We start from the raw sequence: 257161 nt of genomic DNA on the forward strand, positions 1-257161 counted from the left end.
TCCACATTAGCTGTCAACGTGGGGCCACGCGGTGGTTCTCGAAGATAGGCACCAAGGTTTTGTTTCAGTTCTACGTTAACTTTATGTGCCATCCTTTACTGCGTATTAGACTTGTTGGAAGGAATACTCGCGTTGAATTGTGTGGCGGTTTTACAGTGGTTTTGCTTTCTTGTCTTCTAGTTTCGTTGCATTCGTTCTGGATTTTCTTCCATGAAAATTCATTCTTCATCACGCAAGGTTGCCTCGGCGCACGTTGAGTCGCGATGTGGAGCTGATGCGAGTACGCGACATGACGAGACTACTTTGTCGCCTGCGCATCAGACTTCTACGTTTTGCAAGACTCGCCGCCACACGCATCAGTTTGAAGCAATGAATAAGTTGGCGCTGGACATTCGAATGCGTGCCGGCTGCCATGTCAGGTAGCCTTTCGCCGATGGCCTCGACGAATTGTCCAATTACCAAATTTTTTCCCGTGTCTCGTATCACGACTCGCTGTGACAGGTCCTGCTCGTTCCTCTGCGCGATGCCATAACGGTGAGCTGGGTGAGCTTGCAACCCAGGTCGGATTCGTGGGACCAGTTTCTCAGGTTCATTACCGTCTGAGCTCTTACCTCACCACCGCGAACTGCGTGCCCGAACACACACTCAGGCGAAGGTCTGCTACAATATGTTTTGGCTATGCAGGAGCTCTTTCGAAGTGCTGATCCCAACGCCTCCGCGGGAGAAAAGGCCTTGGCCATGGACCCAGCCTGTGCATGAATGAAACACACGGAGACGGTACCGCCAAACCGTCCACGGCAGCGAAATCCCGTGGTGGGTCCGGATAGGGGACTCCGTTGTCTTGACCGAACTGTCGGAAGCTCTCCTCTGTGACAAGAGCCAGGGAACGCCCCGAGTTGTTTACCCCCACGAAGCCTGTCGGATCCCTCATATTGACAATGAAATCCTCTCTATTCCGGAGAGTCCTGCTAATAAACTGTAGGCACTCAAAGGGTTCAGCAAAGAGGTTCTCCAGCCAGTCTGTTACCTCAGAATTGGAAAACACGGACACTGCTGCCTTTATTGTCTTACAGTAACAAATACCTCAGCACGGGCCGCTGACAGGGGGAGAGATTAGCACCTGCGGCATGCAATCAGACCCGGATACTACCTGGAGCGGTGCCTACCGATGGGGGTGTCGAATCTGATTTCCAATTTGTTCGCCTCGTTGAACGCACTCGTTCCGCTACTTCTATTCGTGTACCATACCTAGCGGTAGATGTACTTGGCTCAGCTATCTTAGCCATTATTGACATCAGTTGCATTGTATGAATAAACGAACACTACATCTTTCAATTGCGTGAGATGCGCAGAATGTGGCTTAGATGAATGCATTAAAGAAATCTTCCCACCCTAAGATCTATACGAGCCTTATGCATCAGGCGGTAAGGTTGTCAGCAGCAGGGGTTTCGAAGTCAGTGCAGGTTTCGGTCGTAGAAGGGCTGCTAAAATATTCGTGTTAGACAGCAGAATTGGGACGCGCCAAATCAAGGGACGCAACGCAGAGGGAATGTAGCGGTAGTGTCTATCTGCATATAGCAGCACATGGGCTTTAAAAAATGGCTATCATGTGGACAAAAAAGTTGTTTTTTCAGCGCCAGAAAAACTTTTCAAAATATGTCGGTTAACGGACCCGTACAGTAAGCTATCAGGCGGATGGTCTACAATTCATCGTAAAGCCCATGTGGGCTGGGTGTAAGCTGTTGTTTACGAGCTTCCTCTGTCCTGTAGGAAAAAATACATCGGACAGACAGGAAGGTGTCTGTACAACCAGTTAGGAGAACATAGTTTAAACGGGAGAAATAAGCAATACGGTCTTCTGTCAAATGACTGTCAGGAATCCGGCTGTGCACCGGTGCATGAGTCCCGCCGTGTTCTTGTGAAGCACAAATATAAAGATGTGCGAGAGATTATTGAGGCTCAGGCTATCTGTCGGAATAGTGATACGTGTGTTAGCGCCCTTTCGGTCGACTTGTTAGATAAGGAGACGGATTTTTTGAATGGTTAAAAATTTTGATGATGAGGCGCCACTCTGCAAGGGATAAAAATGTCGTTGTTTCCTGAAAATAAAGTAGTTGAATTTAGGGAAATATGGTGTAGTCTCCCTTCTGTCCTTGTTCGCTTGCGCTAAATATGCTTTCAGATATGCTGGCACATCACTGATGAGGCTGAAATACGATTGTACGCTTTAACTACTTCTGTTCTGGGTATTCAGCACCCAGCCGAGTGATGGAGGTGAAAATTCGCTAATTGCTTCAAAAACAACTATAAAGATATTGCTGGCTCAATGAAGAAAGGTATCGAATTGAACAGGCGGAAAATGTCCTCTTAAATTAGTTGCTTGCTATAAGGCTGAGGGTAGTGGCACGACGCCTGTAAAAAATCGTCGACAGCATCGCCAGACACGCCGCCGCGAACATAGCGGACTAAATGAACGCCGTTTATCTTGACGGATAAAACATTTTGTTTCTGCCGTTCTCTCTCGTGCACTGTTCCCAGTAACTCAGTACGCACCTCTCGTTGACATCATAGGCTTAACGCCCTCGACGTGACCATAAACTGCAATTCTCCCAGGGCCTGCTTGATAGCTTCGTGGCTTCTCGAACTGTCATTCTTTGAACGGAACAACCATGCTCAGGCACCTTCTCTATGTGTTACAAATCACGTAAGCGTTCATTGGCCTATGTGTGTGAGTGTGTGTATGTGTGCGTACTAGCGTGTGCGTTTAACACGCCTACACTACAGTATGAGCGCAGCGACAACTTGTTAGAACCTCCTAATAATAAAAAAATGCAAAACAAAATACGCCCTTGTAATATTGCAAGCAAAATGCACAGTATAACATCCAGCATACAGCACAACACAGCACAGTATAACATCCAGCACCCAGCATCCGAAATTCTCCACGACAAGCGTAACCCTGCGTCCCTGGGCTTGCTCGGTTCAACTTGTGTTCATACATAAGTAATAAACATACACTATAATGAGCTGAATAACAACAAAACTTTCTCGTGTTAAAAGAGCAATGACTTTAACATGGTTGTTACGTCCATGCATTGTTACAACAGCAAATATAGGCACCACGAAAATGTAGCTGGATAGTGATGATGCCTATCGGCAATCTCTTTGAAGCGGTGCCTGGTCATACGGTCGGCTAACCTGCTTGACTTATTCAGTGTTACTACATCTATCGCCATGCAGGCTTATGCCTATATGATCTCGATCCTAACCGTCATAGTTAAAAGTGCTGTCACTGTACTGTATCGTGAATTACATATGCCATGTGTGCGGTTCTATCAATCTCTTCCGCTCTTTTTTCCACACGTACCCTAAACGTGTCTTGCTTATCTCGGCTGCTGACCAGCAGTGCTATGCAGCATGTCCCGATTTTCTCGCTCCTCTGCGTTTGCTTGACGGCAGTCGGCGAACAAAAATAGTGCGGGAGGTGCGATAGGAGCTGACAATAATATGTGGAGGTAAAGCCATGTATGTGAACACGAGCACTTCATTCACCACCGCTTCCTCGTTTCAAATGCGGAAAACTGGACAATGAGACAGCCCAGCACCCCTTAATAACGGTTTCTGAATTGCGTTTGTGGCTTTACGTAGGTTGAACGCAGGTACATTTGCGAGACATTGTGGTGCGCGTCTCTAAAAAATCTCAAACCTAAGGAAGACGTATGAAGACAGGGTGCCGTCTGGTGCCTCGTGCCAAGCGTACTTAAGCCAAAGCAATCCATTACCAACCATCCTGTTGCTATGCGGACGTACATTACCATGACGAAACGTCCTCTTTTAGCGTAGTCTGCGCGGTCATCCAAAGGAATGCATAAGTGTCGCCACCCCAATATCTTGTGGCATTCTTTCATATTTCCTTGTTAACCGTCCTTTAGCGTGAGCTTAGACATCAAAAAGCTAGTTCACCAGCCTATTTTGGTGTCCACTGCATGACAAACTATTCTTCCGATTATTTATGAAAATACGAAATTATTACCAAACTCAATATGATTACGTGCCTGAATCTCAAAAAACTGCTAAAATATGCAGTTGCTACTGAAGCCGGAGCACACTTTACTGCGGTCTTCACGCACCCTTGAAGTGCACTTGAGTAATCACAGGGAAGTCCCTAGGATTGGCTAAATATTTTAGTTGACAGCCCTTCCAGTGCTTTAGGGGCTTGCTATCGGTTTATCGTAGTCCTGATATATGCCTAATAAAGCTTAGCATAAAACAGCAAATCTTTCTTATGGTATCTTCGACTGGTCGCCTCCAGCCCACGACGCAGATTTGGCCAGCGCAGGCATTCCACGAACTCAAAGGTAGAGGACAAGCACGCAAGCCGAACGCGTGACTTGCTCTTGGGGGAGGAAATGGCAGATGCATAACCATGGGACTACTGCTAGCGTGTGATGTTTTGCCTATCCAGAGTTCCCGGCGCTACCGGGAAAACCGGTGGACGCTCCGGTGGGACGAGCGTTCGTGGAAATGCCAACTCTGTAGTGGCCTAGGTCACCGTGGACCATCGCCAACAGCGGTGACACCGTGCTGTAATGACATTGAGGTAAACGCTTGAACCTCCCAGACTGCTTTGACTACAGGGTTCGGAGCGCCTGAAAGAGGGAGATTAATCAAAAAGAAAAACCGAATGCAAGGCGCGCGCCCTCTTTCAACAAGCAGAAGACAACACCACTCGTTAGTGCGGTCTAGAGCGCTCTAAAACGACCAGCGGAAGATGCCATTAGATTGATAAGTTCGGTTATTCAAAGTCTGAAAGCAAGTTGTTCTTTTTCCGACGGCCACCAGCAAGCACGATTTTCCTAATACTTGTACGGTGAATGCGCATTTTGGTAAGAACCTAAACCGCGTGTAACCATGAGGCAAGTTTGATTATATTGAGGTTTCAAGTGCAAATTTTTAAAATCTCGCGCGTGGTTCTAAACAGGAAGGAAAAGAGAGAAATTGTGGTTCACCTATGTTGAACACCAATCCTGCATAGGTATGTTCCGTAAGAATAGTGCTTGTGAAATACAAGCTCACATAACGGAGGCATAAGGACCTATGCACACTAACTGGAAAAACAAAGGGTTCTCGAAAGCACGAGGAACGCAGTAAAATGGCATTCTAGATTTTCTGTTTGGATGCTTTATCTTGTACTGCCTAACTGAGGCTGCAGAACGATTCTGCACATTGATGCAATGGAAACGTGAAATAACTGAGTTACCACGTTGCCGGAAGCCAGTAGCCAGCAGAAGGACAGAGGTGCTACGGTATCAGGCGAACCGCTGAAAACGTATACTAACTAGTGTGAGAGCAACCATAAAGACTTTACTTGCTTACTGAAGTTAGCTGCAAATTGAACAGGCAGGAAATGCCCCCTAAACTTAGTTGCCGACTATGGCGCTGGCGGTAGTGACACAATACCTGTAAAGTATCGTCGCAAGCAGCACCAGACACGCCACCGTGAACATCGCTGAGCTTCTTTCCGCAGACAAAGATAACTCAGCTTAACGCGATGGTTCAGCACTTCGGTTCTGAATTTATCGTCTCCAGCGCGCGGTTTGCTGGAGGTCGGTGCAAACGCCCAGTTCTCCTCGTCGGCGTTACTGTATGACAGCTGCTTGACATCACGAGCACTCATCCTGTGATTGGCGTATCCATACGTGGGCGTTTCTTGTGTGTAATAAACGCACTTCTGCAGGTAAAACACGGAGAAGGCGGGAGAGGAAAATTCCAGATAACGAGCAAAACAAGAACAAGGCTTCATATTTTACCATGTTCTCGTTTTTCTCAACGCACGTATGCGTATTTGAACTCATGTTTGTGTCCGTGTGTACGTCCCGCCTTGCGCCTTTAACACACACGCACGATTTCCTGAGTGCTGCGACGAGTAATGGGGGCCTTCGCTCTGCGAAAACGAGGCACGCTTGCAACAGGCCGAGGAAAAATAAAGGGTAACAACCTGTATACCAGTGAAACTCTCTGTAACGAACGGAAGCACGCGACGCTAGGTTCAACGTAGCTTTAAATAGCAATGTAGCACAGGAGGCAGATACGGACAGAAGGAATGATGGAATGCGAGGAAGGGCTTATTAGTTGTAGGATTTATTACGATGAGATGAATGGTAAAGAGGTGATCGTTATTAGTCTTTAATATAGAGAAAGAAATACGGATGCTCGAGGAGCATTCTTGTGATCGGTCTCAACACCACCGCCGCTGTCGAGCTGTTCCGGAGAAGGTGCATGCGCGGTTCGCGTTTGGAAGGTCACAGCGCATAGGCCTCCTGACGTTCAGCGTTTCAAAGTGAAAACTTTACCAACCTGTGGAGCCGAGTTTCACCATCGCCAGCAATTCGACCTTCATTTGGGCGCAGCTACGCCGTAGCCTTGGGAACGCATCAAGTGACTCGTCGCGCCGAGTTCCACCATCGCAGCCGGCTTGGCGCATGCGCTCTCTGCAGCTGGCTTGTCTTCTTCAAGGCGTTGAAAAAGACAAGTTCCCTTGCCGAAACGTTGGCTGCTGCTTTGACGTTGTTCTCGGTTTGCTCATCGTCTTGAGTTTCCGCCTCCCACCTTCCACGTGTCTTCCCTGGATTCATTAGATAGTGCACTACAGCCTTTCTCAAATGTAAAGGGAGGACTGCGTGCATTCTCCATGTAAGGCTTTCGAATGAGTGGCGTGGTTCCTGTGGGGCTCCTAACGCTTAACACGTCTGGATTGTGTGTACGAGTTCTTTTGTTTGCTTAGAGCGTTCAAACTAATGGCGTACCAGAGGAACGTCGTTAAAAACCCAAAGTCACTCAATCCGCACGGCCTACCACACGCTTTAATAACGTTGGTGGACTCATACGGACGTGTGAAATGCGGGACATGTCGCAAAATGTCCCTGTGCTCTCGTTCTCAACGCGCGCGTTAGGCGCCCTCTGATTTCACGATGCGACGTCTGTTGTGACTGGGTAACCGTGGGCTGAGTAAGCTCTATTAAATGATCACCACCCAAGCACTCCGTACAGATCGTTTACCAGCGAAGCTGAAACGTTCGGCCCGGTATTGATCACTGTGTTAATCCCTACAGTTCATTAAACGACGGCTTGATAGGCTGCCGGATCCTCGGTACACAATTGATACTTGCGCTCGGCTGCACGACCCAGTTCTTGTGCCCGGTCTGCAGCATTGGTACGGCGTATACGAGCGCACGGCGCTGCTGATCGAAAGCTGCCTGCTCCTAAGGAGTAGGTATGACGCGTGGCCTACCCATTTCGGAGCCGGAGAGAAGCCGTTGCGGGCGCGCTCGGCTGTGACGGAGAGCAACGATGTCACTACTGGTACAGCCAATCGCCTGCATTCCTTTGTTCTGTCTTCGCCCATGATGATGATGTTGCGCCGCACGAGTTTCAGGCGTAAAGGCAGCGGGCAGACGGACGAATCAGCTAGACATATATACCTTTGCTGTAAAACATTACTTGTAGCTTGAGGTAGCCCAGGAGAAATAGTCTCGCCCTGTGTCTACCTGTCCTGGCGTATTAGGAAAATTGGCCCTCCAGGTACGGTGTAGACAGGAGTGTCTCTAACAGTTTTCTTGGTCTTAAGTGTGTTGTGAGTTCTCGTGTGACGGGCACATATGACAGGAGTTAAATGCACCCCAATGTGATGCGGATGAGTATAGGGTTTTCTCCGCACAAGGGGAATCCCGACTGTGGACATTTAACCGGGAACAAGGCGTTCATACTTCGGAGGATGGTGAGTGACCACAGGATGGTAAGATGGACCACAGTGACCACAGGATGGTAAGAACTCGAATTAGCCTAGACCTGAGGAGGGAACGGAAGAAACTGATACATAAGAAGCCGATCAATGAGTTAGCGGTAAGAGGGAAAATAGAGGAATTCCAGATCAAGCTACAGAACAGGTATTCGGCTTTAACTCAGGAAGAGGACCTTAGTGTTGAAGCAATGAATGACAATCTTGTGGGCATCATTAAGGAGTGTGCAATGGAAGTCGGTGGTAACTCCGCTAGGCAGGATACCAGTAATCTATCGCAGGAGACGAAAGATCTGATCAAGAAACGCCAATGTATGAAAGCCTCTAACCCTACAGCTAGAATAGAACTGGCAGAACTTTCGAAGTTAATGAACAAGCGTAAGACAGCAGACATAAGGAAGTATAATATGGATAGAATTGAACATGCTCTCAGGAACGGAGGAAGCCTAAAAACAGTCAAGAAGAAACTAGGAATTGGCAAGAATCAGATGTATGCGTTAAGAGACAAAACCGGCAATATCATTACTAATATGGATGAGATAGTTCAAGTGGCTGAGGAGTTCTATAGAGATTTATACAGTACCAGTGGCACCCACGACGATAATGGAAGAGAAAATAGTCTAGAGGAACTCGAAATCCCACAGGTAACGCCGGAAGAAGTAAAGAAAGCCTTGGGAGATATGCAAAGGGGGAAGGCAGCTGGGGAGGATCAGGTAACAGCAGATTTGTTGAAGGATGGTGGGCAGATTGTTCTAGAGAAACAGGCCACCCTGTATACGCAATGCCTCATGACGTTGAGCGTACCGCAATCTTGGAAAAATGCTAACATAATCTTAATCCATAAGAAAGGGGATGCCAAAGACTTGAAAAATTATAGACCGATCAGCTTACTGTCCGCTGCCTACAAACTATTTACTAAGGTAATCACAAATAGAATCAGGAACACCTTAGACTTCTGCCAAGCAAAGGACCAGGCAGGATTCCGTAAAGGCTACTCAACAATAGATCATATTCACACTATCAATCAGGTGATAGAGAAATGGGCGGAATATAACCAACCCTTATATATAGCTTTCATTGATTACGAGAAAGCATTTGATTCTGTCGAAACCTCAGCAGTCATGGAGGCATTACGGAATCAGGGTGTAGACGAGCCGTATGTAAAAATACTGAAAGATATCTATAGCGGCTCCACAGCCACCATAGTCCTCCATAAAGAAAGCAACAAAATCCCAATAAAGAAAGGCGTCAGGCAGGGAGATACGATCTCTCCAACGCTATTCACAGCATGTTTACAGGAGGTATTCAGAGACCTGGATTGGGAAGAAATGGGGATAAAAGTTAATGGAGAATACCTTAGTAACTTGCGATTCGCTGATGATATTGCCTTACTTAGTAACTCAGGGGACCAACTGCAATGCATGCTCACTGACCTGGAGAGGCAAAGCAGAAGAGTGGGTCTAAAAATTAATCTGCAGAAAACAAAAGTAATGTTTAACAGTCTCGGAAGAGAACAGCAATTTACAATAGGCAGTGAGGCACTGGAAGTCGTGAGGGAATACATCTACTTAGGGCAGGTAGTGACTGCGGATCCGGATCATGAGACGGAAATAATCAGAAGAATAAGAATGAACTGGGCTGCGTTTGGCAGGCATTCTCAGACCATGAACAGCAGGTTGCCATTATACCTCAAGAGAAAAGTGTATAATAGCTATGTCTTACCAGTACTCACCTACGGGGCAGAAACATGGAGGCTTACGAAAAGGGTTCTACTCAAATTGAGGACGACACAACGAGCTATGGAAAGAAGAATGATAGATGTAACGTTAAGGGATAAGAAAAGAGCAGATTGGGTGAGGGAACAAACGCGAGTTAATGACATCTTAGTTGAAATCAAGAAAAAGAAATGGGCATGGGCAGGACATGTAATGAGGAGGGAAGATAACCGATGGTCATTAAGGGTTACGGACTGGATTCCAAGGGAAGGGAAGCGTAGCAGGGGGCGGCAGAAAGTTAGGTGGGCGGATGAGATTAAGAAGTTTGCAGGGACGGCATGGCCACAATTAGTACATGACCGGGGCTGTTGGAGAAATATGGGAGAGGCCTTTGCCCTGCAGTGGGCGTAACCAGGCTGATGATGATGATGATGATGACTCCGGAGGTGTAGAAAAAGTCCACTTTGAAGTTTTACCCAACCGTGTGCGTCTCTCCCATCCAAATTTTGACAGCGAAGCTATCTATGCTTAGGATCTGGGTAAAAATGGTGTGTCTGAGTAGGTGAGAAAAAGAAATCATAATGTGGGCCGATCCTCGTTATAGTGCAGAAAGGTCTGTAGCTCAATGGTACATAGCCCTACGCAAACGCGTCTATGACGATGCGTGTTGGAACGTCAGTGTATATGCTTAAAATATAAACTATATAAGTACAAAACAGGAAAAATGAGAAAAGAAAAGAAAGAAGTAGAAAAAGTAAAAACATAAAAATAAGACATTGAAGAGAAGACGAATCTGTCTATGGCTAGGATACGGAAAAATCTGTCCGAGATGTTGACAGAAACAATGCGCGAAAGCGATGAACACTGTTGCCCAAAGGCGAGTCTATGATGATTCTTTTCGAAACGTCAACCTAACAAATAAAGTAACAAATAAAAAGTAAAAAAGAAAAAGAAAAAGTACGAAAATATCAAAAAGAAACAAAAAGCAAAAACACAAATAAAATAAAAAAAGACACGGAGCAAACAACCAACCTATATGCTTCTGCCTTTATTCAATTATTATTAATAACCACCATAGACAGCCTATAGGTATTCAGCAATACAGCTCAATCACATATTGGCAGGAGTCTGAATTTTTGTGAGAAGGCACATTGGCTTCTATGGTGATTCTTTGGTGAGCAAGCATCTCACCTAGTTGTTCTGCAATGATTTGCGGTTGCACCTACGGAAACACTGTGAAAGCCCACCCTATCAGCACTGTTAGCACGGGCGAGGAGTGCGCTCTTTCGTTGCCTTCCAGGCCCTCGTGACGCGGGCACGACACGACCCAGTGGTGGTGGGTGATTCGGATTTTTATGAGCCTTTCGCTCACGGCGGTTTTTCTACCTCTCAAGAATAGGCTGCACGTCTCTCTCGTATGTGAGGGGATCACTGTGTTATTCCGCTTTCTCCCTCGGTTGAGGATCACCATCGATATCGTGAAGGTCTCCGTCGCGGTCGGCGTTCTAGCGCTGTTGTGGCACCTGTGGGACTGTCCGTCCGGCTCCGTATGTAAATACCACAAAACGCGCTCTCCGGTCCCGTTTGTGGGGTTTCTCTCCTGGTTCTCTATTCGTAAAGCGTTTCCCATCAAAATAGGTTGTAGTGAAGTTGCATTTGTGGTTGTATTGATTCTCGAGGTGGGTCACCCTGACTCTGCGTCGTTCTCGGTGTACCTGTGCATGCGTTTTTTTTAGATTTGTACCTGTCGTGGCCCAGCGTGTTGAAAATTTGGTGGTATACATATTCTTTCGAGCATGGTGCGCCCGGAGGCATTCATACTGAGGTGCTTCCTCTGAGAAAGTCTGCGTGTTGTCTGAGCTCAGCACAGATATTATGCGCAGCAAGCGCCAAGAGTTTTCAGTTGGCGTGCCAGAAGGAGGCTCCAGAGCTGTTTTGGATGTAGTCCATATGATAGCGTATACCTGTTCCACTTAGGCTTTCTTTACATAGCGGCAAGGAAGCCTGCAGGTCGCGCGCCTTAGGACCAAGGCCTGGATCAGATTCACTGCATTTTTGTTATTACATTTTCTTGTGGTGTAATGTGGCTTGTTTTATAAATCTGGCTATATTATTCGTCGTGGTGCTCAAGGTGCGGATCGTATGTACGATGGCTTCGTAAAGGAAGGAGCTACCACTATCACTAAGGAGTTCTCAAGGTGTGCCATGTTACAGGTCGAAGCGATGTAGGACGAAAGAGGGTACATTCCGCGCTGTTGAATTTTGTAAAGCAGCAGTTTCGCCGTAGCGGGTCAAGTGGCCCACAGCAACTATTATTTAGCGATCGCCATCCAGTGTCATTGGAAGTGGGCAGAAGAGATGAACGCCAACGCGATGAAAGGGTGTGGTTGGGCACTGAAGCGGCTGCAATGCCCCAGACGCGAGTAAATGTGGTGATTTGCGACGTTGACATTCAAGGCAGCGCTGAACAAACTTTCGTACAAGAGTGTACATTTCACGCCAGAAATAGCGATGACGAATGCGCTCGTACGTTTTAAATACTCCAGTGTGAGCATATTGCAGATTGCCGTGGAAAAGGACGTATATTTGGATCTCAATTTGCCTCGAAAACCAGTCGCCATCTACGGCCTTCGGGAGCGTAGTCGGGTCGGTGGAGCAGCCGATCACGAATGACGAAATGAACAGCTTGGCGTCAGAGGGATCGCGATACAGGGATGATCGATGATTCAGAAAGATAGGGGAAAACATAAACGAAACATAAACGTCGTTGTGCGGCGCCAATTGAGTCAGCGTCGAGAGATGACGTAGAGGGTTTACGAGGGGTTCCGCAGGCCGAATCTGGAGCTAAGAGTGATCGGGACCGGGCGTCGGCGTCGGAGTGCTTGCGTCTGCAGCGGTACACGACTGCGAATGTCGTACTTCTGGATTCGGAGAGCCCAGCGCGAGAGGCGGTTATATAAATCTTTCAACGTAGCGAACCAACGAAGCTCGTTGTGATCAGATACTACAATAAAAATTTGGAGTGGGATATCTCGGAGCACAGAGACGCGAGATGAATTCTTCCAACTGATACTATGTAGAAACACAAATTCGTCTAACTTTTAAATACAAACGTATCCACGTACTGCTGTCAACGAAACGTTTATTCAATTTTACCTAATGAGCTTGCTGACAGTGATAATTCTCATCTGAATTTGTGTCCCCCTGGCTACATAACTTATTTGCATTGATGGAAATATTGAGAAAACCATAAAGCTTAATTTTGAAAACCATTTAAATATACATATTTAAACGAGAAGAATGGAAACTCATTGGCCCAATTTTTATTAGTCTTAGCATAAGAAGCCAACGAACAATGATACGAAGGACTGCCTTGAAAAAATCATATGGATACCAGATATAGAGAAATAATAAATAAATGAAGGATGAAAGCCGTTCAAAAAATCAGCTGGCCGCAAGTGCGATAAGAACCCGCGTCTTCATATTAAGCATTAGTAAGAATATCGCACGCGGTATGGGAAGCGGTGGATTTGCGTCTCGCCAGTGGCCACTTGTGTATTTCATCCACGTTAATTGTTCATTTATTTAAACTTCTGAAATTTCAATTTGGAACTCCAAAAAATTTGCCCTACGCTGTCCGTTGTGCCATTGTTTTTGGCTTATGACACACACACACACACACACACACACACACACACACACACACACACAAACATATATATATATATATATATATATATATATATATATATATATATATATATGTAATGTGTGTGTGTGTCTGTATCTATATATGTCATATAAAGCAAACAGACATTGAAAGCAAGAAAAGCGTCGGGCAATTATTATGTCCACTTGAAATGGAAATGGTAAGAATAATGAAGAAAAGGGGAAATGAAACTGGACTAAAGGAAAACGTGCTGCCGGTGACAGCCCAACCCAATTGTCTAGATGGGGTCATGATTAACGAAATTGGAGCCCGTCAGTGTTCCTTCTCCTGTCATTCGCTCATAGGGAGGGTGTCGAATCTGGCAGCATTGATGTCAATGTGTTGCTAGCGGGGTGTTATTAGCCACGTGCCTGCTCTCTTAGGTTCCCGTAGCACGCCGTGCCATCGGAGAAAGAGTATGTATTATGTAGTATGAGAGAGTATGTGAGTATGTAGTATGAGTATGAGAGTATGTAGAGAAAGAGTATTCGCCCAGCACAGCACTTAGTGGCGCTGGCTAACACTCCTAGAGTTACTATTTTATTAGGCAGCGTGGTAAGATGTTGCTAACGTAGGGCGCTATAGGCGCACCAGTGTTTGTAGATGAAATCAATCTTACCTTCAGGTTGCCGTCTATGCAAGACCAAGCATGTTTCCTAGGAGAGGTAAGCATGTCTACATATGTTTTTCCACTGGACATATTTCGAGCGTTTCATTTGCCATATGAAGCCTGTGACACAAGGTAGTGATACAGATTGTGTCTGCTTAGCTGGCAAGGAAGCAAAGCAAACTGTAGTTTTGAACTGACAATTGTACTCTTGCAATTGTGATATTTTTTTATCGAAAGTGACAAGATTGCTATTCTGCTTTGAATTTACTTCGTACTACGTATTTTAACAACTAGAGAGTATTCGTGATTAAAAATACATGAGAACTAAGCTTCAGCTGGCTCGTAGCTAAAAAAAGATGCAGTTCAGTTGTAGTGATCAGATCTCCAGCTGCTGCTGATGCAAGCTAAATCAGGCGCAAAGTTACCAATTGGTGTTCATTCGAAGTTTACGGTTTCTGCATCGTACCGGAGCCTTTGCAACTGAAGCTTCTCCCCGAGAGGCAGCGATCCCAAGCGTGAGGGCGTGTAAGTGGTTACCGCAGAAACAAATGCCCGTCGATTTGCGCACTGCAGGGAACGTTGCGTTGACTGAGCCTTGAGGCAACGTTTTTCTGTTGCATAATTTCAAAAGTACCATTGCTGCTTTGATATAAACGTTATAAACAGGGATAAGGTGCCTCGGAAAGGCTGGCCAACGTTTCCATAGGAGGACCTATCTTTGTCAAAGGTGGCTTCGTAATCCTTGGCATGTTAGTTTCAAAGGGTTAGTACAGTGACGTCACGTGCGGTTGTTGTTCGCGGCGGCTCGTTGCAAAGGGAGATACTTCAAAGAGGATGAGCGCTGCCGCCTGGCGTCTGTGATCATGGTTTCAAAGGCGAGAGGACAAGAGCGGGAGAGTGGAAAAGTGGGCAGAAAAGAAAAGTAAGAAAGGGCGACAAAAAGAAAAGGGGGGCGACACCAAGAGGAAAAAAAACGAGCAAGAAAAGAAAAGGAAGGGCATGGGTGGGTGTTGGGGAAGCAAGAGGTTAGGAAGCATTCAGAGGTGTCGTTCGCGGAATGTTCTTGTGGCTTTTGAGGAGCCGGTCAGGCGGTCAGTGCTCTAGTAACCAAAAAGACCCAAAAATACATCAGTTGAAAGAATCACTTTAGCAGCGTAGGAGCATGCGTCGAGGAAGTTTGAAGGAGTTAAGATGGCGACAAGGAGTCTGGGGTGCAATGCATGGGGTAACTGGAAGGCAGCGGCATGGTCTTTCAAGAGAGTAACTCAACGTAGGTGTCGTTATGGCGGTGTACGGGAATGCGTAGCTGACGCGCCGAAAAAAAGGTATCCTGGCGTCTGGGACTTTGGAGTGTGTTGGTGAGCGTGTTTCAGAAAGAATATATAATAAAAAACAGACAAAAAAGGGGGGACGGAATCGAAACCGGAATACCAAATAGGAGGGTGACGTGCGCAGGAGCGCGCGGGGGAGGTGTACTTGGGAAAAGGGGGTCGTGCAGTTGATATAAACGTAAAAGATGAAAGAGTATATTAAATTGAGTAGTAGGCAGGACATTTTTTTCTAAATGAAGGAATGGGTGATGTTAAGGGGGGGGGGGATGAAGGTGAGGTGGTGGCATAATGTGTTATGTGTCTTGGTTGATAATACGAGTATTTAAGATTTAAGCTATCGCTTTTAAAGATCCTAAGTTGCCACATGCCAAATTAACTCCAGTCAAATGTGGGCAATTAAACTTGTGTATGAGGTATGATTCCGTGTATTTCCTTTCGCGAGATGAACGGAAATTTGATAGGAGTATATAGAGCCTTGCTTTGTCGAATATGTGACCATGGTCATTGAAGTGGCTGGCTACTGCTTTAGGTAAATTGCGTTTTGTATCCACGAGGTGACCGTTGAGTCTTGTATGAATTTGTTGTCCAATCTCGCCTATGTATTGTTTGCTGCAAGCGGCACATTCTAAACAGTAGATTAAGTTGTTTGATGTGCAGGTGGAAGGCGAAGCTACCTTGAGTGAGTAATTCAACGCTGTACTTTTTGCTGTAGTAGTAGATTGAATATGTTTGCACCTAGAGCACCTGGGGCGGCCACAAGGACAAGTTCCCCAACTTCGCCTTCGTCCTTAGTTTGGCATGTAAAAGAATATCTTTAAATTAAGTGTTGCGTCTGTAGGCTACTCTGGCGGGTAGGGAAAAATGTTAAGTTTGCGGTTGGGCAGTATATACTGAGGATGTTATTCACGTTTGGGAGTGCGTTTGAGAACTTAGTAGTAGGAAGAAGCGTTGTTGTTCTTGTGATCATCGGACGGAGCTTGATGACCTCTGCTCGATCCAGTTTCGTTGCAGCGGTGCAGGCTTTTCGAAGGTCACTGTTTAGGTAGTTCCTCTTTGATAGAGTTTCCTTAAAGGAAATTCGAACTGCAAGCTGAATGAAAAGCCGTATTCTTTCTGCAATCACGCTCGTATAAAGCATCGGGAAAATTATTTGCTGTCTTGACACAAACATAGAAAGGATGTCGTAAAGGGGCGATTGTGATTTAACGATATATTTCTACATTTCAGTTAGAACAAGGCATATCTTTTGTGTATGGTTTCTTTGTATTTTTTTCTGTTGGCGTGATATCCCGGTGAATGACAATAAATTGTGGCCCCGCGATTCCCCTGTTTTTTCTTCTCTACAATGATGCTTGCAATACTTGTGCATCATTCTGCTGTGACTGCGGGCTCCCTATGAGACAGCGTTCCAGTTGCAAGTGGCTGAACACGCACGTGGCCTACCCGTACATCAGGTCGTATCACTTTATCCGGTCATGCCAACCACTGGCAGAAATTTCACCGGATGTGAGAAACATCCGTACGCGCTCACACAAAACACAGAACTCGGGATATTGTACCGTTTTAGAGCAATTGATAGCTCAAAAATGTTAGAGAATCCCTTACCAAGGTTGCCAAATTGCGAGAATGAATCTGGAGTTAATATATGAAACCTTACGCTTTCAGAATTTTCACAGTTATGCCACCATTACTGACTTGTTATAAATATGGCGTCTAAAAATAAATCAATATGCGTTAGTTTAGCCCACCGATTTTGAATATTCTATACATATCGTCTTTGTTTCTCGAAACAAGTGCTCTCGTTTTGATACATAATTTTTTCTCATGTTTACTATGTAACGTAAGAAATTGTGTGAAACTGTAGCTGTTGTTATTATTTTCTGTAGTATTCTACTGTGGAGTAGGTTGTGTTCATCTAGTATATTACGAAGCTATCTATCTTTTGTATTTTTCTAGAAACCGCGTGGCAGCTCCGCGCTGCCATGTCTTGTCCCCATCCGGGGTAAGGTTGTTTTCATGCTGAGTTCGCAGTTTATCTTTTTGCCCAGATGGCCTGCAACCTGTTGAAAATAATATAAACTTCAAAGGTAAAGCATCAGCCATGGAGCAGCGGGCGGCCTGCTGACTTATTTGATTGGCCTCGTTTAGCCCCTACAGCTGCTGACAGGCCTACAGCTTGACGTTTCTAAATGAATTCGCCCTCATTTAAGAATCTAAACAGGACAGAACTTGCCAGCAAAAGGCAGGCCTGAGGTGATCAGCAGTGATCGAAGAAAGAATGAGGTTGGAGTCAGAAGTATCGACAAGGAGACTTGTCTTGGTCAGGACTGCAACTGTTGCTGCTCCTGGCGCAGATGAGTCGCATTGTCTAAACGTTAGCTCCGGCGACCACTGCTGACTTGATCGATTATTCCATGCTACAAGCGATAGTGGTAGCAGTGGTGACACATACTAATATCGCGCGTGAGGATCTGCGATACGCTAGCCCCGCTACGACATTTCGCCGAACACTGAGCAGATGTTGGGCGGCTTTTGCTGGCACCGTCGCGCGCTCCTCATCGGCCACCTTCACCGACTCAGCTTCGCAGCTGTAGCTTTCTGTTAGTAGCTTCAACACTAGAGGTTATCAGCTGCTTCTTCATAGTCCGTTCTTACCTAAACGCATGTTAGAAAAACGTTACGCGTGCAGACACGGACACAAGAAGAGGGAAAGTAACCACACAGCACAATGCAACCACCAACCCGTGCGTGCACTAAATGAGCGTCAGCTTTAACACGCAAGTTAAGCGCTTAATAGCAGCAGGTCATCCTCGTGTTGCAGTAGCCACTGTTTAGGAACGCTTGAAGAGGTTCATAGTAGCTTCTAATTTGCACACACGTGCATAAATTCATGTGGATAACAAGATTGTTCTGGCTATTCCTTACATCCATTTGTTGTCGCACAGACTTAAAACATTTGGCGAGTAGATACGAGGTTAACGTTGCGTTTAGGGCTGTCATTGAGTTAGGAAAAATTTGCGCCGCCGTGCGGATGGTGCCGACTGATGCAATGTAAAAGGCGCCATGAAATACACGGAATGTTGTATCAGGGAGTATATAAAGTCATATTTAAGTGCGTTTGCATATATGTAGAGCAGACGCGTTGGTGTCTCAGTGAAAAATTAATTTGAAATAAAATGTCGTTAAGCGCCCTTAGGAAAATATGAAATGAGTTTCACATGAAAGTCTCATGAGTTTTTACATCACAGCCGTTAGATTTTCTGATAAATTTCTTTGGAATTTTCTTATGTATTCCTAATGTCATTCTAAAACGTATTCGCCACCGTCTTTCTGTTCAATTCTTGGGGATTGTTTTTCTTGGGAGCATGAAATGTCTTCCTAATGTTCGCTCCAGCGCAGTCTTCTTGTGACTTTCTCATATGTTGCTAAAGGCCTTTAATGAGCTTCTACATTAGATTGCTGGTGTTCGTAGCACTCGTGTAACAAAATTAGCCACCACGTGTTGTAACATTTTCTGATCAGTCCCAATGGCGGTCAGACCTTATTTAAAGAAGTTAGCTATGCGTGACCATCTTTAGAGCTTGATATCTGCAGCCTGTATGTATGTACTTATTACCAACGAACATGCCACACTTTTTACAACATGTACCGGGGCCCCTACATGCGCTGCATATTAGACATTACTCAACAAAAAAAAGTTGGCAAAAACATTGGGCATATCAATGCTTTCTTTTATGGAGAAGGAGGTTAAAGGAAAGGAAAATATAATATCCCTCTAATTACAGATGCGATATTTCACTTTCATTTAATCTCACTACTCATCACTGAATAGAGGCTGTTCTTGAGGTGCGTTCTTAGGGTGTTCTTGAAGTGCGTGCGCGCGTGCCCTGCATGGTAGAAAGGGCAGACAATGAAGAAAACTTAGTAATCAACCACAGAGCTACACACTGTATTACTTGTTGTAGAACGATTTGGAGATATTATGGCTAGTTCTGCCTAATAGTTATGTGAACACGGTGCAGACAAAGTTGTTGAGCACCCCCTGTGTGGCCTTTGGGTGCAGTAGTATCTACAGTAAGCAGAAATCGCTCTTGGCTGTACAAACGTGCAACCTGGATCAGCTGTGGCATGTGCACATGTTGTGAACTACTTCGGCTGTATCGGTTTCTGCTTGACAAAGGACAGCAGTGTTTATGAATGGCTAGCATGAATTGAAAAATATTCTCACTATCTGACTAGTTGGCGTGGAAATGGCATAAGAGTGCTCGTGTACAGGCAACCAAATGCATCCTTGAGACATCCAACTGCCAGTCATTAGAGAATATTTCCATCAGCTACCGGCATAGTTCACGTTATTTCAAGCCTACTATCTCATGCCTGTGTTGGCCTGCGGTATGATGGCCTATATCCCAATCAAGAAATACACCACACCATGTCTGGCGTTATTTATCATTTACAGCCGAGCGCTTCTTTCAGAGGGAGGGCACAAGTTGCAATACAAATGTATAAAAGCATGATAAACAAACTTGCATAAAAATTGAGTAAATAAGCATGGTGATTGCTATTCCATGGCATTAGAGAGTGTTCCTCTTTGTCACGCAATCATAATGAGAGTTGCCTGACACACGTCTCAATTTTGTATGTGGTATTCCTCACTGATTTTGTTGCATCAGTCGGTTGCCATAGGCGAACAAAAGAGATGGACCATAAAAATCCGGTTCGCAGCTCGTCGTGTCAATGCGGTCAAGTGGTACGAGCACACTGGTACTTGGAGTGAATTATGGTGCTCTCTTAGGCTCATGCGGAGGCACCGGCCAGTCTTCATGCCCTATGTACACTGGACCAAATATACACGTGATCAAAAGCATAGTCTACACTACCCCTGACAGCTGAGAGACAAATTTTGGATATTCTTAACTAAGCAAGCCTCCAATGCCTAGGTGCCTTTCCCAATTCACTTGTAGACTGCTACGTACATATGTTTCCAGCAAAAAATATGTTAGGCAGCATATGCACAACATTTCACAACTGAATTGAGAAAGTCAAGGAGGAAAGCAAGGCTTGCTTGGTGACATATAGCACCAAATTTGTCCAGTACGTGTCAGAGGCAGTGTACTCTATTCCTTTCACATGTGGTCAAATGTACATGGGGCAGACTGGCTGGTGCCTAAATATTTACCTATGGGATCACTATATAGCACTGAAAAGACCAGTATGCTCATCCGACTTGGCCATGCATATCCGCAATGGGGCTTCAGGCCTGATTAGGATTGTTTACCTGTTTTCACCCATGGTTGAAAATTGGCAACAGAAGTCATTTAGGCACACCACATAAATTATAATAAGTGTGAGCCAACAGCCAGCCATCAAGGCACGAGAAAAGGCGTCCTTTTCAGATTACAAGGGATAGTAATTAGTCTGTGCCTATTTGCTTACTTTTTATGCAAACACCGCTTATCGTCATTTTATGCCTTTGTATTACAACTTCTGCCTTCCGTCTCAAATTAAGTTGTGCACAACACAAGCGCACATCAAGTGCTATTATTTAAACCCTTCCATCAACCTTAACAGTCACTTGTTAGCGGAGGTCACGTTGTATGGTCTCCTTTTTCTCGCTGTGTAAATTTTGTCCTGAAAAGTTACATGAACTGACCGGTAAATTCAAATGGACACTACAAGTTTCACCGAGTGGACACGGCTGGTTCTCAGAAGTGCAGAAAAACAGTGATGGATATCTGTTGGCATCCTGTAGTGTGTGCAACCTAGTTGCGACATTGCTGCAGTAGACACACTCACAGCTGCTACAATGCATGCCAGCATGAATGGGGGCAGCTTGAAAAGGAAAGAAAATAAAGAAAGAGAGAAAATACAGCAAGCTACCAGAAAACACCTCACTACTTATGTAACTGCAGCACACTGAAAATTGGCCTTCCTATTTCATGTCATGAAATTTGAGCTCATGAAATGTGTATTTACCAGTAGCAGTTATTCTGAGAACAAGACAGAAATAATTGTAAATATTACTGTTAAACAATGATATGCACACTGTGTGCTTAGACCTGTGACATATGTGGCACACTACACTTCGAATTCTGACATGGACAAAAACTGCAAGTGTGTAGCATCAGCACAACAGAAAATATGGAAATATATGCTACGGCACAGGAAAGAGTTACAAACAAATAAAAGAATATAAAAAAGAAATATACTGTGTAATAATCAAAAATAAAATTGAAATTGCAGCGAAGAGATTGATGCGAGAAAAATACTAAACGGCAGGACATGTGAGGTGTAGTTTTATACAGAACGAGATAATGTGTGCATAATGTCAACAAACACAATTAAGCAGCAAGTGCAATAAAGTTGCATACATATTTAGGCTATCAAAGAAGCTGCATTTAGTAATATGTCGATAAAGTTAGCTACTAATGATACCGAGATCCTACTTTTGTGAACACGTACACTTAATGCATACCTGACATGTCCATCCAGATTACACTCCATGCTGCTGCAGCCATGACCACGGGTTATGTGGACACTGTTGTGGGTCACGGCTTCAACGCTACAAAGAGAATTCTGTGTTAACTAATAGCTGTGGCACAGTAAGACTGTCACATCGTGAACACATGCAAGGAGCATGTAAAACAGTCACGAAAATAATGCCTGCACTGGTGCAGGGTGGCAACAGAGCACAAAGTCGAAGTCACTGATGACTGTCATGATAACAGCGACCCCTTCAACACAGCAAAATTTTTTACGGGCACGCAGAAGCACCAGCGCATTACATGAATCCTTGTTTACATAACAATGCTAGAGTTTTTTTCATGACTTTAAGCAACTTTCCCCTGTAATGTTTAGTAACGTCAAAGTTATGGCAACACCCCTTGTAAACAAACCTGTACGAGTAGCAGGCTATGATTACTTACATTTTTTCCCCTAATACTGCTCGTACACCGAAAACCGTGTAAGCAGGGGATATTTACAACGTCGAAACATTTATAAGCGAAAAAAACGTCATTGCGGTAAGAATCGGTCAAGAGGCAGATGAGTCGTTATCATGCCACTTCAGGAGAAAAGTGGGAGGCCACGCACAAGCCCACCTGATCAGCACGATTATTTCCGAACGTAATCTTAGTCATCGCAAGAAAACGCTTATCAAGATTTTCAATTCCACATTATCGCAATAAATTTGCGCAACTAAACTCTGACACCCAGCAAGCATCGGCATAGGTTTCGCTGTTGTCCTGGGAGTTCTCTTTCCTACGTTCGCATGGCACTCTATGCCTACACGAGAAGCACGCACAGGTGTGTAGTTAGCAAGTACGGTTACTCACCTTTTGAATGGTACAACGAAGTCGAAAAGTGCCCTCCAAGTTGCCGGTGCTGCGATGTTACTCCCAGTATACATGTCGGCGCATAGTGGGCGAGCGGTGACATGCTAACAATACGCATTATTTCTTTGCGACGTCCACCCAGCTTTCCCCGACAACCAGAGACAAACAGAACATACTCCACGGCATGAACATCGTTGGTCCACATTTGGCTGGCGCGCCACACAAGCTGTCTGTGGCACTCCTATGCAAGCGAAACAAATCACATTTCATTACAGTAAACACAAAACACACGATCAAACAAGCACATCGCTGCAGCTCGTACACCCGACCGACTCGTTGTAAATAGAACGACATGATAATTGGATGGATCCTGTGGGCGTTCCCTGTGAAACGGGGCGGTGGGTGGCGCCACCAACAGGCCGCATGGGGCCAACCAATGCCTCAGCCAGCGTCATCTGAGAACATGTGCAGCTGTCTAACTTCGCATAGCTGTTGCAAGACAAACAGAACCACAGATAAGTCTGTATTGTAAGCTATAGCGTCGCATAAAAAGAAATTCTATGACGCATTTTCAATATTGTAAAGGAGGTATATTCGGGTTCGTAGTGACCGCCGGTTCTACGATGCACCGAGCACAGTCCCCGAGCTCGAGCCTCTGCTGCGCGCTTGATGCTGCCGTTGCTGCTGACTGCGCGCACGTTCGTCATCTTCCTTACAATGGCCCCGCGGAAATAAAGGAGCCATCCTGGCGACTTAGTTTTCTGGAAGGACGGTAGAATTGTGATACGGCTTGAGACGCTGAACGTGAACGAGTTCGCTTACGACGTCGCATGTCGGACGGCAGCGTTAGCGGCTCAACCAGGTAATTAACGGGTGATGTTCTCTCGAGAACACGGTATGGACCGTCGTACTTCGGAAGGAGTTTTGAAGCGAGCCCAGGCGTGCGGTGTGGCACTAACAACCAGAGGAGAGCGCCCGGGAAAAAGTGGGAGTCGAGTTCTGGGCATTGTGAACGGCTTTTTGGCGGTTCTGGTCGTCCGAGTTGAATCGGCGAGCAAGCTGGCGACATTACTCTGCGTGTCTGGCGGCCTCCTAGATCGGCAGGCATACGGATGGGTCCGGCCGGTAGGGCAGAATGGTGTCGATGGTGTGCGAAGGATGACGGCCGTAAAGATGGTAAAAGGGTGAGAATCCGGTAGTGGCCTGAGTCGCGGTGTTGTAGGCGTAGGTGACAAACGGAAGAACTAGGTCCCAATTAGAGTGATCAGGTGAGACATACATGGCGAGCATGTCACCAAGAGTTCGATTAAAGCTTTCCGTGGTACTGTTAGTCTGTGGGTGATAAGCAGTGCATTTACGATGAACAATAGCGCATTCAGCAAGCAGTTCTTCGATGACTTTAGATAAGAAGGCGCGGCCTCTATCTCTTAGAAGTTCACGTGGACCTCCATGACGAAGGAGAAAACAGCGAAGTAGGAGGAGTAAATTTCAATTTAACCTAATCTATTCATTCGGTAGCATCATTATTAACTTGTGAATAGCAATGAATAGCGCGCACCGGAAAAGAGAGTCAAATTCTGACACACATGAAATTACGAATGTCTGAATTTTGCTGTCACATCCTCTGCGCGCTATTCATTGTTATTCAAATCATACACCAACAGGCCCAAAACGCTATGCTGCTGATTGTTAGTAGCACTTGCAAATATCCGTCAAACCGGCCATCCGATTTAACCGGAGGGAAGTGAATCCGTTCTAGGAAATCGGTTATCTGAATTTCAAGAACCGGATATTCAGGATATCCGGTTTAAATAGCCGATTAGCCAGATATTCTAAAATTCCTACACAGCAATTCCGAAAGAAAAATTTAAGAAGCAAACGCAATGAGGTTAAGCAGATAAGATATGGGGCGTACGAACGGTTCCAAAAATAACTACAAATATAACAATACAAGAGACAAAGAGAGGTAATTACGGTGCAAGTATAGAAGTAAAAATACCGGCTATCCGAATATCCACATACCATTGACTGAATAAGCAACTGAATAACCGATCACGCCCGCTATGCGGTTTTCAGATTCGAATAGCCGGTGAGCCGAATAACCAGTTTTCCGCTAAACCCGTTTGATGTTGCTGTACTAGTTCTTAGAGGGCTTCACGTGCTTTCCGGTGCCTCTATGTTTCTTTCTTTCTCTGGGCGTTTGTACACAACTATTCTGCCTACACTCTAAGAACAGTTTACCCCCTCTGGCGTGCCCCTTCTTCCACACATCAACAATCGTCATCTGCCTTGATGCGTTTCCTTTCTTTAACGCTGCGAGCCCGGAACTTTCCAGTAACGAACGGCACGCGCGTTATCAGAAGGGGCACTCGAAATGGTGTAAACTGTTCTATGATGATAACGCGCGTGCCGTTCGTTACTGGAAAGTTCCGGGCTCGCAGCGTTAAAGAAAGGAAACGCATCAAGGCGGATGACGATTATCGTTGTGTGGCAGAAGGGGCACGCCAAAGGGTGTAAACTGTTCTTAGAGTGTAGGTATTCCGTGGTCGAATGGTTAGCGCGTCGGGCTGCTGTCCTGAAGGAAAAGGGCTCAAAACTAACCATCGGACCAACTTGGGTCCCTGAGTATTTGGGAATGCGTACACGCGTACAGCTTCTCAACGAACCCGCCTTCACGCCGACATTAGTCGCTGCATGGAAAGTCCGGACGGGTGGGGTAGTGCTGTTCGACAGAACTCTTTGTCGCCGACTTGGAACGCTGGGTGTGTACCAAGCAGTCTTGTGCTGGTCTACGATGAACCTGTTTGATGCCAACTTGGTTAACTAGGTATGTGCCACTGGGTGCCTGCCACTCCACAATGACGAAAAAGGTCTCCTAAGGTTCTCTGATGCTGAGCGGGATCGAATAGAATCGAGCTGTTGCTCAAAGACAGCAACTCGATGCAATGGCCAGCTGTGCCACAAACTGACCGGGTACGTGCCGCTTTTGCATGAACGCCTTTCGCGCCAACACCTTAGCGAGCTGCGCCATGAATTCGATGAGCATGTGTCGCTCTTCAACGACCCTCTCGCCAACTTGCGTCTTGAGTATGTGCCAATGAGTGTGCGGCAAGCGAGAGAACACTTCTCAGTGCTCGGCTGCGCCGGCGCACCGTGCATCTTGGAGGCCACGCACTGGCTTCGCGGCGGCGGCTCTAGATGGCGCCCGGTGTTTCTAGGAAAGCGCGATAGGGTCCCGCTGCCAGCACGGCGCCCCATACAAAACTCACTTGGACGGTGACAATACGTTGGGCCCCGATAATGATTCAATGCTTACGCATTACCGTCGACAGTCATCGTGCGATGCGTTATGCCACAATTCTCTTTTTTTTCAGCAGTCTAGTCCTCGCCACTTCCCTTGTCGTGCAATAATATGCGTGCAATAAATCCAATGGAGACCAGATATCTGTAGAGAGCGATGTCAGTAACGGCACTCCGTATCTCCCGAGGACGCACAAGTCTGAGCATGTTTCGAAACGTCACATACGACTGAAAGCGCACGTTCGGCCAGGTCCACATGAATCGACTTCCGCAGCCCTCGATGACGCAGAGTCCCCTACTTGCACACATTGCACGCGCCGTCGGAAGTACAAAATGCTAGCGTGCTTTCAAGTCATCTGAGCGCAGGCTTCATCAAGCTATCCAGATGAGCGTGTCAAGGATAAATTCTTTTTTTCTGGTTCGTTTGCGTCGTGAGGCAGTTTTTGTGAGCACCTGCAGGAAGTCGTAAGTTGCCTTCTGACCGGGCAAATAGTCCCTACTTTTGTGCTGCGGAAAGCTAAATGTTAAATTCTGGGACATGACGAATTGATGATTAAATAATGGGTTTATACCTGCTGATAGCGAGCTTTGATTGCGAGGAAAGCCCTAGGTGAGGTGCAAGGGGACTTTCAAGTAAGTTTGTCCCCTGGGCTTCTATGCCGTGTATTCAATGGGCGGTAGACGGGCTTTTGCGTTCCGCTCCCATTGGAAAGCAGGTGTCGCGGCCAGGATTGAATCCGCGAACTCGAGCTCAGCAGCGCAACGCCATAAGCACTGGGTTACGGGGGCGGGTTGAGCTCCCGAAAGAAATCAATTAGACGGAGCTCACAATGCTCTGTATAATCTCGCGAGTGTGTTTGAATTCTAAGCTGTACTTAGCTACCCTCTCGACAGGACAAAAATGGTGAGGCTACTAAAATTCTGGGACCTGTACTTTAACCTGGCAAGTAAGTGGAAGGTTAGAGGATGCCTGCCCGCATGCTATTTGTCCCATTTCGGCCTCAAAAATTGCTTGATGGTCAGACTGAGCGACTATGAAGCCGAGATAAGTCTGTTTGTCTGCACACCAACCTCAGATTGGCACAGTGGCATTCTGCAGTGACGAAGACGGGCACGGTGACGAAGCATAATGATGGCGACAATGGTTAGATGTCTAGCACAACGGCATGAAAAAGCCACATCGACGATGCTGCGAGCAAGTTCATGACGACCGTGAGTTATGGCGACGACGATGACGACGGAATTTATAGCATAGACCCTTCCATTTCAAAGTCAGGGCGTAACAACAATATTAGTAGTACACGGGTAATTCGTAATTCTTCAAATGAAACACAAATATCAGACCAGTAAGCAACAGCTAACAAGAATGAGCGAATCGCGGCGCGAACTTGGCTCTCGAATTTTCGATGCTGACTATGAGCCATATGGACATATTGCCTTGAATTATGTTTATTACCTGGCATATTAATGGGGGTACATCTAAAGGCATGTCTCAAAAGGCAAACAAAAGAATGGACAAAATTCCGTTGTCGTTACGCGTGGAATTCTGCCCATCTGCTCTATCCACTTATACCAACATTGCCGTACCTGCACACTGCTCTACAGACAGGCTTGAAAGGGCCCTGAACCATCCCTCTCGCTTGGTGAATTAATATATTCCGCTGGTAGCATACGCTGCTGTGAACATCTCATCCAGGTTGTGTTGTCGTACGTGGTGCATGGAGCCCGCAAGTGGATCCTAAGGTTCCTTTTCTCTCAAGCTCTCTTATTTCAACAGTAGGCCCCGTCCTGACTCTCCTCTGCACGTTTTATTTCGTCAATGCACGCTTCATTTCGTCATTTCTTTATCTGGCTGCTATTCGCCGATAGCTGACTTCAAGCTGCGGTCGGATACTTTGCGTAGATACCGTGACTGCCACGAGGTGCCGCCACGAGTCTACTCGCTAAGCGCGCTGCGGCCCGCAGAGGGCAACCGCGTTTGGATTATGTTTAGCCCTGCGTTGGGCCCCAAAGGCGGAAGTCATGGCGCCTACGTTAACATCCCAACTGAAACTTGAACTGCGCTCTACGGTGACATTTAGAAGGTGGAGCGTTGTGGGCACGCCCCACTTTTCCATAGGATTCGAAGTGCAAGGTATTCAAGGAGGGTCGGGAGCACAGCGGAGGCCATGTATGATTACCCATAACTGCAGTTTTTCTGAACGCACTGACATACTTCTTGAGGGAAAGCATTTCTGGAATAACCTATTTTCACTTCAAATGCATTTCACCACTTCGATAAAAAGTGGCTCAGGACCCCTTTAAGCAGGATGGCGCGGGTGCTCGCATTTCTCAAAAGGACGTTTTCGAAATCACGGTTGACTTGTCGTGCGGGCATTGTAGCTGGCCCCACTACGGCGCATTTCATTCTCTGTTCACAGAAACACAAGGGCGTACAGACGCCGACCTCATGAGCCATGGCTGCAGAGAGTCACGGTTAAGATTTACCAAATTTTCAATAAATCTTATTAGAGCAATGTGCCACAGTAATCGCAGGGGAACCTTACTGGGGTCTTCCTGCACAAGAAGCGATGTTTCAGTTCATCACCTTCTTGTCGTCAGGTTTGCTTGGCAGCGCAATGTTCGAGTATGTATATAAGAACCAACTTGGCCCACTACAGCAAGTTTTCATGTAGATTTTCTGTCCCCTTAAATGACCTCAGGGAACACTCCAGTATCTGCTGCATATTGTACTTGAGGATTCATTCTAGACTTTAGGGTTTTTGCAGTCCTAGTTACCTAGGTTTGGTCGGCGGACCTTGGCTGCATACATGGACGGTTACTGACAGTTTGCACAAGCCTGCAAATGTTTTGTGCATCTCTAAGCTCGGTCGTTCGTGGTCTAAAATTTAACATTCTCTTAATGAGAGGTGAGCATATATGGAGGTTGCTTGTATAAACAAATGGGCGTCGACAGCACGAGAAGGCTGGTGAAATGTTAGTGTAAGTTATCTATTGCGCGCTTTGATGTAACAAAAACGCGAACTAATGGAGTTGCCTCATTGCGGGTGCTCCGTAAAGGCAGCCGAAGAATACAGGCATGTCGGCCATCAGCACAACATCCGAAAATTTACTAATTCCTGCGAGAGCAAAAAAAAAAAAAACTGGTTGACCGAAAAAAACTTTCAAGATGAACAGGCTCAAAAGTGATTTAGAAAATTAGTCACCGGTAGAGTACTTGGCGGGGGGGGGGGTGTAGGGGGGTCTAGTGACACGATACCTGTAAAGAATCGTCGCGAGCACTGCCAGGAACGCCGGCACGAACATCGCCGAGATCGGTTGACGAAAATAAAATCGACCACCGTTTAACACGACGTCCGAAAACAATATCGGTATCAGGTGTTCTCCTCTCTGGAGCGCGGTTCCCAGACGTTCGGTGCGAATATCGGGTTCGCTTTATCGCAGTTCGCCCATAGAGTAACATAGTAAACGTAAAGAGCGGACACTCCCATAGGCGCCTGCGGCCGACTTTAAAACCCCTTGATAATTTGAAAGTAGCGACACTCTCCCACTCGCGGCGCTTTCCTCCTCGATTCTCCTCGCCCGCCGGCTGGGCTGCGCACAGCGCGCTTTTCCTCCTGGTGTCCCGCGGACGGGCCGCGGGATTCTATGGAGGCGCTTTATTTTGGGCCAGTTGCGCGCCCCTGTGGAGTGCAAAATTTTCAGAAATGCTAATAACAGCATCGATAATGCCGGAGGCAGCGTTTATGAGGAGGTTCGTTTTTTTCCTAAAGCCGTATGAACGGGGTATACCGATGTAAAGGGAGCTTTGAGACGAGTTTTATGTTCCAGACAATTTTTCTGCCACATGATCAGATGCTTTGCTTCGTCCGTCTGATCTAGTATTGCTTGTGACACATCCCTTTGTGTGTGGCTTATTAAGCGAAAGCCTTAGACCTTCGTTTCAAGGTCCCGTTGTTAGCTACAGAAAATATCACGTGACCGAAGGAAGGCGGGAAGCGAACCAAATCACGTGCAGCTACGTAAAGAGGTGATTAATGATTAGCAAACTAATGCTTGATTAGTGATTGGATTAAGTTTAATTCGGGTGTATTAAGGATGATTAAGGTGGATTAAAGTCGATCAAGGTGCATTAGGGTGAATCAAGGTGGATTAAGGCGCATAAAGAGGACTAGGTTGGATTAAGGTCGATGAAGATGAATTAGGGTGGATGAAGGTGCGTTGAGGTGTATTAAGGACGATTATACTGGATTAGGGTGGATTATATTGCATTAAGAAGGCTAAGGGTTGATTAAGAAGGATTAAGGTGCATTAAGGAGGATTATTGTGGGCTAGTATGAATTAAAGTGAATGAAGGAGGATTAGGGTGGAGTAAGGCAGATCAATGTGGATTAGGGTGGATTAAGGTGAAATAAGGACGATTATCGTGAATTAGGTTGGATTAAAGTGAATGATGCAGCATTAGGGTTGATTAAGGAGGATTAGCGTGCATTAAGGAGGGTTAGAGTAGATTAAGGTCGATGAAGGTGGATTAGGGAGCATTAAGGAGCACTTTCATGGATTCGGTGGATTAATGTGCATTAGGAGGGTTATGGTAGACTAATCGGTCTTGACAGTCAATGAACGCTAATTAACCTTAGTCCACCCTAATCCACCTTAATGCTCATTCATCCACCTTAATCCAGCTTAATACTCCCGATCCACCTTAATACAACCTAATCAACCTACATCGGCCTAATGCACCTTAGTGTTAGGCACAGCATAGCCTTAGCCGCTTTTGCGCCTTTAAACCCCACCAAACAAAACAAACTAATGCACCTTAGCCTACCCTACGTGGTCTTAATCCTCCTTTACCAACCCTAATCCATCATAATCCGCCTTAATCGTTCTTCATCCACCTTACTCCTTATTCATGCACCTTAATCCAACTTAATACTGCTGAATAGTCCCAATATACCTTAATACACCCTAATCTACCTTTATCAAACCTAATCCAGGTCCATGCTCCCTAATCCACCTTAATTTACCCTAATCCATCCTAATAGGTCATAATCCTCCTTTATCAACCCTAATTCACCTTAATCCACATTAATCGACCTTAATCTTCCTTTACCCACCTAAATCCTCCTTAATCCTTGTTCATGCACCCTAATCGACCGTAATCGGTCTTAATTCCCTTTCATCAACCCTCTAGCTTAATCCACCATAATCCGCCTTAATCCTCCTCCACCCACCTAAATCTTCATTGATGCATCCTAATCCTTCTTAATGCATTCAATTCCACATTGATATTCTTTAATACACTCGAATCAACCTTAATCCTTCCTCATCCACGTTATGTCAATCACTAATGATTCATTAATTAACTTGGGTAATCATTCACTTATACAGGGGTGTACATGCTTTGGGTCACCTCACGCCTTCCTTGGGTCACGTGATACTTCCAGTTTACAAGACCTTGAAACATTCAGATCTAAAGGCTTCCGCCTTAAAACTTAAAAAAAAAAACTCAATGTTGACTAGCTAATGCTCATCACCTGCAATACCATGGGTATACTTGCCACTAATTTTTTTCAGGGCGCAAAGCAGAATCTATAATGCTGCACTTCCGACTGAATAACAACAGTTAGCGACGTGAGAGGTGATGGAGCCGCTCCAGAATATTCAGCATACTGAGGACAACCTCAGCAGTCATGGAGGCATTGCGGAATCAGGGTGTAGACGAGCCGTATGTAAAAATACTGAAAGATATCTATAGCGGCTCCACAGCCACCGTAGTCCTCCATAAAGAAAGCAACAAAATCCCAATAAAGATAGGCGTCCGGCAGGGAGATACGATCTTGCCAATGCTATTCACAGCGTGTTTACAGGAGGTATTCAGAGACCAGGATTGGGGAGAATTGGGGATAAGAGTTAATGGAGAATACCTTAGTAACTTGCGATTCGCTGATGATATTGCCTTGCTTAGTAACTAAGGGGACCAACCGCAATGCATGCTCACCGACCTGGAGAGGCAAAGCCGAAGGGTGTGTCTCAAAATTAATCTGCAGAAAACTAAAGTAATGTTTAACAGTCTCGGAAGAGAACAGCAGTTTGCGATAGGTAGTAAGGCACTGGAAGTGGTAAGGGAATACATCTACTTAGGGCAGGTAGTGACTGCGGATCGGTATCATGAGACTGAAATAATCAGAAGAATAAGAATGAGCTGGGGTGCGTTTGGCAGGCATTCTCAGATCATGAACAGCAGGTTGCCCTTATCCCTAAAGAGAAAAATTTAGAACAGATGTGTCTTACCAGTACTCACGTACGGGGCAGAAACCTGGAGGCTCACGATAAGGGTTCTACTTAAATTGAGGATGACGCAACGAGCTATGGAAAGAAGAATGATAGGTGTAACATTAAAGGATAAGAAAAGAGCAGATTTGGTGAGGGAACAAACGTGAGCTAATGATATCTTAGTTGAAATCAAGAAAAAGAAATGGGGGGCACGGGCAGGACACGAAATGAGGAGGCAAGATAACCAATGGTCATTAAGAGTTACAGAATGGATTCCAAGGTAAGGGAAGCGTAGCAGGGGGTGGCCGAAAGTTAGGTGGGCGGATGAGATTAAGAAGTTTGCACTGACAACATGGCCACAATTAGTACATGACCGGGGTAGTTGGAGAAGTATGGGAGAGGCCTTTGCCCTGCAGTGGGCGTAACCAGGCTGATGAAGATGATGAGGAGGAGGACAACTGCAACAAAAAAGCTGGTGAGCAGGCCGGAAGAATGAAAAAAAAATGCAGCATTAGGGGATGCTTTGCTACGAGCTATAAGAAAGACGCCTCTGCTCGCAAACAACGCTGTTCTTCTTCAGAAGAAAGTTCTTTCGGTCAATGTTATGCAGCCACTGCTTCCTGCGCAAGCGCAAGCCGTCACGCTTTCCTTGTGGTAATAAAAAGCCGCAGAACCATCTTCGGGCTTCTTGCTGCAGTTATATGCGCAACAGCCAGGCATACGCTAGCACATAGAGCAGGAAACACAGCTCAGAGCGTTCTCTACGCCAACTCCGAGCTAAAGCGCCGAGCCAGCCGCAAGGCAAATATACCTGGTAGCGAAGCTTCCATAGGAACCCATACGTTCAAAACATGGCGGTCCTTGGGCAGTTCATGGGGCTTAGCGCCATCTGTATGTGGTGGGAACATTTCCGGCGGAAGAAAAAATAATGTGACGCCATGTCCGTTAAAAGCAGAAGTTACGTCATTTTGTTTTCGAAGGCGCGAAATTTATTTTGTTGTCCTTCCTTTGGAGCTATATATTCAAATGCCCCGCCATTCGACTTGACGGGTGTTTCGAGCTTTCAGCGTGGAAAGCGATGCAGGAAGAGGCCAGCCGTAGGGTTGTCGAAATCGCATCCCTGCACAGAACATACTTTCTTTGGAGGCCGAAGAAAGCTTTAGGTGTAGAGTGCTGACCCTATTGTCGGATGCCAAGCCTGTCGGCCAGCGCAGTCTCACGAAAACAACTACAGAATTATCTGGCGGTCGTAACCCACTCCTTTTAACTGAACAGATTAAGAAGCGATGAAGCTACCCGCGTCACCAAATGCAGACAAACTTCGACAAGCAAGAAAGCACAAACTGTGAGGGGGGCGTATTTCAGCAGGTGAACTTTACGAGTGCACCTTTCTGCCCATTTCAATACCTGCCTTGCATTGCGAGTGATAGTGGCGTCAACGCCCCCTGTAGCGATGGGCGCTAAAAAGAAATGCATTTCTTAATAATAATAAAATTAAACTTGTATTTTCTTAACTCGTCACGAATATATAAGAATGACTAGGAATTTTATTTTCGTTGAATGAATCTAACTCTGTCTCGTTTTAATTAAAAAACGCGTTTTTCTTTCCCAATGTTTGTTCCCTCCAAACATAGTCGCGCTTCAATCGCTGCTCCCATAACCCCCCATGCTGATGTCGGTGACAATCTGTACTGAACCGCTTTTCGCCCGAAGCTTCGCGACCTATTTGAATAGACCTTGCCAGCCGTGCTCAAGACGAAAATGACGCGAACGAAAAAAAAAAAAACACAATTCAAACGCCAGATCCGCTCGTTTCCAAGGGCAACGGCAGGGAGACCAATCGTCGTGCAGAAAAACGGGGGCAAACTGGTTGCCGCGGGGGAACGAACAAGGGGCGAGGAGGTCACGCGGTGGTGGCAGAGTTCAAAGAGTCGCTACTTTCAAATTATCAAGGGATTTTAGCCGGCTTTGGCTCTCAGCGCACCTACCGGAATCGGCGAAACGCACCAGCCTCCAATATAGTCGCGCATGCTGCCAAATCTCGCAGGCTCCAATTTCAGTTTTGTTTCTTATATTATTTTTTTGCGACCCATACCTTTCCTTAAATCGCGTGATTTCATGCAGGCGCTTGTGCCTCTGTTTATATGTTGTGACGACGAGCGCGCAAAGGTGTTTCACTGATGTTAGTTTCAAACTCATATTTGCTGTTTTATGCTGTAACTTAGCGCAACAATCATGCCAACTGTTCAGGAAGTAGAACTTTATCGCTTACGATATTGTACGTCTAGTAACTCACGCCGAAAGGTGTATTGTAAATAAATGTGCCGTGTTCCTTAAATATAAATGAACTTGCTGGACAGTCAACAACACGAAAATAGTAGACAACAATTTATTGCAGCAAGATTGTAAGAGGCAGCTACTTGAAAACGGGAAGAAACAGCGAAATGCAAGTAATACGGGTGTCACACGCCGCCCTTTTAAACGAAATCAAGCATAATTGGATTTCAATTTCTCAGTCACGATCGGTACTTTTGCGCAAGCTGCGCGATGGCGCCAATACCAGTCGCGAGTTTCAATCCGGATCGAACTTGTTCCTGATCGCAGGTGGTCGTGTGACTCCGGTATAATGGAAAATAGTCGGAAAGGGATGGCGTGATGCCAATAACTTTGCACAAGCAAAACACATAAAAGACGTGTTGCAACTATCCAGATAATGAAAAAGGAAACTGCAAATACACGCAGCAATTATTTGCTTAAAATGGGATTGTTTTAGAAGAAAAAAATATGACGCTTCTTCTTGTACTTCTGCGAAGAAGGGTGATTTAAGGCAGCAAAATTATTTGAATGGTAGTGTGCCGAAATAAAATGGCTGCAAAAGTAATTGAGCACGCATCAACATCTTTATCTCGAATGTGTAAGCCAGTGCGTCCGTCATTAAAGAGCTGCAATTAAACACTTTGTGCTGGGGGTCTTCACCTGCTGTCTTCGAAGCGTTGCAATCGTCTTCTGATACTTGGAATTTTGCACTTGAGTATGCGTGATGTCCTTTGGCTGTGCAGTGTATTTTGAAGAAATGGTGGAAATTCCTGGAACACGTAGAATGACAGACAGAAGGTAAGCAATACTGGAGGCTTCAAAGCTATTCAATGTAGACGCTAGGTTCCTTCGTATAAGCAATATTGGAGCCTGCAAAGCTTTATAATAGAGATGCTGCGTTCGTTCATGCAATGCGTATTTCATATTTTTTCTTGGTTAAGGGATAACTGTTATAAAGGCTAAGAAACAAGTAACTTCCTACGGTAACGACTGCATACACAATTAAAACATGAAAACACGTATTTTCAACCCAATGCAGAACAGCTAACACTCGAGCGCACATAGCCCGCTACAGAGGTTGGGAGAGAGCGAATTATTGCCATGCTGCAAATATTGCACGTGTACCGCTTTAGAAATAACCGCAGTTCTTTTGCAGAAGTAGAGCACCATACTTTTTCAGCAGTCGCGGCGCATCATAAAGCTCTCTACCCCGAACGGCATGTGTTCATAGGCCACATTTCTGAACGAATCATATTATTTTATTTTCTAACTCCGTCATTGTATCGAACGTGCATCGCAGCTCGGACGCTGCCGCATCGCTGTTTTCGCTAGCATCACCGCTCATTGCTCCGCATAAAAAAGAATACGAAATGGAAGTCAGCGTAGCAAATGGGCAGCAGCTGTTCATGCCTGCAAGGCCGCCGTCACTCGTTCATGCGGCTAACAGAGACATAACGAAATGCGAAAAAATAAATCGTTAACACCCCACAAAAGGACTTGCTGTGGCGTTACCGTGAAACGGCGACGGAGCAGACGTTGGCAGAAGAACCTAACAACGATGCTCAGGTGCATTTTAGAGAAAGAGCCCGGCGGAGCGGTCTGACAACACTTCGCTCATGTTGGGTCGTGCCCAGTGGTCGTGCGGCCTGTCAAGCTGCTAGCTGCAGCCACAACCACAGTCGCATTCTTCTTGATAGGCTCTGCCACCTAGCGGAATCGGCGAAGCTCCATAGCTCGGCCATAGAGTAACATAGTAAACGACAAGAGCGGACACTAGAGCCGTTTCGCGGCCGAGCTATGGAGCTTCGCCTATGGAGTTTCGCGTTTAAAAGTGCGCCGTGTGACACCCATATTACTTGCATTTCGCTGTTTCTTCCCGTTTTCATGTAGCTGCCTCTTAGAATCTTGCTGCAATAAATTGTTGTCTGCTATTATCGTGTTGTTGACTGTGCAGCAAGTTCATTTATATTTAAGGAACACGGTACATTTATTTACAATACACCTTTTGGCGTGAGTTACTAGACGTACAATAACACAAGGGATAAAGTTCTACTTCCTGAACAGTTGGCATGATTGTTGCGCTAAGTCACAGCTTGAAACAGCAAATATGAATTTAAATCAAACTAACATGAGCGAAACACCTTTGCGTGCTCGTCGTCACAACACATAAACAGCGGCACAAGTGCCTGCATGAAATGACGCGATTTCAGCAAAGGTATGGGTCACACACAATAAAAAATACAAAAAACGAAACTGAAATTGGAGCCTCCGAGATTCGGCAGCAAGCGCAACAATCTTGGAGGCTGTTGCGTTTCACCGATTCCGCTAGGTGTGCTAAGAGCCAAAGTCGGCCGCAGGCGCCTACGGGAGTGTCCGCTCTGTACGTTTACTATGTTACAGTATGACTCGGCCCCGAAACAGCTAGAGTGTCCGCTCTTGTCGTTTACTATGTTATGCTATGGTTCGCCGGCGTGAGCGTGATAGTTCAGTCGCGGCTGCTATCACAGGTGCGTGGCCTCCTGCCCTCTTATTCTCTGAACGCGGCAGCCACGTGCACAAACGCCTCGCATGTAATAGGCGGCGCGTCTGCGCGCTTTTACTCTTTCATGTGTTCGTCTGCTCAATCGTGTGCCCATGTATCGGTAAACTCTGGCCTCAGCACTGCGCACGCATTGTCGGGGCTTCGGCAGCACCCCAGCAAAGCACGCTTGCAACTTGTACAGTAAAATACGCAGTACGAATATGGACTTTCGTTTTCGGGTAAAACACATTAATTCCCGATTTTTCGCACCCCGAACATAATTTATGATAATCGCATGCATTAAACGCGATTTCTCACCGTATATCGCCTGTTTGAAAATTATAATAATAGATAAAGGCGCTATAAATCTGATGAATGCTGCCAACATTTTGTCATTAGGTGGACAATATACATCGTAATATGTTTATTGATAATACATGCATATAGTACATGCCTCGTTCTGACCTTTTCATGACCCAGAAAAGGCGCCGCTGTCGACAAAATGGCTGCGGGATCCGTGGCAGCATCGATCCTCTTCAGCGTTATTACACATTTTCTTAAATTAGAAATTAAACCGCGCCATTTAGTTGAAGGCAAACCTCTTGTGCTGGCCAAGCACTTTATAGTTTTCTATGTCAAAAAAATATCGCAGTTGCGCCCGAAAGCCGAAGCATCGATTGCGATAGCGAGTTATCGGACAGCTATACGAAGTAATAATACTAGTCCAAAGCACTCAGTTTTTAGTTAGTACTGTGCCCCGTGTTTTTCTTTCGTGCATGTGCTTCTCCACTATACTGTGCAAATAAATAGAAGTAGTCGTATTGGCCGTTTAAGCTTGCTGAAATTCGCTAGCCTGGCGTCTCGTGCGCGCACAGGCAGACATGAGCACACCTGACTCGATGGCCGCAGACACTCGCTTTCAAAGCGCTCGCGTGCGGAAGCACGGCAGCAGCAGCGAGCCAAATGACCTTCGTGCTGGCTCTCGCTTCAAAGTGAACTAAGCGGCGGGAACACACCGCACACGAAGCTGTTAGCCCTCGGCGCACCTAGCCTCTGTCCCCGTTGCAGATCGCTTTCAAGATACGGCTTGCAAGACTACGCTCAGCCACGCCATACGCAGCCGCCGCCGAAGTACAACGCCCCCCTCCCTGCTACGGTGCCTTGCACTTGGTGGAAGATGGCTCATTTCCCCCCTTTCGCACGCGAGATCGAGCCACCATTGTCGGCTCACCATCGCCCGCTTTCACTCGCTCACACAGCATACGGCGCTCGGGCACGATGTTATCGCAATCGTTCTTCATAGGGAACATGATGACGCCGCCGATGGTGACTACGAAGGTGGAAATACGCCTGCAGTGTTCGCTGCTTTCTCCACCGTCACTACCACGTGACAATATAACTGCTATCGGTATAGAAGTCATCGGCCTGTGCCAGCAAATGGCTGGCGTTCAAGCGGAGCCGCATACATCTCGGTGCGTTTCTGTGAAGGATTCAGCGAAGTCAGTGCCAGTGCCGCTGAATGTTCCTCCACAGCGAGGATATCACCGAGAGGGAGAGACGTCGCCGCTACGAAGATTTGCTGCTACGGTAAGAAATGCTTGATTCGCGATTTTGGGCAATACAGTAGGTAGTGAATACGATTCATCGAGGTGGCTCGCCCACTTTTCCGTGCAGAGATTTAAACGAGCATTGCAGCGTTCTAAATGTAGCAAAAAGGCGTGTTCAGAAATTATTATTTTGACATCTTGTTGAGAAGTGCAGGCGCACATGCTTGCTTAGCGAATGCGCCGGACGGACGTCTGATAATACCCGAACGCATTGTATCGAGAGCTGCTACTGGCGGCGAGGGAGGACTTGCGGAGTCACCATCTGTCGGAAGCAACTCGCTTGCGTAGTGTGAGGGACAACATGACGGGCTCCTCACAGTTTTGGAATTTGGCGTTGAATAGAAACACCACGCAGGGGCCCTCCTAGACACTTTTGTAAGTACTCTCCAAACGACAGTTCTTTACTGTCAAAATAATAATTTTTGGCAAACAGCACAGAATCGTTTACAAACGCAATCTGTTTACCGAATACGTACAGTGAACGCTGACTGCGCGCGGTCGCCGCGATGGAGTCCACCGAACCGGTTTCTTAAGTGAAAGGTAGGTAATCGCTGACAGCAAACTATGTAAGATATGTTCTGATATTGGGCTAAATGTATAAAGGAATGGAGCATAACAGAATGAAGCCTCATTGCGGGGATCGCACGGATTTTACAGTGACCGACTGCGCGCCTGCTCACACGTTCGTTCAGAATACTCGTAGACTGTTTTAGCAGAACGTTTTTGACAATGCGCTCCGCTCAGCGGGCTAGCGGAGGTGCAAGTGCGCATGCGCACCGCTTTCAGCCGCGAGCGGGCGAGCGGATCGGTACCCTGTCTTCGCTAGCAAGCGCCCTCATCGGAGCGCGGTGTGCGAGTCAAGCGAGTCAAGCGATACCAAGATGGTTGCCCCCAATGCTGCTGGCCCGTCAATGAGCTCCGTTGTTGAATCGCGATGTGCGGAGTGCAAGCCTTGGATGCACTTTAGAAAACGTGGAGGCTTCGTTCTACTCCGGAAGGTTGTTGCCACGAATCCATTTCAAAAGCCTGACACGAGGGAAATTCTTATGAGAAACATGGTCGCGGCGTCATACAGGGAGGTCACGCTTCGTGTGATTAGAGAGCGCTTGGAGTTGCCGGTCTGCTGCTTTCGACAGGACGACAGTTAGAACCTGCGGAAGTGAGTTTTCTTGTTTGTGCGTTGATCGCTGTTGATTTTGCGTCATCTCTAGCAGAAAAAAAGTATATTCGCTCCTGTGCTTGGTCTATTATCTGTCTTAGGCCCAGCACCGAGGAACATTATGATAAGCTGCAATGGCTGCTACAAGAAGTGCCGGACTTGGCCCGGGAGTTAAGTTATGTAATGAAGATCAAACCAAGACAACGAAAATGGGCTGCGGAAGTTCGATGGCAGCAGGCATCGCCAGCTGCTGCCAAGACTAACGGTGCACAGCGCTTAAGGGTGGCCGCTTCCGAGACCCTCTTATTGCAATCCAGGCACGTACGCAAGGGGGGACCTAGGGGGGCCCGCCCCCCACTCAAAATGAAGACACATACCCCCCCCCCTCCCCACCCACGCCACCACTTCTCACACACATTCCTAAAGTGCCGCCACATCAATGTTGAAACTTGACAGCTATTTGGCGGTCAGCATTTTGTTGTATTGCTCACTCCTTTTGTATGGCGGTAGTTATCGGCATCTCCTGGAGTGTGAAGTCCAGTTTTCTCATCGATTCGGTGCCAACGCGAGTAACTCGAGATGGATTCAATTGTCAACATCGTTTCGATGGTCACGCGCATCGCTGTTGCTTCGTTAGTTAAACCTTCTTTATTTAGACTGATACAGAGACCATGAAAAGGATTCGTTTTGTGGTCAGCTGGTCTGCATGCACGGGGAACGAGTTGCGGCCAGAGGAAATGCCAATTCCGTTTAACTTTTCTTTTTGCGTCATTGTTTCCTCGACTAACGGCTCGCCGCGGCGCCGACAGATCCTCGGAACCATGTACCCCTGATACGGGTTAGATAAGGTGGAAAATAAAATAATGCGAGGCAGTGTCCATCATCAAGCCCTGCCTTGATGATGAATAACCCTTACACTCATAGGGAATCTGACTGTCACCCGTTAACTCGTCTGGTTTTTCTCTAATTGTAGAGCTCTTTTCGTGCTAAATTCCGAACTGGAAACAAGAATCGCAAGGCGTTGAGAAATTAAGCGATCTACTAAGGGAAAGAGCCAAGGCAAGAGCCAAACAGGAAGGAAAAAGCGAAAATTAGCAAATATAACTGTTGTTTATGAAAATATTTATGGTTCAACATATTTTTATGTAAAAAGGAGGTAGAACAGAAAAAAGAAGCGGAGAACAGTTCCTTGTGTTCTGTGTGAAGCTTCTACAGTTATCATTTGAGCAGCCTTACGTAGCCACTTCTCTGCAGTGCTTATGTAGGTGTTTTTCTAACCTTCCGGGGTGGGCGTAGTACGTCTAGAATCGCAGCGTCCTGCACCGTGCGCGGTTGTACGCGACTGGCAGCCCCGTATAGTTACGTAACTTCCCAAAATAACAATACGAGTCGGTTGTGGCACTTAGCTTGGCAGAGCAGTAAACGAGGGATCCAAAACAACTGTGATTGTTCCGCAAATATATATTTCTCTATAAATCTGCCAGATCTAATTAAAAAACGCTACTATTGTAGGAGGCAAATTAAGTCTGCAGTGAAGCCCCGCCCATGCCCTCATAACCGCCACCGACTGTTCCACCACGAGGCTGCAAATAATTCGTACTTCAAACTTCTCGTGTTACGCAAGTAAGGCGGCAGCCACAAAAATGAAAAGCTTAGGGGGTAATTTTGTACTTTTATGTCGCTTATTATAGCGGAATGGCCCAAGCCTAATTCTTTATTGAACAGAAATAACATGCTTCAAATAACAAGTATTTACTGTCAAGTTTCACTTCAGTTGGCAGTGAAGTTTCATGAGTAAAACGGTTTCAGCAATGAAATGAATGGCACCGCAGACTTTTCAAGAGTGAAATGCTCAGGCTCCGTACACTTTGCCCATGCCTGTTGCGCATCTTATTGCTTCCGCCGATTAAAAGACTCGTCAAGAACTGCAGACGTTCCGGAGGAATCAAGTACGACGCCACTTTCAAAAGGCCGCATGACGACGATTTTGCTTGCTTATGTGATGTGCTGACGAAGTAACACAACTCCACATGGTTTGTGTGCCTTGACTGCTAACTGCTGTTTCTTTAAGTTGTATTCTCCTAAAGTACTCTTTATTTTACACTTGGCTTCTTTACTTGTTCTTGGCAGTGTTCGTCGTGCGCTTCTTTCCTGCGCAAGTCGATTTGACCTAGTTGCTTGTTTGCAATTAAAGGAGAGGTGTATCGCAAAGCCGTACCTGTAAAATACACCTCATTTCATTTCTGTTTTGTGGGTTTACGCGTTTTTATGGCGAATGGTGGACGTTATTCACATTTGTGCTACTACATGTACACACACCCCCTCATTTGCATAGAAGTTACCTTGGGTTGCTCCCCCCCCCCGAAAATAAGGTCCTGGGTACGTGCCTGCTGCACTCACAGTCTAGCCATGCAGTTGACAGAGAGTTGAATGGTAAGTGCTAACGTCATGTGTGAACAGGTTCATGTGAAGAATAATGCATACATGGTCTTTCAGCGCATATTATTCGCGAAAGCAGCACAACGTATCTTACACTACAGATGTGGATGACTCGGCATTCATTGAAAAGTGCGGTACAAAAAGCCATACCTTCATGTTTCACTTATTTGACGGACGCGGAAAATCGTAACATTGACAAGTTCATGAATACATATGCAGTGGGTAGCATGTTGCCGCACTTTAAAGCAAGCACAATCTTGAACAAGTTTATGTATGCTACAAAGATATTTGTTACAGCGTCGTAGTTGTAATTACAAAGCATACCTTATATGCGTGTGTAACCTTCAAAGTAATGATACATTAATTTATTTGAGTATCGAGGCAACCAAACAGTATAGCAGATTGAAAGAACAAAGAGCCTGGATGAAATATTGCTGCTGTGCCATCTGTTTCTGGAACTTTTGTAATGAAACAGTTCACGTTGAGCCATCAATATAACTCTTTCGGTACGCTGCTGTCTTGTGTGCATGTGGGTGTCAATATAAAAAAAAAAGAACAGGCGATCACTCTAGTCTCAAGTGTATTGCTTCAGCTGCTTGCGTAACATCAAAAGGAGGACAAAGTACACAGTACTACAAGGTAGTAGTAATAATTTCCATACCTCATATACTACTGCAAAAACATGCATTGTATTGCATAGCTCTCTTTCTTGAGCAGATTAGATTGCATTGTCTGTCAGCCAATTGCCAGTGCTTTTTTTTACTGTTTTCCTTCTGTAGAAATTGAGTCACCAGCTTCAGAGTTGCTCTGCGTCGTCTATACAGAGTCGCCGTCGCCAATATAAGAATGCCGAATGCCTAACTCTTCTGAACCTCCGGGCTCGAGGGCAGTGGAAGATGCCTCACATGATGTTAACATTACAACACCCGAGCCGCAAGTGCAGCAATCTCGACGCAGTGACAGTGCTTTCCAGGAACTGCACAATATGATAACAGCAATTTACTATGCAATTACTCATCAGAGTCTGTCAGCAGTGCTGCATGCAGTTCTTTGTCAGATATGGCACGATTTCTTACGCATCATTTTGTTTACAATACCTTCAGTCACAGAATGGCGACATTCCATTTTTTACTGTTAATGCAGTGCAATGCTTCCTCAGAGCTATTAAACCAGTTTCACCACGGAAATGGCTGCCTATCACGGAATTGTAGCTAAGGGAAAGAAAGGTAAGAAAGGTACCCAAACAGTGCCACAGTCTACAAAGTGATAAAAATATGAGAACACAATTATGAGCAGGCTACGGTAACATAGCAGAATTTAGAATGTACTCTTTACAATAAACTTAAGCCACTGCCTACAAGAGAACCATATAGAGCCTTAAGAGCTAAGTTATCCAGTGAAAGGACACTTATTTTAAAAGTTCAGATATCTGTGAAAGATTTCTCACTGCTGGGCATGTTGTTGGTACTCTGTGAGATCGTGCTCAACAGAAACTTTGGTTATGCCGCAGTAAAGGCACACAGGTGATGCCTTTTCCTTTCGTCTTCTTTGCATGACGCAAAAAGCAGTGGCGTAGCCAGAAATATCGCTTGGGGGGGGGGTACTCACGTTGCAGCTCGTCCTCCTCCTCATAATATTTGTCGATGCATCCAATACAATAATAATAACTGCATAGCCATTGCCAAACATGCTCCAAACAAATTATTGAACGCTACGCACTGTCAAGCAAGTAAGGTATGTATTTTTTCATGAAAGAATACACCAGTATGTCTCAAAGAATGTGCCCGAAATAACTGATATCAACGCTTCCATGTTTTCTGCCTAATAAGTAAAGCACATATCACACCAACTTTAGAACTATATTAATTTGTAACCAGGAAAGCACTGCATGCCGCTGATATGAAAAATGCGAAGGCCATGCAGTGAACAAGTTGAGGACAAATATTTTAATGCAACTGTTAACTTCCGGCGTTTCTCTCATTTGCATCTCTCTCGATCCCCTCTCTGTCATTCAAGAACCTCGTTTGCATATTTGTGCATATACAACGACCAGGGAAAAATCTCAATGACGCCGTCCTTTGTTACAATGTATTGCGCAGGAACAGCTGTCACCGGTCGTGTATTGTGAGTGATATGAGCTAGTGGCCACAAAGCAAGAACACCTTTATTCACAAGCGCATACATATTGTAGGCAGGTGTGACGTCACACATTAGATGGTATCGGTGCAGTTTGCACGCGCCGCACGTTATCACATTTCCTTCCATCTAGCATTTATTTGTTTATGTTGCAAGATCCTCGTGCTTGAAACGGGCCAGTGGCTTGCGGGTGCACGCGCTGCGCCGTAGCGGTTGCCTTTCCGCTGGCGGTGTAGCTAACCGTGCCTCCGGCTGTGGCACCGACGTTAATGGCGTAGATACCGTTGACAGTGTCGGGCAGTCTGTGCTGACAGGTGGGATAGGCTGTTGAGCTTGCTGAACTGGATGCGTTGGAGCTGCGTTTGCTGGGGCCGATGACGTGCTCTCTCCTGCAATGTCGCTGTGCTGCGTCACAGGATTGCCCAGTCTCGACTCGGGTTCCAGCCTTGCTGCCGCATCAGCATGACGTGACCGCAAGTGGACGGCGTGCGTAAACCGAAGTTCTTCGCGCACTTTTATAACATGCATCATAGCACTCACAACCTGGTGCACAATACCTTGCTCCCACGAGGCAAATTTACCGCGCACAGTTTTCACAAACACTTGATTACCAATATAAACAAAGGCTCACTCCCGCGACATCTATCTCGCTGTCCTTTGAGTTCCTGCTGCTGCTTGGTGAGCATTGTTCTTGAAGAGTCTTGTTTCAACAATGCAAGTTTTGTGCGTGGCTGTCGCTTGAGAAAAACCTCAGATGGTGTCTTTCCTGTCACGCTACTGGGTGTGTTGCGGTATGCCATCAAAAACTATCACTACATGCCTGGAGCGAATAGCGTGTACCTGACTACTTGCTTTCCAAGACTTGCCTCATCAGAGCACGTTTCACAGTTTGTACGGTACCTTCGGCTGCGCCGTTTGAAGCTGTATGATAAGGAGGAGGGCGAATGCGTCTCACGCCGTTGGTGGCTATGAAGTCTGCAAACTCGGCAGTAAAGTGCCACCCATTATCGCTTACTAATGTTTCCGGGAAACCGTAAGTTGTAAAAACACTTAGAAGCTTTTCAATTGTCCTTGCTGTAGACGTGGACGACATTGGCCCACTTGGAAATTGTGTCAACAAGAACAAGAAACACATTTGCACTCGTTTGAGCAAAGTCTACATGCACGCGTAACCAGCAACTAGTAGGATAACTCCATGGATGAAGTGGTACATGCTGGGCCGCGGGTTGCACTGCCTGGCATATTTTACGCTTCTTTACGTAGTCTTCTATGGCTTGGTCAATTCTAGACCACCAAACAAAACTGCGGGCCAGCATTTTCATGAGACTTGCCCCAAGATGGTCGAGCATGCGATACCTCAGCACTTCAGGGATAGCAACCCGGAATCCCCAGGTTACGCAGCCCTGCTCCAGTGACAATTCATCTCGGCGTACGTAATACGCCTTGAGCAGCAACTAGGCCAACCATTGAGAGTAAATTCAGCTACACGACTTAATGTCAAACAGCGTCTGGGCACTTTGGCAATTCCGTCGGCTCTCAATGAAAGTAAATGAAATGGTGACAAACATTTTGCCAATTCTTCTTCAGTCGGCACTACTTGAGGCAATCTGGAACAGGCGTCAGCCGCATCTATGTTCTTTCCCTTGCGGTACTTAAGGCGGTACCTGTGGACTGCAAAGGCTATTGCCCAGCGCTGAATGTGTGCTGCTGCTAACGCTGGTGTAGGCTTTCCTTCGCACAAAATACCAAGTAGGGGGTGGTGGTCTGTCTATATTGTATAGTTACGCCCATACAGATAACGGTTAAACTTTCTAAGTCAAAATATCAAGGCCAACGCTTCCCTTCGCATTGTGCGTAGTTTTCTTCCGCTGCGCTGAGGGTTCGCGAAGCAATCGCCATAGGCCTTTCAACTCCGTCAGCAGTTTCATGAAATATGACTGCGCCTAGGCCATAGGACGACGCGTCACAAAGCACTCCGATCGGTTTGTCAACGTCATACTACGTGAGGACTTTGCTGCTAACAAGCTGTTCTTTTGTATCTGCGAAGGCATCGCTGCATTCCTTCGTCCACGACCACTTTTTATCTTTCTTTCAAAGCCGATGCAGTGAGTCAGTGACGGTTGCACAGTTCCTCAGGAACTTGGAGTAAAAATTTAGCATACACAAATATGCTTTTAGTTCTGAGACGTTGGTGGGCTCAGGTGCATCAATAATTGCTCTCATCTTTGGACACTACCGTTACCCCCTTCACACTGCCCTTTAAGTATCATTTGTTCTCCTCTGTACGTGCGAAGTTTCACTTTGGTGGGCTGACATGCGATATGAGCAAAATGTGAATCGTACACGTGCTGAAAGCACGTACTTGATAGGAAGGCCTTTTCAGTCGCCAAAATGCGCTTACTATTCTGCCGTCCGGTTCATTCGCCGCATTTGCCTACAGGGTTTAAGCATCCTCGTTGTCAGTTGATAAGAGTTAGTGGCCACAAAGCAAGGCCTCCTTTATTCACAAGCCCATACATTTTAGACAGGTGTGACGTCACACATTAGATAGTACCGGCGCAGTTTGCATGCGCCGCACTTTATCACACTGAGTAATTGCACTGAAATTATAGTCGCAATGGAGAGCTGATATAAAAAGCAGTTCTGCAAAATATACGAGGGCAAGTCAAATGTAAGTGAGCCAATGCGAATATATGGCAAACGGGGTATCTTATTTAAAATAGTCTCCGTGAGCATTTAGACAATTCTCCCACTGACTAACGAGTCGCGCGATTCCCGTCTCATAAAGCTCCTTGTGTTGCTGCTTTAAAAAGTGTGTAACTAAAGCTTTCACTTCATCGTCCGACATAAATCTGGTTCTCTTCAGCTGTTTGTCCAATTGCCGCAAAATTAGGAAGTCGCAAGGTGATGGGTCTGGGCTGTATGGCGGATGTTGCAGCGATTCCGACTTGTACTTTGCCAGTTTTGTAATAACGACATCCGCGACGTGGGCACGGGAATTGTCGTGGAGAAAGATAACCCTATTTCTCAATTTACCCCGTCCTTTGTTCTTGAGTGTGACACGCAGCCTCTCGGACGTTTCACAATATCGGAAACGATCGATAGTCGTTCCAGGTTTAGCAAATTCTATCAATAATGGCCCTTTACGATCGAAAAAAAGTCAAGAACACCTTTCCGAGAGAAACGAAGGCCTTTGCTTTCCTTGGGGTGGTGAATTCAAATTTATCCACTGTAAGCTTTGCCGTCGTGTTTCAGGCTCATAGTAGTGGCGCCAATATTCGTCCCCGGTCACACTTACAAACAAGAAGTCGTCACGCTCAATGTGTTACCGTATCAGATGAGTCAAGACAGCGCCGAACCTCTCCATCTTCAGGCGGTCGTTCAAAATCTTGGGAATTTATTAAGCACACAAGAGCCGATAGCCGAGACTTTCATGAAGTATAGTGTGACCCGAACCGTGACTGATGTTCACATGCCCTGACAAGTCACATATGCTTATCCTCCGTTCTTGTGTAATCAGCCTTGGCAATTGTGTTGCGGGCGATTGTAGTTTTGCTTTGACCCGGTCTCGGATCGTCTTTGCAACTTTCACGACCTGCATTGAACCGTTTCCTCTAACGCTTCAGTGTGACCAACGAAATGCAATGTTCAACGTACACAACAGCCATACGGTGACTAATTTGTTTTTAGGAAACATCTGCAGCTGCCAAAAACCTCGCGACACCACGCTGTTGAACTTTTGCAGTGTCCATTATGTCACGCAACCATGTTCAACCAGTGTCTGAGAGAATCGCCGAAGCTTTATCTTCACACCTGTATGTCACTTAATGAATGAAAAATGCCTGTGTGCTAAGCGTGTGCCTTCCACAGTATGAACCGAACCGTTATTGCGCTGGGTGAGTTGGCTCACTTTGATTTGATTCGCCCTCGTACATTATAAATGCGAAGATAGAATGTATTATACAAATTGCGAAAATACAGCTTGATGAAGTGCAAAAAAATTGTGCTTCGAAACAAAGTTCACTGTACCTATACACAAAAATTCGCAACAATATATTTAAATATATGTATAAGTATCCAATATATCTACTTATCTTTGTATACGTTACTGTATTTAATGTGTCAAACAAGGGAAATAAACATGTTGGGTCCAGCACAGATTCACAGATCAGAACCCATCTCACCCTCCACTCCCGCTGATGTACCACAAGCGACAGGGGGCGGCGCGCTTTCTTCTGGCTTTTCTCCCTTGCGCACTCTCGACTGAGCTACGATCGCCGGCGCACCGGCGCCATCTCCCCCCCCCCCTCTGGAGCTTTCACTCGCACATACAGCACGCGGCGCGTGGGCACGATGTTATTGCTCTTGGATTTTATAAAGAACATGATGGCGAAGGCGACGGCTGGAATGCGCCTGGAGTGTCCATATAATTCTTACTGCAATGATATTGTTGCAGGAAGAAAGCAGGCGCAGGAGTGTAAAATAATGTATATTTACAACTGGTGTACATGCCATTCAGGCAACTGCTAGACTTCGTCTTGCTCTAGTCCAATTCAGCTTCTTCCTTTTCTTCACCGTAACATCCCACTTCCGGCGGGGTAGCTCCGTCCCTGTGCAAGTTATAGAGCCTCACTTAATGAGGAGACATAGGGCTTGAGCCTTGCATGGTGAACAACATCGCTGGTGACGTTGGGAGGCACTGAAGGCTGACCGATTGGGCCATTTCGTATGTCACGTCGGACAGTTGGCGTAAGATCTGATACGGACCAGAATAGCGGGAAAGTAGTTTTTCCGACAAGCCGACGTGACGTGAAGGCGTCCAGAGAAGGACAAGGAAACCAGGTGAAGAATTGTGCTCTGGGTGCCGAAGGTCGTAGCGTCACTTTTGAGAAGCTTGCCAGACTATGAGGCGATGACGGGCGACATCTCGGGCCTGGGCGGCTAAGTCAATAGCATCGGGAGCGTCGTAACCAGTGCTGGGTGATTGTACTGCTGCAGGTAGCAACGTGTCAAAGGGCAAGGTGGGCTCGTGGCCACACAAAAGCTAAAATGGTGAAAATCCGTCAGTGTCGTGACTCGACGAGTTGTATGCGAAAGTGATGTATGGTAAAGCAGCAAAGTCCCAGCCGCGGGGATCGTCGGAAACGTACATGGCCAGCATTTCAGTTAGCATGCGGTTGAGTCGATCGGTGCAGCCGTTCGTTTGAAGGTGGTACGCGGTAGCAATCTCCTGTTCTATAGAACAGGAGCGGAGTAGATCATCGACGACCTTCAATAGAAAGTAGCAGTCGCGATCTCTCAGCAACTGGCGAGGGGCGCTGTGATGCAGGATGACGTCGTATAGTAAGAAGTCGGCGACATCTGTAGCGCAGCTGGTTGGCAGCGCTCGTGTGATGGCATATCTCGTGGTATAATCGGTTGCTACAACAATCTATTTGTTTCCGTTGATGGAAATTGGAAAGGGGCCAAGGAGGTAGAGGCCCACATGGAAGGGCTACGTAGGGATATCAGTTGGTTGAAGCAAACCAGCGGGAGGCATAACAGGTGTCTTCCGGCGCTGACACAGGTCGTAAGAAGCGACATAACGCCACACAGAGCGATATATGCCGGGCCAGAAGAAGCGGTGCCGCAGGCGGTCGTATATGAGTGATGCCCAGATGTCCAGCAGTAGGAGCGTCGTAAAGTTGCTATATCACGGCGAGTTGAAGGTGCTTGGGAATGACTAGGAGGAGCTCCGGGCCGTCAAGACGAACGCTACGAAGGTATAAAGTTCCATCGCGCAAGGTGAACATCTGGAGGGACGGGTTATTGGGTGAGGAGCTTAGGCGTTCTATAAGTGTTCGAAGAACAGGATCTTGGCGCTGCTCATCGCCAATATGAAGGAAGCCGGAGTGGGATTGAACACTGATGTCCGAGTCTGCATCGGTATCATCCGGTTGATCCACGGTATTGTGGGACAGGTATTCAGCGTCTTTATGCAGGCGCACTGACTTATACATAATAGAAAATGTATATTCTTGTAGACGCAGTGCTCAACGTGCAAGTCGTCCAGTTGGGTCCTTCAAAGAGGAGAGCCAGAAGAGTGTGTGATGCTCGTTTACGACGCAGAAGCTCCGACCGAAAAGGTACGGCCGAAATCCCGCGACCGCCTATACGAGCGCGAGACATCCTCTCTCAGTAATGGAGTAATTTCGGTTGGGCGTGGAAAGCAGGCGGCTAGCGTAAGCGCCGACACGGTCTTGACCCTGTTCACGCCGAGCGAGGACAACGCCGATGCCATGACCACTCGCGTCAGTTCGTACTTCAGTGGGCACGGAAGAGTTGAAGTGTGACAGAATCGGGGAAGTTGTAAGCTGCACAAGCAGTGTAGAGAAGGCTTCTTCCTGCAGTGGTCCCCAAGAGAAAGAGAAGTCTTTCTCAAGGAGGTCAGTGAGAGGATGAGCGCTGTTGGCAAAATTTTTCACAAATCGTCGGAAATAAGAGCATAAGCCTAGGAAACAACGTACACCATTTGTTGAACAAAGTACAAGAAGATTTCACACGGCGTGAACTTTCTGTAGATCAGGTTGGATTCCGGCGGCGTTTACGAGATGGCTGAGCATGTTAATTTCCAGCGACCGAAATGGCACTTGGAGGAGTTTAGCTGAAAGCCAGCCCTGCGAAACACGGAGCGTATGGTTGTGAGGCGCCACAGGTGGCTCTCAAAGTTCGGTGAAAACACAATCACATTATCGAGGTAACAGAGGCATGTAGACAACTTCAGCCGCGTAAGAGAGAGTCCATCATGGGCTCGAATGTAGCTGGCGCATAGCATAATCCAAAGGGCATGACTTTTTATTGGTACAGACCGTCCGGTGTGACGAAGGCGGCTTTCTCACGGTGCATCTCATCGACGCTTATCTGCCGATAGCCGGAGCGAATGTCAATTGATGAAAAGTATTTGGATCCGTGGAGGCAGTCAAGAGCGTCGTCAGTGCGAGGCAGGGATTAAACATCCTTCTTCGCTATCCTGTTGAAGTGACGGTAGTCAACGCAGAAGCGTCACGAGTTGTCTTTTTTTTACTAAGACAACCGTTGATGCCCATGGGCTACTGGAAGGTTCAATGATGTCCTCGTCCATTGTCCTGTCTACCTCTTTCTGGATGATGGCCTTTTCAGTTGCGGAGACACAATATAGCCACCTATGAATGGGGCTGGCGTCACCGGTGTTGATGTGATGCGTGACAACAGATGTCTGGCCAAATGGGCGGTCGTCCAAATCAAAGATGTCCCGATCAGATGACAGAAGTTGACGAAGAGCAGTTGTTTGCTCGGAAGGAAGGTCAGGGGCGATCATCTTAGAAACATCGTCCGCAGGCGTCGAGTACGAAGGTATGGGTGACAAAGATTCGTTGGTACTGAGGAAGGATTGAGAGGTGAAAGAAGAATTCTCAAATTCTTCCAAAGGAGTGATATGCGCTATAGCGATACCGTGTGCCAGCACATGTGACGGAAATACAAAACTGAGGATGGGCACGCGAGCGCAGTTTTCGCGGATCCGGATTAAGGCGCCCGGTAGGGCAATATTGCGCGACAAAACCACGTCAGTAAGTGGCGACTTGACGTACTCGTCATTTGGACAGAGTGTTTCGAAAGGAAGTCGAGGCCGAAAATAAGGTCGTGCGGAAAGTGTTCAAGGACGCTAAATAGAACAACAGTGTCATGGCCCCCAATGGTCACATGTGCTGTGTGCATTCCTAGGACAGGCGAAGTGCTCCAATCGGCGACTCGCACAGTGCACGGTACGGCGGGTGTCAAAACCTTTTTGAGCCTTCGACGGAGAGCAGCGCTCATAACTGAAAGCTGCACTCCTGTATCAACGAGACATCTAACAGGAACGCCATCAACTAGAGCCAGTAGGTTTCCACATGTAGGCAGGGTCCACAGAAGATTCCTCTAGTCCAATTCAACTTCTTCCTTCCCTTCGCCGTAACAATATATTAAGAGTATCTGGCAAGTGAAGCGTCCCATGGCTCATAATTTTCGAAAAAGAAGAAGTAACAAAATCGAACTTTAACCATGCGGTATTTGCTGCGCCGCAAGAATGTTTTCTTTTGCAGAGCGGGGGCACGGAAATGAAAAAAAAAACGCAAGGAAAGCATGTTGGCCACAATGGAATGCCTACTTTGGGCACCGAATGGGGCTACCGAAGGAATATCGAAGAAAGATTGAGACGCTTGGTCCACAGAGAACCATACGCATACTGCTGGGTATTCTACACCGGCGAGACAGAATTTTCCAGACAGGTTGAGCACAAGAGAACGCATTGCAATCCTTCGAGTCCCCACAGTGATGGCGGCGAGCGAAAATGCATTGTTTATTTTTCTCGTCTGCCAACTAGAAAGCGTCCAAAACTCTACCATGTGAAAATCTACTGGGCCAGAGAAAAACGAACGCGCATCGAAATGGGCCGCGCGGTGGTCGGGGCAAGACGAGAAAAACACATGCGCTCTGGCTGGTTCCGGCAGCTCGCGGGTAGCGAGAACAAAAAAAATTGAGAACGCTCAATGTGTACTCGCAAATAACAGTGAAAGTAGAAAAATAAATAAGAACGTAGTTACCATTGCTGGCTTTAGTGCCTTGACATGGATTCTTTGGGACAGCTAAAAAAAATGTTGATGTTCTTTTCTGTGGCATGACGGCAAAAATGAATCACAGAACGCATGCTCGTACTCTGTCGATGCACTTTGCACTTTTGTTATCCCCTTACTTAATGCCCTGTAAAGGGATCTGTAAGTTATTTCAAGTAAATAAATAAATAAATGAATAAATAAATAAATAAAAGCTTCGTCTCATCGGACCTCACTGCGTGCTTTGTAAACTCCTCTGATAATGTGTTGATTCGGCTTGTCTCAATGTATGATCCGATGTACGACTTTACAAAATTCACTGTAACCTTTGCATATGCGAATAATGAATACATTCTTCTGCAAGCGGGATAGCCGAAAGTGGACATGGAAGCGCCCGAATGGCGAGACTAGAAATAAAATAGACTTTATATTCTGCGCTAACCCTGGCATAATACAATAAGTGGACGTGCTCGGAGGAAGGTGCGCTGCAGTGACCACAGGATGGTAAGAACTCGAATTAGCCTAGGAGTGAAGAGGGAACAGAAGAAACTGGTACATAAGAAGGCGATCAATAAGTTAGCGGTAAGGGGGAAAATATGGGAATTCCGGATCAAGCTACAGAACAGGTATTGGGCTTTAACTCAGGAACGAGGACCTTAGTTTTGAAGCAATGAACGACAATCTTATTATGAGCATCATTAAGGAGTGTTCAATAGAAGTCGGTGGTAACTCCGTTAGACAGGATACCAGTAAACTATCGCAGGAGACGAAAGATCTGATCAAGAAATGCCAATGTATGAAAGCCTCTAACCCTACAGCTAGAATAGAACTGGCAGAACCTTCCAAGTTAATGAACAAGCGTAAGACAGCTGACATAAGGAGGTATCGTATGGATGGGATTGAACATGCTCTCAGGAAAGGAGGAAGCCTAAAAGCAGTGAAGCAGAAACTAGGAATAGCCAAGAATCACATGTACGCGTCAAGAGATAAAGCCGGCAATATCGTTACTAATATGGATGAGATAGTTCAAGTGGCTGAGGAGTTCAGTGGAGATTTATACAGTACCAGTGGCACCAACGAAGATAATGGAAGAGAGAATAGTCTAGAGAAATTTGAAATCCTACAAGTAACGCCGGAAGTATTAAAAAAAGCCTTGGGAGCTATGCTCAGTGGTAAGGCAGCTGGGGAAGATAAGGAAACAGCAGATTTGTTGAAGGATGGCGGGCTGATTGTTCTAGAAAAACTTGCCACCCTGTATACGCAAGGTCTCATGACCTCAAGCGTACCGGAATCTTGGAAGAACGCTAACATAATCTTAATCCATCAGAAAGCGTACGCCAAGAACTTGAAAAATTATACACTAATGAGCTTACTGCCCGTTTCCTACAAAGAATTTACTAAGGTAAGCGCAAATAGAATCAGGAACTCATTAGAATACGGTCAACAAAAGGACCAGCCAGGATTCCGCAAAGGCTACTCAACAATAGACCATATTCACACCATCAGTCAGGTGACGGGAAAATGTGCGCAATATGACCAACCCTTATATATACCTTTCATTGATTACGAGAAAGCATTTGATTCAGTCGAAACCTCAGCACCCATGGAGGCGTTGCGGAATCAGAGTGTAGACGAGCCGTATGTAAAAATACTGAAAGATATCTATAGCGGCTCCACAGCCACCGTAGTCCTACATAAAGCAAGCAACAAAATCCCAATAAAGAAAGGCTACAGGCAGGGAGATACGATCTCTCCAATGCTATTCACAGCATGTTTACAGGAGGTATTCAGAGACCTGGATTGGGAAGAATTGGGGATAAGAGTTCCTGGAGAATACCTTAGTAACTTACGATTCGCTGATGATATTGCCTTGCTTAGTAACTCAGGGGACCAATTGTAATGCATGCTCACTGACCTCGAGAGACAAAACAGAAGGGTGCGTCTAAAAATTGATCTGCAGAAAATCAAAGTAATGTTTACCAGTCTCAGAAGAGAACAGCAGTTTACGATAGGTAGCGAGGTACTGGAAGTCGTAAGGGAACACATCCACTTAGGGCAGGTAGTGACGGCGGATCCGGATGATGAGACTGAAATAACCAGAAGAATAAGAATGGGCTGGGGCGCGTTTGGCAGACATTCCGAGATCATGAACAGCAGGTTGCCGTTATCCCTGAAGAGGAAAGTGTATAACAGCTGCGTCTGACCAGTACTCACGTGCGATGTAGAAACCTGGAGGCTTAAGGAAAGGGTTCTACTTAAATTGAGGACGACGCAACTAACTATGGAAAGAACAATGACGGGTATTAAGGGATTGGAAAACAGCAGATTGGGTGAGGGAACAAACGCAAGTTAATGACATCTTAGTTGAAGTCAAGAAAAAGAAATGGGCATGGGCGTCACATGTAATGAGGAGGGAAGATAACCGATGGTAATTAACGGTTACGGACTGGATTCCAAGGGTAGGGAAGCGTAGCAGGGGGCGGCAGAAAGTTAGGTGGGCGGATGAGATTAAGAAGTTTGCAGGGACAACATGGCCCCAATTAGTACAAGACCGGTGTAGTTGGAAAACTATGGGAGAGGCCTTTGCCCTGCAGTGGACGTTACCAGGCTGATCATGATAACGATGATGAACAGGACTGCACACGAGATATAAGACCGGCCAATATTGTGTGCTATGTGCAACAAGTGGCGTGGGAAAGCGGGAGAGCATGCACATGCAAACACACTTGTAGAAGGCATTCCAAAGCCTATTTTTGCATGTACATTTTTTTCCCGAGTGTTCCCATGATGGAATGTCCTTACCCGGGCGAGTGAGGAGTGCTGAAGCATTGCCAGTCACTGCATAGATAACTGTGTCACTAAAGAAATGAAAAAGTTGCTAAATATAGCTTTAAAACATCCAAAGTACCAAACTGATTAATCTACACTTTCCATTGTTACATAATTTATTTGCATTTGTAGTATAATGCCGAACTTTCTTTCGCTGCTATGTCAAGCCATATACGTATACGGCTGCACCTTTAACTCCCAAATTCCGGGAAATGTTACTAAGTTTTTCAATGTTATTTAACGTAGCCATATTTTTTCTATGCCATTCTCACTGACAACATTCATGACGATTTGTTTCTGGGTGAAATTACCAAAAAATAAAAGAAATAATCAAAGCTGCATTTGCGGCCAGCTTTCCCTCACTGCGGACCCTAACTCGTCGTTGGCAGTGAGAGCAGCATAACATCGATCTGAACGAGTGTGGTGCGTCATCGGCGATGCTGGTACAGCCTTCCTTCATGAGCCCAGCTTGGGACTTGGGGTTAAAAGGTTAGTACGGGGCACCCCATACAGCTTTGCCCGTCTTCATACTGCTTGGAACCTGAGCAACAGTTTTCTTGAGTCATGCGCACAGGAATCGCAGCAATACAAGAGCTCGGTTTGGAGGTCCTGGAGAGATGGGGGGAACATGGTATTGCTACCCGAAAAGATGAACTGGCGCTTGCTCAACGAACGATGTAGTAAGATGAAATGATGCTAGCTTACAAAGAAGAGAATCACAGGTATTCGGGGTATATGTTGCACAGCTATCTTTGTCTTGACTAATAATGAATAGATTGTCCATGTCCTCCTGCTCCGCATTGCGTTTGGCGTCCTTTACAGCACGATTTCTCTGTCTTCATTGTATATTTCTATGTACAGATGTGGCCAACAAAGCATCTACAATACAAATACAGCACCTTCTTTTGCTATGTACGGTAAGGCCATCTTCAAGTGGTACACTGTGTGCCGTGTTCTAGAGTGGGCGTACACCTGCGCAGGTTTATTTCGCATATTGTGAAAAACACACGTGAATGTAAGGATCAGGGTATGTGGAACGCGACAGTGGTCAACAGTGTTGTCAGGCAAACTAACTTTATGATGTGTAGCATTATGCGCAAACAATCTTGAGCATTGAAACTCGGCCATGAAGGCCTGGCCGCACGTACGGTTGCCAGTGCATGCAAGCTGATGTCTATACATCTACGCATTTGCTGACGGTGCAGGACAGCTTCTCGTGCCGGTGGTGCGGCGTTCGTGTCATGATAAAAGCACGGAATAGACTGATAGGACCAAATCTTTTGCAGGCAAACGTAGGTAGCTATACATGACCGTTATAAAAGTTTTCAGGAAGAGAAAACATTAAGCAGATATAAAGAAAACGCTAGACTGATAAGCCTTAATAGATTACTTGAACAGCTCAAGCATGCAGGGTACACATTTTATCACCACAGCGTTTTGAAAACGATGCCAGTAAGTAATCGTCATGGTCATCATCGCCAGTACCGGACCTCCGTTCTTATATGGGGATGTATTCTGTAAGTGTCCACCAAGTGGACAGGCGCATTTCATTTGCTGCTTAAGTGTTGATTGGCTGCGGGCGCCTGTCTCTTTCTGACGCTAACCCCAGCCCACCCAAGAGGAGCTTCAGCAGTAGACAACATGGACATGTCCGCTAGGTAGACACTTACACAATCTCACCCTGGAAAACGTTTTTAGCAGAGGACGTGACCGTTAGTCAGCATCGTATAAGCCTAATCAGTTCTTCTAACCTCACAGAGGACCATATTCTCCCAGGCAATGCTTGATGAATGCTCAAAGAATCCTGATAAGCTAGGCGGACGCGACAGGGTTCCTTTGTTGAACCTTGCCAGGTTCAATTCTCAGTGGCGGCCTGTCTGGGTGCAGAGATTCTTAGCATCCTCTGCCTCGTAGCAGGTCTGACCGCCACCTTCGTCAGGTGCTCCGCAGCCACTGGGGACTGAGGGCCATGGGTTGATTGCAAAAGTAATGAGGCCGGTAGCAGCCGAATATTGCACCAGGGAAGTCAATTCCTGGTCTGGAAAGGAAGTGCGTTGTGAGGAAGCTTAGTGTACCTTGCTAATTTGGTTGCACCTTGATTAGTATAGCTGCACTGGCGCTTGGTACATCTTTTTCGGGTGTCAGGCGCCGCTCCAAACCTGAGAACGTGAACGGGAGTAGGACTTGTACTTAGGCCTTTCAGATTACAAGCCCGGTGTTCTACCTGTGTTTCATGCCACCAGTGAGCAGTGGAGATCAGCGGAGATTATCTCAGTAGCCTTCGAGTTGAAGATGTCATTGGCCTGTAAAGTAACTGGGGATGAATTACAACCAATGATTGATGACCTTAACCAAGAAAGCGTAAGAATGAGACTGAAGAATAATATATGGAAAACAAAGGTAATGTTTAATAGCCTGTCAAGGGATCAAGAATTCATGGTCGCCATTCAGCATGCGCAATATGGTTTTCAAAGGACAATCACAAGTTCATGAGAAGGAAATTTACAGGACAAAAATGAATTGGAATGCATGCTGCCGCCATAAGCTTGCCATTCTTGTTGCAAAGTGTAAAATCGCGAAATTTTACTGAAGACGAAATATGGGATAGAAACTTGGAGGTTGAGGGAGAAGCTCGAGAACACGTTGAGGACCGCGCGAAGTTCGTTGGAACGTAAAAATTTAGCCTAACAATACCAGACAGGGAAGACAGCGGTGTGGATCAGAGAGGAAACAGGGATAGCCGATATTCTAGTTCATATTAGGAGAAAGAAGTTGAGCTGGGAAGGCCATGTAATACGTAGGGTAGATACTGGGTACACGATAAGAGTTAAAGAATGGTTGCCAAGGGAAGGGAAGCGCAGTCGAGGACGGCAGAAAAAAAAGGTGGGGTGATAAATTTAGGAAATTTGTAGGTGCAAGGTTGGAAACAGCAAGCGCAAAAAAGGCATAATTGCAGATTGGAGGGAGAAGCCTTGATGATGTAGTGGGCATAAAGCATGGGGTCCTGCTGTTCATGATGAAGGTTAAAAATTCCACGTTGCATTAATAGCACTGGCAGAACGATACTCGTACCTCAATGTAGAGGCAGTTTGTTTCGCAGCAGATCTGTCAGTGGAATTTGAAGCGCTCGAGAACGCTGTGCGCATGTTTTCCTGGTGTCTTGGAAGAGCGAAGTTATTCGCGGTGTTTAAATGTGGAGATGATGTAGTGTATGTCAGGCTTTGTGAGCCCGCAAAGGCTGACGTGTCTAGGTCAATAAGGGGCTGAATAAAAAGTGCTATACTATCATTGTTACCCTGGTTGGAGGCGTTATAGTGAACCCCCAGAAAGCTTGGGTGGTGTGCGGGGCGGTCAAACAGTGCCAGCAACGTATTACGAGGTCGTGGGGCCTGTTCAGGGTGACGTTTGGAGAAAGCTTAAAATATGGTTTATTATAGGGCTTGTAGATAATTAATAAATACTCCTTTTGTCACCCTTACTTTCCAGATTGGGAACACATGCTTCGCTTTTTAAGTGTCCTCAGAACTCAACATGGTACGGCGTTCATGTTCTCGTTGAGTGCAATCAAAGTTTAAGACTGCACTGTACATCGGACCAGTACCGATTCCTCTATTCAAATACGCATGCAGAAATGCTCGCATGAGTAAAATGAGCGGATAGAAATTGTAATTTGGCCTGTCTGTCTTCTTTCGAGTCAACTTTGTACGATATAATTGCTCAATAAGTTCACCTGAGTTGTTATGATTTCCATCCGAATTCCTTCTATGTTTGGTTTCTTGGGATCTTTAGCACAGTTATTTCAAATTATGTAGGCGTTTGTTACTCATTGTGCAGCGATGATCAGTAATAAAAAGAATGAGCAAAGATAAAAACATGCAGTGAAAGACACAGAAGCAACTGAAAACGCTTTATTGGCGAGTGATAGCAGTATGGAGGACCAAGCATAGAAGTCAAGCTTTTCAGTTCACGCATGGGGTGATTTGTGACTGTATCTTGCAGTTAAAGCAGAGACAATCACCTTTAATGACCTCAAAGTGTAAGCAGTCATAATGAACATGATGGTTTTTCGCCCTCCTCTTCCTTGTATTTCCCTGGACTTCAAAGCTTCTGTAGTTTGACGTATATACCTTCCTTTGGGTAACCCACCAACATTGAGGTAAAATATTTCGGTGGCTCCTGAAGCAAAACAAAGAATGAAAAGAACAGACAGTCGTATCAGTACTTTGCAAACCTTGATATTTTGAACACGGTGAATAGTTTTGTGACCTAATCTATCCTAAAAACAAGCCACAATTTGCTCATAGTAGGCTTTGTAGTGGGTTCTTGGGCATGGGAACGTGGTGCTAACATTCGATTCCTAACGTAGGATTTATGGGTGACATAACCACTAATGTGACTAAATGTTCATGTTGGGAGTGAATCAGCGAAACAAATTCCTAGTAACTGTAGTACCTTCGAATGACCCAAATTATGAGGCACGCCAGCGCAGATTGCATTCACGTATTTATTTTATCGCCGTAGATGTCATCCAGCGTCTTTCAGAAAGCGATAGAGTGGTACTTCTGCCATATGGAAGCCAGATATTTGACCGCCATCTAATCATCCAGTGATATTGAGTGCAGCATGTGATAATTATTATCTAGGAAAATAAATATTGCTGTAATCTCCTACATTTCCAAAGTGTCTCATGGTGCAACAAATATAGGCTTTCCTCTCGACGTATAAATGATCTACGGTGCACGAAATACACTTAACCATGTATGGTCGGCGGTTCACCTCAGAATTTCATGAGCGGGAAGGGGCGTAGTATTTTGAAAAGCCAGGAATGCTGGCGGTTGGACGCAGGTCAGACGCTGGGATGCTTATTATAAGACTAAAAGACCTTAAGAATAATTTAGGTGCACATTATTGTTCGCCTTTAGCTGCAGACTGCAAGTCTTGCAACTGTTTGCCATAGTTTAACGAACCATTCGTTTTGTACCGACATAAGGATAACTTGAGGAGCGAGTTGCCATTATCCCTCAAGAGGAAAGTTTATAACAGCTGTGTCTTACCAGTACTCACGTACGGGGCGAAAACCTGGAGGCTTACGAAAAGGGTTCTACTTAAATTGAGGACGACGCAACGAGCTATGGAAAGAATAATGATAGGTGTAAAGTTAAGGGATAAGAAAAGAGCAGATTGGGTGAGGGGACAAATGCTAGTTAATGATATCTTAGTTGAAATCAAGAAAAAGAAATGGGCATGGGCAGGACACGTAATGAGGAGGGAAGATAACCGATGTTCATTAAGAGTTACGGAATGGATTCTAAGGGACGGGAAGCGTAGCAGAGGGCGGCAGTAAGTTAGGTGGGCGGATGAGATTAAGAAGTTTGCAGGGACGGCATGGCCACAATTATTACATGACCTGGGTAGTTGGAGAAGTATGGGAGAGGCCTTTGCCCTGCAGTGGGCGTAACCAGGCTTATGATGATGATGATTATGAAGGATAACTTCGCACGACAAATGATGAAAACGTTCTTCATGCAGAACACTGGTGACACATGCATTGGAGTAGCTTCAGGGGCTGTATCGTGGAGCGAGATGACTTATCTAGATCTGCGATGAGCCATGTCTGAGTGATACCACCTCCATTTTTAGCATTTTGACGCCTGCGCTGCGTGTCATTTTTGTTTTCCTTTGAATTCGGGGTCACGCTCTGATTTTCACCCGTGTGAAGACGCTTCTGTTCAGTTATGGTGACTGCGCAGTGGAAGCTGCTCGCTTTCAAATGCTTCTTTGTTTGAATAAACTTATAGCTGCATGAAAGCACTTTTTGTGTCCATCATTTTACGTCCTTGTTTCTCGCGGTACCTTCGCTTTATATGGGCCCAACCAACTCGTACAAATGTGAACCGTGCTACAGCAATTCGCTGATTATTTCGCGGTTCCGGTGAATGATTTTCACCTACAATCCATGAAAAACTATTCAAAGTGTTATACTAGCAGGTAATAGCTTACTGCACTCTTCCTTATGTTCAGTCCCGTAAGCTCTCCCATTTATATGATTTACAGATCCGAGTGGTCAAGTAGAAGTTAAATCTTTCGTTTGTTTAGAATGAGTGGTCAAGAGAAGTTAAGTCCTCCCTTTTCTTCGCATTATGTACACCCTCACCGAATCACGAAGCATACTGCATCACGTGTCACACGGTGACGGCACAAGCTCATAAAGGTGTCAGTTGTAAATCGGCGACGCATAATGGTTGAAGAAGTGCATGATAGCGTTTTCGACAGCCGGTGACTCATCCATTGGTTGATGATATCGGATGTATGATTCGCTGAGGGCAACACCTCTGCTGTCGCTGCCATCGATTTTTGAGCAATCTTAGCCCGCGTCAACTCTGATTTCCCTATTAAAATACGCATACTACACAAAAATGCTTATGAAACAACCACTGAACCAATTTAAATACCGTTTGTTGAATTCGAAAGTGAAAGTTAACTGAAAGAAAATATAGGAAATGCAATTTGGATTTTGTCCTCATAGTTATTATAAAATTTTGAAAATTTGAAGCATCAAATAGGTAAGAGCATGAAATTAAAGAATATGTAACTTTTGACAAATAGGAGACATCGCAGTTCTGTGACTGAAGCTGGTACAGCCTCTGAGGCGGAAAAAATTGAGATATATATAAAGTCATAAGTTCACATTAAGTATTAGAATGTTTACGATGGACATAAAAATGTCTTACTGGCAAAATTTCGGTGTATTTCAAGCAGGTGTATAATATATAAATTTTTTCGCCTTTAGGTGCAATAGCAGGTGCCGTTAACGTAAATGTGATATCGTTTTTTATAGCTCAGATACTTATTTGCACACCTATCACTCCAGCCTCATGAAATTTCATGTAAAGAATATTGTTGAGGTGAATGGAAAACCTTTTTCTACGGTTACTAGACTATAATTCCTTCGTTTAAGTGCAAGAAATGTCATAAAATTCAATGCACTGGCTGCAGAGGAAAAAAATTTCGCCCGCTTTCATTTACTTAGAAAGGAACTCCCGCGCTAAACCTTCGCCCTAATGATGAGGCCTTGTTTGTTCACAACATGCGTCATGGCGCGTGATATCACCACACTAAAGCAGCGTGTCGGTCATGGGCCACTAGCCATGGCTCTGACGCATGCTACTCTACCTGAAGAAATGGCAGTCTGCGGGGCTTCAATAATTTTGTTTCAACAATTAGGGGAACAGCGGTCGCTGAGTGGTACTCACGTTTTTGTACATGCCGCTAGGCAGTAACCTGTACCGCATCACAAGCAGGGCAAGCGCGACCATGAACTCCACCCGGGCGAGAGCGGCTGCCATGCACGTGCGCGGTCCAAGTCCGTAGGGGAAGTACGAGAAGGGATGTATGCGCTCCTTGTTTGCTTTGCTGAATCTGCGGCAGAGTGTAGTGTAGAGAACGAAATCTGATTAATACGTTGCAAGAAGTAAATTTGAATAAAAAACGAAGAATTGCTATTTTTATAGGACCTTTAGCTCAATGAAAGCCAGATTCTTTCCATTGTTAAGCTTATGGCGAAAACAGATGTTTTCCCTATTTTAACATGATTGGTCCACACACGGTGAAGTGAAAGATTTTTCAGTACTTTGAGGGAAATGAAATTTGTTCGTCTCTTTACTATACTTATTAATATTTCTGGGGTGGCTCTCCAACCAGGCAAGTATAGGCAGACACATTTGATATGCGCAAGCCAATTGGTCCTAGTTTCTTAGTAAGATAGAGTTGCACTCAGGGCGTATTATGCTGCTCAGAGCGTAGCTATGTAAACTCGTAGAATGGATGGTTAGACGCATCGCGCAGTCGCTGGTGTGTGGGCGCCACCTATCTCGTCGATGGTTACATCTCATACGTTTACGTATTGCGTGATTTTACATACAAACATACATACAAACAATGCTACAGGTAATGGATGCGTCGTGCCAGTCTCACCTTGTTTACATGTGTCATTTGTGACAATGATATATCAGCATTTGACTCTTTCGTACCACACGGAAGCTCAATCCATAAGGGGAGTAAAAGTTACTCACTTAGTGAAATAAACTATCAAAGCATTCTTTTAAGTAAAAATATGAAAAGGAAGGCAATTGTGATTATTTCCGCGATATCACAGAAAAACAAGCTAACAGAAAACAGTAGAGAATAGAAAAGACATGCTAAAAGATTGACATAAATTTTATTTATTTTCACAATGAAACATCGGCAGGCCTCCTCTCGCGATGACAGTCCATGTTAATGCGATTAACCTGCAGGCAAGGTAGCAACGCGTCTTATTAGTGAACACGGTTTGGTAGCGCAAGAACTCTAAAAGAAAAGAATACAGTTAGAGGACAAGTGGAAAGGACCCCAACATGCACAAAGAAAAGTTATTCTTGCACACTACTGAAGTCACGTTCATTTATTACCTGGAATGTTCATTCTGATACGTTTCTTGTTTCGGCAATATACGAAATACACTGTCTCCGGTATCGGTGCAGTTTGCTGTCTGCAGTTATGTCTATGTATGTTTGTATCTAACCTTTTTCGCGCCTACCTTCACAACGCATGGTCGAATGGGCAGCGCATCGCGCTGCTGTGCTGAGTGAACTTGTTAGGAAACCAACTGCCGGAGAAACTTCGGTCACTGACTATGTGACAGTGTCTATATACATGCCACTATTTAACGAAGCTGTTTCCCGCCCACATGGGTCTTTGTATAGGCGGAGCTGGGTAGGTACGCCTGTTCAGTGAAACTCAGTGGCGCCAAATTGTAGCACTGGGAATGCGCAACTCGGTTTGGGCTGGTCTTCGCTGAACCTCTTTGTTGCTAAATTGAGTCACTGGGTATCTGCGAGTAGGTGTGTGCTGCTGTTGAAGGAACGTCTTTTAAGCTAACTTGAGTAACTACGTATACGCCACTGAGAATGTGCCTTTCTAGAATGACGAAGAAGATCCTTATGTTTATTTGATACTGCGAGGAATCGAACCCACGTGACAAGGGTTCCTGAAAAAAAAAAGCAATCTAACGTTCTAGGAGGCTGCGCCACAAATGCATTTGGTATGTGTCACTCCAATAACTAGCGAGATGTGTCGATAAAGCAATGAGTATATACCGTTCTTTAACCTCTCGCGAACTTGGGCCACTGAATATGCTGCAAACGAGTGAACAACAGCCAGCGTTCACAAGCAATGGTGCGGGACGCTTCTCGTCTTGCACGCAACGCGCAGACTTCTCGGCAGTGCCACTAGAGGGCGCAGCGTGTCCAGAAATAAGCACGATAGAGGAACGTGGACGGTCATTGCATGAAACGTTTAACAGCGCTCTTGCGCACCGGCACCCCATAGATTTCAGACGCCGCGCATAGGATTTGCGGCGGCGATGACGCTAGATCTTGCCCCGTGTTCTAGGGAAGCGCAAAGTAGGAGTCCTACTGCAGTGCACGCCTCATACATGACTCGTTTCGACAGTGGCAATACCTTGTGCCCCTATATTGATTCAATGGTAAACACATTACTATCGACAGTCATCGCGAGATTGGTTGTGCTGAATTTTTGCTAGCTGAGCCTCCTCTTTATAAACTGCTGAAATGTTGTTGCGGTTTAGCGAAAGAGCCTCTTTAAGACACTGATGGTACTGGATACCAAGGCCAGGTTGCAAGGTTCCTATAAAAACTTGTCGCCGAAAGGAGAGTATTCAATTGATGAAAGGAGAACGTCCTCCAGTGCGTTTGGGGCGAAGGTTAGCTCATCATGCAGACTCCGCACTTTGTTGAAGCCGTCTGACTACGGAAAGGTGGCATTGCTAATAGGTGGCGCTAAAGATCACCGACCAGCATGTCGTGACTACCGAACTGGTCAGATTGCACCTTTATGGCTACATCATAGATTGCCTTGGTGAAGCAGATTCCCTTCATTGCCGTCTTAGATGACCCTATCAGATACGTCTGTAAATAGTTGAATTTCTCGTTCTTCGTCAAGGGAGTCGCTACTGTAAATGCTTGCCTGGCACTGGCCACAAAGGTATTGCCGGTGAGGCTGCTCCTTAGAAGAGCTCTGTATGTGCAGCTTAGGCATGGAAAAGCGGGGCAACGGCGCCACTGGCGAAGCTCCGGGCGAGATGAAAGGGGCAGCTGTTTGTGGTGTCGATGCAAGCAATCCTGTATGATTCTCGGCGGAGTCGACGAATACTGAAAGGGCCGGGGGGTGGTGTCCTGTGGTGAAGCGTTCACTTGTCTTGGTAAAGATGACCTTTTGCTCATAGTCGAAGGTTGTAGTCAGGTCTGCCTAGATGTAAGCATTCGTGAGCCTGTCTTGGCCTGCTTCACTGAGATGAGTTTGAGCTGTTCGTCACGCGCACGCACAGCGGAGGCCTTATCTGCTAGGAGGGCGTCAGTCGTAGAAATGGCCTGTTTGATGGCGGCCCTAACCTAGCGGCACTTCTTGCGGACAATTGAAGAGTGCAAGATCCAATAACGTTGTTCGCGCATCGGTACCCAAGGTCAACTCAAGACTTGCGTAGACGCTTTTTATTCCGAGAATAGCCTCCATGCTCTTTCTCGTTGCTGTTTTTTCATCCACTGCAGTGCGCAGCGCAAAATTAACAGCAATGCTGGCGCTCGCCCTTTAAGGGTGTCGGGTATACTTGCTGCGTAAGCCTACTTAAGAGCCATATATTTGATGGTATGACTAGTTCCGCCTCATGTGAGCTCCGAGCTGAGCTCTTCTTTGATGCGAAAGCATCAAATGGCCCACTGCGCGAAAGCACCGTAGGCTCCTGCAGCTTGCTGGCTCGGGGGCCTGTACGACTATGGTGCTTTACTCAGAGCACAAGACTGGTAGGAGCGCTCAGAGGTGTTCAATGTGACATTATAGCTTTCGCATTCATAACTAATAAGAAGTGCTTAGGTGTCCCCGGGTATTTTTATAAGGTATAGTTGGAGAAGTTGGCACCATTAGGAGGCATTAGCTGCTCCTCGTCACATGGCGAACAAAATACAATTATAGAAACCGCCCTAGAATACTGCTTACAGTCAGGCGGCTTGGACACAACATTCTGCGCGCGAGCCTGAGAAGCCGTGGACTATAAACATTCACAAGATTGTAAGTAAGTGCGAGTACTTCAAATGGTCCAACGACACAAACAGAAGCTCAGTTACGCAGCCGAAGGGAGGAAACGGAAATGCAGATGCATAACACAACATAATTATTGGGCGTATAAACAAGGTGAGACTGGCACGACGCATCAATTACCTGTAGCATTGCGACTTTTGTGTCAGAGCATACTGAAATTTATCAGAATCCTGGGATATTAGTGCTAGTAAGCTTTCATTCAACATGTCATAGATAGTAGACGATGGGACAATTGATGCGTGAACAGCGAGTTTTGATAATTTTTGTTTTCATTGCATTTGCTGTCACACGTTTTGTTACAGCGTGCCAGCGAAGCAACTTAATAGCACTGTGCTTTCGCGTAAACACATCTTCATCGGTCCTATTGTGTTTACCGTACGGATTTGAATTAAAAGCAGGTAATAGCGATTTTGCCCTATTTTGTATATTTCTTGTTCAGCCGTCTGAGCTTTCAGATGCAGAAAAGCATTTGTTTGAATTTAATACTAGAGTTATACCGTATATTCTTAGGGTAGATAGAAAGCTGTTGTATATTACCGTTCAGGGTCAAACTTTTTCGGTTCCGGCCACAGCATGGGATCGTAGTGCACATCGAGAGTGGGAACGGAAACGTTCATGCCTTTCAGGATGCGAATTCCATTGCACTCGTAGTCCTCGTCACATACCCTGCGCACCGAGCTGCAAACACACAGTTATTTGTGGACGTTGAAGGAAACATCCGTCAAGTTATCGGCTACCAACACAGCCAAAAGCCAACTAGCATAAGGGAAGCACAATTCTCCCGTTTTTCGGCTTCAGTGTCTGTAATTTCACAGGTCTCTAGAGCACGAAAACAAAATACCTATGTCTTTTTTTCAATAGGGGCGCTGTCCTTTACCTCAATCTATTTGGCGCCGATGAAGCACAAGAAACGGGGACTAAAAGAATACGATGCGGACGGGACTAGCGGACGAACGCACTTTAAGAGTTCAAAAAGTGGAGAATTAAGGCTTGAACCTTGCTTTTAACTGCAAAAGTGGCAGTTGTTATACATGGCTGAAGAACGCGGAGTTTCTCGACCATGGAAATAAAGAATTGAGCTTGAGATATTGGAAACGATGGCAATAGGTGATAGCGGGGCCCTTATGTGCATGAGCCTGGCTGAGAAGCCATATTTAATCAAGGGAACTAGTTTTATGGGTTGTTACAACTAAGCTGGTTCATCATTCACATCTGTCTGATTTTGGGCTTGTTGTACCAGTTCTTCGCTGGATTAGTCAAAAACGGACTAGGCAAGAAGTGGACGGCTGGAAAGGTGCATAGACAAATGAATGATGATGAAACTCTAAAGGTGGAGGAGAGAAGGAGAAAGGAAATGTTGACATCTATTGAGTATATCCACAAAACTACAAAGAAAAATAGTCAAGGTTCTTCTAAAAGAAAGCATGGCAGTCAAAGAAAAATAACAATATACCTGGAACTCGTCTTGGTTATAGATCACGTATTACGGAAAAAGTATGTTCGGCACTTCTTGTTAAGCGTTCTCTAAACGCGCGTAAACAATATTAAACCACTGAAGTTTTCAGCTAGAGTCGGTGGTGAGCCTAAATAAAGCGTGATACAAGCATATGTCGGTGCGGCCATGTATTTACCTTTTTTCTGTGGGTGTGTTCAGTAGCGAAGGGGATTTTTGTCCTGGTTCATTTCAGGATCTTTGTCATCTGTCTCTGTTTACATATAGCACGCGTAAGGTGACCCACGTCGTTTAGGCACATCAAATGTGAAAACCTTCGAAGCGGCTGAGTGAATTTCCGTGGAAAAATGACGCTGAAGCTTCAATCTCTACGGACACAATTACATAGCGGAACTAAATTTCTTGAACAACCTGTTAATTGCCAAAGCCTCGCACCATGCATTATGCTGCGACCCACTGCTTGCTCGCGTCATTGATAGTAAGATAGATAGTATCTGGCCACCCAGGTGTACCCTCATTGACGGAAATAAAATCTTCTCACCGAAAACTTTCCAAGTTAAACAATGAGGAAAGTTTACGCTAGGAGCCCTGTAAAATTTGACAGAAACAATTTACAAAGTGGAAAGAAGCATCTTACCCTGGAAGCGAAGGATAGAGTCTCAGGGTTTCTGACAGCACTTGGCCCAAGTATGTGAGTTCCGCGAGGCCGTCGTATGTGAGCTCCCCCTGCACAGTGGGCCGTAGAAGTGTATAATAACCATGCTCAAAATGACGTCATATTATGCGCTCCATAAAGTAGGATCGCTGCTTGTTCAACTGTAGCAGACAAAAGAGAAATAACGTGAGAGAATAGAAAACAACGTCAGTAAAACCGGACATGCAACGTTATCGAACTGCGTGATTCGGTATGATCAGACTCATTGGAATGATTAGACAAGTAAAATGTTACTCCCGATGAATAGCTCCAATAAGTAACTAAGAAAGTGCGAAAAAATAATATCTAAGGCGTAAGAACATTAAATACAAAAAAGTATAAATATACAGCCTTTAGTAAAAGGAATACAGGCTGTGTGTTAATCCACCAATACTTAATTGAGCTTTGTGGGTGATATAAATTGGTAAAAAGATTATGGCGCGCGCAGCGCTATATCGAAAATTCCCTCATTGTCCGAAAACAACTCGCAATTCAATGCGACCATCAAAGTCTAGGTTTAGAACAGTCTTTTACATTTTTTTGTTATTGCGAAACGTTTACACCCGTGCGACCAGCTCGCGAATGCAGAATATGCAGGTTATATATATATATATATATATATATATATATATATATATATATATATATATATATATATACATATACTTTTCTCTTTATTTCCTGAAAATACCTCAAGGACCCTGTGCGCAGGGTTTTAGATGACGGGTGAGCAGAGGTGATTATGCAAAGTTAGTTGATGCTTACAAAGACGGACTCAACGGTGGCTTTGAATTGAACAGGGTTTACGTGAGGGAGGATGGTTGAGTGAAGATTGTTCCAATCAATGGCTGTCTGAACAAATAAGAAATACGAGGTATGAGAACGAGTATGAACAACGGCGGGCTGTAGCTTCGTTAACTCATTTTTTTGGCAAAGGAACTGCATCTGATCCCACCGTCTTTAGTTCACGCTTGCTTAAACAGCGAAGCCATGCTTCATAGCGCAGCACACATGATGGTGTGTGTGTAAAATCTCGAGCCATAGTGCTTGTGCGCAGAAGGATGGACAATTGAGCGAGTTGATGCTGGTTGGATATCTTGAAGGGGCAGCGCAAGACAACGCTGACAGCGCTGAACTCACAACTAACTTGATTCGAAGGCACACACAAACTTATGTACTGCGATACATAGCCACGTGCTCTCCCATCGATGGCGTCATTATCAGTGCGCAGGCAAACACGCAAAATCCTGTAACAAAATGCGACAGTATGAGGCAGTTTAAAGATTCATATTCACTCTCATACAAATTTAACGATGGCATGCTTACACAACGCGATGCTTTTTTCTTGATATAGTAGGCCTGAATAATATCCCTCGTATTGTGATTTCTCTGCGCGCATTGCGGTCTCTTCATAGACTGGAGTGCACCCATGCTCCGAGCAATGCCGCGCGACATGTCTGTAGGCGTTACCCGTTAGGCGGAATGTAAGTTAGGCGCCTATGTTAGGCGGTTAGGCGCCTATGCTCCGACAATGTAATGTTCAGGCATCGACTTGTTGGGCCTATATAGACGTGACCGCAGGAAAATGGAAGCTCGTAAACAACTCCCATTCTACAGTGCACAGGTGCGGACGTGTGCTTGACAGTGCACCATTTCCCAGTATGAGTGGAGGCAGCCTGGGCAAAGTTTGTATTAATGTTAGCGCAAATTTTCATCATCTTGTGATGGACAGAAAAAATAACGTTTACGTCAAACCTGCCTGCTACATTTCTGTGGCTGTGTGACAGTGTGTGTGTGTATATATATATATATATATATATATATATATATATATATATATATATATCATGAGAAGCCAACAAACACTGACACCAAGGACAACATAGGGGAAATAACTTGTGCTTTATAAATGAAATAAAGAAACGATATATTAATGGAAATTAAAGTGGATGAAAAAACAACTTGCCGCAGGTGGGAACCGAACCCACAACCTTCGCATTTCGCGTGCGATGCTCAACCAATTGAGCTACCGCAGCGCTGTTTTCCCATCCACTTTAATTTCCATTAATATATCGTTTCTTTATTTCATTTATTAAGCACAAGTAATTTCCCCTATGTTGTCCTTGGTGTCAGTGTTTGTTGGCTTCATATGATATAACTAATAAAATCGGGCCCCTCGGTTAACCCCCTTTCTTCTCATTCATATATATATATATATATATATATATATATATATATATATATATATATATATATATATATATATATATATATATATATATGGAATTACAACCAGTTTTTGCTTCTCCTCGGCAGGCTCTTCATTATATATTCTTGTAGGTACTCCTAATTTTACATGCTTACCAAGCTTCTGTACGGTCATGCGGAGAGCATCCTCCCGAAAACCTGCCGCTCTCAAACGCTGCAGTTGTTTCAAGAAACTCTCAAAAGTCTGGTGAGAACACGATTTCGAAATTGCGGTATATAGAACCGAAAAAGCAATGCCATTTTTCGTCACCTTCGAATTGGCGGAGTGAAAATTTAAAAATGTTTTTTTTTTCTGACCTTGGGCAATAAATCCAGCACAAATGCTTATAAGTTAGCTTAGGCCTCGTATTTAAAAATTGCAGCTCATTCTACCTCGCACTTCATGTGTGAAATATGACTCTGAGTCACATTTGCGGAATACTTGAAGTGCATCATGAACCATTTGTTGGAATTTAGTATTCTTCACAAAGATCACAATATCATAAACATATCTTAGCAATTTGATTGTTGGGTTATCTAGGTTACTTCTTATGTTTGTTTTTATGTTTTTATGTTTTTATGTTTTATGTGTATGTTAAATTACCTTTCCATTCAAGAACAGCTGAAGCTAAGTAAAAAGAGAGAATCTCGAGCAAACTACTAACCGATAGACCACAGCTGCTAGAAAATTTGAGCTTATCATTGTCTTCGGTGATAGACAGTTTCACACTTATCATCAAATCGTTATGTTGAATGTTATAATATATTTCTTTAACTTCGATGCTAAAATTATTGCACTCACGAGGATTTGATTAAAAGAGGAAGCGGATGAGTTCATACGAGTATTTTACCACAAGAGGATCTCTGATCGCCAATGATTACAAATGCCTTTGTAAGTAACCTGAGACAACCCGCTGCCACGTATCTTTTGCGTGACTATTGCTGGAAATGGAATGTCAGGTGTGTGTATGATTGGTGCGAAAAAAATATCAAAATTAAGATATTTTGCCTTTTTACTGATTAAGCTAGGTGCTCAAATTGTGGCTGTGGAGCAGCCACATTGCGCACTCCTTAACTTTAGTCGGCTTTATATCTATTGCTCTGAAATTCTTTCTTATTGCATCTGACGCTTTTTGCAGAAGGTACTCTCTGGCACCACAACAAAGAAACCTTCCTTATCAAATGTCAAAATGTGAACGCTTCTACTAACAGCATATTCTACACAATCGTTTACAGCCCTATTCCTCGAGCGCTTCTCTCCTGATCGTCCCAACGTATCCACACACTCAGCTATGAAGCGTGGTCTTTCTTCTTCGATCACCTGGTGGGTTACTCTCCCAGCCATACTCACCTTCTCCGGCATGGTGAGGCTTCGCTTGCGGGCAAATTATCGGCTAAGACCAAGGTTTCTTCCCAGTACCAGTACCAGTATACCGGTACCAACTCGCGCAAATGTTGATCCTTCTACGGTATATTTCTATCACATCGGGCTATTTTACTAGTGTAACAACTAGTGCCTACATAAGCTAAGTCAGCTCGCGTCTATGATGGCAGTATCCATATGCAAGAGCAGGATCCTTTCATGGCGCGTTTGGTACGCTCTGTGCCCCCGAGAATTGCAGTTGTTGTGTGGCAGAAAAAATACAAAGGCAAGAGCAGAAGGCATTTCCTAGAGTGGCGTAAGACATTCTATCATATAGCCGAATAGATGTGGAACACCGTTTGGCCTACGCTTTCAATAGCACAAAAGAAGATGCCCGAAGGAAAACTGTTGTTTTTTTGGTGACGAGGCTCTACCAGAAGATTATCGAAGAACCCTTGGTCTTGGTCCAGAATTTCCAGAATTTGTCCACAAGCAAAGCCTCACCCCACCGGAGAAGGTGACTACGGCTAGGACGGTCACCCATCGGGAGACCGAAGAAGTAACATTACGCTTAATAGCTGAGTGTGTGGATGTGTCGGGACGATCAGGAGAGAGGTGCTCCAATAATTGCGCTCGAAAACTATTGTGCAAAATATGCCGTGAGTAGAAGCCTCCACATTTTGAGCTTTGATAAAAAATGTTTCTCTGTTGTGGCGCCAGAGAGTATCTTCTGCAAAAAAGCGTCAGGTGCAATAAGAAAGAATTTCAGAGCAGTAGATCTGAAGTCAGCTAAGGTTAAGAAGCACGCACTGTCGCTGCTCCACAGCCGGAATCTTGCGCAGCTAGCTTTATAAGCCAATAATGCGAAAAGTCATAATTTGGATATTTTCTTCGCAGCAAAGACCTAGAAATGTGAGATTCCATTTCGAGCAATGGTCACGTGAAAGGGGACATGGCAGCGGTTTCTTTCGTGTTACTTACAAAGGCTTTCCAGTCATTGGTGGTCAGAGATCTTTTTGTGGTAAAAAAAACTCGGATGATCTGATCAGCTTCCTCGTTCAATGTAATCCTGGTGATTGTAATATTTTTAGCATCTATGTTCAAGACCTGTACTATAAAATTACACATGGCTATTTAATGACAAGTGTTAAACACTGTATCACCGAAGACAATGATGAGCTCAAATTTTTTAGCAGCTATGTTGTATCTGTTAGTAGTTTTCCGGATATTCTCTCTTTTTAATAAGCTTCAACTAGTGTTGAATGGAAAGAAAACTTATACCGACAAAAATCAGGCCTTTGCATTGGCTTAAAGTGCTCCGGTACTAACTAAAGTAGGGTTGATAGTAGGGCTGATAAGTAGGGTTGATAGAAATATAAAAGGTAAACTAGATGAACCAACAAAGTGCTAACATATGTTCATGATTTTGTGACCTTAGTGAAGAATACTATTTTGCAACAAGTAGTTTATGATGTACTTGAAGTGTTCCACAAATGTGGCTCAAGGCTAGGTTTCACACATGAAGTGCCAGATAAGGACGAGCTAAAATTTTTAGATACCAGACTTAAACTAACTGATGAGCATGTGGGCAGGATGTATGTGTTGCTTAAAGTCGGAAAAAACAATTTGAAATTTTCGCTCCGCACATTCGAAAGTGGTAGAAAATGGCATTGCTTTTCCGGTTCCAATTTCTGCACTTTCGAAATTGTGCTTTCACCTGACCGCTGAGAGTTTCTTAGAACAACTGAAGCGTTTGAAAGCGGTAGGTTTTCGGGAGGATGGTATCCGCATGGCAGTACAGAAGCTTCTTAAGCGTATAACATTAAGATCACCCACAAGAATGAATAATCAAGAGCTTGCCGGTAAGAAGGAAAAGCTGGTTCTAATCTCATATGTACACAAACTATCAAACAGCTTCAGGAATGTAGCAAGCTGACTTGATGTAGAGGTTGTTTTATTCTACCCCTAACTAGATGATCAAAATTTGCGGTAAGATTGATAGGAAGTTGGCCCGGGCTGCCTCCACTCATGCTGCACTGTTAAGAACACGTCCCCGCCTGGGAGTTGTTTACGAGCTTCAATGTTGCTATGGTTACGTCTATATCGGCCAAAGAGGTTGATGCAGGAACATTACATTCTCTGAGCATAGGCGCTCGCTAAGAGGTAATGCCTACTCACACGCCGCGCTGGCATTGCTCTGTGCATGGGTGCACTCCAATCTCTGAACAGACCACAATATTTTTCGCACATAGAAATCAGACTACGAGGCAGATTATTGAGGCCTACTATATCAGGCAAAAAGGAACGCGTCGTGTAAGGTTGTTATCATTAGATTTGCATGAGAGTGCATTTGAATTTTTAAACCGCCTCATAGTGTGGCATTAGAATAAAGGATATTGCACTTTCCCTTGCGCACTGATAATGACGCCAAACGGTGGGAGAGCACGGGGTTATGGGTTGTAATACATAAGCTTGTGGAGGCCTTCGAATAAAGTTAGTTGTGAGTTCAGCGCTACTAGTCGCACACTACAAGGGGTAATTTTCTGTTTGTATGTTTTCTGAAATTTATAAAAAATGGTGGAGTTATGAAAGTCTAAGCATCACGGCAAGTTTTATGAGAAGGAGCAGTAGCTACGAAAAGGCGTTATTTGAATCTGAAAAACGAACAAGCAACCAACAAACACACACGCAGAAGAGGTTCCAGTGACAGAAAAGAAATTGCGAGGAGACAACCCCTGTAGAAACGTTCATGTGTGTACATGATGTTCAGGCATTGTTTGAACTTGTTTCTATTGACGTGCATCTTTTGTCGCTTCTCTCACTTTGAACACGATTTTCATTATTGGATATAAGTTTGAAGAAAGCCCGGACCAATTTCACAATACTTTTCGTACATACGTGGTATTTCTTATTCACCAGATAGCTTCCCTAATAATATGCGCAAAACAAGATTGGCTAACATATATGGTCTTACGAGCAGTTGTAGCATGAGGACTTATTTTAGAATACAGACCCTTGTCACTGGACACATTTTAACAGGCCTTTTAGCTACGAAGCAACGCGTTCAGAATAATATGTAGAGTAATTTTTCTTAGTTTCAGCTCACGTTCTATCAGCAATACCAGCACATTAGGCACGATTTATCTGTGTTTCATCGCATTCGGCGGAAATGACAAAGTATGAGCGTTCCAGCCGCACTACGCTCACCGGACTAATGTATTTAGCGTGCGAGTAATTTGTTAGTCCAATAACGAAAGGATAAGTTCTTCGTGGCTTGAATATAGTTTCTATACGCATCTCCGCTACTGATATGAAATTCAAAACTACGCTAACAGCGAATAGCTAATGAAGATAACTGGCTTATTTTGTGCATCTATGAAGGATACGATGGACATAAGTGCAATAAAATTCAATGGACGAGAATAAATAGAGAAAAGAGAGAGCGCTAACATATATACCTGTTGCCTGACTGCGTATTTGCACTACCTTTCCGTGTTTCCAATGCCACATAGTTTGTTTTTATTATTAGGCGAAAAATATAGTAAATATGACTCGTAAGAAGCGCGTACCTCTTTCTGGAGTAGGGCTTGAACTTCTGCTCGAACTTTGTCCTGCACTTCTTGGTGTTCAGCGAGTAGGTAAGACGCGAAGGCCAGCGGTGAAGCTATGTTGTCGATGCTGCATGCCAGAAAGAATGGTGTGCAACATAATTTTATATTTAACGCGGCTTTAGAAACGGTACTTCTCCTTCGTCTGAAAAAACAAATCATTGGACTCAGCATTCTTTGAGTAGGAACTCTTTAATTGTTGGAATCAGACTCAAGCAAGAAGAAATCGGTAGCTGGAACACTGGAAATACTTAAAAACCGCAAAATGCTAAGAACGCAACTGCATCAAAACACCGCTCGGGAACGAGCTTATTGAAGGCTTGCACTGTGATATTCATCACTGACTTTGCGGTATTCGACTTCACTGGAACATCGTCAGTGCAGAGTTCGCACGTTTGCGCGGCTTCATTTAGCAGATAAAATGAATTGCGGTGTTTATCATCCCTAAGCTGTACAGTGGGTTTGAAGCACTGATCGGAATATCTGCGGCGTATTTTGGAATATGTGACCTAAAATCGCGATAAAAGCAGCCAAACTAAACCATGTGCCCTGATTATGTGCTCCATTCTTGACCGCTTTCTTTTAACAGTGGATATTTACCTAGTCTGCGTTATGTATATATATATTCCTTAGCAGGAGCCTAGAGGTTCCGAAACCTGTGTATAGATAACAACATCCGTATTTGCGAGTGAATATGTATTATTAATGTTGCAGTGGTTGCACCATGTCATATCAAGTACGCTTCAAACCACCAAAGTAATAAATAAAGTAAGGCTACATGAAATGACCAATCGTACCCATACGGGAAACGGGGTAAGGAAAACTTGTCCTACGTGCACCTGACCTTCGTCACGGTTACGTAATCTACAGATAACGATGCCGGATTGCTTTGGCGTCCCGCTCCCTCAAGTCGGAATCTTATCGTTGCTTTGGGATCGCCTGGGCTCGGGCGGCTCTAACGGCTGGTTCGGTGCGCCGACAGTGAGCCCTTTCACGGGCGAGCTCTCGCCGTCGCTTGTCGAAATGCTGCCCTTTCATCGGAGGAAGGCACAACGCGTGGCCGTCCCATCCGCTTTCAGAGACTTACCTGAAGGGAAGCGAAGCCAGCGCAGCGCGCCCGGAACCCTTTCCGGCCATTTCCCTCCCCGGCTGAAGCAAAACAGCTGATTGGTTGAGCGTGGAGCGTGAGCGTGCGCCTATGCAGCTGGAATTCTTGCAAATGACTCACGCTTCGGTGCCGGCGCAGCTTTCAAATCATAAAACCGCTCTTTCCCGCAGCTGCTCTGCTCTGTGAGCAATTGAATGTTGGCGTGACCATCTCATCACCGAAACTTATGAGCCAATGGGAGCTTCACTTAGAAATGTGAAGCAGGTACACTGCATTAGAGGGTACGTACGGCAAGGCGTAGTTGGTGGAAATCTTACCCGGCAACAATGCAGATTGAGGTGTTAGAAGCCGTCCTTAGCTCGAGTGGGTGTGACATCAGTATGCTCGATAACCTCAGGCCTGGAAAGCAACAGGAAAGCGCGTAAAGAAGTGCTACCAATTTAGCATCATATTTTCAATCATAGCGAAAACTAATTGACCAAGAACAACACACGGACGGCACACAAAGACGAGTGCTCAGAGGTACCAACAGTGTTATAAAATACAGACTGTGCCCTTAGCCACGTAGATCAACAAACTCAAGTGTGCAGAATGCAATTTAAACGTTGTCGCGGGCTAGCGCATTGGCTCGTGAATGCCAAGCAGCCATCTGCTCCACGTACGGCTCTTACTGCTAAAACGTGTTCAACAATTCTGCGACTGCGGAAAAAAATACAATTAAAGATCCCGTACCACTGATGACAGAAAGCACTGAGTACGAGATGGCATGCGGTGTGGTGCCTGTGTCAACTGCCTGTGTCAACTGCCATGAATACTTTTGCTTTTCTGTGTGTGTGATGGTGATTCCTCGATATACTTATTGGGACACAAGTAATATCCGCGATATACAAGCAGGATACTCTCAACTAACCTCCGTGTGTTATGGCGTCTCAACAGCCACGTAGTAAGGTACAACTTGGACTAACTTCTGTTGATCAAATATCTTGGCGTCATATTTCCTAACTATCATGTCTTTCTGATTGGGATGGCAAGGAGATCGACACGCGACACATGCTCCTGCGTGTGACGAGGCATTAACACACAGAGGCAAGATATGTGTCATGTGTTTGAAAGACTGGACTATCCTACAATAGGAGAAAAAGAAACGTTCTAGAGGATTACTTACAGATGAAGTACGAGCATAATGCTATTTGCGTTGTTGAAGTTTCCCAGGTCCACGCACCAACATACTAGATTATAGCGAGACTACCTGCTACCGTTGCTTGTCGCGATGCATCTCGTACGAGGTTTAATTCGTCTGTGATACTGCCTCTATCTGTTTCTGTCGCCTTACTCTCGAACAGGACAGTGAAGCACAACTACTTCTGGTTAACTTCCCTGCCTGTATATACCTCCTTGAGTTCTTTGCACACAGGACAGCCCTGCCAGCGAAATCACGAAGACACCCAGATGTGCCGAATTTCTGGAATGTCGAAAACCGGCAGGGAACTTCATCTGCTTGCGCGTCAAAAGTTACAAGGTTTCTGGAGCTCTTCAAAAGCCTTCTATTGCCGACTGCACGAGCTAGACCCATTGCTACGGCTACAACGGCCATCTAACCTTTCCTGCGGGAAAATAACCTTGGTTTATCGCTTGCTGCTGGCTGTGGTGGTTGCTCCTATTGTATGGAAATGGCCGAGAGCCCGATGTTCAACTACTGTCGGTGGGAAGAAATTACGGAGCACTTATTGTGTATCTGTCCTCGTTACCACGTACAACGTCTTAGTCTCCGGACAACATTAAAGCGACTGGACTCGGGACCGTTCGCTGAGTCACAGATAATCGGACCATGGCCACATTCGTCACTTACACAAAAAGCCATTCGTGAATTGGGCAGTACTTGAAGTGCACCGGCCAGAGAAAGGTCATATACACCTTTTCATCAGGCGAGGAGAAAATACGAGCGGCAAGCCTTTCCTCTCACCCAGCTTGTGCAATCAGGCGCGGCGCTGCTTGAAAGTATTGCGGCCACGTGCTGCAGAACAATTTGGTAATATTTCAGTTCGTACTTTGAAAAATTTATGCTATATCTATTCATACAAGGTCGCTGGCTAACCAGTGTGTAGTCTTTCGGTGGATCGATAGCTACAGTATGCAGACATATCTCTTGGGTGCAAACATTTGAGTGCATCAGCCGCCTGGAGGTTACGTGTTGTGAACTATTTGAGTTGTATCAGTATTAATTCAACGAAGGGAACCTGCGTCTGCGTTTTGCCAGGAAATCGAAAATCTGCTCACTATTTGGTCACTTGGCTTAGGAACTCAAACATAAGAGCGCATGCTTATGTACGGCCTACCTAAGGCTACTTCCAAACATCTAAGCGCCAGGTGCTATCAAATATTTGTGATACACCGGTATCGTTCTCATGCATTTCAAGTGTAGTAGTCTTGAAATCACTATAATATGTTCAAGCTACCTCCTGTATGAGGCCGATGGCGCTGCTGAACACAGAGATTACTGCAGTTTGTGAACTAGCATATGTATGCTATGTGCCTCGGCATTGCCTTGTTCGCTCTATAAATCCGTAATAGACAAGAAGGATTGCATAAGAAAACTGCCATGGCAATTTGTGAGGACAAAATTTTCGTAATGCGGGTGAGTACGTACAGGACGAACAAAACCGAATAAAATCGGTTATCATCCTCTTTCTCAAACAAATAAAGAGAAAACGGGTAACGCCGTCATAAGACCTCGCGTGCTCATTCCGCACGTTTATGGATCTAAAAACGTTGATACCGTATGCTTCGACCATGCACTATATAGAGCAAGGATATCTGCAATAGCTTCTACCCCTGCTTCAGACGCTCGCGCAATTCAGAAACGGTTGCTTTGGCGGACAAGTGTAATTCACTCTGTAAGGGTATGCTGTTATCACAACCAACACAATTTTACGCACGTAGAAGACGCCATGCGACACAAAGCAGAATACGCCGGCGTGAAAACAAACACTAGAAACTAGCGCCGAGCGTATACCTGACATACAAACTGAGCGCTCGCATCAGGCAGCATGCCGAGGGCCCATATATGACGCCACTGCGCATGCAATATTAGCGTCGGGCATACAGGCAATCTGATTAGACAAGGTTCGGTGACAACAGAGAGCGGATAGAACCACCGATAACATTTCAGAAACTTCGGATACATACAGGTGCGTCCTGTGCTGAGCGATAAAATTGGCTAGACGACGAAACGTGGTCATTCAATAATCAAGTACACGTGCCAATGCCCCCCTTTTAAAGAGCATTTTCCTGATGATATAAACATAAAATGAAAGTGAAACGCAAAACTGCACTCGTCAAAGAAACACAGCAAAAAAAAAGGCCACCTACGGAAAGTCCCAAAGATCATTAGCGCTGGTGGACCGGCTTAACTCGCACAACATGGACTATTTCCGGTTGTCAGCGGCGCCGCTGTGATAGCGAAATGTCGCTTGGAACGACCTCATAGTCGAGTGCGGCAATGCGTCGGATGATCTTCTGAGGTCCGAAATAGCGGCGTAAAAGCTTCTCGATAAGTCCTCGTCGGCGCATTGGGGTCCAAACCCAAACGCGGTCGCCGGTGTGGTACTCGACGTAGCGTCGTCGAAGGTTGTAGTATCGGCTCTCGGTCCTCCGCTGGTTCTTGAAGCACAGGAGGGCTTCTTCGGCGTACTGGAGGTAGGTGGTGACGTGAAGATTCGTTTTGTCGGAGACGTGCGGCAGCATGGCACCGAGTGTCATTGTCCGGTTCCTGCAGTAAACTAGCTTGAACGGTGTGATCTGTGTTGAGTCTTACACTGCCATGTTGTAAGCGAACGCTACGTACGAAATTTCGGTATCCCAGGTCTTGTGTTCGACGCCCACGCACATTTCTAGCATATTGATGAAGGTCCTATTAAGGCGCTCAGTAAGACCATTCGTCTGCGGGCGGTATGCAGTTGTCCAGCTGTGGCTTGTCTCACTGTATTGCAGAACAGCTTGGGGGAGCTCCACTGTAAAGGCTCTTCCTCTGTGGGTGATGGTGATTTCCGTGGCACCATGCCTCAGCAGGATTTTCTCGGCGAAGAATTTTGCCACAACTGCTGCACTACCTTTCGGCAGAGCTTTCGTTTCAGCAAAGCGGGTGAGGTAGTCTGTCGCTATGGCAATCCAATTGTTTCCAGATGTGGACATTGGAAAGGGCGGCAACAAATCCATCGCGATAGGCTGAAAGGGTTGGCAAGGTGGATCGATCTGCTGCAGTCATCCCGCTGGACTCGTTGGTGGTGTCTTACGTCGCTGGTAGTCATGTCAAACCATGACGTAACTGGCAGCGTCGACGGTTAGGCGTCGCCAGCAGTACCTCTCTTGTATTCTTCCATGTGTACGGGAAAACCCGAGGTGCCGGCTGTCTGATCGTCGTGCAGAACATGCAGGCGTTCTGACCGGAGCGCTGCCGGCTCAGCCAGTTGGTAGCTTCCACGGAAAGCAGAAAAGTTCTTTTTCACCAGGGCTTCATTTCGCGAGAATAACGAAGATACTTCGCACCTAAGTATCCTCAGGAGAAAGTTGATCTTGCCTTAAAGTACTTAGCAAGGCTTCATAGCTCGGGGTCCGCTCGCTGCTGTTCAGCAAAGTCATTTTGCTTATGTTGCTAAAAAGGCGTCTTCGACTTGGACATCCTTTCGCAGTAGGTCCACGGGATCGCGAAAGAGGCAGTCGGCATCAGAGTGTTTTCGCTCGGACTTATAAATTGCAGGGATGTCATATTCTCGCAGTCTGACGCTCCACCGTGCCACACATTATAATTAAGGTCGCTAGCCAGCACAAAGCGTGATGGTCGCTTACGACTTTGAACGGTTTGCCATATAGGTAAGGGCGAAATTTTGCTGTAGCCCAAACGATGGTGAGGCATTCCTTTTCGGTCGTAGAATAATTGCCTTCCGCTTTTGACAGCGACCGGCTAGCGTAAGTCAGCACCCGTTCAAGTCCGTCTTTCCTCTGGACTATAGGACGGCACCGAGGCCTAGGCTACTGGCGTCAGTGTGGGTTTCGGTATCGGCATCCTCTTCGAAGTACGCAACTACCGGCGACGACTGCATGAGTCGTTTGAGTTCTTGAAATGCGCCGGCCATCCAACATTTAGTTCGATGTGTCAGCGGCACAGCGATGCATGAACTGTCCTTGACAAAGTAGACAAATCTACGCTAAGGAATATATGGACTGCCTTCTTGTCGACGGCTGCTGGAACTGTGCGATGGCAGCTGTCTTTTGCGATCGGGGCGTACTCCAGACATGCTGATAACGTGCCAAGGAACGGCAGCTCTTCGTACGCAAAGTGACACTTTGCCGGTTTCAAAGTGAGCCCTGAAGACTTGATTGTCTTTAGTAATGTTTCAAGGCGTCTCAAGTGTTCGTCAAAACTTGCAGAAAAAACGACTACGTCTTCCAAGTAGATGAGGGAGGTCTGCCACTTTAACCCTTCTAACCCGGTGTCCATCACGCGCTGGAACGTTGCAGGCGCCGAGCACTGTCCGAATGGCATGACCTTGAACTCATAGAGGCCGTCTGGCATCTCTGAGTTCATCTTTTCACGATCCCGTTCGCCGACTTCTATTTGCCAATAGCCAGTCTTCAGATCCGTCGATGAGAAGTATTTAGCTTTGCAAAGCCAATCCAATCCGTCGTCTATCCATGGAAGCGGGTGCACGTCTTGCTTAGTAATCTTGTGTAATCGATGATAATTGACGCACTAACGTAGGGTTCCGTCCATTTTCCTTACAAAGACTAGCGGAGATGCCCAAGGGCTTTCAGCGGCTTCACGCTCTCGCGTCAAAACTCGGTATGGGTTCTGGCGAAGCGGTGTAGCACACTCTTTGGTTATTCGAGAAACTGTTGTTTGTCGAATCCTCGATGATGTCGAAAAGCAGTCTTTGCGTCGTCAGCGAAGACCTTTCAGCTGTTCCTGCTTAGTGATGGTGAGGCTTGGATTGATGTCGAAGCCTAATTCGGGGACTATGGCCGTCGAGGTAGGCGCCGCAGAATCGGAGAGGACAAAAACATTGCTGGTTTCTACAATTTCCTCTATGTACTTGATCGTCGTGCCATTGTTTACCTGCTTGAACACCTGGCTGAAGCTGGTCAGCATAAATTTCGCGTTTCCTCCACTGTCTACTCAAATTGCACGATCAAGCAGCAGCCGTTGATCGCCCTCCGTGATGCCTTTTACTTCTGCGAGTGTTTCGGTGCCGACGGGAATAACAATGCAGGAGTGAGGCGAGATGTATGCTTGCTCTTTGAGCACAATCAAGGCGAGGTGAATATGAAAGCTCTCAGGCGGTGTCACTTGATCTTCCGACAGCGTTATCGACTTCGACTTCAGGTCGATGATTGCGGCGTGTCAGGAAGTCGATGACGCGAATGACGTCTCGTGAACACTGTGGGGGGATATCGAAGGTGGCAGGATAAGTCCGGTCATGAACGATTTTTCTTGAGGGTACATTCCAGTCGGTGCTATTAGGTGTCCTCCAGCGGTCCAAATTTGACGGCCTTCCCATCCAGTCTTAACCTTCTTCAATTGGCCGGCGAAGGGTCCACTCCTGACTGAGTAGTCGATTCCTGTGTCCGCTAAGACAGACACTGCGTGGTCGTCGAGAAGCAAGTCGAGATCGGTGGTTCTTTGTTTTACGTCGGATGACGGCTGCGTCCTGTTGAAGTGAAGTAAAAACGTCGCATCGTCAGGCAGTCTTTCGGCGGCGTATTCTTGACTGTCAGGCTTCGTCGGAATGCGTCGTCTTGCTGATATTTTTCGGCGGCTTTGTTGGCGGCGGAGGATCTTCGTCAGTTCGGCGAAGAGCTACCGCACTTCCATCGGATGCTGCTTTTAGTTTTCCAGATATGGACTTGCAGACAGGCCCCGGGCTCGACCAGTGTATGGTCGGCGTTGCGGAGACAGGTAGTATCCTTGTGACGGTGAACGGTATGGTCGTCGAGGGCTCCACTCAGTGGCGGCAAGGCAGTCGGGAATGTCACGTGCACGTTCACCTTGCCGTGGGCGTGGTGCATTGACGACGAGCCCTCGCAGTTCTATCTCGCGTTAAGGAAATCCCGGAGGGCAAGCGTGACCGCGTGCTATGGCGGCGTACGTCACCGCTTGCGGCTGACGCTGCGGGACTACGACTACGATTGAGGGACTACGTACGGCGGGGGCAATCGAAGCCACGGGTGTGAAGGGAGCAACTCCTGAAGTTCCTCCCGCACAACCGCTCTGATCGTATCCCGCAGGTCGTCGGTGGCCAGTGATTGAACTCCGGCGTAGTTTGTTGAGCTCGTGCGGCGGTTGAATTGTCGGTTCCGTATTTCCGGTGTTTTCTCGATGTTGGTTGCCTCGCGAAGAAGCACTTCGACGGTTTTCGGTGGGTTTCACATCATTCCCACTAAAAGTTATTCCTTGGCATTTTCCTTGGCAAGTTCTCATCGGACATTTCTGGGTCGGCGTGGCGGAACAGATGCCTCATTTCTTCTGTAAAAATGGCAGCGTTCTCGCTAGGTAGCAGCGCTCTGGTTTCCAATGGAACCTTGGCCTACCTTTCCGGACGATGCTCGTGGAGGCCATCGGAAAGTCACTGCGGAACAGGTGCCACGCTGTAACGGTGGACTCTAGGTTCTCGGACTGTGTCCTTGTGGCATCTCCCAAGAAGTACACGTGGTGCAGCTTGTCCCAGAGGTCCAGTTGCTGATGACCGAGATCCTTTCGAACATCTCGAGCCTGGTTTCCGCATCCTTCCACGGAGTTCCATGGAAGATAGGTGGCTGCCTTGGTTGTTAAAGCACAACGGGGGATGCTGGTGCTGCCAATGTGGTTCTTGATTTCGTAACAATCTTCCTGGTTGTTTCGGGAAGAGGTCTCTATTCCGGTAGCAATCCTTGCGGCATACCGCTAGCTCGCTGTTCCTTGGTGACGCTGGTGTGGTTCTTGGTTTTCGGGCTTCGATCGTGGCTTTCGGCACATTAACGCACTAGCACCTCCACCGGATGTCACGTAGTAGTGATGGCCACGAAAGAAGGAAGCTGCGAATGACGAAACTAGCGTGTTATTTGGCAAATACGCCAAATGTGCTTTTAAAAACAAGCTACACGCAAAGATGGCGATAGCGGCGAACACAGTAAGCTCGTCGAAAATCTGATCTGCGGGTCAAGCGCGTCGGCTTTTAGACTTGAGATATCTAACGCTCCCCAGTAATCGCTGGTGCCCTCATGTCTTCCAGAAAGTTCTACACCATTCGCGTTGCGCACACATGCAATCAGATTACACAAGGGTCAGTGACAACAGATAGCTCATAGAACTATCGATAACATTCCAAAATCTTCCAATACATGCAGGCGCGTCCTGCGCTGAGCGATAACATTTATTAGACGATGAAACGTGGTCAGTTATTAAACAAGTACACATGTCATTATGGCGGGGCCCATGAAAACAAAACGGTCTTTATCGCCCCTGTACATCCTCCGATGTGCAATGAGTGCTCACGCTTTTCCTGTTTTCCTTTTTCTATTCTCCCTTTTCCTTACCTCCAGTGTAGGCTAGCAAACAGGAATCTCGTCTGGTAGACTTCTATGCCTTTCCTCTCCTTGCTTTCTCTCTCGCATACTTTCTTGCCTTCTCCTAACAAAAGAAGATATCACAGAGTGACTACGCTGACAGAAGCGCGTGGTTTAACATTTTTGCTTCAGTCCTCTTGAAGGAACTTCCGTTCGAGCGAAACGTTACTTGGGCACCCGTGAAGGGCCGTTAAGGTGAAGTGGAATATAATGGAATTATTCTGCTGAATCGCGCAATGCTAGGCAATTAGTGAACGCCTACTCCTCTGATCACTTTCACGGCAAAAATAAATAAATTAATAAAGAGAAACGTAACATTGTTGGTGGTAGTCATCAACACTTGCCTTCGATTTTTCCATTGTTCTTCCTTTCTTCTTTTTCCGAGTTTAACATCAACTGAAGTACGTCCTCCTTGTTGGGCTGTTAACACAGGCGATCCGAAGACATTTGAGGTGAAGAAAAAGCTCTCTTGCAAACAAGCGCACATTATAGCAGAGAACGGAAACACCGCGGTGCTGGTATGAAACATGTATGTGGCTCACTTTTAACACGAAGTCACAATATAAGGAGAATAGTTACAGAACACTGGCAACACAAGGCATTTTGCACTGCGAAGTCCTCATCGAAAATTGCAGACTCAATAAGGCGAAAACCATTAACTACTGTAATATGTAACCCGGGTGTCGGCCTCCCGTGCACAAGTATTACATGCTGTAAGAACTGTTGTGCCATGCATTTTATATGGGAGAAAAGCAAAGAAAGAAATGTTCCAATTTATTTCTCTTTCATCACGCGTTCTTGCATCTCGGTCACAGCGGAGGAGACAATTTTCATCAGACTAAGTCGCGCACCTAAACATTTCAATTTAGAAAGGTAAGCAATGCTTAGCAAATAAGTTTATGGCGTGAAGACGGGAATGCTTGACGGCTTCGTGGTCGCAAAAGGCGTCCTTTAGCAAAGCTCAGTGAGTTTTGCGGAAAAAGGCGCTAATTGGGTGTCGGCTATTAATTTACATTTTCAACACGAATCCAATAACAATTGCTATTTTATTTGTATTTAGTTACAGAATTCAACATTATACACTGTCGACAGTTCGTTTCTGCTCAAACATAAGAGATCACAACGAAACATAACACATAGCAAAGAAAGAAAAACCTATGAGAGCCGTGAGTGTTGCGAATGATCCTTCCGCTCGAAAGTAGTGGTTTTTGTGATGACGAACTGGTGCTTGACCGATTGGATGGATTATTTTAATGTTTATTCATTTGATAAGGAATTTTCAACATTGGAAAGCTATTATTTCGGCAGTCATCGTATTTGCACCAGTCACGTCCCGTTATCAAGAAGCTCCTTGCTTTTCAGGATAAGGTGCTGGTGCCGAATAATTGCTATGAACTAGAAAAACAGTAGCTTTCGTGTTTCAAAAGACTTCTCACCTCAGGTTCACAATATTCGCAAGAAGCTTTGGAACCATCCTGCTGCCTTATGGATAGTGGCTCATCTGTTCAACTTGTGGTTATTAAAGTCCAACTTTATCATATGTCTTTCATTATAGAGGTCGTTTACACTCCGCCTGGTTCTAGTATTGCGCATTTACCCAATATAAATAAATTGTTGCATACTTAAGATGGTCCCTGATCCAACGTTATCTGCATGGGCGATTTTAATGCTCCTGGTTTGAATTAGTCGTCAGTGAAAGTGAGCGCACACAAAGTAGCTATCGGGCGGGAGTTGGTCCATATTTCATTGCCCAGTGAACTGCCCGAGATTGCTCACGATTTCACTCGGCAAAGGTCCGTCTTTCATCTTGATTTTCCTGCTTCATCTCTTTTTATTGGCGGTTATGAATGCGATGTTACTGATAGCATATTTGACCACAATGCTTCGTTAATTTCAGTTCCACACCTCGTCCCTAAATACCGCTATATCTACTGCACATTTCCAGTCTATAACCGTGCTTATGGTTAGGCAATAACAGACGCCCTATGCGATTATTTTGATGAGTTTGAGCTAATAACTATCCCTAGTGAAACTAATGCACTGACAAGTTTCTTCGAAAATCTTGTCAGTAAGTGTGTAAAACTTTTCATTAGTTCCAAAACAGAGAAAAGAAACACTGGAATTCCTTAGATGACTAGAGACCTTTGGCATTTATCAAGTCATGTGGCCAGATTACTTCGGTCAAAACGCTCTGGCGGCTCAACAAAGCTCTTGAAATTCCATAGAGGTAAAAAGGAACTTTTTTCTAAAATGGTTGCAGCAAAAGAATTTTATTGCAAAGTAACCTCGCTGCAAATAATAAAGACTAATCCCCCTAAATTTTGGACAGTTATCTTACCCTCTGGGCCAGTCTCTGATAAGTTGATAATTAACAATGTAGCAGTTCCTGATACGCACACAATAGCTTCTTTGAACACTTACTTCCACTCTGTCTTTACGACTTATACCTCGGTAATGACTGTTTTCGATTCTGAACCATACCCTCCAACCGACGATGTATCACTGTCTCCTGAGGGTGTGCTTAACTTAATCCTAAACTTAAACACCAGAACTCATATAGTCCTGATGGTATTCCGATTGCTTTTCTCGTTCCATACTCTCGTTGGTGCAGCAGATATCCAACAGTTATTTTTAGAAAATTTCTCTCAACCGCCACGCTTCCTGCCTTGCGGAAACTCGCTTCAATTTTTCCTTTATTTCAGTCAGCCAACGTTCAATTGTTGTCTGAGTATAGGCCCATCTTCTTATGAGCACATTCATGTAAATTATATGAACACATCATCATTAAGCATATTGTAGAATTGCTTGAAGCTAACAAACTTTTATGCACTTTCCAGCATAGTTTTAGACGTGGAATCAGCACAACTCAGAACAACTCAGAACAGCACAACTCAGTACATCAGCATAACACAACTGACAGAATTCGCTCACGAGATCGGCAGCTCTTAGACATAGGTGACCAGATTTCTGATATTTGTATAGACTTTGCAAAGGCATTCGACACTGTCACACGCCCGAAACATATGCAGAATCTGTTCGCTATACTAAAAAAAATGCATCCTTGGTTCGCTGGATACCAGACTAGCTTTCTGGTATCAGGCTGGATATCAGACATACGTACGTTTCAACTGTACTAACTCACCTTTGATGCCCGTTTCATGATGCCTGTTTCAAGGCTCAGTACTCGGTCTTAGTTCATTCTTGATTTATAGTAATTATCTCCCCCTACACACGACAGTTCAAGCACGCCTTTTTACAAGCGATTTTGTTTTATATCAGACAAATTAATATCCAGCTGACCATGTTGCCCTTAACAATTATTCCGCTGACTTTTGTAACTGGTCCCAAACATGGCAAATATATATCAACTTTTCCAAAGCTGTGTTCATGTCCTTTACACGATGCTCATGCCCTTACTTCTTTGTCTATGCCTTCAGTAATATTAATTCAAATAAAGCGTTCGATTCAAATACGTAGGTATCCTAATGACACAGAATTTGTCATGGCCGAAAATTATTGATGTCACCGGTAACAAGACCCTTGAAAGACTGCGTTAGTTACAGCGTACGCTGCGCCTTGCTCCTTAAGAAACTAAACTCCTACCCTATCAATCCCTAATTCACACTGTCTTCGAATATGGCCACGTTGTACGGAATCAACACAGACACCGAGACGTGAAAAAAATAGAATCAGTGCAAAAAAGGCAGTGCGTTTTGTTTGTAGAAGTTATGACAATGACTTTTCGCCATCTAACTCCTTTTCTCTACTTGGTCTCACCTCTTTTGCAGAGCTTTGCGAACTTGGATGCTTAAAATTCCTTCACATGTTAATCAATTCTGCTGGTCTGTCATCTCTAGATACCTATTCGACCTTTTTGGAACCCTCATCTACGTGGAGTCAATACGTTCTAAATATCTGAACCTTTTGTGCGCACACTGATCCTTTTAAATAGAACTTTTTTTTCAATCAGCAATAGCGTTCTGAAACTTATTACCAGTCAACATCCGTTCACTTACACTGAAATAATTGACGCAAGCTTGTTTATTAAGGTCTGTATGTTTCTTCTTCATCACTCCCCTGCAATAGCCTCGATGAGGCTGCAGTATTTATTTATTTATTTATTTTACAATACTGCCGGCTTCCATTTGGAAGCCCAGACACGAGTGGTACAAACATCACGTGATTTCACTCTTTTTGCGAAAGGTAACAAACAATAAATCAATAAATAAAATAAGTAAAAACGTACGCATGTAGTAGTATTACACTAAACTCCTTCAACCAACGCCACACTATTCGTGTATCTGTTCTCACTGTCAGTGCATGGTCGTCCAGTTTGGAAACAACTATGCACACGGACATTTCAACTACAGGGGGTTGAATATCAGCTTTTGTGATGGTGAATTAAATACGAATCGAATGCAAATAGCAATTATTGAATATCGACTTGAATTTTGAATATTGAGGCGCGTACGCATATATTCAAAACAGGAATATTTGCTTTCATATAAGTAGATACCACATCTTTAGAGACTTGGAAAAGAATACAGCTCTATGACAAACAATTACGATCAGCTTGAAACCCGTGATCACTAACTGTCACTGGAAAAACAGTGCACGAATGGGAGTCTCCCCGATTAATATAATATGATTCGACGTAAGCTTATGCTTTCTGCGGTTATATGGCTGTTGAATAAATTATTGCCGCTAAATGAATGCTTACGGAAAAATATCACATGTCGCAAGAAAAGGAGAAAAGAAAGGCGCTAACGGAATTGTGTACTATTATCGCGTGTAAAAGGGTCCGTTTAAGTGAAGCCATTAACGTTTGTAGCAATAAATATAAAGCTTCCACTTAACTACACTGCCAAAAACGCTAAATGATAGACTACGACCACAAATCACAGATTGTCATGTACGTTGCCTTCCATCATGCGACCGAAAAATTGAGCAAGTACCTTCTTTTTCTGGAGTCACTTCTCTATGGCTGTTAAAAAAAATATATGTGGGTCACCCCCACTTCGCCTGCTTCTCACGCGACGTCACTATAAACCGCGAAGTCGCCTCATTTGATATCATATGTGCGCACTGATTATGCATGATTAAACCCAACGAACGAAAAATATTTAGTTCTCATTGGACGCTCTTGTTTTTTTATATGATACTCTGCCTTTTATCAAACGTTCTCGGGCTGCGCCTCCTTCCCCTGTGTGTCCGCGACGTCACAAAATCGCGAGAACTCATCGCGTCAAAGTGACGTGCATTAATATGCCGAACAAAACAGATTTTTTTTAATAGCCGAAGACTCCCCGTTTCAAAAGGAACAGAGGATGTGGGATCGCCGATTTCTCGCAATAGCTTCTCGGAACGGCCTGCGAGCACGAATTTATTTACGTATAATAAAAATTTTTCCGTAGCAGCATAACATTATTGCGCCCTTTCGGCACGTATACGACATAAGTTTGCCAACTCTTTGCTGAGAATCCCTTCTAGCGGCATTTTTAACGTTCCGATGGACGCCACCGCGATTTTCGACCAGCCAGTGCATATAAATAGAAGCGGATTACTCCCACACGGCGGCACTACCCTCTTCATCCGGTTATCTACTTTCACTGTGCTGGCTCAGACATATCGAACCCCTTTACACTTGAGCGTGCTCCTCGCCTCTTTTCAGTGAATACGATAAAAAATTATGCTGAATGGAGGCAGTGCTATTCGGTTTGGAAGACAAAAAATTGACCTCCTATATACGAGGAGCGCGTTTGATTGGAGCTTTCAAACAACGCTGCGGGTTACCGCCCGATACTTTCTTCAGTGATTTCGTCAATTTGACGTTAGGAGATTGTAATAAAAGCAGATTGGAATAGTTTTATGCTATAGGACCCTTTCTTTCGGTATTGCTTAGAAAATGTTTGTCGTTTCACTTCTGATAATTTGTGATGCTATGCTTAGTAGGCGGACAACGGTAATTAGAGCTTAATAATCGGTTGCTGTGAAATACCTAGTTAGTTTTAATATTAGAAAATACAGAATAGCTAATTTTCGAATGCGGATTCGAATAATTATTGTGCAATATTCGATTCGTATTCGAAACTTAGAATGTTCCCTTCCTTTACTTTTTACCAAATGAACTCTAGGCAATGATGACAATTCACTTTCGCCACAAATACGGAGCATTCTGCGTTCGATCAATTCGATTCGATTGGATGGTTGTATTCCTTATATACTCATAATCACCTCAGTTACGAAATACGATATTCAATCACACCTGTCAATTGTACTTGCCAAACAACATTTTAACATGATCAAAGGCGATGTCACTCTTTCCTGTCCTGGTAGCTGTAATTACAATTACCGCTTATAAATTAATGTTATATCACAGAAACTGATACAATTTTTTCCCTGTGGCTATGCCCATGTGTACTATTCTCACGGTATTTTGTTTTTTGCGGAGGTTCTGCTCTCTGCAATTTGACTCTTGAGACACATTGAAGCGCTAATTTATAACAGTATCTATGGATCCGCGGCTAGGATCAATTTAAGCATCTAAGTATTCTGTGCCATATGAAAGTGCATGCGTTGTGTAATAAGATGTATTGTTTATTGAGCTAGATTATTTGGTATAAACATTCAAAGCCTATGGAACCGTATGTCAATGTAGCGGAGAACATGATTCGTAGTGACTCTCCAGCTTTACGCTCACCACTTTGAACTGGTTTGCTCCTAAAGTAATAGCTACGTAATACGACAGCCCTATGATTATGGCACGAAGAATGGGTTCACATTGACAGACGAATCCATGATAACAAGGTTTAGATGCAATATACTTGAAACGCCTTGATAACTTACATCAGGGTTTTCTCTGCGGTGATTGATGATAGGAACCATCCTGTCTGTCATCTCATCCGAGGGTAGTTGAGCGAAAATAGACTTCACGGCGATGATAATTTTGTGTAGTAATCGACTGTCAGGGAGGATATCTGGAAGTCACGAAAAAATCACAACCGATGTTCTGGCGTAGTTTCGCACTTCCTATAAAAAAGTTCCGTGTGTATCCCCTATGTAACTATGTAATTTTAAATTCTTACTATGCAACTTTTGGGGGCCACTTTATACTTTGAGAATGAAAGCCAACCAATACCGAAAACAGCGTGAAGACTGGCTACCAGCTGCAGAGCTTAAGGCGGACTCTGATGACTGAAAAACATGGCCAAAGTGCAAAATATTTATGTGGCTGCAGCAGTACCTTACTTCTTGAAACTACGTTCCTTTAACCATCATATATATAATGGATCATTATAACTATTACGCTCCTTGAACATTATATATGTATAATAAGTTCCCAAAAGCGCAGTACTAAACTGGAGTTATAAAGCAGCTGCGTCTGGTGTTTTCAGGGTCGAGTTGAAGACGATGACCCGTACTGTCATTAGAAGATTGATCGCGCTGTTCGCTGCTGGTAGACTGATCTTGAGCTATTATCACCTTTCTAATTACCTCTAATTATGTTTGGTGGAGTTTGTAGGAATCGCTTCAAGTCATCGTGGAGCTCCACGCTCCTACGTCGCCTACCTACACCATGACTGACGCCACAAATGCGCCGCCTACACTAATGTCTGTCCCTGTCACTTCCGCCGGCGTTCTTCGTCAGCGCGACTCGGTCATCTTCAGCTGGACCAGAAAACATGACTCTGAAGACTGGCTGTCTGCTTACGAATGTGTAAGGGCTCACAATAAGTCGGACGACCGAAAAATCAACCAGCTCATACCGGCAGCTTCCGCTGTTCCCCAATTGCCAGAATCGTGTGCCAACTCTCACTCCGGCCATACAACAAGCCATCCGTACCCAGATATTTGAAGCACTTCCCCCCGTTCACCAGCCTGCTTTTGTGACGGCACCACTTTCCTATGCTGACTACCCGCCTCTATACACACCTCTGATGGCACCGATAATCCAAGTTCACACTTCCGTCGCTCAAGTACGCTTCCGCGATGGCACGGCCACGTCCCCGTCATGTTCCGCCCCACTACCGACGCTGTCGGTTTTCCTTTTCTCTCTTCATGGCAGTCACTACAACTTCGTTGAGTCGACACATGTTTCATGTCAGATGTGGTTTGGCTGTGGAATCGTCCATCGCCTTCCACACTTCTGTCATCGGAGAATGTCTTCTAACCGCGCCCCTTCAGTCAATTTGGTTATGAGCCGTGACATGTCGCTTAGACTCGGCGCGAACATGACACTCAATCAATCAATCAATCAATCAATCAATCAATCAATCAATCAATCAATCAATCAATCAATCAATCAATCAATTGTATTTATTTATTTCACTGAAAACCGTACATTAGAAACCTCATCACAAACTGACCATCACGAAACTCTGATCCTAACCACCACTCAGAGAGCTGCCATTCTCCTTGCCCACGTCGACAGTCACTCTTACCTGTTCGTCTTCGACCACCTACTGACGAGGGAAACTGATTAGCCTAGTCCCCCAGTTAAAAACTGCAAGCGCGTCAAACTTCTGTAAACTGAAATTTTTTTCCTCAGAATATCATTGACGCGCATGTTGAGGGAGCAGCTGCACAAGTGCATGTCGGTAATGGGGCCCCTGTTTCGATCCTCCATGAAAATCTTTGTCGTAAGCTAAAACCGTCACTGCCTCTCTCTCTGGCGTGACACTTTGCACTGCTACCGCACGGTGTATTTTATCGTACTGCTGTATACATTGACCATGTCCTCATCCAAAATGTTTTTTACATCATCGATGTTTTCGTGTTGCCAAGTTGTCTTCGTGATCTCACACTCGCATAGGACCTCCTTTCGTATCATAGTGTCCTCATCAATTCTTGTCACTAGCAGGTTGCCCTTTCGCTATTATGCGACTCATTCTCGGCCGGCGCCGACAACTGTGGTTACCTAATCTTCATTGACGCTGATGTTGGAGTACCTCCGGAGATGCCAGTGCCTGCGGCCTTGTCCCTTGTTGCCGCACAATAGTCAACTATTGTGTTTACGGCATTTCATGGGCTTCCTCATGGCAAGGATTTATTTCTCCAGTTAGCCGTTTTCACCGTTACGTTTGGATCTGCCTTGATGCTCACAAGTAATCCGCACCTGCACCCAGTACTATACTGCGCGGCGAGACCTTAGGATTTGTTAGAAAGAACTTGAAGTTTACAATGGCGCCCCCCATTTACATCTTGCCGCCATAACTTGTTTCGTAAACGCCGCCTTCAGCTGTTTTTGTTTTACCATAATCTTATCGCACGCAACATCCTACCCTCCTTAACATGTACATTTATTCGTTCGACTAAACTAAGCATCCTTGGGTCACACGAGAAGTGTTTGTGATACCGTAAACGCCGGGTAATACGCCGTCTCGCGACAGCATACACATCACGTTTCCGCTTAAAATCGACCGGTTATCACGGAACAAGTTAATGCAAGCTACAGGGCACCCTTACTCGACTTTCGCAATGCCTTTGGTTGTCATGCGTCATTGTAGGGTAGAAAAAAGAAGGAGGCGTTCAATATTGCGTCCATTATTGCCGCCTTAACAGGATTACAAGAAAAGATGTTTACCCTCTGTGTTCAGACAAGCCTTCATGCTATACCTGAAAGTGACGGATGTCGGTGACGCATCCTTGGAAAGGCACGTCACTCTTCTTCTGACTGTCGGAGGATCACATCTTCTTTTTGGGTACAACACACTCAACTTCAGAGAACCATCTCTAGTGCAACCGCGCCGAGAGTTCGACTTCAAGAAGATGGTAGAATTGTTTGATGCCAATTTCTGCCAAAGAAAAACAAAGCCTACTCTCCTTATGTCTTCCGGACCCGAGTACACCTTTCTGATGAAAGCGTGGCCATTTCCCCGACGGATTTGAAGTTGAAGATTAGAGAATGCCACTTCGTGTGGGAAAGGAGAAGATGATGCGTGACCGGATTGTCTGCGGAACAAAAGACTAAAGAGCTCGTGCTGACATTTTGAAGCTGGAAGACCCCTCGGTAGAGAAAGTTATCAAGGTGTGCCTCACGCACGAAACAACAAAGCAACAGTTGAAGGTTTTCAAATAGGTAGCCACACGCACCCAAGCCAGCGAGTAGAGCAGTGTGAACAAGCAGTTACTGTGGACGAAGTCACGAAACCTCAAGCAAAGCATGTCGTGTGGGGAAGCAAACATGTAACAACTGCAAAAAGCTCAACGCGTTCGCAAGTGTACAGGAGCAGTAAGACTGTCACCAGCTTGAAACCTCAAAATGGTTACTCTGATAATATACTTATTGTTCGAGATGGCAGAGAAAATCCGTTGTTCATGGTGTTAGATGTCAGGCGAAGGAAAGTGGTTTTAGGTTAACAGCGGAACTGCAGTTAACGTCATCATGCAGAAGAGTGCCACATCACATCAGATAAAGCCGACATCAAGAAGTCTGCGCATGTGGAGCGGTACAAAAGTGACACCGATAGGCAATCTTGATAGGCAATAGGAAATAGGCAAACTTCAGAGGGATAGGCAATAGGCAAACTTGAGTATGATCACTCCAGATGGGCACGAGCATGCTGCGGAGTTCCTCGTTGTACGAGATGACCTGACGCCAATTATCGGACGGCAGACAGCTGAGGCCATGGGACTCATTACGGTGAGCTATAATTGCCAGTGCCTGTGAGGAACACGCAAAAGGCTCGACGAATCGCATTTTCCACAAGTACATAGCTGTCTTTGAATAGTCCTTATGCTCGCTGCCTGGGAAAGTACATCTTGTAGGCAAACCGTCAGTTTGCCAGAAAGCAGTCAGAAGCTTCCTGTCATCATCCCTGTCCTCCCTGTCAGCATCCCTGTCCATCCCTGTCAGCATCGAGGCGCAACTAAAAAAGCACCCAGACACATGGAGCAACAAGAAATAATTGAGATTGTCAGGGAACCTACTCCATGGCCCAGCTGAATGATCGCCACGACAAAAAAAGAAACGGTGAAATGAGGATATGCATTGAACCACCAGCCCTGAACAATACTCTGGAAAGCGAATGACACCCGCTACCTGTCCTAATGACATTTTTCCAGAGGTTGCAAAGGCAAAGGTCATCTCAAAGTTTGTCCTACGCACAGATACTGGCAGTGCATCCTGGATGTAGAATATAGGATCCTAACTGCATTACAAACACCAATGGCACGTTTTGAATTGCTCCGCCTCCCATTCGATTTGAAGTGAGTAGCAAAATTTTTCAGAAAAGACTTCAAACAGCCCTTCAAGGGCTCAAAGTTGTGCAATGCATAGCGGACGATATGCTGGTTTTTCGTATCGGTGAAAGTGAAAGGGAAGTGCGACATTACCATTTCCAGGTACATCTTTCACACCATGAGTCGTCCATACTATCGAATCAAGGTAAAAAGATTCGCCAAAACCCCTCTCACGACGACTGTCGGCAATATTGCGCTTGGTACTGAAGCAATATCGCGACACAGCATATGGCCACTGCGGATGCGCCTAACGTACGAGACGTGTACTGCAGCTGGATTCCTGTCTCTGGGTTTCCTGTGAGCCATTTGCGCCATTTAGTAGCGCTGTTGAGGAGTCTGGGGATGGCATCCTAGATGCGTGGCACGTCGCTGAAGGGCAAACGCTGCTGGTTCTTTCTCTGGTCGCACGTACGACGGCACATGTTCAGTGAATCGAGTTGGCGTGAGGTTCATTGAAGAGCGGCCCGTACCCATGTGCATCCATGGCGCAGCTCCTCAAAGCGTTGGCTTGACAGCAGTTCATCGAAACGCGACGCGTACCAAGCGCATTTCTGGTTCAGTTTTCTAAAGTGTAAGTCCGCTGTCCTTGACTGTAAAGTGGGTTCTATTGTACTCGTACCCGAAATAAAATTGAAAAGCTTCGGGATAGTGCATACGACTAAGCGAAATGTGCCACCGCCAGATTGGCTTTTCAAAATTGAGGCGCGCTCCTCTCCCACTCTGCTGTCGCCACTGCACGCTGCTCACCACTGCACACGCGGTGCCGTCTGTCAGCGTCGCCAGAAGGTGCACGCTCGGCGCGGGTTCAACTGCGCCGATGATTGCATAAATTAAAAGAATATGTTTTCATTAACGTGCGCAATATTCTCAGTGGTAATAAGGTAGTTGCAGAAATTGGCGTCCATTGGCACACACCCAGGGACACAAATTGGTACAAAAAGGTTGAATGAAGATCAGCACAAACTGAGTGGCACATGCACTATGCTCCAAGACACCGCGAAAGAGATTGATTGAAGAGTGGTCCATACCCATGCCATATGACCGGTCGCGCAGCCCCAGTGACCCATCTTTCATCTTGGCCATCTTGTTGAAGGCGCAACATAGGTACACAGTGCCACAAGCCCGCAGACCAACTTGGTCCGAGATAGGTTTTTGACCCTGTTCCTGCCGCACAGCAGCCCAACGCACTACCCTTTCAACCATGGACTATCAATGATTTATGTGTCCATCTCGCTATCAATTTATCTATTTATCCTCTTACAGCGATTTAGTGACCCAAGTTGTCTGCCAGCTAAGTCAGCTGACCTTCGTCATTCAGTCGTCCTCAGGCGTTTTCGCCGACCCAGTGGACAAGTTTTCCAATAGCCTGAGCCACTAGCTAAAATACTTGGGCTTATGATGTCATTGCCTTCATTGCCCCCCCCCCCCGTTGTCATCATTGCAGCTTCCTCCTCCGATTCTCGTCAGGGTGTTGGGATCATGTCGTCGTCCTTATAATGTCGACATGCATTCGTTGTCACATCGTTGTCATGATGCCGTGGCGGCCATTCCACTACGGTTATTCCAGCTTCGTCACCTTACTTTCGTCATGCCATTGTCATCACGCTTTCGCGCCTTTCCGGGGAACTATGTTGTAATGTAGCTTGGAGAAATGAGTATGTACCATTTTTGGCATCCACGATAAATAATCCAACCTTGTTTACCTTAAACCGCTGCCCTCGTCTACAACATCCCTCATAAACCAATGCGTCTTTAGGCGCCGTCGATTCCCACAATTTCATTTTGTCTGGTTGTTATCTCGCCACTATTTCCGTCTTATTTCTGCTGTTAGGCCAAACATATATATTAGAAAGTTTTCCATCTTATGAGTCTCCGGAAGACCTAACGTGGCTAATATGGTCTCCTCTAATAAACCACTCACTGAGAAAAAAAAGCCAGGTGCCTCCGAACTGGCCTACACTTTGGCGTGCCGCCTTGCACAGAGCCAGCGAAGACGCGTCGTCCCGCTGGATGTCCGTGCGAGCGCCGGCGAAGAACTGCAGACCGAAGTCTGTGGCCATGTAGCAGAATGGCTCGAACACCTCGATGCAGCCATCTGAGCTTGCGAGCTTGCGGTCCATCGCCCGGAAGCAATCTTCGACGCATTCTTTCACCAGCGGAACGGCCTAGAACACAGTAGGAACGTGACACAGGGTGGGCACTTAAAAATCATGCCAGCCTGAAATAATAGGCCACCTATACGCACGAAGCAAAGACACAAGCAAAAACACATAAAAAAAGGAAGAGCAAAGGCAGAAAGGAACAGGATACATGGAAGAAAACATTCCATGTCAACCATAGCCTGCACTCAATGCAATCTGAGAGAACGCGATTTTTGTAAATCAAGTCAATGTCCGACCACAGTGCAGACTACCAGTAGAACTGGGTAGTCAATACCAGTAAAGCCAGGGCACTATGTAAACGAGAATAAAGGAAAAAGCTAAACCGAAAAGAACTTGGTACGCAGCGCAGCCATTGGTCAATATGTTCGAATTATCAAAACGATAGGGCCCGTGTACGCAAACAAGCTCATGTGCTATAGCAGTTAAAACAACATGTCGACAATTTGTCATATCCAATGCCACGTTAGCAAATTTACCCTGAAACGAAAGGCAATGCTTTTGAATCCTTGAGCAAGAATTCGGGCATTGTGTATGACATATATTCTCTTCTTTTTTGGCTAGCAATCTATCGCTGCTCAACTACTTAAATATATGCAATATGGCGGCCTGTCTCGTGATTCGTTATAGGTAAAAGCAACGACACCAGAGACCTACCTGTACCTAACTGAATGTGGAAAGCGTCGGATGGGAGTTCCTCTTATGTATTGACAATGAAGTCCATCCGGAACACGTGCTACAGGCACTCTGCCGAGTACGTCTGTCCTTCCGAATATGCGTAAGGATTGTGTCGTACGACGCGAACTGGTAGCCCTAAAGGGTATCCTGCATTTATTGATGCTGATCGGCTGCTAGGTGTATGTATCGGTTCTTAAGCTCAGCAGCCGTTGTTTTGCTTTGCAGAAATGTTTCCATATGTGTAAAAGGCTGGAGGATATGCATGCTATCGGCTATAAATATTGGGCGTTTTGTGTCAACATCAGACGGCGGTGAGCCAATGGTAGTTTATGTGCTTGTAGGATGTTTTCAACCGCACAACAAGCGTGGACGTCCCCGACTCCTCCAAATAAGGCTCAAATAAAAACGTTACTCGCAATGCATGGCAGTCGTCGGTCCGTGGCATTGTGTGAACTAAATAACAGTTGGAAAAGTGCGAGCCACCAGCGACCCCTCCGAAGCTGATAGGCAGATGCTGGTCACGTTGCTTAGGTAAAGGCTGTCTTCATCACATAGAGTGGCGATCCATCATATTCTAAGGATTATGCGGCATATTTTGGAGTGTGCCATTTGCTTGAGAGTGCACAAACCTGCTCAACGTAGGGTTTCAGAATTGAAACGGAAAGCCTTTTACTTGCTGATATGAGTGCATTTATATCCAGTTTTTTTCTGTTTTATTGTCTTTGGAGTGCAGACACAATGTAAGGAGTGGCTAAACGAGAGGAGAACAAAAACGAAGAGGACCCAATAGGCGAAGTAGAAAGGAAACTCATTCGCTGATTGGTTCTAACGAATGGTTCATGTTACAGCTGCGTGCTCGCTGCTGCTTGTTATTCGTAGAGATCGTCGGCTTTACGTTTATGACTGGTGAAGAAATATAATTAACTGCGTTGTGTATGGAATTGCTTAAAAACGCAGTTTCTTTTTCTAGATGGAGGGAGAGAGCGGTCCAAGCTTCTTGAGCTCTGCTCCTCTGGAAGCTGTTGTTCAGGTGTATAAGTAAACCCGTCACTACATCGATTTTGGTGCGAACCACATTTGCAACGCGTCGCCTGACAATGAACTGAGTGTCGAGAGCCACGAGCCCAGGTGAACAATGGCACCATCGGGAGAGAAGGCCCTTGAGGGTGCTTTAGCGTGAATCAATTCCAAACTGTTCGTTTTTCTTTCTACAATCAGTACACCCGGATCAGTAAAAAATTGTTCGGGCAACCCCCACTTTCTTTGCCTTTTATGCGAAGTTGCGAGAACCGCGAAAATTCGGCTTCTCGTTTCACTTATACACACTGATTGTGTATGATTAGATAAAAAAAAATTAAAAAATTATTTCAGATGCTACGACTTTTTCACCATTATCCGAACGCGATTGGTCAATATGTTTTCGGGCTGTGCCTACTTCGCTGTCTGTCATGCGACGCCACAATCTCCCGAAAACAGATGACGTTAATGTGACGGGTACGCATTTAAGATACACAATGTACCGAACAAGAACATTCTTTTACAGAATAGCCGGAGGATCCCCCGTTCCGAAAGCGATATAGAATGTCTACCTACTGATTGCTCTGGCGCTGCCTATTGGGAGCTGCAACAGATAACGAATTTACTTGCGTATGTTAATAATTTTCCGTGGAAATATAGCGTTGTCGCGCAATTTCGGCAGGTATAAGACATGACTCTGTTAACCATTGTTTGTTTTAGCGGCATGTTTCACCTTCCGTTGCGCGCGAACGCCATTTTCGACCGGCCCTCGCAAGCAAAGCAAGGGAGAGCAGACAATCTGCAGACGCCAGCGCCACCCTGGTCTGGTTATCTGCTTTCACTGCGCCATAGCTCGGCTCCACTGAAACCCACTCCACTCAAGCGGGCTGCTCACCTCTTGTAAGCCTGTTAGATAAGAAAAACTTGTGATGGTCAGCAATGCCTTTCGATTTGAAAGCAAACAAAGGTTACCTCCCATAAATAAGGAAAGTGTTTGATGGGGTGGCTCAAACAATTATGCGGGCCATCCCACGATCTTTGCGTCGGCGGTCACGTAAATTTGACGTAACGAGATTGGAATAAAAACAGATTCAAATATGTTTACGTTGTATGGTCCCACATCTGTGAACCACCTGGTTATGTAGCTGCCGTTGGCATCTATGCCGCGTTGAGCTGCTGTTAAACGAATATATTGTTTGTGGAGCGGACCGAGAAATTATACTAGTTCCTGGCAGCAGTATATGAAAGTAGGACTTACTATTGGGCTTTGTAACAATATTATATCCAACTTGGGGAAGGCCGTTGTTCGAGCAAAGTGCAGGTTTAGCGCACAGCCTATAAAGCATGCTAGAACACAAGCTAAAACCTCTTCCACTAAACTGTCGCCCCATGAACATTGACCGCTGAGCACCAAGAATATCAACACTATACTTTGCTAAATGAGTCTTTAACTATTGAATGTGTCTGTACATTATATTTAGAAGTTCGCAACTGTAAGTGACGCCGGCTATTGCTTTTGGCGTTGTACTGCCACATACCAAAGCAATAATGAATGAACCGGCACTGAACAAAGTCCAAAGGCACGCATACACAATACAAGACGCACTGAAAAATAAAGTCAGTTCACACATATACGTACACTAAATGCCGGTCACAGAAAATCACACAAGTAATGTTAATGACGCAGAATTCGTAAGCAACCCTAAATGGTGGAAATTAGTCGGCAGCCCGCCGCTACGCCTTCTCTTATTTTCCGACCCTGTCATTCTTTGTGACGTTAGGCCCAATTAACTCATGCACCAATAACTGAACGAATAAATAAATAAATAAATAAATAAATAAATGAATAAATTCTTGGTTTGACTGGGTATTGAACCATGTGTGTGTGTATATGAAGTGTGGTTTCCACGGTGTAAATAAGAAACTTCAGTGCCTTCCCTCTCTGTGAAGAAGAATGACCAGCGAAACTGTGTATGTGGGTCGCTCACTGGATCCACCTCCGCGGCGGGTCAGCCCAGCATCGCACTATCTTCGGGATCGGCCCACATATGGGGAGTGTTTAACACGTGCTTCACCTTCACCCCGGGTCGGCCCGGCATTGCGCTATCTTTGGGATAGGCCCAGGTATGGGGAGTGCTTAACACCTGCTTCACCTCAATCGAAGGTCGGGGCGGTATTTCACTATCTCCGCGACCGGCCCACGTATGGGGAGTTTTTTTGCTTACCACAACGACACGAAAATTTCCTTGCGTATACGTATACAGCTTCGTGGTAATATTTTTTAAGAACAGCACGTTATACGAAGAAATTATTTTATTGCAGCGAAATATATGCCGGATGAAGAATATACACACATATCGAAGACCTTGGTATGCTCAGCAACCGCTGCAGTGTCTATTTAAGGTAACTAAGTCCCATGAAGAAATGGAACCTTAGTACTTCATTGCCCTGTACAGCACAAGCGAGGGCACCACTCCGCTTTCGCCGGTGCGGTGAATCTGACTGGTGGCGTGGTCTAAGAAAGTGGGACGCATTTCAGCGCAAGTTCAGCGCAGATGCTCTAATTAGATATACGGAAATGACAACTCGTCAGCGTGCTCATCAAAAACTATTAGGACTTTCTTATTCTCTTCAGGCTAGATTTACGGACATTTCGCCTCGTCCATGACAACAGTCTCTTGATTTATAGTGAGAATCACATTGGCCTAAAATGGACCTTGCACGCAGAGGGTGTCGTGTGCTTCGACGTTCTCGTCCTCTTCGGAGAGATCCAACTCTTCCAGGTACCTAACTACCGTTCAAGTGAGAGACGAGGCAATTTGTCCTTGTACAATGTTGTTCGGCAGCCCACACGCGCCAGCAAGTTCGTAACGTTGTCAGTTGGTAAATGTGGTTGCGCGCTTAGAATGGGCACGCACCTCACTGAGACGTGGTGTAGTACGGCTGAGGCAAAGCAAAGGTGATCGCAGTGTCTACAAGAGCTGCCAAAGGAGTCCTTGACGAAATTTTGTCGAAGTAAGATTTTCGGAGGCGTACGAACCAGCGAGCAACGGTGCGAGCTGCCTACGCCGCCACCTGCCACTGAGTAGCGGAGGTTCAGATTACCTTCCTGCGTCGCTTCGTTTGGGCGGCCCATCGTTCCCTGATGGCTATCCTAATATACTCTAAGTGAGGGGCTCTAGCTTCGGCTGTCTTGGCGACAAGCCGAAGATGTTCTGCTTCAGACCGTTTGCGATTACAGTTTGTAAGCTCAGCAGAAACGAGCAGTTGCTTCAGTCTGGACGTCAAAGTGACATGCAGATGGAAGAGAACCAAAGCGATTCTGTCTTTCACACGCCTGCTAAGGCAAGCGAGGGCGCGCATTTATTGCAAGAAGATGTATGTAGTGTAGATTTTTCGGAGGCAGTTGACGTGTCTCACGCATGAGGCGGCATTTGCAGCATTGGCGCCGTAGAGTTTCTCACAACAGTCACCAGAGGGAAATGTGGCACTGAGAGCGTTGATCCGCCGTGGGAATGAAGGTTAGTACGTGAATTTGTCTGATCTGCGTTTTATGGAATAAGATGTTCCTGCTGGCTTGCTAAATTTCAAACTTATATTAACTCTTATAAATGCGAAATATTCTGCGAACACGCGTTATAGTTACTAATTACAGCGGTTTAGCCTATCGAGGTGGCTAAATCCAAGCTGCTCCCCCAATCTCACAGCACTGGCTTGCACGTGAGAAATTCGTAAGGGTGTTATATGCAGATTTTCGATGCATGCTGCGGCGGTGTAATGGATTCAATAACGGGCATCTGTGGCGGAGATACTGGGCTCAATTCCTGCCGTCAGACAATTTTCATATTCTTTACTTAGTTATTTATAACACGGTGCTTTGTCGAGAATGATGAGTTTCTGAAGTCATAAAACCACTTGAAGGAAGAAGAACGAAGTCCAGGTACATCCTTGTCCTAACCATCGTTCCAATGCCGGCTGAACCACGCCGCTTGCAACTCCCATCCGTAGTAGCACCACACTTCCTTCTCGTAATTATTAGACAGTTTTAGTTACACGTACGTAGAGGCTTCACGTACGCAAACGTGAAAAGCCTACGTACCCTACGTGCACGCCATCTGAAACCCTTTTAGCTACACGAACGCGACGCACGCCAAGAGGGACCCCGTAGGTACATCTATCTGTAAATGTGAACACGGCGGTCGCCGTGTGGCGATGCAAGCCGTCTGCGCGCGCGCGGCCCGCTATCGCTTGTTTGTGATCTCGCAGAACTCCCGCGCGAAGCTGTCAACGTGGGCAAGAAACGCACGCAAAGAATTGAATCTCACCTACGTCCGTGAGACGCGCGTGCGCCCGCTACGTTCTACGCATGCGCACTGCTGACACGTAGAAGCTCTACGTACGCAAAGCCTCTACGTACGTGTAACTAAAACTGTCTATTGTACGAAGCTGTACGCTCGAAATGGTGATGTAATAGACTATTTCACTGCGCCTTTACTAGATGGCGCCACCATACCACTAAACGTAGTTAAACGCGTTCTGCGTTAGAGGCCAGATACATAGGAAAAGCTGACTCGGACTGCGCAAGAGGTTTCACTTGAAAATGCAATTTCACCCACCTTTTTGATATTGCCCGTCTTGAAGGCGGGAAGGATGATTTTCTTCAAGTAGCGCCAATCGTCGCCACTCACTCTGCTAATTCGCACTTCGTTGACGGCGAGGTTTTTTGACACGTAGGCCATGACCTGTAAAAAAACAAGGAATGCGAGAAGGAATCAGTTTCAAAGTTCATTGCTCAGAAATATCGATAGAACATGTAAAAGCAAGTGGAACCAGTTCGAACAAAATGAGAGAGATAGAGGAAAATTTTTGAGGAAACGCAGAGAGCTTGGCCTGGGATGACATCCTTAAGCCTGCAAATTGGCTCACAGCGTAGGAGAAAAGGAGAAAAAGAAACGGGTTTGAGGAGTGATAGTGAGCATAGGTATAGCAGCGTTCTATTACAGAACCACACACGTTTGTATCCAAAGGGTGCGTTCTCTATATCGAATACAGGCATATGTACACAGACATCGCAACAGCGCCTGGATGGCTGGATCGTTGACATAATGTCGGGCTATGGGCCGAGTTATACGCTCACTCAAAGGCCGCTTATTAAATGATGCCACAGAAGGTGCCAAAGTTTGTGGTTCATACTGATTTGGGATATACAAGCAAGCATGTGCTCAACTATCTCAAGTGCATCACATGTATCACCTGGCAAATATTGTCTTGTAAACGGAACACCTAGTATACGGCTGTGGAGAAGGCTTGCATGGCTACACTCGATGTCCCACGGCATTAGAATTGTTATATGGGTATTGAGCCTATAAAGACACTAGCAACAATTTCCTTGTGCCCAATGTCTTGCTGACGTTTTCCGCATAGCGTCGATGGCTGAAGAATTCTAATCCGGCCTTGAGAATGGTACAGTGATGTGTATGCCGGAATACAAGATAATTTTTACTTTGGGCCACAAGTCCATACTGGCAGCCCGAGGAATTTTGAAACAAAGCGTCACAAGGTGCCGCACTCAACGTTCCTACTACTGTTTAAGGCTCTGGGAAGCCGCTATCTGTAAACCACGATAAATTTAGGGAGGAGCTGGAGCTCTCTAACGTTCAGCGCTGTGCTATGGCGTATAGCTGATTCAGTTGAGCAAGGTCATATGCAGAGAAGCTTTTGTTTAGAGAGAATTTACATCCCAAAAATAATTTTCCGATCTTTAGTGTAAACCATATCTCACCTGTCGTCCTGTGAAATACTGGAAGTCTTGGATGAATATACGCTTTATCAATTCATGATCTCGCAGAATGATTCCAGGCATGACGCCGTTATAGTAGCTATACAAAGACCATAAAAGAAGAAAAAGGGTGTAGCACTGGTGTTACCACTGTTGTCCACAATAGATGTGATGTTGAGTAATTTTTCATTCAGGCAGAGATATAAAGCCTGCCAATGGGACTACAAGTAATACAATAAAGTTGCAGCTTCGAGTGGCTACTCGCAGTTTTAGCTTCAGCGCATTCATAGAAGAGCGTTGCCTTACCGCATGATAAAAAGGCATTCGGGGGAGCCAATTCTATTTGTTGGCAGGATAAATAGATTTCACTGAAGTTTTCTTGAATGGCTGCTTGAGGTGCCTCAATGACTCAGTACCTATGTAATTGTGGGGAGAACAGAAAATCGTGGATTCGATTTCCGACCACACGCAAGCTATTTGTGCGAGCAGACTAAAAGTTGCCACGGTTGAACGGGTTTACACCAAGTTTGTCGAACGATAGCACGGTTTTGCTTTCTTAGGGAATGGACACAGACACTGCTCGGCGTCGTCAGCGACTACGGCATCTACAAGTGTACCACAACTTCTGAATGTGTGTATCAGCAAGGTTTCCCTCATGGATCCCTCGAGCCCACCTCCACTTCATTCCGGAAAGTGGCATACCCATTATACCACTCTACTTCAGTCGTTGTCATCGTGAGAGTTTGACCATTGCCCTTCCTTGAGTGGCTGATAGTTTCTTTCCATAATTATTTGCTACTTGCGCTTACGCATGGTGGCAAACAAAATACATTTTGAAGCATTAACGACATGAAAATAATTCAACATAGTATATATTCACACAAGAGACAACAGGCTTTATGGCCTCTCATCTCTCCAGGGCATTGTTGCCTGTAGTTTCTCTTATCACTAGCCATTCAATTAAAGAATACTCCGAAATAACTTCACACCGTGTCCGCCACAGTGGGAGAGCGCCATTATTTGAGGAAAAAGAAGGCAATATAATGGTGTTCACGGAGAATGCAGTTGTCCCAGTAAGTGGTTCAGAGCCGAAGAAATCGCCGAAGTCTATCTCCTTTATTTTATTTCATATGCACCATTTCCCAGCCCGCGGCTCCGACCGGCTGTTATCACGTGTTCCGGTTAATCGACAGTGTATAAAAACGCATGACGCGCTTTCCAAATCATGGTTGACTCAGGAAGCGTGCAGCCGTTTCCAACCTAGCCACTTGGCGCCAGCATGCTTTTGTCGTAGACCAAGTGTGCCCTCACTAAATGGAATCATTCTTCAGCATTTAACTCATTAACTAAAGGATAAGGAGTTAGCCACTACTTCCATCATTATTGAAAGGACTTTGCTTGCAAACTATAAAAATAAGAGTGCTAACCGCATGTTTGCTTTCCTTTGCAGCAACTTCTCCTCTGCTACCATTACCGTCAAACTTCGTCTTTACAAAACCCTAGTGAGGCCTAAACTCGAGTACTTGTGCTCACTTGGGACCCAAACAAGCCAACATTAACCGACATTGTTGAGACTATTGAGAAACGAGGCGGTCTCTTCGTTTTCGCTATTCACTCTGAACACTCAAGTGGATCAGGAACGAAAGAAGACTTTGGCTTATTAGAATTAGCTTCCTGTATAAATCTCTATAGAACTCCTCAGCCACTTTAACTATATTATCCATCTTATTAATGACATTGCCGGCTTTGTCTCTTAGCGCATACATCTGATTCTTGCCTATTCCTAGTTTCTTCTTCAGTGCTTTTAGGCATTCTCCATTCCTGTGAGCATGCTCAATTCTATCCATATTATACTTCTTTATGTCAGCTGTCTTACGCTTGTTGATAAACTTGGAAAATTCTGCCAGTTATATTCTAGCTGTAGGGTTAGACGCCCTCATACATCAGCGTTTCTTAATCAGATCTTTCGTCTGCTGCTATAGCTTACCGGTATCCTGTCGAACAAAGTTACCACAGACTTCTGTTGCACGCTCCTTAATGATGCCCATAAGATTGTCGTTCATTGTTTCATGGCTAAGGTTCTCATCGTGAGTTACAGCTGAATACCTGTTCTGTAACTTGAGCCGCAATTTCTCTATTTTCGCTCTTACCACTAACTCACTGATCGGCTTCTTATGTACCAGTTTCTTCCATTCCCTCCTGAAGGCTAGGCTAATTCGAACTCTTACCATCCTATGGTCACTGCCGCGCACCTTGCTGAGCACGTCAGCACCTTGTATAATTCTAGGGTTAGCTCAGAGTATGAAGTTCATTTAATTTCTAGTCTCGCCATTCGGGCTCCTCCACGTCCACTTTCGCTTATCCCGCTTGCGGAAGAAGGTATTCATTATCCGCATATATTTCCGTTCTGCAAACTCTACTAATAACTCTTTCCTGCTACTCCAATAACCTATGCCATATTCCTCTACTGACTTGTCTCCAGCCTGCTTCTTGCCTACCCTGGCATTGAAGGCGCCCCTCAGTATATCGTATTTTTTTTACTTTACCCGTCGCCCATTCCACGTCTTCATAAAAGCTTTCAGTTTTCTGGTCATCATGACTGGATGTAGGCGCATATGCCTGTACGACCTTCGATTTGAACATCTTATTAATTTCGCAACAAGACCTGCCACCCTCTCGTTGACGCCATAGGATTCCTGTATGTTACCAGCTATATCCTTATTATTCAGGAATCCGACTCCTAGTTCTCGTCTCTCCTCTAAGCCACGGTAACACAGGACTTTTCAGCACACTGTATGCTTCATTTGTCTTCCTAACCTGACTGAACCCTATTATATCATATTTAATGCCCGCCAATTCCTCCAATAGCACTGCTAGACTTGCCTTACTAGATAATGTTCTAGCGGTAAACGTTGCCAGGTTCAGATTCCAATGCCTGAATAACCATGCCTTAAAAAGTATTCCGGCAAGTGCCTCAAAAGTCGGTCCTATGCTCTAGTGTGTCTCGCCACTGGGACCTTGCCATTTTCAGCTGCGCCGACGACATCAACGTTGAGGACTGGCTGACGACATATGAAAGGGTAAGCGCCCACAACAAATAGGACGATCCCGGCGAACAGAGCAACGTGCTCTTCTCAGGTGCCGTCAGTCTCTGGTACAACAACCATGAGACCGAATTATCGACGTGGTCCTCGTGCAAGACCTCTTCAGAGACTGTTCTTGGTCGCCCTACTGTGCATAAGCTGTGAGCGGAATCGCGTTTGCGAGAACGTTTAAAGCACCTGGGTGAAACCTGTACCAGCTACATTGACTATGTACTGGAATTATGTCAGAAAGTCAATGCGACGATGTTGGAGTCCCACAAATTCAGAAATGTCTTAAAAGGGATAGAGAACGATGCTTTCAGCGTGATACTCGCAAATAATCCTCAGTCCGCAACAGACGTCATCACTCCGTGCCACAGCTACGAGAAGCTACGCAGGCAGCGCTCGTTGACACGTAGCCTTTCTTCGTGCGACAACCGCTTTGCTGGTTTGGCTACCATTTCCGACCAGTCAGCTTTACTTGCTGAAATGAAAGCGTTCGTTCGGGAGGAAGTTGCATGCCAGGTCTCCATGACATCCTTCGCTCAGCCGCAGCATCTCCAACAGCCTACATCAAATTCTGTGCCTCCGCTACGCCGTGCTACTGATGAGCACGAAATCGTAGAGGTCTTGCCAGACCAGAGTCAACATCTTCTTGCGGCTGTACCAATAACGTACGTTGGCATCGCTGCGCCGCCCCAAGAGGTCCCGGTGGCTGAACCCCTCACTTACTCTGAAGCCACTCTCTTCAAGTATGTCTTTCCGTACTGCCAACTTCATGCCTAGACCCCGACTGCTGCCCACTGTACGGTCATGTCGGCAGCTACCTCGTACAACGCATTCTGTGACATGGATTGGGAGCTGCCCCAGCGGTCCGATGGCGTACTCCCGATAACCGGGAAATATGCTTTGCGTTTGGCTACACCAGTCACGTTACACGTTTTTGTAATCGTGTGCACCCTCCTAGCGCTGCACCAGTTATGACAAGCCAGTCCAACCATCCATATTACGGGCCCTCGTCGGCTAAGTCGCAGACATCTCGCCCGTCCGCAGCTACGCGCCATTCACCTTCCCCAGTCCGTCGGGCTATCTGATCTCTTGAGTCACACACGTTCAAGCTTTGTCGCTGCTTTATTAGATCATTTGTTTCTTGAGAGAGCTTGCCTACAGGTTGCCTTGATTACTTACCTCTTACTCAAATTTCTGCTTCCCAAATCAGCCTAGTTACGGTTCCACGCATTTCCTCTATGTTATCTTCGCCTTCCTGTGATGAAGCTGCACATTTGTTTGCGAGCACCTGACTGAATTCGTCTGCTTTTGACATCACTGCATGTAGGCTGGCCTGTTTCTTCTTGAATAATTTTGCTCTTTCTCTCTTCAAATTGAGATGAATTCTTGACCTCACTAACGTGATGTCACTGACTTTTGCCCTACCTAGAACTTCTACATCCTGCACTATGCTTGGATCAGCAGGGAGCGCGAAATTCATTGCACTTGTTTTTCTTCATTAAGGCTTCTCCCGATCTACTTCTTGCATACATTCACTTCAACACAACGCTATAGATATAAACAAAACCATGTCGTCGCCAGTGCACGCCAATAGAGATGATGCACGGACAATTCCAAGCACATATAATACCCTTATAGATCTCCCGGCTGCGGGACATATCTTCTTGTTTTCACTAGAGTTATCAAACATTTTCGTGTTGAAAACCATTCTACTACCTATTTTAAGGATGGCTAAGCATTTGTAGGGGTACATTTTCTTCTTGCAATTTTTGTATGAAGCTCCATAGTGGCTACAGTAATTGTGAAGCAACAATGATCTCCTGCGGTGAGCTTTCGTTGTGCAAAGAACACAAGAACTGCGACATTTAAAGCATGCACTAGGAAAACGAGAGCACTTACCTATGCTCTCTCTGTAGCCTACTTACATAAGCCCGCAGTATTATTTTAAACTGTAGTCCATCATCGCCCGCTTTTTTTTGAAATTTCTTTATCCAAGAACCAGCACAGCGGCACAGATCAAGCTGCGCGGATCTCTGTGGCTCTTACAAACCGAAGGCGTAGCTTACCCGACGACGTCACCGTACTTCTTCGTCCATTCGCTCGATGCTGTGCCCATTCCCTGAAAGTAGAGTAGTTGTAATCAATGTCGGCTGACTCACAGCTATTCTACGAGGCACTAAAATTGTTGCGGTGAAATAAATAATATGTGTTTTTAACTAATACAGGCATTGGTATAACGTCCTCATTCAGTCGAATCGAGAACGGAATCAGGTTATTCAGTGCAGCATACACAGGCGCGCGCGCACACACACACACACACACACACACACACACACACACACACACACGTATATATATATATATATATATATATATATATATATCCCCATGTGATATCGTGGATTATGTGCCGATAGTCAGACCTGAACATATGCGGTATGGCGTGCTGCGCTATCACAAGTGCTTCCCACTCAAATAAAAACATTTGTTAGCGAACACCTAGTAAGATTATGTAACGCGTAATTAACAAGTTAACATTAACGCATGACGGATTGAGTAACAACCAATTGCTTAAATTTCTCAGGCATAAACCAGTCCGGCTGCCGACGCACACGAGCACATCGACGCAGCGGTGGCTTTTCCTCAGAGTTGGGTGCAGCCGGCGCCGCTGGCACGGGTGGCTGCGACCAGTCATGCCGTACAGGCTATTGTGTAGGCGGCGATGCCAATTTGTAGTGCTCTGGTGTTTCTCGGCGATTGCGGTCAGTGTGCGTTCTACTGCCGCCACCTTTTCTGGAGCTGTTTTTTCACACCCACTTCTGAGTGCGCGGTCATCTCGCCTGGGCCAGCATGTCCAAGACGCAGGTGATCGCCGTGTGTGAAAGAGTTGATCGCGCACTTTCACCATACATTTCACGGCCCAAAAACTCAGATCCCATCTTACCACGAGTCGCGTTCACCACGCACAGTTTTGACCAACACACGATCCCCCACCACGAAACTGCGCTCGTGCCCACGGAATAAATCCCGCTGCTCTTTCAGATTCGCCTGCTTGTCATGCATGGTTTTGCGAAATCATGTTTAAGCAGTGAAAGCTTTATGGGTGGCTGGTACCTCAAAATAGTTAAGCTGGGTATTTGTGTGTCACACTGCTTGGTGTGTTCCGGTAGGCCATGAGAAAGCTATCCGTACTTTGTTGTAGTGTCGGCTGCTTACCCGATGCCTCACTCTCAACCACCTCTTTCAAGAAGGCGTTTTTCACGGTGCCTACCGTTCGTTCTGCAGCACCATTGGACGCTGCGTGATTAGGAGGAAAGCCAAGGCGTTTTACAGCACTAGTGCTCATAAACTCTGCGAACTCAGTTCGCAGAGTTTATGTTCGCAAGTTCGCAAGTTATGTTCGCAAGTTCGCAAGTTAACGACGTAAATTATGAGATTTCGCCGCTACACCCTGGTGCATCCTCAAGTCAGACGCCTGTTGACGTCGTGCACGTCTCGCGGCTGAATCCATACTTCGCTCGCAATTCTTCGCCTACCATGCGCCGAGACCGCGCTTCGCCACCCGGGGGTCCTGTTGTGGAAGGATGAAAGAAGAAAGAGGACGAAGAAGACCGGAGGCATTGACGGCAGCGTGTTGTTCTTCTTTCTTCTGACTCATTCTGTATACATATGTTGTAAACATATTATTTCTTTACTAGCAACATCTCCGTAGCGATAGCTTTAAACGTGAGGCTACACTCTTTTGTTCACTACCATTTTTGTTTTTTTAAGTAGTCGTTAAAGTGGCTCTGCTACTGTTGAAGGGCTCTTGAGAAAGTGAGTAAAAATTTCCCAAGCTCTGCCACTCTAATGGGCTTAGGAACTTGTAAGAGTGCGCTCTTCATTATATGGGAACGTCAAATGCCTTGCTTAGTCACTGTGGGACCCAAGTACGTCACCGCTTCTAGAAAAAAAAATGAACATGCCATAATCCAGGTTAAGCGTGATGTTGCATTCAATGAGGCGTCGCAAGGCACGCTCTAGTGTATGCTGGCAGTCATCAATGTCAGTCCTTATGACGATAACGCAGTCAATATAGCACCCTACGTGTGGGATGCCGTGAGGTACTTCGTCCACCACTGCCTGGAAGACAGCCAGTTCAATTGCCAGCCCGTAAGGAAGGCGCCGAAATTCGAACACCAGACTAGTGTTTACTTTCAAAGATGGTCGTGAGTGGCAGCTACTGGTACGCCGAAAAGAAGTCTAATACCTTCTCTGCTGCTATGGCAGTGTACAAGTCCTCTGGTCTGGGAAGGGGGTTGTGGTATTTGGAAGGGGGTAATGATAATGACATAGCCCATTTAGCTTATTTGCTCCCTAACATATGTGCCTAGTTACATTATGCATCCTTCATATTTTACGTGCGAAAATTTAGACAGGTACACTTGCTCCGGGACAATTGTCACCGCCCCTCCCATGTAAATTTGCGTATTCAGTTTACGCACTTCTATGTGCATACTCACTTCAAAACATGATCGGTTGGTGTCAGTGACATGGCTCAGTACATGTCATCAGAACACTCGAGCGCATGCGTGTTTTTTGGCTTCGCTCGAGGAGTTGGGCGCATGCTTTTCAAATGACCTACAGCCGAACACTTCAGGCAAATAAAGTTTTTTGTACCAACACACTTCCTACGAGGGTCCCGTACCGCATCTTCCAAATTTCGCTTTGCGGGATTGAACGTGCTTGGGATTAGCTGGTCTCTGGCACTGGCGTGGCTGGCTTTTACCTAAGAGCATACGTACCTCACGATCTTTTGACCACATTTTTTCTCGCCGCTAGTTCTTTTTCCAGGGCGATTTTGTAAGCACCGCCAAATGCCAACTCTCGTTCAGGAAACAGAGCACGCTTGGTATCTTTGTTTCGTGTGCCAGCAACCAGCCTATCTCGGAGGGCATCTAGCGAAACAAGCAGCGTAGTTACACTTTCTGACTGAATGTTTAGGTTCTACGATGAACCCTTCCACATTTTAGCACTCCTGTTGTACGTGCCGATTGAGCTTGCACCGTTCCGCTAATATGGAACTGCTGGAGCTGTAGCCATCTTTCAGGGGGCGTTCAACTAGTTCGTACGACTTTTCTCCTGGTACTTCCGGCCCAACTAGACTTCTCCGTAATCCATAAGCCTCTAGTTCTATTATTGTCAAAAAGACGGGAAGGCGCATTGCGTCTGCGATATCCTTAGCCGTTAACAAACGTTCAAAAGGCTCTAACAATGACTCAAAGTTCTTGTAAGCGGGTCGAACTCTGACATTTTTGCCAGTAGCGAAACTTTGACAGAAGTGCATGTATCCACTACTCATCGGTTTGGCGTTTCCTTGCTTGGACGTTATGCCAGCTCCAAGCCCCATTGTTGTTCTTTGTGGCCGAGTACTTCAGCCGACAGTGCTTCGTATATAGCGGCTGCGGCGTCCCGCTGTCGATCCTCATGGTCGAACGCCTAGCAGGGCCGTTCGGAGGAGGTGTTGTACTCCGGGAGCACGTAGAAGACCTTAAGACCTTGGAGATGGGCGAAAGCTCGGCTCGCTCGCTTCTGTTCGTGCCCGTCTACCTGCCAGCCTCAAGGCCGTCGCTTACGCAGGTATGTAAGACCCTCGTCGCCAGTTGTCATGATGTCCTCAGTCAGCCATATCGTGAATGGAATCGGTTTATTCACTGCCAGCGTAAACACACACACACACATATTGCTATGTGACCTTGCATGGATCATGTGCAGATAGCGCGGTACACATACGGCATGACCTGTTGCGCTATCACAGATATTAAATATAGCTAACAAATACAAATGTATTAGAAAGAGCCCAGGTTAAGGGAGACTGGAAAATCTTTCCAAATAAAAAAAAACGAAATTCCTTTGAAATGAGCCAATGTCATATCGGATGTTGACTGAGTAAAACCTCCATACAAGTATACTTCCGTGAACTGTTTCTTCCCCTCTTCATGTCATTTCTGCATGTACCTATGGGGATCTATTACCGAAAAGCGGCGAAGTATGTTGTCACTGTTTCTAATATCACAAAATCAATAATATCTATTCGAATGGCCCTGCAGCTCGATGTCAGGGCATGCAGAATAATGTTCGTGGCTTGTTCTTGAAAATAAATTTAGTTGCAAGTGAGCGTCTTTTTTGTACAGGTCTCCTTTTCCGCAACAATCCTGCGCGGCACTTTTGCAAAATCTGTTTAAACGTCTTTATGTTCCTCAGACCTTGCAATCTAAGACGGCCGCGTTTATGATGATATTAAAAATACTTTTTTGAACATCTGGTGCACCATTCTCATTCACCCAGGTCATCTTTTAGCTAGCAAAATATACTGTCATAGGCATGAGGGCGCTGGTACAGGGTTAATGCTGCATGAAATAAATTTTTGGTCCCGTTTTGTTTTTCCATTGTTTTACTGACAGCGCATGACAGGACGTATTTTTCGCGGCAGGTAACTTTCATGACATTGTTGCCATAAGCAACTCTGGCAGCTCTTAGCCGCCATAGGTACGACGACACGTACCTGACGCTAATTTCGCAAGTAGTACACAGCGTCAACTTGGCTTTTGTGACATGCGCTATTATTGCACGTGCTGAATCCCCAGGTGCACTAGGGAGCAGTACTCTCTTTTGTAGCTGCATAATGAAGACATGGTTTGCGGGATTTGCGTTCATCAAAGCATCATAGCGACGAGTTCACGTTGAAGCACTTCGATTCGTGGGCTTGAATACCTTGCAGGTAAGGAGATTTTCCTATACGAGAATAAATAGCTCAGGACCAATGGAGCCGTACGGGTATTCCAGAAGTATGAAGTGTGCAGTAAAGAATTTAGCCACCTACTAGCACGGCGTCATGGCGTGGAGGAGATATATAGAAGGCTAAGCTGCTTCAAATTGCGAATCAATTACGAAGCGCCATTTTAAGGAAATATAGCTTGAGCAGGCATATGTGTCTTACCTTTCTCCGAATTTCAAGCAGGTTGCCGAAAATAAGGTTAGGCTCCGGCCCAGGTATACAGAGTTCCTTGAACACCGAGAATGTCCTCTTCCTCCATCTGTACAAACTGAACAATGGGCATAGCTTACGTTCACAACTCGACTGTGATATGTGATATATCATTTCTTGTTTACATCAAGGATAATAATAGAAGCATGGAACACAACCTCATTTTCAGTTGGGCTTCAAGTGCCTCTTCGAAATTAAAGCAACATGTATTCTTCTTTAACAAAATGTGAAATAGTCAACTCGCGAACGATCCATACTTCGAAATTGAACCTTACAAAAGGAAGCTGGTCACGCTTGCGTCGAGGCCAATGCCGTACTACGTCACATTCATACATGGGCAGCTCGCACATCTTCTTGGGGGTCAGCAATGGTCAAGATCTTCATGAATAAGCTGAAGAACCTAACGACCATTTGACACATATTAAAAAAAAACCTTGAGGAAAAAAATGTACGCATAGAATAAAACGGGTACGTCAGTACACGTAATATTATAACTATGCAGGGCACCATTTCTCGGGTATCTGCGACGCAGAACCGATGCAGAACTTGCAGAACCAACGTCCGCACAGTTTAAACTGCGGGTGCTCTAATTAGGCGACCAGCACTTTCACCCGATGGAGGACATCGACAGCGGAAACCACTGCAATCACCAAGTCGCGTGTCATATCACTTTGCAAGAGGTCAGAGCACACAGCTCGTATCTTGAAGACCTGCACTGTGCGTCTTTTTGTCACTTCATATCGACTACCGCGACTACGTTTCTACAGATTATATGCCGGCCGATACATTTCTGGGAACTGCTTGCTGTTTGGCTAAACTGACAATTCAGCACCAGAGGTTCCAACGAAAGAAGAATTCTAGTCGCCAGACCTGAAACAGCTGTCTGTACACATTCTGTACTGGACCACAACAAGCATCTTCAGATTTCACTGAAGATTCCGCAACTAAAGGTCGATTTGCAGAAGGTGTCATCTTTCCCACAAAAGCTGCCACCATTCATTATAAAACCTTTCACCGGACATTAACTGCCGCGGAGCTTGGTGCACTGTGTGACGTGGGTCATATGATTCATGAAGGGCCACCACTAAAATGGGACATCTTTGCCAATTCTAAGGCATCGCTGCAAAGTCTGTTATCAGCTCTACGGTGGGGCACCTAAGGCCAACCAGTGCCGAAAATAAAATTGCTATATCATCAACTATCAGAGAAAGGACAGAACGTCACTTTAGAGTGGCTTCCACGACACTGGTATCATGGGCAACGAACATGACGATGAAGCTCCTAGGTGGGCTCACAAAGATGGCGTTCAGAAATCCATCCCGTCACCAAGAATCGATGAAGAAACAAAGTCTCAGACGATCACTGGTAAGGACTCACGATCCATGTGGGATACACCAGGCTTCTAGCATACTCACCGGCACCGTCTGTACTCATTCCTCAGACTGCATTCCAGCTTGACTATGTCGAAACGAGACTACTGTTCTCTGCCGGATTTAGCTTGGATTCGTTTGACGAATACTTTTGTTTGCGGCATCGGAGTAGCTGACAGTGCTGTTTGTTACGACTGCGACAGCGAGCAAATCATCGAATAAGTATACTGCTATTGGAGCCAGTACAGGTTCCAGAGAACCTTCCTTGTGGCAGTACTAGCACGCCTCGAAGTATGGCTGCTTTTTGAGCCGACAAACTAGGAATGCCGGTTAATACGTTCATCACACCAGAATGCGACGATGGTACTACTAAAGTATTTCTGGTCAAGCGACCTTGTCGAACGACTTTGACACTCCCACGTTCTGTTATGTATGGACATGTGTATCTTTTCTCTCTCACTCTCTCTCTCTCTCTGCGGGTGTAGTTCTTTTTTTTTATTTCGTCTGCACTTAGCTCTTCCGCAGTGCTGGATAGTGAACTGCATGTTTATCTTCCGGTTAAGTTCTCTGCCTTTCGCATCCCATTTATCTTTCTCCCTCTCAGCAGTCCTTCTAGACTCTTATACGCCGTTTGATGTGTTAGTTTTAAAAATGTGCTACGAGGATTCCTCGCAGTAGATCTCGACCTCTCGAAAGAACCACGGACCGTCCAATCAAGCACAGGTTCGATAGAGAAGCAAATGATACCAGCCACTTGCGTCAACCACAACATAAGTCAGGTGAGCGACTCGACCGGAACCGCGTCGTGGCGAGGTTCACAATAACAAATCTTTTGTGTTCTTTCCAAATATTGCACCATTCTAAGGTGGTAGGTTAATATCACAGAAAAGTTTTTTGGGAAGCAAGAAGAGAACAGTGATTCATGCGATGCATGCGGTGGTGACGAGAGGGTGTATAAAGCGTGAATCAGCATCGGAAATGTTATCCAATAACGCAGATAACTTGCGCACCAAGTCAGACAAAGTCTGTTGTCAATCTTTGTTAGCTCGACAAGCTAGATTAAAAACAGGAATTGCTAAGATTTTTTTTAGCAACCCGCCGTTCAGTAGCAACTTACTGACTGACTTTACTGACTGACTGAAATAAATCGAGGACAATAAGTTAATATTGCCACTGCAAGTACAGGTAACACAAATGGTAAGCATGCAATGCAATAGACATTAAGAAAGAGACTGATGACAAATGTAATCGTACGGTATTGCACTCGACGACACGCCGGCACTCTTGAAGACTGCATTAGACAGAATGAAGTGAGGACAGACACGGCCGTTTTCTCCAGCGCTACAACAAAGTTAATGCACATTTATGCACAGGCTGCACATTCCTGTTCTTTAGGAATAAACGACGTGCACGTAGTGTCATGACTACGGCACTACGGCTGTTACAGGTTCTGTGCAGTCGAGTTTGCGGCTTTTCTGGCGCAATCTGCCCGAGAAATGAGACAGTACTGAGAAAGTGCCTCTGCGACTCGGCCGGCTCGATGCGTATTACTTCGCGCGCACTGCACTTGAGGTCGGCCATGGTTGGGGTCGTTTTTCTTTGTCAATTAGCCCTATCCTTTTTTTCCACATACATCTCGGGACGATGCAATGGCATGCGCTTCATAGACACGCGTCGAAATTAAGGAGTTGCGAAAAAGAACAAGTGGTAGCGGTGATACTGCTGCGTAAGACTCACAGCCACGAAGGCCAGCCCGAGTAAATTGGTACATGTTCCCTAGTTGCACTAGAAGCATAGCGCAGGAAGTACGAACTACAAAGACTAGACAGGGCATGCGCTTGTCCTGTCTAGTCTTTGTCGTTCGTCGTTCCCGTTCTATGCTTCTAGTGTAACTATGTATTACCAACCTGCCCAAGCCTATACCCTTCTCAACATGTTTCCTGGCAGGCCTTACGAACTAGTGCAGTGAAATGATTGGATCGCAGCCGTGTGGGGAGTTAAGTAATTCAGATTCTGCCATCATATTTGTGAGAAGCGTTTGTTTTGTTAATCGCGCTACATGAGCGTGTTCTGCAGCTTGTTCGAGGCCAGCGGTCATGGCCGGGTCAGCTGCTCCACATTTAAGGATAAGCTTTAGCTCGGGCCCAACTTCAACGCGGCCTATTCAAATACATGTCAAACGCAAGAACGTTTTTCTGAAATAATCCCTTAACCGGTTTTAATGAAAATTGTTGCATTTGACAGAGAAAGCTAAATTATAGTGACTACAGGAAGCGTAATATTGATTTAACGCCTGAATTTCCTGAAAAAAATTTTCAACCATTTAACAGTTTGAAAGAAAAAAGAAGCACGAAGTTTGAAAATTAATAGCCGTCCGTCAAGAACAGATATCATGGTTCTGGAAACGGCATTCATTAGATAGTTCGAAGTGGACAAACGCGATGTCTTTTTATGTCTTACGTGAAGTTGTTACGATGTGTGCATGGGTTCTGCAAAAGCTGTATTTCATATTACTAAATTTCTCGAGATTCATATGTAACATATCAATTTTGCTCGCTTTAGATGTACTATTAGATGCAATTCACAGGATTGCGACATCACTTTTCACTCCTGAGCTACAAATTTGTAAGCTTGATAGTGTTATTTTCTAGAAATTTTCGATTTTTGCCACTCTCTTATAAAAAATATCGACACAAATAAAAAATTCGAATGCAGCAGTGACTGGATATTGACTTTTTCTTTCAAATACAACAAACCTCATCAAACTTGGTGCAGTGGTTACCGAAGAAAACGTATTCTCCGTGTACATGCATTTAGATTGGAGCACCCGCGCTAAAGCTTACTCTTAAAAGACATTTTTTTTCACGACTGTGCTCAATTGATGACTGGTTAGTGCAGCGTCAGCATTTTGTACCACCAGGACAACGCCGGTGTTTGTGTTAAGCAATATTGATGTTGCCTGGTTGAAGCCACGCGCGTAGCTGTACGGTTCGCGTCTTCAGCAGCGGTTTGTACCTTGCAAAGAGGTGCGGTAACCTACACCGAAGAGTAAACACAGGTATGCAGATTACGCGGGGCACATGTCGCATCCCTTGACTCGTGGCGCGATACGATGTTGATGATGATTTACTGGCATTACATTTGAAATGGGGCGTTGACAGATAGACACCTTGCCAGCTTGAATTGACCACGTACAGCCACGTGCAGGATGCAACTGCTACATTTAACTGCTACATGTCCGGACACCACGCAACTACAATGCAAAGTTTGCAGGTATCGACGCGATTAGGCGCGCATGTCACATCGCGTGACAAGAAGCGCGATACAATACTAATGACGATTATGACGATTAATTGGCATTCCCTTTAAAACAGGGTGGTGATAAATAGTCGCCTAGCCTGCATGATTAATTCAGGTATGCTTCACGTGTTTTTATTTCTAGAACTTTTGCATACAATTGTCCAACCTTTCTTTTTCTGAAAACTTCTCTGTTTACCTTGTACCGTTGCTCATGCAAATGCTACATGGCGTGCAACTGCAATGCAGTTGGCAATGTGTCCAGGTAGCGCGTCTACGGGATGCGCATCTCACATCGTGCGACTCATCGAGTGCAAGGCGACTTGTATAAGGCATGTTTCCGCAGCTGCTAACATGCGCTGGCACTGCTCACTAGTACAGTTGCTGATGCTGGCAGTAGGGCCTGGGTTCGATTTTTGCGGGAACTGGGTAATATTTCTGTGTTGCCCTCACTCGCTGAGTCTAACGCCAAAAAGGCTACCATCCTTCTGTTATATTCCGCTTTCTGCAATTTCAAATAAACCATTTGCTCGACCCGCGAGCTTAGTTTACAACATTGATTACCTAGTGCCATTTTTGTTGTCAAAGGGTGCCATACGACTTTGCTTTTAGGCGCTTGACCATAGGTCGACAAAGTAAACGGAGCTCACTCAGGTCAGGATAAATTATATTTCTTTCCTAAGAGCGGACTCGCACTCTGAGCCACCGAAACTACTTTAAGCCAGAATCATTCGGACTCATCAGACCTATACTGTGCCATGCTCACTCGGTTTATAACTAACCAAATCTGCACTCAGCTAGGCTAACTCGGACTGTGACGGCGCTAAACATTTCTCAGCTGGCTTCGCGTGGTCTTCCACTCACAAAAATATTGCTGAGCTGGCATCACTCGGACTCAGGCTCACGACCTCTCAAATTATAGGCCGATATCGATCCTGCCTATTTTTTCTAAATGTCTTGAGAAATTGATTAATACCAGAGTAACCTCTTTTTGTAAAAAGCACAATGTAATTACGGATTGCCAGTATGGGTTTAGAAAAGGTTGTTCAACAGAAATAGCTTTACTGATGCAAAAAGAGATAATTTTACGAGGCTTTGAAGACAATTTACTTACTCTCGGTGTCTTTATTGATTTTTCGAAGGCTTTTGACGCCCTTAATCACGACACTCTACTAACAAAACTTGACATTTATGGCTTTAGGGGAACTTTCCTGAACTTAATTAGAAGTTATTTGCAGTACAGGTATCAGACCGTTGTCGTAGGTAACAACTGTTCAAAAAATTTGCCTATATTCGCTGGAGTTCCTCAAGGAAGCATACTAGGACCACTATTGTTTAACCTGTATATAAATGACATAACTAATATCAATACCAACGCCCAATTTGTTATCTATGCCGACGACACTAGTTTGTTCATAACTTCTAAGGACGTGAAAGAATTACTATGTGTTGCTAATGATACACTAGCCCAAATAAACAAGTGGAGCTTATTCAACTCATTAACTATTAATACTACCAAAACAAAAGGCGTGCTTTTCCAGCCAAAAAACAAAAGGCACAGTATTGACGGACATCTAAAAATAGGCACATCTTTCATAGACATAGTACCATCGGTTAAAAGCTTAGGTGTCATATTCCAAGAGAATATGCTGTGGAATGACCATGTCAACATTATTGCTAACAAACTTGCACGTGTTGTTGGAATACTAATAAGATTACGCTTCCTTTTACCATTAAGAGTGAAGCTCCTACTTTATAATTCTCTTTTCTTATCTCATGTTAACTATTGTCACCTCGTATGGGGCAACACGACTAGCAGTAACATCAACATTCTATATTTATTGCAAAAGAAAGCCATCCGTGCAATTTCAAACTCTTCATTCGATGCGCATACTGATCCTCTTTTTTGTCAATTAGATATAGCGCCGATAAAATCGGTCTACAATACAATTTTGCTGAAACGCTTTTTTTACGGAAAGAAAAGGTAGCACTCATTTTCTTGTGCACTTGTCAAGGCTAACACTAAATACAAGCAGTTTCAGTACACGTCACAGAGAAACTTGGCATATTCCGCACTCAAGAACTAACTACGGGAATCAAATGCTGCGCCATGAACTACCATCTCTACTTAACTCTTTTCATTAATCACCCTACTTATTATCATTTCAATTGGGTGGCCAAACTTGCCACTCATATTGGCATTCACGTGAATGCTTAGTGTTTTTCTTTGTGTTTTGTTCTGATGTATACGTGTTCTAAGCTGTAATTGCACAGTGACCTATTTAGTTTTGTATTTCTGTGAATGTTACCCGTAAATGAAAAGGGATTCATAATGTCTGCATTTTGTTTTTTTTCCTGTTCGTGTTTTTCGTAACTTGTATGACAATACTATATCTGCATTCATGTCAATTTTCTCGCCGCAGTGCGAAGTAACTTTGTATAAATAGTCCCATTTATCCACATATTGTTTATATTTTTTATTGTTCATCTTGTACTTGTGCACGCATTGCTACGTGATGCCAAAGAAACCAATAAGGGACACAGACCTAGTCAAGCCGATTTTATGGCTTTTTGTCTGTGCCCCTGCTATCTGTACGTTGTATAGATACAAATAAAGTTCAATGTTCAAAATATATTCAGCCAAGCTCATTGGGACTATAATTCAGCAAAATTGCATTCAGCCGGCATCATTTGGACTAAACCAATCAGAACCAGAGAGGTTTTATTGACCCCTAGATCTCTTGAACTAAGGCTTTCTTTTCATTGAATATATCAAACATAATAATATCAGAATTCAGAGGGATTACAAACGCTAATACTTGAGAAAAAGGCCTGCAATATAGTCGTTAATAAACAAGGAATTCCCTTATGTCCGCTTCATCCCAATGAATTGCATGAATCAACCAAGTATGACGATCAACATTGGCAGTGTTGCATTTATTTCGCCTAAGGATAAAGTGCGTTCAAGAGATATTCAATAAATTTGCGTATGCTTATTTTTTGTATGTAAACGCATGCTTTCGTGAGGTGCACACACACTTTCATTTCTGTGGCCCATGTGCATTTTTGCCAGTAAGGGATAGATCATAGTCCTTTCTTTCTAGCACTCTACGAAATGAAGGTTAGCCCCGTAAATGAAAGTTCACCTTGCTAGAATTCTTAGCTTTTGGGCAGAAAACCAAATTTGCGGTCATTCGTGCTGACCGTTGAGATCAAACACAGAGGACGGAAAAGATCTAAGAGGGAGCGTCACGTGATCATATTGAAACATAGTCAAGAAAAATATAAAAAGGACTCACGCCAAATAGGCCCTCACCACGAGCTGCGAAAGCTGTAATTTTTTATCTACTGGGCGCGTGGAATGGAGAACGTGCGAGGAACAGCCCCTAAGACGTACCGTGCACCATAATGTGTTTGAATATGTTCAATAACCGTACAGGGCCTGCTCTTGAAGACTCATTGCACAGAGTGGACTTGGAGAGAATGTCGCAGAAAGGCTCGCTTGCCGAGACTAGCAGCTGGGCGTCATGCTCTCTGCTTTTGCATTATCCGTCCTTCAAGGCAACAAGTGTGCGCACGAAAGCTACGTCGCCGACGTTCAAACTACCATTCAGGAGGGCAATGGTGAAAGTCCGCCTCACCTCGTGCTTTTCGAAGTTTGCGCTGCGGACTGAACATTTGGAATGACCGGTCATTCCATAGAGCCAACAGCAATGCCACTCATCTCAGCCAATGCCACAAGCGTGCTTTAGCAGCGCGACCCGCGAATGAGCCGTACCATGATGTCATGTCACACTGAACACCAGCCACCACTGCTTACGCACGAAGACTTTAACGCCTAAGCCAAATAGCAGACGCTTACAACGAGCGCTGAATGGGAATGGTAACAAAAAATTGGAGGACGCTTAAGCATCGCCTTCAAGAGTGGAACGCGACAGCGTTCCCGTCGACCCGCCAATGGGTGTAAGACAATGAGCTATGGCGCAGCAATCACTTACGAGGCGCCCCCCATCGGACGCGGTGAGCGTCGAGCAACGCAGCGTTCGGCGCGGCAACGAAACGTGCGCCTGAGCAAGCGGAGCGAACCAAAGAACTCGATGTCTCGGAGGGGGAAACGATGCACGCCAGCCAAACGTCGTGATCGGCACGGGCAGAGAGATAGACAGATAGTGATCTAAAGAAAGGAAGGACGCTTGATTCTGCAACCCGTGAGGGAGCAAGGCGAAACGTCGTCAGGGGAGAGGGAGTCCGGGCGGCGACGCGCCTCGCACCGGTCCCCGCACAACCCAAATGTACGTGTGAGGCGCCACCTGTCGGGGCAGTGCCGAACATTCAGAGGAGGGGGTCTTCTGTGTTTGCCGCAAGATGGCTCTGTGTGTGCGGAAAGCGCAGAAGAAATGTAGCGGAAACGCACTTCGCTACTCGTGTAACTGCGACTTCTGTAAGTTACATGTTCATAATTACCGATATACACCGCAGTATAACTTTCTACGGCTCGTTTCTAAGGCAACACCGCATTCACTAGAGGCGCTTTTGTACTGCTTTGAAGCATCGAATTCGTGGCTGAGTGGTAGCGTCTCCATGTCACACTCCGGAGACCCTGGTGCGATTCCCACCCAGCCCATCTTGCAAGTTGTTTTTTATTCATGAAGTGCCTGCCGGGATTTATCGCTCACGGCCAACGCCGACGACACCGGCTTTTCTGCGACATGAGCTCCTTAACGCTGTCGCTTTAAAAAGGAGAAACACTGATGGTACGTTCACACTGAGGAATCCGGCGTCTACAGCGAATGGAATTCTCCTGCCGCCGAAAATCGCGTAGTTCACACTGCTTGCGGACCGCGCCGCCGGGAAAGACATACAGCGCCATCTGCCCCATAAAGTGCTAACCTCCAATCAAGCGCGGGATATCCCGGATGTTCGCGCGGCTAGACATGGCGCAGTCGTCTCCGCTCGCGTCGAGTTCTTGTGTTTATGTTGCGCGTCTCCACCATTACTTGGAAAGACAATGATGAACCCCGAGCAAGAAGAGGCAGTACTGCTCGGCCTGTTGGCAAGCACCTTTCTGGCGATGCATGACGCGCAGAAGCATTCGCCGAAGCTGGCGACCGATCTTGTGCCACAAGTCGTCCTTCAGCACGTTGTCTTCGTGCTTCAAGTGGCGCTTATCGTAGAGGACTGGGTGGTTGCGCACCATTTCGATGAGCATTTCGGATGTGGATGTCGTGGCGGACTTTGATGACTGCGACGTGACGTGAGACTCGGCCGCCATCTTTGGAAGTTCTGTTTCGCGCTCCCCGATTGGTCAGCGCCGCGCGGCGGCGAGGCAATCAGTCGGCAGCTGCCGCAAAAATCGGTACGGCAGCGATCAGCGCGGAAGGGGCTATTCCGGCGGATCTCACCGCCGCCGAACTGGGTTCCGCTGAACTGGGCGCCGCTCCAGACTCCTAATGTCTCAGTGTGAATGGGGCATGAGCGTGTCGACCATGTTCGCTTCTCGCAACAACGCCGCCCACAGCGCGTCTTGTCTGACCTTCAGCGCAAGCGAGAAAGCGAACGCTTACACGGCGTACATAATGCTTGAAAGTGCCCTGATGCTTCGCACTTTGCACCCATCCTTCCCACAATTCGTTTCCAAGCCTGGATAATGCCAACGAGCGTGAATATATGGAGGAAGGAGGGGGAGAAGGGCGTCGCCGGTGGCCGGGACGGAGCGGCGCCGACTTTCGTTACCGCTCCTCCCCAAAAACGCTGGTAAATGTGGAGGCACGCGTTCGCCAGTCTGAGGGAGAAGTCGCGAATGCGGCGCTGAGCCGCGTATTGCCGTGCTTGATGTTTTTTAACGCTAAGGGCCACGCGTGGCAGGAAATCCGGTGTCGACATCCGGCGTCGGGGTCCCCGTGAGCGAAAGTACCCTTATATGTTGGGGCATATGTATATGCTACGCGTATACCTTTGGGGGTATATGTATAAATGCCTATACCATATACCATCCAGGATAACCTGCACGTGTATGTGCAGGTTATATTGCCAGATTATTGCATGGCTAAAGTTGATCATACCTTGTCTTGCATTACTGACAAAGTTATTACTCCGAATTTGAGAATCACAGCCCACAAACAAACGTCATTGAACAAAACACCAGCCACGCATGCTTTTTATGCAAAATCTTCTCAGACTAAAATAATAAAAGTGCGAAACTGTAAGAGAAACCTGAAAATGGTGCGCTTTTTCTCGCGCGACTGCGCATGCCCTCCGGGGATGTGCCCACGCAACAGGCCGCGTTTCTGCCAGAAAGCTTGCATTTGTGAGCAGCGTTTGTCGCCGGCATATCCTGGTAAACATGAGGGTTACATAAGCTGCTGTTGCCGGGAAGTGTGAGAAGCAGTCAGAGATCTTTTCATGCTATCGCGTTCCACTCTTTAAGTTGACATTTAAGTGTAGTCCAAATTTTTTAGGCATTCGTGAAAGGCTTTTCTGCCCTACGACGATAGAATAACCTTTTCCTTATTTAACCTCACAGTGTCAACGCACCCTTTCATGTCCTCTGCTCCCAACATGCGCCCGCCCTCACCTCAGCCGCACCAATTATCCCGAAGGCAATCCTCAATTCACACTCATCTCACCACGCCAGAGTGAGGGTATATAACGGTGAGGAGGACGTTCGTGAGTCTGGCACTCGAGGGGGTACCCGAGCCTCTTCAAGAGATATCGCTGGATTCACGAGTTCTTAGAGCTATAATTGCTAGACTGTCGCTTAGCTTAGTGGTCACGGCACGAGCTTTTCTCGTACTTTAGGCATAATTTAAAGCTTTTCTTTTTGCCACGTATCTAGCCTCTCACACTAAACAAGATTACCGCTACGGCGGCGCCATGTCTAACGGTGCAGTGAAGTAATTTACCATTTCAAGCATACAGTTTCACACAATAATTATTAAAGAAAGCGGTGAGGCTAGCGTCTATGGCAGCTGCAAGCAGGGTAATTCAGCCAGAATGATAATCATTGTTAGTGTATGAGTATCGCGTTATAAACATTTAGGTAGACATTATTAACATTCTCCGACAACAGCAAATGGAAGACAGGATATCTAGCACACAAGCCTGATATTGAAACCGTTATGGCACGAAGGCACGCGTCGACAAGCGGTACAGAATAGCCTTTTTCCAGGGAAGCCAGCGTGCTGAGACGCTTGGCACGTTTCGATCCACTCTTACACTACAAGGAACAGACGGATGACAAACACCACAGGTGAAACACGACCCGATGGGCACTATTGAAAATTGACGCACAAAAAGCAGTTATGATGTACTGCATGTAAGCATGCGTATGATATGTCGACGCTGTCCATAATTTGCTGCAAATAAAATTGTTACTTCCTGTAACACATTGCTCTTTATTACTAATATTCGTTACCTCGGAAAAAAGAAACACACACACGCGCGAACGATTCATGTGCTAGTCGCACGAAGAATGCTTCGCTTTACGTAGACGTCGACTGGAGTTGAGTCTACCTGTTTTTTAGTATGTGGTTGTGATCCTACTGCGCTGAGATTTTTCTGATTTGCTAGTGAATTGTGACAATTTGTTACTTCGATTCCCTGATGCTGAAGAAAAGAAAGTAAAGATTGTTGCAAGGATCATGTGCCATATATTCCCGGCGGCTATTGTAATTCGCACATTAGTCTAGCCTTGTTCACTTTACGTATGGAAGCTACCATTAGCTTAATGAAAACGTAGTTGCTGCATGTAAAATATTTGGAACTCTTGAATTGTTCGTAGACGCTGCAGGATACGAGGATCGACGTGCTTTCGCAGTGGCCGTCCTCAATACCGAAAACAATTGGTCAGTTTTCCTAGTATACGTGGCAAAAACCCCGAGGTAGCGGAAGAGGTGGCGACAACCCTAGCCATCGTTTACCCCAGTTGCAGATACCTACTCAGTGACACGCAGATGGCGGTCAGTAACTATGCACAAGGCAGAATTTCGCCGAAGGCTGAGCCTCTACTCAAAGCCAACGCGAACTATGCCACCTCCGAGGAGACGGAGGAACGACACGTTATATGGTTCCCGGCTCACACGCCCCCCGATACCCCCGTACCCAACCTCAAAGAGGGGGTCCACCGCGTAGCGCGAAGTCTCACATTCCTCACCCGCGTAGAAGGATCCTCTCTTGGGGTTGGAAATCCAACGAAGGTATGGACAGAGAGGGACAGAATGACCAGGTATTGTGATATCACAAAATTTTACCAATACTCCAGGCGTGTTTATCCACCCCCTAATCCCAAACTCGACAGGACCCAAGCGGCAGACTGGAGGAAGTTACAAAGCAAGACCATCCCCAACCCCGTCTATCTAAGGAGGATATATCCTGACATCTACTCAGACGATAACTGCAAACTATGCGGCAGGGCTCACGCATCTCTTAGATACATTCTCTGGGAATGTGAGGTTATATGCAGAGGAAATGCAGTTTCCACAGGTGAAGCTGCGGCGCGATGGATGGCCGCGTTGCGCAGCTCAAACCTCAAAGAGAGAGAGAGAGAGAGAATGAAGAGGAAAGGCAGGGAGGTTAACCAGATATGAGTCTCATGTTTGCTACGCTACACTGGGGATGGGGGATAGGGGTTAAAAAGATGACAGAGAGGAAAACGCTAAAGAAGGAGAAGAAAAAAGAAACACGCTCACATGGAGACACGCACACACACAAAAGGGGTTCCAGTTAAAGCCCTCGCAAAAAAAAACGCAATAGCACTTACACGGCATTCTACTGTGACGTTAGCTTCCTTCGATGTTGTAGAATTCTTGTTTCGGATAGCTCTTGGTCGTCCAGTTGGTCAAGTTCGTGGCGAAGGCATTTCCTCTGTGGACCGTACTGCGGGCTGGCGCACAAAATATGCCCAATTGATTCTTCATGGCCGCTGTGGTCACAGGTGTGGGCGTCGGTCATCCCTATGCGGAACGCATAGGCTTTCGTGAAGGCAACGCCCAACCACAGTCGATGCAAAAGCGTGGCGTCTCCATGGCGAAGCTGTGAGGGCGCTCGAAGACCTAATGCTGGATCAAGTGAGTACAATCGCGTATTTCTTAAAAGGGGGTCATTCCTTTGTGACAAGGTGTACTGCCGAGCAAACAGGCGGAGCCTACGTGCTGCGTTAGGTCTGGAAAGTGGAATTGGTACATGGTGCTCCTCAGTATGCCCTGAACGGGCAGCTTTATCGGCCCGTTCCCGTTCATTGCCGATAATCCCACAGTGACTCGGAAGCCATTGGACAGTTATTTTATGGCCTGCATCAGTTATATGGTGTAACATCTCTGTAATGTGAAATATTAGCTGTTCGTGCGTTCCGCGTCGTAAAGGTGACAGTAGAGACTGCAGTGCCACCTTAGAATCACAGAATATCGTCCACTTGTGTGGCTGTTCATTACCAATGTAGTGAAAAGCACTAAAGATCGCTGCGACCTATGCTGCCGTCTACGCTGTCACGTGAGTCGTCTTAAATTTGATTGTTGTGACTGTCCCTAGTATCACGATTGCCGCCGCGGAGCTGTTTGACAAGACAGATCCATCAGTGTACATATGTGTAGAATCACGTTAGTTCTCGTACAGAAATAGTAGCGTGAGCTATCTAAGGGCTGGTGATGACAGATCAGCTTTTTTTGAGATACCGGGTATTGCGAGGTTGATTTTTGGCTGAGCGAGGCACCATGGAGAGATCGAACGTCTCGCAGCCGGAGTGAAACAAGCTGGCAATGAAGATGTGTGCGGCCCGTCCGCTGGGAGAGAGGCTAAATGGTGACGAGGAGTCCTGGCTAGATGCCTTTTATGGGTCCTGAGTACTTTAATTTCAATGTGGGTCTTGACAGGGTGGTATCTAGCGATTGCTATCGTAGCCACTGTTGAAGCACTCTGAGGCAGGCCTGGACAGATCCGGAGCACTTGACCCTGAAGACTGTATTGTGCAGATTCGTTTTGCCTGTGTTGTTTATTTCTGGCAAGCTGTATCGCAGAAATCCTAGAAAAAGCATCTTGTACAGTTGTAACATGGCTATAGGCGACATTCTCCAGCTCTTGCCAGCGAAAAACTTCAACAGGTGGCACACGCCTGTCAACCGTTTTTTCACGTATGATATGTGTGGGCTCCATGACAAATCGCTGTCGATTATGACACCTAGAAACTTGTACGATCGGACCCATCGTATTATTTGGCCATTTATCATTACACTGTAGTGTAATGTACACTGTACATTACACTACACTGCAGTACACTACACTACAGTACACTGTAGAAATGGCACTAGTGCGCATTTCTCGGAGGAAATTTCCAGGCCTCGATAACGGAGGTAGATAGCAGTTTGTTTGGCGGCTCTCTGAATTCTCGCTCGTAACTGTAGGCGTGTTACTGCAGATTTCCATATGCAGATGTCATCCGTGTACATTGATAGCCTGACTGTGGTTGGCACGTGCTCAAGGAGAGCAATTAGTGTTAGATTCAATAACACAAGGCCAAGTACACCGCCCTGGGGGACGCCGCGGTAGCTATAATGTAGAGAAGTATGGCCTTCCTCGGTGCTTACAAAGAAGGATCGCATGGATAGATAGCTCCGTATCCATTGAAATATCCGACCACCCACTCCTACCTATGCGAGAGCAGAGACGATGGCTTCATGCGTAACGTTGTCATACGCCCCTTCAACGTCGAGGAATAAGAATGCGCAGAGACGCTTACGGCATTTCTCATGTTGAATGTAGGTCACCAGGTCGACGACGTTATCAATCGATGATCGACCGCGTCGGAAGCCCACCATGGCATCTGGGTAGGTGTTGTGGTACTCCAAGTACCACTCCAGGCGTCCTAGGACCATCCTCTCCATTACTTTGCTCACACAGCTCGCCAAAGCGATCGGGCGATATGATGAGAGCTCCAACGGCAACTTGCCAGGCTTCAGCAGTGGAACAAGGCGACTTGTCTTCCAGGTTGTTGGTAGCGTGCCATTCCTCCAAGATTCATTGTACACCTCAAGAAGAACTCTCGCTCGCTCCCCCAGGTGACACAGAGCTCGGTAGGAAATTTCATTAGGTCCTGGTGCTGATGCACAGCCACTCAAAGCTAATTCTGCCTTGAGTTCATGGATTGAGAATGGTAGGTCCATGCGGTGATCACCTGGTGGCGAACTCGAAGTCGTTGGAATGTTGGGAGGTGTGACATGGCCGGATAATCTGGCGCAGAAATCCTCTGCCACGTCAATCTCCGGTCTCTTTTGAGAGAGGGTAAGAGCCTTGAATGGGAACCACTGTACGGGGAGTGTCCGGAGACCACGCACTATTCTCCATAGTTGGGATAAAGGCTTGCGTGGATCTAGTGACTCACAGAAGGCAGTCCGACGTTGCGATTCGAGCTCTAAGCGGCACTGGATCTTCTTTTGCGTGCGTCTGGTTGTGCGTAGATCGTCCATTGTCTTCGTACGTCGGTATCTTCCTTCAGCACGTCGTCAGATTGCTCGAAGTCGTTCTAGTTCCACATCAAATTCCGTGAGTTTCGAAGAGCATGTGAGAGTGCGCATAGTGTCTTCTTCCGCGCTCTCGATTGCCTCTTCCAAGTCGAAAGATGGATTGGCGTCGCAGTGTTCTTCCATCACAGACTGAAATTTAGACCACTTCAATCTTTGGATCCCATCTCGTATTTTGGAAGGGACAATCCTCTGATCTTGACGTACGTGGGGTTATAGTTGCTCCCGTGCGTCTCTATGTCCGCAATCCACCCTACACGTCTGACAAGGGTTCGTGAGGCAAAAGCCAGTCAAGACGTATCTATGTGGAGCCACGTAGAAACGTCGGGCTTCCATCATTCAGCGGCCAAACTTCATTACTGGATGCGAAAGACACCCGTGCTCTGCCTCTCGCGTTGACCCTCGAACTTGCCCACAGTGTATGATGGGCATTGAAATCTCCAATAATGACCCACGGACGGGCAGTTGAGGATGGGATGTCTGGCAGTCTTTTGTGACCAAGTCGACTTGACGGACATAGGTCGGCGCCCACAAAAGAAAACGTAAAATTTCTTTTCCTTACTGTTAGGCACCCAATATTTACTGTTAGGCACACCTGTTAGGCACACCTTACTGTTAGGCACACCAATATTTGAGAAATCGGGTGCAGCTTGTCACAGTCGAGGATCAAAATTCGCGCCTTCTACCAGTCACGTCGGGTGTGCCCCAAGGCAGTGTGCTAGGGCTGTTGCTATTTTTGTGCTATATAAATGATATCGTAGATATAATTGATCCAACGGTTCAAATTCGATTGTTCGCAGATAACTGTATATTATTCCGTGAAGTTTGCAGCATACATGATCAAAAAAGACTAAACAAAAATCTCGATTACGTATGCCAATGGTGCAACCAGTGGGGCATGGTCGTAAATGCACAAAAAACAGTTTCCATTTCTATAACTAAAAGAAAATCCCCTTTTCAGTATGCTTACTCCCTAGGTTCATCTACACTTAATCATGTCGATAGCTACAAATATTTAGGTGTACCGTTCACTACTAACCTCTCCTGGAATTCACACGTCGATAACATTTGTTCCTCTGCTTTCAGAAAGTTGTGTTTCCTAAGACACAAGCTTCGTGATTCACCACCATATGTAAAACTTCTATGCTATCAATCATACATCAGACCAAAGCTAGAATATGCAAGCATAGTATGGGACCCCTACACAAAACATAACATTGATAAACTCTAAAGAATTCAAAGAAAGGCTGTTCGATTTATCTTTTCTAAATTTCGTCGTGTGGACTCTCCGTCGGAACTAATGACAGCGAATAACTTCAGTACAGAAGAAGGCAATTTCGCTTCGGCTTCCTGAATTCTCTCCTTAATCAGCAATTCGCTATTGATCCTTCCTTGTATTTATCCACCCTATCCACAAGACATGCACGACATCAACAACCAAGATCTTTAACGCCATATTTCGTAAAAACAGATGCTTATAAATTTTCCTTTTCCCCGCACACAGTGTCTCAATGGAATTCTATACCAGAGCGCGATCGTCTTGCCATCGTGTAGCATTGTATACATTTAGCAATTGTGTTCATTTTTGCTATTTATTTGTATCTGGATGTAAAACATTAGGTATGTGCACCCATATACTCAATGTGATTTGTTAAAAATGCCCGTCCTGCTTGGACCACGTTATGTGGTCTGCAGCATGTATAAATAAATAAATAAATAAATAAATAAATAAATAAATAAATAAATAAATAAATAAATAATATATTGTTTATCGTCGTTAGGTGACAAGGCTGATCAATGTAAGCGAGGTCACGTCGAATAAACACCAAAAGCTTACTGTTTTCACCAACAGTTGATGACCTAAGCGATTCATATCCAGAAAGCCTGATCGGCTTGGATAAGTTCGGCTCGCAAATGACCATAATGGGAAGCATATTGGGTTACACGAAGCGACGGAAATCCGCAATGTGCGCTCTGAGTCCGCGGGCATTCCACTGAGAAATAGCTGCTTCTTGGACATCATCTCTGAAAGACAGTGGCTGGGAAGCCATGGTCTACTCAAGGGTCGCCAGCACCGTACTCAGAGCGTCCAGTACTTGAACCGCACTTCTGGCAGATGGTGTGTGCATGCTGCTTAGTAACACGCGAATGGCATTCATTAAAGGCCTAATAAGTGCTATGACTTGCTCATCTGTTTTTCACGACTCCAAGGATACAGTACCTTGCTGTACTGGGGGCGGCTTCTTCTGCGGCTATTCTGCCAGTAGTGAACGCGGAAGTGGTAGCCATTCCTTTGCAGAGAGAGATCTGGCAGTTTTCTTCCTTCTAACATCGGTGTTTGGTGTGCTGGAAACTTCCGCTGATGGTGCTGCTTGGCGAGTTGACTTTTCTGGAAAAGTTGATATTTTCCGTCGTGAAGTCCTCAGACGGTGTCATCGTCTTCGCCGTACTTAAACGGCGGCCTCTTTGTGGGTAGAGCTTCCTCTCACCAGTTGTTTAAGAATGGCGATCTCTTTGTTGATCTGGGGACAGTCCTTGGAAGAAGCGCAGTGATCACCCTGACAGCTAGGACACTTCAATGTGGTTACGCTCCAGTTGTCTTCCGTGTGGGGTTTGGCGCATCGAGGACACACGGCCGAATTTCTGCAAACACCCTTCACATGGCCAATTTTCTGACAATTGAAGCATTGCATTGGTCTCGGAATAAATGGTCGAACCTGGTGGCGAAAGTGGCCGACCTTCACGTATGATGGAAGGCAGTCGGTTTTGAACGTTATCCTCAGACAACGTGGGTTACCGAGGCGACCAACATGCACAATGACGTTGTGTACACTTGCTGGTTTTATGATAACCGGGAGGTCTGCGTTAGGTATTTCATTCTCAATGGCATATATCACTCCTGTTATTGTGGCCCCATTCGCTGACAGGATAGTGCGGACCTTGATGTTACCCAGCTGCGTTACATGTTGCAGTATGTTCAGCGCGCTCGGGTTCATCACATTGATTGCCAGAATGTTTCGCCTAGCTTTTTTCTGACATCCTTGATCTCGTTCTTAACGGTGTTCTGTAGATATACGGAGAGTGCTTGCCTGTTGAGGGCGCGTAGGTTGTCAGTGGCGTTCTGTGGCACAAACAGGATGGAGTGAGGCCATCGTTGAGGTGCAGTTTTCACGGTGTTCGAGCTGGATGCCCAAGATCCGTTGAGAATTCTCCGTTTGGTCTTGCGGTACTGGACAAGTCGAAAGCCGTCTTCCGAGGACTCGTCACGTGATGCGGAGTACAGCTCCGTGTCATCGCTATCACTCGATGTATTGCCTCGCTTCCTCGAACTGATGTCTGCGGCTGAACGGGCACCCTGAGGGTCCTCGGGGTGCTGCATATCCATCACCGCGACATAGGGTTCGGTAGGCCCCACAAGTGCAGTGAGAAGTTCAGAAAAGCACAGAAACGGGTGAGATGTGTTCCACAAGAGAAGCCCTTCGTCTTCCTCTCTCCTCAAACCTCCAAAATCAACTATGGGCCATCTAGCAAGCTCATGAGGTGGCGAGGAGACAGGATATCCGGACCTCCTCGGGGGCGGCCTAGTCCCAAGCCACAAATTTTTCGAGTTGTTAATAAAGTTGTTACCACCACCACCACTTCGCATCGCTATCGTGCAAGCAATCATGCAAGGACGTCTATGTGCCTAACGGCTACATTTTTATTGTTACTGCGATAAAAATACGACTGTGTGAAACAACATGTGGATACTGGTAAATTGCTGGCACAGTCACTTAGTCATGGTCACGCTGTCATGGTCACACCGCTCACCCAAGTGAACTTAGTAGCTGTTGTACACTTCACATAGGATTAATAAAGAAAAGAATATATATGCGCAGGAGTGCACAACGTGCTACATTAAATTCAATTTGCAGGAACACAGTCTCTTAGGTAACCAGTGTAAGATAAGCGTAAAAAGAATACTGCATTACGTAAGTGGCGGAGCAGAAGTGGAAACATTTAAGGAGAATGCAAAATTAACACGTGCAAGAAGCACCAAGGAAGTACGAAATGTTCACAAACTGTGGGGCTGATGTGCCAGTCTTCGTTTGCGTTTGTTTCACATATAAAAACAACGTTCTGCATGTTTCGCGCAATAATGTGCCATTGGGGCGCAACTCCAGTCATCGCGTATCATTAGCCGACAATCATTTCAAACCTATCAAAGCGAAGCCCCACCATTGAATGCGTGCCGCCGGCCGTTTAATTGCACTAATGGGTCGATGATGCTGTCGCTTATAATTGGGGGAGCCAAATTTGCTGGCACCCTTGAAAGCTTCAAGGCGCCATGTATGACCTCTAATGGTATCGCACAGTTGCAATTGAGCAGCCGGTAAATAGAGGCACCAATGAAATCAAGTCATTTTCAGATTGTAAATGCAAAAATTTTGCCCTTTTCAGTTGTCAGAAAATTCTGGATAAAAGTCACGTGATAGTAGTAGTAGTATAAGACTTTTATTCAGCCAAAAATTACAGGCCGAGCATATCGACCGCCTGGGTGGCCAGTCGACGCTGTTCTTCTTCACCTTCAGCGCCAAGCCAGTCGAGCCAGGTGGTGATGGAAAGTGAAGGGGGAGGATAGGAACTTGATTGCTGAGCAGCCGGACAGTAGAATAGGCAATTAGATAGGTCTGCATAAGTAGAGGGGCAGTTGGGACAGGAGGGGTCGGAGCGATAGCGATAGAGAAAGAGGCGGGAAGGTGTTACCAGTGCATTCATTTGGATGTGCCGCAGAAGGCGAGCCTCCGGCACAGTGAGTGATGGATGAGGGGGAGGGTAGAGGCGCTTGTCGAGACGGAGTTGGAGGTAAACTTCCTTGATAGTGCGGCGCAGGGAGAGTCCCCCAGAATCCTGCGAGGGCCCCGACCAGGGGATCAACGGTGCCCGGTTAAAAACGTCACGGGCGAGCTGATGGGCCAGCTCATTGCCGTCAATCCCCGAATGCCCAGGGACCCAGCGGAGGAAAACGGTGGAAGGTTGCAATGCGGAGACCGCTCGTTCGACCTCTTGTTGGAGTGAATGGGGTAGGGTGCGGTTTTGTATGTGGCGAATGGCGGCTTGGGAATCGGTGTATATCGTGTACTCTGGGAGCGAGGGCAGGGAGGGAAATGATTGTAGGGCATGTACAATGGCAAGGACCTCGAGAGATAGTGCATCCGGAGGGTGTAGGTACGGCCCACTCGTGTGAGTTTCAGGTGCTGGGAGGTGGGGATGGTAGATAGCGTAGCCGCAGGAACCTCGAGGGGCTATGAAAGAGGCATCCGTGTAGGCTACTCCCTGGGTAGTAAAGAGGGGGGAATGATGCTGCGCGGCCGCGTGACGACGGCCGGCATGCAGGACAGGGGACATATTGGACGGCAGGGGGAGAATGCGAAGATTGGGCGCCGGGGTGGATTTCGGAGAGGTAAAGGAGGAAACGGGATTGGGAGAGATATCCGCCTGGGCCAGTAACCACTGACCCTGACGGGTAAGAGAAAGCCGGGAAAGCTGGGAGTCACGGTGGAGAGAGAGAAGGGAACGAAGAGGATGGAAGAGGCCTGTGGCAAAGAGCTTAGCAGTGGAGGTGGTGATAGGGAGGTTGAGAGCTGCCTTGTAGAGGCCCACAAGGGCGGTCTCGAGGGTGTTAAGCTGAGTGGGGGTGAAGGAAACGTAAGGCACAAAGTACAGGAACTTGTTGAGGGCGAGCGCATGGGCAACTCGGCACGCATGAGCCTCGTGGAGGCCCGAGCGCCGAGTGACCACGCGCCGCAGGAGGTGAGTTACCGAGTGACAAGTCCTGACAGCATGGTATAGGGCTTGCACATTCTTGGCTGCATGCAACGGGAAGCCAAGAACTTTGCATTGGGGGACAATAGGAATGGGAGAGCCGGAAAGATGGAGGGAGATTAGGGCGTTGTGGGAGCGCTGGTATGAGGAGTAGTTAAGAAGGAGAAGCTCGGATTTCTCCGGAGCAGGTGACAAGCCAGCAGTGGAGAGAAAGGAGTTGATGAGATCGAGGCCACGTTGCAGGGTGTCCTGTACGTGACCGGGAGAACCAGACGAACACCAGAGGGTGATGTCGTCAGCATAAAAGATGTGCTGGAGGTCAGGAATCTGGGCTAGTTGGGAGGCGAGAGGGGTCATAGCAAGATTAAAAAGGATAGGAGAGAGAACAGCACCTTGAGGAGTGCCACGGGTGAGCGGGTGGGGATCGCACAGATGGGTGTCCACTCGGAAACGAGCCACTCGGTTAGAGAGAAAGGAGCGGAGATAAGAGTACATCCGGTGTCCGCAGTCCAGGGAGGAGAGTTGAGACAGGATATGGTCGTGGCACACACCGTCGAAGGCCTTGCGGACATCAACAGTCACAAGAGCGTGGATCTGGCTGGGATTGGGTGAGAGAAAGGTGTGCTGGAGGATCAGGAACATGTCCTGTGCACAGACGCGCCGTCGAAAGCCGATAAGAGAATGGGGGAAGAACTCTTTCGCTTCAATAAAATCAGAGAGGCGAGTCAAAGCCATTCGCTCAAGGGTCTTGCCAACACACGACGTCAAGGAGATAGGGCGAAGGTTAGAAAGGGAGGGAGGTTTGCCTGGCTTCGGAATCATAGAAATAAGGGATGATGTCCAAGCGCTCGGCAAGCAGCCGGTGTCCCAGGCATTGTTGAAAGTCTGAAGGAGGAATTCCTTGGAGTGGTCGGGGAGGTTGCGGAGTGTAGTGTATGTGATGGTATCCTCACCGGGAGCCGAGCGAGAAGCATTAGCAGCCAGGGCAGCTTCGAGCTCCCGGAGAGTGAAAGGCCGGTCGAGGTCTGGGTTAGGATCACCAGAGTAGGTTGGGTAGGAAGGTGTGAGAGGGGGTGGGAGATACAAAGAAGTGAGCTTGTCAAAGACATCGGAGGGAGTCCCCTGAGTGAGGGCTTTTGCTAGAGTGGGAGCAAGGGCAGGCTTCGTACCTAAGAAAGATTTAAAAACGGATCCCCGGGGTTCGCGAGTGTAATGCAGAATCGAGGCCGTCACAAAGCGCACTCCAACGAGAATGCTCGAGGGACGTGCCATGGGCAACTATCTCGGCCCGCAGAGCAGCAATCCGGGAGGAAAGTTGGGTATTTTGGGGTTGGGAGCGCAAGGAACGTTGGAGACGTTTCAGCCGACGCCATAAACGGAGAAAGTGAGGATCCGGGTCTGGGATAGGGGGACGTCAGCGAACGCGACGGCTACTGGTCGAAAGCGCTGCGGAGATGCGCGACGTCCAGTCGTCGTAAGATTCAAAGGAGGCGGAAAGGAGTTTAGTGCGAAATGCGTGCCAGTCAGTGTGAGTGGTTGAGTGCGATCGAGGGATGTGGGAAAGAGAAGCGCTAATATGAATGAGGCAATGGTCGCTGAGGAGCGTTTCAGCTGTGACCTGCCAGTGAAAGGAAAGGGAGCCCCGAGAGAAAGAGAGGTCGGGCGTCGTGGAGCGCTGTGAGACAGTGCCCGCTCGAGTAGGGGAGCCAGGGGTATTAAGAAGGGTGAGGTGGCGCTCCTGGGCAAGACAGTGGAGCAGGCGGCCGGGCTTGAGGGTCTGGGTGTAGTCCCAGAGCGTGTGAGGGGCGTTAAAATCGCCACCAAGGAAGAGATGGGTGGTGGCGGGAACAGAATGAAGGAACTTGCCCAAGGCAGTGAACAAAGAGGATGTGGCAGGGGGATTATAGAAAGACATAAAGGCGAGTGAGATGCGCGATGAAGGTTGGTAATACACCACACCAACTAAATATTTTTGGAGGCTGGAGGGGATATCAAGTGGCTCGACGAGGACGTCGCTGCGTACATAAATGGACGCAAGCGGCGCGCCCGTCGTGGCATGGTAGGCGCGGTAACCTGGGACGCTGCGGGCCGTCCGCGTCTCCTGGAGAAGGAGAAAATGGGGCAGGGAAGGGCGGGTGAGGAGATACTGGTGGAGGGGGGTCTTATTGTGGCGAAGGTTTCGACAGTTCCGCCTGTACAATCTCGAGGTCCTCTCCACGCGCCATGTTTACGATAGATTAGAGGTAGAAGAGTTTGCGGGGACACGTTCCTTCTTTTTGGCCGGGGGCAGTGACTCCTGGAGGGAGCCCAGCATAGAAGCGAATGATTCCAATTGCTTGGATTGGGTTTGGAGGGTGGTGAGGATCTGGACAATCGAAGTTTCGAGCTGAAGCAAGCGAGTGTGGTGTGCGGTGGTGGTGGTTTCCACCAGGTCAGCCAATGGGGCGACCTGGGCGTTAGGGGACGGGGTGATGAACGTGGCAAGGTGCTCATTTAGCTTGCTAAGCTGGGATGTAAGAGAGGAGGTGGTTGTCTTTAGGGTTTGTGTCAATGCGTGGATTTGCTGTTGTAAATCTTGGGATATGCGCTGTTGTTCGCGCTGGTGACGCTCAAGCATTGTGAGCCAGAGATCGAAGGAGCGGTTCTCGTCAATCAGGGATGGCGAGGGTATAGTAGAGGAAGAAAGGGATGCTTGCACCGAGGGCCCTTTCACTGTAGCGGCGTAGGAGCCTGGAGGTCATGGAGTCTCAGTTGAAGGAGATGCATGAATAGCGAAAGAGGCGGAAGAAGGGGTGGGCTGCGTGGCCCTGCGCAAAGCTGTGCGACGGAGAAACGCGGCTTTGGCACACTCGCGTTGTTTAGCGAGGAGGAAGGGGCAGGTGGGGTCGAGAGAGGGATGTGTGTTTACTTGGCAATGAATGCACCATGGTTGGGCACACGCGTGAGCGGTAGGATCTGCGGGTAGGGGAGCAGCACAGCGGCGGCACTTGGCCGGAAGGTTGTGCTGAGGGCATTGGTGAGCACGGTGTCCCAGAGCAAGACAACGGGTGCATGTGGGGGGCTTAGGCTTATGAGGGCGGCATCGGAAAGCGACGCGTTTAAAATATACGAAGTGGGGTATGACGGTGCCAGCGAAGGTTATGAGCACTGATTCTGTGCTGCCCATCATACGAGCAGCCAGAATATCAGTCGTGTATGATTCAAGGTCATGCATGAGCTGAGCAGGAGTAAAGTGACCACCGACGTTATGGATGACGCCGAGGCAGGAAATGGGAGGATTGGGGGCATATGTTTTGACGGTGATTGGCTTACCGTGGAGCTGAAGATGCGTGAGAGAAAGTAGGAGTTGGGCGGTGAGAGGGGAGTGTGTTTTCAGAAATACAAGGCTCTGAGCTGGCTTGGCCTGAAGGGTGATCTCTGCGCTGGTTTTGGAGGAGAGATGTGCGGCGGAGATGATGGCGGCAAGCAAGTCGTAAAGAGGCAGCTTGGGAGTGAGGGTACCGGGCGGAAGTTGGATCCCAACTGAGATGAGCTCGGTGCGAGGGCGGGCGGCGGAGGCAGGTTTACGGCTGGTACTGACGGTGCTCCAGCCGCTTTCTAATGATGGCGTATTATGGTCGTTGTCTGGGGACGACGTGAAATCCATCTCCGCCGACGAGTCGTCAGCTGGGTACACGGTGGTCAAGGAGGTAGGCGCGACAGAAACACATCTCGAAACATTGGGAATGACATCGGCGGGCATAGAGTTTGCAGTGTCCAGCACGGCAGATGTGGTGCAACCGGTGGGAGCGGCTGCAACAAGCGCGTTCAGCTGCGATTCTGATGTTTGATTGCGGCTCTTTACAACAGGCGCCAATGTGGCCGGAATAGACGCGGCGGCATCCGCGGCGGCATCCGCGGCGGCGACGGTGAACGCTGCTGGCTGCGACACGTTTAGTGGTCCGAGACTCTTGGCGCCGCTGACAGCATGGAGCTTGGTCGTAGGAGACATTGAGGCGACGAACGCCGACTGCGACGCGGCGGTCGAGTCAGAGCTCTCAGCGTTGCTCACAGCGTTGAACGTGGCCGGAATATGCACGGTGGCGTGCGCGGAGTGCAGGAACGCAGCCGGTTGAGGCAGGGCTGCCGGCGTAGAACTAGTCACGTCGCTGGTAACATTCAGCGTTGACAGAGTAGGCACAGTGGCACCGGCGGCGGTAGAAGAGGAGGCCAGCGGGGCATTGGTGGCTGTCGGCTGCCGGGTCTTCGCGAGACGCTGCATTTCAGAGGTGCAGGCGCGGCGAGTTAGGGTTAGCGCGGCGCCGCGCCGCTTCGTAGATTTGGAGGGGCATAGAGGGCCAGCCTGGCGTCGGACCGGGAGTCGTATGGTGCCCACTTGTGGCGGAAGTCTTCTTGAAAAGATTAAGAGTAGACCCAGGGGCGGGCAAGGCCCTGGACCGGGCCAAGGACAGGTGAAAACGGAGCACGATATGCAGCCAGATAACCAGAGTGGCGCCACCTATATATATCTGTCACGTGATATGAATATAACGAGGTATGACTATTGCTTTGAGGCTGCAATTGTTTGAAATCCTGAGGAATATTTTAGTACGAAACGTACGCCTGGCGGAAGCAACTTTGGCGGTGTAATAGCATAACATCTTCTTTGCACATATGGTACAGAAAGAAATAAAGATACACGAAGAAACACCCCTGGCTGTTGTCTAAATATGCATCATCATTGTTCCACTTGCTCATATCCATGTTACCGGATGTCATTATCCAAGTTAATCCGACCAGAATAAAGCTTATAAACCTTTATCAGTTGTTATCGACCATATCAGACTGGATGCGATGGTTATTCACCCTTACTTGTCCTTACCGGACATAATCTGACCATTATGAACCCTATCGGCCCTTATCAACCTGGTCTGGCTTGATCCGACCCTTATCAACTGTTATCAGTTTGTATTAACGTTATCGGATATGATCTGGTCATTATAAGCGCTTATAGCTCTTTAAACTCCTCATCTATCCGCATCGAACTATTATCAACCGTCATGAGACCCGTATGACCCCTCAGCCCCACTTTTCATCCTTATCAAGTCACTGACGGCTTATCCGTCTGTGTTGCGCGACGTGAAGCGCATGAGCCCTCATGGATTGGCGGAATTTCGGTCGGAGAAGGAACACCTCAATGGAAGGCGCATCCTGCGACCACCGAAAGGCAACGGGGATGCGGCGTGTGTGGCATCAAATTTTCGCAAAATTTGAATTTTTTCGGATGTCTACAATGCACCAAGTCGGCTATACATGTAGTTCCAGAGATGGATTCCATTCCACCATAAACAACTCTTTCAACAAAGTCTCCGTAGAAATTGTTGTTTTACACATTACTTTCTTTAAGTCCATTCACATTACGTGACGGGCAGGTTTCCTCGTTGGGTAGTGTTACGTTTCGCCTACGACGCGCGGTATAGCCTGCGCGGATGCAACGGACGCCGGAGCTTCGTTCAAAGCGCGGACATTTTGGCCCGTTCAGCGCTGCCGCAACGCCTCCCCGCCAAGCGCGTCCAGGCATGTTTCAATGCCACGTGTCTTCGTGTGTGCGTGTGTGTGTGTGTGTGCATATTGATGCACACGCTTGTCAAAGCGCGGCAGCCGGGGAGAGGAGCTCCCCAAGTGTGAAGCGAGGAGGTCTGAACGGCGTCGGCCCGGCGGATGCGTCACCTACTCGTCTCAACGTGTCTCTCAGCGTGTCCGCGGCCCGCCGTCACGTGCGCCTCTGACGAGGCGTTCCTTCTTGCCCTCGACTTCGAGAGTATAAAAGCAGCTGCCCCCGGACGCCAAGAGAGAGGCTCCGGTTTCTTCTGTCGAGTAACGTGCTCTCCCGTCTCTCCGCTTCGGTCGACCTGACCGCCCGCTCTTTTGCGGTGCTAGAATAAACAAGTTGTTCTGTTAGCAGTCGAGTCATGCTTTGTCGGGACCTTCGGATGCTTCCAGTTGTGCCCCAGGCCGCCAGGCCAACGCTACCCTTGGGGCTTGAGACCCAGTTGCAACAGTAGGCATAGAAATGCTTGCCCATTTACAAAATAAATGCAATTGAAAGTGGTTGAAAATGATCACAGTTTCTTCATCAGGGGAAGCAATGAATGAGATAGCAACATGTTGGAACATTACATGAAGTTTAAGAATTGTAGCTGTGTGGCTGTATGGAATGAAGTAAACGTAAGCCGACTAATCAAAGATGAGCGGTTGTGCTTGCGTATCTTTGATTTGAATCCTGCCATCTTACGATTTCTTTTATCTCTATTATTTAAGCCAACGTATTTCTTAGTGACTTTACCATCCCTTTTCCATATCGGGTATGTTTCGAACCTCTTTCCTGGGCTAGTCCCGGAGGTGCTGCACAGCCGTGCCAATAAAATTACATCACTTTAAGGTTTTAGCTCTGTTAGTCCTTTGCACTTGTAATATTTAAGTCTGAGAAGATGTATGAAATAAGGCATGCGCTGTCGGTGTTTTGTTTCCAAACATTTGTTTGTAGGCTGCCATTCTCAAAATTCTGAGGAATAATGGTCTCAAGAGTGTTGACATGGCTTGAGCAACTTTAGAGCTGAACTGCTGTGGCAATATGACCCGCATATAGAGTATTTGATATGATATGGCAGTGTACATAGCATAAATATACCTAAGTATACATGGAACCTCACGGTGGCTACGACGAAGGCTAACATTCGCTTGCAATGTCCATATAATTGCTAACGCAATAAAAAAGTCGAAATTTCGTCCGGAAAGAGAAGCGCCGATTGCGATAGCAAATTAGTAGACACCTATACGAAGCAAGCATATTAGTTTTGTCGGCCGTATAAACTTGCAAACATTCGCTTAATAACTAAACTATCAAGTACGATGTCCCGCGCGCACATGTAAACATGCACACACCTTGCTCGATGACCACAGAAACCCGCTGTCAAAACGCTGGAGTAAGCGCGGCAGCAGCAGCAAGTGAATAGACCTTCGCGCTGTCTCGTGCTGCAATGCGAACTAAAGGTCGAAAGCGCAGCGTAAGGAACGTACCAGCACTGAACCTACTTTCTCCACATCGCAGATCGCTGTGAAGATGAGGCTCACGCGGGCGTGCTATTTGTCCACGTAGTAGATCGCCGGCAAGGTACGGCGGCCGCGCCGTTATGAGCCGTGGGTGCAGAACATCCCTCCACCCCCTCTTTTGCGTCCCCCCATGCCTGGCGCACGGCAGAAGACACAGCGCTTGCGCTTCCCCTTCTTCCCTCGCGTGCGCAAGATTCAGCCGTGATCGTCCTCTGATCCTCGCAAGCTTTCACTCGCAGATACAACGAACGGTGCACGACGATGATGTTATCGTATTTTGACCTTATACGGAACATCACGGCGACGGTGATCGAAAAAAATTGCCTGGAGAGTTCATGTAATTGCTATCGCAATGAAACCACTGGACGCAGGTGGCATACGAACCCACACCTCGGTATTGCGCATGCGATGCTTTTTATATATCAGTAAGATCACGATGAAGGTGAAGCAGCTAGGAATTTCCTATCGCAATACAAGGAGTCGAAGTGGTGGAGTGGGCGAAAAGTGGAAGCTTCCGCTTGAAGCCAAAGTGTATACAACTAAATCCCTTATGAAGCCCCTCCGTCTAAACATTGGCGCCATGCTGATAATTTGCTTGTGGAGCAGTCCCGTGACTAAAGTCGTATAAACTGTGTAAATTATTAGTATCCAAGCACGTGTGGACGTGCAAGTTCTGCCGTTGGTGAAGCATATATTTTTGCTACCTCTTGCAAATTGATGATGCAGGCGATGCTCGTTCACTGAATGAAGCTAGTGTATATCCGGCCACGTGGAAACGCCGCCACATTGTTTCTTCATGACGGGGCGAGATTAAAAGTACGCTTGTTTTCGTCCCCGCGAACTAAGCTCTTTTAAAGCACTTCGTTTTTGGAAAACTTCAGGAAAGAAACTGAAAAGAGCAATAACTTGCTTATGAAACTCAGCGTTTCGGTTGGCAGCAAAGAATAGCATCATTTTGCCGGGGTGAATACCTGAGGGTGAGCAGCAAACATTTAATACGCCATAGAAGTGCAGCGAGCAGCCATATATGAATGGCAGTAGCAGCTGCTCCTCTAGCGTTACATCCAGACATGCCGCGGCCTTTTTAGCCATTCATATAATGCTGAAATCGCAGGTTTCCCTGTTTACAAAATCTTTCATGAGAGCATTGATATGCTTGGCGAGCCATACGCCCATGATTCACCAGATGGGTCGGGCGGAAACGACAAAATGCATATGCGGTAGGCGGCGTAGTGTGGTCTAAACTTGCCAACACTGGGACTCTAGAAATACTCAAGTTGATGTTAACCTGCCAAATGGAGTACATCGTAAAGTGGCAGTTTTAGCTCGAGTGCTACGATATAAATAGATGCAAACAAATGAATCGCTCTATTACGTAGCTTTATAAGGCGAGTTGGTCCAAAAATTCATGTGAAGGTGTACAATGTTACATATATATTGAACAGTTCTCGTTCAATGAGCTTCCGCTTAATTATTTATTGAAAAGCACTGCACCAAATTTGATGAGCTTTGTAGTATTTAAAAAAAAATATTAGCGAGTGGCTAATTTGTTTATAAAAACTGTTGGAAATTACAAAACATATAGAAAGCAATCAAACATAGAACTGTGTATCCTGTTCAGCAATGGATACTATTTGAGAATATTTTTTTCACACTTTTGTAAACTGCACCCAATAATACATCTTACAACTCTCATCGATGTATTTTAGAACTCTCTTACAAATCCCATCATTGCATGAGTAAAGCTTTCGCAAAATCCTTATAGACCTTGTAGCAAATTCACCTAAGCTCGACCTTATAATGTCAAAGCAGTCAGCTTTAGATTCTTTAACGCACGCACTTTGCAAAACTGCGACATTGCTTTTTGCTGCGGAGTTACGCCCTTGTAAACTTCATGCCTCAAACCCGCCGTGGTTGCTCAGTGGCTATGGTGTTGGGCTGCTGAGCACGAGGTCGCGGGATCGAATCCCGGCCACGGCGGCCGCATTTCGATGGGGGCGAAATGCGAAAACACCCGTGTGCTTAGATTTAGGTGCACGTTAAAGAACCCCAGGTGGTCAAAATTTCCGGAGTCCTCCACTACGGCGTGCCTCATAATCAGAAAGTGGTTTTGGCACGTAAAACCCCAAATATTATTATTATTCATGCCTCAATATTTTAAAGGACTCTATTTTTGGTAAATTCTGCAACAACGTGCAGGCCTTAAATGAAAAGTCTGCTTATTGAAGTCCCTAGACGTTAGCGTTCTCTCTCAATTTCAACGAATTTTGTTCAAACTGGTGAAAGGGTTGTTAAACAAAAGTGGTCTTGCGTTATACATGTGTACGCATAGGCGGTACTGGAGTTGACCATGAGCTTAGTCTTCTTCAAACGGGCTTTGTTGGTTTAGTGCTGCCCAGAGAGATAACAATGACATACTCAGCAATCAGACCTTGAGACTTGAAGCTCGTTTTTAAATGTAAAATGTTCTTTAACTTTATTTCTTTAAACTGCGTTCGCGACTTCACCGCAGGTTATCGCCGAAGTTGCTTATCGACAATAAAGACGTTTCGGACCTCACGTCCGCAATAAGTGTTCGCTCACATAATAGAGATGTTCACAAAATGCTAAAGCAGGCTAACGCACGTCACAACGGTACAAAGCTTTGATCATATTTGAAGAAACTGGCGCCTCAACAAAACTACATCAACAGGAAGTTCTTAAGGCAAACATTCTCTGGCTAAATTATTTGCATTTTGCGGTCTACAAGTTGCTGTCTCACCTGGTTATAAGAAAAAAAGAAATTGGCAGGTTTTAAACTCGTGTAATGCATTACCACGTGTGCAGCGGGAACCTGCTACAGACGTGATAATGCATGAATTTGTATAATTGGAGGCGTCAGACTTCTAGCAAGACAGAAAGAGCGCCAGTGCAAAGTATACGCATTGCACTGTAGGTCCACCCCCTCAACGACACATGCGAGCGCCTAATACAATAGCAAAAACTTTTTTCTTCATTCTTTAGTTCTCTCGTTCTTTCTTTCGTTCTTCCTTACTATCTTTTGTTTCTTCATTCAGTATTTCTTTCCTTCTTTAGTTATTTTTTCCTTGGTTCTTTCCTTCCTTTGGTTATTCATTCATATTCAGCCGTTGCATGTTTGGTTGCTTACGGGGTAATGAACCTTTTCCGTTGGTCCACTTAAGTCTTTCGCCTCATAAATGAAAAAAAAATGTGAGCAATGAAGAAATGAAAGATCTGCTGTGGAGCAAGGAAGTCGATTTTTGTGATCATTATGACAGACTCAACGGGCGGCCTTGTATTATTAAATTAAACTACAACAAGAAGCTATTGGGAAAACAAGCTAAATAGTAAATTTTCATTAGCAAGTGCTAGCCTTTCTGGGCTTACTATTTTAGAATTCTTTGAGTGCTGTCAAGGGTTCCACCCTCGGCAGCCACGCAGATAACACCCTTGTGCTTTTTGAGTTGCTACAAATCTGGACATGCATACTCAAAAATACAATCCTGTGGGCCTAGCACTCGACTCACAAACAAACCCTTCCATGCAGAAGTGCCATGGACAATATGGCAACAAGCATAACAAGGTCCAACGACAATCCAACTTTGTTTTCTATAGACAAATATCTACTACGCCGTAGATCCAACCATACATTTTTCTTCATGGTTCTCTGGAGCAGTTCCCAGAAGTAGAACACCCTCTAACGATGTTCAATACGTCATCTACAGTGTCTAGTTTCTTACATATCAGCCAATGTCACCCACAAGGTAAGAAAAAATCCGATCACACATAAATACTTGTTTTGATTTCTGAATGCGAAAGCACCAATGTCCAATTGAACGCCGTTGAGCGGTCCTTCGAGTTATAAGCTCTTCGCGGGCAAGCAAGCACATTGAGGCGCTTGCTGCGTGTTGATCTGGCCTTAGGAAGTGGCAGTCAGAAGAAATGCGACAGCTTGTGTGGGCCAGAAACGCGCTGATAGCACACGCTTCCGAGAACGAGGGTGGCATGGTGTCGCGGCGATGTCTTCTGCCCTAACGTAACACCTGGCGCGCTAACAGGGCTGCAGCTGTTGCCTTTTTGCCATTTGTTTCATTCAGGCGCATTCGTGACGTGGCGTCGCATCCAATGGGAATTGCCGTTTCGTTGCTACAGACGGCAGACGCCGGATTTTTCATATAATGTGCCATTTGAGGCTTTCGCATGAAAAGCCATGATCTCCAAAAATGTTTTCACAGGCAATTTACCAGTGTCAAGGTTAGAATTAAAGACTCGGTCCCTGGTGTTACACGGATTCTTTTCACCGGCTTAAGCGCGACTTGCCCTTGGCCTCCAGTGTATAGGGACCAGTACATTGGGAAAGGGATAACTAGTCGCGTACATATTACTGCTGTGTTTTGCGTTTTACTGAAAATAAGTTTTGCTTTTGTATAAGTCACCTATCTATATTTTCTTGCATAATATATAACCTGTATGTTGTATAACCGCATGAGAATACCAGTCACCATTTGTTTTATACATTTTTATTGCGAATAACATTCTTTGGCTACCTTAGAAGTTCTGAGCCTGCCTGCCTGCCTGCCTGCCTGCCTGTCTATCTATCTATCTATCTATCTATCTATCTATCTATCTATCTATCTATCTATCTATCTATCTATCTATCTATCTATCTATCTATCTATCTATCTATCTATCTATCTATCTATCTATCTATCAGTCTGTCTGTCTGTCTGTCTGTCTGTCTGTCTGTCTGTCTGTCTGTCTGTCCGTCGGTCTGTCTCTGTCTGTCTGTCTGTCTGTCTGTCTGTCTGTCTGTCTGTCTGTCTGTCTGTCTCTGTCTGTCTGTCTGTCTGTCTGTCTGTCTGTCTGTCTGTCTTCCCTCTAACGCCAACCTAGTGGCTGACTTTGTCTACCTGCTTGGGCCACGAGGTCGTGATGCCGTTGTGGTAGTTCCATTGTCTTCACTCCAGCGTACTGATATCTTACTCTCCTCATGCCGCCGTCGTCATGCCTTCTACCAGACCCAGTGCCCGAAGTTGTCTAATTGCTTCGGCCAGTAGGTATGGACTCGAGGTAGTGAGGGCGCTGAGGTGATTTCATCATCGTCATTCCTACGTTGTTACCCGATACTCGTCATGTCATCGTCGTTACGCTAGTGTCACCGTACAGTCATCACGATTTCGTTGTCACACTCCGATAGGGATGCCGTCGTAGTAGAACACTCGTCGTCATTCCAGCTTTGTAATTTCACTCTCGTCATGTTATCGTCTTCATGCCTTCAACTCGAACCAAGTGATCCACGTTGTCTAATAGGTCGCGCCACCGGGTATGTGTTTGAGGTCGTGAGGCCGTCGTGGTCGTTACACTGTCGTCATTCCAGCTTCATCATCCGACCCTTGTCATGCCGTTGTCAACACGCCATCGTCGTAACACAGTAGTCGTCATACCGTTGTCGTCACGGAACCATCTTATCATTCTCATCACTTCAGTAAATTGCCTTGGCATCGTCGTCATACCATCTTCGTCTTTCTATCGATGTCGATCATCCTTTTTGATTTCTTTGCCAAAAGGTGTGGCTTGCTTGGATGCCTGGCTTCAGTCGAGCCTTTCTCAAAATGGTAAATTTGATCGCCCGCATTCCAGCGCACGTCCGCAGCAGGTGTTGAGCATGTAACGTTCCCGCAAGGGCGAATACTTGTCGTTTGTCGTTGATCCACAAGCCCAGGTAACGGATGGCATAACCGCGACTCCAGAACGGAACCTCAAAAATATTTACTTCTTGCACCGTGGTCAAGTTACGAGGAAGCAAGCTGGCATACGGGAGAATTTAGGCACGTGTGTCCCGTCGGCAGTCACATTTCTGTGCTTGAGAGGCCGTGAGTATCCAACGTAAGGGACACAGGTACCTCACACTAAGCAGGCGATCGATTCAGTTCGCCTTTTATGTAGTTTAAGCGATTGTCAGCTCGGCCCTGTACCAACTGCAACTCAATACTACGATATCAGAACTGGTGGAGTTTTTGTAACTTGCTTAAGGAGTTCCACTGCATTGAGCGAACCACTGTAAATATGCACTGTCGCGGTGTTGCGTACTGTACTAATTGGTTTGATGAATGGTGCATACCTAAGAACTTAAGTAGTAACGAATCAGGCGTTGCTGTCTTGTAGGAGCAGGCCGATCAGGTTGGGCAGTGAGATGGGCAGACGAAGTCACTTGTCACATCTGCGTGAATGATGCAGTGACTCTGGGGTGGTCGTCTCACTAGTAGCAGCTTGATAGTCGTGGCGGTGAGTTATGGCAGTTTATTTGCGGTCAGAGTAGCATAACATAATATGTGAACTTCATCTTTTGCCATAGTCTGTGCTGGCCATCCAATAAAATGTATCTTACGTATCGCCACTGCAGCATTGTGACGTGCCTTTGTACAGTCCTGACCTGTTCAGCTTATGTAAACAGCTCTGAATGATGGTAAACTGCGCCTGCACTTGCCGAATGGGAATCGCTGGGAGGGAAGGGAGCCCTGTGGTCACGTTCATGCTCTCTGAGTTCACAACCTCTAGTCTAGACCACTGTTGTGCATTGACTCGTGCAACAGTCCCTCATAGATGATTGGTTATTGGAAACATGTACTCACAAGACTTTGAGCCACTTTATAGAGCGTACCGCAACTCCTCGGCTAAATCCTGCGCGCCCATTGCAATGTTGTAGAAGAAATCCGGCATGATTCTGGAAGCTAGGATGTGCAGGTACTGGAGTGGTAAACGTCAAAGTTCATCTCACGCATGTCTTTGGTCTTTGGTATGTCTTTTTTTCAGACCTTGATTGCAAAGGCAGATTTAGACACCTGCTTTCTGCTAGCCAGTCTTAGAAAATTGCCTGCAGCGCGATATTTCCTATGAGATTCCGAGGCCGGCAGCCTGCACATGCGAGCGAAAGACTTCTAGGATATATTTGGTTTCCGGCATTCATATGCACACATAAGGGTCTGGCTATGGATGCGAAGTAAATAAACAAACCGCGTATACATTTTTCATTGTGGGACGTTGCTATAAACTACGGCTGTCACCATCGTGACGGGCCGCTGCAGGGTATACGCCATAGTGCGCCATCGGGGTTGGCCAGGGAGCTGGATAGCAGCCATGAGAGGTCGCAGACGGACACGGCGTGTTTACCTGTGTCGGTTTGTGAAAGCCTCAGCTTGCCTTCTGATTCAGAAGCAATGACCCTGAGTCCACATTGGCTCCCAACGTGGGGACAGCTAGTGGTACTCGGAGACAGGCACCAAGGTTTCGTTTGTTTGACGTTATCATTATTTGCAATATTTGCTATGTATTAGGCTTGTTGGCAGGGGTAATCGCTTTCATTTGTGTGGCGGTTTCGCAGAGATTTTGCTTTCCTTTTTTATGGTTTTGTCGCTTTCGTTCTGTTTTTTTTTTCGATCTACGAAGAACGGGTCTTTATTACGCAAGATTGCTTCGGAGGAGGTTGAGCTGCGATGAGACACTGATGCTTGTAAGCGGGACGATTACACTGCTTCGTCGCCTCTGCATCAGACTGCAATTCTGTGAGAGACTCGCCGCCACCCGCGTGAGTCTCAAACAATGACAGAGTTAGCGCTGGACATTCCAACGTTTCCCGGCCGCAATATCAGGAAATATTTCACGAACTGCCTCGATTAACTGTCAAATTCCCCTATTGCTTGCGTTTCTCGGAGGAGTGCTTGCTCTCACGGCTGCTGCCCGTTCCTCTGCGCAATGCCATGGTGGTGAGATAGGTGAGTTTGCCGCCCACGTCAAAGTGCATGGACCGGTTTTTGCAGTCATTCCTGTCGGAGCTCTTACCTCATCACCAGGTAGTGGATGCCGGTACAATACACCCAGACGAAGGGCTGCTAGATTATGTTTTGGCTACGTAGGAGCTCTTTCGTACTGTTGATCCCAAGGCATCCGAGGCCGCAACGTTTTATCGTACGGGAGAACCTGGTACTCAACTTCGGAATCGACGGCTTCCAAATGTCGTGTGCCCGCGATCCCTTTTCATTTGCCGTGGCCACCCTCCCGTGCAAAGCACACGCAAATGCGCTGCCGTCATGATGAGGTGTAGGCTGCCGTCGACAATCCTCGACACTTTACAAAGACGTGCTTTTGAGCCTATGGAGAAACCACAGCATGCACGCACGGTCGAGCCATTTGCTGCTGTGTGCACGGAGAAACCAGGTTGCACTCCTGTCATGCGTCATCGCACTGACCCGGGAGACGCCAGACCTTGAATCTGCCTCTCAAGGTCTCTGAGCATGCATAAATGGGCACTCCTTGACGTTGTCCTCCAGGAGATGATCGACGCTGGTGCTGTGAGACTGCCTCAATCGTATTAGGCGTGCCCAATTATCTAGCGCTAAAGAAGAACGGCACCGTAGGCTTGTGCAGAGTCTATCACCACCTGAAGAGAGGAAGACGAAGTGATTGTTTGATAGAACGCTTCTACGTTTGTCTCCGCTTTTTCGCTTTGTTTTCCTGCATTTCTGGGAGCTGCCGCTCCCTCCTTGCGGCAATGGATGAAGAAATCTCCGAGGACTTTCCTGATGTGCAGCAGTCAGGTCGGGTAGCGTCCAGGAAACGTGGAAGTGCGTCAGGCGACACAGACAGCGAGGCCACTGAGATATGTTCGGACAGCTACGACTCATCGGACGATGACTTCCAGGTCGTGATGAGTAGATCAGCGAAGACTACTGCAGGCATCTTCATCGCCCAGTGCTTCTACCGTGAACAGTGCACCGCTGCGCTGGCCGCACACTGTGCTCTTCATGCCCGTGGACCCGGCGACCAATTTGCGGCTCCTCAACAGGCAGGTCCTCTCTTGCTTACTTGAGAGAATCGCACCAAATGAGATTAAAGACGTGCGAATAAACTCGCGGAAGAATGTCCTGGCAGTTGATGTTTTACATCGCAGCGCCCTACAACACCTACGTAATATAACTGATATCGACAATGTAAAGGTGCGATCAATGATCCCCACAGGCGGCGATGGTACTGCGAGCGTCATTTATGACGTCGACGTTGCCATTTCTAATGACGACTTGCCAACGCTGATAAAGCCAACGACAGAAGGCAATTTCATTACAAGGATTTCCAGATTGGGAAACACACGCTGTGTGAAGATTTTGTTTGAAGGAGACAGCCTTCCTTCCCACGTCAAAGTAGGACATGTCCGCCATCCAGTACGACCATTCGTACCGAAGCCCCTCCAGTGTTTCAAGTGTTACAAGATTGGCCACGTGAAGGGTGTCTGTGTGAACAACGTCGTGTGACCGCGGTGCTCTGAGTCTCATTCAGAAGACGCCTGCAACGCACATGTTCTAAAATGCCCTAACTGCAGTGGTCCTCACAAGGCCTCATCAAAGGATTGCCCGCGGATGCGGACGGAATTCACCATTCTAAAACGAATGGTGCGGGACAATTCGACGCATCGAGAAGCTGCTACCGCTGTTCGGCGACGTCGGCATCGCCACCGAAAACGTTCGCGAAATTCCGAAACTGCAGATAGGTACACGCCAGCTACCGTCAGACGGACTGCCGCATCACCGCACTGCGCCACCATGACAGATACAAGGAAAGCAAACAAAGCGGGGAGGCTCGCCCGTCCTGAAGAATGGCCTGAGCTACCGAGCGCACAACTCCCTGCTAAGTTACCTCAAAACGCACCGACTTCGACGGCTTCTGCACCTGTTGAAGCGACGCTGACTGATGATCTCCAGGTCATCAACATTCTGCGGTCGCTCATGAATGCCATTCGCGTTATACTTACCAACATGAAGTCCACGTCAGCGCAAAGCGCACTACTGGTGCTGGACACTTTGAGTCCAGTACTTGCAGCTCTTGGTTAAAATCATGGCTCTCCAGAAGCCGTCGTTTCGTGACGAAGTCCGAAACGCGTCGATATTTCAGTGGAACGCTAGAGGACTGAAGTCACGCATGTCGGACTTTCTACAGTTTGTGTTCACGAATAAGTTCCCAATCATCGTCATCTGCGAGCCCTTATCAGATAACATCAGACTGTCCGGGTATGAGTGTTTCATGTCCGCCACACACGGAGAATGCAGCAAGATTATCTTATTTATGCGACGTGATCTTACGTATGTCCATCACCCAGTGTCGCCTGACCAAGAAAACCAATACGTATGTCTGACAGTAAAGAAAGGCAAGCTCACTTTCACATTAATTGGAGCCTACATATCGCCCTCAAGTCGGCTGGACTGCGAGAGATTACGGCGAATCACGACGGCGACTCCGCAGCCTTTGGTGATTACTGGAGATTTTAATGCCCACCACCATATCTGGGGAAGTTCTAAGATAAACTCGAGAGGCAGAAAATTAGTGTCATTTGCCTCCGAACAAGAACTGTGCTTGTTAAATGATGGAAGCCCCACCTTCCTGCGTGGAACTGCCTACTGTAGCTGCCTGGACCTGACCTTTGTTTCACGCTCTTTCACTAGAAAGGTCAGGTGGTTTCCGGATATTGAAACGCGGGGAAGTGACCACCTACCCACTTATCTTAGGGTTGAAGGGTTGACGGACTCCAGGTTAGCCGGCGTCACACAATGTATAGACTGGCCAATGTTCAAGTCAATTGTCGAAGACGGCTGTCGTGATGACTTATCCTCTTGCCTAGAGGACATCATAAAAGGTGCCCTAGAGGTTGCGAAAAATTCGCTTCTGAGAACGTATACATGCACCGAATACGACATCGAGCTAGAGAAGCTTCGTGCAATTCGTCGTCGTGCAGAGCGAAGATACAGGCGCACGAAGTCTGTACATGACTTGAGGTTGGCCAGAAGAACTCAAAAGAAGATTCAGCGTCGCATGGACAAACTCGCATCGCAAAGATGGAAATCATTCTGCGAATCTTTGGATCCACGAAAACCTTTGTCTCACATATGGGGAACTGTTCGTGGTCTCCGTGGAACCCCACAGCAGCGTCACCCTTTTAAGTCTTTGGCCCTTCACCAACAATGCAGCGAGATTGACGTAGCGGAAGCTTTCTGCAGGAGGATTGCTGGCGAAACTAGTTCCGCTGGAACATCGCCGCTCCACCACTCACCGGTTTCACGCGACCCCCGCATGGATAGTCCTTTCTCCATGGACGAGCTCGAAGCTGCACTGGCCTTGTGCAAGCGTTCATCTTCACCAGGACCCGACGGTATAACCTACCGTGCCCTATGTAATCTTGGCGAAGAGGCTCGAAAAGTGCTCCTGCTCTTGTTCAACAGCTCCTGGCAGACAGGTACGGTTCCCCAGGAATGGAAGACCAGTCGCCTAATTCCACTACTCAAGCCTGGCAAGTCGCCTGTAGACATTGCATCATACCGACCAATTGCGCTTGCCAGTTGCATCGGAAAACTAATGGAGAGGATGGTTCTAGCACGGCTAGAATGGTACCTCGAACATTACCAGGTATATCCAGATGCAGTGGCCGGCTTCAGGCGTGGCCGTTCTTCCATAGACAACGTTATCGACTTAGTGACGTACGTCGAGCACCAGAAGTCCTGCAAAAGATTATCTGCTGCCCTGTTTCTGGATGTTAAAGGAGCGTACGATAACGTAACGCACGAAGTGATTTTCAACGCGTTAGAGGCAGTAGGACTTGGCGGCAAAGTCTATCTCTGGATAAGTAGCTATCTACATAAGAGATCCTTTTTCGTACTTACCGAGGATGGCCCGACCTCGCAGCATTACAGTAACCGTGGGGTGCCTCAGGGCGGAGTACTCAGCCCAACGCTCTTCAGTCTAACACTCATTGGACTCACCGACATCCTGCCAGGCACCGTTAGGCTATCCATCTACGCCGACGACATTTGCATTTGGACGTCGGCTGTGACGTGACTGCAGCTTCGCGCGCGGCTTCAAAAGTATGCCACTTTAACGTCCTCCTACCTTAGAGAACAAGGACTTCGTATATCATACGAAAAGTGCGCAGCGGTGGCATTTACCAGGAAATCAATGTCTCCATACGTGATATCCGTCGACAGACACATGATCTCGTACAACACGAGTCACAGATTTTTGGGAGTGGTCCTTGATAAAAATCTCTCCTGGACCCCTCATGTGAATTATGTGAAAAAGCGCCTGACAGGAATTTGTCATATGTTTAGGTTCCTTGAAGGAAAGACCGGGGGAGTACCAATACACTCTATGCTGCAACTGTACAGGGTCCTCTTTATTGGATTCCTACGGTACAGCCTACCGGTCATGTCCAACACCTGCAGAACTGAAGCATCCAAGCCCAAGCCCTCAAGATCTGTCTCGGTCTAGCGCGGAGTGCGTCAACGACTGAGGTTATTGCAGTCGCTCAAGATTTCACTATTAAAACGCACATTATCATTGAAACAATGCGTGTGCACATACGACACGTTGCCCGGACCCCTACCCACCACCTAGCAAGCCTCCCAGTAGATAGGCCTCACACGACATTCAGTGCGACTGTCTTCGCGCACCGTGCCTCTTTTAGGTCAGGTTACATACCTGCGGCAAGGCCTTCCAGTCCTCCATGGTGTATGCGCCGTACTCAAGTGATCCTTACAATCCCAGGCCTTCAGAAAAAGTCGGACTTGCCATCATCAGCGCTCAAGCAACTAACTTTACTTCTCTTGTACGAGAAATACAGCGACTGCACACACGTCTACACTGATGGATCAACTACATCAACCAGTTCCGGCGGCGCTCTAGTTATACAAGCAATGAGAATAACCAAGCGGTTCAAGACTTCCAATGTCACTACGTCTACAGCTGCAGAGCTGGCGGCTCTCCGCGACGCGCTTCAAGTAATAAATGCTGAAAGTCCTAGAAAATGGGCGGTCTTCTGCGATTCAGGGCCGGCCTTGCAATGTGTGCAGTCGTTTCTCCGACCTGGAACTCACGATCAGCTCACGTGCGAAATCGTGGAACTTGTTCATCACTTAATCGAAAAAGGCCATGATATCTCTTTTCAGTGGATACCAGGTCATTGCGGTATCATTGGAAATGATGACGCCGATAAGGCAGCTCGGACGTCAAACCAAGAAGACCGCTGCGTCCCCATTCCTCTCTCAAGGACCGACGCCGCGAGGCAACTTGGCATTCTAGCACGCACGATCTCCTTGGCAGAGTGGAACACCGCACATACAAGGCGCACAAGACTGCAAAGACTAAACCCGTCACTTCAACTCAAACCTCCAGCGGGTCTACACCGACGTGAAGCGTCTCTTCTGTGCCGGTTATGGCTTGGAGTTGCCTTCACGAATGCCTACTCAGCACTAATTGGAATGACTAATACTCCTGCATGTGACGTTTGCGGATGCGAGGAGAACATTGACCACTTATTGTGCCATTGTCCTCAATTTCAAGCACAAAGACAGTCTTTGTCCAACACATTGAGGACACTCGATAATCGTCCTCTGAGTGAACAGACCATATTAGAGCACCGTCCCGACCGATCATCGGCTCAGAAGGCAGTGAAGGCACTTTTGTGTTTTCTCAGAACTTCTGGTTTGCTCGAGCGACTCTAACTGAAGTGCTGTCCGTACACGTACCTACACCTTCTCTCTCTTCCCCTTCTCCCATCCCCCAGTGTAGGGTAGCCAACCAGACTATTGACTGGTTAACCTCCCTGCCTTTCCTGAACGCTCCTCTCTCTCTCTCTCTATCACCGCCTAAACGATGCTGCCTTCCCGGATGCTTACTCTTTCCCCTGAATTTAATCAACTCTGCCGAGTCTTGGTAGTATGCATGTCTTCTCTTCACTCGAAGGGGTCTCGTGGCTTTTTACTGGAGGAGTGACCTGCGAGCATCCCTAAACTACATTTATCGCTTACAAAGGGCTCTTTGAGTTCGGCCTCTGGTAATTCGGCTTAAACAGATCGCCTTTTCTTTTGAACGCTTAACATACATCGTTCTCGATTATATGCAGTAATGATTCGCTATGACCTACATGCACGATGTTGTCATCTCTTTTCTCGCTCTTGAGCGACAATGTTCTGGAGGACATGTAAAGAATTGGTCTAACAGGTTATCCATAAGTATAGTTAGCCCTCTCCAATGTCGTTGTTGGTGACAGGCATCATCACCCACGTGACGCGAAGCTTCGTTCACTCGTGCAGCATGACATTAATTGTTTGCAGTGTTTCTGGTCATCATAGTGGGTTACTGTGCCTTCATACATCGCTGTGGAAAGCTCCCGGCTGCACTTAAACAACTGTTGCGAAAGGGTCCAAAATTCAATTGAGCCGAAACTTAGCAAGAAGCATTTGTGTACTATACCGAAGCAATTCTGCAACGGCTGCACCACATCTTCCGGACGTGAATAAACCATTTGTGTTACAAACAGACGCTAGCGACTATAGTCTAGGAGCAGTTTTATTGTTGGAATTCGACAGGCTGCCTTCGCAAGTCACACGCTGAGGGCGGCAGAAAAGAATTGCACGTTGACTGAGTGTGAATGCGTAGCCATTGTACACACGCTGAAAAAGTTTTGTTTGTACATAGATGGTGCCTCCTTGACAATTGAAACAGAGCACATGGCCCTAATTTTACTGCAGCTTGCAAATACTGACTGGTCACCTTTCGTTGTATACATTAACGTTGCAACGATATACCTTTACCGTTGAACAAAAAACTGGCATTCTGAACAAAATGGCTGACGCCCTCTACAGTACACCGTTGTTTGATTCCTCTTCCACACAGGACACATCTGGCCTGGTTGCTGTTTTTGATGCTGACTCGCGGTGGGTATCCTTCATCAGCAGACAGTGCCTTCTCGCTGGTAAACGCGAGGACAGTATTGCCATCAGGTGACTGCCCCCCTACGTGAACGTAGTCTACTCAAAAAAGCAAGAATGACGAGTTCAACTTCTGTAGCTTTGCTGAGGACAGTGTCCTACTTCAATACATTCCTTAATTGACAATGTTCGCTGTAACTCTCTCTTCCTAGTAGTCTCCACGTAGTCTCTGAACCGACTTCCTACGGTACTTCCATGACAACACAATGGCTGGTCACAGCTCTGCCAGCAAGACCAACCGTCAGTTGTGTCAGAGTGCTTCCTGGCGAGGCATGAGATAGGATGCTCTCCGATATGGTAGACGTTGTTTTATATGTCAACGGGTAAACCACCGGGCGGGTCCACCACCCGGATTGATGCAGCCCATTAGTCGCAGCACTTGGCAGATTGCAGCTTGTGGTATTATGAGACCTTTTTATTGCAAAGCTCGTGGTAACCGCTAGTTCTTAGTGATCACTGTGCTCTTCACAAAGTGCAAGGAGTTGCTCCTTTGGCGCACACTGACATCGCTACATAGCCGAGATTAGCTCGTGCAAATGTTTTCGCAATACGATTTCCTGGAACAAGTGATAACTCAGAACGATACTTACTTCATGATTCGCGTATTCCGATGCCGTGTTACACCCTTGGTGTCAAACACAGCCAAGCAACGCTGTATTCCTCACAAGCAAACATCACTGAGATCGTCCATAGGAAGTTTTGAGATAAGCTTATTGCCCAAAGCGCACGTTATATAAACTGGGACGCCAATCTTTCAGAAATGGCGCTCGCAATCCGACCCGCAGTACATCGCTCTACTGGTTTCAATCTTGGTCTAATATTTAGAAAAAAATATTTTCCCATTAGTAAAGACGGTTGCCCCATCACGTTTCTTTCCCCTGATAGCCACACTTTCGCTACTGTTTTAGGCAGGAGACTTGAGGCGGCTGTCACTGTTGCTCGCAAGCATATCAACCATGCTTGTCTGTAGCGGGCAGCCCAGCAGAATTCGGGTCGCACTGATGTTCAGTACGAGCTTGGTGACATGATATTGCGCCGCAAAGACACTTAGTAACTAAGCAAGATGTTTACCGACGCCTTTAGCACCTCCATGAGACGGCCTTTTATGGTAGCCAGGAATCTTAGTAAACTTTTTTCTCGTAAACTTAAAACGCACTCGACGGATCGCTGAGAAGGATGCACAAACTGCTAAGCAGTGTATTTGTGAGTTCTTCCAGGATTTTAGGTGTTTGTTATCGTCTGATCCTTGTCTTGAAATCTGGCTACTAGGAGTTATCATAAATACGCGAATATTTTTTTAGATGGTCTTCGTTTGCGTGGACATTTGGTGGGCCCTCCTTTTATTTAACTCCGAGGCCAGATGGGGGCCAACTAGGCGATTGTATTGTCACTGGCGCAATGCGGATAATTTTGGACTATATTGGCGCGAATTATGCCCGCATTGCTAATTTGACCTATATTAGGAGTAAACCACGCTTCTTGTAATGAAAACCGTAGCCACCATTCGGATACCATTGACTTGAATACACGATGCCTCCTTAGTCTAAGCACACTCGCGCCAATTCCCAAAAATGAGCCGTACAGTGATTTTTCCTCATCCTGTATATGTCCACGGCAGTGCATCCTTTACCTTTTACATTCTTTCGACCTCTTAATTGGCAGTTAGCAGATCTTCCGCGTGCTTTTTAACAAACGGAAAGATAAAAAGAAAAGTGGATTGTTTGTTCTGTAACATCAGTCCTACATAGGCTGAGCTGCATCAAAGAGATAAGAATAAATACAGGGCACGTGCAAAAAGAAACGGGGCATCGAGAACAAAAGAAGGCCTTCACGAAGATAGGTCCTCCTATCGAAACGTTGGCCAGCCTTTCTGAGGCACCTTATCCCAGTTTACAAACTTTGTACTCCTACTTATCTGTTTGAGTCGGTTATCTTGCACAACATTTAACAGGCTGAAAGACGACTGCACTCTTTGACTATCTATGTTGCGGGTATTCAATGGTTAGCCGACAGGTGCAGCTAAAAATTTGCTAATTGCTGTGAAAAGAAGTACGAAAATTTCGCTGGCTTGCTGAACAAAGCTATCAAATTGAGCAGGCGGAAAATGTCCTCTTAAATTATTTGCTTGCTATAAGGCTGGAGGTTATGACACGATACCTGTAAAGAATCGTTGAGAGCACTGCCAGACACAACGTTGCGAACATCGCCGAAGACAAAAGGAGCGCCGTTTATCGCGATGGGCGAAAACAAGTTATCTCCGCCGTTGTCTTGCGTGCACTGTTCCCGGATGTTCAGTACCCGTCCGATTCATATATTCCACGGATGCGGTCGACATCACCATAAAATGTGATTCACCCTGGGCCTATGTGGCAGCTGCTCGGCTTCTCGAGCTCTCATCCTGTTAACGGGGCCCCGACACGCAAGGGTTACCAATCACGTGCGAGTCCATTCGCCTGTGTAGCGTGCGTGTGCGCGCGCGCGTACTCGTGTGTGTGTGTGTGTGTGTGCGCACGTACGTACCACTGTGTGCCTATAACGCGCCTGCACCTCATCGCGAGCGCAGCGACAAGTTGTTGCAGCCACCAAAAAGTAAAACCAGAACGAAAGACAAAACATAATTGCGTTTTGCAAAGCAAAATGCGCAGTATTACATCCGGCACACCGTCGAAATTCTCTGTAACAATCAGAACCCTGCGTCGCTTGAGTTGTCGGCTTAACTTGGGTTTTGACGATGAAATAGCGCAGGAAACGTAGACGGACAAAAGTAATAAACACGACAATGCGCTGACTAAAAAAATGATGCCGTTCTCGCGATGACAGCAGTGGTTTTAAAGATGGTTGCAATTTGCATTTGTTACTGCAGCAGCAAATATTCGGCGCCACGCAAATGTAGCTAAATGACGATTATGTTTATTGGCATCCTCTTTGAAGCTGGGCCGCCAACGTCCTACAGTTGTCCAGCAGATATCCGCAACGGGACATTCGCACGTCCTAGGAGATATGTAGGAAGCCTATGGATCATTCTTGAATGTCCATGGGATCGTCCCATGTACACAACTTGAAAGTTTATCGAAATGTCCCACAATCGTCATAATGGGATAATGAGACGTTGAAGAGATGTTTAAATATGAATTGCTCCTTTTGAATTATCCCAACTACGTAGTAAGGCCATTTTTGCCAGGATTTAGGACGCTTCTGGGGTATTTTATGTTACAAATCGTCTAAAGAACGAGAATAGTTAACCGAGGGGCCCGGTTTTTATTCATTATATCATGAGAAGCCAACAAACAAGCACACCAAGGAAAACATAGGCGTAATTACTTGAAGTTATTAACTGAAATAAAGAAATGAGACATTAATGACAATGAAAGTGGATAAAAAAAACAACTTGCCGCAGCTGGGGAACGATCCCAAGTCTTCGCACTACGCGAAAACGTGGGATCGAGCATCGCACGAATAATGCGAAGACTTGGGATCTTTCCCCACCTGCGGCAGGTTGGTTTCTTTAACCACTTTCATTACCATTATTTTATAATTTCTTTAATTCAATTAATAAGTAAAAGTAATTAACTCTATGTTTTCTTTGGTGTCCTTGTTTGCTGGGTTCTCATGATAAAATTGGCTAAAGGATGTTTGTGGGACGTTTGATTCTGGATTTCGAACATCCATGTGACGTCCATATTGACCATAAATTAGAACAATAGGGATGTTCGTCATAATGTGCCCTAGCTGTGCAGCAGGCCTGTTGCATTTTACACATTATTAACAAAGGTTGGTCTGGTATTGTGTTTGCCTTGGGGCAATAATCAAAGGAACTGCATGGCACTTGAAGATACATCCCAGCGGTCCAATAAGGCAACCAAACATTTTGCCATGCAAAAGCTGTAGTACCAGGAGAGAGGTCAGGAATACAACCCACCGCTGCTCAAAGCGTGCTAAAAGAAGGCTGCAGTGCAGCTAAGCATTGTGCACATATTTCCATGACGCATTAAGCTAATACATTACATGCAACTTGATAAAACTGCATTAAATTAAAACATATAGAAAGCGAGCTATACTTCTTTGTGCTAGCAGGAAAGAAGCTACATAACTAAGTTCTGCAGGCTGCTGAATCATTTGACAGTCGCATTAAATATACAAGATTTATTTCAATAAAACAGTTACAGGAGGATCACAAGTTGAATTGAAAATACACACAGCAGTTTTCAGTAAATCGCATCAATGGAAACAAATAAAGCACTATAATTTCTTCATAGAAGCTCAACCAATAGGAGTTATTTATGACGCAACAAGGTTAGTAAAAGTGCACATAATATAAAGCCTTTACAAATGCACCTTGGGTAGAAAGAAAATTCAAGAATTCCCAGTGGGGCCACAATGGTAGTTATGTGGTTTGCTGCAGGCTCAGTTTCGTGGTTTCAGGCCCATGAATACAAAATTTTTGTGAGCAGTTTCGATATGTTAGCAACTTTAGGTGAGCAGAGCCTTTCTCTAGGCCATATTTAGTAGGTACACACAGTAGCACGTGTTATGCTCAAGATGTCACATTTACATTAGGCATTAACGAAATTATTTCATACTAGTACAGTTTATGCCTATATATATAGACAAAGAGCTGCTGTACCATCATTATTTATAGAGCAAATGTGCTCTGCATCCATAACAAATTCTGGTAAAGGTCACCAGAACCAACGTTGACACTTCCGTCTAGTGACTTGATCATTTCAGTTGAGCTAATAGTTTGCAGATGCAAAGATTTGCAAGGCCTCTGCAAGGGTGAGGGTACAACGGTAGTAGGTGGCTGTCACGGTGCCGCATTATTCAAGTAGGCCAAGCACCGCTCAATGGGCGCCCAAATGTCCTGGGAAAAGAGCCGGCGAGCAAGGCGGGTGTTGCCGGCCCCTCGGGCAAGCAGCTGAAACAAAAAAAAAACCCCGAAACCAAGCTAAGAGATTATGTTTTGTTGTTGTTGCCGTGACCATGACGCCTCGACGGCTTTTTGTACGAACCCTTGCGTATTTTCTGCCCCGCAGGTGCATTGAGAAGCTTGCTGAAACGGCAGTTGCGTGAATACCCCGAAATATGTGGTGTCCCTGTACAATCTCATGTTCAGGAATTGCTGTCAGTGTATGTGTGCTGACAATGCCGTATGGCCGGCTTCCCTCCATTCTCCTGTGTTTGTGAGCGGACAACAGAGGCCAGCCGCGTATTCAAGGCTCTGCTTGAGTGGTGCAATACATGTGGGCGGCCTCTAACAGCAGAGCGGAATCACCCGTGCCCTCGTCACTAATTAAAAGAGGCGCTACAAAGCCCTTGGGAGGAGCCGAAATACAAATGGGTGAACTTGATTGGATCGATTGCCTATGCGTGAATGGACAGATCTAATTTGGAAGCAATTTAATTTTGAAGAATCGCACGCGCCAGTGCCGCGCGGATGCTGCTAACAACGCCGCCGAGCAAACTCGGACCATCGCACGCAAGCGACAATGGTGTACAGCGGGCTTGCCGTCACGGACGTCGTTCTCTCCGTCGCAGCCGAACGTACGCGTCATCTGTATGAGAAACACAAAGACGTCAATTGTCAAAACGATTGCAGTACCCGCATATCCAGTGGTTGGCCTTACGCCCAATATACGGAGCTTTCGATTAGTGGTTCCGCAAATTGCATCCCACCTACAACTATGGGAACACGACGAGTAGTGTGTACTCCTGAGGAACAAGCTGTGTACGGCGAGCGCCAGCAAGACCTGGCTGGTAAACGGTCTCGTCGTCGTAGGGCCTGCCTCACGCGTAAATAAATAGCACTGGACCTGAAAAAAGCACTCCTAAACCATGCTTACTACGTGAACCGTGCGAAAGCGAAAATGAGGTGAAAGAATGACGAAACAGAAAATTTACAATGCAGACTGCTTGCGAAGTTTGGCTTGCATGGTGTAAAACTCGGTGGAACTAACACAACTTCGCTGTTCGACTATCTTTAGAGACTGGAAGGGGCGGTGATTTTTTTCATCGATTATCATTTCCATTAATATATCATTTCGTTAATCAAATTAGTAGGTACAACTTACTTCTTCTATGATGTCCACAGTCTGAAATATATAACGTACTAGTGCCGCCTGCGTCATAAGATGCTCCACATCCGCCGCCAAGGTTCGTGAGTGCTGGCACTGGCTAAATCTCCCAGGGCTAATAGTACCATTTAAATACCCCAGAAAGTGCATGGGAAAAGGGCTTCGCGGTAGTTCAGTTGTTAAGATCATCGCACGCGTAATTCAAAGACGTGGAACTGTTCACCACCTGTGGCCAGTTGTTAATAAATCAATTTGATGTCTTATAATTTATCCATTCTTGAAGAAAATTAGCCGGAAAAACTACATTCCCTTATGTTGTCCTTGGCGTCTTTGTTCACTTTACATGAGCATTGAGAATCAGGCCCCTGGGTGCTCTTTATTTTCGTTCCATATATATATATATATATATATATATATATATATATATATATATATATACTGTAAATAGACGCACGCTTTTTCCTTCCCGTAACATCTTTGGTTAACGTGCGGGGTAATCACTTGCGCAAGACGGAGCTCCGCAGCGGTCATAACCTGGCCGCCATGTCATCCGAAGGAGAGAGTTCAACCACGGCCCTGCCATCGCCACCGACGGTCATCCTGGCCCAGCCTCGCGATCTTGGCATGTTTTCCGGGATCGACAACGTTGACGTCGATGACTGGTTGCAGAATTACGAACGGGTCAGCGCACACAACAGGTGGGATAGCATGCCTATGCTGGGCAATATAATATTCTACCTCAAGAAAACGGCACGGGTCTGGTTCGAAACAGAAGCTTAGAGATTTGTTCGGCAAGCCCGTCGGCCGCGAACGTGCTGCGAAGAAGGACCTTAGGACCCGTGTACAGACGTCCACTGAATCTTACGTGGCGTATATCCAGGACGTCCTGGCCCTTTGACACAAAGTGGATAACAATATGGCTGAGGCAGATAAGGTCAGCCACGTTTTAAAAGGCATCGCGGACGACGCGTTTAACACGATTGTTTACAAGAACGTAACAACGGTCAATGAAATCATCAACGAGTGTCGCCACTTTGAAGACGCGAAGAGTCGCCGCATAGTTCAACAGTTTACGCGTCTACCTAATACCTCAGCTTTATCGACGTGCGAACACGTTTGTCCGCCACGTGAGCCCACCTCCTGCGAGAACGTCGTACGTATCGTTCGGCGAGAAATCGAAGCAGCGTCTCCTGCCACGCCAGTGACGCAGTGCTTTGACGATTCCCGGCCGCTTGTGTCTCTAATTCAGTCGGTAATTCTCCAAGAACTTGCCAAAATGGCCTTCCGTCCATATGCTCCGCCAGCCGTCCTGACTTTGCTTCGTCTGCTGCCTCTGCCCCTGTTCACCGGAGCCAATACGGTCCATATCCGAGCTATCGCAACCCGGCCGAAAGGCGCACACATGACGATATACCCATCTGCTTTAACTGTGGACATGTGGGCCACATCTCTCGCCACTGTCGAAGTTCCTGGCCATCCCACTCTCGACCAAGCTTTTCCGCCTACGGCCGCTCCCCACTGAATCCTCGCCCGCCATCACTCTCCACCGAGGTTGAAGACGCTCCTGACAACGCTCGAGCCACCGCGACCAGCAGCTCGCCATCACCACATAGTCGCCGCTCCCGTTCGCCCCAGCTGCGTCGCTCTCCATCCCCAGCTTACCATCGCCGCTCTCCGACGGGAAACTAACTGGGGCAGCTCCTGCAGGTGACGCTGCTCTAGAGCCCCGGCCTGAAATTCCTCTGCTGACCCTGCCTACTAATCGGAACCTTCTGGGCGGGGACGTGGATTGTTTGCCCGTTACAGCACTCATCGACACTGGAGCCCAAATTTCCATCATGAGTGCGGAGCTTCGAACGCGCTTGAAGAAAGTACTGACTCCTGCTCCGACTCGACTGCTCCAGGTCGCCGACGGTGGAACTCCGGCTGTACTTGGAATGTGTACTGCTCGTGTCAGTGTCGCCGGTCGCCACACGTCCGTTTTGTTTAGCGTGATCGAACGTTGCCCTCACAATATTATCCTCGGACTAGACTTTCTGGCCGCCCATTCTGCTGTGATTGACTGTTCCACCGGCGTTGTACAACTTGACCTACCACTACCTGTCTCCGTTGACCTTCCTGCTCATGCTACCAACTCAGCTTTGTTCCACGGATTTTATAAGCCTGCCGTCTCTTGCAGCAACCTGCATCCCTGCCTTAGCCTGGCCACCTGTAGCTGACGGAGACTATGTCCTTACTCCCCCGACTTCAGTTCTGCTTTCGGACAATGTCTCCTTCCCGCACAATATCGTTTCTGTTGCGGACAATCAGACACGTCTTCCCATCCTAAATTTCGGACAGTGCCCACAAGTACTTCCTCGAGGCATGTCTCTAGCCACGTTGTCACCGACGCACGAGTGCTACATTTCCGCTCTATCTGTTGCGCCGTCTTCGACCAATCCTCATTCTGCGCCTTCTGCATCAGCCCCGACCCACGACTTTACAAAGATGATTGCACCAGACCTCTCAACCCAACAAGCCGCAGAGCTCCGTGGCCTCCTCGAGTCCTACTCCGACATTTTCGACCTGAACGATCGCCCTTTGTGTCAAACTACGGTCGTGAAGCATCGTATAAATACCGGCGATGCAGCACCTGTTCGCCAACGCCCATACCGGGTGTCTCCTTCTGAGTGACAAGTTATCCAGAGCGAGGTGGACAAGATGCTTGCCAAAGGGATTATTGAACACTCTTCCAGCCCTTGGGCGTCGCCTGTTGTTCTCGTCAAAAAGAAGGATAACAGCTGGCGATTCTGCGTTGACTAGCGTCATCTAAACACGATCACCAAGAAAGATGTATATCCACTACCCGCACCTCCACCAAAGATATTACGGGAAGGAAGAAGCGTGCGTCTATTTACAGATGGCTTTTAATGGCTGAGCCAGCAAGCGTAGAGCAGCGATAATGCTGCACTCTTCTTCGTCATCTCCAAAGCCACCATCATCGTCCTCCTTGTCCCACATTACAGACTGTGACAATATATATATATATATATATATATATATATATATAACGTGAGAGGCTGCCTGGACTCTGTAGGTGAAAAGGCCCTTGCACGAGGCGCGCTCGAGAAAGATTTCCCCTGACTCCCTTCTATTTATTGCAGGATGCTGAAACTGCGCATGTGTAATTACATAGGTCACTATAGGTCACGTGCCAATGTGCAACTCTCAACCAATAACGGTCTTTCTTTTACAAGTGCTGAAGTGGTGTGAGGTGTGATAATGGATGCAGTAGAATACAGAGCAGTCATCAAGTTCTTGTACTTGAAGGACCGCACACAGACCGCAATTACCGCAGTTTAGCACATAATGTGTGGGTTTTCTCGCTCTTAGATGGAGGCGACGACCCACGTGCCATCGAATAATGCGCGCAAAGAGTATTTGCTCAATATCAAATCACTCGGAATGTCTAAAACGACGTTTTATAGAGGCCGGATAGAAGGCGCGGAGAGCGCAGGTTGCTCCAGAGCAACGAGCAACGCCGAGGTGTCTACATGCGCACACGATGCACCGTCTTCCTGCACCGCAACCGCGTTGTTTGAAGAAAGCTGTGTGTCTCGCGAGAAAGCAGAAGACTTTGCCTACACAGTGTCTGTTGTGGCTGGATCACCGCCGTGCCTCATCGAAGAGGAAATATTGGCCGCTACATTAGATGCATTCAGTTCAGAAATGCTGCCAAACACTCGTGCGTCCAAAGCAGGAGCTGCTGCCATGGCCATGTCATTTGGAACCACGCATGTCTTGACGTGGACAGCGTTGGGCGACCTTACTACGCTTGTGAACAGCATCACAGGAACTGACATGTCGCCACACAGCAAGTGTGCATTTAGAAAGCTGCGGTCAACAAAGAAAAGAAGCTCAGTCACTAATTGTTGCCGTTGTGATATTTTTGTGGGTGTGTTTTACTGTGCAAAGCAGTGAAACACTGTGCGATGTCTGTTACAGCAAAGAAAATGTCTCCAATGTGTATCCAAGAAGGTATTTCTTTGTGCAATTAGACGCAAAAGCTCAGCTTCTCATTGACAGGACAAAGGAAAGCCTGGAAGAATGGTTGCTGAGAAGAAATATGCGATGTGATACAGTCAATGACATAAGAAGTGCGGCTTCGTTTTGTGAGCTTTGCACAGCTGAACACTTGAGCTAGGATGACTTGATTGTAGCTATCAGCACAGATGGAAGCCCAGTCTGAGAATGCTCTAAGACATCAGTGTGGCCTCTGGGAATTGTAGTGAATGAGCTATCTGTTCGAACACGGCTCTGAAATTATGTTCTGACAGGACTATGGTTAGGGAGAACCAATCCAAACATGCAGACATTCCTAACAAAGTATGCTGAGCAGATAAAAAGTATGGAGCAGATGACAAGGAAGATTGCATAATCTGCACACCAATCTAAAATGTCTGCGTTGTGCTGTGGATACATCTGCTTGTGCTACTGTTCTCAACATGATCCAGTTCAGCGGTCCGCATGGCTTACCTTGGTGTCTTACGACGGCGACGCATAGAGAAGGTAAGAAATGCACTGATATCTCCAAACAATTCACATAACTAATACTAGTGAGATTACTGCGTTTGAGAGGTGTCTCTCTGTATGCACGCCTCAGCCTTTTCATTAAAAATTCAGTCTTGAATGCGGAATTCTGGTGTAGGAGATGTAGCAGCTGCAGGCAAGGATGCTCACTGTCGAGAGAGTTGGCCGAACTAATGTGCTCCGAAGGCTTGGAAAGCAACGGCAACTTTCCGCGCACATCACGCTTTATAAAGGATCTTGAGCATCGTTAAGGACATAATTGAGTCCGAAAACATTCGCTGGAAAGTCTATTATGTGCAATAAGCTTTCTTACCTGGACTGTGCATGAAGTCAAATAGACAAGCTGCAAGCTCCTTAAAACGAGTAATACGCAACCTACGTGCCATTAACGCAACAGGATAGCATTACAGATAACCTGATTTTTCAGTTTTCTATGTCGCGTGTTACCTTAAATGAAAAGAAAATTTGGAAAGGCAGCGTAAAAATTAACTTAGCTCGACAAAACTCATTTGTATCAAGCCTGATGTAAACCTGCTAATGATGCCCATCGGCTCATTTTGTGCATAATATGCAACGGCGACAAGTATATGTGATATCTGGGGATGGCTGCACTTGCTTTGTCACATTTTGCGGTTTCCCCATGCAGGTAACAAGCTCATAACAATCTAATTTTCATTGCAGAATGAAAAAACGACAATGGCACTGTTGTACTTTTCTTTCTGCTATGAAATTACATGGGTAAGAAATTGTGGCCGGGGACGGTTTCCTGTTATGGTAAAAGTAGGTGCTCGAAAGTCTGTTAGCACGATTTTGTTTCAAGAAAACAACTGGTTAGATGTCATGTCAATACATCATTCCTCTTGTCCCGAGACCAAATAATAATATAGAAGGAAATACACTGCCGCTACATCTCCAAGGCAATTTGTATTCATGTGTCAGACAATAATGCGTGCTTCTTTTCGTGATGTTACAGCAAATACTTTTTGGTATGACGCCGTGTTCTAATGAGCAAAGCTCAACCGACCACCGGAATTTAGTGTGAGAGTTTCGAGTTGTAGCTTGACCCAGTCGGGACGACCAAATGTCCCGACTTAAATTTTTTGTTCTTTGTAACAATCCATTAACAAATGTATTCTTATGCCGCATAAACCTCTTCTGTGTTCGCCTCTTCGGTGTTCCGTTGTCATAAATATAAAAGCGGTTTAGTTTTAGTTATGGTTTTACTGTTGATGTAGGCTTTAACCGTTCGCAGTACCCTATGTGTATTGGTAGCCGTGTTAGCCAGGCAACTACTGCACCTCTGTTGTTAAATCAGCACATGATAGGACAAAAAAACCTAAACTTTGTTGCACGTGCGGCTGCAGTCACTGTCAAGGTCGGTCGACAACAGCCCCATTGACCCGCACTCCGACTTCGTCCACTCTGCAAGAGCTGCCAACGCTACATGAACCAATTTGCAAAAAAGAAATATACGGACAACTTCCGAGCTTCTTTGTGATGATGTTCGCGTTCACACATCTGAATTGCGCTTGGATAAGCCTTACCATGCTTTATCTTCACGCCGACTGCAGCGCTCAGGGTAGTTACACAATACCTGTATATTATCGTCGCAAGCAGTACCAGACAGGCCACCGTGAACATCGCTAAGCTTGTCCGCGAAGACCAACGAACTCCGCTTAACAAGATGGCACAGTACTTCGTTTCTGCATCTATCGTCTCAAGCGCACTGTTTGCTGAAGCTCCGTGCAAACCAACTGTTCTTCTCGTCCGCGATACTCCATCGATGATTACCTTCAAATCTAATTGGGCCCCGCATTGCAGCTGCTTGAGTTCACGAGCACTCTGTGGCAGAATCACACGTGCGCGGGCGTTTCCTGTCTGCATTACGACGCACTTATGCAGAAAAAGCATGGGGCAGTCGGGAGAGGGAAATTGGAGACGATGAGCAAAACGAGAACAAGCCTCTCGATTTCACCTTGTTTTCGTTTTTCTCAACGCACGTATGCGTACTTTAAGTCTTGTTTTGTGCTTGTGTCTACGTCCTGCCTCGCCCCTATAACACGCACACGCGACTTCCTGAGCACTGCGACCAGTTTTGGGGCCTCCGCCTTCCAAAATTGAAACATGCTGACAACAGGCTTAGTAAAAACAACGTGCACGTTGTAACAAAATTTTCTTCAGTTTACGGGGAGAGTTAAAGGTAAACCGTTGCCGGACACTTTTCCGTAAATGAAGAACGAGGCTTCTGTAAAACGGACGGCCCGTAACAATATTGTCCGTTAAATGTAAAACCGTGAGCTCCGTAGTTGTGATCACGGAACTGCCTGCATTTTGCAAGTAAAAAGAAAAGAAACGGCGAGTTTCGTAAAAGTGAAATTCTGTAAATTCAGCCCCGTACTTTTTATTGTAGTACATGCCTGTACTTAGGTAATGAAAAAATGGAAACTTGATAAGCGAGCAGAACGTGGTAAGGAAATGTAGGCACATAAAAGACACAAAAAGAATGAAAAGAAAAATGGAAACGCCACTATTTTAGTTCTTCTTGTGTCCATGTTTTCTGTGCTTGCATTTCCATGCCATGAATCCATACAAACTTGCTCGACGTTATGTTGCTTCGTATTGAGACGTGCACATTTTGTTTAGAAAATATCTATATTTTGTGAATGTTATTGCTGGTGTACTTTTCCAGCCAAATTGTTTCGTTCATTGGAATAAATTACTTTGGGCGATAAACCAACTAAGTTGTACATTACAGCGTGGATAACTCGCGACAATTTAGGTATAGCTGGAAACGGGGCAGAAATCAAAGCACACAGGACATACACCACACCGAACGTGCTGTGTTTGCATGTTTCCTCCTAGCGCCATTGTCTTCTACGCAGCTTATTCTTCGTGTCCGTGTTGTCATGTTGCACTTGGTTTCCGTACACCATATGTACACAGCATACATATAAATTCGTGTCCAAGAAACAACGCGCCACTTGAACCTTACCAAACCTGCGTTTATTCTGCTTTATTGAAAAATAATTGCATGGCTAGACAATAGAAATGGACTGACTAGACGAAGGATAGGTTGAAAATTGGAATGAGTGGCTTCTTGCAGACGCCTTCGGCTTTGCTTGAAAAGAAACAGCAATTGATTAAAGCCCTTCAATTATTACCACCATCAGCACCATTGTTACTCGGATACAAAATAGATTATTTCTAATTCACAGCTGTCATTAGAAGTGCTCTTGTCGAAGGAAATGGTTCAAACTCGGCCATGTGGTATATATTCATTCGTAGCCTTATAGCATAAAAAGCTTCAGATGGAAAGGACCCAAGTCAATTGATGCTTTGCTTCGAACGGGTAAAGACATCACGTGCCCATAAAGACATTCAGATGTTACATTTGCCGTGTTTAGAAACAGCTGCCATGGCCACATAGTGCACACCATACATTTCAACTTTCACCGCTCCATTAAAAAACCTTGCAGATTTTACTGTTTCCCAAAGAAATGAGGGACTGTTAAAACAAGCTCAAATAACACAGGTTGTTTAATTCCGACGCAGAACAAGCAAGCCAAACATACTGTCCAGCTGAAAAGCTGGCAGAATAGCAACAATACAAAGAAACCATGCTTGCACCACAACTATGTCGCAACAGCTGTCAGTCCCTTTCAGATATGGTTTGTTGTGTCACGAAAGAAGTATCAAAGCCTAATATTCGTTTTACTCAAGCAGTGAAAATTGAAAGTTATGGTCATCGATGCATCAACATGCCCTTCCAACCTCTTTAGAAAGTTATAATCCTGCACTGTGTTCACCAAAATTTGCCCTTTTGTTAGTGCGTGCTTTTCGAAGCAAGCTGTAGCATTTTCGTGACGTAAAGCAACCTGTAACAATGCCTGGACCCCATACATGGCTTCTGTAGGCAGTACCTTTTATTCTGTCCATTCCTTGACTTGCAATTCCACAACCAAATAAATAATGTGTGTTAAAGGTGTTAAAGCACATTTTTTTTCTGTTAACACGTAGTAAATTGCCCAATATGCACGCATTTACATTTTTACATGTGTGCGTATTATTGTGTCTATGACAACGCGGTGCCAAATTGTGAATGGTTTGCTTAATACTTTCCCAAGTATGTTGTATTTCATACGTCTTTTTCATTCTAAAAGCTTTGAGAGTCAAACCTTGTAACTTGGTGGCCTTCTATGTTTCTTTTTGTTGTTTTTATTTTCCACTCCTGCAATAGCCCTAACAGGGCTGACAATATAAATGCATGAATGAATGAATGAATGTTTCTTTAGATGACGTTGCCTCATGTGAATGCGCTTAATTGGGGAAATTTCTGGAATGAATCAAGCCTTTCCTAAAAAATTTTAGAGTAATTCATTAACTTGCCCATACATGACCACTTTAAGACATTTTTTTTGCCGCGATTGAACACACACAAAAGGAAGACACATAAGGACCACACGGGTGGCACATTCAACTGATTTATTTTGGGCTGTGACGCAAGAATATATATATACATACACGCATGCGCTGGCTGTTCACAGATCTGCGTTACCCAGTGGTCAAACAATCTAGTTTCCGATTTATAGAGTACGATAGATGTATCGCTAATGCAATTTGTACCTTTCTTCTTTATATAGTAAGCTTCCATCAGCTAACGTGCTGTTTGAAATCTACTTCCGCCAAGAATGCTAATCACAGAAAACCGTGGTTTGCCCATGCAGGCTCGTTCATGTATGCAGCGTCCAGTCTGTCCTATATAGGACTTGCCGCACTCAAGGGGAATTTCATACACCACGCCTGTAGCGCGCCTCCTGTAGGAGGTGTTATGCTTCTTTCCACAGCCTTGCGAACCAGTCTTCTCGCATGTGGTTTTCGAACAAAGTCGATCCAGTTTGACGGGGGCAGAAAAGGCAATGGGTACACCATAAGTACACTTAGTTATTTTTAGAAGCAGACAAAGAGGGGTGTTTTGTGGTACTTGCTAGTGGAATGTACAATGGCAAAGCCGCCGAGGTTGTAAACAAAAACTTTGTACAGATAAGGAAATCTGAGTCAAAGGTAAAGAGCAAAGTTATCAGGCTATGTAAGGCGTTCAACTCAGACAAGTTAGCCAAATATATTAACAATCTGAGAGCTACAGCGCTAAACATATATTTCAGTGCACAGGCGCACAAGCCCAATGTGCCGTTTAGGAACATCGTGAGCGAACGTGGCACGTGGCAGTTCTTGCTTAGTAGGCACATTCTAAAGGTGATAAATGCTGTTAAAGTAAACGATCCTTTCTCGACAGGCAATTCACACGACATGGTGCTGTTTCTACGAAACAAACAATCCATAAGCAATGCGTTTTCTGTGGATGTTGAGGATGTGTTTTATTAAATTCCACATGATGCACTTTTTGTTGCGGTAAAGATGTGCATAGAAGAAAGCGGCATCATAGCTTTTCAAATGGCAGCTGGTATTACACTTGAGGACTTTTTAACACTATTGGAAGTCAATCTTAATAGTACCTTTATTTCCTTTGACAAACAGCTTTTCTTGCACAAACGTGGCATTTCCATTAATTCGTGTATTGCGCCGCTGCTGCACAACACATTCTTATCTAGTGTTGGCCGCCTGCTCGAAGAGTCTTTTAAACGGTACAGCACTTTAAACATTTTTAAAGGGTTTAGATACATGGATGATTTCTTAATTCTTTTTAACAGGCAAGGCTCATTGAAGCGCTGCGATGATATTTTAAAAAATTTAGGGACAATGGTAAAGGGCATTCGTTTACGCCTGAAGTGGCACGGCGAAACACCCTGTAATTTTTAGATTTAACATTAACCTTTCATGATGGACGACAATCTTGTGGACATCATTAAGGAGTGTGCAATAGAAGTTGGTGGTAACTCCGTTAGACGGGATACAAGTAAGCTATCGCAGGAGACGAAAGATCTGATCAAGAAACGCCAATGTATGACAGCCTCCAACCCTACAGCTAGAATAGAACTGGCACAACTTTCGAAGTTAATCAACAAGCGTAAAACAGCTGACATAAGGAAGTGTAATATGGATAGAATTGAACGTGCTCTCAGGAACGGAGGAAGCCTAAAAGCAGTGAAGAAGAAACTAGGAATTGACAAGAATCAGATGTATGCATTAAGAGACAAAGCCGGCAATATCATTACTAATATGGATGAGATCGTTCAAGTGGCTGAGGAGTTCTATAGAGATTTATACAGTACCAGTGGCACCCACGACGATAATGGAAAAGAGGATATTCTAGAGGAATTCGAAATCCCACACGTAACGCCGGAAGAAGTAAAGAAAGCCTTGGCAGCTATGCAAAGGGGGAAGGCAGCTGGGGAGGATCACGTAACAGCAGATTTGTTGAAGGATGGTGGGCAGATTGTTCTAGGGAAACTGGCCACCCTGTATACGCAATGCCTCATGACTTCGAGCGTACAGGAATCTTGGAAAAACGCTAACATAATCCTAATCCATAAGAATGGGGACGCCAACGACTTGAAAAATTATAGACCGATAAGTTTACGGTCCGTTGCCTACAAAGTATTGACCAAGGTAATTGCAATTAGAATCAGGAACACCTTAACCTTCCGTCAACGAAAGGACCAGGCAGGATTCCCTAAAGACTATTCAACTATAGATCATATTCACACTATCAATCAGGTGATAGAAAAATGTTCGGAGTATAACCAACCTTTATATATAGCTTTCATTGATTACGAGAAAGCGTTTGATTCAGTCGAAACCTCAGCAGTCATCGAGGCATTGCGGAATCAGGGTGTAAACGAGCCGTGTGTAAAATTACTGAAAGATATCTGTAGCGGCTCCACAGCCACTGTAGTCCTCCATAAAGAAAGCAACAAAATCCCAATAAAGGCGTCAAGCAGGGAGATACGATCTCTCCAATGCTATTCACAGCGTGTTTACAGGAGCTATTCAGACACCTGGTTTAGGAAGAATTGGGGATAAGAGTTAACGGAGAATACCTTAATAACTTGCGATTCGCTGGTGACATTTCCTTGCTTAGTAACTCAGAGGACCAACTGCAATGCATGCTCACTGACCGGGAGAGGCAGAGCCGAAGGGTGGGCCTAAAAATTAATCTGCAGGAAGCTAAAGTAATGTTTAACAGTCTCGGAAGAGATCAGCACTTTACGGTAGGTAGTGAGGCACTGGAAGTGGTAATGGAATACATGTACTTAGGACAAGTAGTGACTGCCGATCCGGATCATGAGACTGAAATAATCAGAAGAATAGGAATGGGCTGGGGTGCGTTTGGCAGGCCTTCTCAGATCATGAACAGCAGGCTGCCATTATCCCTCAAGAGAAAAGCTTATAACAGGTGTGTTTTACCAGTACTCACGTAGGGGACAGAAACCTGGAGGCTTACGAAGTGTTCTACTTAAATTGAGGACGACTCAACGAGCTATGGAAAGAAGAATGATGGGTGTAACGTTAAGGGTGAGGCAGATAGGGTGAGGGAATAAACGCGAGGTAATACCATCTTAGTTGAAATCAAGAAAACGAAATGGGGGGGGCATGGGCAGGACACGTAATGAGGTGGGAAGATAACCGATGGTCATTAAGAGTTACGGAATGGATTCAAAGGGAAGGAAAGCGTAGCCGAGGGCGGCAGAAAGTTACGTGGGCGAATGAGATTAAGAAGTTTGCAGGGACATGGCCGCAATTAGCACGCGACCAAGGTAGTTGAAGAAGTATGGGAGAGGCCTTTGCCCTGCAGTGGGCGTAACCAGGCTGATGATTATGAAGATGATGGACAAGCTTCTTGGCAATATTTCCCACGTGCAAAGGAAGGGTTGCTGGCGTATGATTCATGCCATACCAGGATTTTCAAGCGTAGAATTGCTATGCTCTACCTGGACTCTGCTTTCGAAAAATCGTGTACACACACGATGCAGGCCTCGTTCAATAATCTGATTAAGCGACTGAAAGAAGCACAGTTCCCTGACTCGTTGGTGACCTCAGTCACCGAAAGCTTTTTACGGAAAGTTAAAGGTACCAGCGCGACAAGGGAGCAAAAAAGAGCTAGAACCGTGAGACCTGCAGTGATTCCTTATGTTCATAATGTTTCCCATAACTTCAAGAAGGTGGCAGGCCGGTATGGTGTACCCATTGCATTTTCTGCCTCCGTCAAACTGGGTGGACTTTGTTCGAAAACCACATGCGAGAAGACCGTTTCGCAAGGCTGTGGCAAGAAGCATAGCATGTCCTACAGGAGGTGCGCTACAGGCGTGGTGTATGAAATTCCCCTTGAGTGCGGCAAGTCCTATATAGGACAGACTGGACGCTGCATACATGAACGAGCCTGCATGGGCAAACCACGGTTTTCTGTGATTAGCATTCTTGGCGGAAGTAGATTTCAAACAGCACGTGAACTGCTGAAAGCTTACTATATAAAGAAGAAAGGTACAAATTGCATTAGCGATACATCTATCGTACTCTATAAATCGGAAACTAGATTGTTTGACCACTGGGTAACGTAGATCTGTGAACAGCCAGCGCATGCGTGTATGTATATATATATTCTTGCGTCACAGCCCAAAATAAATCAGTTGAAAGTGCCACCCGTGTTGTCTTTATGTGTCTTCGTTTTGTTCGATTGCGGCAAATAACATGTCTTTTAGCAAGCACCAACTAGGCCAACAAGCAGTTCTGTTGCAACATGAGTACTTCCCGTGGATTTAGAAAGCCAACGAGGACAGAGCTATTTACTCAAATTTCTACGACATTTATGGCAACAGGGTGGCAAAATTCTGTGCATGTAGTAAATACAACGAAAAAAAAAGAGCTTTGTCTAATATGGGTGGTAGGCGCTGTATGGGCGCTGCCATATTGCCGCTGTTAGGGTGGCTTCTCTGCAGTAATTCGGAGTTCCGTGTGACTGCGCTTGGAGAACTGCAACGAAGCGCCACTTGGAAGACAGAAGCCCAACTCTAGCTCCCTGCTGGAGCCATATACAGTAACTCTACCCTGAACTACTCTGTGGCGCCCCCAAGAAGGATCAAAACTAATCAGGGCGAACACAAATATGGGAATTTTATGTGTGAGTTATCACGCACAATAGAAATACGTATGCTTTGGAAGAAGTAAATTAAATATTGAATAAGGAATTGCTTAGTTCATAGTATAAGGTGCATTATAAGGAGAAGCATAATGCGTGTTGTCCTAATAGCAACGTTGTGCTTGCTTTATATTTTACACCACTACCTATGGCAACTCGTATGCTCCCTCGCCATGCGCCTGTTCGGTCCCAATTCACGCTTGTTACTTGCTGTCCACTGCGATGGCAAGAAATAAAACAAAATCAGCCATCGCTTCGCGTCTCTTCGTGCTGAGGGCAGGACATTAGGTATGATTTCTCATTCTTATTGAGATCAGCTGTTTGTTGTGACGCTGTTAGGCCTACACAGACGATGCCGAGGTATAACAGAAGTTTGAATTTACCCTAGCAGTTAGCACCAAAGCCTTGCGCTGATGGGCCATGAGTTGACAATGGCGAACGCTTTAAAAGCCCAGTGGCTCCTTGCATGATTTTGACACGACAGCATTAAGGGCCCGTGTCGCATAAGATCGCCTGTCGGCGCCGGCGTCCAGCGATGGACATCATTACCGCAAACAATATTTTCGAACCACTCATACCCAGACCCCCCATGCAGGGCAAGGAAGTTACTCAACTAATTGTATTTCTAAAGCTAAAATACGTAGAACGATCGTAAAGTACGGCTTCCACACAACCCTCCGACATGATAGCATCGGTCTGCAATTTGAGAATACGAGAAAACATAATTCCGTAACGCAAAACTCAAACGAACTCCTTTTCCAGCGTTTCTACCATTGATATATCGGCCACGGCGTCCGCTATATGCGCGCGCCGGGGCGTTAAGTCCACACAGCGGCGCACCCGTTTCGCAGAAAAACTTCCAGTAGGCGCTCACGTTCACCGCAACACGGCCAACGCAAGAGGCCGTGTTTTTACCAGAAAGCCCGGCTTCGTGCATAGCGTTCATGGCGAGCGTTTCTCGGTAAACATTACGGTTACATAGGCTGCAGTTGCCGGGAAGCGTGAGCAGCAGTCAAGGGATCTTCGAATGCTGTCCCGTTCGCACTCTTAAAAGTGAAGCTTAAGCTTCATATAAATTTTCTACTCCACCCTTGTACGGTACGCGATGACGTTGAAGAGCAAACGCTAACTACACGCCGACCAGATGACGCGTCGTGGTTGAGCAGGTACAGAAGGACGTTTGCTACTTTTTGTCGGCTAAGCAAACCTGAAGGAACTTCTGAGAAAAAGTGTACTGCTAATCAAACAAAGCCCGAGCGTTCAAGTAAACGCAACTCATAGTTACAGCGCCGAAAAATTTGTTGTTATCATGCACCACAGGCACTGGTTTCCGGCCTGTTGTTTGTACCGACGACCTAGTTATACAGCTGCTTCGGGACTCTAACGCGGGCGGTGTTTAACTCTAAAAAATTCCTTTCAGTGATGTGTGCTATGTTTGATAAGCGGTGTTTAGCGGAGCCAAGGCTGCAAGGAATGCGAACACAGGTGCTTGCACAAGGTTATGGCGTACTGGAATCAGGCCATGTGCCGCATATGCGGCAAAACTATAGTAGAAACGGCGACGCTTTTGCGATGACGCCTCTTGACGAAGCTGCAACTACAGGCGTGCCTCGTGCGAAATTTAAATACGTTGTGCAGACTTTTTTTACACTATTAAACTAAAGCGCCCTGAAGATACAATTGAAATTATTAGAATTTGTAAAGAATAAATAATAGGCACTGTAAATGTACATTAATAACGCCCTCTAACCTAGCACGTTTCCAATCACGGATGGTGCAGTGTTCGTGATTGTCTGTTCTGCGCTTAGTAGCACAAGACACACATTTGTATGCTCGTTCCCTTCGGTAGAACAAGGGAGAATGAGCAAGTAGTACGAGCTAAAACGAGGAATGACCGAAGTTGACTTCAGTCATTCCAGTCAAAGTGGTGTAGGCCTTCGTGTAAAGCCACTGCCAAACACTGCCGGTATAGAAGCGGTACCCCACCTCGGCGAAGTCCGTGTGGAGGTAGGAGCTAGAGCGAAGGGTTCTGTTCGTGCCACATGGTGCGCCTTATACTTGTGGTGTTGCACTCTGTTAAAGAAAGCATGCGTGACAGATGACGAAGCTGCCTGGCAGCATCTGTCCTGCAAAGAGGAATGTAACTCTCGGGCACCTCTGTCTGCTTGATCATTTCCTCTGATCCCACAATGGCCAAGTATCCAATGGAAAATAATTTCGTCGCCGTTCTCTTTCATGTCGTGACGAAGTTTGACGATTTCTTATGTTAGCTGTTCATGAGCTCCATGTCTGGAAATTGACTTCGTGCTGTTTAAAGTTGGTCCTTGTACCAGGCCCCCTGTGAGCCGTGAGTTCTGCAGCCGTGGACGTCGTAACATGTGACGTCTTGAATCGCAGTATTACTGCTTTTCTTGGTATAGACACAGCACCCCCAGAACTGGTCGCTGTGGCCAAATCCGTCAGTATAGATGTATACGTAGCTACAGTATATCTCGTATAACAGGAGCAAGCTTAATTGTTTTAGTCCAAGCGGTGGCAGATCTGGCTTTTTCTGAAGTACTGGAATTCCGAGTAGTACCCAGGGTTGCACGGAGCTAGGCCATGAAGAGGCCTCCGTGCAAAGGCAAAGGCTTTCGGGGATTCAAAGTCTCACAGAAAGACATCCATTGTTGTGATGCTAGCTTGTTTATGCAACGCTGTATTTTCTTCTGTGTGCGTTTGGCCGATCTCAAATCGTGAATTATCTTTGTTCGCCTATATTTTCGTTCCGTACGGCGGCAAATTGCCCCAAGTTTCTCTAACTCGATGTAGAATTCGGTGCGTGCGGAGCTTTTCAAAATCGAATGTGTGATTGAGTTAAATTTCGGCCACTCGATGCATTGGACGGCTCCGGAGAACGTGGAGCTAGTCAGCCCCTCAATCGTGCGATAAGTTGGGATGTGGTCACTTCGCCACATTTTCAAATCCAAGAACCATTGAACCCCTGTGGTGAAAGAGCGCGGAACAAAGCTAAGGTCGAGGCAGCTACTATGCGCAGTTTCTCGCAGATAGATGGGGCCTCCATCATTTACCAAACAAAGTTCTCGTTCAGAGGCAATGGACACCAATCTTCTGCCCCTCGAGTTAATCTTGGAGCTTCCCCTAAGAAATTGGTGGGCATTGAAATGCCCAGTGATCATCGACGGCGGTGAAGTTGTTGTCAAAAAGTTCTGTAAACGCTCGCAGTTTGAACGGCTTGATGGTGATAAGAAGGCGCCCAGTATTCTGAAAGAGACCTTGTTCTTCTTCACAGTCAGAGACGCGTACTGGTTTTCATTGTCAGGTAACAGGAGGTGTTGACCATACGTGAAGTCACGGCGTCTAATATTAATAATTTTGCTGCATTGCCCGCGGGTGGAGGACATGATGCACTCATACCTGGACAGTCTGATAGGTGATGACTAGTTTGGCTCACAAATGACAGTATTGAAAACTTATCCATGAATACAAAGTCTAGAAAGTCGGACATGCGCGCCTTAAATGCTCTGGCGTACCACTAAAAACGGATATATTCTGAACCCACATCTAGAAATGATGGCATCTGGCGGGCCATTGCTTTACCATAGAGCAGCAAGCGCTGCACCCAGGGGGTCCAGCACCAGCAGAGCGCTCTGCGCTGACGGAATCTTTATGTTCCTAAGTATAACACGCATAGCATTCATCAGCGACCGCAACATTATTATCACCTGGCGATCATCAGGTGCCGTTGCATCAGCGATTTGTGAGGGTGTCGATGGCAGCGATATCAGAGGTGTGTTCGGGACAGGTTGTGCGCTTGGAAGTGCAGGCCACTCTGCAGAATGATTGAATTTTGCCACTTTCTTCGTTTCCGCGGTATGTTTCATGGTTACGCTCCACGTTGATGTGGCAGCAGCTTTGGCAGAAGCCGCGACCTCGTAAACTTGTTTTATCTAGGGACCTTATCGCGGAGCTGTCGCTCCTGTCGAGGCTCAGCAGTGCCAACTAGTGGAGGCTATGAGCCCCATTGTCCCATTTAATAATGGGCACGCGTTACATGCGAGAACGGAGAGAAAAAACGGCCGTGGCTTAGCTTGGTTAAGCCTGGTGATTGCGAAGCAATAGTGACCGTAGCGCCCCTGGTGAGAGGAGCGGGAGTTAGGCCGCCGTTGGTGGCTACCGCCTCGCCTCGCGACGGCGTGAGATGGGGCCCCGTTTTTACACAGCTGGTGTGACGTCACTCTAGGTCACGTGGTGTGACGTCACGCAGCGAGGTCACGCTAAAGGTCAATGGTGCCTACCACCGCCTCGCCACGGAACGGGCTGAAGTGCGACCTAAAGTAGTATTGCTTCGCAATAAAACAGCAAGAAATTCAGTAGCGCTGCAGCCACATCCATGACCTCCGCGACAATCATGAGTGCTAAATCCCGGAGGCATTGTATTGTGCAATTATGGTTTGGCTGGCCAGCAATGGCTTCAGGCTGCAGTGACAAATGACGCTAGAGTAGGCCCGAGTCCTCCAGCACACCAGGCCGTCATTGCACAGAAGAGCCACGCTTTTTCCCCCGAAACACCGTCCCATTCGAGTAAACCATAATAAGGAGAATATCATTCGTATATCAGCTATCACGCTCCATTTTCATATAGTTTCGCAACGACGGACGCTACATACACTTCAGACTCTACAGGTGTCGGTAGCAGGACAAAAAACGAGGGAGAAAAACGTTTGATGCGTTCGACTTCCTCATTGTCTTGGAAACCAGTAGCTTCCGCAGCGCTGGAAGGAATATCTCATGCAGATTATTATAGCGCCGCGTGATTACTCGAAAACACCGTCCTATGTCTTGGTTACGAGTATGCCTTTTCTTGCGACAAAAAGCCGGCCAGGTGATTAGCGCATGCGCACTAGTTTTGCGCCTTTTCATTATGGTAAATGTCACTTCTAGCCATTAGCGCATCCCGTACACGCACTGAAGCAATCACAGACTCGAACGAAGCAGAATAGAGAGAGCGTAAGCGCGAGAGACTGATTAAGAGTCTCGGAAGAGAACAGCAGTTTACGATAGGTAGCGAGGCACTGGAAGTGGTAAGGGAATACATCTACCTAGGGCCCGTAGTGATCGCGGATCCGGATCATGAGACTGAAATAATCAGAAGAATAAGAATGGGCCGGGGTGCATTTGGCAGGCACGCCTTAAACTCCCTAAAGTTGTTGGTGACGCTCATGTGTGCCATCAGTGTGCATGTGATGATCGTTCTCGTGTGCCACCGGCCACCTGGGCACCTCAGAGTTACCGAGAACCTCGCAGGACCTATGCTGATCGTATGGAGAGCAGCAACTTGCCACCGCAACTGACAAGTCTGGGACGCCGACAAGATGCACCACAACGATTTGTTTCGTGGTGTCTTCCCTCCTACAACTAGCCTTAGAGTACGTTTCCACCCATGACACCCATGTCACCGATGTCACCCGCGACAAGCCGCGACTCCCGCATTTGCTACAGCTGCGGTGTGCCTGGACACAATGCTAGGTACTGCCACCGCCGCAAGCAGCGTGCTCCACGGTTTAATTACTACAAACCCAGCGTGCCCGCTGACGAGCCCTGGCCGTATCCCAGTTCCTTCCAGCGGCTACAGCAGGGACGCGCGAACCGCAGTGACCCCCCGGTTTCTGATCGCAGCCTCAAACCACCACCGACACGACAACGACGCTCTCCATCACCTCGTCCTCGCTCGTTATCACCGCCGCCGCTGGGAAACTCGCTGGTGCGACCGACGGGGGTGAGGCCGCAATATGTTCATCTTCATCAAGATCCCCTTGTGTAAAATTGTTTAAAAAGAAAGTGCGTTTTAGTTGACAATGTGAGTGCCTTTGCTTTAGTTGACACCGGGGCGGCAGTTTCTGTTATGAGCCTGTCCTTCAAAAATCGTCTTGGACAAAAAGTTATGTTTTCTTGAGATCGGAACGCTACCTTTCGTGGAGTTGGCGGGGAATTGTTACGCCCACTTGGGGTCTGTTCTGTTTCAGTTACGATAGGGGACTAGATATTTCGAAGTGAATTTACTGTGCTTGAACGTACAACGCAAGACATTATTTTAGGAATTGATTTCTTGCGTGAGTGGGGGGCAACTTTGGATTTCTTCTCCGCGACGCGCGAACTTCAATGACAGATAGCACCAGTGATGCTGCCAACGTTCTCTCCGTGTAACAGGAGGTGTGTTTGCCTCCTCAGACTGTAATGCTTGTACTTGTGAATACTTCTCGCCCTCGCAGAGCTTCTTGTTGTGGTTTAGCCGAGTCCGGTTATAACAATGCGCTCAAGAAAAATGTGATAGTCCCTCGCTCCCTCGTTGTCCCCACTGATGGTTGTACTCGTTTGTGGACAGTGAACGTTTCAACCCAATCCACAACATTGCTGCTAGAACTTAAACTGGCAAGTTTTGACGAACAAGCCATTGTCAGCGTCCGAACGGTCGAAATGTCAACTGCCTAAAAAAATCCAACCCCGATTCCAACTATGATAATTCTGCTGACATTAAGCACATGATTAACAAGTCCCTGTCTTATAGTGAGCAGTGTCTTCTGAAAGGCGTCTCCGGCGCCTTCCAGAAGACACTGCTCGCAATACCGGCGTCTCGTATGCAACACCGCATCCATACAGGGCAAGCAACGCCAATTCGTCAGAAGTCCTACCGCGTTTCGCCTTCAGAGAGAAAAGTCATCGCCGAGCAGGCCGAAGAAATGTTCCAGAAAGGAGTGATCCAGAAATGATGTCGCCCTTGGACTGCTCCTGTGATTCTAGTGAATAAAAAAGACAGCTCATGGAGATTCTGTGTGGACTATCGCCGCCTAAACACCGTCACAAAAAAGACGTCTACCCCCTACCACGAATAGATGACGCCGTCGACTGCCTCCACTCCGCGTCGTATTTCTCTTCTGTTGATTTACGGTCAGGATACTGGCAAATTCCCAAGCACCCCTCAGAGAAGGATAAGACAGCCTTCGTGACACCTGACGGTCTCTTTGAGTTCAACGTTATGCCCTTTGGCTTATGCCACGCTCCAGCGACATTCGAGCGATTTATGGATACCATGCTCAGTGGACTCAAATGGGAAATTTGCATGGGCTATTTAGACGACGTCATTATCTACGGACGCACAATTCACGAGCACAATCAGCGCCTGTCGACCGTTCTTGACTGTATCCAGCAAGCTGGCCTTATTTTAAACTCGAAGAAGTGTCATTTCGGTGAGCGTCAAGCCCTCGTACTAGGCTTTCTGGTCGACAAAGGCGGTATACGACCAAACCCTGAAAAGATAGCAGCGGTTCGCGACTTCCAACAGCCACACGCGGTGAAAGATCTGCGAAGCTTTTTGAGCCTTTGCTCATAGTTCCGGCGCTTTATCAAGAATTTCGCACAGCTTGCCTCTCCCCTCACGTCTCTCCTTCACAAAGACACCCCGTACTTGTGGACTGCTGACTGCGAGTCGGCGTTTTAGCAGCTGAAATTTTTGTTGACTTCTGCACCGGTACTGCGGTATTTTGATCCGGAGGCGTCAACTGTGCTTCATACTGACGCCAGCGGTGCGGGTATTGGCGCTGTGCTTGTTCAGCTCTGCGGTGGCCGTGAGCATGTCATTGCCTACGCTAGTCGGACACTTACAAAAGCGGAGACAAACTACACCGTTACTGAACTCGAGTGCCTAGCAGTCGTCTTCACCATTCAGAAGTTCCGTCCGTATCTACATGGCCGCGCATTCACGATAGTGACTGACCATCATTCAGTCTGTTGGCTGGTTGGGCTGCATGACCCGTCTGGTCGGTTGGCCCGCTGGGCTTTGCGCCTTCAAGAGTACAGCTTTCAAGAGCGGACGCTGTCACACGGATGCTGATTGCTTATCCCGTCTCCCTTCACCGCAAACTAAAGCTGAGGATGATGACTTCGATGACTACCTAGTTTCCATCTTTTCCGACTTTCCAGACCTGTGTACTTTCGAGAGCGAGCAACGCTGCGACCCTACCTTGAAATCTCTACGGGCCGCTGCACGTGAGCCAGCAGGAACAACACCATTTAGTTTTCGTAATGGTTTGCTGTACAAAAAAAGATTACTCGGCTGATGGTCCCCCATTGCTTCTAGTTGTGCCCGCAAACCTGCGCCCTGTCGTCCTTTGTTCCGTGCATGACGATATCACATCCGGCCACATTGGCTTTGCCCGCACACTACACCGACTTAGAAAGAGATTTTTCTGGCCCAAACTCTGGAAAACAACCAAGCAGTATGTCGCCAGCTCTACTGTTTGCCAGCGCCACAAGCAAACAACGACGGTCCCAGCAGGGTATTTACAACCAGTTACGCCACCGACGTTACCCTTTGAAAAAGTCGGCATCGACTTGCTTGACCCGCTCCCAAAGACGTCAGCTGGCTACCGCTGGATTATAGTATGCGTAGATTATCTTACTCGCTACACGGAAACGGCGGCACTTCCATCTGCCACTGCAGCAGATGTCTCTTCATTTTTGTTGCATCACGTCATACTCCGTCACGGCGCTCCCCGGGTTGTCATCAGTGACCGTGGACGGCAATTCACCGCCGACGTCGTTGAATAGCTTTTACGGTTTTGTGGTTCTGCATATAGTCATTCCACTCCTTACCACCCGCAAACCAATGGCCTCACGTAGCGGACAAATCGCACCCTTACCAACATGTTATCAATGTATGTCACTGTAGACCACAAAACTTGGGACGCCGTCTTAACTTTTGTAACGTACGCGTACAATAGCGCCAAGCACGAAGTTACTGGATATGCGCCGTTCTTTCTGGACACTATTCTACATTTATGGTGCCAAGATCCTTCCATTGCCCAAACTCTGTATCGTGCTGAAGAAGCACGTCGACTGGCGCATCTTAGGACGTTGTCCTCACAAGGCCACAGCAAGATTCGCTATGATGCGCGGCATATCCCCGTCAGCTTTACTCCCGGTGATTATGCTTGGTTGTGGACACCTGTTCGTAAAAAGGGATTGCACCGCAAGTTTCTCGCCACTTACACCGGACCGTTCGTTATACTCAGCCGCTTTAGTGATGTCAACTATGTCGTCGCCAAAGTGACGGCAAGCAATCGGCGTTCACGGGCGATGCAAGTTGTTCACGTGGCCCGACTCAAGCAGTACAATCACTGGTCCCTTTAACTCACTCAGCGAGCTTCGTCTGCCCCCGGGAAAAATGTCGCAGCACAGCGCGACTGAGGCAGAGAAAGAAGAAGTAGAGTGTGCGCGTGTGATCTCGGGGTACTCGACGCCGGCTGGGCCTGGCCTGTAGCTTCCATCTCGAACCTCGTTTCACCCTGTAAATAAACATTATTCGTAACAATATATATTGTGACAAAGAAGATCGGCAGGCTGAAAAGCCCCGTTACCATCGCTTGGCTCGTACCCAGTTCGTTCGCTGGCTGCGCCCTATCTGCTGATGCTGAGTTTGTCGCTGCTGCTCTACGAGCGGAATAAACCCTCCTTACAATCGGTGGAGGTGCTGAGTAGGTGACCAAAAGTCGTAAAGGCATCATCAGAGGCTTCTAACCAAGCAGAATGTTAATTGTTGCTTTGGAGAAGTTGGTTTAGTGGTGGGATCACAGTAGCGAAATTGTGAACGATACGTCGAAACCAGGAGCCTATGAAGCTGCGCAGTGCTTCGGAAATTCAGATATGGCGCGAAATTTAGCAGAATCAGGAAGAATTACTTCTTTGGAGACAACGTGGCCTAATATAGGCAGTTTTCAAACTGCAAATCAGCACTTTTTTAGGTTAAGCTGGAGACCAGCATTCCGGGGACAGGTCAAAACTTGATGTGAACGGCGGAGATGAGTCGGAAAATCAGGGGAAAAGACGACAGCATCGTCGAGGTAGCAGAGACATGTACGCCACTTCAGGCCGCGTAGGATGCCGTCCATCATGCGTTCGAGTGGCGGGCGCATTGCACAGACCGAACGGCATTACAGTGAATTCATACCAGCCGTCTGGTATTACAAACGCGGTTTTAGAACAGATAGCGTCAGCCATGGGCACCTGCCAGTAGCCAGAGCGGAGATCTAAGGAGGAAAAAAACTCCGCTCCTTGCAAACAGTCAAGTGCTTCGTCAACACTTGGCAATGGGTACACATCCTTTCGAGTAATCTTAATAAGCCTTCGATAATCGACGCAAAATCGTTTGGTGCCGTCTTTTTTTTTTAACTAGGACTACTGGTGATGCCCAGGGACTACTAGAAGGCCAAATGACACCGCGATTGAACATATCGTTTACCTTGTCATTGATAACGCGTCTTTCAGTCGCCGATACTCGGTAGGGACGCTGTTGAATTGGTGCATGGCTCCCAGTGTCGATAGTTTGCGAAACAGTCGTTGTGTGGCCGAGTGATGTTGCTTGGCAGTCAAGAGGAAGAGAAGCCTTGGAGCAAGTGAGGAAGTTCGTCGCGCTGCATCGTCGTGCACTGTAAAAAAATTTGCCTTCCTTTACAGAAAGTTTGCTGGTATTTTGTGACCGAACACTCTTCCGTAACTTAAGAACGGTCATTTCCGTAGAACGGACAACTGTAAAAGAGAGACCGTAATACAAGATACGAGTGCTTCTGTATCTAGAAAACGGAATACTTTGTATTGTGAATCTGTACTATAAGCGTTAAAGTACGGTGCTTCTCGTATTCAGAAAACGGAACACACTGTATGGTGAATCTGTACTATAACCGTTAAAGTACAGGTGCTTCCCGTATTTCAACTTGCAGAGCATATCCAGTGTTCGAAGAATGTGCAATCGGGGACAAAATTGCACAGGACGTGAGAGAGTCGACCGAATTTTATGGTGCACTATTTGCTGGGATCAGCCGCGCTACCATCTGCGTTCGGAATGTACATACGTGACCCACTTTTTTCAGCGGTCTTGAACAGAAATGCAATTTGGTCAACGCTCGCACTTCCAGGGTACTTTTGTCCACGATAGTACAACTCCTTTAATGCAAATGTCATGAAGGCAGCTCATAGCCAAAGCAGCAGGTCACCATTGAGAAAATTGTCTTGCCAACACACTGACATGGCTGCAGAGATAAAACCCTTTGCACTTTGTGATATGAATTCACTGCATAGCATATATACAAAAAGGTGCAACATTTCAGTCCTCAAGTTCTTAGATCACAGAAGCAACTTTGTTTTCTTCAATCACTCGTCTTACACTTCTTCCTGGTGAAAGTTCTTCTTGACCCCAAACGCTTGCAAGGATGAACTTGCTGCTGTTAGGAGAAACAAATAGTATTCGTGAATATCCATCCCAAAGAAAGCGGCAAAAAGTATAATCACAGAACACGACAAAGCAGTGACTTCTGTGTTAAAAAAACATGTAAGTAGGCCAACATTGTTGGAACAAGGGATCTTGCTGTAGCCAACATTTCGACATAGGTGCTTGTCATTAGGGTAGCAAATGTTTTCCTTGGCTGTGTTGTTTTGGATTGTGCATAGCTCACTGGCCCCTAGCCTGATTGGGGCAGAAGAAACTGGTGCATATAATAGGTCAAGAGAAGCCAAAGTGTTAAAATAAAGGAAGGACGGGTGTGCTTAGCAGTGGTGATTGTGATGGAGCGAGTATGAGCACTGCTGTCAGTACTTGCTAAGAGTAGGGGTGACCAAAACAGAAAACGTTGTACACATGTAAGCAGTCATTAATCCAGTAGACCTAATCTTCCCAGAAGACAAAATAGGTATCAAGATAAACAGTTTGCACTTTAAGAAAAGGAAAACGAAGAATTAAGGAAAATAAATTTTGCATCAAGATGCACCAGGTTAAGATCACTGTAAATGGTAAATAAAGAGCATTATGACTATATATTTTGTTGAAAGCCGAAGAAGAAAAGATATATTAACCAAATTTAAAAAATAGGGACATTAAAAGTAAACTGGGTAGGACGATAAAACAGTAAAGAACAGCCTGTGGAAAAAAATGGGATGGACAATATGAAAACCAGGTGCAAGATTGCAAAACGTCGAGCGCTCTTTATATTCATGCTGGTGTTGACGGCTTCAAGTTTCTGTCTTCCTGTGGAACCTTTGTCTTGCTTGAACAAGGAGATGGGTCATTTTTTAAACAAGTCAGTTCAAATGCAGTTCAAAGCTTCGGTATTATTATAATGAAAGAAAATATTATGGTCAGTTCTCCTGGGTGTGCTTTCATTCACCAGTTATTTCCACTGGTGTAAGCTCAAAGTTTAATGGTCTAAATGAACCTTAGCTCCTGGCAAACCATTAGCTGGTCTTTTTTTTCAGCGCAGATGCCTACACATTTTATGTGTTGGTAGGAGTGCTAGCGAACTACATTATACTTGTTGCCACAACCAAAGTGAAACTTGGTAACAGTGATTGAAAAAAAACAGCATTCCACAATATTGATTCAAGTCATCTGGAAAAGTTGCTTAAGTTAATGTACACGCCCCACACCACCAGACACAATTATACACCACACTGACTCTCATGATGTCAACCATGCTATTATAACACTAGGCATCAAGTAGGAGAATTAGGGGGTAAGAGGGCACAATGCTTTTTGTTAGAACATCAAATGTGCTTTACATAATTGCTACATTCCAACTAACAAAGGAGCAGCCGATAGTGACCAATGCATACGAAAGCTATGACATTCTGTGCAGCAGAATGTCGACGATCAGGTGTTATGCGCACAAGTGCACTCTTTCACACAAAATGGCATCCTGCAGTCAAACCTTGCGCCAACATTAGAGTTTGAAAAACACCACAGTGGAAAGAAAAGAGTGCTAAATCTGTTGAAAATTACTAAAAATTATTCGATAATTCATTATCCTTACTGTTCGTTAAAGATCACAGATTGTTCCCTACGGGTGCTGCAAACAGGCACCCTGCTTTTACAGTCGTAGCAACAATGATCTGTGGCACAGACAAGAATAAACGCTCATGAAGTTTATGCAAGAGTATACCCTACAAATTACACCCCATTTCACATTCAAATGTAGTAGAAGAGGACGACGAAAAAAACTACTTTCTGGTGGAGGATGCATACCGCAGAATAGAAGAAACAAGTGTACCCTAACCATTGCTGCTGCCGATGCCTGTGCACTAACAGTTACATATAATATGGCAGTTACAATTGTTTTTCCACAAGCACTGCAAGCTGCGGCCAGTTTACCAGTACACAGCTGTAATAAATTTAGGGCAAGCTAAAGCTCTCTAATGGATTTATCTAATATGACACAATTGGAATGCAATATTCTGCAAATAAGTGAAGCGCGATGTGCCATCCCATACAATGAAACACCTTTGAAGAATCTGAATCACCACCTGCACTCTTAGGCAAAGTTACACCCTTTGGAGTGCCCCTTCTGCCACACAACAATAATCGTTATCTGCCTTGATGCGTTTCCTTTCTTGAAAACGCCACGCCCGCTACTTTGCTGTCGGGAATGCTATCATGCTGATAACGCGCATGCCGTTCGTTACTGGAAAGCACAGGGCTCGCAGCGTTAAAGAAAGGAAATGCATAAAGGCAGATGACAATTATCGTTGTGTGGAAGAAGGGGCACTTCAAAGGGTGTAACTCTGCCTAAGAGTGTGAGCCGTGACGAGGGAAAAGAGTGTGTTCTGTGTAAAGTAGTGCACCTGTATAACCTAAAGCTTTGGAGAATGCATTTAGTATAAGCTGGGAAGGTTCCTAATTTTAATTGCACACAGTGAAAACCTCCATGCAGTTTTGCAAAACGCAAACCCCCTACCTTTTTGTTGTTCAAACGTAATGACACGCAGGGCCATAACATGTACATTATGGGTTTCGTTCCCAAACAATCAAAGTGAATAGCACCACCCTAAGTGTCATGTGCCTTCTTGTTAGTGTCGAATGCTGCGATCGGCAGAGAAACGGATTTCTGGAGCAATATAATGTATTAGGTACTGTGATCCCAGTTCTTTCACTGCTGTTTAAGCATTATCGGGTCCTAAAGTAAAAAAACAAGGAATAAATACATGCATATTTTACGTCACAACCCTCATAAGTATTTAGTAGTCTGGATTATAAAGGATTCCAGATTTACAATGCAGGACAGATTTTATTCCACTGAAAGAATGGCATCATGCCAATGATTCTGCATTTGGTGCTATATTTATTTGTATTTAGTTCAGTTGGAATGTGCGCGTATCGTCAGCGATATCGCTTGACATGTTTTATATTGACTGTTTAATTTTAATTGCACACAGTGAAAACCTCCATGCAGTTTTGCAAAATGCAAACCCCCTACCTTTTTGTTGTTCAAAGGTAATGACACGTAGGGCCATAACATGTACCCCCATTATGGGTGTCGCTCCCAAACAATGAAAGTGAATAGCACCACCGTAAGTGTTATGTGCCTTCTGTCTCACATTTTCTGTCAAAAATTGTTAGTGTCAAATGCTGCGATCGGCAAAGAAACAGATTTCTGGAGCAATATAAAGTATTAAGTACTGTGATCTCAGTTATTTCACTGCTGTTTAAGCATTATCGGGTCTTAAAGTAAAAAAACGAGGAATAAATACATGCATATTTTACGTCACAACCGTCATGAGGTATTTAGTAGTCTAGATTATAAAGGATTCCAAATTTACAACGCAGGACAGATTTTATTCCACTGAAAGAATGGCATCATGCCAATGATTCTACATTTGGTGCTATATTTATTTCTATTTAGTTCAGTTGGAATCTGTGTGTATTGTAAGCGATATCGCTTGACATGTTTTACATTGGCTGTTTTCTAAATTTAGGCAAATTCGTATTCGCAAATAACTTTGTATGACACCAAGAACTTGCTTAGCAGAAGTATTTCTAACATTTGCAAGATATGAGGTTCTTGAATGCATATCTATCCCTGGGGTGCACGCCGCCCCTAATCTCATCAGCAAGTTTCTGGAACTCATCTACGAGGTTTCTTATGATGAATGTAAAGTTGCTTGAACGGGAGAAATAAGGAATTTAAACAGGTGAATTATGCAGCATAAGGATGATGTCAGCAAGAAGCAAGCATCAAGAAGCAATGTCACTCAATGTGCATAGACTATCAAACGCAAGAATTATTTGGGATGATTTAAAATTCTGGCATTGGAACGAAATGTCTTTTAATCTATATATAAACTCTGCTTATTCACTCTACTACCACTACCTTCACCAGAAACATTCATAATCATTATCCTATCTATGCCACATCATCCTAGCTAATATTCAAGCCTTCATAGGCTGCTTTTTTACTGCTAATTCTCTGTGGGAAAGAGGTGTCCGTATGAAGACCAAATATATACTTATTACCCGTTTTTTGATAAATGATAAGGCAAAAACTTCATCCCAAAAATGCATTGAACTTGAGCAAGTTCTACGTTTGAAGCTGTTGATTCTTTTTTCCTTTTGCCATCATTGACCCACCTGGTTAGCTAAGTAGACAGAAAAGCTGCAGGAGAAAGGTAGGGGTGCAAAATTAGACTTGTGCCCCAGGGGACCTTTTCACGGTCACTGGAGGAACTGCCTGTGGCCTCGCCATCTTCCTTGAGGGCCATGGCCATGTCTAAGAAACCTTGTCTCCACAGGCTGCATAATGAAGGATAATTTTCTAAGCTCAGTCTTTTTCTTAAAAGAAGCCATTTAAGTTGTATTCGTGGCTTTGCACCACAAAACTGACACATGAATGGCCACTCAAGACACTTTATGTGTATTCGCAGGCTTATTCTTTGCGAAAACACTTTTATGTAGCATACAATGAGTAACAGTAACAAAAAAGTGTATCAGGAGGTTTTCATATTGCTCTACAACTTTTCATTGACACATTTCATTTAATTATTTGAGATATTTATTAACTAATTAAGAATTATGTAATTAGGCAGAAGGCAAAAATAATCAGAGTATCTCCAAGCGATGGCAAACAAGATTACCTTCATTTTGTCTAGTTACATCGCATTTACATATTTCTAAATCTTGGTGCACGATAGTTAAGACACCCTGTAGATCAAAAGCAATATTGCAATTTTCATAATCATCTCTTGCGTGTTATTGGTGGCTATGGCTGCTTCAAGTTATTCTTTCAGTACCGTACAAGCAGTTTTGAAGTTAAATTAGTTTGCATCGAGGGCGTGTAATCTAGAAGTTGTGTTCACTATTCAGATGTTTAACTACGAAGCTGCATGAAAAGGAAACAGGACACAACACCTAATAAACAATGCAAAATTTGAAAACTTAAACTGAACAAGAAACCAGTTTTTGAAAACACAGAAAAAAACCAGCAGCTTACGTCAAATACACCCTTGCTATGTACTGCAAGTGAAGTTGTTACCGCAATGCTTGGGCACCATATGAACGCAGCAATCAACAACTTTGAGCAGAATATTAACACCACTAAATGAACTGGCCTTTGAAGATTCTTGATGTGAAATCCTCAACGACTTGTTCTGGCATTTAATCTGTCGAGCTCAATCTGTATTCTCAAAAGCTGGCTATCAGCCATAATTTATCTAAACGCAACATCAGCTTAAATCTCAAGATAGGGTTGACCTGTAAATAAAGTGGATAATGCATGGCAAATATCATGAACACTCTTACATGTTAACCAGAGGGTTCACTCATGCAGCCATGAAATTGTGATGCAGACACTATATATTGAAGCTGGTTTTGCGAAGTGTTTCATGCTTCCAAGGCTTCTTCTCCAGTTGTGAAAGCTGTCTCCACTAGCTAAATAAGCAATGAGAATAAAAAAGAACTTCAACATGCTCACAATACGTTGGCCATTTGCAAGTAAACAGCAGCCTTCTTGGGCGCCCAGGTTGCCTGGTGCAAATCTACTATGCCACAGTACTTGCGTTACCCAGTACCAGCCACATTAAAATGCAATGTGTTCAGAGCCCTTTCCCTCTGTTTTTCTGCTTTGGAAACAGTTTACCGTGTGTTCAGTAGGCGTCGAGAAAGGGGACAGAAAACACTGTGCACCAGTGATTTCTAATATGTTTTGCTGAATGCAGCACACCGCACCGGATACAGGTGAAGCCAGGGGAAATGCGGTGTCATGCACGCGCTTGTCCTGGAAGCAGGGCATATGGTGGACTAACTAGTGCGTGCGATCAGACAATATTGCTGCCGAAAAACTTTTCTTTGTGGATAATGCATGGCAAACATCATGAACACTCTTACATGTTAACCAGAGGGTTCACTCAGGCAGCCATGAAATTGTGATGCAGACACTATAAATTGAAGCTGGTTTTGCGAAGTGTTTCATGCTTCCAAGGCTTCTTCTCCAGTTGTGAAAGCTATCTCCACTAGCTAAATAAGCAATGAGAATAAAAAAGAACTTCAACTTGCTCACAATACGTTGGCCATTTGCAAGTAAACAGCAGCCTTCTTGGGCGCCCAGGTTGCCTGGTGCAAATCTACTATGCCACAGTACTTGCGTTACCCAGTACCAGCCACATTAAAATGCAATGTGTTCAGAGCCCTTTCCCTCTGTTTTTCTGCTTTGGAAACAGTTTACCGTGTGTTCAGTAGGCGTCGAGAAAGGGGACAGAAAACACTGTGCACCAGTGATTTCTAATATGTTTTGCTGAATGCAGCACACCGCACCGGATGCAGGTGAAGCCAGGGGAAATGCGGTGTCATGCACGCGCTTGTCCTGGAAGCAGGGCATATGGTGGACTAACTAGTGCGTGCGATCAGACAATATTGCTGCCGAAAAACTTTTCTTTGTGGTTTTTCACATTTCAGGAGGTCTCTACATGTCCGGTAAGCGCTTTTATGACAATCTGAACCCGTATACGATGGTGTTCTCTTACATCAAGTTTTTTCTCATTTAACAGTGTTTCCATTGCACGCCACTTATGTTAGCGACACTGTAGATACTGCAATGGAAAAATTCTGGACACCTCGAAACACTGTTTAGGTAGTTTATGGGACATCAGGCAGGCCTGCCACACACCCGTGCAAACAAAGTGCTGCCGCAAAGTTGTGAAGCACCAACTTCCGGGACAAGGTTGGCTTCAGTCGAGGGTGCTCGATGTCCTGTCCATCCCCTGTAGTAGAGATCAGTGGTGTGGACCGTTTTATACTGGTTGTCTTTTCTGGTCGGAACCTTGGCAACAGCTCCCACCATACCTTTTTGAACCTGCAATATGCGCAGAGAAAGTCACATCACTGTGCATTGATTTTATGGCTTTATTGTTCTGCACATTCTATCAAATCATTAAAAATACAGTTTGCACATTTTTACTACTGTATATAGACAGTCTAGTTGCTAGACACGCGAAACATTACCATCCCTCTGAAAGAATGCAACAATAGAAGCGTACACTGTATAGCTACACTAAAATGTAAATTGATGTGACACCGTATGAGCATACAGTATGCTTACTGTATGCTCTAGCGCTGTGTCAAGCAAAAGTTATTTGACAATAATTTATGGTGTATTTCTACTTATTCTGGGTCATCAAACTGTACAATTAATGTTCCAAGTTTACACATTGTTGGCTTTTTGTTGCCTATGTGATCTGTTTCCTACTTACGCATGCAATAATCCCACTGTAATAAGGAAAAAGAGTTAGAAAATCAAGTGCCGTGATAATCTTCCACATTTTCTGAGGGCAGGAGCAATGGCCAATAGTATGTGGTTGAAGCGACATAAATACTCAGTTTTCACACAGCTTAATTGTTCAGCAAGTGATAAAGAGGTACGCTTTGCACCTCTGCATGACCAATAAACTGACTACTTGACACTTCACTAAGGCTGCTGCTTGGTACTGTTCGGCAGTTTGGCTTTGGTTTTCTGATATACAGAACTGTTTAGATACCAGTAGTTTACTTAGCGATAAAATGGAGCTTGGAGCACTGGTCATTTGCACATAAATAATGCGACAGCAAATATAACACAAGGATAGGAATATGGGTCTCTTGGAAAAAGTACATACACTTTATGATTATAATGTGACGTGATGCCACAATGAAACAGAAAGCAACGCATAGAAGTGCACGGCACTTCCATGCCACTAAGGTTATTGGACAGACAGTACTTCAGAAGTGCCCGCAACACAATGCGTTGGCGGGCTAGTTGGTGTGAATCCATAAATACTTTGTTAAGCGCAAAACAATGGACACAAGAAAGACGCCCCCCCCCCCCAGCACTAGGCGCTACTCTTAATTGACATCACTTTATTGCGTCACTCCTTTATAGATAGTAGAATCTAGAACATGCGCAGTGAGCACCATGTGCAGGAACCACCAACAACCGATCACAAAAGCGCACTCATGCGACGAGATCCAAAAAGCCATATTGAGCCCCGCACAAGGTTAAAGCAGGCACACTAATGCACTGTGACCCCAATGACTGTATGAAGAAAGCTTCCGATAACTCTCGGACGGTGGTATCACAGCACTTTTTCAAAATCGTAGTATCACGAAACACGGCTTTGCACTTCCATATTTTACAATGTTGAGCCAAATGGGAACCTGTGCCGGTTGGTATGGATCGCTTATGTTCGCAATGTTTCGTGACACTACGATTTTGAAAAAGACCCATGATACCACCGCCAGAGAGTTATCGGAAGCTTTCTTCATACAGTCATTGGGGTCACAGTGCATTAGTGTGCTTTCTTTAACCTTGTACAGTGCTCAATATGGTTTTTTTTCTGTCTCATGAGTGTGCTCTTGTGATCAGATGTTGGTGGTTCCTGCACATGGTGTTCACAGAGCATGTTCTTCTAGATTCTGCTGTCTACGAAGGAGGGACGCAATAAAGTTATGTCAGTTGAGAGTAGCGCCTTGTTCAGGTCGTCTTTCTTGTGTCCGTTGTTTTGCGCCAAAAAAGCAATTTTGTATTCCTTGTGTGTGTTTGAAGACAGCTCCACACGCAGTAGCGATTCCAGTATTGCTGCCCAGTGGTTTAGCTCGCCGCAGTTTGATGTGCCACAAAATATAAGGAGATAAACCTGCATTATAGTTTTGTTGCAAACAAGAATATAACGTGAAGTGCATTCTCAGGCCACAAACTATAGAAAAAAATTTCATGATGCACCACTGTGCAGGGTTTTATAGCAAAGTCAAATACATTTAGTGTAAATATCACACTATGATGGTACACAATGGTGGTAATCTGTAATAATATAAAAGGTGCCTTAATGTTGCAACAAAAGTTGACATTACTTATTAATAGCCCTGTAAAATTTAGCATGCAGGGGCACCGCTTGGTTAAACAATAGTGATGTAATGTCTATGTACACAAGTATTACTCATGCATTTCTGTTATTGTACAAATTGCATGAATGAATGGGTAATACTTGTATACATAGATATTACATCTCTATTGTTTAACCAAGTGGGTAAACTATGTCTGCCTCGTACAAGATTAGAAATAAACCATAAATTATATATAGTCACCCTAACAGTAACACCTCATTTGAACTTCACAGTAAGTAGACGCCTGTTGATGCCAGCCTCCCCCTGTGCTAAACTGTGCTGCATGCTTTACAGAGAAATTATAGTGGTATCACTCAAATCTGAAGCTATTCAGGACTCCAGCATTGTAGAAGACATCTACAAATGTCCCATTTCATGTATAACAGCCTCAATTGCTTGCACATCTTACCAAGGGCAAATTAAAATTACTTCTGCTTGTTTAGCATTTTTGCCTGCTAGACCACAATCCAATGTCATCAATATATTAACATTTTGCCTCAAAGAACCTAATTGGGCTTATAGATTAACACCTTCGCATACTGCCACAGCTGCACTCTGTCATATGCGTTGCAATCATAAGGACTGCTTGTCCACCAGCACTCCAATGTCACTAACAGTGATCACCTACACAGCTAAGTAGATGGTCATGCTTCAGGTGGCAAATAGCTAAGAGAAAAAAAATCCACTCACTTTGAGAGCTACAATACTGCGATAACTTGAGAGAGATGGACTCATTGCAGGCAGCAGACCTCTTTCAGCTCCAGCACAACAGCAACATGCCTTTCAGTAAAAGAAAAGGATTGATTAGTAATGATAAGTTACCTTGTTTTTGCTGAGCATGATTACAATCTCACTTTCATGCATATCCACTATCCGCTTTAGTAATACATCTGAATTATTCGTAAAATAAAAGAGTCTCTGATGATACCATTCCCTTCTCTGGTATGTCCAATTTTTTTCGCACTGATACACCGTTTACTGCTTGCATACTGACACGAATGCCTTGACTGCACAGACATCATTCGAAGCAACACGTCTTGCTGCACCGCAAAAAGTTGCACCAAGGAAACACAGCAGAGCAGCCAGAGCAAAGAGCCTCTTTTTCTGGTCACAATTAAAACGTGCACCCAAGCAAAAAAGTAACGATCACAGGTAGTGACCGACTGCTATTGCGTCGAGCGTTTATTTCCCTATTCTAACAGATTTTCTTGTATCAGATACAGTATGCTCTCAAGCCAATACAAGCGTCAATACAAGTGCGCAACTGAACGCAGTTTTATTCTACGCTTTTAACGCGACTGAGCAAGAGGTTAGAAGTACCACACGGAAATAGCGATCGAGCCGATCGCGCTACGGCTGGAATCGATCTGAAAAGATAGGGTGATCCCTTTCCCCATTCATGCGTCATTTTTGCCCTAAGACGTTGCATAGTGGTCTTTTGAAACAATATTTCTGTTCGCGACACCGGCTTACCACACATCATTTTAACACCTACGTTATGCAAACCAAATAAGATTAAAAAGGGCTTACCTCATGAGCAAGTTACGAGCGCGCGAAGACTGTTGAACACCCGTTGAGAGCAAGCAGGCTATCCGTGTCCAAGCGCATACGTGCACCCAAACACAGGACAACTTCTTCGATGTCGCAGCGTGCAGAGTTTTGTACACGAAGTGAACGACATCCAGCTCAACTATCTCAGCGCGATGACGGCAAATGACGAGCGCACAAGCGTGCGCAACACACCGACAAATTCGGAACTTTGCCAATTCGAACGTGCCGAGACCCAACAGCGTAACCATCCATCGTTTCTGTTCTTCCCTCCCGATGCGTCAATCTCTCTTCCTTGGGGTCTTGCTCCACTCTTGAGTACAAATCAAGAGATATTTACGCGAAATTAACAACTTTTACAACACAACACGAAAAATTCCGGCTGACTACACATATGCAGCTCCGTCTGCCACTCCTAACCAGTGTTGCCACGTCACATTAAAAAATAGTAGTATATCTTTTCGCGAAAAATAAGTAGAAACCAGTAGATTTTTCAATTTCAATTTTTGCACTCAGTTTATGAGCCCACGAATTCAGCGCTTATATTAGTACTCTGTTGAAGTATTGTAGCTTGCAGGAAATAGTACAAAAATTGACCCCGAGATTCTTAGCGATACTTTTGAAAAACCCGGGGATCCAGAGAGCCATTGTCAAGCACGAATTTAAAAACAGTGAAGCCCTCCGATGGCCTATTCAAAGGCGTCAGATGGTAGTTAGTACCTGAAAGCTTTAGAGTATAGTATCTTCCAGACAGGGGTAATTGGAGGTCGCTGGGAGAGGCCTCCATGGAGGCCTCCGTGCTGCAGTGCACTTAAAAATAAGTTGGTCATGATGATGATGATGATAATGGGGGTTTCATAGTTGTGGGGTTCGGTATGCGCCCACTTTCACAAATTCAACGCCTCACCTTTTCCCATAGAGCATAGAAACTCTATGCCTTTTCCCCACTTTGCTCAAAGACAGAGTTAGCGCCACGCTTGAGAGTTTGGAAACGCAAGAATGTAGGTTAACCTCGGAGCCAACTACGTTTTTTTCTCTCGCTAGGTGGCATCACATTAATATAACCTCTGTAACCTCTATAACCATCCATCCATTCATCCATCCATCCATCCATCCATCCATCCATCCATCCATCCATCCATCCATCCATCCATCCATTTATCCATCCATCCATTCTCTGTACTGAAAAAGTTGCAGATTCCGCTTTCCTTTCAGTAGAAAAGCAAGAAAATTAGCAGATTCAAGCGCTTTATTACTGAATCAGCAGAAAATTTTAAAAATCAGTAGATCTACTGATAAATCAGCAGCCGTGGCATCACTGCTCCTAACGGACGCGCAGCGCGCGCTGCCCCCTGGTGCCGCACTCTGTGAGCGCGGAGAACAGAGCAGAATCGGTTTCGTCTTCGCATTTGTGCTCTACTTACTGTAACTGCAATATAATTGCTTGACAATTAATTGAATTCTAAAAGAGGAGAACGCTTTCTCTGCTACAAGTTAGTGCGTTTTATACAAAGGGACAGAGAACGCAAGAAGCAGAAAGGCAGGGAGGTCAACCAAAGCGTTCGCTACTGGGGATAGCAAACCCCTGTGCTGCAATGAAGTGCAAAGCAATGCACTGCGACGCGTCCATAAGTTCTAGTATAGTGATAATTTGAGCTGGTTGGCCCATGTAATGAACGGGTAAATAATGAGTTGTGTCATAACATTACCCATATATAAAGCACATGGAACTAATGGTGTTGCATTCTAGGTCAAAAAGAAATAAAGCTTGAATCGTTACATCTCGGCACTGGGCATTCTTTCTTTCCGTATTATTTTTTTCTTCGTCATGACAGTACACACAGTACTAGCACGGTAATAGGTCCTTCATCTTCAGTCACCTTCCAGTAGTTTACACACATGTCGGTGCATGTTCGCGTTCTTTATTCTACCGTACAAGAACGAGCGGCCTTACCGGTCTTGCTTCAAGATGAAGCGCCAAATGTTTGCGATTACATCTTATCGCAAGAATTAACACATGAACAGTGAAGATTATGCGTAATCGATTTGTCTCAATGAATGAACAGGTATTGTCAGAGACGAGATATTTTGTAAATATTATGGGAATGAGGTAAACCAACTGAATTGCAGTTCTGCAATGCCCTGTGACACTTGGGTTAATTGCTTGCCGCATTCGAAAATTTCATCCGACCATTGTATTTGGATCTATAGGCCGCCAGTCCCCTTCGAGACCATTTGTTGCAAAATGTAAACGCAGTTACGGTCCCTATACCACTCCCTACGTTTCGGTACTGATTTAGAGCGCGCACAATTTTTGGAGTATAGAGCACCAATGTCATTCCCAGTGCATCAGCACCTGAATGCGGCAAGCTTGTTTACGTAGGCACGGCTCTTCATTCACTTAAACATATATGCTGCGTTATTAACTACAAAGCGCTTAAGTTGAGAACATTGCGAGAATACGCATATATTTGCGCATATGATCAGCGTTACAAGGCCCATATGCACGGCAAACTGCGACCGCAATAGAAGATGCGTATACATAGTTATACGATCTGTTATTGCAGCTTTTGGTAGAAGGCTAGCTCTCACATTTTGTACGCATCTTCGTATTGCGTACATTTTGCGTGTTCAATAAAATGCTGTTAGCTGAAACTTGATGAGTACGAGCGCTGATTCAGACAGCTTAAATTTTCTCACAATAATACGGATGTTCGCATAACAAAAATACGGAATTTTGTCTGTTTCGTGCAAAACAGTATATAGCCGTTATATGATTACAGTGAAAATGTCCGTAAAGCTTAAAACGGAGAGCACTTTCCGTATATTAACGGCAGATTTTGCCGTATTTTCGAAATATGACATAGTTTCCGTATTTTTACGTGCAGTTCTCCGTATAATGACAGAATTTTTTTACAGTGTAAGGTAACTGGCAACACCCGGCGTAAAAGAACGGGGCAGTGACTGAGGAGGCGATGCCTCGAGAGCAGCAAGATAAGTGGAGTCGTCCATCGTGTCAAATATGGAAGATGAGGTCAGTGCCTCTGCTCTGCCATGGCTTTCACGGTGGCCTAAAGTAATTGGTTCAGCCGATGGGATTGAGACGCACATGAGAGAGGCGCCAGCTTTGAACTCGAGGATGGCGAACGGCAGTGGTTGTGAACGGCGGCGAACTAAGAGTTCAGACGGAGAGAAGAGTACTGTGCCGTCATCTACAGAGTCAAAAGAGATACTGACAAGAGTAGAAGACCAGGCAGGTATAATGGTGATTCCTCAAACAGCGATTTTGCGACCATGGTCCTTATGGTCAGTGATAATATTAGTCGAAAACTGAAACAGCTCGATTTCGGCGCGGGCGCAGTCAATGATCGCATGATGTGTGGAGAGAAAGTCCCAACGTAATATGAGGTCGTATGAACATGATGGCAACACGATGAATTTTATGATATAGAGGACTTCCTGAATTACGACACGAGCAGTGCAGGCGCCGGATGGCTCGACGTGCTGCGTGTTGGCAGTTCGAAAAGCAGTCCAGAAAGCGGCGTCGTTAGTTATCCTACTTTGCGGCAAATACGGGCATCTGTCGCTGAAAGTGCAGCGCCGGTGTCGACAAGGGCTAGCTTCAATGTTCCTTCTATTGCGACTTCAATAACGTTCTTCGGGGAAGTGTGAGGCATTATAAATTTAGCAGACACCACAGTTCTCACCTCCTCAACTGCGATATTTAGTTTTCCTTGCGCAACAGCAGGAGGAGATTCAAAGGTGTCCGAATAGTTGCAGCGTTGTTGGAAACGTGGCGCATATGGACGCACATTCTTGGGGACATTCGGTGTAAGCAGGCAACAGTGACGTGCAAGGTGTCCAGCACGGCCACAATAGAAACAAATCGGTCGGTTGTCTTCCGTGCGCCAATGGCTTTGAGGTCGTGCATAGTGCACCAGTGGACGGACTGGATGGGATACGGGTGGAAGCAACGGTGGGCGAAAGGGGCCATAGGTATGTGGCGCAGGCCTCATCGCGACTTCGGCGTACGTCAGGGGAGCGGCCGTCAGAGCCTGCTGGAGAGAAGGCGAAATGTGGGCGGCTACCTGCTACTTGATGACAGATTGGAGAGCGGGCGCCAGCGGAGTACTCGGCTGGCCATGTACAAGTGGAATCAAGGAAAGCTCCTTCATCTGCAGCAGCAGCGAAGTGTTATCCAGGGCGGCAGCCAAGCTCGACATTGAAGTGGCCTAAAGTGTAGAATGGCCGGTGGCTACGCGTTGGTTGCGCAGTTCGTCTAACCTTTGACACAGACTGACGAGTTCAGAGACTGTCGACAGATTTTTCGCCAACAGCATCTGGATGGCGTCGTCTTCAATGCCTTTTAAGATGTGGCGGATCTTCTCGGCATCAGCCATTGTGACGTCAACGCGGTTGCAGAGGACGACGGTATCTTCTATATAGCTGGTAAATGTCTCCCCGCACTGTTGCGCATGGCCACGCAAACGTTGCTCGGCGCGAAGCTTGCGAACCGCGGGGCGCCCAAATACCTCTGTCACGTAAGTCTTGAAGGCCGTCCACGTAGTCAGATCTAGTTCGTGGTTGCGGTGCCACGCGCTGGCGACACCGCTCAAATAAAACGACACGTAATTAAGTTTTTTGGTGTCATTCCCAGTGGTTGAGGATGCTCACCCAGTCGTAGTCAGCGAGCCAGTCTTCTACGTCATTGTCTTCGGTACCAATGAAGATGGGTGGGTCGCGTTGACGCAACGGGCTGGGGCAGACCATGGTCAGCGGGTTGTAGTTGTGGTGGTCCTTCTTCCGGCATTATGAAGACGGACTGCAGTGTGCGATTGCGAAGTTCCAGAATTCCGGTTGTACCCGGCAGCTCCACCAATTGTAAGGGGGGGGGGGGGTGTTTACACTATCAATAGGTGATAGAGAAATGTGCGGAATATAACCAACCCTTATATATAGCTTTCATTGATTACGAGAAAGCGTTTGATTCTGTCGAAACCTCAGCGTTCATGCAGGCATTACGGAATCAGGGTGTACACTAGCCGTATGCAAAAATACAGAAATATATCTATAGCGGCTCCACAGCCACCGTCGTCCTCCATAAAGACAGCAACAAAATCCCAATAAAGAAAGGCGTCAGGCAGGGAGATACGATCTCTCCAATGCTATTCACAGCGTGTTTACAGGAGGTATTCAGAGACCTGGATTGGGAAGAATTGGCGATAAGAGTTAATGGAGAATACCTTAGTAACTTGCGATGCGCTGATGATATTGCCTTGCTTAGTAACTCGGGGGACCAAGTGCAATGCATGCTCACTGACCTGTAGAAGCAAAGCAGAAAAGTGGGTCTAAAAATTGATCTGCTGAAAACTAAAATAACGTTTACCAGTCTCGGAAGAGAACAGCAGTTTACAATAGGTAGCGACGCACTGGAATTGGTAAGGGAATACATCTACTTAGGGCAGGTAGTGACCGCGGATCCCGATCATGAGATTGAAGTAATCAGAAGAGTAAGAATGGGCTCGGGTGCCTTTGGCAGGCGTTCTCACATCATGAACAGCAGGTGCCATTGTCCCTTAAGAGAAAAGTGTATAACAGCTGTGTCTTACCAGTATTCACGTACGGGGCAGAAACCTGGAGGCTAACGAAAAGTGTTCTACTTAAGTGGAGGACGACGCAACTAGCTATGGAAAGAAGAATGATAGGTGTAACGTTAAAGGATAAGAAAAAAGCAGATTGGGTGAGGGAACAAACTTGAATTAATGACATCTTAGTTGAAATGAAGAAAAAATAAATCGGCATGGGCCGGACATGTAATGAGGAGGGGAGATAACCGGTGGTCATTAAGGGTTACGGACTGGATTCCAAGGAACGGGAAGCGTAGCAGGGGGCGGCAGAGGGTTAGGTGGGTGGATGAGATTAAGAAGTTTGCAGGGACGACATGGCCACAATTAGTGCATGACTAGAGTAGTTGGAGAACTATGGGAGAGGCTTTTGCAATGCAGTTGTCGTAACCAGGCTGATGATGATGATGCTATAGTACAGGTAAGACCACGCAGCGTAGCAAATACGAGAGGAGAGGTGCGCGCCACCAGGTAGGAGCTCGGTGAAGCGCGACACGATCCATGCGATGTTGCGAACAAAGCACCGGAAATATGAGCATCGGCGCACAAAGCTGCGAAGTACTTTGATGCTAGTAGGCTTCGGGAACTCAGCAACGGCACGACGGTTTCGCTGGGTCGGGTAGAACGCCGCGCTTGGACATGGTGTGACCTAAGACGGTGAGCTGTCACGCGAGAAGTAGCACTTTTTGAGGTTACTTGCAGGCCAGCGTTGGTTAGGCACGTCCAAACATGTCTAAGGCGAAGTAAGTAGGTAGGTAAACCAGGACAGACAACCAAAATATCGTCGAGGTAGCGTAGAAATGTATCCCCCTTGAGTCCAAGCAGTCTATTATCCAGGAGTTGTTCAAAGGTGGCACGCGCATTGCAAAGTCGAAAGCACATCGCGTTGAATTCATAGAGACCGTCAGGTATTATAAGTGAAGTTTTCTGGCGATCAGCATCAGTCATCGGGACCTGCTACTAGCCAAAACGAAAGTCTATGGTCCTTAAAGGCTGTCAAAGGCGCTGTCGATGTGCGGGAAAGGATATACATCTTTGCGCGTTACCTTATTTAGGCGACGGTAGTCAACGCAAAAGCGAATAGACCCGTCCTTGCAAACGAGAACGACAGGAGATAACCAGGGACTGTGGGACGGCTGAATAACGCCACGGTGTAGCATATCTTCGACTTGGCCGTCAATGACCCGACGCTCTTCGGCAGAGATCTGGTATTGTCTTTGACCAACAGCTCGTGTAAACCGGTGTTATTGCAGTGCCGCGCTTCCCACTTTCGGCCCAGTTGCGGTTTGCAAACATCGGACCGGTGTATAAAGTGGTGTAGAAGGAGCTCGCAGTGTTAGGCCGGGGTGAGGGTATTCACGAGTGAAGTCGAGAACACATAACTCGACGACGTTTCAAACGTTGAAAGAGCGTGTAGTTCATTGGAGTCAATATGGCAAGATTCCCCGGGCACTGTCACAAAGAATAAAGAGTCAAGGTGTTCCACGCGGCCGATATATTCAGCGACAAGCAACGTAACAGATGCAGCAAGGCGATTGTGCACAAAAATATTGCTGAAGCAGGCTGCGATGTCAAGCGCTGCGAAAGGCAGTGGCACGGCTTTTCGACTCATTAAGATATCAGACGGTGTGAAGAACACGGTATCATCGGTGACAGCACAGCAGAATGGGAGCAGGTCAAAACAGCCAGGCAGAATGTCGGTGTCCTCGTGCACGACCAGTTAAGGCAGACGTTCAAACCTACGTGGGATGGTGCGTCACAGAAAAATCCAGCGCTTGCGCAGTCGATGACGGCATTTTGACGGTATAGGAAGTCCCACCCGAGAATGATGCCATTTGAGCAGGCAGAAAGGACAATAAACTCTACAGTCTACATAATGCACTGCATAAGCACAAGGGCAGCGCAGGTTGCGAGAGGTGTAACGTGCTGCGTGCTTCCCGTGTAAAGCCAAAGGCCAGAGAGCGGCGTGGGCAGCTTGCACGGCTATAACTCAGTTTGGCGGCTATAACGGAAACGGCAGAGCCAGTGTCCGCAAAGACAAAGGTAGAAACACCTTCGAGAGATAGATTTAGAAGTACTGACTGTTGGGCGTGTTGGTAACCCATATTCAAGAAAGAATGGGGCCAACGAACTGAGACGAGATGGAAAACACGGGCGAGCTCGTCCATGTTTTCAGCCTAGTTCGTATACGTTTGCGCCAATATATGTTGAGATATCGCGTCCATGTTAGTATGAGAAAAACGAGGGCTTGGGCAGTTCGAAGATGGCGTATTTCTTGCCTCATGAACTGAGGCGCTAAGTTTTACTGGTTGGAGTTAGGGGGTCGGTGACGCATTGGGGAGAGCGATCGTCGACGAGGAGATGCTGAGCGACGCCATAGAAAATCAGAAAGGTCAGCATAAACATACCACTGTGGGGGACCGGGAGCGGATTGGCGCATGGACTGACTGCCATACTGGAATTACCGGGCAGCGTGGGTGGAAGTTCGAAGGCGACGGGGGCAGTAGGGATCGACCTATCCTAGAAAGCAGAGGGCGATACAAATGGGATAATTGTCAGGCGTCCGCCAAGGATTGCTGACTCATATCCTGGCCCCAGGTGCAGCAGGAGCGGCGAGTGGTCCAGATTTTTGCAAAGTACAGAAAGTCAGCTATGGAGGCCTACACACTACCTGCACATAAGTATGAGGTACGCGAACAGGGTGCGCTGCCTGCGCATATGTAATAGGGGCCGTCACAGGCTGCACAACATGCGCGTAGGTATGAGCCAAGACCACAGGCTGCTCGTGGTCAGCGACGGGAGCAGCTTCAGCTGCCTCTTCGGCAATGAGAGTGCGGACCGTTGGTGACAGACGAGGGGACGTCTCCTGAGTGAAGAGGACCAAGGATTGATGACAGGAAGCTTCTTCACACGCGAAATATTTGATGTGCTGTAGCCGTGGAGAGTGCTCGGGAACAGCAACAAGACTGATAGAGAGCCGGCGTTTGACCGAGGCTGCCGAGTCAAGGTGTGTTACTTCCACCCATCTAGCCCTGACATACGATGACGACTTCGGAAATGGCGTGCGGATTCCTGGCCAGCAGCATATGGAATGCGGCTTCATCGATGGCTTTTAGAATGTGCTGAATTTTATCAACTTAAGCATGGGGACGTTGACACACAGGAGCGCAAGTGCTGTTGAGCGCGTAGTTTGTGAACAGCAGGTCGACCAAGCATTGCTGTGAATGGCAGCTTGAAAGTTGACCAAAGTGAGATGTCGCTCTCGTGATTGTGGTGCCAGAGTTGGGTAACATCAGTAAGATGTAATGCTACATTGGTTAGCTTCGCGGTATCGTCCCTCTCGTTTTGTGTGCTCGCCTGTTCATAAAATACACCAATTCTTCACGTTGGAGTCATCTGTACTGCTCAAGACCTTCGGATCAGGTTGCCGAGAAACCCCGGTGCAGATGACGGACTTGGGCGAAGGCGCCGGTGTGTATGTGCTGTCGGTCATGATGGCTGTATGCGTGCGTGTTCGAAACTCCAGGGTGCAAACGACGGAAGATATCCAGCAACATCCACCAATTGATAAGCAGTTTATTGACTTTGCGTTCCTTCAAGCATGCTACGAGCAGAAACCGCGAGGCAGCGTCAGGCGCCATTTCAAAAAGCACCAGCGACCAGCAGCGCGAGCAGAGCGAGCCGAGGTTGGTGTGGCTTGGTGCCTACGGTTATGAATCAACCAATTGGAGGGGATGGGCCGTGAATCGGGCGGTAGTAGGTAAAAAGGGAAGAATGCCTAAATAGAATTTTGTAGTTTAAGAATGATAATAAATTTTCAGGCTATATTAATTTTAAATTTAATGTTTGTGTTCACACTGAGGAAAGCAAAACGATAAAGTAACTTTGCAGTCTCCTTGTTTCACTTGCAAAATTAAATGTGGCATCCATACGATCCTGTTTCATTTTGCTAGTGCCGACTTCCCATGAAACAGTATAACAGGAAGAATGAAGAACAATCCATTTAGACTAAGAGGTCCTTCTAGACGTCCTTATCTGTACACGTAGAACCTACGACATTCTATAAAAATATTCCTTAGTTTCAGGTTTGTCGTAATAAAAACATTGAGGAAAAGGTGCCAAACGAGACCTGTGGGAGTAAAAATTAAGCCTTGGTATATTGCAAAGCATTCTCGCCAACGGAACTTCAGATTTTCTTGTTGAAAGCCATCCGATATGCCAAGGGAATCTAAGGTGCTCAAAGTAGGTGTCATTTATTACACATGGCTTATCATGTCCTTCGTGAACATATATATTATTTAAATTTTCCAGCCGTGGTGTAAGGCGAACCTTTTAGGATCCGCAGTACCGTGCCTTTAGGACGCCGCAGCTAGTGCATCGGCTGACTAAAATTATAGGCACAAAATCTGCCTGAATTATTAGGGCGAAAGTGTGGCAGTCGCAGAGAAAAAGAGCAATTTAATGAATGCGAACAAAAGCCCCCTCCTGCCTTCTCTTCAGTGGCAGAAGCATCAGTGCCTACTATCGAGCGTTGACGATGCTGCTGAACTGAGGCGCGTCTTCTTCACAGAACCTTCAAAACTGACCATTTAGCGTCAACGATGCCAGCTAGTCAGAGGACTCATTGATGAAGATTCTCCCTGAGACCCTGCTAAAGTGGATTTCACACAAACTGTTTGGCACAGACGTCAGAAATATATCTAGCAGTTGATACCACTTAGCATCAGTTAAATATGTACAACCTAAAAAGCATGGGCTATAACTGTTGCTTTATATTTAGGAGGACCCGATTTGCTGGTGATCAAAATGATTGCCTGAAGTTGTACGCAAAATATAGGGTTGTAATCCGATACGCGCAGAGCTATAGGGCAGCCAACCTTAGTGCCGAAAGCGCGAGCGTCAGCTTTCTCTAAATCAAGTTGCATCCGTGGAAATAGCACAATAACAAGAATACTGATTTAAATGACGTTCAACGAAACCTTCAAAAATGCATATAAGTAGAAATTTGACATACCTTAGAAAATGACTTGAAATCTCTTTGAGGTTTTACAAATTTCGTCTTGGTGAAATTATTCAGGGCAGGTCCACTGGAAATTCTGATACCAACATCTGACAAAGAAAACCTGAGGCCATCAATAACACCACCTCATAGTTGTGAACAATAACCGGACATATGCCGTGTGAAGTTCATTTCACCATGTTGGCATCCTTTAGCCATTTTCTTACAACATAAACTTGCGGTAGAGTGTGGCTTTTCCTGCTCAGCAAATCAACGTCAGGTCCCCAAAACAGGTACAAAGAACAAAGGTTTTCGACAATATTTTTGATGGAAACGGTGCTATCACTCCTATTTTATTTCTTCCTCTTTTAATCTCCAATGACACTGTGCTCATCGGTAACCGCGTGTATGATACGTGAGAATAATTTGAGAAGGAAGAAGATTTTTCCATTGCAGTCAGAGGAGGAATAATGGGTAAGCATTTCACTTCTTTGCCTCCGAAAGTGTGGTTTCTAACCATAAGAATCCGCGCCATAGGTATCTGCCACGCCTCCGCAGGGTTACGGAGCTGCTTACAATTCAGTAACACAATAGACTTCCATACGGCCATACAATCACTAAATTCTGTGCTGCTCTGAGAATCGCTTCTACTGAGATTATTATGACGAGTCGCTGGCGCAGCCTGACACAAAGCTTATAACGGTGGAAGTAATTGCTTTGATAGGTTCCGCATGTTTGATGAATTCGTATGTAGCATTATAGACGTTGCTACAATTCAGGTGGTGAACTTCTTTAATGAAGCCCTATTCTATAATTTGTATTAAACTTCGCCTCATTTTAGCATTTTAATATTTCAGTGTGCTACACACACACACGTTGTGACGTGGTAGTGACGTTGAAGAACACAGTAGAAATACTGTGAAAGACAAAGCTTTTATTGGGCGAACCTGTGCCCGCAAAAACAGGCTACACTTATAGCACAATGATAGCGGCGAACACGGTCGGCGATCGTCGAAAATCTGATGAACGGGTCAAGCGCGTCGGCTTTTATACATCAGTCGCCGAATATTCCAGAGTAATCACTGGGATCCGCGCGCCTTCCACAAAGTGCACATTATTCGCATCGCGCACACATGCAATCAGATTACACAACGTTCGGTCACCGACAGCAGATGGAAGCATCGATAACATTCCCGAAGCTTCAGATACATGCAGGCGCGTCCTGCGCTGTACGATATCATTTGTTAGGCGGTGAAACATGTCGGCCGATAAAGACAAATAAGTACACGTGTCAGCACCCACCCTCTTAAAAAGCATTGACCCGATGCTGCAAACAAACGAAAGTAATAAAGAAAAGCACTCGTAGCAACGAAAACAAAATAAGGAAAGTTCGTCAGCCTACGTAAAAGGGTTTAAGACGCACCACGTGGTACCACATCAGACCGTGCGCGGCGCCGCTGGGAATGCGAAATGCCGTCTGGCACGACCTCATAGTCCGGTGCGCCAATACGTCGGATGACCTTGTAGGGTACGAAATAGCGTCACAGTAGTTTCTCACTGAGTCCTCGTCGGCGTATCGGGGTCCAAACTCGAACATGATCCCCGGGCTGATACTCGAAGCGCCGGCGGAGGTTGTAGTGTCGGCTGTCGGTACGCTGCCGATTCCTGATCCGTAGGCGGGCGAGCTGTCGGGCTTCTACGGCGCGCTCGACATAGGTAGCGACGTCAAGATTCTCTTCGTCAGTGACGTACGTCGTCGTCGGTTTCCTGCCATAAACAAGCTTAAACGGCGTGATCTGTGTTGTTTCTTGCGCCGCCGTGTTTTAAGCGAATGTTACCTACGGCAGGACGGCATCCCAGGTCTTGTGTTTGATGTCGACGTACATTCTAGCATGTCGTCGAGGGTCTTGTTCAGGCGCCCCGTGAGACCATTCGTTTGCGGATGGTAGGCAGTTGTCCTCCTGTGACTTGTCTGGCTGTACTGCAGAATGGCTGGGGTGAGCTCTGCTGTAAAAGCCGTTCCTCTGTCGGTGATGAGGACTTCTGGAGCACCATGTCGCAGGAGGTTGTTCTCGACAAAAAATTTCACCGCTTCGGCAGCGCTGCCTTTTGGTAGAGGTTTAGTTTCAGCGAAGCGGGTGAGGTAGTCCGTCGCAACGACGATCCACTTATTTCCGGAAGTTGCTGTCGGAAAAGGTCCCAGCACATCCATCCTGATCTGCTGAAAAGGTCGGTAAGGAGGCTTGATCGGCTGTGGTAATACCGCTGGCCTTGTCGGTGGTGTCTTGCGTCGCTGACAGTCTCGACATGTCTTGACGCAACGGCCGACATCGGCGGTTAGGCGCGGCCAGTAATACCTTTCTTGTATCCTCGATAGCGTTCGGGAGAAACCGAGGTGCCCAGCGGTTGGATCGTCATGTAGGGCATGCAGTACTTCTGAATGCGGCCCTGACGGAACAACAAGGTAGTTGACGCGGACTGGTGAGAAGCTCTTCTTCACGAGTAGGTTGTTTTGAAGCATGAACGAAGACAATCCGCGCTTAAATGCCTGAAGGACAACGTCGGTGTGCCGTTCCAAATAATCGACGAGGCCTTCCAGCTCCGGTTCCGCTCGTTGCTGGTCAGCGAAGTCTTCCGAGCTTATTATTCCAAGGAAGGCGTCGTCATCCTCATCATCTTGAGGCTGTAGGCAATCGGCATCTGAGTGTTTTCGTCCGGACTTGTAGATTACAGTGACGTCGCATTCCTGTAGCCTGAGGCCCCACCGCGCCAGCCGCCCTGAAGGGTCCTTGAAGTTAGCTAGCCAACACAACGCGTGATGGTCGCTGACCACTTTGAATGGCCTCCCATATAGGTAAGGGCGGAATTTCGCTGTAGACCAAATGATGGCGAAACATTCCTTTTCAGTCGTGGAATAATTGCCTTCCGCTTTTGACAGCGACCGCCTAGCATAACATATCACCCATTCAAGTCCGTCTTTCCTCTGGACTAGGACGGAACCGATGCCTAGGCTACTGGCGTCCTCGTCGAACACGGTCGGCGATCGTCGAAAATCTGATGAGCGGGTCAGGCGTGTCGGCTTTTATACATCAGTCGTCGAATGTTCCAGAGTAATCGCTGGGACCCACGTGCCTTCCACAAAGCTCTACATTAATCGCGTCACGCACACATGCAATCAGATTACACAATGTTCGGTCACCGACAGCGGATGGAAGCATCGATGACACTCCAGAAGCTTCCAATACATGCAGGTGCGTCCTGCGCTGTACGATAACATTTGTTAGGTGGTGAAACATTTCGCCCGATGAAGACAAATAAGTACACGTGTCAATATATATATATATATATATATATATATATATATATATATATATATATATATATATATATATATATACAATCATTGCCGCCAAAAGGCAATGCATTGAAGCAGCAAAGCATCGGGAAAATTACGTGTGGTTGAAATAAAATGTAGAAACCAAAAAAAAAAACGGGAGAATGAATCTGGATGGAACGAAATCTTGCAGCCAGTGGGAGGCGAAACCACTCGCTTTTACGGGGTCGTGATTAACGACAGTCGACCTTCTTGGTTTTCATCCTCCTGTCATACTTTCATAGCGGGCGTCTCGAATCTGGCATCGCTGACGTGAATATCTAGCTAACGGGGGTTTATTAACCACATGCCTGCTCTCAAGTTTATGCGGTACGTGATGGCATGCGGCAAAAAGAACGCTTCGCCCAAGACGGCTCTTAGGGGCACTGGCTAACACTGCGGGGAATAGACCAAGCAAACAAAAATATCCAAGTTAATGGACGGATTGATAGCCCTCGCCATTGCGCAATTGATAATGCAACGCACGCGTAATGCGGAGGTTGTGAGTTTAACTTCCACCATCCGCACGTTATCATTCTGTCCACTTTAACTTTCCCTATTACATATATTTTTTTCATTAAAATTTCAACCACAGCTAAGTTCGTCGAAGCGTTCCGTGGTTTTTTTGTCTATTGGCTCTTTATGGTCATAGTTAACGAAAGTCACGCCCCCCGGTTAATTATTCGAAATAATTTACAGGCCCGTAGGGCATGGTGTAAAGGGGTCGTCAAAGTCCCAACAGTGAACAGAGAAGCGATGCTGTCTTGCGGGTTATTGCATAATCCGATGGCTCGAGAAAGCGCTGTTGAATTGAAAGCTAAAGTGTGCCCATATAACCAGGTAAAGCTCGAATGGTGGTGCAATCTGTTGGACGTGCAAGATGGGACATCGAGGTGAAATGAGCATAATATATTGGAGTGTAGATACTTGTGAAATAATGTCAGTAGAGCGATGTTACAACTTGTGCCTAAAGATTGCAGAGCGAGAGTAGTTTTAATGAGAGTGGCGCTTGAATGGTAGTTGTCTCCCGTATATATATATATATATATATATATATATATATATATATATATATATATATATATTTATATATATATATATATATATATGTATATGTATATATATATATATATACTCAGTGCCCTTCCGCTGCGTGAAGAAGAATGACCAGCGAAGCTGTGTATGTGGACCGCTTAACGGTGAACTGCACGGCCGCCGCGCGTCGGCCCGGCATTGCCCTATCTTCGGGATCGGCACACGTATGGAGAGTTTTGTGTCTACGCATGAACACGATCCGCGGTTAACGAGCCCTTAACAGCTTCGTAATAAAATTGGGAACGTCTTTGTTTTTCTTAATTAATGACGATGACGAACGCGGGAGCAGCCGCACGAACGCGTTCGCACGGTAGCGCCGAAGGGTGCCAAAGAGCCAAGAATTGTGGAAGAAATTACCGACAGATGCCGAAATCCTTCCTCTACACCCTGCAAAAAAACGTTCAGAAAACGAACAATTCCTTTCCATGACGTCATCACTGAACCAATAAACGTAAAATAGGAATTGGTGCTGTAACAGTTTTTGTAGCACGCTAATTATATTTATATAAAACCATAGTTCTAGGTATGCCTACGAGGGTCGCACCAACCCTCCAGTACTCTATTGGCAAACGTAGAAGTCATCATGAATTCACAGAATTTACGAAAGCCTTCTTGGTACCCATGAGGTGGGTTTCAAAGGCGACTAGTAAATAACAAGGAATCTGATGGCCTTACACTCGCGTATCGGTCACATAAAAGTAAATAATCTGTGCCTAGGGACCCGAAATGGCCCAAACTCATGCCGTAGCATTGTTCCCAAGTTGAAGGAAAATATGCTGGAGTTGATCGTTAAGTACGTATTCAAACTAAGGTATATAGCAGTAGTAACCCTTGCCACATCTTTTTTACTCCTCAGCTGACGTCAGCTGGGATTACCACCGCTCTCTTCGTAAGTATGCTTGTAAAGTACGCGGACGACCAACAAATACTAACACCCCAAAGAAAAGCAGGACCCCTAAACATTAAAGAAGTTGTGGTTCATTCGTTGTTTGGAGATGCTATATTAATTCAAAGGTGTTACAAGCTGCGCTAAGGTTCATAGGGTAATTGTTGCCATGTTTTATATAATCCTAATTATGAAAGACGCCACATACCCAGAGACGCATATCCAGTGACTCGAGCTGGAAACAAGAATGTTTATTGGAGAGCGACATCTACGCAGTGGCGAATACCTTGTGGCCGAAGATTGCGCCAAGGTCTGCTTCATTGATGAGCTGTACATACATGGCGGACCTACCCATTAACGGAATTTTGCGTGAAGAAGAGTTACTGAAGTGTCGCACATACCCCGTGGCACATACCCACCGGCCCAAGCTGGCGTCAGAGAGGCTATTAGAAGAGCGCCATACACTCAGAGCTACACGCGCATTGACTCAAGTAGTTCCCCAGGTTCGTATCGAACCCGGTTTTCCCGCCACAGCAGCCCGGTGGTCTAGACATCTGGCCGTTGACTCCCAGTGATTCAAGTTTGCTCGAAAGAGCTTAGGCACTTGCATAGATGCGTAGATGCACAGATATATAGAGACACGGGAATACCGCACACTGGGGAATTTCTGAAGAAGTTCTAATTGCATTGAAATTGTCGCGCTTCTTTCTCCTCTGCCCAATTATTTGTGACACGGCCCATAGAGCTTCCTGCCAGAAAAAGAAAAAAAATTTCTGCAGAAACTCTCCACTGCAGAGTTTTCTTACAATGCGTAGCATTCTTTGTAATTGTTAATTAGGAAGTTTGTACCTTACTCTTGAAGCCAAGACGGCTGTATTTTAAGGTCTAACCAACTCAAAAGAATGCCAGGGACACTGACGGTTTTTCTAGTAAAATAGTATTGCCATCATTCTCCCGTTTGATAAATGTGAGAAATGCTCTTGTGTTGTTATTTTCTCTGATACTTTGCCCGGTGAATGCCGCGATCGCCAAATTGATGGAGACCATTCCCTCTCTCATAACTCAACAAATCGCGCTAAGCTCTCGCACCGCCCTGCAAGCCGGCCCACTGAAAAAAAGTTCGGCCGGTACCCTAAATTGTCTCGACGTTAATTCCATTTTGATGACGAAGACAGTTGCTAACTTTCGGGAATGGAGGCTGCCCCCCTGCCCGTGAGTGCTGGCTCTGGAGCATCGTCTCTTCAATCCCTTATCCCTCTTTGCGGTCATGGCGGGCACCCCCAAATTCAGGAAGTCCCCCAATCCAAATTGACCATCCCCCTCCTAATTACCCAGTGTAACTGTCGAGGTTTCAAGGCTCGTGCTAAGCGCGCCGACATACTATAATTCCTCAAAACATTCGAGCATCTTCCTGGCGTGGTAGCCCTGCAGGAGCCAGGGAGTGGCGCCCCACTTGCAAACTACATCACGTCAGCAGGACCGCCTCTCCTGTATCCGCATACAAAAAAATTACACGGCCAACCTCGTTCACTTTGACCTCGAAATGGAATTTCTCTACTTGATGGTGATCCTCCTTCCGCTAAGAAAACAGGACCCACCACTACACGTTCTTAGCATGTATTGTTTCGCAAGACTAGCCAACATTACTTTCGCAGACCTTTTTAGCCGAACCTTAAAGGCTGCGGGCTGGGATCCTATGGTGACCGTGGGTGAATATAACACCCCCAGCACATTCTCGGGATGCGCACGTGAAGAGAAACGTGGACGTAAGAAGTCTGAACTTACGTCCACGCTGGGTCTCACTTTCCACATTGAGCCTGCCCACCCAACTCACGCGGGTAACTCCGTAACCGTGGACACGTGTCCGGACCTTACCCTCACCAAAAATATTCAATGTGCAGACTGGGTCAACAGCGAGGAAACCCTCGGCAGCGCCCACTGCCTACTCAATACATCCATTTGCACCCATCCATTGGCAAGACCTTTCGCACAGACAAAATTACCCGATTAGACCAAATTCTGAAAAACATACACCAACTCGACCCCCATTCTGGTGAAAGGGTACCATGCCTGGTCCCAGCAATTGGGCTCCACACTTAGCTCCACGGAAACTTAAATTCAACACTCAGAGGCTACCCTGGAAGTAGAGAACCACCTCTTTCACTTCTGGGTAGCTCAGCATAGCCTTGTCCGCCTATGGCGCCGACAAAAATACAATCGGGAACTCTAAATTCGCATCACCGTGCTCATACAATGAGCGGCAGAGTACGTTGCCCAACTCGCTGACTCTAACTGGGTGTACCGTTGCAACACAACCACGCGACAAATGTGCAGCCGGAGTACGTGGCGCCTCTTCCGCGTCCTAACCGACCCCAACCAAACTCGAGCAGAAAAACATCACCAACGAGCGATTTCCGTCTCTGATGGCGACACCTCGAAATTGACATGCAAACTCCGAGATCAATACCTCTACTCAGCAGGACCCCCGACGGCCCGCGTACTCGTAGGCAGGTTCCGAGAACGCGTAGATGGACCAACCGTTCCAGCTACACGACCTGAAGGCAGGCCTAGCAAAAATTAAGCCAGAAACGGTACCGGGACGGGATAAAATCACGGTCACATTGCTCACCAATCTTGCCGACTCTAACACTCCTCACTCACATCAACTTCATTTGGATTGGGGACCCCTCCAAATTGATTGGAAGACTGCTCTGGTCACCTTCATTTCCAAAGCTGGTACAGCCATTAACACAGACAATCTCCGCCCCATCTCTGTTAGGTCTTGTGTGGGAAAATTAATGGAGACAATGGTGCCCGACAGGCTGTCTTAGTTTCTGGAGAAAGAAAATGTTTTCGCACACATGTTCGGGTTCCGCCCACACCGGTCCGCAAATGATGACCGAGAAATTCTCGAACCGATCAAATATCCCCTCAATGACAAAGTAGTAATTGCTTGGCATTTGAATGGGGCGTTCGCCAGCGTCATCCACGCAATATTTCTAGCAGATCTTTCCAAAATGGATTGCGGCCAGAACACTTTCAACCACATTAGGCAATTTCTCACTGACCGATAATCATACATTTGGATTCACGACACCGAACACGGCCCTTATGAACAAGCGAGGGACCCCGCAGGGAGCCGTCGTCTCGCTCCCCCCCCCCCTATTCAATCTGTCACTGATGGGACTTCCCGCTCAGCCGGCGAGGGTTGACACCATTCAGCACGCGTTGTATGCTGACGACATCACCATTTGGGCTAAACAGGGTTCGGTAGGAGAAATGGGGGCCAACGTGCAGGAAGCGGCGGACATTGTTGACAACTACGGCCATCTCTGCAGCCTTCAGTGCTGCCCGTCCAAATCTCAATGTGTGCACGGCCGCCACCCCAGCACACCACCAAAATCGACCTCTCGCTTAACAGTTGACCGATACCCGAACACGACAACATTCGGCCACTGGGGCTCTTTATTCACAAAAATCACAGAGCCGACCTACCCCGCCGGGAGCGGTCCACTCGCCCCTCCTTTTAATCTGGCAATGATGAAACTTCCTGCTCAGCTAGCGAGGGTCGACGGCCTCCAGCGCGCGTTGTATGCCGACGACATCACCATCTGGGCTGAACACGGCTCGGTAAGAGAAATGGGGGCCAAGCTGCAGCAAACGGCGGACATCATGGACAACTATGCCCATCTCTGTGACCTTCAGTGCTCCCCATCAAAATCTGAATTTGTGCACGCTCGCTACCCAAGTGCACCACCAAAATCAACCTCTCTCTCTTAACAGCGGACCCATACCCGAACACGACGGGCTTTTTATTCACAAAAATTATAGAGCAGACACAAAATTGGCCAAACTGCGTAAGGGGGGGAGGAGGTGGGCCAGATGGTCAGCCGGGTTTCGAACAAGTGCGGGGGATTACGATGCAAAGACACCTAGCGGCTGGCGCATGCATTTGTAGCCAGTCGAGTCCTTTACTCGGCTCCATACCTCCACCTATGCATATATGACGAGAATTCACTCGAAGTCATTCTCCGTGAAATCTACAAGCGTACCCTCGACTTCCCTGTCGGTGCCTCCAACCAGCGCTTCTTAGGCCTAGGGATGGTGAACACCTTTAAAGAGCTGCGAGAGGCACACTTGATGAACCAATACCGGAGTCTCTCTAAAATGCCATCGGGACGCCACCTCCTTGCCAGACTTACACATCTATCATTCAGTACATACGGAAGACCGCGTACATATAATAACACTTTCTGCATCCAGGAAAACCCGTCATTCCCACCCCCTCGCTCTCTCCTCTTACGTTGCCAGGACAAATTTTCATTCTTTCCTCGAACTATAGAAGAATGGAACCTCATCCCTTTCCATCATCTTAACTCACCTGAATCAATTCAAACTCATATTATTAGTATTTCCTAACTAACATTGTTGTTTCGTGCTATATTGTTTCATTTCTTGAACTTCATATTTTTGCAATTCTGCCTCTTATACGTGTACTTTTATTTGTTACCATGCCCCTCCTGCTTGGGCCACACGGCCTGCAGTATGATGTAAATAAATAAATAAATAAAATATCTACTCACAGTGGAGGTGCGCCCTGCACGTGCGCCCTCTTCCGGCCACCATGATACGACAGGACCATAGTGGTAGACGCCTCGCTCGGGCAAAGCGTTGGCTCGCCACTACGGACATAAAAACGGAGTCTTCTACGTGGGCGCCTCCGGCCCATACCATGGGGGTTGGTACACGGCCGCTGCGGTTCACCAAAACACTGCAGTAAACGGACCATTACACAGGCGGAGGTGGTTGCCATCGCCTTAGCCACCGCAGATCAGCACTCGCGGGTCATCATCACCGAGCCAAGGGGTGCCTGCCGCAATATCGAAGAGGGGTACATACCGTACATCGCCCACAAAATTTTGCAAAACCGCGACTATATCGGTGCTCTCGCGCACCGGACGATTTTCTAGACTCCGACTCGCACGGGCCTCAAGGGAAATGAGACGGCCGAAGCCGTCCCCCGTGCGCTCACTTTCCGGGCACCACCTTCGTCCCCCACCCATCCAGACCCCGAACCCAATCCCACCTGTACTTTCAAAGAGATCACTCAACTCTATCAGTTCGGCCATTCCGCCTATCTTAAGCTCTGTAAGGGCCTCAAAAAGGCGGATGAGCGCATTCTCCTTCGCCTTTACACCAAAACTCTACGGTGCCTGGCGGTCTTAAAATACTTTGGCCCCGCTTTCACGGGGAAGTGCCCACACTGTGAGGAAAAATCATCTGACATTTTCCACTTGGTGTGGTCATGTCACAGAAACCCAAATATAACCCCCCCCCCCCATAATCAACCCCTCCCAGGAGAATTGAGAGGCGGCCCTGCTCGGTTACTCTGACCTAACGACGCAACGGGCCTTGGTCGTGCGGACCAGGGTGGCGACCGACGCCATTGGGCTCCCGTACGGAGGAGCCCGCAGAGTGTTTGTAAGGACAGGTCCCGCGCCCTCCCTGTACAAAACTTATGTAAATAAATGTTTTTTAGTTCGTCAATTTGCCTAGTTACACGCTCGCCTGTGTTCCTACGCGTGCTTTTCGCAAGCTTCTCCCGGTTGCAGGCGCAGTTCCCAGGTTGCTTGCATCTTCCGTGCGCAGTTTGCCCGCCCAGGCTCAGACTTCCATACGAACTACCTCGCAATAAGGCCAATTCAGAAGGCGTCAAGCGTCTCAAGGTGTGCGCTTGTCTAAGAGAAATTAAAGAGCGTTCCATGGCGCATCTGGGTGCATGCGTCCATGGCGTAATGGTTTCAAAATATGGCTTCTGTTCTAGACTAACGTCCGTGAGTGTTAACCGTGTTCGTTAAAACAATTATAAAACACTACTTGGTTGAAAAGGATCACCTTCCGAAGCGGTTGATCAGAAGTTTCGTTTATGGGTAGAATGCAAAATTTAGGAAAAGCTTTCCAATTCAATAGCGTCAACTGTTTATTTGACTGCGCTAAATAAAAGATGTAATTTGTTTCTGCTTTGACTAGCATGGCAACTTTTTTCAGATATTTTATTTGTTCACGAGCTCTCTTTTTTTTTACTGTCGCCATCACCATGCACAAAAAGAACAGAAAACTACGCAACGTGACAACTGGCATAGCCGCCAAATGAGTGATACAGTGGATTTTCATGGCTATTTGACATCCCTTTTTAAATTGTTTTTCAGTTAAATCCTGTTTAATATGCAGTCTGACAGCATATGAGTTAGTAGCGATTTCAGTTCCAATCCCGTTTAACCGAAGCGCTCTCAAAAAGAAGCGTTCCGTTGAAATGCTCTTGGTTAACGTCATTCCTGTGGGTAGCCAACCAGACTATATACCCTTGTCCCGCTTATCCGGTATTTCCTTTTATGTGACTTTTGTTTACCCGGAGTGTGCTGTATTTCTAAACATGGAAGACAATATTACTCTACGCACATTCATCATCACCCCAAAATGTTGCATTTTTAACACAGTGTATTTGTTGAAATTGACCCATCTTTAAAGCCATATTGCCACCTGACACTGAAACAGCTAAGTTTAGGCCATCATTCTCATGTTAGCTAATGGGTCCTACTTACAGATTCGATAGGTACTGACAGTGCTTTATCTCGTAATCTTTCATTAAGGAAAGGTGATGGGAACGGCGACTGGTTCCTTGAATAGGTTGCAACATTCGCTCGGTCCGCCACTGCGCCTCTCTGACGCCTCTCATAAATCTGCGTATTATTCCACCGCATCTAGCAGAACATAAAGTAATGTTTGGAGTGATCGTTAGAGGAGGTGCGATCTTATTGTAATGCCGCGCATATTAGCCAAATTATCTGTGGCAAAAAGCAGCTGCGTGCAAACAGGTTTGTGAAATAAGCTTCTGGTCACGTAGCTACAAACTGTCTCATCCTGCCACCCAAAATTTTTCTTTGCAAGAATAGGTTGAGAGTGACTGGGCATGTTTGCCATAGTAATAGCAAGACTGACGTTGCGCATGGCGGGCACCTGCAGAAGGCTTAGCGTAAGAACGTTTTCCTTCTCTTGGCAACTGAGTAAATTACATTTAGGGAGCGTAAGACTGTGCTCTGTGTTACTTCAACTTCGGAGCCTGCCATTCTTTTTTTTTCTGAGTTCATCGTATGAGTAATTTATTAGACACTAGATGATACATCAATCGTGTACGCCAACCTTAGATCAACAACAACGAGCGTTGTTGTTCTGAATGTGTAAGTCTTTGTAAAGTCACATAAATAGGCTCATTAACAAGGTGAGTTACATCTGTACTATATTGCGACGTTTGTATATAGGGCACGCTACACGAAGGTGTCGTTTTCGAAAAAAAAGCAGGAAATTTAGTGACGAAAGCGAACCCTTCTCTGTAGTGTCCCATTACTAGGGACTCTATGTGAAATGTTGATGCCGGCTTTCTTAAAGGCAGAGGATAGAATGATCAGTCGTTCAGTAGATACACGCGCAAAAAAGATGTTGCAGTCTCTCCACAGCTTTGCAGGAGCACAATGTTATTGAAGGCATTTGAACCCGTAATTCCAAGCATTGCTACTTGAGGAAAATCACGAGATGCATACGAGCTTAGCAGTGTCGGTGCCGACGCCTTCTGACAAAGTCGTGTGCGCTTTAGAAAGCCCTGTCGCATTAAAAACTTTACAGCCGAAGAAAAGGAAATTATGTTTCTGAAACTTACGTTGCCCACCACCCGCAAATTTAGTGTTCATACACGCAAGAGGCTAGGTAGAAGATGTTGTTTAGGACAGTTTGCCAGCTGCACTAGCAGCCGTGATAGGAATTGCTATCACTGCTCCAGCTTCGTAGTACGTCTCCGCTAATACCCCCTATATATCTACCTAAATCATTGTATTCTTTGCACGACTCAATATTCATTAATCGTTTAAGCTTTTAGAAGAACTGAACTTTGGTAAACCCTGTAAAGTAAGAGAGTAAAAAGAGATGATTTGGATGATGAAGAACCCCGCTAATGATGGGCATCTTTCGGGTTTGTGAACAGAAGGGCAAGACGCCGTTCAGCTGCTCATTCACACATGTAATCAACCTGGTACAAACCTTCAGCACGTGTAAACAAGTAAGCCAATTAACAAATACTCGCTGTCGTACTATCTGTACACCTCTCAGCATATGCTTTACTAATATTACGTTTAATATCGAAGTACGACGATACCTTTTCTTAGAACTTGAACCTACTTATTGATGAGTACGTAGGGGTCAGGATTCTAAGATCTAATTAATTATGCCACCTTCTTCGCAGGTGCAATCCGCGGTGCATTGCCTGGTAAGGATTAAGAATTTACCAATTAACAGTAGCTGCATTGCGCCACCTTTTGTGGAATATTCGGGGCGATTGTTCTTAAGCTATGTGGAATTTTTAAAAATCGCGTGCGGCAAATGACAGAATTATTGTCCTTGACCTAGATTATTCCAGTAGGCTCTATAGGCGTACTAGTGTTAGTAGACAAACTCAATCTTATTTTAAGGTTGCTTTGTAAGATGTAATAATTTTCTTCTTACATCTTACAAAGCAACCTTAAGCGCCTTACTTCCTCTTACAAACTTCTTTGTAAGAGGAAGTGTGCTTCCTAGGACAGGTAAGCATGTCTAGATATTTTTTTTCGTTTCATTTTCTATATGAAATCCTGAGCAGCATATATATCCAGAGAGCTTATATATCCCGAGTACTAACTTGCGACGCAAAGTACTCTGGATAGTCTTTTTAGCTGGGCGGGAAACAAAGCAAACAATATTGTTGAACTTAGAAAGCGAGCTCTTGTAATTGGGATATTTTTTATTGAGAGCGATCGAATTGATATTCCACTTTGAATATGCTTCATACTACGCACTGTAACGACTAGTGAGTACCCGTGGTTCTAAATACACGGTATGTAAGCTTCTGCTGACTCGTAGCTAAACAAAATGTAGTTCTATTGTCATGGCTCGATCACTAACTGCTGCTGATATACGAATCTGCATGCTAAATCAGGCATAAAATTATCAATCAGTGTTCCCTCACAAATTATGATTTCTGCATTTTGCCAGAACTTTCACGACTAAAGCTTCCCACTGAGAGGCCGCGGTCCCGAGTGTGACGGTGTGTGAGTGGTTACCGCACGAATAAATGGGAAATTGCGTCGATCTGCACACCGCAGGGAACGTTGCGTTGACTGAGCGTTGAGATAGCGTTTTTTCTGCTGGGTCATTTTATAAACACCACTGCTGCTTTGAGGAATCCCTACTGCATTTGAACAAAGGCTCTATTCCTTCTGCACTCATGCTCAATATACCATGGGGAAAATTGTTCGTTGTCTTAAAAGAAATATAGGAAGAATAACGTGGAAGGTCAATTGCGCTTTCGTTTTTCATTTCTAGATTTCAGTCAGGGCAGGAAAAATATGTAACAATAAATTGGGGCCCCATGGTTCCCATACATTTCGTTCATTGCAATATTGCTTCTAATATTGACCGTGTGCGTTATCCTGCTGTGACTCCGGGCTCCAGATGAGACAGCGTTCCAGCTGCAAGTGGCCGAACCCGCAGGTGGCCTACCCGTGCAGCAGGTCATATCCTTCTTTCCAGTCACACCAGCCGCTGGCGGAAATTTCACCGGATGTGAGTAACATCTGCACGCGCTCAGAAAAAACTCAGAACTCCGGCGAGTGCACCGTATTAGAACAATTTATAGCTCACAAATCCCGAGAAATCACTTACCAAGGCTGTCGAATTCCTGCTATGAATCGGAAGTTTGTATATGAAACCTGACGCTTTTGGAATTTTCAGCCATGTCAGCAATACTAATATGCCGTATAGTATGGCTTCTAGAAACACATCAATAAGTAAGAATCAGTTTAGGTCACTGCTTCTCTATATTCTTGTGTACATTCCTTCGTTGTTTCTCGAAACAAGCGTTTTAGTTCTGATACGTCATGTTTTTCGAATGGTTAGCTCTCTGATATACGAAATTGTGTGAAACTGTAAAGGCTGTTATTTTTTGTAGTATTGTGCTATGGAGTAGGTTGTGTTAATTTTGTATTTTGCAGAGTTATGTATTCCTTTTTTTCCTGAAGACCGCGCGGCAACGCCACGCTGCCATGTCTTGTAACCATAAGGGGTAGGTTTTTTCCATGCTGTGTTCGAAGCTTTTTTTCCAGCAGCCATCAACCTGTTGAAAAGAAAATAAACTTCAAAGTTCAAATAATAGCCGTGGAGCTGCGGGCGGCATGCCTTGTTCGAGTGGTCTCGTTTACCTCCTACAGTTGCTGACGGACCTCCTCCTTCTCCTTTCTAAATGAATTAGTACTCAATGAGGGATCTCAGCGGGACAAAATTTGGCAGGGAGAGGGAGGCCTGAAGTGATCAGCCGTAATCTAAAAAGAATTTCGCCGGAGCCAAAAGCTTCGACAAGGAGACTTGTCTTGGTCCGGGCAAGAACTGTTGTTGCTCTTGAGGAAGATGAGTATCAGTGTCTAAACGTTAGCTGCAGCTACCACTGCTGATTTCATCGATTTTTCGTGCTGCAAGCAATAGTGGTAGCAGTGGTGAGATATATCAATTTTGCTTGCGAGGTTCTGTCGATATTCCACCACTACTACGATATTTCGCCGAACAATGAGCAGATGTTGGACAACTTTTGATAGCACCTTCGCACGCTCCTCATCGGCCACCTTGACCGACTAAGCAGCGCAGCTGTACCTTTCTGTGTGCTAGTAACTTCAATACTGGCGGTTATCAGCTACTTCTTCGGAGCCCACTTTTACCTAAATGCATCTTAGAAAAGCGTTACGCTTGCAGACTTAGACACAAGAAGAGGGAAGCGCAATACACGGCACAACGCTACCACCAACTCGTGCGTGCACCAAATGAGCGTCAGCTTTAACGCGCGAGTGCGGAGGTTTTGCGATGGTTCATGCATATGATAAGGGGCACATTTTTTCTAGGCACTTCTAAAATATAATTCTAGTACCGCCTTGCTGCAACGAACATTCAGAACCAACCAACTTTGTCCGTGTACCAAAATACAAATACTGTAGCAGTGCCACGCTGTGGTTACGAAGCGAATCTTGCCTCCAAGATTCGCACCCGCTTCAGGCGCTTCCAGTTTGCAAAAGCACAGCCTTCGAGATTGGTTTCTGGTACTCTAAGAAAGTGGTAGCTGGGAGGAGTGTAGGTACTTAGGCTCCATTTGTTGGGCTTATAATGCATGGGTAGGATTCCTTAGTTATAAAACATATGTAGGAATTTAAGCAGAACCATGAGCGAGTTTAATTGTTGAACAAGAGCCGATTAGCGTGCCGGCCGTGAAGCTCTGTGTGCTTCAATGGCGGAGGACCTATAGGCTTCTTTGACACTTACCGAGCACAAACTTATGATGAACCCCTATAGTACTCGTTATCGGTTCCCGTTGTAGTGTGTTCGATACTCTGCAGCGATGGTCGCCACTTTCAGATTGGGACAGAGAGAAAGGGCTCGTATACATAGGAACTAAAGCAAATCAGAGGTGTCATATAGGAAGCTCGAGAAGCACAGTCAACGGAATACCGCAACTAGGTAAGATATTTTGGTATGTGTTGCAAGCAAACAGCTACAAAAACAAGACAAAGAAGAAGGCGACAGAAGATGCAGCGCTGGCTGGTAACTGAAAAGCTTACTGAATGAAAGGCTGCTGATAGTCTTCGGAAGGTGGGAACAGAGGAAAATACACATAGAATTGCAGTAAATTATTCCAAGCTAGAGACACAATGACTACACCGACTGCAAAGGTGAGCGATTTCTCTGTCGCTGAGCCAAACAGACGGAACGATGACACATGACGACCGGCTGTTACGAATATGAAGAGCTTCAGAAATATTGGGCGTCCGTTTGCTCACAGTAAGTGAAACAATAGAGGCGGATTCCTTCTCGTCCCCTTCATGAAACCCCATAGAAGGGATGTTGCTATTTCGCTGACTCATTCCTTGTTCGGCCTTTGTTATTCATATATGTACGGCACATTAGACTGGACATTTGGCTTCTCTGTCAAGCGCCTATATTGTTGTGCAAGATAACAGCAGAGATGTACTACCGAAACAAATGAATTTAGTCGCATTACTTTGGCTTTGTTCGCTCGATGAGCTTGCTTATTATTGTGATAGCCATATAGGCGGACTTCCGCTACCCGTTGAATTTGTCGTTGGAATTTGCTGCACCCAAAGAAGCTCAGCTTGTCAAAAGCGATCTGGAGACCGCTGCACGTATGCCATAGCCAGTGCGCTGCTTCAGGACAAACCACAAACCTTTACAATGTTATTCCCATATTAGAGAACAAAAAGTACTACACAGAGGGTTTGAAAGCACGGTAATCGTTCTCCACGGCTTTCGTCACGGTAACACAGCTTCCTGTCGTCAGCAGCAAATTGGCCGTGCTGCATGAAGACACTAAGTTAAAGTTGGACAAAGCTTCGACGAGGGAAACTAAGCCCTGGCATGATGGTATTATGACTGCCCGAACATGACAGGGGCACGTGTGGAACACGATAAAAAATGACTTACGTCAAAGGCTGTTGATTGTGTTCCTCGAGTAGTATCCAACGGAAACCACATATGTATTTCCCGTGACCTTTGCAATTACTACACGTCGCTGTGTCATCCATGCTTTGCCAGTGCGTTTTGACATATGAAGAGTGAGTAAGCGTAGCACTATAATATAAAAAAAAACACTTCTCGTTTGCAATTCAGTAGCACTGCTGATTTCCATGTTCTAAGTTTTCCACGTTTTCTATGTTCGTACAAATATGCTGTTTGTCTCTTTACACAGATTGGAACCAGGAGGAGTAAGTATGGACGTGTTTTGTAGTCTTTCAAACAGGTGTATAAAAGGCTATACTGCTTCCACTTGCTTAGGAACTGGGCCTCCTATGTAATTTATAAATCGCAAGCTGGAACGATTCACATGAATTTTGTGGAGCTTCGGGAAATGTGACAATGAAAAAAAATTGTCACTTGCGAAATTGTTGCTTTAGATGGTACGCACATGTGCAGCAGACATGTGCGTTGCATATTTTAAATCCTTTAGGATTGATGCTATGATTTCCGCTTTTCTTAACGAATAATACAAATTGCGTTGATCACATTTATTTCATCGTGCATATAATGTCCCTAGAAAAAAAAGTCGTGATTGAGAAGAAAGTATTTACAGGCCTAGCCCGGGCTACAAACAGCGTAACTTTTCAGGAAACACTTTGTCTCTTTTAGTTCTACTTTCTTGCAGCATTTCGCCCTGCTCCTAATTGAAATTAGCACCTTATATAATCAGTAAAATTAATGCTGCGTTAAATTCATACTAGGTCGCAGATGGATGAGTTTTAGATTCTGGGCACTGATTTCCTCGCAGAAGCCTGCAGATGACGCTTAGTTTTATGTTGAGTTCGCTTATCTACACTCAAAGTAATGAAGGAGTGACCTTTGCTCCATTAAGGGAGAAACGACGATGTCCCCTACGTTCGTCTTTAAATGGAGCCAATTTCCTCCCTCATACATGCGAGCAACGGTTTCTCCCTTTCCGAAACCAACATGATAGACTTTAGGCAAGCGAACCGATGGACGCGACTAAGCCTACGAAATATAGTTTGCAGCTGGAAAACAACGTACGCGTCATAATCATAGTGTACGTTACTGATATTCGCAAAGAAGAAAAAGAATCTCGCTAAGCTTTCTTTGGCGCATAGAAACAACCAGGTGCAAGTACGATACAATTTTGTAGCGATGCCTTTCTCTCGACTGCCACGCTTATCACGCATTATTGATGGCCGGCTCATGGTATTAATAATGTGGGCTAAGCATCGCTCTAACCACCATCGAAGCGCGAAAAAAAATGGCATCGCTAGAACATCGCGGCCTTGAATTTACGTAAACATAGGGATAGCCATACATCAATCCGTCGCGCGCACACACGCACTCACACAAGCTTACGCAGACAACGCGCTTGGCACCACCTAGGTGGAGAGGCTTCAAGTTACTAAGCCGCATAGTTACCGCGCGGCCTGATAGATGGCGCCAAACTCTGACGAGAAATAGTGTTCCTGTATATGCTCCCGCAGGGAGCAGAGTTGCGCATAGGTCCGCCGTCGTGATCCAGCTCTGCAGCGAAGCCACTCCTGGTGCGCGCAGGAGCCAAATGCCGCGCGGTGTTCCGCCTTTTTCTCTAGTAGTCGCGAGCTACAAGCGCCAATTGTTCGCAGGCGCTTAGCAAAGGGCACTTCTTAATACAGGCTATGCTCAAACGAGTCATTCGTGCAGTCGTAGGGGGTGGGCTTCCAACCAACCGAAACCTTGTATGTACCTATGTAAACACGCATATACAAAAACACACACGAACGTACAAATAGGGGGTAGGACCGCCTTCCATTCCCCAAAATAAAATACTCCCGTGGCTCGAACAGCTCCAAAGTTCGCTCGCAAACGCGCAGTACGTTGCCACAAAACGCGGTGCAATGATTTTCAGCATGCATATGAAGTTGTCTTATCACTGTCAGAAAGCAAGAAATGTTTTAAAGAGTGTTTAAAACTCCACACACGTAAGGTGGACACTAAGCGCATTTTGGCTGTTGAAACCAGCCGATTAATGACCGTCGCCAAGAGAGCTATTGTGCCTGCAGTTATGTCAGTGACCGTTAACAGAGCGTCATTTATCACTAACCATCGTTCACAACAGCTGCACGTTTTCGATAAATGCGGTGCAGACACAGATTTAAGCGCATTTCAAATGTTCACATGCGCACATTTTAAGCAAAGCTTGCTTTTACGATTCATTCATACCGCAGACTAATCAGCTATATAGTAGCAGCAAATCTGCAAGTAGAAAAAGATTCAAGATGCAAGAGCTTCTAGATCAAATTTATTTCATACAAGGGAATGCATGAACGGCTGCTGGCAGCAGGCCAAGTGTGCTGGTTCTTGGAACCTTGGGGGCAGAATTCAAAGAAACTGGAAAGGCAACAAGCTATTAAGAGTAGGTTATTTTTATTGCACTAATCACATCAAGATGGCAAACTTGCAGAGTAATTATTCACACAGTGCAGACTGTAATCTGACAACACATTTTTCTTGATCTCTTACCACTCGGAAAAAAGCCCGTAGTTGAAGACACTGTATCAAATCAATGAAATCACTGAAGCAGCTTTTGGCCAAAAAGCCAGGTTACAAAGCTTTGTGACCTATCGCATCAGAGGCAAGGAAATTCTACGTCATTGAACAGTGCATTCACTCCACTCCCGCCCACAGGAAACAGCATTCACCAAAGCACAACGTAGATTTCTAGCGTGTTTAAATGAACGACAAGTTTTTGTTCCACTGGCCGATACATGATGCTCACAAGCTAGCACACATACTGTTGCGGCTTAGCTTCTATGGCAGCAATTAGTTAACAAAATAAATAAGCCTGTGCACTTCAAGACAATACATTGACTAGAATCAATTTTACTGTTCTCAAAACTTCACACGGAGAATGAATATATTACAATTATCACAGCTCCAGAGCTAAATATGCATATGCCAACTTAGCACCCGTTTTATCCTTGTTCCCTTGTGTGCTTTCTGCAACGATGTCCTAGCTCTTCAGAAATTGCGGTTGACGAGAGAGGTACATATTATTCATTTCAATTTTAAACTCTGAAGGGTGCATTCAAACTCAAGAAGCCCAGACTTGTTAGCAACAACACTCTCACTATAGTATCAGTGTGTCTGCAGCTAGTTTGCTTGGCTGAAGCATTTACTCCTATGGCTGACTTCCGTGCGGTTTGTGCAGTGTGGTGCGCCGCACCCCGTCATACTGGAATACAAGTGCCAGTACGATGTGTTTCGTATCACTTCACCAAGGTCCTTGACTTCACGTCGTCGAATACCGTACCTGAAACCCGCAGCTGCTCCTCTCAACGCACGATCGACGGTCCGCTGATTGCAATGGCGATGGCACTGACGGAAACGACAAATTCGCATGAGTTGGCGATGCGCCCGTAAAGTTGGCTTCGCAGCGGCGCGGATCATTTGACGTCATTTTTCGCGCTCGGCCAATAGCGGTGCGAGCGGCGCCGGAAAAGGTATGCGCAACTCTGCTCCCTGCGGGAGCATATACAGGAACACTAACGAGAAAGTGCGGTTTCAGCTTGCATTTTCCTTTGGATGTACAGCTGTATCTGGTTGCATGGTGCGCTCGAGCGCCTCCTTGCTCTGGCGGCAGGGTTTGTGTCCCAGATGTGGATTTGACGGCGTCGCATGCGGCGTTGATGCGCTCACACGGCCCACCTGCGTGCTGACGACGCCAGCAAATGTATTTTGATTACACTCCCAAGCCGTCGCGCAATGATTTTCAAGAGAGCCACAAATGCGTACATTTGAGATAGCTTAACCTTCTCTTCACCCTAATCAAAACGAGAAAGGCTGGCTGAAATCTCCGTGTCTGGGCCGAGACGGCTGTGCACGTGCTTGTCTCGCTGTGCGTCAGCAGCCAGGCGCTGCTTTGAGCTGAACTATTCTCGTATTGCAGCTCCCGTCCGAGCTAGAGGTGTGAAACTTGTGACTGCTTGTGAAGAAAGGTTTACACTTCAGGTTATGGTACTTAGCATTACTTTCCGTCGAAAAGAAGCTATTGTAGCCAATGTTCGGGTCACAGGCGGTGGCGACGCAACATGCGCGCGCAAGGCAGAAACGTTCCTCCCTCTTTTGATTTCCACAAGAAGGCGCGACATGGGAAGTGCGTGTGAAGAAGAAACTCGCCGCCCTAAAGGAGGAAGTAGCCGCTTTCCCCTTTTCGTTATCGTCATCGAAGCATTTGGGATCGGGCATTTGGCTTGAAAAGCACACCCGTTGAGTTTTGTGGCGCTTTTATAAAGCATAGTGGCAGAATTAGAACAGGCGTCGTTCTAAGGAGCAGACATTGACCTCTTGTCAATGTCGCATATTATTTGACAGGTACATATTGTTTTCTATATCGTGTCTCAAATTACGAGAGGTAATAGGTGTAGGGACATACGTGGCTTATGGGGCAGATAGTTACTTTAGGCAGGCAGTGTTAGATTGCAAGGCCTAAATTAGCATCCGAAACCAGAGCAGAAAGATTTGTTATTCGCAAGAAAAAAATATGAATTTCCTACAGTGCTTTCGATTGGCTGTTTTTGCTTGTAAAATTAAAGCTTTCACAAAAAAGAGATGTCATACAGTTAGCAATGCCAGAAGCGACGTCATGTGTACAAACTTGAGGATAACAGCGATTAAAATGGTGGAGACCGGGTAAAGTTATGCGACGACAGTCCTTTAACAAGGATTTGCCCGAAACTTGCGGACTTGTGGTGTAGAGTCCATCGTTTCTTTCTAAACGTTCCCTGATTTTACAACCAGAGAGATTATGTCAGCTATACTTTAGTTTAGTTTACAATTGCGCTTTAGAGTGCCTTTCATTTGTTGCTACAGTTTGCTCACCTGCCCCCAAAGATTATTTGGCTTTGGGATTGTTCATGCAACGGACACGCTGGACTAAAAATCGAATGAATCAGGATCTCTGCATGAGCTTGTTGACAGTGATGTAATATGTCGTGGCACAGGCACAACGACACGGATATAAAGGTTGATGCTTGTGTTATGTGTGTTGGCTAGTTTACTCGCGTGCCTTCTACGTCAGTATCATTGGCCTCTTGTACAACAAATTAGCAATATTGGAGCTTCGCCGTAAAGACGACGTGTGTGCTTAGAAAACATTCCACTGACTAGAACCATTTACGACCGTTTTTAATTCGCTACTTGGATCTCGTTGATTTTGTCGCACATGTAATGTCCACCTGATCAGCTAGTCCACCAAAACTGGACAAATTGAGCTGCTTGTTCCGCGTGGTTAACACAATTTCCAATAAAAGAAAGACAATCTATGTAGTACGTAGTTTACGTCGCTCACGCGGAGTGATTCAGTTCTCAGAAAAGGGATCATTGTCAAAAACAGGCCATATTGTATTATGACAAGATATGAAAAATGCATATTTTACTGTGATCTTCGTGGAATGCCGCGCCTGCGAAGCTGCAACTGCTAGGCTCTCAATGTCAAGCCTGTACACGTACAGCTGCGCAGACGGAGTACAATAGATGGAGTGAGCCTTGACGACGTGCATGAGCCGCCCCACAGTGGAGCTGCTGAGAGCATATGCAAGGAGAGCAAGAGTGCAGTAGAGAAGTCGATAGAACGACCAAGAATGGTAACCGTACGTGTTAAGCAAGGTCGGGTTCACACAAGACACTGTTAATTGTACTGATGTACTAAAGGTAGTTCAAGCAATTGAAGATCGACGTGCTAGGTGATGAATGATAGCATGTACGACAACGTAGACTACGAGCCCATTCTAATCATTTCCTAAAGAGCGGACATTTAAAATTCGTTTCTTATTCCAGGATTGTCTACCTCGTACTTCCATCTCTTTGTTTTTGGCCCATTGGCAGTACTCATAGAATGCTATGTACGTTTGCGCTACGGTGGAATTGGTGCGATGCTGAGCCTAAACTCTTCGCTTACAATCCCTAAGACCCGGAGCACGAAATAGATTTTCAGTGCCTGAAAGAGACGTTTTCGGTATCTCAACCTGAAGAATTACTCGTGGCTGGGAGTAGGAGCGGAATCTCCCCACTAGTGGCTCACTGGAAAACCACCTGCTGTGGTGTACCGTTCGCAGAGATTACTTCCTGTTGGGCATCCGGTCGTGGGCCGTGCTTGTTCTGATCTCGGGTACTGTCGCCTTTGCAGCTACGCTGACCGTCCTCGCTCTCATCGGTGAGTGGACTTCATTTATCTAAAAGTGCATTGACAATATTGAGTGACTGACTGACGGTTATTGCCGCGGCTGCGCACGAGGTGACGTGTTCAATTCCCGGACGGGGTGACCGCATTCCGATGGAGGCGAAGCGAAAAAAAAAGAATGTTTGTGTACTTGGGTTTGGCGGGGACCCTATAACGTAATGCTATTTCAATCTCTTTTTATTCGAATCTCTAGACGTCAAATTTACGTAACCATCAACGCTAGCATCGGGCGATGGGGGGCAGAGTTGCGTGAACAGCCAAATCAATTGCTCTCCTCACTTGAAGGAGCTTGCTTTTGTTTGCTTTCAAAACGAATGACATAGCCCACATTGAGCGGTTTTGCTTATTAAATTGGTTGAAAAGAGGCGACAAGCAGGCTTTAGTGGACATGGTTTTGAAGGCACGAGCCAGCGCAGCGAAATAAAATAACCGGATGAAGAGGGTGGTGCCGTCGTCTGCGATTGGTCGACTATCTCCTTACTTAGCACGCAAGGGCCTGTTGAAAATCGTGGCGGTGGGCAACGAAACGTTAAGAATGCCGCATAAACATATTCCCAGCGAAGAACAGTTGACAGTGCGATCTCGTAAAGGTGCTGAAAGGGTTCGATAAAGTTATACTGCAATGCAACAAGTTTTATTATACACAAATAAATCCATACTCTCCGGTAGGTGCGAGTAGTCAGCGCCTGAGCGATCGCCCGGTAGCTGTCTTCTATTCCTTCCGGAATGGTGCAATCTCGGGCTATTCAGAAAAAGCTAAGTTTTCTTCGGCATATTCATGTGTTTTTTGCGCCTAGCATCACTTTGACGCGGTGAGTTTTCGGAGTTTTGTGATGTCACATTAAAGACAGGCGAAGTTGGCGCAGCCCGAAAATTTTTGAGCAATAGCAGAGGGCTAATGGCGAAAAGGCGTCGAGTCAGAAATAATTATTGAGGTTAAAGCCTTAAATCTATATTTCAAAGTCGCGTTGCGTGGTACAGAGAATATCACGCCACCGAAGGAAGGCCAGAAGCTAACCAAAGCATGCAGAGCTGTGTATGAGAGATGATTAATGAATAGCAAAGTGAATCCATGATTGGTCAGTGATTGCATTAAGGTGAATTATTGTAAATTAAGGCGTAATAAGGAAGATTAGGGTGTATTTCACTGGCTCAAAAGGATTAAAGTTGATTAAGGTGTATTAAGGAGGATTATGTTGTATTGCGGTGGACGCAACATAGATAAAGGAGGATTAAGGTTAAATGCAACGCATATTCGGACGAATTAGGGTAAATTAGCATGGCTTAAGGAGTATTATTATGGATTAAGGTCAATCATGGTGTCTGAAAAAGAATTTAGATGCTTGAAGGAGGATTAGGTCGGATTCAAATGAATCAACGTGATTAACAATAGGCCTTACGAGGCTTTGGCCTTCGCTTGTCTCAGGCGATACATAAGGACACTTGATGATTTGTTTATTTTAACGCGACAACGTTAAGGAGCCCGTGTCGCAGAAAATCTGGCGTCCCACGTGCAGCGTGAGACGTCGCGTCAGCAAACAGATTTTCGAAGCGCACATACCCAGGCGTTATAAATGATGCAAGGAATTGACTGAAGTAATTGAATTTCTCAAGCTAAAATACGTGGAAAATTGTAACCTACGGCTTGCACACAACCCAGAGAAATGATAGCTCTCGGATTGCAATTTCAATTTATGAGAAAACGTAGGTATGTAAGGCAAAAACTCAAAGAAACCACTTCGCGCACACAAACCGGGCCACTGTGTCGGCCATTTGGCGAGTGCCGGCGCGATGGGCTTCTAGGGGGCGATGGAGCCGCGCACCCGGTTCCTTGCATTAACTCCAGCTGGCACTCGCCTCCGCTGCATCACGGCCCAGGAAAAAGCTTTGTGGTTCCACCACAGAGCTCACCTTTGTGCACAGCATTCGCGTCAAGCGTTTCCAGGTAAAGATGACGGTTACATACGCTCCAGTTGCCTGGACGCACGAATTAAAAGCACGAATGGAAATCGTAGCCTTTCCATGAACCATTGTAAAGGATTTACATTAAACAATGGAACATTCATCACGGAAGTACTCTCCTAAATATTACATAATATATAAGTAACGGTAACCTTGTAAGAACCTTGAATATTCTAGTGCTAAACGTTGGCATTGACACAAGTCTTCTATGTATTTTTATATGCATTCCTCGTATATATATTTTGGTATGCCTTTGTAGCCACTGCAGTAATGTTATAGTTAAAGTATTTCCTCTTTTTCTACGCAGATAATACAGTTGCGGAGACCACAGCATTGGTGACGAAACAGCCAGCCGTGTTATCTTCCATGGAGGTACCAGAAATGCCGAGCACACACATGATGCCCTGGGCAACACTGACACTCAATGATACGGCCGCTTCTATGAGAAGGAGTTGAATGTCATCATATGTTTTTCTTTATCGCACATTCCTAGAAGACGTCCTCATACCCTTTCTCCTTGCGTTATGATACTACAAACTGGAGAACTCGTTTAGGTATTTTGGTTGAATTTCTTGTGGAAGTTGGCATTGAAGTAGCAGTTTTCTTTATTGTGTTTTTAATAAGGAGAATATTGTGAAATGCAAATTATTGTGACTGCACAATTTTATGCCTGCTGTATTCTGGAAAACTTGATTGGCAGTTGCTTTTCTGATCTTATCGAAGTCTGTTCTTCTGGTTGTAGACCAATGAAAGTCAAGACCAAGGATGAGTCGAACCTGGCCCTCGCCTGCTTCAGGGAAGGCGCACGGTCTGAGGCAAATTTGAACACTACTTTCAATTAGTGGGCGGAAGATAAAGTGATAACCGAGACGTTCGAGCTTGCGCCACGGGCGCAGATATTAAGGACATTATAAGCCTCTTGCCGTTTCCGAAACGATGATGCTTTTATACAGGAGGTAGAGCGTACTACCGCAAGCGAACCTGCTCTGTATATAGAAAAAGTTTTGTGAATGGGATATAATAGTGAAAGGCAACAAAAAGTTCGTTTTGCAACCAATATATTAGACGGGATGTCCTGCAGAGACCATGCCGTAGCAATAAAGGCCTGCTGAAAAGGGTGTGAGAAGACACTTATAGATACCTAGTGTTTACTACTGTGCACGTGAACTTTCTCTCCTTTCTTTTTTTTCTTATTTCTTTAACGGGCAGGCGAATGGATGTCCATGTCGTTCGTCTCACTACTTTTCCCGCTTTTTTTCTTTCTCCCAAGAAGAACAAGCGTGAGGATCAACTATTGCGTAACTCCTTTGGCCGATGTAATGGACTCCGTTCCATGTCCATTGACATCAATAGTGATAATACGGGAGTTCATAAAGGAACGCATCCATTGCGGGTTCCGCGCATAACGATGGATGGATGAATGAATAACATTCTTGAGGTCCGTCGGTGCGCGCGATTAGTGCGCATCGGCCCACTCCCACGTCGGGACAGAGAGGACATGCCCCTGCGCCGCGTCGCGGGCCCGATGGACAGCCGAGAACGGCAATTCAAGGTCCGAGTTGCGTAGAGCTCGGTCCCACTCTTCCTTGGTGGTCCTGGCCCCCGTGCTTGCTTTGCCTTTAGCGATATCAGTTGTTGCCGCAGTAGATGAAAGACTTCTCCCGACATTCAGAACGAGGGCACAACACTGGGATCAAAAATGGTAGCTGCTGTAGGGTTCAACGCCTGGATCGATTTGGTTGAGCTCATTGGCGAAAGGCTACGCCCCAATCTATTGGATCTCACACTCGTGGTCGAAAGTGCCCGTGTAGAAGCACCCTATCCTTGTTGTATTTGGCAACGTTTTAAAGTGCCTGAGTGACAGGCATATAAATTATTGGTCGGTTTAGAAACCTCTGGGACGTCACAGTCGCTGTGTCGCGCGACAACATGGTAAAATCGTCTCTCTTGGTACTTAAATGGCGGCTTTCCCCGTGGGTTTCATGTTTCGTTAATAATAAACGAAAGCTTCGCCTTTCGCATAGTTTTCGCTCTTGCCCACGCTCAGCTGCGGCATCTAGGGGAGGCTACGAGATCAATTTTCCCCTTTAATAATGAACACCAATTGCACGCGAGAGTTCCCTCGACCAAATACTTGAAACACAGCTATTTCACATGCGAAAACGCTGAACGAATTGGCACGCAAAGGCGAACAAGCAAGACTTAATTGATTATGCAGCGAGATTTGACCAAAGTATGCAAAAGAAACTCAGCTAGCATTTAATGCGAGGCCATCTCCTGCGTCCTGGTATAAGAGTAGAACGAAAAGGGGAATAAAGGGTGGTCAAAGAGGGACCCTGCCGCTAATAGGAGCCGAACCCACACCTAGCGCATTAAGCGTACGGTATTTACCTATTGAGCTACCGCAGAGGCTGTGCTCCTGTCGATTTTAGTACGCTAACTACGTCCAGCCGCGAGAGGGTTAGCGCCGTATCGGGGCGATGAAGGCAGATCACAGGGCCCTTCAGTTGGACCCACCGCAGACGATGACGCTGTGATTTCCCACTTTTACTGACTTATTTCCCTGTGGGTGTAATCTACGTGAGTCTTTATTAGTTAGAGTGCCAGCACAGAACAAAACACAATAAAAATACAGGAGTTAGCGCTGTGGTCCCATTGCGCTGATGGTATGGTGGTCTTCAGTTTGTTCGGTCACTTCCTCTCCCTGCGACGCTGACACAGTGGCTTCGTCAATCGACACTTCAGTGCTGTGTGACTGCACATATGGTCCTCCCTTGGCCACGAACTCAATGGGGTCAATGAAAATGCCTTCCTCGTATGGCGTCGGCGCCAGCGCCTTTAGTGTGTGCTCTGAATTTGAAAAAAAGGAAAGTCTTTAGAAGCATCACACACACTGAATATCTTCAGCAACAATCTTGCTCTTATCTCCTTATACTGATCCCGTACGACATGATAGCTGTCGTTAATGCTCGTCGGGTTCGGGGTTTTGCGTCCATGTGCCGGCTTGCCCATGTTCTAGCGAAAATCTTAAGTAACACTCAAACAACGACATAAGAACGACAACACATGGTACTATGTAAGTCCTTCTCACGTGTGTGCTTGTCTGTTTAGCCCTTTTTTGCTTTACAATATGACACACCCAGTATCCTGAATCACTGCCTTTTCCCACGTCAATTTTAATTATTTGCGCCAATTAAGTAATTGGAGGCTACAGGTTTTTAAATGTAACATTTACCCCTTAACTTGTGCGCTGCATGGGCGGACTCCCGGCCTTGGTTGTTCAAGTTCTCCGTTAATTTGGAAAACCCGCATTCAACTCTTTCTGCTTCAACGAAATCCTTGTATTACGGGCGGGCGAATATTTGAGGTTTTGGCATAGGGCTCCAGACCCATTGCTATTCAAATCGTGTACGATTTCAAAATACACTGTTCAATGTTGGCGAATATTTGTTTCGTTCAAGTACTACAAGGGGTCAACAACAGTCATTGCAGTCCACACAAAGGAAGACTGATAGAGGCCCTTCGTACTTATCATTTCGCAAGTGAATCTCGGTTCTCGTGCACGTGCTCCAATTGCTCAACGAACAGACGAAAGATGTCGCTTATGGTCACCAGCCGTTGAATAAGCATGCGTCATTTGAGGCAACCTATGAATTTGGAGTCTTGATTTAAACAGAAGAATTTATTATCTGGCCAACCTCACGGTGCTTGGATCTTTTCAAAACGCTGTGCGGTGCGGCGGTATTGCATTAGCTCCTCCAACGAGTCTTTCATTCTACTGTATGAATCTCGGGACATGCTGGTCTTATTTTTTTCTTTACTCCCACAGTCAAGACTAGGCAGATATGATCGCGCTTTCATGTGTTTCACATTTACAAGCTTTTCAATTGATTTGATGTCCAGTTATTGCTGGCTTTAAATGCATCATATTACGCAAACAAGCGTTTTGTTGACAAGCAATGTGGACAAAACTTGCAGCTTCTAATGGACCATTTTCTTAAAAGTAATTACGAATATTCAGTGTTAGATTCCATTTTTGAAGGTCACTTTCTCGAATATTTGTTCTAGATTCGATTTCGAAATTACTCTACATCTAACACCTACTATTTTTATTGTTTCTTTGCCACATGTGCCTTATTGGATCGGGATAGCGTGTAGTACACTGCGTGCACACAATCGTACATAATCCAATGACACTGCGGATGACGGAGGTACCTATTCGAACCCACGTTGGGCCAGTAGGTCGTTGCACTCGTAAAAGCAAGCCTGACGAGTGTTAAAGCAACCTGTCTCACTTTTCGTTGCCACTGCTATAATGAGGCTGAAATAGCACTTATTGATCGCACGCATGAAATTAACATCCTTTAAAAGTGCTCGGCAATATTGAGCTGCATAGAATTTGCTTACGCATGCAGTAGAACCTCGTTAACTCAAAGTCGTTCAGACCGAGAGAAACCCTAAAATAAAGAACGTTGTCAAATAATGAAAAAATGGTATCAAGCGCGAAATAAGCACGCAAAACTTCACCGCACCAACGATGCGCCTTTATTTCACCCGAACAAGCTCGCCTGCAAAACCTTTGTGCACCGGCAAGCACCTTGCTTATGTTTTGAACTTTCATATTTCAGTTACTAACACTCTCATCTTTCAAGGTCTAGAAATGTTCTTTACTTCAGTACCATGGGAACGATGCAGGCCCGAGCATAAATGCCTATCTAGTGAAAATACACTGTAGGGCCTAGAAAGGCAATAAATTGTGGGCCTTCTGCAAGTTTTCTTACTGTCCAGGCAGAGTACCCAAATTTCTAACCCCTCAAATGAACTGTCACGAGTAACATAGCTGACAACGTGAAAACTCGTTAAAATATTTTGTTTTGTCAACTGCTTCGTAAAAAGCATAAAAGTGCCAATGCCGGGTTTATTTGTGGTCACTTCAATTTTCCTTCCTGAACAGCATGTTCTCTTTCATCCATCTGCAGGGCGCCACTAAAAGTATTTACGATGTAGGAGTTTTCCTTCTACTACTAATAAGTCATGGGATTCCCCACACAATAGGTTGGCTGAGTGAGCTATTTGGGGAACCATCGTTAGATAATTTTAGCGTGTCTGGCATTACGGCAAACGCAGGTGGCTTGGGCGGTTTAGCGGATGAGAGGGGTTGTTAATGTGAGCTGCCGGCGTGTTGGCACCACTTTTTGCCGAAAAACTTAACGAAATAGAGAGCTTTTATTACAGCGAACAAGTATATTCTACTTCGCCGTTGCAACTGTTCGGCCGCAACACGATTACGACGCTGTCGGAAATTGGTTACTGCAATGTTAGCTCTGTGTTTGTCTGGTTCAGCTCTGCGCCCCCAGCTGTCGGCACCGCTCCAGTCGCTCACGTTTACGCCTCCGCTCATCCGGCTAAACGCGCCATACGCTTGCGTTTGCGGGAATACCGGGTAAGCTGAAAATCGCTGGTGGGTGTAAAACCCGAGGGTAAAGAAGGACGTTGACCGGAGAAGGAGAAGCGCTCACGGCAAACAGGCTTTATCATCCGAAGCGCCAAATTTATTCAAGGCAGTGAAAGCGCTACCTAAGGTAGACCTTTTTTTTTAGCTCGTGTGTTTTTATTTGTTCTGTCGTGGACAGGTAATGTTTCCTAGATAGCTCTTTCACTACATTGCGGAAATTTAATGCTTTGGGTGATCGAAACTCACTAGGGAGTGGGCGCTTGACTTTGCTGTGTCAACGTCTACGTCCAACCTTTCCCCGTACACATGATTCGAACTTGCTCGCTTTTCACACGTTTCCCTGAGTTCATTTGTGATTGCTAAACGAGGAAGAAGGTAAGGAGAAAGCAGTGATGGCTGGGGTATGGAACGTGAGTGTTAATGATGGTCAATCAGTTTTTGTTACTTTTTTGCATATTATATGCCTATATGTTTGCGCAACAATACTTTTAAAAATATTAAAAATGTTCAGACAACCCGCAGGGTTGTCTGAACAGACAAATCAAACAGTCTCCTCGTTCATAGGAGATCACTTTTCTTTATTTACAAAACGAACAACACAGTCTACACTGAGCGGCTTGTGTTATCTAATTGGCTGACAAGAGGCGAGGAGCACGCTCAAGTGGAGAGGGAGTCGATGGGTCCGAGCCACTGCTCTGAAAACGGATAACCGGATGAAGAGGGTGGTGCCGGCGTCTGCGACTGGTCCGCTTTCCCTTAATTAGCTTGCGATGGCTGCTCGAAAATTGCGGCGGCATGCAACGGAAGCTTAAGCATGACGCTAAAACGGATCCTCAGCAAAGAAGAGTTGGCAGAGCGAGGTCGTAAGCGTGCCGAAAGTGCTCGGAAAGGTTACACGGCAAAGAAAAAAAGCTTTATTATCATATCAAATAAACCCTTGCTCTCCGGCAGGTGCGAGTACCCAGCGCCTGAGCGATCGGCGGCAGCCATCTTTTATTCCGATCAGAACGAGGCAGCCTGCGGCTATTCAGACGAAAATGCAGTTTTTTTCGGCATATTATTGCGTCTTTAATGCGTACACGTCACTTTGATGCGGAAATTTTTGCGGTTTTTGTGATGTTGCGCGTCAGGCAGGTGAAGTGGGGGCAGTCCGAAAACTTTTGACCAATAGCCGGGGGATAATGGCGAAAAGACATCTAATCAGCACTAACTATTTTTCTTTTGTTCGGTCAAATCATGCATAATCAGTCTGTACACGTCATATCAGATGGGGAGCTATCGCGGTTTTCGTGACGTCGCGTGACAGACAGGTGAAGTGGGAGTGGTCCAAAAAAGTTTTTGACCAATCGTGGAGGACTGAATAAAGAATTGGAATAGAAAAGTTTCCAAGAGTTTTACGTTATAGCGCCCCTTCAAATGACATTATGCGCAATTTATTTATTGAATTTTGTGTACTTGTTTACAAAGCGATATTGTTATTATTTGCAATTGTAATAAATTAATCGAAAAAAATGCCAGTATTCGTCTCCGAGCACACCATACCACACACCATACAACGGAATTCGGGGCAAGCCTACACGACTGCACACTTTCCCATTGGTGCGGCAGCTATCATGTCTTAGGAGGCTTAACTGTGAAAGGAACAGAAAATCTCATGAATTGAAAATCCTAGTATGCTTAAGCACTTCTTAGGAGCTTTGAGTACGTGAGGATCCCTGTCCAGTTCAATGCCGCTGAACAGTCCTTGGAGTTTTGAACTGCTCGCGAGCAAGCGATCCCACTGGGACGCTTCACCAGCTTGGCGAGTTTCGATTTGGACTTAACGAGCCCCACTTCGAACGAAGGCGAGGGCTTGCGCGGCCAAGGAATGCTGGGATAGCAACAGGCTTTCGAGAGCGGGAGCGAGGGTGATGTGCGTCTCGGCGATCTCTCCCATCCCACAATGCCCAGCTAGCTAGCGCGGCAGCAGGTGTGCCCTTCCGCCCGCTATGCTCCGTCCAGCCGCAGTCGTGACGTGGCGTTGCAGCTATTGGGAATCTAGGTGCCGTTTGTCGCTTGTCCAGACGACAGAAGCCGGATTTGTCACTCAATGGGCCGTTTGATGCTTTCGCATCAAAAAGAAATTGCGCGTTTTAACGCCCCGTAAAACACACGATGTGTGCAAGGTGTCATGCGGGGGACTCCGGAATACTTCGAAGACGTAGCGTGTTTCACTACGATTTATTTCTAAATTCAAGAGTGTTTTTGACTGTGCTTTCCGTCGAAATGCAGTGGCTGCGGCCGGAGATCGCTTCCGTAACATCGTGCTCCGCCGCAGAACAGCATAGCCACGTAGCCACGGCTGTGCTGTAAGCACGGGTGTAAGAAGTATCGCAACCCAAAATTGCTAGTGCGAAGTATGTTCAACGGTTGGAACGACGGAGATATAGGCGCGTATTCATACACGCAATAGCGTATGCGTATGATGTGCACTTTTGGTTTTCCAGAAGGCTTTTTTTTGAGAATCCACCGATGGCATATAGCGGAATATTTATGCAGACTTGCGAGTCACGCTGTCATTCAACCTTTAATTTTTAGGTGGCGTAAGGTTCTCCACGTAAGATTGACGGAAAGATAGCTAGGTCATCAAAGCGTATAGCAAACGTCACAAATCACAGAAAAATAAATATGGCCAATGATATTGCGTACTTGTATTTTTGGCACTGTGGTGTCATTTTTGCTCGGTGCCCTTCAATCGGGCTGTCCCGCTTCCAAGCAATTGCAACAAATTCGGCTAAGGGTAGATTGTGCCCTTATATTGCTCTATGCAGCTCTAGGAAGGCGAAGTTGAATTGAAACAGAAAATAAGATTGAACTATCTGACAAACATCGTATAATTGGCTTTGAGCTGCTTGTTTACAACGTCGAAGTTCTGCACTGAGGATGAATATGACGTCTGCTTGGCTTTATATCGCCTCGACGCCATGTAAATGTTCAAATTGAAACAGAAAATAAGATTGAACTATCTGACAAACATCGTACCATTGGCATTGAGCTGCTTGTTTACAACGTCGAAGGTCTGCACTCATCCCTGACGAACACGACGAAGACGAGAGCTAGGAAGCACGTGACCGAGGCGACTGTTAGCACCGTCACCCAGGTACAGCGGCTCAACAGAGGAGCCATCCTGCGTAAGATGCAGCAACAGTGACGCCGCAGCACCTCCGTTTTTACGATGTTAGGGTGCAACAGTGCCTCAGCAGATGTAGTGCACAGCAGGTTTCTGAGAAACCGGCTGTGCACTATGCCATCTGTGGTGTGGAACGTGTCAAGTTCGATGAAGCCAGGTGGCGCAGATAAACTCCTCAGGTTATGCTATTATTAAAAGGGCCACTAAAACATCTCGGACAAATAAAGAAAAAACAACAATTGTGTACCCCTTCACCAGGGTTTTCTGGTCCCTGCCTCACATACCGTGACGCCAGCACGGTTATGCACGTGACGTCACTAGGCTAGAAGCTGTTAATCGTTCAAAACACGAGGGACTGCCTCGCATATCTTTTCCACGCAGTCCTGTGTTCCTTCTTCCTCACAGTTTCCCTTGCCTGTTGAGCGCAATGCATTGATTTCACCTTTTGGAGCCGGTTTTTTTTTTTTTTACGGCTTCTGCGGCGTTTAACAGCGCGTCGCCAAAGAGCGATGAATTCAGGTAAGCGCAAGTTGACGGCGGTCTTCGAAAAGACTGGAGGGTGAGAGACACGTGTGTCGCGACGGGGGAAGCGTACATATCGGAAAGACAGCGAAGGTGAGATAGAAAGTGCTCGCTCGCAGTCATGCTCATAATGGTTTCAACCCCTTTAACATCTTTGTTGTACGGTAGGGATGGTAGCAGATATTAACAGTGCAATTTGGTGCCTGCTTTCGCGTGTTGGTTAGTCAAATGGTTTAAATTGAACCCATACTCAGGATATAATGTGAGTGCAAGGGACTCGAATTGATGCGGGAATGGGCAGTACACTTAAAGAGTTTATGAATGATGGGATTAGAAAATATGTAACAATAACTTCTGAACAAATATGTATTCTATTACGTGTTATATTCTATAACTACAAAAAAAGCAAAATCATGTGACTTGGATACGATTGGAAATAGTTTATTTGTATTATTTAGGCTATGATCTAAACGTTGATAAACAGATCTGCACTTTTTTCTCAAAGTTTTCGCACTGCCATCAAGAAAATTATCTATTTTTGTTGCTTCCGGACTCGAGAACAACTCATTATTCGCGTTGACAGCTTATGGTAACTTCACCATGTCGCATCGTTATATACTGGCATGCTCGATTAATTCAGAAGGGCAAATATCCCCCAATATCAACATTAGTAAAGGTGAACATAAATTTACGACGGCAGCTTATTGATGAGAACCAGCTTTTAAGAACAAGACTCAATGTGATTTCGTCCCTAAATACTTTATTGGTCACTTACTCGATGCTTGAGCTGGCGTACAAATCTATCGAGGTACTCTCCGTCGAGCCGCTCTTCTCACGAGCGCGTAAATCTGCATTGGAACACGAAAAAAGGTCGTCTGACAGGCACATATATTATAATGCGGCCGCATGAAAAGACGGGAAGTAAGGTGCACAATTCTCCACGCATCGTCGTGGCCTATTTGTCCAACCAACGTATAATCCCCGGTACACAGGTCAAAGCAATTGCTACCTAAGCGCTTTTCGGTGTCATCTTTACTGCAGCTGCCTTTATCTTAAACCTTGTTCCCTAATCCAAAAGTGCACTTTGGTTATTCTTGATTCGTTACATCTAAGCACGGCGGCTCCTTAGGAGACTAAGATGGGCTAGTTGGTTGCTGGTTTGATGGAACGTGGTTATAACGGGGCGCTTTGAGGACAGGTCTGTCCTGTGTGCGTTCTTTCTGTGTCCTGTCCTCAAAACGCGCCGTTATAGGCATGGTGGCTTCCTTCGTCTTCACGCTGATGTTGCCGGAGATACAGTGAGGGAATGCGTAGGTGTCCAAGGGTGTTATGCAGGAAGGCCCAAGTTTGGCAAAGTTTGGTATCTCTGCAAGGTCTGGCCACACACTTAGGATAATCAGCTAATGTTATGAAGACATAAAATTCAACCCTATAGGAAAGCATCCGGTTTCATTTGCTTATAATTTATATTCACTCTTGGCTTATAATCACCTGGGCGTTACCTCGTAGGCAATCGAAAAAGGAGTCACGAGGTCAAACCGTCGATACTTGTTATTGTTATAGTGTTAGGTTATAGAAAAAAGTAAATAAAGGGTTCGTGCGAAATGCGCTACGGTCTGCATTGCTAGCATTCGATGGTACACAGACCGATAATGTCCGAAAGAGGAGACACGGCCGTGACACGCCCTAGGAGATTGTGGCAACCGGTTTCCGATTATGTACGTAGATAGCGGTGCCGTCGTGGTATTGGGATATTGCTTTGATAGCAATAAGCTAAGCTGGTGCGTAACCTTGCCCAGCCGTCTGTGTGTGAAACGAGGAGGCGACGTTAGCAGTGTGCGCTCGTGTTGACAAACCTGCCTTTACCTCGTGATTATTGTCTGCTGATTTCATGCATTTCGCCCTATCTTTGTTGACTGACTACCATCGAGCAAGCTCACGCGAGTGAGAATCTCGGGGCATCCTGCATAGTACCCCAGGACTTGTTTTCATGGCAGTCATTTCGCTAGAATGGTTTGTATGAGGCGTTAGCGACACATCATGAGCAAAGCCGAGCCGCCAATGGCCAATTGCTTTCACCAATAAACACATTTTTGAATTAGGCCCCCAATGTACCTGGGCCCGTATGTAGAAAAGGTTCTTAGGCTAGAATTCTTCGTTAGAGCTACTCCAGCCAATCCAGATGCTGGACATTATTTTACTGGAGGCAGCCAGCCAATGACAAACAGAAGTTGCGAACGACAAGCCATGTGAATGCGGGCATTTATGCGCGGTTGCTTTTCAAACTGCACATTTAACTCGCATAAAGGAGGGCGCCATTGTAATAGTGACGCTAGTAGGAGAGAGTAGAGGAAGCAGAATCTGACTGATGCATGGCGATGGAAGACTGGAGACCATTCTGATCACTCAGTAGAGCTTGAAGTATAAGCCGAGGCTCATATAGTGTCAAAAATATACAACAACCCTGCGCTCACTTCAAAGACTGAGTAGCAATTGGGAATGTGGGGATATTGGACATCTCGAATACAAATGGAATAACGTTCGCAATTCGGCTCGAATTCTGTTCGAGAATTCACTGTCCGAAATTGCCGAATACGCGTTTATCTTCGAGTATAACACTATAAAAGAAGTCGCTTAGGGCAAGTTAGGACTGCTCCGCACGATTCTGCTGCATGAGAGCCATGGTTGTTGCACAGAAGCACCATATTCTTGAGCGAACGCACGGAGGGTATAACTTCCTCCTGATAATTGTCGGTAATGCCCCAAGAATTGAATATTTTCAGGCAACTTATATCGGAATTCATTGCCTGAATTCAGGCAAATCTAGTTTGGGGCCACACTCACCTTGTTTGCGTCTCTTTTAAAAGAAATAATGTACTTTGACACATAATTTATCTTACAATAAACGCAAAACTCTAGGCGCACCTAGTGTTGTATTATTTTGTTTCATTATTCTCATTATCACAATGAAGAACAGTTGTTTCTCATTCATACGCTCCTGAATTTCCCCTTCGATCTGTTGCGAACAGTTTCGGGCGTATGTATCAAACATAGTGTTTAAACTGTGTTTGTACTAAACGGACGACACCCATCGTTTGTATTTATTTTTCTAAGAAAATGTGAAAACAATTAATATTCGCCTGGATACTGCGAGGTTCTCTTCTGGAATATTAATGCTCGATTCCACCCGGACATGTCGCTATACGCACAGCCCTAATGTACACCTAGCAAGTCTGCCTGCTTACGCAAAGTTAGAGCCAAGCGCCCCGCAAAAGCGATGCAACAGGACATGATGAACGTGGCGTCAGGGAAATGTACATGGCCGTTTTGATTATAGAGGAAATAGAGATTAAGGGCGCTATAACGTAAAGCTATTCCAATATGTTTTTATTGCAATCTCCTGACGTCAAATTTGCGTAACCGCCGACGCAAGCATCGGGCGGTAACCCGCAGGGTTGTCTGAACACACCAATCAAACAGTCTCCTCGTTCATGGGAGGTCACTTTTGCTTGCTTGAAAAACGAATAACATTGCCTACACTGAGCAGCTTGTCTTTTCTAATTGGCTCGCAAGAGGCGAGGAGCATGATCAAGTGGAGGGGGATTCAATGGGTCCGAGCCGCTGCACTGAAAATCGATCACCGGATGAAGAGGGCGGTGTCGGCGTTTCCTAATAAGGCACTACTTTTTTTTTCTATACTTTGAGTGGCTAATGCTTCCATCCGCGGTAAGAAGTATAAAGGCGAAGGAGAGTAAATCGAAACAATGTATGGTGACAACCAAATATTCATAAGGTTATATGCATGTTATCCAACTCGAACACAATTTGCATAGAGGCGCAAGCCAATTAGTTTCGCTTATTTATCTGACGTAATATGGTTTCGCTTGATGAAAAAAGTATGCAGAAACTTTACTGCGGCTGTCTATGTATGTCTCAGCATGACCTCTAATTTGGGTTCACTCACCCATAAATTTACATTGGCCCAAACCCAAATTTCAGTTGGCGCACTCCCAAATTTAATGTTCGCCCACCTCCAAATTTGGGTTGGGTGACCCCTGAATTTTAGGTTGACCCATGCCTACGAAAGGCTTCCCCATCCATTTTCCATGGAGCCCTATGATGGGTATGCAAAAATTTGATAATATAGGTATTCTATATGATCAGTTTCTTTTTTCAGTTTCAATTGTGGCGTGTCGCTTATAAAGCTGCATACAAATCATCTACATTTTTACAATTAAAATGATCAAATGGTTTCGCAAATTTTGCATTTCAAGGCATCACACTGTTAGCGTGAGAGATTTTTATGGGGTGTGCTCGCCAAAGAATGCTTACGCATGAACGACTGATATCTGTACAGACTGCTGATTGTGACACTTGTTGTAGGATGAAATCTAAATGCCCTGGCAAAATTTTATGCTTGATCTTGATGTTATGCCATAGCTAGAATTTCTGCTAGAAATAAATAGATCGTATTTTTCATATACCCTACCATTTGCATTAGTATAGAAACGGTATTTAGCTCTGAGTTGACTCCAGCCGACTCGACCTTGATTCAAAGGTGAAGGGAGGATACTGCGCGTATTTTAGGGAGGAGCTGCTTTGCAATTCTTAGGTTGACGCCGACTACAGAAAGAGAACCCCTAGGAAAGAGCGTAGCAAGATAAAGCTAAAACCAGAAAAGGTCGGTCCAACAAGAGGCTGGTGTCACGGTAGGCTTCAGTTTCTTCTGCCGCTATGCCAGCCGCGCAGGTTTGACTCTGCTGGGAAAGGCTACTGATTCAATAGCAACCCGCGATTTCCATACCCATATGTTACAACGAAGATAAATGTACGTGTTCAATAAAACTGTCGCCGTTGCACAAGAATATCAGCAAAAACGCCCACAGAGCCCATGGCAAATCACCTGAACAATTGCGCGTCGATTAAAACCCGACGGGAAGCAAGCACACTATAAAATTCAAGATCGTTATGTGCTGTCTAGAGAGTTGGGCTGGCCTTCTGAGACAGGGAAAAAAATTGTCGCTTTCGCCCGAAGGGCGAAGCACTGTGAGTGATAGCGATGTTTAGCGTTCAATTCCTCGGGAGGTGTTAGTGTTTCAACGCGTTAGTGAGCTCTATCGGTGTGGTAAACGAACATTCATGGACTTCGTCCACACCCCAATCTATATTACTGTCCCGGCTCTCCGTTTCTACATATTGGCAGCTGTAACTGCCTGTTTGATATCTCTGTACTTGGCCGATCCCACGATGAAAGTACGAGCCAGTAATACTGGAGGAACGATGATCAACAATAGTGTTCGGCCGCTGTCTGACGTAGCTGTGCTGGGTGTTTCCCACAAACCAACATAATTTTTTCTTTGATGGCGGAAGCAATGATGGAGGGGAATCATGAGCCGCGCAAAGTATTTTGCTAAATACGTATGTGCTTTATTAAAGAAGTGCAACTTGATGCAGTTGGTGTAGAGAGAGAAAGTCGACTGAATAATTCCCGGCGTTGAACAAATGATCGCGTGGTTGACGTTAGAAAGACTTAATTTTTATCAGAAGGCCTCACTGTGTTGATCTTAAGTTGTAAATTATTTGCTCCAGGAAAGTGATGTATTGCAGGGCAGAAAATGCCCCCTGTACTTAATATATTGAAAAGGGGAGGAAGCCCAGGGCTGATTCTCATTGTTGACACAGACCTGAAAATAAGAGTAGCGAGGACATGTGGGGGATTTTTCTCGCCGTATGCTCTGTAATGAAAGTGGTGGGAAGGGTTTGTTGGTGCTCTCCAGGTAAGATGTCATTTTCGCAGGAACTTTTAGTTCATAACTTGACCACTCTTATCGCAAGGACCATACCAAAATCGGACCGCGAAAAGCAAGTCACCGGCTGCAAAATGTTCGTGAAGAGGTAACTTTGTTCCCCTCTTCATTCTATACATTTCAATATGCATATATGCTTGTAAACTACATTGATACCAATTTTTTTGCTGACCAGGAAGCCGGGTTCTCCTCCCCATTGGGCAATTCGTGTGACACATTGATGTCGGGGTATCGGTCGAAATATGCTTGCAGAGGTTGAAAATGTGGCAGGGGAAGGCATTCGTCTCGAAGAGCAGCCGTGCAGCACGCCTTTCGGATGGAATTATGACATTGGGAGGGTAAACACTGATATCGCTTCTGTTGGTACGGAGATATAGGGCCCGAAATGCAAGAATCTAATGAATAGCTTCGATGATAAAATTAACCTTCAATTTAAGGTATAAATACAGATATTTTAGAAATTGCGCAACGACGAGCTATTCTAAAGCTTCAATCTTATGGTAATAATCACCGACCTTAGCGGTTATGTAAACTCACACATCCTAAAATCCTCTCCCGCACGTTCGCATTAGGTCAATTTCTTCAGCACATATACCAACAAGGCAGGCAGGCTCTCCTTGAACACAGGAAAGTGCTTTTAGAAATGTTTTCTCTTTCCAATGGAAACACAACTTATTGCAGTGGTATCAGCGTTCTCAAGAGCTTCACTATCGCTGGGGTCAGTTCGCGCCATGCCAATTCCACTAGGCTTTCCTCCTTCTATGGGACCTTGCGCCCCGTAGCTCGCAGGACCTTTCTATAAAGTTACTCCATCCATCCATCCATCCTCCTTCTTATAAACGAAGAAATAGACAAAAACTCTAAAAGAAATTCCGAGGCAACAAAGACGATCGTTGCGGTGTGCACTGGGAAAGGATGAGAAGGTTCTCTTATATTTTATTGAAATGTTACTTTATATTTTTATGAATGCTGGAAACAGGGCTTGACGCAGGAGAAAATATTAGTGCATGTTGTCCGTGTGATATTTTATGAACACGGTTATTCAGTTGAGTATAAACAATTCCACTTCTAAGATGCACCGCGCGTGCCCCGAACCGCGCGGTGCATCCAGCAGCGAAATGCAAGAAGGAAGAAGATTTTGCCGGGCCGTACGGACGTTACATCATGGGTAAGAACTTCGGTTGTTTTCATCATGAAGGGCTCTTTATCACATTGCAAAGCTTTACCATATTGATTTTTATTCATCTGCATAACTCATCTGTAAAGCCAAGGGATATGATACGTCCCGTATAACAATTCAGTATGTTAGAAGGTTCTCAGCCGGGTCAAGATCGTGCTCCTTTGAGAATGGAATTGAGAATGTACCAGATCATTACTCTTAATGGAAACGCATCATTCGTACTCAAGGGCTAGTGCTGTTTAATCATAAAATTAGGCAGGTGCTACATTGCCTGCAGCCGGCAGAGTAGGCTTGGCGAAGACTTGCTGCCAGTTTTTTCCCCACTGGCTGTCTTCGACCATTTCGGAGGTAACTGCTGGCATGTTCCTTTTCCTATGACCCTATGCGCCAGCACAGGGCTTGAGATGTAGGGTTCCCGCCAAGGGAACGAAGCGATGCATCTTCAACAGGCGCAAACCAATGAATCATCCGTTGTTACTACGAGTTGGTTTCTATTGCAAAATATACCTATCCAGGTTTTACGGAAGTTCACGGCTGGATTGAGCATACTTAATCGCGATTAGTAATGAAAAGAGACTGCCGGTAACTTTAGCGCCGGCTAGACGGCCGGCTATCGGTAATACAGGCGGTTTCATAAAATGAAGGCTGTCAGATAAATGTTAGCCAATAACATGGCCGCAGGAATGAACAACCTAAAGCTCCTGCACACATATCTCGCACGCCGACTAGGTTAAGTAGCGCCAACCAGTTCTGCTTCTTTCATTTTCCGCCTCTTCTTCGACCTACGGAAGCTGAAGTGACGCCATGATGCTCTTCGCGGGCTTCCCGCTTTGCCCATGGTCGCTCCGCTTTCTATATGGCTGTGTCGCCGGTGATACGCACGTAAGCTGGAGAGTGGTTCTGATTTTGTTTCTATGAAGCGTTGTCGTGCTCTGAAAATCCAAAGAATGCTCCGGACACGCGATCGAGTAAGTATATTTCTTGCTGATGCGTGTTCTCGAGAGTGCAGAAAGAATATGGAAGGCCACGATCGAAGGAAGTGGAGCAGAAACTTCCTTGCTCAACCAGCGGAGGCAGATCTAGGTGGTGGCGGCTTTTCAAAATCTGGCGCTACTTAAAGGGGCCCGGATCCACTTTTTTACCGAAGTGGAGAAAGACATGTGCAATGAAAATAGGCTATTGCAGAAACACCTTGCCGCAGAAACTACTTCAAGTCGTTCTGTAGAAGAGCAGTTATCGGCAATCAAACGCGGCTTCCGCTGAGCTCCCTTTCCCGCTTCAGTGCCTTGCACTGCGAAGGCAACGGCGCAGCGGTGAGTGCCCACAACACTCTGCCTTCTAAATATCGCCTTGGCGCGCAGTTCAAATTTCATTTTGGTTGTTAACGCGGACGCCGCGAGTTCTGCGTTTGGTGCCTACGACGCGCCAAACATAAGCCAGACGCGGTCGTTCTCAGCGAGCCGCAGTGCGCTTAGCTTGTGAACTCGTGGCGGTACCCCGGGACGGCCGCAACATCTACGCCATGCAGCCGACCGCAGCGTGATGTCACATATCGGCCAATAGGAGCCGTCTAAGGGAATGACGAAATAAATCGTCTGATAATGAGATGCCGCGTCCAGAAGAGATTGGGGATAGGGCATTCTGTGAAAAAGACAGCGCTTGAGAGAAAGGTGGTTTGCGAACTGCGCGCATCGTGTATGACAGCAAAACTTGGCTGACGTGTTCACAGCCGCTTATGCTATCCACAAGTTATGCTATTTGACGAAGCCCGAGGGGTGGATCAAGGCCCCTTTAAAGAAGCGGTAGTAGTCGCGATGTAGGGTCGTCCTGCGCAGTAGGGGGTGGGGGAAAATTAATGTTCGTTTTATTGATCTCACAGACAATTAGGCATTGGTCAGGGCGGATAATGAAATTTCGCACCGTGTAGCTGGGACGTGAAACCCCAGAT

General features: G+C 46.1%; 2 protein-coding genes and 1 long non-coding RNA gene across 5 annotated transcripts in view; 1 reads left to right on the forward strand and 2 right to left on the reverse strand.

Moving 5' to 3' along the window:
* Positions 1-59579: 59579 nt before the first annotated feature.
* Positions 59580-163163, reverse strand: LOC142590371 (cytochrome P450 3A13-like). Of its 2 annotated transcripts, XM_075702442.1 has the most exons (14): positions 162943-163163; positions 116857-116962; positions 111944-111996; positions 106789-106885; positions 105623-105748; positions 99074-99317; positions 92758-92888; positions 86256-86331; positions 77631-77712; positions 76167-76275; positions 68931-69019; positions 67378-67518; positions 62943-63108; positions 59580-59865 (listed from the first exon to the last, which is right to left on the reverse strand). In XM_075702442.1, the coding sequence occupies exons 1-14, from the start codon at positions 162987-162989 to the stop codon at positions 59788-59790; spliced, it is 1545 nt and encodes a 514-aa protein (XP_075558557.1). In that variant the 5' UTR covers positions 162990-163163; the 3' UTR covers positions 59580-59787. The 2 variants fall into 2 exon arrangements, with proteins under 2 accessions (XP_075558557.1, XP_075558558.1); XM_075702443.1 differs by lacking the exons at positions 106789-106885; positions 116857-116962; positions 162943-163163 and having other exon boundaries at positions 111944-111989.
* Positions 163164-233166: 70003 nt separating this feature from the next.
* Positions 233167-234419, reverse strand: LOC142591129 (uncharacterized). Its single transcript, XR_012830350.1, has 2 exons — positions 234191-234419; positions 233167-233268 (listed from the first exon to the last, which is right to left on the reverse strand). It is a non-coding gene; the product is annotated as an uncharacterized LOC142591129 (long non-coding RNA).
* A 20709-nt stretch (positions 234420-255128) lies between these two features.
* The window catches only part of LOC142591130 (uncharacterized), a 28055-nt gene continuing 26022 nt past the window's right edge, over positions 255129-257161 (forward strand). For both annotated transcript variants that reach the window (XM_075703509.1, XM_075703510.1), the window contains exon 1: positions 255129-255201. In XM_075703509.1, coding sequence (XP_075559624.1) covers positions 255198-255201 — 4 coding nt within the window. In that variant the 5' untranslated portion in view covers positions 255129-255197. The remainder of the gene's footprint in view (positions 255202-257161) is intronic.

Source organism: Dermacentor variabilis, chromosome 8 (genome assembly GCF_050947875.1).
Source record: "Dermacentor variabilis isolate Ectoservices chromosome 8, ASM5094787v1, whole genome shotgun sequence".
NCBI lineage: Eukaryota > Metazoa > Arthropoda > Arachnida > Ixodida > Ixodidae > Dermacentor > Dermacentor variabilis.

Excerpts from the sequence above, each read along its gene's own strand:
- LOC142590371 (XM_075702442.1), bottom strand. The coding sequence starts at position 162,989 with ATGTTCGCAACGTTGTGTCTGGCAGTGCTCTCAACGATTCTTTACAG. Across the intron at positions 111,997-116,856 it reads TGCTTGAAATTCGGAGAAAG|GGAATGGGCACAGCATCGAG; the intron begins GTAAGACACATA and ends CTCTACTTTCAG. Across the intron at positions 76,276-77,630 it reads TCAATCTGCATTGTTGCCGG|CATCGACAACATAGCTTCAC; the intron begins GTAAGATTTCCA and ends TCTGGCATGCAG.